At 42.6% G+C, this 207,270-nt stretch overlaps 3 protein-coding genes and 1 long non-coding RNA gene across 6 annotated transcripts; 2 read left to right on the plus strand and 2 right to left on the minus strand.

Moving 5' to 3' along the window:
- Positions 1-680: 680 nt before the first annotated feature.
- ythdc2 (YTH domain containing 2) lies at positions 681-35,888 on the minus strand. The gene is made up of 32 exons (XM_014128657.2): positions 35,746-35,888; positions 34,946-35,117; positions 34,752-34,842; positions 34,348-34,544; positions 33,969-34,171; positions 30,125-30,291; positions 29,928-30,030; positions 24,392-24,548; positions 24,016-24,123; positions 23,760-23,914; positions 16,669-16,804; positions 15,276-15,402; positions 15,109-15,174; positions 14,829-15,007; positions 14,507-14,603; positions 14,139-14,226; positions 13,588-13,668; positions 8,890-8,972; positions 8,661-8,766; positions 8,398-8,517; positions 7,946-8,218; positions 7,655-7,781; positions 7,024-7,232; positions 6,587-6,782; positions 4,700-4,806; positions 4,404-4,523; positions 3,724-3,935; positions 2,989-3,184; positions 2,663-2,869; positions 2,408-2,590; positions 1,890-1,976; positions 681-1,621 (listed from the first exon to the last, which is right to left on the minus strand). The coding sequence occupies exons 2-32, from the start codon at positions 35,109-35,111 to the stop codon at positions 1,616-1,618; spliced, it is 4,353 nt and encodes a 1,450-aa protein (XP_013984132.1). The 5' UTR covers positions 35,112-35,117; positions 35,746-35,888; the 3' UTR covers positions 681-1,615.
- A 27,647-nt stretch (positions 35,889-63,535) lies between these two features.
- On the plus strand, positions 63,536-185,489 carry LOC106563245 (colorectal mutant cancer protein). 3 transcript variants are annotated; one of them, XM_014128653.2, is made up of 19 exons: positions 63,536-63,879; positions 65,437-65,681; positions 66,325-66,560; positions 105,407-105,520; positions 109,339-109,481; positions 111,700-111,842; positions 118,683-118,846; positions 127,916-128,122; positions 134,958-135,104; positions 136,581-136,670; positions 140,789-140,937; positions 145,289-145,429; positions 147,627-147,727; positions 152,861-153,044; positions 162,826-163,060; positions 163,785-163,997; positions 181,981-182,072; positions 182,176-182,298; positions 182,807-185,489. In XM_014128653.2, the coding sequence occupies exons 1-19, from the start codon at positions 63,764-63,766 to the stop codon at positions 182,985-182,987; spliced, it is 3,024 nt and encodes a 1,007-aa protein (XP_013984128.2). In that variant the 5' UTR covers positions 63,536-63,763; the 3' UTR covers positions 182,988-185,489. The 3 variants fall into 3 exon arrangements, with proteins under 3 accessions (XP_013984128.2, XP_013984129.2, XP_013984131.2); XM_014128654.2 differs by having other exon boundaries at positions 66,337-66,560; XM_014128656.2 differs by lacking the exons at positions 63,536-63,879; positions 65,437-65,681; positions 66,325-66,560 and adding an exon at positions 81,671-82,477.
- On the minus strand, positions 169,187-175,529 carry LOC106563246 (uncharacterized). Its single transcript, XR_001319217.2, has 4 exons — positions 175,461-175,529; positions 175,245-175,332; positions 171,306-171,353; positions 169,187-171,134 (listed from the first exon to the last, which is right to left on the minus strand). It is a non-coding gene; the product is annotated as an uncharacterized lncRNA (long non-coding RNA).
- An 11,237-nt stretch (positions 185,490-196,726) lies between the features above and the next one.
- LOC106563244 (actinia tenebrosa protease inhibitors) lies at positions 196,727-200,121 on the plus strand. The gene is made up of 6 exons (XM_014128652.2): positions 196,727-196,995; positions 197,577-197,786; positions 198,043-198,207; positions 198,581-198,649; positions 199,153-199,231; positions 199,413-200,121. The coding sequence occupies exons 1-6, from the start codon at positions 196,932-196,934 to the stop codon at positions 199,465-199,467; spliced, it is 642 nt and encodes a 213-aa protein (XP_013984127.1). The 5' UTR covers positions 196,727-196,931; the 3' UTR covers positions 199,468-200,121.
- The last annotated feature ends 7,149 nt before the right edge of the window (positions 200,122-207,270 follow it).

Here is a 207,270-nt window from a genome sequence, read left to right on the forward strand (position 1 = left end):
GTCATCTCCTTCGGTGTCGGAGTTGAATAGCCTCAGAATTGCTTCATCCGATATTGGATCGTTTTCATTGTCACTTTCATCCAGAGGCAAATCCCCCGCTGAGCCCTCAACACGCAGCAGTCCAGCCTTTCGAAACCCGTTGATAGTGGATTTTTTGACAATGCTCCACGCTGTCAGGACCCACTGGCAAATCCATATATTAGCCGCGTCATTGTTTAAGCCGCGAGGTTCAAAGCGTGGGAAAAAAGTTGCGGCTTATAGTCCGGAAATTACGGTAGGTAGAAAATATTTTATGGGCGGCAGGTAGCCTAGCAGTTAGAGCGGTGGGCCAGTAACCAAAAGATCGCTAGTTCGAATCCCCGAGCCAAAAAGGTGAAAAATCTGTTGATATGCCCTTGAGCAAGGCACTTAACAATAATTGCTTGAGGGTCCCCGTTGATAATAGCAGACCCTGGCCGTGACCCCACTCTGAGGGTGTCTCAGGGAGAGTGGGCTAAGCAGAAAATACATGTACAATTCACAAATGCGTATTAATATACACTTGTACATGTGTGAAAGGACAAATATAAGCACCCACCAAATTATTATTATTAAGATTTGGCACCATATCTTTGATTTTAGGGTGAACTTTCCCTTTCAGGTGATACTGCAATGTGGGTGTATAAAAAAAGCTAAGAGTCTATTGATAAAAATTCTTTATATCTATTTCTTACTTCAATAATACAACCATAAAAAAAATCTAAACGAACACAGACTTGTCAGTCAATCGTAATATGTAACCCCCTGCTTTACCAGGGCTAAAATGAACAGAGATAAAAAAAAATTGAAACGCTCAGAACATTTTGTATCCAAAAACTGGATAAAAGCAATTCTTTTATCCATAAATCCATTGAAATGAATAAAAACAAACATTTTGGTCATTGACAGAGAAAGACATGACCTCTAGTAAGGTCTCACCAGGCACAGCTTAGCTACAGTACAAGGTTACATTATGGTTGCTATGGTTTCGGTTGCTCCAGTCTGAGCGACCTTGTGCAGTGACACACATTCAAACATGTTAACAAATAACATTCAACACATTGTGTGCCATGGAGTGCTATGGTACATGCAACTCATATGTGCTGTGAGAAGCATTGGGGGAAAAAAAAAAACACGATTCCTCACTGAATGTCCCAATCATCATTACATTTCACTGTAGTCCCTTATATGTCACTGGGAATTAGAGTAGATGTCAGTCTTGTCATCATAGTTATAATTTGCTTCAAAAAACACCAGGAAAATTAAAATTAAAAACAAATAACTTTTCTCGTGAGGTCACTTCATGTTAACACAGCTTTCTGCACTTAGATATTCTTGAACAAAACATTATAGCATCTGAAAAGGTTAACAACTTCAGAACATGAATCCCAGTTACAAATCAATCAATTTTTTTTGCCAAATACAAACACATTGGGTAACTGATTGTGGACCACTGACAAAGAAGTGTGTGTGGAGGTGGTTCAAAACACATTTAGGAATAAAACTAGCCCTCGATCTGTTATAATGCTGTCTTCGATCTGTTATAATGACACATAGCCAAGTCAAGTGGTGAGGTCCTGAAGGTCAGTGCAATCTCTCATGGCTAAAGAGGGAGGAAATACATGTAATGACCACATTGCCAACTAGTAATGGTATTTTTTTTAAATAATCAAATGGACATAGCAAAACAACAGGTCAAGGCTCAGTAAAATTAAACCATAGTTTGGTGCATTATAAAATGAGAAATGGGACTATCCAAGAGTGAGCAGTTATTTTGTCATATTTTCTTAAACACTGTGCAAATTCTATTTCTGGAGTCACGTTGTGTGTAACCTGTGGTTATCTGATGATAAAGATGGGGCCTGTTGTACCTCGTGTTGCTGTTGTGGTTGCTGTGGTTTCCCTGAGAGTCTCTCCCACAGCTGCAGCAGCTGGCCTCCAGCCTGGGGCTCCAACTCCTACACCAGGAAGCAGAGGGAGGAGAAGTGAGGAAGGAGGGTGAGATGAGATGAAAACAAAATTAGTTACATTTCAGTCATAGAAATATACAGACCATAGATGGAAATTAGCTATTTAGCAATATATTGGTTGTGCATCCTCCCCGACAAATAAACCACTCATCTCACTTGATGTCTTGCAGGGCATTTTAGTGGGTGTGTTTTGGCAAGATGGTTTAATGAGTCTTCAACTATTGAATCTTGTTTGTTGACAATATTGTTCTCTGATAGTGGGATCATCTTGAACCCACATCTTAACAGTAGTCTGTGAGGTCATTCTAACCATATTAGCTGTGTAACATATCTGTTTGTTCATTTGATTATATTGGTTCTATATTAGTCCTAGTCTTTGGAAATGTTGTGACTGTATTGATGTTAGTCAGGTAACCCACCTGTCCGTCTCTGCTGATCTGCACCTTCTTGTTGTCGTTCCAGGGGTTGAGCAGCTGGTGGGTACACTGGAAGGGCAGGCTCTCCTTCCTGGTCCACTCCACACTGAAGACCCCCCCCAGCCCTGTGGAGCCCCAGTCCTGACAGCGCTCCTGTCCAATGACCGACGTCATCCGTGCATAGCCCTGAGGTACGAAAATGTCATGTTACAGCCTGCCATTCTCCATTTCCTCTCACTTACACACACACACACACACCTGGAAGTGTCCAGAGCCCTGCACAGAGAAGACCAGGAAGACCAGGCTGCTCTCCAGGAAGGCTCTGTTGAGTTTGAGCTCGTTGCTGGGCGTGGTGGACCAGATGCCTTTCTGCTGGGAGATGTCAAGGTTCCTCAGGTTGCTGCTCTTCATGATGAAGTAACGCACCGGTGCAACACCTGGCCTCGGGGACGGAGACTTGGAGCACTGAGGGGGACATTGAGTTGAGAAACTATGATATATTTAGATTTACACACTGGGATAAAGGACTTTAACCGTTGCTGGAGACAAACCTGTAGTAATAAAAATATTGATTATTTGTGTACCTTTCCTGATGAGGTGGGGGAGGGGCTGGGACAGGGGCTGGGGAAGCCTAGTGAAGCCGATTCAGGAGACTTGGGGGTGGAGGAGTGGTCGTCTGTGGGGCGCCTGGAGCCCTTGTCCCTGCTGCCATGGGGGGCTTTGGGGTGCAGGAGGGCCGAGGCAGGGGACAGTCTGGAGGCAGGGGAGAGTCTGGAGGACCTGGAGGAAGAGGGAGGGGTGGACGGTCTGGGGGGTTAGAGGACTGGCCTGGAACTGGACATAGATCAGGTTTACAAAAATGTAATTAGCAGGTTGATATAGCCTGAGCTAACCTATAAGGCTAACCTATGTAGGCAACTAGACTCAGCCACGGGCAGATTCTTGTTGGAGCAGATGGTCGGGAAGCCAGAACATAATTATAATAATTTGTACACTGCAACTAAGCCCAAAGAGATTGTTATTTTCATTGATTGTACAATCATTTCATACCTTGATTACATTGAGACACGATCGTGTCTTTTTTTATTTATTCGTGGGAATACTTGGGAACAGATTTCCAAAATTAAACAACTTTTTTGCTGAATTCCTTGTGATTTCTTTTTTTCCCCCCCCAAATATATATCTTGCAGGCCAGTTTTGGTCTGCGGGCTGCCTGTTGCCGACCCCTGCTATAAGGCATTGTACTGTAAATACTGAGATAAAACATTTGATCATAGTTGGTCCATTTCCCATACTGACATCTAAACCCCTCTCCTCACCTGTCTGTGGCTGTGTGTGAGGGGGTGGGGATGAGGGGTTCGTCAGGGAGCTCCGGGATGTCAGGGCTGGCTGTGGGGCCGGAGGTTCTCCTGCTGTTGGCGTTCCTCCAGGAGGAGGTCTGGGGGGGCTCCTCAGAGGACATGGGCCGGGGCCTCTGGCCAATCCCTGTGGGCTGCTGCAGCCCTGCAGTCTGATCCTCAGCCCCCAGCACCTGGAGACAGGATGAGGATGGATGGGTCAGTGACAGCTAACGGGGGGACAGCTAACGGGGGGGACAGCTAACAGGCGTGACAGCTAACAGGCGGGGACAGCTAACAGGGACACAACGGGGACAGCTAACAGGGGGAAAACGGGGACAGCTAACAGGGGGGACAGCTAACAGGGGGTGACAGCTAACAGGGGGTGACAGCTAACAGGGGGTAGGACAGCTAACAGGGGGTGACAGCTAACAGGGGGTGACAGCTAACAGGGGGTGACAGCTAACAGGGGGTGACAGCTAACAGGGGGTGACAGCTAACAGGGGTGACAGCTAACAGGGGGTGACAGCTAACAGGGGTGACAGCTAACAGGCGTGACAGCTAACAGGGGTGACAGCTAACAGGCGTGGCAGCTAACAGGCCCATTTACTGTGGTATTTCCAACATTTCTTTCATAATTTAAGCCAGAGTGCAGAACTGACCGACACCAGGGCCCGTATGGTGGCCTCATCCAGCTGGGACCAGGGCTTGGAGGGGGAGCGGATCCTCCTCAGGAACAAACCGTGCCACTTCTGCCTCAGCTGGAACACCAGACCCACCATCTGACAGACAGAAGGATTGGAGGGAGGAAAGTAGTGAGGGAGGAGAGTGGGTTACACAGCTAAGAATATAATGAGCACTAAATGCAAACTGCTGTTTAAATGAAATGCCCAGTTGTATTGCTTGAAGGGCACGTTGAGTATATCAGCACTGCAAAATAACAAACCTTGATCCTCACCTCTTTGTCCAGTTTGAAGTTGAGCCACTCGTCGATCTTCATCTGAGCCAGGTTGGCTGTAGAGCGATCCTCCATCTCACTGTCACTGCTCTCATTCACCACGTCATCTACAGCAGAAACATGGGAGGTTAGGTTTCGTTGTTTACAGAATACACATCATCTAGTGACCATACAGGCAGAGAGTGAAATCTACAAGTAGGGCTGGGCGATACAGTCTACATTTTACATTTTAGTCATTTAGCAGACACTCTTATCCAGAGCGACTTACAGTAGTGAATGCATACATTTCATACAACTTTTTACATACAATTTTTTTCTTCTCTGTGCTGGCCCCCCGTGGGAATCGAACCCACACCCCTGGCATTGCAAACACCATGCTCTCAGCTACAGGGAAGGCTGGGACAGTCAAAATATAATCACAACATTTCTCTCATGTTTGACAGTATTCAACAGTATTTTATGCTTCTGAATAAAAGTTGTAAATATATTAAAGAGTAGTGCTTGACCCTAGGATGGCAACAAATGGATTCTTAGTGGTTTTAAAGGCATTCTCCAATGATTATTTTATACACAGCCAAACTAGGACAAAACTGACAGAAAAGTAGTCCAATTTAGAGAACTTTCATTTATTTAGCACTGGATCAACCTATCATTATAGACAATATTGTAAAAATCCACTGGTATTCACGATATACCACCCAGCCCTACCTACAAACATGGGTTTCCTTACCTTGCAAGCAGTCTATGGACAGGGTATGACAGCAATCCATGCTTTGGTTTAGTTTCTCTAGCACTGTTACATTTGTGGCACAAATCCCATTCATGTCATGGGACCGCTATTAGCATTTCTCGCACATCATGTCCAAATCATCCGAAAGTATCTAAAATTGATTGTGAAGCTCAACAAAGTCACTATAGAGGTTTTCAACATGATGCGTGAAAAATGCTAAAAATCGGTCCCATTACTTAAAACCTCCACGGGATCGGTGTCCCCCCTGCAGGTCGGTTGAGTTAAGTAGGCCATTGTGAATAGCATGAGGTTGTAAGAAACACATTTTTTCCCCAGGACATAGACATATCTGATATGGGCAGAAAGCTTAAATTCTTGTTAATCTAACTACACTGTCCAATTTACAGTAGCTATTACAGTGAAAGAATGCCATGCTATTGAATGAGGAGAGTGCACAGTTATGAACTTGAAAATGTATTAATAAACCAAATAGGCACATTTGGGCAGTCTTGGTTCAACATTTTGAACAGAAATGCAATGGTTCATTGGATTAGTGTAAAACTTTGCACACACACTGCTGCCATCTAGTGGCCCAAATCTAAATTGCGCATGGGCTGGAATAATACATTATGGCCTTGCTCTTTTATTTCAAAGATTGTACCAAATGCATGTTTTTTTTCTCTTTGTATTATCTTTTACCAGATCTAATGTGTTATATTATCCTACATTAATTTCACATTTCCACAAACTTCAAAGTGTTTCCTTTCAAATGGTATCAATAATATGCATATCCTTGCTTCAGGTTCTGAGCTACAGGCAGTTAGATTTGGGTATGTCATTTTTGGCATTTAAAAATAAAATAAAAAAATCAGATCCTTAAGAGGTTTTTGGGATTTGTGCCACAAATGCTAAAATGTTAGCATGTGAAAACTGTGCCAGGGAAACTAAACCACAGCATGGATTACTGTCATACCTTGTCCATAGACCGCTTACAGGGTAAGGAAAGCAATATATCATTGTAATTTGGGTGAACTATCCGTTTAAGTGTAGTACAAATACAGGCAAAACTTGAGTAACTCAATTCTTCAATTTAGTTAAATTAAAATATTATACACAACATGTAGCAAAGGATGTTTCCTTCAGTTAGATAACCCTACCTTTCTGAACAGCAGGTTCTTGTAGGGCTGTGCTGGGCAGTTTGGCACAGCCCCCGAAGATGGCTACGGTTATGGGGGAGACCACAGAGCAGCAGCGGATGCTGGCTATCCTATGGGCTCGCGTCATCTCGTCATAGATCAACCAATCGGTGGGCAGGGACTGGACGGCTGCCACCTGACCATTGGCTGGGGGGATCTACGAGATGAAGGAACAAGTACAAACATGTTTTTAGTTTGTTGCTTTGAGTCAGGGTTGGTTTGAGTATATATGGTTTGGACTAAATGTAAGCATACAGTAAAAAAAAAGATGACAGGAAGCACCTACTGTATTTAAGAAAACTGCACTAAACAGGGTTCACTGAAGAAGACCCTTTGCTCCACTAGGAGTTAAATAAGAAGTCAGTCAAGTAGGTGAAGAGAGGATGTGTGCTAGCTACCTTCTTGTGGGGCTGTGGCTGGCTGAGGATGGAGGTGGGGTGGAAGCGGACCCTCTTCTCCTTGGCCCCAGAGAGAGAACAGCTCTCACGGTCCACATGGATCAGGTTGGGGTACATTCCGGCCACCAGGGCTGCCTTCACCACTGACCAGTTCTCAGAGTTCAGGTTCACGTCACGGATGTCCCCGCCGCCCCGTGCCCGCACAAAGCCTGGTGGCGGAATACACAATGGAAAAGATTTTTCTTTCTGAAAAATGTTCTGTGAGGGATCTGTCCTTCGAGGGAGCCGTAGTGGTGCAGTGTGTGAGAGAGTGTAGGGGGAGGTGGGAGGGACAAAGAACAATTCCACAGGATATGAGTCGCAGTGGTGCTGTGTGTGTGGGGGGGGGGGGGGGCACAGGACATGGTGGGCACCAAGACGTGTGGATGACTCACAAGGCTATTCATTTCACAGAGGGTTAGTTGGAGGTTGTGTGGGCTTCAGTAGAACATTAGTCTTTATCCAACACCACTTACAGTTAAATGAATACATTCAGTATACAACCAACCTTGGTCCACCATGCTCCACCTGAGCCCTCAGAACCACTGTATTACCGAGAAGGAGAGCATACAACAAGATAGATAAGGCTGACCTATGGCTCGGAGCTGTCCTAGCAGCTGGGTCCTCATCCCTATGATGATCTCCATGGTAGCCTGGGACAGGAAGTTCTTCTCACAGAAGGACCTTTCCCAGCCATCGGTGCGGGCCTTCTGCCAAGCCTACAACACAGCAAGAGAGATGTAGTTTGGAACATGTCGCTTGGACAGTGTTTTTTTCAATACGATTTGTGCAGGTTAATAACAAATGAAAAACATTTAGCTCTAAACATCTCAACAGCAATTTGACAGAGTTTTTTCATTAAACCCCAAATTCCCCCCGTTACCTGGAAGGCTCGGAGCAGGGCCATATGGTCGCTGAAGGTCCCTGCAGTAAAGCGCTTCCGGCACAGCATGGATGCCCTCTTCTGGGAGGCCTGGGAAGGCAGCACAAAAGGGTCGCGATGGGCCAGCGTGCAGGCGATGGTCAAGATGGGGTCTAGGCACTTGAGCACCACGGCACACAGCACCATCTTGCCCAGGTGGGGCTCCACAGGCAGGTCAGCCAGGTGGTAGCCCAGCTCCGTCAGGTCCTCCCACGGGTCCATGGCGTCTATGGTCTATGGATGGGGGATCAATTCAATGGTTAGTGTTGTGTTCTATCTATGGTCATTATGTAGAGTCACAGTGCCAAGAACTGATGCCCTCCACCTCAATAACAAAAATAGTCAATGATAAAGGACAGAAGATAAAATATTATTCAGGTCATGATTGGTTCAAAACCTAAAATAGCTTTTACCTTGAGCATCTGCACTGCGTTTTTGACAATGAGGATGGGAGGTGGTTCGGGTGCTTTGGACAGGAATTCAGCGATGGAACAGGTGATTGGGGCCAACAGCTTGGTGTGGAGACATAGTTCCTGAAAGAGAGAGAGAAATGGGAGGAGTTAACACAATCAACTCTGCCTTATGAGTGTGTGAGGGGTATGCTTGCATGCAAGGGTTTATAATAACTTTATCTGTATAAAGTATGTTTCACACATTCTGCTTGAAGTGTGTGTACCTGCAGGGGCATCCTCAGTAGCTGGGGGACCTGGTACTCCAGCATGTTGTTGAAGCGGAGACGACTGAAGAGGTGGAAGCAGATCCCTGGTCGGCAACGTCCAGCTCTGTCAAACAACACAGGACTCATTCATAAGAGGGCTTAAGACATTTTGAGGCTTCATAAGAGATGATACTCCCTTATCGTGATACGTCTCTGTGGTAGGGCTCAGATGTACACGGTGCCTCACCTGCCCTTCCTCTGCAGAGAGCTGGCCTTGGAGATCCACACCATCTTCAGCATGGTCACATGGTTCAGGGCATCAAAGGACTTCTGTGATGGTGAAACAAATCATGTATCAGATTTGCTATTCTCTCAGGGGGGCGTGCCGTACTCTGTCTGGCACCATCCCTACGGTGAAACATCGTGGTGGCAGCATCATGCTGTGGGGATGCTTTTCAGTGGCATGGACTGGGAGACTAGTCAGGATCGAGAGAAAGATGAATGGAGCAAAGTACAGAGACAGATCCTTGATGGAAACCTGCTCCAGAGTGCTCAGGACCTCAGACTGGTGTGAAGGTTCACCTTCCAACAGGACAATGACCCTAAGCACACAGCCAGAGCCGACTTAAACCTGATCAAAAAGAACAGGAGAAACTCCCCAAATACAGGTGTGCTATCTTGTACAGTCACACCCAAGAAGAATCGAGGCTGTAATCACTGCCAAAGGTGCTTCAACAAAGAACTGAGTAAAGGGTCTGAATACTTATGTAAATGTGATATTTCCATTTTTTATACATGTAAAATCGTTTTTGTTTGCTTTGTCATTATGGGGTATTGTGTGTAAATTGATGAGGGAAAAAATAAATAATATATTTTAGAATAAGGCTGTAACCTAACAAAATGTGGAAAAAGTCACGGGGGCTGAATACGTTCTGAAGGCATTGTATATACACCACCAGCACACAACGATGAGAGACCGGAGCCTCGAGTCACTTATTGTTGTGCAGCATGCCCCAGGTAATCTAATTACAGTATGGAATTCAACTAAATGTTTGTCAGCTAGATTTCTTATAACTATTAAGTTAAACTGTCTAAAATGTGCTAAATGCACTGCAGTTGGGCATTTGGTTTGCTAGTTTAGTAGCTAGTTAACTATCTAGCTAAGCAGTTGGCTTCTTCCGAAATCAAGCAGAGAATCCCTTCCTGGATCAAGAGCCTTGCAGTCTAATATTTGTTTTGTGCACGCATAAGTCCATTTTTTTTGGTTACTTGTATAGTTTCGGTCAGACACTGTATAAAATGCCCGCAATGCGCTCGTTAGCATTTAGTTATCATTCTCAATTGGATTTTACATATACTTGTTAAAATTGGTAACCTTGGGATTACATAGGCATTTGAAAACAGTGCCCCTTGTGTTCAGTGTCAGTATTAACAGATATCCCAGTATGGCACAAGGTCGGTATGAAGGTATGCCAATCTGGATACCGCCAAGCCTAAGCTGTCCACCTACTAAGCTCACTGCAACCCCCCTCCAAGTCTCTGATCACTACTTTGTTTCCTTCTCGGTCTCAAATTTTATTTGTGACATGCGCCGAATACAACAGTTGTAGACCTTACAGTGAAATGCTTACTTACAAGCCCTTAACCAACAATGCAGTTTTAAGAAAATACCTATAAAAAAGTAAGAGATAAGAATAACAAACAATTAAAGAGCAGCAGTAAAGAACAATAGCAGGGCTATTTACAGGGGGTACCGGTACAGAGTCAATGTGTGGGGGCACCGGTGTCGAGGTAATTGAGGTAATATGTATATGTAGGTAGAGTTATTAAAGTGACTATGCATAGATAATAACAAAGAGTAGCAGCAGCATAGAAGGGGGGGGGGGCAATGCAAATAGTCTGGGTAGCCATTTGATTAGCCGTTCAGGAGTCTTATGGCTTGGGGGCAGAAGCTGTTTAGAAGCCTCTTGGACCTAGACTTGGCGCTCCGGTACTGCTTGCCATGCGGTAGCAGAGAGAACAGTCTATGACTAGGTTGGCTGGAGTCTTTGACAATTTTTACGGCTTTCCTCTGACACCGCCTTGTAAAGAGTTCCTGGATGGCAGGAAGCTTGGCCCCGGTGATGTACTGAGCCGTTCTGTAGTGCCTTGCGGTCGGAGGTCGAGCAGTTGCCATACCAGGCAGTGATGCAACCCGTCAGGATGCTCTCGGTGGTGCAGCTGTAAAACCTTTTGAGGATCTGAGAACCCATGCCCAATCTTTTCAGTCTGATGAGGGGGAATAGGTTTTCTCGTGCCCGCTTCACGACTGTCTTGGTGTGCTTGGACCATGTTAGTCTGATGGTGATGTGGACGCCAAGGAACTTGAAGCTCTCAAACTGTTCCACTACAGCCCGTCGATGAGCACGGGGACGTGCTCGTTCCTACTTTTCCTGTAGTCCACAATCATCTCTTTTGTCTTGATCATGTTGAGGGAGCGCTTGTTGTCCTTGCACCACACGGTCAGGTCTCTGACCTCCTCCCTATAGGCTGTCTCCCCTCCAAACCTAGCCATTCAACCCCTACCCAGATAGTCATGCGCTGTCACAATCTTCACTCTCCCACTATTCTCTCCTCATCAATCCTATCATCTCTCCCTTCTGCTAAATACTTCTCCCTCTTGTCCCCTTTCCTCCCGGCTGACTTGGCCCCTCCCGCGCCGTGGCTGAGTGACTTAATGCGACCTTACAGAACTGGTCTACTGGCACTTCCGGAGGACCTATCATCCTTTCACTCCCTCCTCTCTACCTTCTGTTCCTCTGTATCCACTGTTAAAGTCACTTTCTATCACTCAAAATGTCAAGCTTCTGCCTCTAACCCCAGGAAACTCTTTTCCAACTTCTCCTCCCTCGTTATTCCTCCACCCCCCGCACCACATACTCTCACTACTGGTGTCCCCCAGGGCTCGGTTCTAGGCCCTCTCCTCTTCATACACCAAGTCAATCAGTTCTGTCCTGTCCTCACAGGGTCTCTCCCCAAGCTCTTCTCTTTCCTGGCACTCCAATGGTGGAACCAGCTTCCCCCTGAAACTAGGACAGCAGAGTCTCTGCCCATCTTCGGAAAACATCTGAAACCATACCTCTTCAAAAGAGCATCTTAAAAAATGCCACCCCCCCTTTCAAAAATGTACTTACTAGGAGTGTGATATGTGGTTGGCCCATCTAGCTATCTTAACCTGTTAGGGCTAGGGGGCAGTATTGACACGGCTGGATAAAAAACGTACCGATTTAATCTGGTTACTCCTCCTGCACAGTAACTAGAATATGCATATAATTATTGGCTTTGGATAGAAAACACCCTAAAGTTTCTAAAACTGTTTGAATGGTGTCTGTGAGTATAACAGAACTCAAATGGCAGGTCAAAACCTGAGAAGATTCTGTACAGGAAGTACCCTGTCTGACCATTTCTTGAACTTCTTTGCCATCTCTATCCATTACAAAGGATCTCTGCTATAACGTGACACTTTCTACAGCTCACATGGACTCTCAGAAGGCGGCAAAAAGCTGAATCGTGGCTTTGCAGGCTCTGGCTGAAACAAAGTAGCGCGTTTGGGTAGTGGCTGGTTACAGTACTGTGAGACTCAGGCTCGTGCCCGCGTCGACCGAAAGCTTTCTTTTCCTTTGTCTGTTTACCTAAAAGGATATTCCCGGTCAGAATATTATCGCTTTTTTACGAGAAAAATGGCATAAAAATGGATTTTAAACAGCGGTTGACATGCTTCGAAGTACGGTAATGGAATATTTAGATTTTTTTTGTCACGAATTGCGCCATGCGTGCAACCCTGATTTACCCTTTCGCATAGTTTCTGGAACGCACGAACAAAACGCCGCTATTCGGATATAACGATGGATTATTTTGGACCAAACCAACATTTGTTATTGAAGTAGCAGTCCTGGGAGTGCATTCTGACGAAGACAACAAAAGGTAATCAAACTTTTGTAATAGTAAATCTGATTTTGGTGAAGGCTAAACTTGCCGGGTGTCTAAATAGCTAGCCCGTGATGGCTGGGCTATGTACTTAGAATATTGCAAAATGTGCCTTCACCAAAAAGCTATTTTAAAATCGGACATATCGAGTGCATAGAGGAGTTCTGTATCTATAATTCTTAAAATAATTGTTATGCTTTTTGTGAACGTTTATCGTGAGTAATTTAGTAAATTGTTAGTAAATTCCCCGGAAGTTTGCTGGGCTATGTACTTAGAATATTGCAAAATGTGCCTTCACCAAAAAGCTATTTTAAAATCGGACATATCGAGTGCATAGAGGAGTTCTGTATCTATAATTCTTAAAATAATTGTTATGCTTTTTGTGAACGTTTATCGTGAGTAATTTAGTAAATTGTTAGTAAATTCCCCGGAAGTTTGCGGGGGGTATGCTAGTTCTGAACGTCACATGCCAATGTAAAAAGCTGGTTTTTGATTTAAATATGAACTTGATTGAACAAAACATGCATGTATTGTATAACATAATGTCCTAGGGTTGTCATCTGATGAAGATCAAAGGTTAGTGCTGCATTTAGCTGTCTTCTGGGTTTTTGTGACATATGCTAGCTTGAAAAATGGGTGTCTGATTATTTCTGGCTGGGTACTCTGCTGACATAATCTAATGTTTTGCTTTCGTTGTAACGCCTTTTTGAAATCGGACAGTGTGGTTAGATTAACGAGAATCTTGTCTTTAAATAGCTGTAAAATAGTCATATGTTTGAGAAATTGAAGTAATAGGATTTTTAAGGTATTTGAAAATCGCGCCACTGGATTACACTGGCTGTTACGTAGGTGGGACGATTACGTACCGCCTAGCCCAGAGAGGTTAAGATGAAAGCACTAACTAAGTCAGTCTGGATATGAGTGTCTGCTAAATTACAAATGTCAATGTAAAATGTGTGCAGTAGACTTGTTTTCAAACCTCTTTTACTTTTCCTGCATCAATGACAAATACGACATCGTTGACAGTGATACTTGTCTCCGCGATGTTAGTGGAGAGAATCTGAGGAAGAGAGGAAAAGACTTGATTTCTGAACAAGAAGCTGGGATTGAATGGTATTTTGGTTTACAGGGGAAATCAGCAGTTGCAAGTAAAAATGGTTTTACATATAAATTATTGATATTTACCATTGATTCTTTGAGAATATAACTTATATATGCCTCATGAGCTTAGTTCAAGTCTCGAACCCCATCAGAACCCAAAATATAAGCTTGTTTTACTGTGTTTGTAAACAAACACTACATAGCTTCAAAACATGATTAAAACCATAATTTTGATATCATAACTCTATGAATTTGAGAGTGGTTACATTTCTCCAGCCCCGTTCCTCAGCTTTTTACAGAAACAGGGGCGAGGAGTACGCTTTGTTATTGTTTCTACTGCTGACTGTCACTTTAAGGAACACTTTGGACCCAAGTGGTCAAACTGATCTTTGGTGTGTTAGCCAGCACAGTAGACGTAAAAATACTCACTATTTTCCGGACTCCAGCAGGAGTGTTCCTCAGCACTTTCTTCTGATCCGAGGTCTGCATGTTGGAGTGGAGTGTAAAGACCTGGTACCTATGGAGAAACAACACACAGATCTGAGGCTCTAGATGTGGTTTGGCCATTTCTGTCAATCTAGGGAGGTTTACTAATCTGACTTGTAAATGTGTTGGGTGTAAATCAACATTTGGGTTGCATAAACAGGAACACGGAGTAACAGCATGGAAAATAAAAATAAAACCAAATAGATTGACGTACAGAATAATTGACAAGAACTATGTTGAAATACTGATGACCCAATTATGAACTGTTGAGAGTGACACATTGCTCTTGCCAGTCATTTAACTGACGGTACCTTTGAGAGTGGTCTGTGAATCTTTTATCGTCGTACAGAATACGGTCCCTCAGACCCACAATCTCATCGTATCCGGGGAGGAAGATCAAAACCGCACCTGACATGGAAAATATTTAAATTAAACTTGTCATTCTATATAAGCAAGGAAAATAAAAATGTATGAAATGTATGCATTCACTACTGTTAAGTCGCTCTGGATAAGAGCGTCTGCTAAATGATTAAAATGTAAATGTAAATTTGGCACTGACACTTTGTATCAAACATTTTGAAAAGTAAAAAAATACAAGACATCCAGTAGTCACAAGACAAAATAATCTCTCACCATCTTCTGAGCTGGTGCAAATGTTGTGCAGCAGGTGCATGATGAGGTCCAGGTCCACCCTCTCATCGTCAAAGCTGTGGTGGTATTCCTTGAGCAGCTCCTGGTCCTCCGGGCTCATCTCTGTGGTGGCAGCCTGCACCAGGGACCACTCGTCCAGCTTCCCCGCCTCCAGGGATGAGCTACCAAGGGAATGAGGCTTTCTGTTATCATCCTCCACAAACAATGCCAGGGTTTCCATGTGGTCATTCATAATAATGATAGTGATAAATGGTGCTCTTACAGGTAGGATTCTAGTAGGTCCACCACTTCTGCCTGCTGGAAGTGCTTGGCCCAGTCCAGCGCAGTCCTGAAACAAACCAAATACTGATCAAGATTTCAGACTTAGTAATGGTATATAGAGTAACTAAAAATAGGATGCATTTATACAGTTATTTAATAAACCCGTACCAGCCATTGGAGGCCTTGATTCTGACACTGGCTCCCATACTCAAAAGCTGCTCAATCTGACTGAGGAAGCCTCGACCTGCTGCCACCATGAGTGGAGTGGCGCTTGTTTCACTGTGCATGTAGTCCACTGAGGAGCAGAAGGGGAGGAGGACATATCTGGCTGATAACTATTGAAAATATTACTCAAAAAATATATACATTTTTGATAACATTGGTGTCATTTTTTACACAAATAAGACACTACATAAACAAAAGCATGTGGACAACCCTTCAAATCAGTTGCTGACAGGTGTATAAAATCAGGCACAAAGCCATGCAATCGCCATAGACAAACATTTTCAGTAGAATGGCATTACTGAGGAGCTCAGTGACTTTCAACGTCGCATTGTCATAGGATGCCACTTTTCCAACAAGTCAATTCATCAAATCTCCCCAGTCAACTGTAAGGAATGTTATTGCGAAGTGGAAACATCTAGGAGCAACAACGGCTCAGCCGTGAAGTGGTAGGCCACACAAACTCACAGAACGGGAACACCAAGTGCTGAAGCACTTCAAAATCGTCTGTCCTCGTTTGCAACACTCACTACTGAGTTCTAAACTGCCTCTGGAAGCAATGTCAGCACAATAACTTTTCGTCGGGAGCTTCATGAAATGGGTTTCCATGGCCGAGCAGCCACACTCAAGCCTAAGATCACCAAGCCCAATGCCAAGCGTTGGCTGGTGTAAAGCTCGCCCGCCATTGGACTCTGGAGCTGTGGAAACGTGTTCTCTAGAGTGATGAATCACGCTTCACCAATCTGGGTTTGGCAGATGCCAGGAGAACTCTACCTGCCCCAATGCATAGTGCCAACTGTAAAGTTTGGTGGAGGAAGAATAATGGTCTGGGGCTGTTTTTCCTGGTTCGGGCTAGGTTTCTTAGTTCTAATTAAGGGAAATCTTAATGCTACCAGCATACAATGACATTCTTGACGATTCAACTTTGTGGCAACAGTTTGGGAAACAACCTTTCCCGTTTCAGCATGACAATGTCTTCGTGCACAAAGCGAGGTCCATACAGAAATGGTTTGTCGAGATTGGTGTGGAAGAACTTGACTGGCCTGCACAGAGCCCTGACGTCATCCCCATCGAACTCCTTGGGATGAATTGGAACGCCGACTGTGCCCGACCTCACTAATGCTCATTGCTGAATGGAAGCAAGACCCACAGCAATGTTCCAACATCTAGTGGAAAGCCTTCCCAGAAGAGTGGATGGAGGCTTGTATAGCAGCAAAATGCCAACAATTTTGGAATGAGATGTTCGACAAGCTGGTGTCCACATACTTTTGGTCATGTAGTGTAGATACAAGAATAAACTGTGGCACCTAATTAAAGATGCACACAAAACCCAACTTACCGCTGACGTTCTCACTCAAGATGAGATTGAAGAGCTGGACGAAGGCGTCAGCGTCCTGGTTGAGGAAGATGTCTGAGATGCAGGCATCCATCTCCTTCAGCAGCCACGGGTCCAATGATGCCACATCTTTCTCATTCTGGAACAAGACATCCTGTATCAAACTAATAGCAAACCCAGTGCCACTTTTAGTAAGAACCAGAAAATATACCCTCTGTGACGTTGGTGAACTAAAGAGTGAATAATCAGAAAATAAGTAGTGGTATCACTTTGATGCATCCAGAGTATATACTGAAAATAACTGAAGCAACTGGGAGAAAATAACATCAAAATCATTAAGGATGTAATGATTCACCAATAAACACTTGAACCGGGGACCGATGCCGAAGATATGAGCGCATCGGTCTGCGGGACCCCTAACAGATCCAAAATGTAGCCTGCATCGGTCAGGAAATCGATTTAAACGTTACGAATCGCTGGTTCACTAAATGTATTTTCTCCAAATTACTTTCTTTCTACCTTCCAAAAATACCTCTCGTCTTTTGTGACAACTGGGTTCTCTCCTTTAGTGTCAAAGCAAGCATGTAATTGTGTTCACAGTCATTGATCTACATGTAATTGAATAATTTTGAATGCTTAACAACCCGAGGCAATATCAGTTGTGTGCAGCTTTGCGCGTTGACCAAGGAGAGGTAGGCTTTGCTGACCAGACCGCTTGCGTGCCTGTGCCATTGCGCGCATGTTGATTTAGTCCACCCACACCAGACGGGATCAGGACATGCAGGTTGAAATATCAAAAGGGCGGCCATGCGGTTGGCAACCAACTTTAAAGAGCATTACCACTACCAACTGAACTGGAGTGTGGACCTCAGTTCATCTTTCAAATCACCCATGTGGGTATATGCTCCTAAAAACAAATGAGATAGGAGAGGCGGGACTTGCAGCACCTGGCGACGCAGACGCTCTTTGACGCGAGTGAGCAGTGTGGGTGCAATGATTGAATAACATGTGTACATTTATTTTGCAAAGCTCGCGCACGCGACACGAGCAGCGTGGTCAGCATGTTATTCCTCATCTGGCACATCTGCGAGTCACCTTGGTAAAATGGCTTGCGCAATATTATGCTTTATTAGTCGAGTGACAACGAATGTCATTTTCAAGGTTATTTACATTTTATCTGGCTATACATGATCAGGGCTTACATTCAAATTTATTTTTGATTGTTCAGGTTAACCATCAGCAATAGTTGGTAGGTAGTTTTATTTGAACTCTTCAATACATATAGTCATTTTTAGACATACAAGGTAAAGTTGATAATTTCATAACAAGGACAAGAAGGAAACTCACTCACTCTGTCATGGCTAGAAGGGATACAACTTTAGTCAAATGAAATCATAAAAGTACACTTTTTTTTGCATTTTAGCTAACCTTAACAATTATCCTAACCTGCTGCGTATGTTCTCCTAATCCACAAAGAAAAGTCAAATTTGACATAAGATGTATCACATCTAGCCAAAACGAGCTCACTCCTGAGTCGTCAAAACCCCTCAAACTCAACTCTGGACCTCAAAGCTTCAACTTGGATAATAGCTTTAAAGCACACAGTACAGCTGTCTAACACAATTGTCATTAAGCTTAACTTTTCCTTCACACTATATATTTATATTCATTGGCTATCTCATAGCTAATCTTTTAAGATAAAGGATAGCTGTGCTGCAAGCCCAGCTTCAGACGCGATCGTTAGGCAAGGGTAATTTCAGTGTAGGAAAGGATGAAACAGCGTCTGTGCCACCAGTAAGTACAGATAGTAACGTTAGTATAAACCCCCTCGCACGGTCCCCGCAGCCGGACATCTTTCTCATGGCTTCTGGAGGGAAACGCTGTAGGAATGCTCAACCGGTGTCGCTTATTCAGCCGACAGAAACTTTCAACCGGTTCTCCCCATTAAGCGAGTCGGAGTCGGAGGCCGAGACTTCTCTGGTCTCTACTCCTCCCGTTGTGGGGTCTGAGACGCCGACGGCTCCCACCATTAGCTCTGACAAATTGAAAACCCTAGTCATTGGCGACTCCATTACCCGCAGTATTAGACTTAAAACTAATCATCCAGCGATCATACACTGTTTACCAGGGGGCAGGGCTACCGACGTTAAGGCTAATCTAAAGACGGTGCTGGCTAAAGCTAAAACTGGCGAGTGTAGAGAGTATAGAGATATTGTTATCCACGTCGGCACCAACGATGTTAGGATGAAACAGTCAGAGGTCACCAAGCGCAACATAGCTTCAGCGTGTAAATCAGCTAGAAAGATGTGTCGGCATCGATTAATTGTCTCTGGCCCCCTCCCAGTTAGGGGGAGTGATGAGCTCTACAGCAGAGTCTCACAACTCAATCGCTGGTTGAAAACTGTTTTCTGCCCCTCCCAAAAGATAGAATTTGTAGATAATTGGCCCTCTTTCTGGGACTCACCCACAAACAGGACCAAGCCTGGCCTGTTGAGGAGTGACGGACTCCATCCTAGCTGGAGGGGTGCTCTCATCTTATCTACGAACATAGACAGGGCTCTAACTCCTCTAGCTCCACAATGAAATAGGGTGCAGGCCAGGCAGCAGGCTGTTAGCCAGCCTGCCAGCTTAGTGGAGTCTGCCACTAGCACAGTCAGTGTAGTCAGCTCAGCTTCCCCCATTGAGACCGTGTCTGTGCCTCGATCTAGGTTGGGCAAAATTAAAAATGGCGGTGTTCGCTTTAGCAATCTCACTAGTATAAAGACCTCCTCCATTCCTGCCATTATTGAAAGAGATTGTGATACCTCACATCTCAAAATTGGGTTACTTAATGTTAGATCCCTCACTTCCAAGGCAGTTATAGTCAATGAACTAATCACTGATAATAATCTTGATGTGATTGGCCTGACTGAAACATGGCTTAAGCCTGATGAATTTACTGTGTTAAATGAGGCCTCACCCCCAGGTTACATTAGTGACCATACCCCCGTGCATCCGGCAAAGGCGGAGGTGTTGCTAACATTTACGATAGCAAATTTCAATTTACAAAAAAAAAACAACAATGACGTTTTCGTCTTTTGAGCTTCTAGTCATGAAATCTATGCAGCCTACTCACTCACTTTTTATAGCTACTGTTTATAGGCCTCCTGGGCCATATGCAGTGTTCCTCACTGAGTTCCCTGAATTCCTATCGGATCTTGTAGTCATAGCAGATAATATTCAAATTTTTGGTGACTTTAACATTCACATGGAAAAGTCCACAGACCCACTCCAAAAGGCTTTCGGAGCCATCATCGACTCAGTGGGTTTTGTCCAACATGTCTCTGGACCTACTCACTGCCACAGTCATACTCTGGACCTAGTTTTGTCCCATGGAATAAATGTTGTGGATCTAAATGTTTTTCCTCATAATCCTGGACTATCGGACCACCATTTTATTACGTTTGCAATTGCAACAAATAATCTGCTCAGACCCCAACCAAGGAGCATTAAAAGTCGTGCTATAAATTCTCAGACAACCCAAAGATTCCTTGATGCCCTTCCAGACTGCCTCTGCCTACCCAAGGACGTCAGAGGACAAAAATCAGTTAACCACCTAACCGAGGAACTCAATTTAACCTTGCGCAATACCCTAGATGCAGTTGCACCCCTAAAAACTAAAAACATCTGTCATAAGAAACTAGCTCCCTGGTATACAGAAAATACACGAGCTCTGAAGCAAGCTTCCAGAAAATTGGAACGGAAATGGCGCCACACCAAACTGGAAGTCTTCCGACTAGCTTGGAAAGACAGTACCGTGCAGTATCGAAGAGCCCTTACTGCTGCTCGATCATCCTATTTTTCCAACTTAATTGAGGAAAATAAGAACAATCCGAAATTTCTTTTTGATACTGTCGCAAAGCTAACTAAAAAGCAGCCTTCGCAAATGGAGGATGGCTTTCACTTCAGCAGTAATACATTTATGAACTTCTTTGAGGAAAAGATCATGATCATTAGAAAGCAAATTACAGACTCCTCTTTAAATCTGGGTATTCCTCCAAAGCTCCATTGTCCTGAGTCTGCACAACTCTGCCAGGACCTAGGATCAAGGGAGATACTAAAGTGTTTTAGTACTATATCGCTTGACGCAATGATGAAAATAATCATGGCCTCCAAACCCTCAAGCTGCATACTGGACCCTATTCCAACTAAACTACTGAAAGAGCTGCTTCCTGTGCTTGGCCCTCCTATGTTGAACATAATAAACGGCTCTCTATCCACCGGATGTGTACCAAGCTCACTAAAAGTGGCAGTAATAAAGCCTCTCTTGAAAAAGCCGAATCTTGATCCAGAAATTATAAAAAACTATCGGCCTATATCGAATCTTCCATTCCTCTCCAAAATTTTAGAAAAAGCTGTTGCACAGCAACTGACTGCCTTCCTGAAGACAAACAATGTATACGAAACGCTTCAGTCTGGTTTTAGACCCCATCATAGCACTGAGACTGCACTTGTGAAGGTGGTAAATGACCTTTTAATGACGTCAGACCGAGGCTCTGCATCTGTCCTCGTGCTCCTAGATCTTAGTGCCGCTTTTGATACCATCGATCACCACATTCTTTTGGAGAGATTGGAAACCCAAATTGGTCTACATGGACAAGTTCTGGCCTGGTTTAGATCTTATCTGTCGGAAAGATATCAGTTTGTCTCTGTGAATGGTTTGTCCTCTGACAAATCAATTGTAAATTTCGGTGTTCCTCAAGGTTCCGTTTTAGGACCACTATTGTTTTCACTATATATTTTACCTCTTGGGGATGTCATTCGAAAACATAATGTTAAATTTCACTGCTATGCAGACGACACACAGCTGTACATTTCAATGAAACATGGTGAAGCCCCAAAATTGCCCTCGCTAGAAGCCTGTGTTTCAGACATAAAGAAGTGGATGGCTGCAAACTTTCTACTTTTAAACTCGGACAAAACAGAGATGCTTGTTCTAGGTCCCAAGAAACAAAGAGATCTTCTGTTGAATCTGACAATTAATCTGGATGGTTGTACAGTCGTCTCAAATAAAACTGTGAAGGACCTCGGCGTTACTCTGGACCCTGATCTCTCTTTTGAAGAACATATCAAGACTGTTTCAAGGACAGCTTTTTTCCATCTACGTAACATTGCAAAAATCAGAAATTTTCTGTCCAAAAATGACGCAGAAAAATTAATCCATGCTTTTGTTACTTCTAGGCTGGACTACTGCAATGCTCTACTTTCCGGCTACCCGGATAAAGCACTAAATAAACTTCAGTTAGTGCTAAATACGGCTGCTAGAATCCTGACTAGAACCAAAAAATTTGATCATATTACTCCAGTGTTAGCCTCCCTACACTGGCTTCCTGTTAAGGCAAGGGCTGATTTCAAGGTTTTACTGCTAACCTACAAAGCATTACATGGGCTTGCTCCTACCTATCTTTCCGATTTGGTCCTGCCGTACATACCTACACGTACGCTACGGTCACAAGACGCAGGCCTCCTAATTGTCCCTAGAATTTCTAAGCAAACGGCTGGAGGTAGGGCTTTCTCCTATAGAGCTCCATTTTTATGGAATGGTCTGCCTACCAATGTGAGAGACGCAGACTCAGTCTCAACCTTTAAGTCTTTACTGAAGACTTATCTCTTCAGTAGGTCCTATGATTAAGTATAGTCTGGCCCAGGAGTGTGAAGGTGAACGGAAAGGCTGGAGCAACGAACCGCCCTTGCTGTCTCTGCCTTGCCGGTTCCCCTCTTTCCACTGGGATTCTCTGCCTCTAACCCTTTTACAGGGGCTGAGTCACTGGCCTACCGGTGTTCTTCCTTGCCGTCCATGGGAGGGGTGCGTCACTTGAGTGGGTTGAGTCACTGACGTGGTCTTCCTGTCTGGGTTGGCGCCCCCCCCTTGGGTTGTGCCATGGCGGAGATCGTTGTGGGCTATACTCGGCCTTGTCTTGGGACGGTAAGTTGGTGGTTGGAGACATCCCTCTAGTGGTGTGGGGCCTGTGCTTTGGCAAAGTGGGTGGGGTTATATCCTGCCTGTTTGGCCCTGTCCGGGGTATCATCGGATGGGGCCACAGTGTCTTCTGATCCCTCCTGTCTCAGCCTCCAGTATTTATGCTGCAGTAGTTTATGTGTCGGGGGGCTAGGGTCAGTCTGTTACATCTGGAGTATTTCTCTTGTCTTATCCGGTGTCCTGTGTGTATTTAAATATGCTCTCTCTAATTCTCTCTTTCTCTCTTTCTGTCTTTCTCTCGGAGGACCTGAGCCCTAGGACCATGCCTCAGGACTACCTGGTATGATGACTCCTTGCTGTCCCCAGTCCACCTGGCCGTGCTGCTGCTCCAGTTTCAACTGTTCTGCCTGCGGCTATGGAACCCTGACCTGTTCACCGGACGTGCTTGTTGCACCCTCGACAACTACTATGATTATTATTATTTGACCATGCTGGTCATTTATGAACATTTTAACATTTTAACATTTTGACCATGTTCTGTTATAATATCCACCCTGCACAGCCAGAAGAGGACTGGCCACCCCTCATAGCCTGGTTCCTCTCTAGGTTTCTTCCTAGGTTTTTGGCCTTTCTAGGGAGTTTTTCCTAGGGAGTTTTTCCTAGCCACCGTGCTTCTTTCACATGCTTTGCTTGCTGTTTGGGGTTTTAGGCTGGGTTTCTGTACAGCACTTTGAGAATATCAGCTGATGTACGAAGGGCTATATAAAAATAAATTTGATTTGATTTGATTTGATAAATATTGATACATTAGTAGCTCTAACACTTTTAATCAGAAACTCAGAGAGGCCCAAGCTCAGAGAGGTGCAGCGCATGAGCTCCATTCAGCAGCAGATTTTAAATTTAGAATGGAAAATGAATGTGTTTACGCAACAAGTGAAAGTGCATTGAATTGTAACGCATGGATTCGTTCCTCTAATCAAACCAAATAGTTTGAAACTTAAATGTATCGTTCCTGCATCGTATAAGAGCCCACGTATCTACATACGCATTGAATTGTCTTGAAATAAAAAAACACACATCCCTAGAAAACATGGATATTGAGAAATGAGCATGGCCCATATCCACTTGTTCTCACCAGCTGGCTGAAAACACTGTCCCCTCCGTCGTCCAGCAGGTCGTTCTCCTGAAGGACACAGGAGGCCGAGGTGGTCTTCTCCCTCTGGGGCTCCTGGCGGAAGCCGCCCTCACGCACCTTACACCACTCTGTCAAAGACGTCTGTTGCTTTTCCTCTGCCAGGGACGACACACGCATACACTCGTTCATTCTGGGAGACACTGGACATCAAAGTGGAAATCAAAGAAACAATGAATGACCAATGGTTGGTAGTTACCCCTCTGGATCTCCTTTTTGTATTTCCTCATGTCTTTGTTTGAATAGCCTGTTGTCCTCAAGATGTCTTCCAGGAAAAGTTGCTTCACCTCAAATGGTCTTCCTTTGACTAGATAAAAGCAGAGAAATGTATACATTCATAATTTCTCATTTTTATTAATTTCCCTTAACAAATCAGTGCTGGCAGGACCAGTCAAGACAGGCACTAGCCCCTTCCATACAGAGGTCTTCCCCTGCAATTACCTGGCTTTTGCAGGTAATGGTTTCACTGGTGAATCCCCGTCCCAATTTCAAATGAATAGATTAAGTGATTCTGTAGTGATTTCTGCACTCTCGTATCTGTAGGTGGTCTATCCAAACACATTGAGATGACTTACTGTGGATGACAGGACAGGAGCCAAAGTAGCGGAGGAACAGCTCCACGTCCAGGGCAGCACTGGACAGGATGAGCTTCAGATTAGGCATCGTCTGGAGCATGTCCCTCATCTTGGTCAGCAGGAAGTCACTCAGACCGTCCCGCTCGTGAACCTCATCCTGATTGGATAAGAGGTTGGAAGTACAGGCAACAGGATTCAGTCATTGACATGATTTCACGCACCAGACCCAGAGATTTTTATAACTAACCCAAGATCGACCACCGCCTGTCGTTTCCAATGGGAGCAAATTAATCATGGTGGGTAGAACAAGCAAGGAGGTGGGCAGAGCCAAGCACAAACTAGCGAGATCTTATTAGCGTGTTCTAGCATGCTTCTTCATATTTCTGTTAGGGAACACCTACTCTGTGAAGTGCGTGTGTGCAATAGCTAAATTCACCCTTGGACTCCTAAACAATATAATTTTTTAAAACTTTGGCAAAGGGTAAAGTCTACAAAACTTAGTCCATTCTGTTCATAACAGACTTTAGTTTTGGGAAGAGTAAACTATATTGGAGATCAAAATGTTTCATTGATGACAAAATGTACTTAATGTCGGCCAAAATCCATCTCGCTCCATCTTCTCCCACTGGACTTCCTCATCACCATATTTGGTGGTGAGAGGAAATGCCAACCAGATGCTTCAGATTTATACATCCGGTGAAACATCTGGCTCAATGTTCTATCTGTGGCAGACCTGACAACTTTGAAGAATTTTTATGAGTACAACTTCAGCACAGCGGTGTGCGTGTTACACCCATACTGCTCAAATTGTAGGCAATTATTATTTTTGGCCTAATAATGATGTTGGCAGAAGACTGCCTTAGTAGGAATGGTAAGCTATAGACTTATGGGTACTTGGTACTACAAGACCATGGTACTTGCCTACAGTGCAGCAAGAGGTGCTGCCCCTCCCTACCTTCAGGTTATGCTCAAACCCAACAGCCCAACTTGAGTACTCTGTTCTGCCACCTCTGGTTTCTTGCCGCTCCTACCCCTTTGGGAACACAGCACCCGTTCAGCCCAGTCCAAGCTTTTCTCTACCCTGGCACTCCAATGGTGGAACCAGCTTCCCCATGAAGCTAGGAGAGCAGAGTCCCTGCCCATCCTCTAAAAACATCTGAAACCCTACCTCTTCAAAGAGTATGTTAAATAATCCCAAAACACCCAGACCAAAGAAATTGTCTTTCGTGAACTAACAATCACACTTGACTTTCTTACCTCCCCTTACTAGCTCCGAATTTACTGATAGCTACTTTGAGGGAAAATGTACTTACTACGACAGGTGGTTGTCCCACCTATCTATTTTAAGATGAATGCACTAACTGTAAGTCACTCTGGATAAGAGCATCTGCTAAATGACTAAAACGTAAATGTAACTGGCTGCTCTTCAGTAGCTAACTTTAAATATATAGGTTTAAATTTACAATCAGGGCTATCCTTAGGATTTTCTGATAAGGTGGTGCTGATGTAGGACTATGGTTGGTAGGGGGGAGGTCCGGGGGTGGTCAGTCAATTCGTCCCTCATGAAGTTGAAGCATTTTGTATTTTTGATAAACCTGTAACTGCAATTGTAGCCAACACAGAAGTCTTGTCTGATCCTAAAGGAAATTGAGGTGGTCTGTAATGATTATAGTTTCAAGTTTTAATGTCACTTGCATAAAGAAATGCCTTTTCTACAAGCTCTAAATTATATTTAATAGGTGTCTTTATGTGGATAGAAAATGTAAACTGGCTTAATTTTGCTTGGGGAGAAAATGCTTACCGTAATTTCCGGACTATTGAGCGCACCTGAATATAAGCCACACCCACTGAATTAAAAAAATATATATATTTTGAACATAAATAAGCCGCACATGTCTATAAGCCGCAGGTGCCTACCGGTACATTGAAACAAATGAACTTTACACAGGCTTTAATGAAACACGGCTTGTAACAAAAATAAATAGGCGTTAACGAAACACGGCTTGTAACAAAATTTGCAGTAAACAGTAGCCTACCAAGAAAGTCATTGGTCACTATCTTCCTCCTCCTGTGCACTGAAACCACTGAAGTCATCTCCTTCGGTGTCGGAGTTGAATAGCCTCAGAATTGCTTCATCCGATATTGGATCGTTTTCATTGTCGCTCTCGTCACTGTTTGACTTTAACCCGTTCGGCAATTTCATTGGTCTAATGAAAGCTTCATGCCGGCAAAAAACTGAGCACGTCACAGAATGTTTTTTGGGGAAAAAAAATTTGAAAGCGGGAAAAATCCATATATTAGCCGCGTCATTGTTTAATCCGCGAGGTTCAAAGCGTGGGTAAAAAGTTGCAGCTTATAGTCCGGAATTTACGGTAATTCAATTACTGGATGCAATGTAGTAGTCTAGCTTACTCTAGGCTATTTGGAATATGAAACAACTGGACTAGGCCTGAGCTTGTTTCAGATCTCCATTCCTGACCTCATCCATCTAGTTGGGTCTGACTACTCAGCTACCATTCATTTGGCATGCCTTGTTGTCATTGGTAAACTGACTATCACATCATTAGCAGCCTACTGTTGACAGCTATATGAAGAGGAGATCAAGAACAGACTTATTAACATAGGCATACTAATCTTTAACAGTGTAATATAACTTTCTGTGAAGGATGGTATTAGCGGAATAGCTCTGTCTGCCATGTCAGTTTCCATCCACATAGCGAAGTGCACTGAACTACCACAACACGACAAATGTTATCTTACTCGTCAATGTGCGTGCGCCTACTACGGTTGCGGAGATCAAAGGACGTGCGGGCAAGAAAGTGTCCTTGCTTAATTTACTAAACGCTGTAGCTAACTACTTTCAACAAAATGTGCTTTACTAACACTGAAAAGGGTAGGAAAAAACAGAGAACAAACTGTTTGCCAAATACATTTTCCAAAATTGTATTTGGCCAACAGTTCGTTCTCCATTTTTTCCTACCCTTTTACCTCACACAACAGATGCATCAACAGACAAAGAGGAGAGCTACCATCCAGCTCCAGGGAGGAAAATAAACTCAGCAAAAAAAGAAACTGCCCTTTTTAAGTCTTTCAAAGATAATTCGTAAAAATCCAATTAACTTCACAGATCTTCATTGTAAAGGGTTGAAACACTGTTTCCCATGCCTGGTCAATGAAACCTAAACAATTAATGAACATGCACCTGTGGAACGGTCGTTAAGACACTAACAGCTTACAGAAGGTAGGCAATTAAGGTCACAGTTATGAAAACTTAGGACACTAAAGAGGCCTTTCTACTGACTCTGAAAAACACAAAAAGAAAGATGCCCAGGGTCCCTGCTCATCTGCGTGAATGTGTCTTAGGCATGCTGCAAGGAGGCATGAGGACTGCAGATGTGGCCAGGGCAATAAATTGCAATGTCCGTACTGTGAGATGCCTAAGACAGGGCTACAAGGAGACAGGACGGACAGCTGATTGTCCTCGCATTGGCAGACCACGTATAACACCCGCTACAGGATCGGTACATCCGAACATCACACCTGCGAGACAGGTACAGGATGGCAACAACTGCCCGAGTTACACCAGGAACGCACAATCCCTCCATCAGTGCTCAGACTGTCCGCAATAGGCTGAGAGAAGCTGGACTGAGGGCTTGTAGGCCTGTTGTAAGGCAGGTCCTCACCAGCCATCACCGGCAACAACGTCGCCTATGGGCACTGTTACGTGTTACGTTTTTCTTGTTCCCCATTTTCCCCTGTTAGTGTGTTTGTCTTGGGCATTACAGGTGTACCGAGTTGCGGCTAACGATGGTGGGCGTGGCTGTAGCTGATTACAGAGAGGATATCTGTTTGCCGTGTGAGAAGAGAAGGAGAGAGAGATGGGGAGAGAGAGGACACTTGTTTTTTGTTTGATTATTTGTGTTAATTTCTTTGTGTTTCAGCCTGTCCGCCTGAGGCGCTCCACCCTACCTAGGTCCTGGAGAAGGGAAAAGGTAGATCTGCCCATGGGTGTACATTCTCACGTAGATAACCCATTGTTTTATACACTAGGTTAGCCGGGCGGGTGTCACCCTTGTATTTTTCTTGGAACCAGGTAGGACAGTGGGTTAGGGTTTAGAATGTGTTAGGAAGGATTAGGTGTGTAGAAGAGGGACCTTTTGTTTATTTTCATTACTTGGACCCCGATCCCAAACATTTCCCTTCTCTTACCTTCCCTTGTTGTGGTTGTTTTGTTTCTTATTAATTATTTAAGGGTGTTTTATATTGTTTATTTAACTAATTCACTAAACATCCCCTGAGGGTTAAAATTGAGTTCTGGTTGTGGTCTGATTTATTTATCGCTCATTGCACCCCACATTTCTTCCCCTTTCATCTGTATTACCTGGTGTGTTTAGGCCCAGGCATTTACGTCTCCTCCTCAGACGAGCTACACCCGAGGGGAGAACGTAATAGGCACAAACCCACCGTCGCTGGACGAGACAGGACTGGCAAAAAGTGCTCTTCACTGACAAGTTCGCGGTTTTGTCTCACCATGGGTGATGGCCGGATTCGCGTTTATCGTCGAAGGAATGAGCGTTACACCGAGGCCTGTACTCTGGAGCGGGATCGATTTGGAGGTGGAGGGTCCGGCATGGTCTGGGGCGGTGTGTCACAGCATCATCGGACTGAGCTTGTTGTCATTGCAGGCAATCTCAACGCTGTGCGTTACAGGGAAGACATCCTCCTCCCTCATGAAGGTACCCTTCCTGCAGGCTCATCCTGACATGACCCTCCAGCATGACAATGCCACCAGCCATACTGCTTGTTCTGTGCGTGATTTCCTGCAAGACAGGAATGTCAGTGTTCTACCATGGCCAACGAAGAGCCCAGATCTCAATCCCATTGAGCACGTCTGGGACCTGTTGGATCGAAGGGTGAGGGCTAGGGCCATTCCCCACAGAAATGCCCAGGAACTTGCAGGTGCCTTGGTGGAAGAGGGGAGTAACATCTCACAGTAAGAACAGGCAAATCTGGTGCAGTCCATGAGGAGGAGATGCACTGCAGTACTTAATGCAGCTGGTGGCCACACCAGATACTGACTGTTACTTTTGATTTTGACCCCCCTTTGTTCAGGGACACATTATTCAATTTCTGTTAGTCACATGTCTGTGGAACTTGTTCAGTTTATGTCTCAGTTGATGAATCTTGTTATGTTCATACAAATATTTACACATGTTAAGTTTGATGAAAATACACGAAGTTGACAGTGAGAGGACGTTTATTTTTTTGCTGAGTTTAGTACTACAACTATGGCGGCGGGCCAGAGCGGAGAGCTAGAGATTTTTTCTCCTTGCCCAAGTCATCTGATAGGCTCAGTTTCGGTTGAGTCAAAAACCACAATGGGCCAACTAGAAGCTTATTTTTGGGTAGTTTTTCATACCAGTGTACTTTGACATCAAATTGCGTGCATGGTAGGTAAAATGCATGCAGGTTGACAGGTCTGCATACAGTCAAGGCAGTGAACGATAACAAAAGGGCAACAATAACTTGTACTCACCACAATGACGTGAGTAACAGTGGACATTGTGGTGTCTCCGGCCATCAGTGTTCTCAGCAGGACTCCGCTGGTGCAGAAGGTCAGCAGCGTCTTAGGAGAAACTCTAAAGGGTCAACCAGAGTCATTAATTTCCTCACAGTAACTCAGACAAAGTAGACCGAGTCAGTGCCTCCCTCACTCCATCACTTTGCTCCTACCTGCTCTCCAGGCGGATCTGGTAGCCAATGGTCTGACCGATGCTCTCCCCTCTCTCCGCAGCAACCCGCTCTGCCACAGCGATGGCTGCCAGACGCCGGGGCTGTGTGCAGAAAATCCGACAGGGGATCCCATTTCGGCTGCAGTCGTCCAAGAGGAACTGTGGGATCTGGAATAGCAAAACACTTCCCATTTAGTTTCTAGATGATCAGGAACTCTATTTACAAATGTAATACCTTATCATACCAATGCAATGCCTTTGTAGGCCATACAGTGCCTTCAGAAAGTATTCACACTTCACTTTTCCCAAATGCTGTTGTGTTACAGGCTGAATTCAAATTTGATTCAATTTCGATTTTGTGTCACTGGCCTACACACAATACCCCATAATGTCAGCGGAATTACGTTTTTAGAAAATGTTAAAAATGAATTACAAACGAAAGGCTGAAATGTCTTGAGTCAATAAGTATCCAATCCCATTGTTATGGCAAGGTAAATTGAGCAGTAAAAATGTGCTTAACAACTCAGAGTGAGTCCATGCAACTTATGTGCAATAGTGTTAAACATTATTTTTGAAAGACTACCTCAACTTTGCACCCCATACATACAGATAACGATAAGGTCCCTCAGTCGAACAGTGAATTTCAAACCCATTCAACCACAAAGACCAGAGAGATTTTCCAATGTCTCGCAAAGAAGGGCACCTATTGGTAGATGGTTAAAAATAAATACAAAGCAGACATTGAATATCCCTTTGAGCATGTTGAAATATGAATTGCCTCCCGAGTGGCGCAGTGGTCTAAGACACTGCATCGCAGTGTTAGCTGTGCCACTAGAGATTGTGGGTTTGAGTCCAGGCTCCGTCGCAGCTGGCCGCGACCGGGAGACCCATGGGGAGCCACACAATTGATCCAGCGTCGTTAGGGGAGGGTTTGGCCAGCAGGGATGTCCTTGTCCCGTCGCACACTAGTGATTCCTGTGGCAGGTCCGGGCGCAGTGCACGCTGACGCGGTCACCAGGTGTACAACGTTTCCTCCAACACATTGGTGCGGTTGGCTTCCGGGTTAAGTGGGCATTGTTTCAAGAAGCAGTGTGGCTTGGATGGGTTGTGTTTCGGGGGACGCACGGTTCTCGACCTTCGCCTCTCCCGAGTCCGTATGGGAGTCGCAGAGATGGGACAAGACCATAACTACTAATTGGATACCACGAAATTGGGGAGAATAATATTTTTCTATTTTATATTACACTTTGTATGGTGTATCAATACACCCAATCACCACATAGATGCAGGCGTCCTTCCTAACTCAGTTGCCGGAGTGGAAGAAAACCGCTCAGGTACTTCACTATGGAGGCCAATGGTGACATTAAAACCGTTACAGAGTTTAATAGCAGTGATAGGAGAAAACTGAGAACAGATCAACAACATTGTAGGTACTCCACAATGCTAACCTAAATGACGGAGTGAAAAGAAGGAAGCCTGTACAGAATACAAATAAATATATATAAATATAAAATATACACTGGAGTTGCTTACCAAGACGACACTGAATGCTTGAAAATCTCTGACAAGACTTGAAAATGTCTGTCTAGCAATGATCAGCAACCAACTTCATAAAACATACAAGTGTTATACATCGGTTTAAAGATGAACTTCTTGTTAATCCAACCACGGTGTCAGATTTCAAAAAGGCTTTACGGCGAAAGCATACCATGCGATTATCTGAGAACAGCACCCAGCAGACAAATCATTACAAACAGTTACCTGCCAAGTAGAGGAGTTACATCAGAAATACTGCTAAAATGAATCACTTAACTTTGATGATCTTCATATGGTTGCATTCACAAGACTCCCATTTACTCAATAAATGTTTGTTTTGTTCGATAAAGTCCCTCTTTATATACAAAAACCTCTGTTTTGTTCACGCATTTTGTTCAGTAATCCACAGGCTCAAAGGCAGTCACAACAGACAGACGAAAAATCCGAAAAGTATCAGTAAAGTTCGTAGAAACATGTCAAACGATGTTTATAATCAATCCTCATGTTGTTTTTAGTCATAATAATCAATAACATTTCAACCGGACAAAAGCTTTGTCAATATAAAAGGGAAACAAGAAAGGCGTGCTCTCGGTCGCCCGCATGAAAAACCTCAGGGACACTGAATGGTCCACTCATTCAAAGTGGTCTTACTCCCTCATTTTTCAGAATACAAGCCTGAAACAATTTCTAAAGACTGTTGACATCTAGTGGAAGCCATAGGAAGTGCAATTTGAGTCCTAGGTCAATGGATACTGTAATGGCATTCAATAGAAAACTACAAAAATAAAACAAATCCCACTTCCTGGATGAATTTTTCTCAGGTTTTCACCAATTATGTGCATATCCTAGCTTCTGGGCCTGAGTAGCAGGCAGTTTACTCATCCGGAGGTGAAAATAGTGCCCCCTACCCTAATGAAGTTTTAAATAATAAAATGTGCAAATACTGTACAAACCAGACTTACCCATTAAGACTCACAGCTGTAATCGCTGTGAAAGGTGATTCTAACATGTATTGACTCAGGGGTGTGCCCATTATTCTTTTGAAAATTCTTCAAGCTCTGTCAAATTAGTTGTTGATCATTGCTAGACAACCATTTTTATGTCTTGCCATAGATTTAAGTCAAAACTCAGCCACTCAGGAACATTCACAAACTTCTTGGTAAGCAACTCCAGTGTAGATTAGGCCTTGTGTTTTAGGTTATTGTTCTTTTGTAAGGTGAATTTATCTTGCAGTGTCTGGTGGAAAGTAGACTGAACCAGGTTTTCCTCTAAGATTTTGCCTGTGCATAACTCCATTCTGTTGATTTTTTATCCTGAAAAACTCCCCAGTCCTTAACGATTACAAGCATACCCATAACATGATACAGGAATCACTATCCTTGAAAATATAGAGAGTGGTACTCAGCAATGTGTTGTATTGGATTTGCCCCAAACATAACACTTTGTATTCAGGACAAAAAGTGAACTGCTTTGTCAAATCTTTTTGCTGTATTACTTTAGTGCCTTGTTGCAAACAGAATGCATGTTTTGGATTTTTTTATTCTGTTCAGGCTTCCTTCTGTCTCAATTAGGTTAGTATTGGGAAGTAACTATAATTTCCTCAGTTTTTTCCTATCACAGCATTTAAACTCAGTAAATGTTTTAAAGACATTATTGGCCTCATGGTGAAATCCCTGAGCGGTTTCCTTCCTCTCCGGCAATTGAGTTAAGAAGGACGCCTGTATCTTTGTAGTGACTGGGTGTATTGATTCACCATCCAAAGTGTAATTAATAACTTCACCATGATCAAAAGGACATTTAATGTCAGTTATAATTTTTTTACCCATCTACCAATAGGTGCCCTTCTTCGCGAGGCACTGAAAAACCTCCTTGGTCTTTGAGGTTGAATCGGTTTGAAATTCACTGCTCCACTGAGGGACCTTACAGATAATTATATGTGTGGGGTACAAAGACGAGGTAGTCATTCAAAAATCCTGTTAAACACTATTATTGCACACAGAATGAGTCCATGCAACTGATGGTGACTTATTAAGCACATTTTTACTCCTGAACAAATTTTTGCTTACCATAACAAAGAGGTTGAATACTTATTGACTAAAGACATTTCAGCTTTTCATTTGTTATTAATATGTAAAAAGAAATTCTAAACATAATTCCACTAACATTATGGGGTATTGTTTGGAGGCCAGTGACACAAAATCTAAATAAATTTTCAATTCAGACACAATAAAATGTTGAAAAAGTCAAGTGGCGTGAATTCTTTATGGCACTTTATGTGGACAGTGATGTAAAATGTTTCTCCCCCTCACCTGTGTAGTTTTTCCCGAGCCGGTCTCCCCCACCACTAGGACAACACGGTTGTCTTTGATGACCTGGACGATCTCCTCCTGGCGCTCGTACACAGGAAGCGAGCGGCGGAAGAAGTCCAGTTCAGATGGGCCCCTCTTCTGGGGCACCTGGGGAATGCCGTTGTTGAGCCGCCCGCTGGTCCTGTTCTTGTCACGGCTGCTCTCTGACGGAGAAAAAAAAAAGAGGGGCAGAGGAATGTTAAAACTTTGAATTGTCAACACATTTTAACAGATAGATAATTTATTCATTCATCAGTACATTGTTATTAAAAACAAAGGTTGACAAGGTCTCCCATTGACATCAATGCATTATTAACCCTGAAATATAACTGCCACTCACCAGCCTCAATGGCCACAGACAGACCCCTCTCAGTGCGAGGCAGTAGGTCTGTGCGCTCCTTGTTGGTGATGGGGAACCTCTGCAGCAGGCTCCGCACCGCGTGCTTGGAATTGTGGGAAAGGTTGAAAGTCATGATGGACTGGGCCGTCTCCGAGCCATCCTTCTTTCTGATAGTGAGGGTCCGGCTTGATCCTTTTCTGAAAATGAATGAAATAAGGAGGTTAGACTTGAAGCACAGCACACTTTAGTAAACCTGATGGATGCTTTTAGGGAGTTACATTTCCAGTACAATATTGAGGAAGGATACAAACTTTTCTAGTCAAGTACCGCTTTTAAAACAGGAGTATCCAAGGTTGACCTAAGACTACGGGCTCTGACACCTGATGTCAAGTTGTATCACTTACCCTCTGCTTTTAGAGATATATCCAAGGGACTGTGCAAAGCGATGGATGAAGGCTCTCTCAGTACTAGACAGGGAGGAAGGAAACTCCATTTCTGTAAAATCAAAAGAACTAATGTAGTATTCTACATCACATAATCCAAATGTCTCCATGAAGCACCACTTCATCACATGAGTAGAATAAACATTTTATGTTACCTTTTTGCTCACTGTACTGAAACCTCTCAAGGGAGATGTTCACAGCAATCTTAACTTCTTCGTCAATGCGTATGTCTTTCAGCCCTTTCCCCCTGGGCCCCCCACCACCAGAGTGTTTTGATTTGCCCATGGCAGGCTTGGGTGAGGCATTACTAGGACGTGACATGATGCACTGTTGGACACAAGTGTTAATAAGATGTTGCTAGCTAATAAGCAACCAACCTGCAGTCTCCCTAGATGACGGTCACATTTTAGTTACTTGGACTAGCTAAGTAGAGACAAAAGGGTTGAGCTACTATGCAAGTGGCCAGATTCTGACAAAGATTCACTGTTAGCTACTTCTGACTGACTCTCCTCTACCTAACGTTAGTTATTCATAAACTCGGACATAACTTAGTTAGCTAGCCATAGCTTTCACCAGAGGCTGCGCTTCTGTGACTGACAGTGTGAGCCATACATTACTTTTAGCAAATCTTTGAGTAAAAATCGAACTAATGACATGTGTTGATTTTGGTAGCCACCTTAGCGAACTCGTTAGTAACTCAGAAACATAGCTAGCTAGCTATTATCTGCAAGCAAAAACGAATGTTAGCTAACCCAGTAATGTTACAGGTAGCTAGCTATCGTTAGCCAAGTTGCTAGCTAGTGGAGTTAAGCTAGCTGACCTTAACGAGTTAGCATAGCTACAGAGACATAGCAAACGTGTCATTGAACTTTATCCATCCTTGAGTTAATTATACAAGCATGTCATAGATACAATGTTTCACATATAGCTTGGTAACGTTTTAACTAGCTAATACCGATGTCAGATCCCGCTCGTGCGCCTCTGTTCGTCTAATCCAGCAGTTTGTAAACGCTGACCGACTTCATGAGATTCAGATAAATCACCACTAGAGGTGCATGATCAGAGATACTTTAGAAGAGATGGAAAACACCATTGGAATCGTATGCGTTGCACATGCTACGTTAATGGGCCGCGCGGAGCATTCTGGGTGAATCAGGGACAAGGAGAGCTCTCATTCAAGGAGTGAATGGGAGTTAATTGGAGGTTAGTTCAACAACAGCATAAACATTAGCATGAATTGCATCAACAAGAATTACAATACTACAAATATTTTCCGAGATGTGATATAATTAACTTGCTATATGTAATATTGTACAGCTTTGGAATCGTGACATTATGTACTTTCGATGAAAATAGGCACGTTTCTCAACTCATACCCTGACTTGGAGAAGTCACACATCTGCCCAGGCTGTGAGCAGGCAAACAGGCCCAACCCCCACTCTTACACTAGCCCAAGCCAATGGCATGTACCAGATGCTCAGCAGGCTCTGCTCACACTTACTGTCCTGAGACCAAACCACACAACCAACAACATTGGACACTTTATGGAACACAAAGCCTTCACTATCTCATCCTAGAATATCCAAGGCCTGAGGTCATCTGCCTTTGGCCTAAAGAGCAGGAACCTGGACTTCATCAAAGAAATCGGAAATACAGACATTGTCATCCTACAAGAAACATAGTATAGAGGAGACGGACCAATTGGTTGCCCTCTAGGTTACAGAGAGCTGGTCGTCCCATCCACCAAACTACCAGGTGTGTAACAGGGAAGGGACTAAGGGGGTATGCTAATTTGGTATAGAGCAGACCTAACTCACTCCATTAAATTAATCAAAACAGGAACATTTTACATTTGGCTAGAAATTCAAAGGGAAATCATCTTAACAGAGAACAATGACCTCCTGTGTGCTACCTATATCCCCCCACTAGAATCCCCATACTTTAATGAAGACAGCTTCTCAATCATTTCCAGGCCCAGGGACATGTACTAGTCTGTGGTGACATAAATGCCAGAACTGGACAAGAACATGACACGCTCAGCACACAGGGGGACAAACACCTGCCTGGAGGTGACAGCATTCTCTCCCTCATATGCTCCCCTAGGCACAACTATGACAACATAACCAACAAAAACAGGTCACAACTCCTGCAGCTCTGTCGCACGCTGGATATGTACATAGTCAATGGTAGGCTTCGAGGGGACTCCTACGGTAGGTGGTACACCTATAGCTCATCTCTTGGCAGTAGTACTGTAGACTACTTTATCACTGACCTCAAACCAGAGTCTCTCAGAGCGTTCACAGTCAGCCCACTGACACCCCTATCAGATCACAGCAAAATCACAGTCTACTTGAACAGAGCAATACTCAGTCATGAGGCATCAAAGCCAAAGGAACTGAGTAATATTAAGAAATGCTATAGATGGAAGGAATGTGGTGTGGAAACCTACCAAAAAACAGTTAGGCACCCTTAAATGCAATCCCTTCTAAACAACTTCCTGGACAAAATGTTTCACTGTAATAGTGAAGGTGTACATTTGGCAGTAGAAAATGTTAACAGTATATTTGACCTCTCAGCTTCCCTATCTAATCTAAAAATGTCAAACTGAAAACCGAAGAAAATGAACAACAATGACAAATGGTTTGATGAAGAATGCAAAAACCTAAGAAAGAAATTGAGAAACCTGTCCAACCAAAAACAGAGACCCTGAAAACCTGAGTCTACGACTTCACTATGGTGAATCACTAAAACAATACATCAGCACATCAGAAATCAGCTCAATGTAATTGAATAATTCATAGACTCTAACCACTTCTGGGAAAATTGGAAAACACTAAACAAACAACAACACGAAGAATTATCTATGTATGGGGAAACCAATTCTCCAATCTTTTTGGCTCTATAACAAAGAACAAACAGCAAAAACATATACATGATCAAATAAAAATCTTAGAATCAACTATTACAGACTACCAGAACCCACTGGATTATCCAATTACCTTGAATGAACTACAGGACGAAATAAAGACCCTCCAACCCAAAACGGCCTGAGGTGTTGATGGTATCCTCAATGAAATGATCAAATATACAAACAACAAATTCCAATTGGCTATACTAAAACTCTTTAACATCACCCTTAGCTCTGTCATCTTCCCCAATATTTGGAACCAAGGACTGATCACCCCAATCCACAAAAGTGGAGACAAAATTGACCCCAATAACTACCGTGGGGTATGCGTCAACAGCAATCTTGGGAAAATCCTCTGCATTACCATTAACAGCAGACTCGTACATTTCCTCAGAGAAAACAATGTACTGAGCAAATGTCAAATTGGCTTTTTACCAAATTATCGTACAACAGACCACATATTCACCCTGCACACCCTAATTGACAAAACAAACAAATCAAAACAAAGGCAAAGTCTTCTCATGCTTTGTTGATTTCAAAAAAGCTTTCGACTCAATTTGGCATGAGGGTCTGCTATACAAATTGAAGGAAAGTGGTGTTGGGGGAAAAACATACGACATTATAAAATCCATGTACACAAACAACAAGTGTGCAGTTAAAATAGGCAAAAAACACACATTTCTTCCCACAGGGCCGTGGGGTGAGACAGGAATGCAGCTTAAGCCCCACCCTCTTCAAAATATACAGTTGAAGTCGGAAGTTTACATACACTTAGGTTGGAGTCATTAAAACTCATTTTTCAACCACTCCACAAATTTCTTGTTAACAAACTATAGTTTTGGCAAGTCGGTTAGGACATCTACTTTGTGCATGACACAAGTAATTTTTCCAACAATTGTTTACAGACAGATTATTTCACTTATAATTCAATATATCACAATTCCAGTGGGTCAGAAGTTTACATACACCAAGTTGACTGTGCCTTTAAACAGCTTGGAAAATTCCAGAAAATGATGTCATGGCTTTAGAAGCTTCTTACAGGCTAATTGACATCATTTAAGTCAATTGGAGGTGTACCTGTGGATGTATTTCAAGGCCTACCTTCAAACTCAGTGCCTCTTTGCTTGACATTATGGGAAAATCAAAAGAAATCAGCCAAGACATCAACAACAAAAAATTGGAGACCTCCACAAGTCTGGTTCATCCTTGGGAGCAATTTCCAAATGCCTGAAGGTACCATGTTCATCTGTACAAACAATAGTGCGCAAGTATAAACACCATGGGACCACGCAGCTGTCATACCGCTCAGGAAGGAGACGCGTTCTGTCTCCTAGAGCTGAACGTACTTTGGTGCGAAAACTGAAAATCAATCCCAGAACAATAGCAAAGGACCTTGTGAAGTTGCTGGAGGAAACAGGTACAAAAGTATCTATAGCCACAGTAAAACGAGTCCTATATCAACATAACCTGAAAGGCCGCTCAGCAAGGAAGAAGCCACTGCTCCAAAACCACCATAAAAAGCCAGACTACGGTTTGCAACTGCACATGGGGACAAATATCGTACTTTTTGGAGAAATGTCCTCTGGTCTGATGAAACAAAATAGAACTAATTGGCCATAATGACCATGGTTATGTTTGAAGGAAAAAGGGGGAGGCTTGCAAGCCGAAGAACACCATTCCAACCGTGAAGCACAGGGGTGGCAACATCATGTTGTTGGGGTGATTTGCTGCAGGAGGGACTGGTGCACTTCACAAAATAGATGGCATCATGAGGGAGGAAAATTATGTGGATATATTGAAGCAACATCTCAAGACATCAGTCAGGAAGTTCAAGCTTGGTCGCAAATGGGTCTTCCAAATGGACAATGACCCCAAGCATACTTCCAAAGTTGTGGCAAAATGGCTTAAGGACAACAAAGCCAAGGTATTGGAGTGGCCATCACAAAGCCCTGACCTCAATCTTATAGAAAATTTGTGGACAGAACTGAAAAAGTGTATGCGAGCAAGGAGGCCTACAAACCTGACTCAGTTACACCAGCTCTGTCAGGAGGAATGGGCCAAAATTCACCCAACTTATTGTGGGATGCTTGTGGAAGGCTACCTGAAATGTTTGACCCAAGTTAAACAATTTAAAGGCAATGCTGCCAAATATGAATTGAGTGTATGTAAACTTCTGACCCACTGGGAATGTGATGAAAGAAATAAAAGTGGAAATAAATCATTCTCTCTACTATTATTCTGACATTTCACATTCTTAAAATAAAGTGGTGATCCTAACTGACCTAAGACATGGAATCTTTACTAGGATTAAATGTCAGGAATTGTGGAAAAACTGAGTTTAAATGTATTTGGCTAAGGTGTATGTAAACTTCTGACTTCAACTGTATATCAACGAATTGGCGAGGGCACTAGAAAAGTCTGCAGCACCCGGCCTCACCCTACTAGATTCTGAAGTCAAATGTCCACTGTTTGCTGATCTGGTGCTTCTGTCACCAACCAAGAGGGCCTACAGCAGCACCTAGATTTTCTGCACATATTCTGCCAGACCTGGGCCCTGACAGTAAATGTCAGTAATACCAAAATAAGGGTGTTGCAAAAAAGGTCCAGTCGCCAGGACCACAAATACAAATTCCATCTAGACACCGTTGCCCTAGAGCACACAAAAAACTATACATACCATGGCCTAAACATCAGAGCCACAGGTAACTTCCACAAAGCTGTGAACGATCTGAGAGACAAGGCAAGAAGGGCATTCTATGCCATCAAAAGGAACATAAAATTCGACATGCCAATTAGGATCTGGCTAAAAATACTTGAATCAGTTATAGAACCCATTGCCCTTTATGGTTGTGAGGTCTGGGGTCCGCTCACCAACCAAGAATTCACAAAATGGGACAAACACCAAATTGAGACTCTGAATGCAGAGCAGAATTAGGCCGATACCCGCTAATTATCAAACTCTAGAAAAGAGCTGTTAAATTCTGCAACCACCTAAAAGGAAGCGATTCCCAAACCTTCCATAACAAAACCATCACCTACAGAGAGATGAACCTGGAGAAGAGACCCGTAAGCGAAGCTGGTCCTGGGGCTCTGTTCACAAACAGACCCCCCAGAGCCCCAGGACAGCAACACAATTAGACCCAACCAAATCATGAGAAAACAAAAAGATAATTACTTGACACATTGGAAAGAATTAACGAAAAAACAGAGCAAACTAGAATGCTATTTGGCCCTAAACAGAGAGTAGTACACAGTGGCAGAATACCTGAACACTGGGACTGAACCAAACTTAAGGAAAGCTTTGACTATGTGTAACCGATGTGAAATGGCTAGTTAGTTAGCGGTGGTGTGCGCTAATAGCGTTTCAATCAGTGACGTCACTCGCTCTGAGACTTGAAGTAGGGTTTCCCCTTGCGTTGCAAGGGCCGTGGCTTTTGTGGCGCGATGGGTAACGATGCTTCGTGGGGTGTCAGTTGTTGATGTGTGCAAGGGTCCCTGGTTCGAGCCCGGGTTGGGGCAAAGAGAGGGACGGAACCTACACTGTTACATATGCACAGACTCAGTGAGCGTAGCCTTGTTATTGAGAAAGGCCGCTGTAGGTAGACCTGGCTCTCAGGAAAAGACAGGCTATGTGCACACTGCCCGCAAAATGAGGTGGAAACCGAGCTGCACTTCCTAACCTCCTGCCAAATGTATGACCATATTAGAGACACATATTTCCCTCAGATTACACAGATCCACAAAGATTTTGAAAACAAACCCGATTTTGATAAACTCCCATATTTACTGGGTGAAATACCACAGTGTGCCATCACAGCAGCAAGATTTGTGACCTGTTGCCTCAAGAAAATGGCAACCAGTGAAGAACAAACACCATTGTAAATGCAACCCATATTAAAGTTTATTTATTTTCCCTTTTATACTTTAACCATTTGCACATTGTTACAACACTGTATATATACATAATATGACATTTGTAATGTCTTTATTATTTTTGAACTTCTGTGAGTGTAATGTTTACTGTTCATTTTAGTTTATTTCACTTTTGTATATTATCTACTTCACTTGCTTTGGCAATGTTAACATATGTTTCCCATGCTAATAAAGCCCCTTGAATCGAATTGAATTGAAGGGACAACGTGACGCAGAATGACAACGTGAACGCGATTGGTCGATAGTCTGCTGGGTGGTGCGTTATAAGTTCCTCCATTTATTGCCAAATGGGTTTCCTCTCCCCTCATTTCTCTAATAATTCTAGCATATTCCACCACATTATGAGTCATAATACCCCTAAAAACTAGCGGTCAAACACCGAAATGTTTCCAATCGTTTTTCCACCATTAATTTTTTCCATAGGGGATTTTAGAACCACTTTAAATAAGGTCTGTGTTTCGTGTAGGCTTACCATGGTGTGACGTTTTGATAACTGTGTAAATTGTGGCTCAGTTGGTAGAGCATGGCCCTTGCAACACCAGGGTCGTGGGTTCGATTCCCATGGGGGAACAGTATGAACAAATAAGAAAATGTGTATGCATTTGAGTGTCTGCCAAGTGACTACATTTTAAAATTCTAAACTGGGTGGTTTGAGTCCTGAATTCTGATTGGCTTTAAGCTAACTGTACATATGTTTAAGCAAGGACACTAAATCTGGTTGATTTTTGAGTATTTGTTCAACATTTTATCTCACCAGATGTACTACAATTTTTGGGTTCCTGTTCCTGGTGTTCATCATTTTCCTCACCACCTGCTCCAAGGCCACCATCATGCTGTGCTACTTCCACTTGGATCTGGTTATCACAATAATTGCATACTGTGCTCTATCTCTTTGGATGTAAATGCAGTGTGTAATATTTGTAAAACAGATTTCTAACATTTACAGTTTGTCAGATTATCTGTGCCATTATGTTTAGCTACCAAGGGTGAAGTCTTCGTGTCAACAGTAAATCTATTTTAGTTCTAAGAAAACATTCTAAATGATGCAAATGTTTCTGTCTCATTTCACAAAATTTCTCTGCTCATCGATCCAAGCATTTAGACCTCACTACAGTGTCCCCAAAAAATATTGAGCCAAACCTAGAGTGTTGTGTTTTGTATACGATTCACAGGTGTCATTCCTTCCTGACCAGTCCTTTAATGACAGTCTACCTGTCTACCTGTCTACGACCTGCACTACTTCTCCAAGCTGCAGATCATCAGTGCGGCCACTTCCATCCTCTACTTCACCATGATCATGGTGCTCATATTCTTCCTCTTTACAAGGGAGCCAACAACAGTGCCACACTACGCAAGGCTAGACTCTGTAACAGGTTTTTTCAGAGGAGCTTAAACAAATAGGGTGTCTATTGATCTTTACTTTAACAAACACAGTGCTGGAGCTTTTGACAAACTTTGGCAGATTCATTGGCTATTTCCAGCCACCCCTCTCAATAGGAATTTTATCAGATTTGAATAAATGCACGTTTGTAGTGTTGTAATAGCGAGCCGAGTCAGTTGAAAATATTGATGGCATGCATATTTTAGTTTTTTTTGTGTGCTCCTGAAGTGCGGAGGCCTTGCTGAAGGGGTGGTAGAGAGAAGCTGTCTGTTTTCCTTCCCCTCCTTCATCCGTGGTGCTCGTTCAACATAGCATTAGGAGAGTCCTGTGAACATCAACAGTCATGAACTTGTCATTCTGAACAGCACCATCTTCCTAATTGATAACTTTTCCATATTGGCATAATATGAAATCTGATGGGCATAAAGTCCAAAGATAAAGTCTAAAGACATGTTTAAATATTTTTGCAGTCAAGCATATTGCCATGATGTGTAGAAGCTGTTATTGACAAAAGGGAATATTAATCATGAATACATAGAACACGTTGTTGTTCTATGTACAATAGATTGAGAAGGTATGTTCATTACAAAAGTGGTGGTGGATTGCATGTGGATGGTAGTCATGGATAATGATGGATGTTAGTCATCCTAGAGAATCATTTTAATTCAAATGTAGTCCACTCCAGATTGGTGGTATTTGTTTACGGTACAGCATGGTAGATCTGAAGTGACAAATATACACTGAACAAAAATATAAACACAACATGTAAAGTGTTGGTCCCATGTTTTATGAGCTGATATAAAAAAAAAATCGCAGACATTTTTCATACGCACAAAAAGCTTATTTCTCTCAAATTTTGTCTACAAATTTGTTTATATCCCTGTTAGTGAGCATTTGTCCTTTGCCAAGATAATCCATCCATCTGACACGTGCGAAAGTCAACAAGCTGATTAAACAGCATGATCATAACACAGTCACACCTTGTAAAAGGCCACTTTAAAATGTGCAGTTTTGTCGCACAACACAATGCCACAGATGTCACAAGTTGAGGGAGCGTGAAATTGGCATGCTGACTGCAGGAATGTCCACCAGAGCTGTTGCCAGAGAATTAAATGTTCATTTCTCTACCATAACTTTCCTCCAATGTCATTTTAGAGAATTATGCAGTAGGTCCAACCGGCCTCACAACCGCAGACTACGTGTAACAACGCCAGTCCAGGACCCCCACATCCGGCTTCTTTACCTGTGGGATTGTCTGGTGGTGGGGTTGGAGGTGGTGCTGAGGAGTAATTCTGTCTGTAATTTATTTTTAAATGCTTTTATTTCACCTTTATTTAACCAGGTAGGCAAGTTGAGAACAAGTTCTCATTTACAATTGCGACCTGGCCAAGATAAAGCAAAGCAGTTCAACACATTCAACAACACAGAGTTACACATGGAGTAAAACAAACATACAGTCAATAATACAGTAGAAAAATAAGTCTATATACAATGTGTGCAAATGAGGTGAGATAAGGGAGGTAAAGGTAAAAAAGGCCATGGTGGCAAAGTAAATACAATATAGCAAGTAAAACACTGGAATGGTAGATTTGCAGTGGAAGAAAGTGCAAAGTAGAAGTAGAAATAATGGGGTGCAAAGGAGCAAAATAAATAAATACAGTAGGGGAAGAGGTAGTTGTTTGGGCTAAATTATAGATGGGCTATGTACAGGTGCAGTAATCTGTGAGCTGCTCTGACAGCTTGTGCTTAAAGCTAGTGAGGGAGGTAAGTGTTTCCAGTTTCAGAGATTTTTGTAGTTCGTTCCAGTCATTGGCAGCAGAGAACTGGAAGGAGAGACGGCCAAAGGAGGAATTGGCTTTGGGGGTGACCAGAGAGATATACCTGCTGGAGCGCGTGCTACAGATGGGTGCTGCTATGGTGACCAGTGAGCTGAGATAAGGGGGGACTTTACCTAGCAGGGTCTTGTAGATGACCTGGAGCCAGTGGGTTTGGCAACGAGTATGAAGCGAGGGCCAGCCAACGAGAGCGTACAGGTCGCAGTGGTGGATAGTATATGGGGCTTTGGTGACAAAACGGATGGCACTGTGATAGACTGCATCCAGTTTATTGAGTAGGGTATTGGAGGCTATTTTGTAAATGACATCGCCGAAGTCGAGGATCGGTAGGATGGTCAGTTTTACGAGGGTATGTTTGGCAGCATGAGTGAAGGATGCTTTGTGTCACATCCTGACCAGTAAAAGGGGTAATTTGTCATTGTAGTTTGGTCAGGGCGTGGCAGGGGGTGTTTGTTTTGTGTGTTTCTGGTTTTTTGGTTTATGTTCTATATTTTCTATTTCTATGTGTATATCTAGTTTTCTATTTCTATGTTGGGTTTTTGGCAATGACCTCCAATTAGAGACAGCTGGTTGTTGTTGTCTCTAATTGGAGGCCATATTTAGTTGGGTTTGTTTTCACTTGTGTTTTGTGGGTGGTTATTTTCTGTATAGCCTGTGTGCCTTATAGGACTGTTTAGTCATTTGTTGTTATTTTTGTTTAAGTGTTCACGTTACTTTAATAAATGAAGAAGATGAGCACTATACCCGCTGCGCCTTGGTCCAATCCTTACGACGCTCATGACACTTTGTTGCGAAATAGGAAGCCAATTCTAGATTTAACTTTGGATTGGAGATGTTTGATGTGAGTCTGGAAGGAGAGCTTACAGTCTAACCAGACACCTAGGTATTTGTAGTTGTCCACACAGTCAAGTCAGAACCGTCCAGAGTAGTGATGCTGGACGGGCGGGCAGGTGCGGGCAGCGATCGGTTGAAGAGCATGCATTTAGTTTTACTTGTATTTAAGAGCAGTTGGAGGCTACGGAAGGAGAGTTGTATGGCATTGAAGCTCGTCTGGAGGGTTGTTAACACAGTGTCCAAAGAAGGGCCAGAAGTATACAGAATGGTGTCGTCTGCGTAGAGGTGGATCAGAGACTCACCAGCAGCAAGAGCGACATCATTGATGTATATAGAGAAAAGAGTTGGCCCAAGAATTGAACCCTGTGGCACCCCCATAGAGACTACCAGAGGTCCGGACAACAGGCCATCTGATTTGACACGTTGAACTCTATCAGAGAAGTAGTTGGTGAACCAGGCGAGGCAATCATTTGAGAAACCAAGGCTATTGAGTCTGCCGATGAGGATGTGGTGATTGACAGAGTCGAAAGCCTTGGCCAGGTCAATGAATATGGCAGCACAGTATTGTTTCTTATCGATGGCGGTTAAGATATCGTTTAGGACCTTGAGCGTGGCTGAGGTGCACCCATGACCAGCTCTGAAACCAGATTGCATAGCAGAGAAGGTGCGGTGGGATTCGAAATGGTCGGTAATCTGTTTGTTGACTTGGCTTTCGAAGACCTTAGAAAGGCAGGGTAGGATAGATATAAAGAGTGTGCTTGGGGGGGTGTGTGCTTGGTGTACAGAGAGCTCACAGAGGGAAGGTCCCAGCCAGTGATCTTTAACGCTTTTGAAACAACCCTGTCCTTGTTCCCATACCAAACTGTAATAGATGATGTGAGAATGCTCTGTATGATGGCTGTGTAAAACTGAACCATCAGCTGTTGTTTAACCCTGTACTTTTTCAGTTGCCTTATAAAGTACAGTCTCTGCTGGGCCTTCTTGATGATGTGGTTGGAGTTGATGTCCCAATTCAGTGAGTCGCTGATGTAAGTGCAGCGGAATTTGAAATAATCTGTCAGGGTTATTGGTTGGTCAGAGATTATGACAGGGGCCTTGGGGTTCTTTCTTTTCTTGTAGTCTATGGCTATCTCTGTGGTTTTTGAGGCATTGAGAGTGTCCTGTATACCACCGGATTGACACAAATCACTTGTTTAGTGTTCTAATTACGTTGGTAACCAGTTTAGATTAGCAATAAGGCACCTTCAGGATTTGTGGTATATGGCCAATATAGCACAGTTAAGGGGTGTATTCAGGCACTGCCTAAGATCACACATTACACCACGGCCCATATTCACAAAGCATCGAATATTGCTTTTTGACTGAAACATCAGTGTTACACTTAAGCAATAAGGCCCGAGGGGGTGTGGTATATGGCCAATACACCATGGCTAAGGGCTGTTATGCACAATGCAACGTGGAGTAAACTGGTTATCAACGTAATTAGAACAGTAAACTAATTTGTATCATACCCGTGGTATACGGTCTGATATACCATGGCTTTCAGCCAATCAGCATTCATGGCTCGAACGACCCGGTTTATAATAGTGTATTCACCCTTATGTTATACTAGGGAAATTGTTTCCATAGCTAGGGCTGGTAGTGAGGACTTGTGCAGAATCAACAACCTCTGCATAATCAAAACAGTTGCTTTGTAATATGTTCATGTTCACAGTTAGCCATTGTCATGTAAATGCAGGCTGAAAAGTACCAGTGGCCTGGCTTTGGCCCCAAGTGACAGCAGGTCCGCCAGAACCATGGCCCAGTGAGACACGGGTGCCGGCACGCGTAGATGGAAACAGAAAAGTCTGAGCCTTTTGAGGTAAAACACTGGGGTAAACACTGTATGGAAATGCCCCACAAGACTAGGAGTGCTGATCTAGGGTCAGGTCCCACCAGTCAATATCATTTGTTTAATTATGATCTAAAATTAAAAAAGGATCCTAGATCAGCACTCCTGCTCTAAGACGCTTTGTGAATACGGGTCCAGACGAGTTAAGCTTAGCCCCCTGGCACATGTACTATTGCAGAATAATTACTGAGACAGGAGGGGTGGGATACACTGTGGCACTGTCCAATGTCCAATGTAAAACCCAAAAGAGCAAGCAATGAGGAGGCAAATCACAGTGACTACCTGGCTAAACTTGATCAGCTGAGGACCGGGACAACGTAGAATGCCCAGTGAAAACAGGCCAATGTCACCCCTGGATCGGGCCAGCCAGGAAGGAGCTCTGAGGCAGTGTTTGTGTGGCTAGCAGAGGCAGAGGTGTGCTTAGCAGATCTGAAAGAGAGGCACAACATTATTTTAATGTTAATTCCGTCCACTTGACAATTCAAATAGAATTCAGCATTCTTCATGCTGATGAGTTGTACAACTTGAGACAGATAGCAATACAGTATAAATATATTAAAACATAACATGGAATGTAACATAGATACAGATGAGGTGCATGAGGTGGTTTAAAATAACAAAATTACTACAGGTAGCAATCTCTATTCCTGAAAATGTTTATCTCATATTAGCTAGTGGATATTGTTCTAGCTAGCTCACCCAAAGCATGCTTTTCTCCTCCTAACTGGTCTGCAGATGCATGACTACATGATCATGTTGTTGTGGCTGTAACATTTAACGGACACTAGAACAACAACTAGCTAGCTATATCAGATATACATTTTCAGGGAAAGCAGCTCATATAGCAATCCAATAAAATGAATATCATTGCATTTGTTCGACATTGACATCTAGCTAGCTAATATAAACAGAATCTAAGAGATCTCACCTTTTTAATCTCTGTAGCAGTTATCTCTCATCTCGTCTGGTCACTGTATCAGCCAGATCAAGAAACTGAACATCTAATCTTCTTCTCCATCCCCTCTTGTCTTGATTCTACAGGGGGCTAGCCTGTTCTCCTCAAAACATTATTAGAAAGCTTGCTAACTAGCAAAGCCAACCAACTACACACCAAATATACACAGAGCAAACAATTATTTTCTAAACTAATGTTAGTCTCAACCAAATAACAAGTAGACCTATTCCTCTGATACACAACGTAAGAACCACTAGATACAGGCTAGCCATAAGGCTCTAATGCTAGCTAGCTAGCTAGGTAACCAACCACGTAATGCCAATAGAAAAGAGGCTAGCTAGCAGATTCAACATGGTAAATGCCGTTTTTATTCACAGAAGATTCACCAATTGCAAGTTTAGTAAATTAGTTGCATTCATTCTCAAATGTAGTTGCATGCTTGCAAACCTTATTGAATTTATTCACATATCAACTTACATGTTTGCAAGTGTTCACACATCACATTATGCGCTTGCAAGTGTTGTTGCATTTATTCTCAAAATAAGTTAAGTTTGCAAATATTTTTTGCAACTACAAAACTGATTATTAACTCATATTTTACATGTGAAAATCATACTTTACATCCTTGTACACTTAAGGCACTATTTTAACTTCATAGAAATCATGCATCAACATAATTTTCATGGTCATATCCAAGTAAATGCCAATAGAAAAAAAGCTCAACAAACCAAAATCCTTTCTTGAGTTGGACTCTGGGATGTAACAATCGTTGAGCATCTGAGCTTATGGTTTATTGTGGGGGAAAGGGGTTGAGTGTGTAAGACTATGTAAGGACTGACGCTGGAGTCGAGAAGCATGTACGGGGAGTCAAACATTTAATGAGGAACAGACAAGGACAAGACAGGAACAGCGTCAGCACATGGGTAACAAAATGACATATGAACATTAATGGTGAAGCGGGTAACAAAGCTGTAGGACAGACAGATATAGGGAAGGAAATGACATCGGTGATTGAGTCCAGGTGAGTCCAAATGATCACTGATGCGCGTGATGAAGGAAGCAGGTGTGCGTAATGATGGTGGAAGGAGTGCATAATGCTGGGGAGCCCGACACCCCCGAGGGCTCTGTTGCAAGGGGGTAAGGATGTTAGGGACAATATAAGATTAATCACAATAATTGTTTGCTAATATAATAATTGCTTGAGAAAAATGTACGGATCCGGGGGGACGAGGGTGCCTGCCAGTCACTGTGATGACAACCTAACTTGGGGTGGGGAGGGGCTTTAGCGGGTAGGGTAGTGGAGAACAATTGGAGGGTTACTTAGTAGCAATGCAAATATCATTGCAGAGCAATATGGGCACTCAATCACTATGGTACTTTTTAATGGTACATTTAGAAACATATATTATGATAAATACATTTTAAACTTGTAAACTCAGCAAAAAAAGAAATGTCCTCTCACTGTCAACTGCATTTATTTTCATCAAACTTAACATGTGTAAATATTTGTATGAACATAACAAGATTCAACAACTGAGACATAAACTGAACAAGTTCCACAGACATGTGACTAACAGAAATGGAATAATGTGTCCCTGAACAAACAAAGGGGGGGGTCAAAATCAAAAGTAACAGTCAGTATCTGGTGTGGCCACCAGCTGCATTAAGTACTGCAGTGCATCTCCTCCTCATGGACTGCACCAGATTTGCCAGTTCTTACTGTGAGATGTTACTCCCCTCTTCCACCAAGGCACCTGCAAGTTCCCGGGCATTTCTGTTGGGAATGGCCCTAGCCCTCACCCTTCGATCCAACAGGTCCCAGACGTGCTCAATGGGATTGAGATCTGGGCTCTTCACTGGCCATGGTAGAACACTGACATTCCTGTCTTGCAGGAAATCACGCACAGAACAAGCAGTATGGCTGGTGGCAATGTCATGCTGGAGGGTCATGTCAGGATGAGCCTGTAGGAAGGGTACCACATGAGGGAGGAGGATGTCTTCCCTGTAACGCACAGCGTTGAGATTGCCTGCAATGACAACAAGCTCAGTCCGATGATGCTGTGACACACCGCCCCAGACCATGCCGGACCCTCCACCTCCAAATCGATCCCGCTCCAGAGTACAGGCCTCGGTGTAACGCTCATTGCTTCGACGATAAACGTGAATCCGGCCATCACCCCTGGTGAGACAAAACCGCGACTCGTCAGTGAAGAGCACTTTTTGCCAGTCGTGTCTGGTCCAGTGACGGTGGGTTTGTGCCCATAGGCGACGTTGTTGCCGGTGATGTCTGGTGAGGACCTGTCTTACAACAGGCCTACAAGACCTCAGTCCAGCCTCTCTCAGCCTATTGAGGACAGTCTGAGCACTGATGGAGGGATTGTGCGTTCCTGGTGTAACTCGGGCAGTTGTTGTTGCCATCCTGTACCTGTCCCGCAGGTGTGATGTTCAGATGTACCGATCCTGTCTCCCTGTAGCAATGTCTTAGGCATCTCACAGTACGGACACTGCAATTTATTGCCCTGGCCACATCTGGAGTCCTCATGCCTCCTTGCAGCATGCCTAAGACACGTTCACGCAGATGAACAGGGACCCTGGGCATCTTTCTTTTGGTGTTTTTTAGTCAGTAGAAAGGCCTCTTTAGTGTCCTAAGTTTTTATAACTGCGACCTTAATTGCCTACCGTCTATAAGCTGTTAGTGTCTTAACGACCATTCCACAAGTGCATGTTCATTAATTGTTTATGGTTCATTGAACAAGCATGGGAAACAGTGTTTTAACCTTTTACAATGAAGATCTGTGAAGTTATTTGGATTTTTACGAATTATCTTTGAAAGACAGGGTCCTGAAAAAGGGACGTTTATTTTTTTGTTGAGTGTATCTCATTATGGTAATTGGTGAAATAAGTATAGACAGTTATAACTGTAATGGCTAAGCAGATAATAAGAAAAGACAAAAAAGAATGACCTGGTTTAAAGAGAAGGATTATAATTTATATTGTTTACAGGAAACTCATTCAACAATTTTAGATTAAGTTATGTGGAAAAACGACTGGGGGGGGGGGTGAAATATACTTCTCCCATGGGCAAAGAAACTCAAAAGGGGTGATGATGTTAGTTAACAGTAATTTTGATCCGAATGTGTAAATTGTCCAAACAGATCCGTAAGGTAGATGGATGATTTTAAATATGTTATTGGACCATAAACCTTAACGGACCAAATAATGATGATCCACATTTCTTTGAAAATATATTCAATAAATGATCAACCCTACAAGCAATACAAGACGCTATTATTATGGTGGGAGATTATAATACTGTTTTAAATGCCTCAATGGACCGTAAAGGAAATCACACTACAAACGATCACCTTCATGCTCTTAAGGAAATCACAAATGTCATGGATATATTGGAACTAGTGGATATATGGAGGCTTAAATATCCTGACCTAGTGAGATGTTCATGATGGAGGCTCAATCAAGCTAGTCGTCTTGACTACTTTCTTATGTCATTCTCGTTGGCACCAAAAGTTTAAAAAAAGGTCCATCAGATAATTAGCATATAAATTACTCTTACTGAATTCCACATGGGCGAGGATATTGGAAATTTAATCAAAGCCTATTGGATGATAACTTGTTTTTAATAAGGACAGAGGAATTTATAACTGAATTTTTCTGACATAACATAGGTACAGCAGATCCCCTTACTGTATGGGACACTTTTAAATGTGCATTTAGAGGCCAATTCAGTAGTCTGTAATAACAAAGGAAATAGAAAGTCTAACAGAACAGATAGATAGCAATAGAAACTGTACCATAGAGGCTCAGAATAAGTAAGAGGAAAAACAAAAAGAAATGGAACTTAATAAAGAAAAATCAGGTGCAATATATTTTAAAAATTAAAGCAAAATGAGAGAATATGACGAAAAATGCACCAAATATTTTTTTAATCTTCAATATAGAAATGCTACCAAAAAGAATTGACTGAAACTTCTTGAAACAAAATACTTGAGGATAGCTGGTGGGGGGTTTGGATATATGACCCTGTTCGAGAATTGAATTTCTTAAAGACCTGAAACATATAATAATTTATGCTTAATTCTAATATAATATATTCTAATATAATATATCTCTCTACCTGCCTTCACTTTCATCTGATCAATATGTCTGATCAACTGGAGTTATTGGAAAGTATTCATATATTATATTGAAAACCTAAACATAAAATGTGCTATATACACAAACATCTGTCACAATAATCATATTATTTGGATTTTTTTAAACAAGCTTCCTATAAACTGCACACGCACCAAGTTTCACCCAATCAGAATGACCAATCCATTGTATTACTAGCTAGTCTACTGAATTAAAGACCCACTACCTTTTATTCTGGGAAAGTAACAACCTGTAACAACTTTTGATAATGTACGACTGGAATATTTCAATTTTGGAGAATCTCTTATAAAATGTGTTTAACGTCATGTATAGTAACCCTAGGTGTAAAATAGTAAATATTGGGTACTTCTCAGAAAGCTGTAAACTGTCAAGAGGAGAAAAACAAGGTAGTCCACTATCGGTATATCTATTTATTATGGCCTACAAAATGTCAGCTATTAAAATCAGATCTAACAATATTATCAAGGGGTTAGAAATCCATGGCTTAAAAACAAAGGCGTCATTATACGCTGATGATTCATGTTTTCTTTTAAATCCACAATTTGGATCCCTCCACAGCCTCATAGAGGATCTAGATACTTTTTCTAACCTCTCTGGATTATGATGTGTTCTATATTACGTATTGGATCACAAAAAAATATAACTTTTACATTACGGTGTAGTTTACCAATAAAATGGTCTGATGGTGATGTGGACATACTCAGTATACATGTCCCAAAATAAATACATAATCTCACTCTAATACATTTTAATAGAACATTTGCAAAAATATATAAGATCTTGCTAACATGGAAATTAAAATACCTGTCTATTTGTGAAAAAATCACCCTGATTAACTCTTTAGTCATATCCCAGTTTACCTATTTGCTTATGATATTGCCTACACCTAGCTAACAGTTATTTAAATTATATTATTTTTTTGGGGGGGGAACGGCAAGCCAGGCAAAATTAAACGGGCCTATTTATTTAATGAATATGAATTTGGAGGGCAGAAATTATTAAATAATAAAGCATTAGACCTCTCACTAAAGGCTTCTGTCATACAAAAGTTCTGAATAAAAGAAATAATCTCATTAACTACTTTTTCTTTACATAGTTGAATGTGCTGACAACAAAATCACCCGAAAATAATCAATGGAAATCAAATTTATCAACCCATGGAGGTCTGGATTTGGAGTCACACTCAAAATTAAAGTGGAAAGCCACACTACAGGCTGATCCAACTTTGATGTAATGTCCTTAAAACAAGTAAAAATGAGGCTCAGTAGTGTGTGTGGCCTCCACGTGCCTGTATGACCTCCCTACAACGCCTGGGCATGCTCCTGATGAGGTGGCGGATGGTCTCCTGAGGGATCTCCTCCCAGACCTGGACTAAAGCATCCGCCAACTCCTGGACAGTCTGTGGTGCAACGTGGCGTTGGTGGATGGAGCGAGACATGATGTCCCAGATGTGCTCAATTGGATTCAGGTCTGGGGAACGGGCGGGCCAGTCCATAGCATCAATGCCTTCCTCTTGCAGGAACTGCTGACACACTCCAGCCACATGAGGTCTAGCATTGTCTTGCATTAGGAGGAACCCAGGGCCAACCGCACCAGCATATGGTCTCACAAGGGGTCTGAGGATCTCATCTCGGTACCTAATGGCAGTCAGGCTACCTCTGGCGAGCACATGGGGGGCTGTGCGGCCCCCCAAAGTAATGCCACCCCACACCATGACTGACCCACCGCCAAACCGGTCATGCTGGAGGATGTTGCAGGCAGCAGAACGTTCTCCACGGCGTCTCCAGACTCTGTCACGTCTGTCACATGTGCTCAGTGTGAACCTGCTTTCATCTGTGAAAAGCACAGGGCGCCAGTGGCGAATTTGCCAATCTTGGTGTTCTCTGGCAAATGCCAAACGTCCAGCACAGTGTTGGGCTGTAAGCACAACCCCCACCTGTGGACGTCGGGCCCTCATACCACCCTCATGGAGTCTGTTTCTGACCGTTTGAGCAGACACATGCACATTTGTGGCCTGCTGGAGGTCATTTTGCAGGGCTCTGGCAGTGCTTCTCCTGCTCCTCCTTGCACAAAGGCGGAGGTAGCGGTCCTGCTGCTGGGTTGTTGCCCTCCTACGGCCTCCTCCACGTCTCCTGATGTACTGGCCTGTCTCCTGGTAGCGCCTCCATGCTCTGGACACTACGCTGACAGACACAGCAAACCTTCTTGCCACAGCTCGCATTGATGTGCCATCCTGGATGAGCTGCACTACCTGAGCCACTTGTGTGGGTTGTAGACTCTGTCTCATGCTACCACTAGAGTGAAAGCACCGCCAGCATTCAAAAGTGACCAAAACATCAGCCAGGAAGCATAGGAACTGAGAAGTGGTCTGTGGTCCCCACCTGCAAAACCAGTCCTTTATTGGGGGTGTCTTGCTAATTGCCTATAATTTCCACCTGTTGTCTATTCCATTTGCACAACAGCATGTGAAATTTATTGTCAATCAGTGTTGCTTTCTAAGTGGACAGTTTGATTTCACAGAAGTGTGATTGACTTGGAGTTACATTGTGTTGTTTAAGTGTTCCCTTTATTTTTCTGAGCAGTGTATATATATATTTGCAAAAAGTATATGGGTGATTGGAAGTGATGCAGACAATTACATTGATGGAAGCTACAATATATCTGTAATATTAAAGCTGATCTACCCCCTAAATAAATAAATTATAATAATAATAATCCAGATCGTGTACTGTCATTCCAGGTTCAGTGTTTGACTTGACTTAGTTAGCTGAAATTGACTAACTAGCTAGGTAGCAAGTGACAATAACCTTATCCAGCCTGCATAGCAACCATTTTCTTTGTAATGGATGACCAGTCCTTTTGCATAGCAATGATACAAATATAATTAAGGACTGGGTCACGTCTGTAGCAACATGACCAAAATAACCAGATTCATGGCTGGACAATATCTTCTGGCAGAAAAATGAAATTGTATGAATGTACTTATCAAAATAAAAATGTTAATGAAAATATTTTATTAATTGTTATTTTAACAGTTTTATTAATGCAATAAGGCACACGGTGTAGTGCTGTATCATACAGTCACATGTAAATGGGTTAAACACCATTTACCTGGCTGTATTCATGATACACCACTGCCTCTTGTGCCTTATTGCTTTCATGTGGCTCTTTCGTTGTACAATGTTGACAGCTTCATTTAACACATTGTATTGATAAGATGGTCAAACTCTACTTAATAGCTACAATCACCAACACAGGATAAACTTTAGCCCTCATTCTGGCCTTGACCAAACCAGTAAGTTGCCCCTCACTAGCTGTACTTCTCAACATGGCTGGACTTATAGTGGTCATCTCCCCTTTTAATGGTCTTATGCTCATCCTTGAAAAATGCCATTAGGTCTGAAACAGACACCAAGGTCGACATACTGTGCAAACAATTCTCTAGGCTCAGTAAAACAAAAAAAGTATCTACTGCTCTGCTAACTAGCTAGCTAGCTAAAGTGTAGTCAGTGGCTAGCAAAGACAGAGAGAAAACGGGGACAGAAGAAGTTCAACACTTTATTTAATTAATTTCAACACTTTATTCAATTCATTAAAATACAGCACATGGATTCCACATGGATTAGGGCACTGAAGGTCTGTGATCTCGCTGGTGAATGTTAGCTAACAGTGTCGGCTAGAGATGACGTGCAGGAGCTTCCTGCAGGAATTCGTAGTCTTGCATGAGGTTCTCTGCTAATTCGCATTTCACAGTGAATTGAGGCGAATATATTGGTAAAACTCACCTTGTCCCGAGAAATAATTAAATGGTTATCAAAACGTCACGCCATGTTAAGCTCACACTAAACACATACTTAATTTGAAGTGGTTCTAAAATATCCTATGGAAAAAATGAATAGTGGATAAATGATTGGAACCATTTCTGTGTTTGACTGCTAGGTTTTAATGTTTGCTTCCTCGACGCTTCTTCTTCTGTGGGGTTTATTGGCGGTTGGCATCAAATGTTATGGGGCATTACGGCCACCTACTGTACTGGAGTGTACGCCAGCGACAGGGAAGGACTAAATCCCACCTGTCAGCCCCTTTTCTCTTAAAAAATATAACACAATTTTTTGACTGTATCTAACAATGTTCTACTCACTATGCTCTTTAAACTCAATTCCTGTGTCCCCTTCTCCCTCATACTGGATCTCAGTATCTCTTTCCCCATCATACTGCCCACACTGTATTAGCACATGCTCCACTGTCACTGTGAGCATGAATTTGGAGTACCTCATATACTGTAGCTAAATGCTTACAGACTCATCAACATAGCACGAGTCAGAGCATATACTCTAACTTTAAATCAAATCAAATGTATTTATAAAGCCCTTCTTACATCAGCTGATATCTCAAAGTGCTGTACAGAAACCCAGCATAAAACCCCAAACAGCAAGCAATGCAGGTGTAGAAGCACAGTGGCTAGGAAAAACTCCCTAGAAAGGCCAGAACCTAGGAAGAAACCTAGAGAGGAACCAGGCTATGAAGGGTGGCTAAACCTCTTCTGGCTGTGCTGGGTGGAGATTATAACAGAACATGGCCAAGATGTTCAAATGTTCATAGATGACCAGCAGGGTCAAATAATAATAATCACAGTGGTTGTTGAGGGTGCAACAGGTCAGCACCTCAGGAGTAAATATCAGTTGGCTTTTCATAGCCGATCATTCAGAGTATCTCTACCGCTCCTGCTGTCTCTAGAGAGTTGAAAACAGCAGGTCTGGGACAAGTTTACTTTACTCTTTTTGGAACTTCCTCCACCCACTGCAAGGCCAACAGTACAGCCATCAGCTCTGCTGTGTATACAGCCAGGTGGCCTGTAAAACATTTCCTTACTGCGACCCAACTTTCCTGTACAACAAAGGCTGACCCAGTCCGACCTGTCCTTGGATCTTTTGATCCATCTGTATATATTGGTATAAAATCCATATATACTGTATCCAGTTGTCTTTTAAATAACTTGGATGGACCAACCCCCTCCCTGTCTTTCTGTACTCTCTCCAACACTTGTAAATCAACTACTGGAGGTGGGAGTAGCCATGGTGGACTCACAGGGATAGGTACCGTGGGGCTAAAGTCCATGCCATACAATCTCATCTGCCTCGCCTGGTTATCACCCACCCATCTAAAACTTTTATTCTGTCCATGTTCATGTTCCCAACATGCCTGTAGCAACCCTTTTGTGGGGTTCAAACACCCCATGCCCCTTTAAGTTAACCCACTAGTTCATTGTCAGCTTTTGCCTTCTTATATGTAATAGCATCTCCCCCATCTCCACCTGTAGAGGTGACACTAGAGGCCCCACTACATATTCTACTACCTTGTGCCTATATGACATCAAGCCTTTCCAGTGATATCCTGGCTGCTGAACCATACACTATACATCCATAGTCTATTACAGGTTGGATCAAAGCAACATACATGGTCCTCAGTGAGGAACGCCCAGCCCCCCACTCTGTCCCTGTCAGAGAGTGCCACATTTAGAACTTTTTTACATTTTCCCACCACTCTCTACATGTGTTCTGCCCAGGTCAACTTAGTATCAAAGTACACCACAAGAAACATGAAGGACCCCACCCTCTCCAAATGTCTCCTATGCAACCTCAGGCATATTTCATCTCCCACCTCCCACCTAAAAAACACTGAGTTTCTCTACAGAAAACCTGAATCCCCACTTCAATGCCCACCGCTCTACCTCGATCGTTTCATATACCTTCCTGACTTTGTATGGTACATTTATTTGCCTCTTCCATTAGGCCCCATCATCTGCAAATAAAGACCTACCAATATCCGTCCGTACCTGAGAGTAAACATCATTGATCATGATTGAGAACAAAAGAGGACAAATCACACACCCCTGCGGTGTACCATTATCCACCAAGTAACTGCCTGACAGAGACTTCCCCACCCTCACCTGGATAGATCTTCCAAACAGGAAGTCCTTTATCCAATTGTACATTCTTCCTCCTACCTCCAAAACATTAAGCTTGTTTAGCAACCCCCTCCTTCCACATCATATCGTACTCCTTTTTGACTAATACCATATAGGTCAGGGATCATCAACTAGATTCAGCATGGGACAATTTTTCATTGAGCGGGTGGTCGGGGGTTGGAACATAACAATTTGTTGACCGCTTTAGTTCTAGTTCCCCATCAACCACTAAATTACTACAAGGGCGAGTAGAACATTCAGTAAAGTTTTTCATAATTACTGTAGGTGGGTGCTTACATTCATCATATTTCACACATGTACAAGTATGTATTATACACGTTTCAAAATTCATTTTTTGCTTATCCCACTCCCCCTGAGACACCCTCAGAGAGTGGGGTCACGGCCAGGGTTCAGCCATTATTTGAGTGTCAATCGCATAGCAATGATCGGAGAGACCATGTGATGAGTGATAATGGCGCCAGAGGGGATGGCTGTCATTTTACGGGCTCCTAACCAACTGTGCTATTTTGTTTGTTTTTTCGCATTGTTTGTAACTCATTTTGTACATAATGTCTCTTATGACCGAAAAGAGCTTCTGGACATCAGAACAGAGATTACTCACCTCGAACTAGAAAAATATTTTTTCTTTAATGAGTCCGACTGCTTTGTCGAGACAAGGCCCAAATCCCAGTCATCTGCGTGAAGAAAAGACAAGAATTTGTAAGAATTTGCCGACGAGTAGGTAAACCATCACGACCCTCTGTATTATTGGCCAATATGCAATCATTGGAAAACAAACTGGACGATCTACGATTAAGACTATCCTACCAACGGGACATTAAAAACTGTAATATCTTATGTTTCACCGAACCGTGGCTAAACGACGACACAGATAATATAAAGCTGTCTGGCTTCTCCATGCATCGGCAGGACAGTGCAGCTACGTCTGGTAAGACGAGGGGCGGGGGTGTATGTCTATTTGTCAATAACTGCTGGTGGCGATGTATAATATTAAAGAAGTCTCAAGATATTGCTCACCTGAGGTAAAATACCTCATGATAAGCTGTAGACCACACTATCTACCAAGGGAGTTCTTATCTATATGAAGGCCAGCAGTTGCCTCTTCACAGTTGACACTGAGACTGGTGTTTTGTGGGTACTATTTAATGAAGCTGCCAGTTGAGGACTTGTGAGGCATCTGTTTCTCAAACAAGACACTCTAATGTACTTGTCCTCTTGCTCAGTTGTGCATCGGGGCCTCCCACTCCTCCTTCTATTCTGGTTAGAGCCAGTTTGCGCTGTTCTGTGAAGGGAGTAGCACACAGCGTTGTACGAGATCTTCAGTTTCTTGGCAATTTCTCGCATGGAATAGCCTTCATTTCTCAGAACAAGAATAGGCTGACGAGTTTCAGAAGAAAGTCTCTGTTTCTGGCCATTTTGAGCCTGTAATCGAACCCACAAATGCTGATGCTCCAGATACTCAACTAGTCTAAAGAAGGCCGTTTTATTGCTTCTTTAATCAGCATAACAGTTTTCAGCTGTGCTAACATAATTGCAAAAGGGTTTTTACAAAAAAGAAGCAAAAATTGAAATCTAATTATACAAAAAAGTGGCTTTAGCAGCAGATACATAGGAAGAGAAGATAGAGAGGAGGGAGTGAAAGGATGATAACTTCCGGAGGACCTTTCCTCCATTTTCGTTTAGCTGCCTGCAGCCCTGTTCCGTAAGCTCACCATGAGACACTCAGCCATGGAGAAGGAGGGGGAGGTCCGAGCCGGCCGGGAGGAAAGGGGACAGTGCGAATCATAGGATGTGGAAAGGGAGGCGAGTAGGGTTGAAGAGGCAGAATCAGGAGACAGGAGGGAGAAGGACATAGCAGAAGGGAGATATGATAGGATAGAAGAGGAGAAAGCAGTGGGAGAGCGAGAGCGAAGATTGATACTGCGCATGACCATCTGGGTAGGGGCTGAGTGGGTAGGGTTGGAGGAGAGAGAGACAGAAAAGTAAACAAAGTAGTGATCAGAGACCTGGAAGGAGGTTGCACTGTGATTAGTAGGCGAACGGCCTCTAGTAAAGATGCGGTCGAGCGTATTGCCTGCCTTGTGAGTGGGAGGGGACTGGGAAATGGTGAGGTCAAAAGAGTCAAGGAGGGGAAAGAAAGAGGCAGAAAGAAATTAATTGAAGGCAGATATCGGGAGGTTGAAGTCGCCCAGTACAAAGAGCAGTGAACCATCATCAGGAAATGAGCTTATCAAGTTGTCAAGCTCGTTGAGAAACTCTAAGGGCACCCAGTGGGTGATAGATGAAAACAATGTTCATCTTGAGTGGACAAGTGACAGTATGGATTTCAAATGAGGAGATGGACAGGTGAGTGAGGGAGAAAAGAGTGGACCTGTGCCACCACTGCGACGACCAGATGCTATTGGACTATGAGATAACACGTAGTCAGATGAAGAGAGAGCAGCTGGAGTAGCAGTGTTCTCTTGGGTGATCCATGTCTCCATCAGGGCCAAAATGTCTCGGGACTGAAGGGCAGCATCGGCTGAGATGAAGTTGGTGTTCTTGACTGCAGATCGGCAGTTCCAAATGCTGCTGGAGACCAAGCCTTGCTTGAAATAGAAGGTAAAACTTTACAAATGTTGTTTATGTTTTGTTCGCTGGAGACATTTATAACTAATAGCACCGTCCTCTCTTTCCGCAGATCAACTCGGCAGAACCGTCTTAGTTTTGGCAACGAGACCACCGCTAAGAAAACAGGGGAGACTGAAGCACTAACCGTAATTGCTAATTGCCTAGCAGAGGGGAAGAGTACACTTCCCACTACTAATTGCCTAGGAGAGAAGAAGCCACTCCCCCTCCAATACAGCCGCTGATTACGAAAACAACAACAGTAACAAATTGCCCTGCCCCCTAATCCTGGTTGATGTGTCAACTGCAGGTTATGAGCTCTCAGCAGTTCACACACCAAGTAGGCTACTGGGAAGACAGACAGTACCTAAAGTAGATAGCCCTAGCAAGCAAAAAGACAGTACTAGACAACAACAAATGAAGACAAAAATTATACTAACAGTATCACTCCTGGAGATATCAGGAGTCCTCTGGCTATAGACCGAAGCACCTCCTCTTTGAAGAAACTTGAGCAATCAAACATCTCCAATCCAAAGTTAAATCTAGAATTGGCTTCCTATTTCGCAACAAAGCATCCTTCACTCATGCTGCCAAACATACCCTCGTAAAACTGACCATACTACCGATCCTCGACTTCGGCGATGTCATTTACAAAATAGCCTCCAATACCCTACTCAATAAACTGGATGCAGTCTATCACAGTGCCATCCGTTTTGTCACCAAAGCCCCATATACTATCCACCACTGCGACCTGTACGCTCTCGTTGGCTGGCCCTCGCTTCATACTCGTTGCCAAACCCACTGGCTCCAGGTCATCTACAAGACCCTGCTAGGTAAAGTCCCCCCTTATCTCAGCTCACTGGTCACCATAGCAGCACCCATCTGTAGCACGCGCTCCAGCAGGTATATCTCTGGTCACCCCCAAAGCCAATTCCTCCTTTGGCCGTCTCTCCTTCCAGTTCTCTGCTGCCAATGACTGGAACGAACTACAAAATTCTCTGAAACTGGAAACACATCTCCCTCACTAGCTTTAAGCACCAACTGTCAGAGCAGCTCACAGATCACTGCACCTGTACATAGCCCATCTATAATTTAGCCCAAACAACTACCACTTCCCCTACTGTATTTATTTATTTTGCTCCTTTGCACCCCATTATTTATATTTCTACTTTGCACTTTCTTCCACTACAAATCTACCATTCCAGTGTTTTACTTGCTATATTGTATTTACTTTGCCACCATGGCCTTTTTTGCCTTTACCTCCCTTATCTCATCTCGTTTGCTCACATTGTATATAGACTTATTTTTCTACTGTATTATTGACTGTATGTTTGTTTTACTCCATGTGTAACTCTGTGTTGTTGTATGTGTCGAACTGCTTTGCTTTATCTTGGCCAGGTCGCAATTGTAAATGAGAACTTGTTCTCAACTTGCCTTACCTGGTTAAATAAAGGTGAAATAAATAAATACAATTTTTTTTAAAATTTGATGTAGACATAATCTGAGTCACAGCACCAATGTAGGAGGTGGAAGGGGTGAAAGCAGAGGTGGTTCGGTGAACTATAGTCAGGGGACCTTGTGTGACATTTCGACCTGAAGGCACCTAGGAGTCAGCTCAGTTGGCTAATGCAAAGTCACGAGTCAAGCAGACAACCAGGTTCACTATCTGGTCAGTTACAGCAGTTAAACCAAGGAGCTGAGCAAAGGCAGAGTAGAGTACAAGAGGGGAAAAAGATCCATCCACAAACTACATTTGTTTAGAGTCCAGATTTTAGACATGATGAAGTCTCCTGTTCTTTGCGGGGAAAGATGGTTTCAAAGAGATAGCCAGGCCGACATCATAGCCTACATCTATTATATTTATGTTATCTTGAATTCTATGGACAGTTTGCTGTACCACATGGATCATTAGGCAAATGTATTCTGTAAATATCTCACAGCTATTACATACTGGTCTATGACCTAGCTAGGACTATATTACTTCAGGTATTCATGTTTCATCAATGAAATGCTTTGATACTTTGCAACAACATACATGTGGTAACTTTATTGAGAGTCCTCTTGTTTAAATTATAAACAGTTATCAATAGTTTTGATATTTGAACTATCAAATGTGTAATCCTTGTGCATAGTTCAAATGCTGCACAGGGCAATATCCTACAAAGTGCATTGCAATGCTCTGCTAGACTGCCGAAAGACCAACCCACTCCGCCTCACCAACAGTTTACCCAAAAGCATTTTAACGCCCTCGCTGACCCCCAACAGATATCGAGCTTAACTTTTACGGCACATGCTGCACCCTTCTTTTCGCAGAAGTGACCTAAACCCAAGTTTACATTTGATTCTATTCCACCCAGTGTCGGGTATTAGCCTACACTTACGGGAAGTGTGATGAAGGAGCAGTTACTTTGTTGAGATTGGATACTAGACGCGGTAGTAGCCAAGTTACAGTATTTATTGAGGGAAGCTCATGGCGGCTGTGAGTGTGAGTAGCGGTAGTAGTGACACATCTAGCACCGGCGAAGAGGAGAGGATGAGGCGGTTGTTTCTGACTTGCGACGGCGACGGTGATGGATACATCAACAGGTAGGCTATTTATTAACTACAAGGTGGATTTAGAATTCAATGTTACATATTGTCCATACATCTAACGTTAGCTACGAGCTGGAAATATTACAATTTATTTAGCTGCGATTCTTTGCTTTAGTTTTGTAATATAAACTAATTTCATTTTCCGGTGAGTTCAGTAGCGAACTATTTCTCAGATTTTGTTTTGACCGCTTCGAAACCATACCTCGGTATTCCAAATATGCTCAGGCTCGACAACTGGCAAAGGCAACCTACAAAACATCTGCATCCCATGGCGTTGGCTTGAGGTTTTGAAAGTTCGCTAGCTACTCAAATTTCCGTTTGACGATGGAAATGTTGCAACAGTGATCTAGCTAGATGAAACTAGACCCCCAGACAGTAGACCACTGACTAGCTCCAGAATATAATAAACTGTTGACCAATAACATACTGTTCTTCTTATTATGTGACCAACAATACATTAATAATTACCATCCAGTTTTTAGCTTGTTACAAGAAAATGTATCGATGGTCATGTTCTAATAGTTTATGTACTACTTTCCCGCGACCCCATGTTTATTGACGAGGCCTTAGCCTACATAGTGTAAATAAACACCAACCCTCCAACGCCGATCACAGCAACTGGTTTTGATGCAGCACCCAGAGACACATCAAGATGGCATGAGCCAGTCAAGATCACAGAGAAGACTCCTGAGCACAGGGAACTGAAATGGAACATTTGCCCATACCTCGGGATAAGAATCTAGGCCTATTCCTGTCCTAACATAGTCTTGTGAGTGTGAGTTATGTTGGCAGTAAGTTATTAAGTTACAGCTTACACAGCGATATGAGTTATAATCACAGTGGTGGTCTCTAATTATACGATGTTTATGAACTCTGAAGTGTTAATTGTTCTTGTTAGTAAATAAAGTAGGCCTGCTGAAGGCTATACATAAGCAGAGTGAGCAGTGAGGAAAATTAAAACATGCAGGAGAGGAGCGAGAGCTTAAGAGTATTGGCACTTTTGACTCAACTCAAACACATCTGTTCTTCTGTTTTTACAGAGAAACCCATAGTTTGCTTAGCCACTTGAGATACTATTTGTGGCCTAGAATGCACTGTATAAAATGGATTGGTTGCCTCTGTAAGGCATTAAAGGTGACAAATTGAACCATGCATACCAACCCTTAGACACGAAACTGATGAATAAGATATCCATTGTGCTAAATAACTACAGCTTGAAGGGCATACAGGGATCAAATCCCGTGTCTAGGGGAATATATGTTGCCTGAACCGAATTGTGTGCTTTTCAACTTCATCTAAGAAACATATTTACCCCCTCTAAACCTTTCCTAATATTACTTTTCACTTCTTTGAGAAGTGAAGCACATTTCTCAGGCTGGTGCCCTGGTTAATGTACCAGAAATTCAGGTTAGTGCTGCCACTCTTCAGACAATTGAAAACCATTCTCTTCCTCTCTCTCCCTCTCCCTCTCCTTTTCCCTCTGCCTTTCTTTCCTTCTCCATCTTATGTCCTTCTCTCCCTTTCTTTTTCCATCTCCCTCTCTCCTGTTAGGAATGACCTGCTGATGGTGTGCAGACAGCTAAACATGGAGGAGTCTGTGGCAGAGATCATGGGCCAGCTGGGAGCGGATGAGCGAGGCAAGATCTCCTTCGAGGACTTCACCCGCTGCCGCATGCAGCTGGTCAACGAGATCCGCAAGGAAGAGGGCGAGCTCTCCCAACGCTCTCAGGACTCTGAAACTAGGAAGCTCAGGGAACACATCACCTCTTGGCCAATCAGCAGCGAGAACAGCCTGGGTGAGTTTGGAGATAGCCAATCACGATTAGGCACAATTGTAAACGGTATTGTTGAACAAGAGACGGCAACTAATCACAGCTGCCTACAAGCATAAAACCAACTAAGAACAGGCAACACCAAACAACTAAACCTAACATCCAACAACTAACCACAAACTACCACTTACTCTTATACCACAGTCATTAACCATAAACAACTGACACCAAACCTCTAACAACCACAACATAACCTGCATGACTGAGGCTAGGGTTTTTAGCTTTGTTGCTAGCCTAAACCTTCAGTGACCTTTGTTTTAATTGTTCCTGGAACATCAGCGAGTCCTCATTTATTGTGTAATGAAATGAGAGCATAATGACCAGGAATGTTTACCTCAAGCCCATTCACGGACATGGGCCATTTATAGTGACTAATTCAATCAGCGTAACTCGACCCACTTTACATGTGCATGAAACCACTTCAAAAGTAATCCAGAGAACAAAAAATGTAAATCTACTTGCACAGGGAAGCAATAAGGCATGCAAAAAAATATGTAGACTGAGGTTCTCTTGAATCAGATCTGGTTGGGAGTGTAAACCCTTCACAGTGCTTATTAGTTATGAGTTACTACCTGTTTAGTTTTGATTTATAACATGTGTCCCCTAGGGGCCCTGTCAGGGGCCAGAGAGAGCTGGCAGTACGACTCTGGGGCCAGGGACCTCCAGAGTCCAGACATCCAGCCTCGGCAAACACAGACCCAGCAGCAGCCAGCCATCCTCCAGAAGGTCCTGGAACCGCCTGGGACTGTCCTAGAACAGCAGGCTGCTCTTCATATGCTCCTGTCCCAGACCAGCGCCCGCTGTGCCCCCCTGGGGGGAAATTACCTGGAGCTGGCCAACACAGTGAGTATGCCTCTGGTGATGCTGGTGGTAGTATTGCATTGTATTGATTCCTGGTATGTTCCTTTAGAATTTTCTTGTAAGCCACCCAATGAGCAAATTAGGCCTAGTTGTTTCTAGTCCCTAGCCATTCACCGGCCCAGTACAAATTGGCTGCCAGTGCCACCCACCATTTGGTAAACACTGATATAGGACATAACGGTAAGATCAGGGAGTATCAGCTGACTACTTAGCCTCTGAGTTATGAGATCTTTATTACGGCCAATGATGAAGGAATGAGTGTGTAATGAATGGTGGTCTGAAGAAATTGGAATTCCAGAACAGACAACAGTGTTTATGTAAGCTGTCATGGCACCTCCAACCCTCATACTCCGTGTAGTAGGTAACACACAGAACCCTGAGAAGGGTTGTCATGCTGTGTGAATGTTGAACCATTGAAAATAAATATAATCTCCTTCTGGGGAGGGACTGTAGCTGTAAAAAAGGGGGGAATGAATTGAGGGTAGGTGTAGTAAGCCTGGTAATGCTCTAGAGGGCAGTGCTGTTTATGATAACGCAATTTTCTCACATTCTCCTCTCCTGTTTATAGTAGCCACCGGCCTGTATGGCTTGACATCATGGTACCCCCTGTTTATGATTAGGGGAGGTTAATTCTAGAGCTGTGCATAAGACTGGGCAACGTAGCCATTCATCTATAATGAGGATTTCTCAATTCCAGAAGTGAATTTAATTTAAGTTTACTTCCTGAATTGATTAAGTTGAAATTATATGTATTCTAACTGTGACACCATCCCTGTGTCTTTACTCTTCAGCAAGATAACTTGTCAATCCCACAGAACTCTTATGACTATAGAAACACAGTGGTGTATCGCAATACATTTTCTGCTTGGTCCGGGTAGGGATTCCAACTCTCCCTAAGTGTTGATCGGGGCTCTCCTTGTCAGCTTTGAGGAGTATCATCATAAAGGTATCAGCATAATCTCCATCACCTTCCCTGAGCAGTGCTCACACCATCACACCCCTTCATTAATGCATCCATATTTATTATGAATCATATGGGGCAGTCTCATGAGCTGCCATGTCCCCTTCCTATATCAACTTTCAGGGCTGGGCGCCCTTATGGACCCACATAAATCATTTAGTGGTTTGTTACTGAGATTAACATCACGACACTGTCTCTGTGTAGATTAGCACAGGCACCGGAGAGAATGGGAGGTTGAACGTTATCAGTTGTCAGTGACAGAGCGTGATGTTTGTGTCTGTAGTCACTAGTCACCCCCCCACATGCAATTAGGAGCCCCACTTTACGGGCTTGTCCTGCCGCCACTGCTATATACAGCCGTTTCGATTACAGCCCTAATGGAACATCTGGTTGCTGACACAGGGAGGATGTGTAACTATCAATGCTTTGGTTGTCTGTAGGTCGACCTGGGACTTTATGGACGTGTTCGTGTCATGTTTTTGGATGTTTTCAGACTAGGGAGAACGTACAGAATGGATGCTATGTAGCCAATGATTTTTTTTTCATGCCAGGGTTAGTCCTTTTTTATATGTTTATGAAAGGCCTACATGTAAAAGGTCTAAACGTGTGATTTAGGATAAGTCTTAACTTCTTTCATGCACTCACATAGACCATGTGACTTGTTAGTATGTGGAGGCCTTGTATTACGTTCTGTTGTTAAAGGCCATTTATTAATATTAAGAGATGGTTTTATACATCAGCTGATGAGTCCACACTCCTGTGTGAATAGAAGTGCGTGTGTGAGAGTGAGTGAATGTTTATGTGCATCAGTCAGCGTCATGTATAGCAGAGAATACATTGCCTTCCCTGGTTGAATAGAATCCCATGCCCCCTCACCCAACACTCATTACCCAACTTCGTCTCCCTCTACACTTAGCAAACAACATTGTGTTTTGAGGGAAATAATGTGTCCGTCATTATCTCCCTGAGAAGAAACTTAGAGTTCATTCACACTCCTATTCATTAGCTGGTATTTTATTGGCTAGTTAGGGGGGATTAAGGGAATGCTGTTACCCTGTTGGCTGTAGCCAGCATCCAACAAGGGCTGTAAAGGCAGGTTAACACTGTCAATGGAATCATTGGACACATGCAGCGGACGTAAACAGATTAAACAATGAGGATGGTATATCACTGTCAATGGGAATTTCGGACCATATTGAACTGAAACCTAAACTTTTCAAATCCCTTTTTTATTCGGACAGCTCTGTGCACTTTGACCCCAAAAAGAGGACTCTTTCTGAAGAGTCTCAGACCCTGTTTGAGTACTTGCACCCTTCTTTCTTTCCTTGTGGTAGTCTGTTGGGGTTTGGAGAGGTGAAAACACCTGTTGCTGTCATCAATCCAACCCTTGTGACAGTTTCACTTATTTTGCTATTATTCCAACCACGTCTGTGTCTCTGTGATAACTGCAAGGGAGGAAGGAAAGGAGAATTTGTAGCCCTAAGTATTGGGACAGGGCCCTGGTTTGATTAATGATTACTCGTTGCAGTTGTCTTTAGCCTGAGAGCTGAGCTTCTTTCGGGCCTAGCTGCCTCATAGGTTAAACAAAGAAATCCCACGCTACACCATTCTTGAGTACACTGTGTGGCCTTGTAATATATTTTCTAGCCCTTCGGTAAATACTTTACTGTGGTGGGTTGTCTCAGTTGAGCACATCTTGGTATTCCTCTCCCTTTTTTGCGGAAGTACATATGTACTGGAACACTCAAGTGTTGTTGCCTTTCAGCCAAGCTCTTTCCATCACCCCTCCTGATTGTATAAAGGTTGGCTGTGAGGGTACTCTAGATTGAAAACCTGGCCAATATGCTGAGCCCAGCGCACACAGGCCCATCTCGTTAGTGTTGGGACGCATGCCTCCTCTCTCCCTCATTCTCTCTCTCTCTCATACACCATCTAATCATCCCTAACATACATGTTCCCCGGGATTGCAGGCATGATTCATGCCTGTAACACACACGACATGCTCACATGGATACACACGTGTGCGCACACACAGTTAAGTGCCATCTCATCAGCGCTGCTGGGATACACTCGCTGATCACACCCATGATTCATGCCTCACACACACAAACACACATACAGTTTAGTGCCATCTCATTATTGGGCTCATTAGCCGTTGACCCACCAATCACTCAGCCCAGCAGGCCCACTGCATTCAGCAACTTTTATGCTAGTTGATTGTCGATTTCGAAACGCTCAAGTAGTTCACTCTATCTTCATGCAACCTGAGATTGGCCTTGAAAATCAAGATTCCTTGAGTCAAATGGTTGTGACACTTGATTATTGCAAAGTGAGATAAATGTTGTCTATTTAACGGTTTCTTGAAAACAGTGGTTGCTACCTGAGACGGCATGGGGTTTCAATCTCATAGTGGGTAATGCTTTAATACGTGATTCAATATTAACTCCACAAACACTGAAACAGGGTTGTAAAGAGATGTTTTGCTCTGTAATGCTGTCCGCCCATACACACACACACACACACACACACACACACACACACACACACACACACACACACACACACACACACTCACACTCACACTTGTTCCTCCACCATTACATAAAATCCCATCCTCCTTGAATACTGTATACTGGCAGCGGCAGCACTAGTATATAACCTCCCATTCATGAGAAGGCCACTGTCATTTATTAATTCCATTCATGTGCAGCATGCTCTAGTACCTTACAACCTGATGTATGGTAAGCTAAAGCCACAGGTTGCAACCATGCAGGCTGAAATAGGATATCCATAGTCAGATCTCTCTTTACACTAGTGTTTTGGAAGACACTTCTGTCTGATCTAAATTCCATGCCACTTACAGTGGCTTGCGAAAGTATTCATCCCCCTTGGCATTTTTCCTATTTTGTTGTTTATATATATATATATCTCATGTGACACTTAGATTGCACACAGGCGGACTTTATTTAACTAATTATGTGACTTCTGAAGGTAATTGGTTGCACCAGATCTTATTTAGGTGCTTCATAGCAAAGGGGGTGAATACATATGCATGCACCACTTTTTAGTTTGTAATTCTTTTAAACAAGTTATTTTTTTCACTTCACCAATTTGGACTATTTTGTGTATGTCCATGACATGAAATCCAAATAAAAACCTATTTAAATTACCGGTTGTAATGCAACAAAATAGGAAAAATGCCAAGGGGGATGTACAGTATATAGACCTGTTTAAACAGCCTCTACAGTGAGGGAAAAAAGTATTTGATCCCCTGCTGATTTTGTACGTTTGCCCACTGACAAAGAAATGATCAGTCTATAATTTTAATGGTAGGTTTATTTGAACAGTGAGAGACAGAATAACAACAAAAGAATCCAGAAAGACGCATGTCAAAAATGTTATAAATCGATTTGCATTTTAATGAGGGAAATAAGTATTTGACCCCCTCTCAATCAGAAAGATTTCTGGCTCCCAGGTGTCTTTTATACAGGTAACGAGCTGAGATTAGGAGCACACTTAAAGGGAGTGCTCCTAATCTCAGTTTATTACCTGTATAAAAGACACCTGTCCACAGAAGCAATCAATCAATCAGATTCCAAACTCTCCACCATGGCCAAGACCAAAGAGCTCTCCAAGGATGTCAGGGACAAGATTGTAGACCTACACAAGGCTGGAATGGCCTACAAGAGCATCGCCAAGCAGCTTGGTGAGAAGGTGACAACAGTTGGTGCGATTATTCGCAAATGGAAGAAACACAAAAGAACTGTCGATCTCCCTCGGCCTGGTGCTCCATGCAAGATCTCACCTCGTGGAGTTGCAATGATCATGAGAACGGTGAGGAATCAGCCCAGAACTACACAGGAGGATCTTGTCAATGATCTCAAGGCAGCTGGGACCATAGTCACCAAGAAAACAATTGGTAACACACTACGCTGTGAAGGACTGAAATCCTGCAGCGCCCGCAAGGTCCCCCTGCTCAAGAAAGCGCAAAGACATGCCGTCTGAAGTTTGTCAATGAACATCTGAATGATTCAGAGGACAACTGTGTAAAAGTGTTGTGGTCAGATGAGACCAAAATGGAGCTCTTTGGCATCAACTCAACTCGTCGTGTTTGGAGGAGGAGGAATGCTGCCTATGACCCCAAGAACACCATCCCCACCGTCAAACATGGAGGTGGAAACATTATCCTTTGGGGGTGTTTTTCTGCTAAGGGGACAGGACAATTTCACCGCATCAAAGGGACGATGGACGGGGCCATGTACCGTCAAAAATGGGTCGTGGATGGGTATTCCAGCATGACAATGACATTTACATTTACGTCATTTAGCAGACGCTCTTATCCAGAGCGACTTAAAACATACGGCCAAGGCAACAAATGAGTGGCTCAAGAAGAAGCACATTAAGGTCCTGGAGTAGCCTAGCCAGTCTCCAGACCTTAATCCCATAGAAAATCTGTGGAGGGAGCTGAAGGTTCGAGTTGCCACACGTCAGCCTCGAAACCTTAATGACTTGGAGAAGATCTGCAAAGAGGAGTGGGACAAAATCCCTCCTGAGATGTGTGTAAACCTGGTGGCCAACTACAAGAAACGTCTGACCTCTGTGATTGCCAACAAGGGTTTTGCCACCAAGTACTAAGTCATGTTTTGCAGAGGGGTCAAATACTTATTTCCCTCATTAAAATGCTAATAATTTTATAACATTTTTGACATGCGTTTTTCTGGAATTTTTTGTTGTTATTCTGTCTCTCACTGTTCAAATAAACCTACCATTAAAATTATAGACTGATCATTTCTTTGTCAGTGGGCAAACGTACATAATCAGCAGGGGATCAAATACTTTTTTCCCTCACTGTATATGGCAGTTTCTCTTAAGGGTCATACATGTGTAATATTCCCACTGGTGTGGATGGTAAGGTTTTGTCCATTGCGGAAGTGCCGAGCTTGCTGTATCTTTCTCACTACTGGTCTCCATCTGGTGTCTCAGTATGAAATCCTCCTATGATATGACACCAGGGCCTCAGCCAAGCCTCAAAATGGAGCCAAGTAATCCTAATACATTAATATACAGTTACTAATGTATAGTTTCTAGACATCCATGACAGCATAAAGACATTAATATACAGTACCAGTCAAAAGTTTGTACACACCTACTCATTAGTTTTTATTTTTTTATTTGTTTTACTATTTTCTACATTGAAGAATAATAGTGAAGACATCAAAACTATGAAATAACATAAATGGAATCATGTAGTAACCAAAAAAGTGTTAAACAAATCAAAATATATTTGATATTCTTCAATTATTAATTTTTTATTTATTTAATTCAACCTTTATTTAACCAGGAAGGGCTCATTGAGATTTAAAATCTATTTTCAAGAGCGTCCTGGCCAAGATAGGCAGCACCAAGTCATTACAAAAATTACAGACAAACAACATGAAAAAAATAGCCACCCTTTGTCTTGATGACAGCTTTGCACACTCTTGGCATTCTCTCAACCAGCTTCATGAGGTAGTCACCTCAAATGCATTTCAATTAACAGGTATGCCTTGTTAAAAGTTAATATGTGGAATTAATTTATTTCTTAATGTGTTTGAGCCAATCGGTTGTGTTATGACAAGGTAGGGGTGGTATACAGAAGATAGCCCTATTTGGTAAAAGACCAAGTCCATATTACGGCAAGAACAGCTCAAATAAGCAAAGAGGAAACGACAGTCCATCATTACTTTAAGGCATGAAGGTCAACCAATCAAGAAAATGTCAATAACTTTGAAAGTTTGTTCAAGTGCAGTTACAAAAACCATCAAGCGCTATGATGAAACTGGCTCTCATGAAGACTACCACTGGAATGGAAGACCCAGAGTTACCTATGCTGCAGAGGATAAGTTCATAAGAGTTACCAGCCTCATAAATTGCAGCCCAATTAAATGCTTCACAGAGTTGAAGTAACAGACATCTCAACATCAACTGTTTAGAGGAGGCTGCATGAATCAGGCCATCATGGTCGAATTGCTGAAAAGAAACCACTATTAAAGGACACCAATAATAAGAAGAGACTTGCTTAGGCCAAGAAACACGAGCAATGGCTGTTAGATGGGTGGAAATCTGACCTTTGGTCTGATGAGTCCAAATTTGAGATTTCTGGTTCCAACCGCTGTGTCTTCGTGAGACGCGGAGTAGGTGAACGGATGATCTCTGCATGTGTTGTTCCCACCATGAAGCATGGAGGAGGAGGTGTGATGGTATGGGGGTGATTTGTTGGTAACACTGTCAGTGATTGATTTATTTAGAATTCAAGGCACACTTTACCAGCATGTCTACCACAGCATTCTGCAGTGATACGCCATCCCATCTGGTTTACGCTTAGTTCCACTATCATTTGTTTTTCAACAGGACAATAACCCATCACACCTCCAGGATGTGTAAGGGCTATTTGATCAGGAAGGAGAGTGATGGAGTGCTGCATCAGATGACCTGGCTTTGACAATCACCTGACCTCAACCCAATTGAGATGGTTTGGGATGAGTTGGACCGCAGAGTGAAGGAAAAGCAGCCAACAAGTGCTCAGCATATGTGGGAACACCTTCAAGACTGTTGGAAAAACGTTCCAGGTAATGCTGGTTGAGAGAATGCCAAGAGTGTGCAGAGCTGGTCATCAAGGCAAAGGGGGCTACTTTGAAGAATATCAAATACATTTTGATTTAACCCTTTTTTTGGGCTTACTACATGATTCCATATGTGTTATTGCATAGTTTTGATGTCTTCACTATTAATTTAAAATGTAGAATATAGTAAAAATAAGGAAAAACCCTTGAATGAGTAGGTGTGTCCAAACTTTTGACTGGTACTGTATGTTAGTTAACTATGCAGTGTTTGATGAGTGTAGGGAGGAGGACTTGTATTTTGACAAAATTAGCTTACGGAGGGAACAGTGTTTTTACCAGAGGAAGAGAAGTGCTTGGAGGATGAGGGGAGGAGGAGCAGTCATGCTGAGAGGATGTAGACACAGCCGAGCAGTCTTGCCACATGTTAATGGAGGAGGGGAAGGAAGACGGGGAGAGGAATAGGTAGAGGGGTAGGTAGGGGAGGAAGATACACAGTCACCAGGGGAATGATCCAGAACAGGAATGTGCATCCCGAGCCTCCTGTTTCTTCTCTTGCCTCAGGGAACACACACACACACACACACACACACACACACACACACACACACACACACACACACACACACACACACACACACACACACACACACACACACACACACAGCAGGCTATCCCTTTTCCACACCAGCCTTGGTTCATGTCTTGTTTGATGTTTGTGAGTTGTGAGTTGTAAGCTAGCCTGGCTAGTGGTCTTATTAAGCCTGTTCCCCCATTTTTACCATCCTCCCAAAGAGCACTCAAGTTTCTACATAGCCTACCCAGTATGAATCCAGACACAGGCAGGCTGATACATGGCACATGTATCAGTCTGAAGCAGCTTGGTTATTCTGGCGCCTCTGTTTAAGTCTCCATCAGCACTATGTGGTATAAAGCTGTAATGGATGAGTTATATGTGCCTTAGATTGCTCTTTAAAAAGCACAAGCCTCAGCCATTCCTAAGCAGGCACTAATCCTGATCTTAGCATCGATCACAGGAAAGCTCTCTGCCATCTATCTCTCTGTGTGCTGTATGTCACTGCATGTGAGTAATTGTATTTACCCATTACTTGATGACAATAATTACTTTTGTCCAAGCATTAAGCACAGAGGTCAGCCTCAACTTGACCTCTGGCATTCAATGAGCCAGGGAGTAGAAATGACATGGCCCACTCTTCCTGGACTGGTAAATGTATTTATCATTGTGAAATGTCAAAGGGAAAACATTCAATTACCCTAAGTACAAAAGTAATTAAGTTAGACTTTAAGTTGTGGAACGTCCACAGGATAGTAGTACAACAAAGCTATCCTTCTCAGTCACTTCTTTCAAAATGGCAGATGTTGTTTTGACCTTACAGCTGAGCTGAGGAAGAGCTGAATCAATTTGGGCCTAACTCGTGGTCAAAACGCACAATTAATAGACGTGTCCAGTTGTGGATGTCATAACCAGTTGTGACAGGTGTTATGTCAGTCTTATAGCAGCATTATGTCTTCCTGCTTTAGTGGGAGTTTTTCAATAGATCAGACACTGTTATTAAAAGCCTTTACTCAGCAGGTAGAGAAAGAATTGCACCACCAGCCTGGCCCTTAGCCAGTCCTTCCTCTATGGGGGCTAGCTGCTGCCCTGTTTGGATAAGTGTCTGTATCTCTGGATAGCCCTAAACCCATAGCCCCCCCTGTGTGCTGGGCTAGCCTTATCGCTATCTGCCCTCAAACCTTAGCCCTCCCTGTGTGCTGGGCTAGCCTTATCGCTATCTGCCCTCAAACCTTAGCCCTCCCTGTGTGCTGGGCTAGCCTTATCGCTATCTGCCCTCAAACCTTAGCCCTCCCTGTGTGCTGGGCTAGCCTTATCGCTATCTGCCCTCAAACCTTAGCCCTCCCTGTGTGCAAGGCTAGGCCTATCGCTATCTGCCGACAACTCCTAGCCCTCCTTGTGTGCTAGTTCTGCTAGCTTTATTGCTATCTGCCCTGCAGCTGATTTGATTTCACACACAAGCAAGTTGGGTTTCACTGTGTCACTGACTCTGTCCCTCTCCCAGTGCCACTCCACTTTTCTCTACCTCTTGGAAAAGTGCCCAGAAAAGCATTAGCGAATCTCCAATACCTCTGCCCAGCCAGCATCACTGCACTACACAGACACTGTCCTCCAAGCTCGGTCAGTTGTTAACAAGGTGTTAGCTGTGATGTGTTGGCCTAGTTTGAAGTTGTAATGGGTCTTTTGGAATAACCTGTGGGTGTTGGAAGGCTGTTGAGGGGACTGTGTGTTAGTGATGAGGTAAGTAAAGCTTAAGAGGTGACGGGACAGGAGGATGAAAGAGATAGATGGTATTTTTGTGGGGAAAGTCTCTAGGTCATGTCAGCCCTGTAGCATAGAGCTGGGTTGCCAGGTTGGAGTGGATGTAGCTAGAGACCAGACCAGAGACCACTGCATAGGCAGTGGGTCTTGGATATCTATGTGGGCGAGGGGAGAGGATGTTGGCTGTTTTATACTGCTGTGTAGATTGGATGAGTAACATGCAATCTATCTTCAGGGATGGCTCTCATTTTAGTCTGGTTGGAGAATCGCTTTCTGTTTGGGCATATTTTATTACATACATGTATTTTGGGGCTCCCGAGTGGCGCAGCGGTCTAAGGCACTGCATCTCAGTGCTCAAGGCGTTACTACAGACCCTGGTTCGATTCCAGGCTGTATCACAACCGGCCGTGATTGGGAGTCCCATAGGGCGGCGCACAATTGGCCCAACGTTGTCTGGGTTAGGGTTTGGCCGGGGTAGGCCGTCATTTGTAAATAAGAATTTGTTCTTAACTGACTTGCCTAGTTAAATAAAGGTTAAATAAAATAAAACATTTAAATTGTCTACCTACATGCTGTACTATATTGCTTTACATTGTTCTGGGAGATTGTATTTCCATGTTGTGTAGTGATTGGTATGTGAGCTTTCTTCCACTGCTAACCTGTTGGATCTGCACTAGTAACAGCCAAGTGCCATTATGTGAACACATTATTTCTATCTGCCTAGAAAACTTCTCAGGAAAAAGAGAACATTTTGAGGAAAGAAGGGGTCTATTCTCCATATCATTGTTCTCATTTAATTGTCACTGGGCAGCGAGAGAGGGAGACGGACTAGACTACACACTCCATACCATTTCTTTGAGTCTCTCAATTAGAAAGTAAACCAGCTCCCAATGTACCGCTTCATGAATCATACATGCAGGTCTTTTGGCAGAGCTAGAGAGAGCAGTTCTGTCTAAACCTAGCCCAGCAGTACCTCTGATATACTCTGAGTGCAGAGTTTATCGTTTTGTCTCCTGCTACAGCTCATCTTCCCAATTTGTCTCATGCTGTTTGAATTCTTTCCATTTTATTTAAATATCGTCCTCTTAGAATATCAACATGGAAGTGGTTTGAGCACAGTTCTTTTTTGACCCCCTAGTGAAATAAATGGGAGGACATTAGCCTGGGAATTTATAACATTTGCAATGAAATATGAATTTCTGTTTGATGCTGTGGTGAAGCTTTGTGCTAAATGATGACAGTTTTAAGTATTTATACTGCCTTGCTTTGAAGTATTACTATTGACTTTGAATTCAGTGATCAGGGCATTGTGAGTTTAAATTATTGTTGGTTCATTTTCTAATTTGCATGGCAAGTAAGGGAGAGTTCCAATTAGGGGAATATGCCAGTGTGTGTGTGTGTTTCCCCTCTTCATTCTGTTTTTGTGTGTTTGCATGCTGATGAGCAGTGTCCAGCTTGGGGAGCAGCGTGATTTGTAGCTGAGCTGAAAGGTCAGGATCATCCAAGTGCTTCCTAACACCCCTGCTGTGTGTGAGCACGTCTAAATTAGATTATTGTGATTCTCCTGACGCTCCTGCTGTGTCCATCCACATCTTTGTGCGTGTGTGTGTGTATGCTACTCTGCTATGTGGTCTCCTTGGCACCTTGGTTGTTCCTTTATTGTGGCTTCCTGCCACATCACATGTCATTTAAAACATCCAACCAATATCAATAGGGGGAGCTAGGGCTGGGCGGTATGACGATATATATATATCGTGTGACGATAGACGTTTTTCTGTTGTTTCATATTATGTTCTATCGTTTATTTCGTTGTGTCTCAAATCACACTGTTTACGGCAATTTTTTTCGTCAATTGGACGTCGCTTTGCGTTCTCCCACATGTGCCGTGTGGAAGGATATTTGCAACACAAACAAACATGGAGGAGAGTGAACATGACAGAGACACGGAGCTCGTACCTAAAAGAGTGGCTACTTTGGTCACATGGACTTGGTTTGGGTATGAAAAGTCTGACTCAGACCATAAAACCGTCTTCTGCAAAATATGTCGCAGGCCGGTCCCGACAACAGGCTCAAACACCACTAACCTCTTTTACCACCTACGCAAGAATCACGTGAAACAGTACGGAGAGAGTCTACGGATGAGACCCCAAAAAGTACAGTTGAGTGCTCAAAATAAACCCCCGACTCAGACGTTGCAAGAGGCTTTTGCCCGCACCACACCATATGGCAAAAAATCACCAAGATGGAAGGAGATAACAGCTGTCTTTGCAGATGTAAGTTGTAACGGCATGGCCCCAATTTCCACGGTCGAGAAATGGGGGTTTCGGGAGTTGGTGCTATACACTCGACCCAAAGTACCAAATAGGTACCAAATGCAAATTGATGTGATACGTATTAATGCAAAAATAACATGCAAAACAGGCAAGCTCCCAAAATATATATATATGTGTACAGCTGCTCGGCCATGGAAACTCATTTAATGAAGCTCCTGACAAGCAGTTATTGTGGTGACGTTGCATCTAGAGGCAGTTTGGAACTCGGTAGTCAGTGTTGCAACCGAGGATAGACGATTTTTACAAGCTACGCACTTCAGCGCTAGGTAGTCCCATTCTGTGAGCTTGTGTTGCCTACCACTTTGCGGCTGAGCCGTTATTGCTCATAGACGTCTCCACAAAAACAGCACTTACAGTTGACCCGGGCAGCTCTAGCAGAAATTTGACAATCTGACTTGTTGGAAAGGTGGCATCCTATGACCATACAACGATATATTTATTTATTTTAGGGCTATATTTATTTTGTTTGCAACTATAGTTGAAGTGTTTTCTATTTACCTTTTTTAGATTTTATACATTCATATTTTATATTTTGTTACATGCTTAATTGAAAAGTTGCACAAAGGTTCTAAATAAAAGGAGAAATAATCAAATATGAGTAAGTACCTTTTATTTGTTGAGTATAATTCAAAATGTAATAAGAAGTAGGTCTTTAACATGTAGTCATTTTATATAAACTATTTATTTATTACAGAAAATGTGCTACATCGTGATATGTATCGTTATCGTGACATGAAATTACCTATATCGGGATATGAGATTTTGGCCATATCGCCCAGCCCTAGGGGGAGCTGTTGATTCTTTTTTTCCATTCAAAGCGGTGGGCAAGAGGTGGTCGTTCTACCAATTAAAAAAATCCTTAAGTGACTGCCTTTCCCCTTGTCAATTTAGACTAATTCAGATAGGTTAGATTATCATCCATCATTGAACCAAGTAGTCAAATATGCATTACTGGTTGCTCTAAACACTGGTCATCAATATATTAATAAAGTGCTTCCAATCTGTTCATATTTAATGAGGCCTGAACGAGCCGCTAATGAACTGGTCTACTAGTGCGCCTTACACACTAAAATTAAGATACGAAAGGAGCCACAATGTTAGAAGTGCACTTTAATAGCTTGAACAGCCTCAGAGAAGAGATGAGGGGAATGTTCTGGAACAGTGTAATTTCTAGAGCTTCATGGAGGAAAAGAGGGGGGGGGAGACTGGATGCACTCTGTTGAACATACACTACATGGCCAAAAGTATATAGACACTTGCTTGTCGAACATCTCGTTCTAAAATCATGGACATTAATATGGAGGTCGGCCCCTTTTGCTGGTATAACAGCCTCCACTCGTTTGGGAAGGCTTTCCACTAGATGTTGGAACATTGCTGCGGGGACTTGCTTCCATTCAGCCACGAGCATTAGGGGGGTCGGGCCCTGATGTTGGCCAATTAGGCCAGGCTCGCAGGAAAGGGCCTCCCCAAACTGTTGCCACAAAGTTGAAGCACAGAATCGTCTAGAATGTCATTGTATGCTGTAGCGTTAAGATTTCCCTTCACTGGAACTAAGGGGCCTAGCCCGAACCATGAAAAACAGACCCAGACCATTATTCCTCCTCCACCAAACTTTACAGTTGGCACTATACATTGGGGGCAGGTAGCGTTCTCCTGGCATCTGCCAAACTCAGATTTGTCCATCGGACTGCCAGATGGTGAAGAGTAATTCATCACTCCAGTGAATGCGTTTCCACTGCTTTAGAGTCAAATGGCGGGCGAGCTTTACACCACTCCAGCTGACGCTTGGCATTGCGGTTGTGTACAGCTGCTCGGCCATGGAAACTCATTTAATGAAGCTCCTGACAAGCAGTTATTGTGGTGACGTTGCATCTAGAGGCAGTTTGGAACTCGGTAGTCAGTGTTGCAACCGATGATAGACGATTTTTACAAGCTACGCACTTCAGCGCTAGGCAGTCCCATTCTGTGAGCTTGTGTTGCCTACCACTTTGCGGCTGAGCCGTTATTGCTCCTAGACGTCTCCACAAAAACAGCACTTACAGTTCATCCGGGCAGCTCTAGCAGAAATTTGACAATCTGACTTGTTGGAAAGGTGGCATCCTATGACCATACAACATTGAAAGTCACTGAGCTCTTCAGTAAGGCAATTCTACTGCCAATGTTTGTTTATGGAGATTGCATGGCTGTGTGCTTAATTTTATACACCTGTCAGCAACAGTTGTGGCTGAAATAGCCAAATCCACTAATTTGTAGGGGTGTCCATATCCTTTTGGCCATTTAGTGCTGGGGCAGTCGGACAGTCTTTTTTGTGTGAGTACTGGTCTGAGTGTAAGCTACAAAAACCTGCCAAAAGCTGTGAGAGAAACTCCTACAACTGGAGGGAGGTGGAGCCATAGAGGGAGGTGGAGCCATAGAGGGAGGTGGAGCCATAGAGGGAGGTGGAGCCATAGAGGGAGGTGGAGCCATAGAGGGAGGTGGAGCCATAGAGGGAGATGGAGCCATAGAGGGAGGGGGAGCCATAGAGGGAGGTGGAGCCATAGAGGGAGGTGGAGCCATAGAGGGAGGGGGAGCCATAGAGGGACGGGGAGCCATAGAGGGAGATGGAGCCATAGAGGGAGGGGGAGCCATAGAGGGAGATGGAGCCATAGAGGGAGGGGGAGCCATAGAGGGAGGTGGAGCCATAGAGGGAGGGACAAGCAGAGAGAGAGAGAGAGAGAGGGAGGGAGGGAGGGACAAGTAGAGGGAGGGAGGGTCGAGCAGAGAGGGAGGGATAGGGAGGGATAGGGAGGGATAAGGAGGGAGGGACAAGCAGAGGGAGGGAGGGAGGGACAAGCAGAGAGGGAGGGATAAGCAGTGAGAGCTAGAGTGAGGAAGTGAGAGATCGGCGATTGGATGGTCTGGGAAAGGCACAGAGTAACTTAAGGAATAGGAGGAAGTGAGGGAGGGGGTCGCTGCTAAAACTTGAATTTGTATCGGAGAGGGGTAGCAGAGAGAGGAGGGGTGTCCGGAGGAACCCGACAGGCAAACTGCAATCTGACACAACATGCAGAGACGCTGACACACTGGGGAACGCCCCCTGCTAGACACACACGCTGAGCCTGGCTCCGGGGAGTTCTCTCCACACACACTCTGGCCGTGGTGGCAGCGCGTGGAGATGACCAGGGGGAGCGGCAGGGAGAAGGCGAGCCAGCTAGGAGAGACTCCTGCAGTTTTCCTCAGATACACTCAGGAATGGTTCGCCTGAGGGGCAGCAGGGGCGCTACTGATTTAACAGATAACGGATCATGGAACATGTGCCTGTGTCTGTGACTGTGCACCTCTGAATGGTGTGTGTGAGTGTGTTTGTGTGTGTATATACCTCCACCTTTGGTCGGTCTGTGTGTGGGTTCACTCTGATCACGGTGTGGAATAAGGGTATTTTTCTGAATGAAGATGGCTGGCCACGGCAGCCAGTGGAAACTGGAGACGACAAGCAGCTGAAGACAAGGAACTAAGGGACTGCTTTTTTCTTTCGTCCCTTTTCGTCCTTCCCTTCGTCCGTCTCTCCTTCTTCACCATCAGGAGGGGGCGAGCCCTGCAATCTTAATCTGTTTGGAGAGTTTGGGAAAATCATGAACTCTTCTGGAGCAGTTGGGAAATTTGGGAGTGAATCCCAGATCGAAGGGGGCAAGGTAAGATGAGTTATCTTTATTACTAAAAAGTTTGGGTTGGAAGTGGTCACTCATGTCTTTTAGGGTTTCTGTGAAATCTGGTTGTCACTCATTTCTAGGTTATTTCAAGGTTTGGCAAAGAGGTAGGTCTTCTTTCTTATATCCCAAGCGAGTTGGCTGTCATTTCTGGAAGGTTTCAGTCAGAGCTGTCAGTCTGTCTTTCGTTCCCCTATAAACACTTTTGCCTTCCATGTGGGCAGCGCACAGCTCACTGAGTCTCAAGGCATCGAGTTGACAGACATCTGAGTCATCTGGGCTAGTCCTCTACCCCCCTTCTCTCTTCCCTGCCGCCCCCCTGCCTGCAGCATATTAAATCCTGGTGGGGGGGAAATTCGGTTTAGGCTAAATACTTCTCAAAGTGGGGGAGGATAGGGGGAAGTGAATTTGGATCAAATGCTTCGGGTGTATAAAGCTCCACACAGAGAAAATAAAATATTAGCTTGCTTGCTAACTAGCACCCTATTTTCTAAAGAAATCGGTCATTCATACATGTTGTACTGCTTTGCTTTATCTTGGCCAGGTCGCAGTTGTAAATGAGAACTTGTTTTCAACTGGCCTACCTGGTTAAATAAAGGTTAAAAAAAAATCACTGACGTTTTTGCAGAGGAGTTCTAAGTACATCTAACTAAGATGTTTGGTGCAGTATTTCTCAACGAAAAAAGGGTGTAGACTTCGGCTCCTGAACTTCGGCTGGCCTCAATTTTTTTTGGTGTGCCTGAACAGCTGAAAAAAGCCTTACTAAATAAAGTCCAAAACATCACAAAATGTTGTCCTAATATGTGCACAAACTCTTCCGAACTGTTTTGGCTAGGAGCATGCGGACGCCTTTACCCCCACATCGTCTACAGATGAGAACTGTTAAAACTCCCAGAGAGTCACAATGGCTTTCTGTTTTATGAAGACACAGGAAGTGTGGCTCCTTGTAGAAGCACGTTGTCGAGTGGATCGAGTCCCCCGAGGACCCTCACTTTTACTTTACTTTATTAGCTTTATTTTTGCAGGGACAGTGCATATTTTAATGAACATTTCAGTAAAATGGCAAATTTTCGACCGCAGTCCCTCGTCAGGTTATTTAAAAACACGTTAAATGACAATATGGACAGATAAGGAACACATACAGAGCAACATATGACAACACTTAGCAGGTAGACAGAGAAATCACACAAAATGCAACTCAGTCTCCAGTTCTCCAAATGAGTTGAATTTGGGATGAGGGCGTTGTGGTCTAACGGGGTTGTAGCCAGCTGTCTCTTCCACACTGCTGCATCCTGTCATCTTAATAGAGCTGTTCAGTGTCACTTTGACTTTGATTTGTAGTTGATGGTGTCGATTAGATTCTGGTCGTTGAAGGGATTGGTTATTAATCATTTGTAGAATGGATTCTGAGTAAAGAATAAGACATTGTTTGAAAAGCTGCTGGAATTTGTTTAGAACAAAACTTTGGCATTTTTTTGGTCACAGTTTGCTCAGAGGGCTTTGCAGCAGTGTTTTATTGTCTATTCTAGCCCGACTAAAGACAGTCATGGTTAGTGTTTTAACTCCCAGGCCAGACTAGAGCTACCCAAATAAACATCTAGGGAGTATGCACTGGGCAGCATCGGCCAAATAAACGTAGAGTGGCGCTGTATAGACTAGAAACAGAGTGACCTTGGGTGAGGTTGAGGTATTCTATCTTGGCTGTCCAGGGAGGGCTGCCTGGAGAAGACAAATGTAGGGAGCAGAAGGCAGGTATCCAGACTCCTGTCTAGAGACTCTCTATATCTATGTTTCAACCCTACGGAGCAGGGGTGTCAAACTCATTCCATGGAGGGCCTAGTGTCTGCAGGTTTTTGCGTTTTCATTTCAATTAAGACCTAGACAACCAGGTGAGGGGAGTGCCTTACTAATTATTGACCTTTTTAATTCATCAATCAAGTACAAGGGTGGAGCAAAAACCTGCAGACATTCGGCCCTCCGTGGAATGAGTTTGACACGTGCTATTTCAGTGGAGACAATTTCAAGGGGGAGAAGGAGTTCAGTTTTCGTAACCAACAATGTGTGTTAGAGCTCTTTTGGGACAGAGCAGGGGTTGGAGAGAAAACGATGCATGAACGTGTCAACTTGTACTTCTTCCCCTCACTAACCCTGCAGCTCTGGTAAAGCAATGTTCAGGGGCTTAGGCTATTTCCCCCAGCCACTTCAAGCACAACGCTGACGTTCCCTCTAGAGCCAAACTAGGATCTAAAGCAAACCACATTTCTGCCTGCATGAGCGCCCACTCCCAACCTAAATCGGGGAAATCATACTCTTCCTTATTAGATGAACTATACTTAGATGATCAAAGACAGCGTGTTTTCCATGTCATTTTATTTCCTCACTCCCCTCACATCAACTCAAAATGTTTTCTTGTCTGGGCAGATGTTTTAGGGGCGTCTTTACCTTCAATTTATGGCAAGGGAAAGCAAACTGGATCTGTCTGACTTAACGGCCGCAGCATTGTAAGTGTAGGACTCAGTCATCGTTTGCGCCGCTGATGTTCTAGAGAATCATAAACAACGGTTGAGGCACTCAATCGATGCAGGGAGGAAGAGATGGCGTAGCACTGGAGGCTGCAGGAGCGTAGAGCCTTAGTCCCTGTGCAGCCAGCGGTTGGTAGGCAACCTGGATTTACTGCCCCTCTAAAGTGGTCATCTAACTTACTCAACTGGAAAACACAAGCGAAGCGGGGCCTGTAGGTCGAATTTATGAGCTCCTCCTGGTAGGTAGCATAAACCAGAACAATGACCCAGTGTAGGAATGAATAACCGTGGCCCTGTATTTCTTTATCCACATATTTATTGATGGGTCCCCTCAGTATAAGTGAGGGTCTTTAATAAAATGTGCTGTCACATATTTATGACTTTTCTACATTTCTGAATGAATTATGGGAAGGAAGGGAAAATATTGATTGAAGCAACGTTTGCTATTTTATTAGGATCCCCATTAGCTGTTGCTAACATATTAATAGACAAGAACAGCTCAAGGACAGAACTACATAAATGTAAAACGTCACACACAGCCAACATATCAGTACATACACAACAAAAATATATTGGTCAAACAACGGCGTTGTGTCGTGAGGTGTTGCTTTATCTATTTTTTTTAAACCTGGTTTGCTGTTCACTTAAGCAATCTGAGATTAGGCTTGGGCGATATACCGTATACCAGCGTATTTTTAAATACAGACTATGATTCGTGGGGGTGCGTGCTACATCACTGCTTATAACTATAAATGAAGTTTAACTAAGAAATCTAAGATGTGTCAAATAAATGATATCCAGCTCAAGGTTCCAGCTATGCATTTGGCGAGATGTCAAGATCAAGTTTCTTGTTTACGGCACAGACGTTCAAGATCCCTGTTGCCTAAATTGTTTTGCGCGTAAAAATACATCTTTTGGCACTATGAAGCATCTGGATATTACATTTACATTTTAGTCATTTAGCAGACACTCTTATCCAGAGCGACTTACAGTAGTGAATGCATATATTTCATTTCATGCATTTTTTTGTACTGGCCCCCCGTGGGAATCGAACCCACAACCCTGGTGTTGCACACACCATGCTGGCGTTGCAAACACCATGCTCTACCAACTGAGCCACAGGGGATATCTGAGATGGGAATTCCATACAATCAGGGCTCTATATAAGACTGAATTTGAATTTGTTCTGGATTTGGAGACTGTGAAAAGACCCCTGTTGGCATGTCTGGTGGGGTAAGTGTGTGTGCCAGAGCTCTGTCTAAGTTGACTATGCAAACAATTTGGAATTTTCAACACATTGTTTCTTATAAAAAATAATTGATGCAGTCAGTACTTTTAGCCAAGAGAGACTGTACTGGGCCGTTGGGGCTTACTTTCACCCCTGACTAGGCTTACCTTTTAATTTTATTCATCAGTTTGCTTAGCGCTTAATGTGCACTGACTACACTACAGAAAGTGTTATGCCATGGATATAAAAATGGAGTTATTGATAGTAGATGTGGATTTATATTCCCTCATGGAGTCTGCATAGTGAAACACTTCAGTCTCCGAAGTGTGCCCTCTCCAGGCCTATATATTGACCAAGGCATCAGTAACTGTAACAGACTGTTTTTCTAAACCCTGGCAGTCTCTAACCACAGAGGTTATTAACTCGTTGAGTGCTCTGTACGAATGTCAGAAGGCTGTATGTAGGGATACACCATTCATCACACAAATGCTCGGGGGGAGATTGTGCTATACATCATGTCTACTCGTTTACAGGGAGGGGGAGAGAGAGCATGTGGACTCAGCTACTCCTTTTACATGGAACATATACACTGGGTATAGATCACTGTTTCTTTCACCTCCCTAGGGTTCACTTGGCAAAGCCACTGACCAGCATCACTAAAGCTCCCCCTCAAATGGGAATCATTGAGCGTTCTTCTCCCCTTCTCCCATAACCATTCCACCTCCAGAGCGCTCACCCATGCGTTCCTTTAGAAAGCCAGCGCCAGCACACCAGAGGTGTGTCGTCGTGGCGATAGTGCTCGAGCAGCATGCATAATGTTCCCGTGCTGCACAGTCAGATATGGCCGTGTGCTTGTTTATAATTACTCGCTAAGTGGTTCTCTATATCTCTCGCCCTCCATTACCTCTCTCCATAGGCACAATGTTATGATGAGGAGGGCTAGAGCCTCTCTAGAAAGCGATGGCATCCTTGGAAGCACAGACACACACCACTGGCCCTGCTCTAGTTCTGTGGGGGGAGGACATAATCATGTGGTTGAAATATCACTCTCAAAACAATAGGGCATGGTCTTGAACAGCAAGAGGCCTCAATGCGTAGAGAGGGCTGTTTAGGCTTTTGCATCCTTAGCCGGTGGGATCTCCTACTTCTAAATTCCGATGACCAAGCAAATGGCTTTCGAACAAGCAACAGCATCCAACAGACTAGCAACAGTCTGATTTTTAGTGTAAGCTCTTATACAGACCCAAGTTTTAAAGGTCTTCACGACTTATTTATCATCAACTACCACAAAAAATGTCAACTAACAAACGTATACACTTCTTTCACTAGATGCACCATCATCAATATGTTCTCTTGAAGCACAGCGTGTTTATTAGCTAGTCCTGGAAAAGCATTTCCAGTGCAGCTGCTCCTAAAGTGCTGTGGTCAATCCAGCTGTCATTATACAAGTGCTTTGAAGGAGACAACATGTAATTTTAAAAGGAGAATCAAGTTTTTATATACTTAACATTTATCAGAGCAAACCGCTCACTAATCAAAGCCATAGGCTTTTTATGTTTGTCATGTAGACGTTTATAGTTGTCGTATGTTAATGTTCATAGAGAGCAATTTTAACTATGTTTGAAGAATTGAGTCATGGTCAGTTCTTGTTCTTCTGTCTGTCATCAGTTTAACTTTAGGTTAAAGACAAATCATGGACATAGCCACTGGTACATTGTGGTACATTGCCATAGAAATCTGCTAATTATCCAACTCCTTGCCACTAATAACGAGGCTAACTCTGACAAGCTACAGTAACACATTTCAGCCAATGCATTTCAATTCCATCTCTGTCATATATCCCACTTTAAACGACTCTGAAGGATTCGGGATGATACTGTATTTCTGTGATGAATTTGAAAATGCGTGGCTGAAAGAAGGGAAGTATGCCAAGGTTTCCCCTGTTTAATGACCCACGTCAGTCTGAAGCTGTAGCTGCCTAATTGAAATCATTAATTTAGCCCTCTAACTCACTTCTCTAAATCTTTTGTAGGTAATTAGAGGGAAATACCTGGGCCTCAGAGCGATGAGAGGAGCACTGAGAATCACACACACACACGTATGCCATGCACGTGCGCACACACACTTAGATTTACAAAGTCACACACTTTCGGAGACACACATTCAGAAACATAATTACACAAATACACCGTTTTTTGTATCTCTCAAATTCACTCACACTGACTTTTCCCCTCTCACTGTCTTTCTCATTCTCTCTGCCATTCTCCCCCATCAGAGATGAGAGGCTGGGTAGAGCCACTGCCAATGTATATGTAATGGACCTGGAGCATTTGACACTTTGAAATGAGGCCTGAGAGTGAGGAGAGGGAGAATTCACCTTTCATAGTCCAGTAAGCTGCAAAACCAAGGGTTGAGCCTTTCTCCTTCTTTCTCTCTCTCCTCCCAGTCAAAACAAACATGGCTATTTATAGAGCTATATTTTGAAAGGATAAACCTCTAATACTACTCATTGAGACAACAGGAAAGTGAAAAAACAAATGCCATGATGATGTATTTTTTTTGGTACATCTCTGGGCACAAGTCTCTGTAATTGAGCAGACTGTTCTTTGTGTGTGCTTGTGTTTTCAGATCGGGTTATATAACAGTACCTTTGGGGGGGGGGCGGTGGTGGTGAGAGGGAACGAGCAGGGAATGAGCAAGCATGCAGAAATTGAGTTGATTCCCCGTGCTCTCACAGATCTTGACAAGCCCTTTCAAGATCGTAAGCCTATGTTTGGGCAGATGCTGAAATGTGCCGCCATGGTTTTCTGATTGTCTCTGGTGCTGCTGCTGCTGCCTCCGCCATATTGTTCTCAATCCCATTATGCACATAGCAACATAGAGAAATGCACCAATTCTATGGCGCACTGAAGATTGTTTCACAACCGCGGACAGTGACCATATCCAACACGGGAGAAAGCGAATTTGTTATAAAATAATATTCCATTTATTTTTACATAATATAACCATATTCAATTTCAGTATCACGTCTTAGAACAGGTATTCCTAAACTGGGGTACGCAATGCCGTCGGGGGTACGCCAAATAAAAATGTGATTCACATTTTTCTTCACATTTTGAAACAGTCCATTTATATTTTCCAACGGGGCTATACATTTGGGTGATGTTTTTTTCTCACCTGAGTAGCCTCGTTTCACTGCCAAAAATAAAATTAAACCATCTAGTGTTGAGCGAAATAACAACACAATGTCAAATACATGTAGCCTAGTCAAATAATTAACATCCAATCACATTAACCGTTACACTCTCGTGGGAATTCCACTAATGGTCCGTATGAAGCCAAACATAGCTGCTGCTCATTCCATTTGCTCGAAAATGGATAAATGGTTAAAAAAAGTTAGGCCTGCGTCCATAGAGACACATACCAGCTCTTCTGGTAGTACCAGCAGTACTACACCTGCACCTATCGACGACAAGTTGTTCTGCTTCCACGGGCAAATCCAATGCTAGCATCAGTTATTCTACATTTGTTGTTAGCCCAGCTAGCATGGACACTGACAGTTGTGAATCTGATGCAGCCGAAGAGCTACTGCCCCCTTACCCGGGAAAACACCAAACAACAGTACTTTCTCACATCTCGATGAAACCTTCACTCTTGCGCAGACATTTAGAAACAAAACACGCAAATTTGAAAAATAAACCACGGGAGTTTTTTGAGCGAGAATTAAGACGACTTTTGAGTAGTAAGACATGTGTAAAAGCAACAGATACCATTAATAAGAAGGGGCTAGAAGCGTCTTATATGGTGAGCTACCGAGTGGCTAGGACAGGCAAGCCCCATACTATTGTGGAGGACTTAATTCTTCCTGCTGCCGCGGATATGGCTGGGACAATGCTGGGGGAAAAGGCCCCAAAAAATTATACAGTCAATACCCTTCATAAAACAACACTGTATCACGATGCATCAGTGACATGGCAGGAGATGTTTTGAAACAGTTACTGCTTCGCATACAAGCCAGTGAATTCTATTCGTTACAGCTGGATGAGTCAGCAGACGTGGCGGGCCTGGCACAGCACCTGGTATGTGTCCGTTACGTTTATGGGGGGTCAATTAAGGAAGACATCCTCTTCTGGAAACCAGGACAACAGGAGAGGATATTTTTTAATTACTGGACAGCTTTGTGACATCAAATGGACTTTGGTGGTCAAGATGTGTTGGTATCTGTACTGATTACGCAAAAGCCATGACAGGGAGACATAGTGGAGTGTTAATGCACGTGCAAGCAGTTGCTCCCGATGCCACTTGGGTACACTGCAGCATCTGCCGAGAGGCTCTTGCTGCCAAGGGAATGCCTGACAGCTAGAAAGACGTTTTGGACACTACAGTGAAAATGGTTAACATTGTTAAAGCAAGACCCCTGAACTGTCATGTTTTTTCTGCACTATGCAATGATATGGGCAGCTACCATGTAACGCTTTTACAACATACAGAAGTGCGCTGGTTATCTGGGGGCAAAGTATTGACACGTTTTTTTAATTGAGAGACGAGCTTAAAGTTTTCTTTACTGACCATAATTTTCACCTGTCTGACCGCTTGCATGATGATGAGTTTCTCACACGACTGGCCTATCTGGGTGATGTTTTTTCTCACCTGAATGATCTGAATCTAGGATTAAAGGGACTCTCCGCAACTATATTTAATGCGGGACAAAATTGAGGCTATGACTAAGAAGTTGGAGCTCTTCTCTGTCTGCATTAACAAGGACAACACACAGGGCTTTCCATCATTGTATGATTTTTTTGTTGTTGTGTGTGCCAATGAACTCAAGCTTACGGACAATGTCAAATGTGATATAGCGAAACACCTGAGTGAGTTGGGTGCGCAATTACGCAGGTACTTTCCAGAAACTGATGACACAAACAACTGGATTCGTTATCCCTTTCATGTCCTCCCTCCAGTCCACTTACCGATATCTGAACAAGAGAGCCTCGTCGAAATTGCAACAAGCTGTTCTGTGAAAATTGAATTGAATCAGAAGCCACTCCCAGATTTCTGTATTGGGCTGCGCTCAGAGTATCCTGCCTTGGCAAATCACACTATTAAGACACTGATGCCCTTTGCAACCACGTACCTATGTGAGAGTGGATTCTCAGCCCTCACTAGCATAAAAACTACATACAGGCACAGACTGTGTGTGGGAAATGATTTAAGACTGAGACTCTCTCCAATACAACCCAACATTGCAGCGTTATGTGCATCCTTTCAAGCACACCCTTCTCATTCACTTCTGGGGTGAGTTATTCACAATTTCCGATGAACAAATCGACAGATGGTGTGATCAGAAACTGACATACTTTCACCTTATTTCCGCTTGTATCTCTTTGGCAGTTATCCTTGGTTCTTTTTCTACCATTCGCACTATCCTTCTGTTCAATCTGGGGTCGATTTTCCTCTTGCGGCCGCGCCAAGGGAGGTTGGCTACAGTTCCATGGACCTTAAAGTTCTTAATATTTGCAACTGTTGTCACAGGAACATCAAGCTACTTGGAGATGGTCTTGTGGACTTTACATTTACCATGCTTGTCTATTATTTTCTTTCTAATCTCCTCAGACAAATCTCTGCTTTGCTTTCTCTGGCCCATGTTCAGTGTGGTGCACACAATGATACCAAACAGCACAGTGACTACTTTTCTCCATTTAAATAGGCTGACCGACTGATTACAAGATTGGAGATGTGTGATACTAATTAAAGAAAATAATTAGTTTGAAATATCACTATAATCCATTTTATTTATTATATTGTGTGTCCAGGCCATTCTAGAATATCTTTGTAGAAGAAGCAATAATGAATCTCTTTTCACAGCTTCTTTGCTTTTTTCTATGAAATACCAAAGGCATGCAAGTATACACGATAAAATACCTTTTCATTTCATCACTTTTCAGGAGGAATGAAGCATTATTTCAATGAGCTGTAAGGGTACCAACAAATTTGAGCACGTCTGTATGTAAGATGGCTAAATAAAGAGTAAATTGATTGATTATTATTTGTGCCCTGGTCCTATAAGAGCTTTTTGTCACTTCCCACAAGCCGGATTGTGACAAACTCACACTCATTCTTATGTTTAATAAATGTATAGTGTGTGTGTGGCAGGCTTACAATGTTGGCAGAAAACGACATTTGAGAGTGCGCTGACCCTGGTGCTAGAGGGGGTACGCAGCTGGAGGTTGAATGTTTGAAGGGGTACGGGACTATAAAACGTTTGGGAACCACTGTCTTAGAGTGATGGACTGCGACATCCCTGTGGCCTCCGCAATGGATTAGTCCACTGAGACAGGCGTGAATCAGATGGGTGTCTTCTGCAACATAAAAAAATAAAAGCAATCTTGGTCGACCAAGCTGAGAGCTGTTGCTTAGAGCAGGGGTTTTCAAAGTTTCCTCGCCCAGGCATACCAGTAAATTCAGGGACCCCCATCATATGTTAGCAAAAAAATGTTTGTCTTATCACATGAAATGATACTGGCAAGTAGAAGTAATGACATTTTTTTTATGAATAGACTTGGTAGACAGTTTTGTTATTTTGACCTCCACAGTGCATTGGAAGAGGAATTTTCTCCAGGGGCACCGTACTACTATGGCTGACCCTGTAAAACAACACATTTCACTGCACCTATCCGGTGTATGTGACAATAACACATCTATATCTATGTTCTCCACCGGTCTATGGTTTGAAGGCTGTCATTTTGAAACAGTCAGTCCATTGTCTTGTTTTTTTCATTAGTGTGATTGTGTCTTCAGCATGTCCAGCAAGTGTTTGCACTGTATCATGTTTAAATACAGGTATATTCAGGTATGACTATAAGCACAGAACACTTAAAGTACCTCTGTTTTTTCCTCTAGAGATCTAACCGTGTTCAGGCAACAAGGCTACCATTCATATTTGCCTTAATTGGCCTTTAGCAGAATGAGGATTTCTCATATATTATGCCATTACAAATCTACTGCTAGACTAGGCTTTATGTAAAAGTTGATGAAAGGGGATGTGTAAATGTCTCCTTGTGCTATTTGCTGTTTTCTCATGAGAGGAATGAGCACGGTAGTACTTTGTTTGTATACTTTGCACTGAGAGAGGTTTTGCTGGGGGAAACAGAGTATTATTATTATTTGGGGATCCCGAGTGGCGCAGGGGTCTAAGACACTGCATCTCAGTGCTAGAGCCGTCACTACAGACCCTGGTTCGATTCCAGGCTGTATCACAACTTGCCGTGATTGGCAGTGCCATAGGGTGACGCACAATTGGTCCAGCATCATCCGGATAAGGTTTTGGCCGGCGTAGGCCGTCATTGTAAATACAAATTTGTTTTTAACTGACTTGCCTAGGTAAATAAAGGTTAAATTAAAATAAAACTATTTAGTTTTTTTGTGGGAGGAATAAGTGATTCAGAGCTTTATGTACTTTGATGAAGTAAAGTACTTGTTTTCAAGGTGGAGGCTTCACTGCTAATGGAATCTGTGGTCTCAGGAAGAGAGGTCTCTGTCCAGACTGTGTGTCTGCTGTGTCCAGTAGGAGTTCCAGGTCATGGCCACTCACTCCTGACCTTTGACCCTGGACACAGCCTGTCCTGTCCACTTCACTAATGTCTCTCTACCCCTTTATACACACACACACACACACACACACACACACACACACACACACACACACACACACACACACACACACACACACACACACACACACACACACACCAGCTCTGATTCCGCATTCCTTTCTCCACGCTGTGTTTCAGTTTGTGTTGCCTTTTCCTCGCTCTGTGGAGGGAAAGGGAGGGGGTTAGAAGTCTAGTAGAGTGCCCAGGGACCGTTCTCAGTGCTCAGTCCAATAGAAGGCAGCTGCACTGACTAACAGGACAGGAAGGAAAGGGCGACACTAACAACAAAAGGTGAAAAAACACACAGAGGAGAGCAGAGCAGCCCTTTGTTTCAGGGGGAACTCACACAGTAAAGCCTCCACAGTGGACAGAACACCACCGGGAGAGAGCTTATATTGTAGTTTTAGGAGGGTGAACCCTGAGGCCATTGTTCCCCAGTAGTAGTGTAGTTCTGTTGGTGAAAACATGCTGGGCGACCGTGTGCTACCTCTGAGTAGGAGATGAAGACCAGCTACAGCCTGGAGGAGAAACACACACAGTGCCTTGGTCAGGGGAAGAGGGGGAGCACCTGTAAGGAGAAAAGAGGAGCAAAGACAGGAGAAGAACAAAGAGAGACTTTGACAAGAGGAGAGGATGAGGTGAGACTTACAGTAGGAAGTAAGAGACAGAGGAGCAAAGTGTGTAAAGGAGGGAAGACGGGTAAAGAGTAGTTTCAGAGAAGAGGAGTTGGAGCAGTGACGCAAATGAGAAGACTGAGGGGAGGCCCTCTTTGGGGAAGAGAAACAAACGAGAGGATTTGGGAGGAGAGGCCAGAAGAGGGTGGGAGAGAGGAGGAGAAGAGGGCCCCATGAGGCTCCTCCACAGCTGTCTGTGTGTGTTTATGAAAGGTGAGTTTGTTCATGCCTGTCAGCCAACCATGTGGGTATTCACAGCTGAGGAGCCTGCAGATGTATGCAGGGAGGGGGCACAGACACTCAGAGGGGTGACAGTGGGTGGAGGTGAAGCAGTACTAGTCTCTGACAAGCGGTGGTGCGTTAGGTTGACTGCTTCCCTTAAAGAGATGTGGTAGACAGACATACTTCGTTTTCTTGACCAGTCTACCTAGTTTTAATTTATTCAGCCCATCAGTTGTTTTATTGCCGTACTTTGTCAAACAAATGTTTTTCTTTCACGTTTTTAATGGAGGAATTTGTTTTTGTTAAGGTCTGTCGTCTAATAACTGCTGCAGTGATCTTTCTATTTTACGGCACCGTTAAGCTACACAAGCTGGATTTGTTTCGTATTATACAGGCTAAATGAGGAGGGCTTTGTGTGAATGGTAATGAAGATGATTATTTCCTATCTCTATGTCTTTGTCCCTAGGACATGGCCTGTTATTGGTTGTTCATCAGATTTATCCTGTAGGATGTCACAGAGTCCTTCCTTATCCCCCTTGTCAGTGGTTATCTTTCATAAAAGGACAATACTTCTAAAAGCGTTTATCTGTGTTTGCTCTTTCTGTAAAACAATAATGCTATAATTCATTAATTAAACTGTCAAAAAGGCTTTTGAATTATAGAGAGTATAGGTAAATCAGACAGCAAACAATTTTCGGGAAATACCAAAAATATTGGCATTATTGTGTATTTTAATATCCAAATATACACTGAGTGTACAAAACATTCGGGACACCTTCCTAATATGTAGTTGCACCCTCTTACCCTCAGAACAGCCTCAATTTGTTGGGGCGTGGACTCACACGTCGAAAGCGTTCCACAGGGATGTGGGCCCATGTTGACTCCAATGCTTCTCACAGTTGTGTCAAGTTGGCTGGATGTCTTTTGGGTGGTGGACCATTCTTGATACACACGGGAAACTGCTGAGAGTGAAAAACCCAACAGCGCTGCAGTTCTTGACACACTCAAACCAGTGCGCCTGGCACCTATTACCATACCCAGTTCAAAGGCACTTACATCTTTTGTCTTGCCCATTCACCCTCTGAATGGCATACAAAAACAATTAATGTCTCTATTGTCTCAAGGCTTAAAAATGGTCTCCTCCCCTTCATATAGACTGATTGGAAGTGGATTTAACAAGTGACCTCAATAAGGGATCTTAGCTTTCACCTGGATTCACCTGGTCAGTCTGTCATGGAAAGAGCATGTTTTGTACACTCCGTGTTCATGTAACTGCAAAAATAAAGGATACAAAGTATATTGAAAGCAGGTGCTTCCACACAGGTGTGGATCCTGAGTTATTTAAGCAATTAACATCCCATCATGCTTCAGGTCATGTATAAAAATGCCCAGTTGCCCATTATTTTGGCTACCATGGCTAGAAGAAGAGATCTCAGTGACTTTGAAAGAGGGGTCTCAACGGAGCCATAGGGGGTTTAAAGTGTGTGTGAGTGGGTGTTTCATTCAACAGATCTCCCACCTACGCGGAACAAAAATATAAATGCAACATGTAAAGTGTTGGTCCCATGTTTCCTGAGCTAAAATAAAGATCCCAGAAATGTTCGATACTCACAATATTTCTCTCAAATGTTGTGCACACATTTGTTTACATCCCTGTTAGTGAGCATTTCTCCTTTGCCTAGATAATCAATCCACCTGACAGGTGTGGCATATGAAGAAGCTGTTTAAACAGCATGATCATTACACAGGTGCACCTTGTGCTGGGGACAAAAGGCCACAATGTGCAGTTTTGTCATACAACACAATGCCACAGATGTCTCAAGTTTTGAGGGTGTGTGTAATTGGCATGCTGACTGCAGGAATGTCCACCAGAGCTGTTTCCAGATAATTTAATGTTAATTTCTCTACCATAAGCCACCTCCAACGTGGCAATTTGAATGCAAATCTGCTGTGACGAGATCCTGAGGTCCATTGTCGTGCCATTCATCAGCCCCCATCACCTTGCGTTTCAGCATGATAATGCATGGCCCCATGTCACAAGTATCTGTACACAATTCCTGGAAGCTAAAAATGTCCCAGCTCTTCCATGGCCTGCATACTCATGAGACATGTCACCCCTTGAGCATGTTTGGGATGCTCTGGATTGACGTGTATCACCACGCGTTTCAGATCCCACCAATATCCAGAAACTTTGCACTGCTATTGAAGAGGAGTGGGACAACATTCCACAGGCCACAATCAACAGCCTTATCAACTCTATCAACACTCACACCAGATACTGGTTTTCTGATCCATGCCCCTACTTTGTTTTAAAGATGTCTGTGACCAACAGCTGCATATCTGTATTCGCAGTCATGTGATATCCATAGATTAGGGCCTATTGAATTTGTTTCAATTAACTGATTTCCTTATGCGAGCTATAACTCAGTAAAATCTTTGAAATTGTTACATGTTGCGTTTTATAATTTCGTTCAGTATAATTGAACACTTCTGGGAGATTCTGTAAATGCTACACAAAATATACAAAAGTATGTGGACACCCCTTCAAATTAGTGTATTTGGCTATTTCAGTCACACCTGTTGCTGACCGGTGTATAAAATTGAGCACACAGCCATGCAATCGCCATAGACAAACATTGGCAGTAGAATGGCCTTACTGAAGAGCTCAGTGACGTTCAATGTGGCACCGTCATAGGATGCCATCTTTCCAACTAGTCAGTTCGTCAAATTTCTTCCCTTCTAAAGCTGCCCTGGTCAACTGTAAGGGCTGTTATTGTGAAGTGGAAACGTCTGGGAGAAACAACGGCTAAGCCGCGAAGTGGTAGGCCACACAAGCTCACAGAACGGGACCGCCGAGTGCTGAAGCGCGTAGTGTGTAAACTCGTCTGTACTCGTTTGCAACACTCACTAACAAGTTCCAAACTGCCTCTGGAAGCAACGTCACCACAAGAACTGTTCATTGGGACCTTCATGAAATGGGTTTCCATGGCTGAGCAGCCATGGAAACTGAGTTTGGCGGATACCAGGAGAATGTTACCTGCCCGAATGCATCGTGCCAACTGTAAAGTGTGGTGGAGGAGGAATAATGGTCTGGGGCTGATTTTCATGGTTCGGGCTAGGTCCCTTAGTTCCAGTGAAGGGAAATTGTAATGCTACAATGACATTCTAGACGTTAGTTAAATGTAGTAATGAATAAATTGGCTATATTTATTTAAATGGACAATTCTGTGAAAAGTCTTCTGAAAGTTTTAAATTGATATAATACCTGTTAGCAAATGTGTCAGCTAGAGATGATGTGCAGGAGCTTGCAGGGATTTATAATTGTGCATGATATCTACTTTGATGCTAATTAGCATATTTGAATTTGACAGTAAATAGAGACGGATATATTGATTAAAGTCACCTTGTCCGAGAGAGATTTACATGGTTATCAAAACGTCACGCCAGGGTAAGCCTACACGAAACACAGCCCTTATTTTAAGTGTTTCTAAAATCCCCTATGGGAAAAATGAATGGAGGAAAAACGATTTCAACCATTTCCCTGTTTTACCGCTGGGTTTTATGGTTATTATGACATCTCCACGGTGAGGCTCTATTTGAATAGCCATGCTAACCATTAGCATTTTCATGGGCTGGTGGGTCTGTATCAGCATGGAGTTAGCTCTCCCTGGGCTCAAGGCTACACTTTCAAATCTCATTTAGGGACTCACTCTACGACCATTCCTGGTGTTTATGCCATCCCACTCCCAACACGGCAAATGTAGCCTAGCTGTCATGGTAAGCAACAATTATTGAACATTTGTTTTGGCAGGTATGTTCGTATACAAAGTATGCCTAGGGATACAATACAACAATTTCCTTGTGAGAAACCTGTGTGCCTAGATGGGGTGGTGGCATTGGGGAGAGGTGGAGGTATTAAGGGTCGGAGGGGTGGCGTGTGTGGGTTTCTCCGGAAATTCCAATGCTTTTAAGGTAATTATAATCCCTGAGAAATGACAAGTGACATATGGGTGGAATGCCGAAAGAAGGGAAGGCCACTTCCCATGTGGCATCCGGACATTTCATCAAAGTAAATAGGATGTGTGTGACTATAGGCTGTCAGAATGTCACACAGACACATACCACTAGGAGAGCCTTTAAAACACCGCCTAGCCTAACATGCTAACCTGTTGGCACTTTCATAATGAGAAATACCTCAGTAAAGCCATTTGATCCTAGATCAGTTTTGCAGATTAGATTAGATTTTGATTTAGTCACATGCACAGGGTTGCAGATGTATGTTAATAACTTCTAATGCAGAGGGGTGTCTAGTAGGTTAAGTTAATTTGACTAAGGGCCCATGCCTGTGAAGAGAGTTGTCAGGAGGCCATATACTGGGGAAAATAACAAGAACAACAAAACAATTCTACCTTAGGTATGCCACTGTAGGGTTGCAAAATTCCCTGGTTTTCCAGAAATCCTGGTTGCAGGATACCGGATTTCCTGCTTATTCCTTCCTGTATCCGGGATATCGAGAGAACTTGGGAATTTATTAAAGTTCCTGGAATTTTGCAATCCTACAGTTTACCTAAACTGAGTATATCTAACATTACAGTGCCTTCAGAAGGTATTCAGACCCCTTGACTTTTTCAACATTTTGTTACTTTACAGCCTTATTCTAAAATGGTTTAAACACTATTTTTTATCCTCAGCAATCTACACACAATTCCCCATAATGACAAAGCAAAAACAGGTTTTTAGACATTTTTGAAAATGTATAAAAGAAATATTATACTTATTTACCTAAGTATTCAAACCCTTTGCTATGAGACTTGAAATTGAGCTCAGGTGCATCCTGTTTCCATTGATCATCCTTGAGATGTTTCTACAACTTGATTGGAGTCCACCTGTGGTGAATTCCATTGATTGGACATGATTTGGAAAGGCACACACCTGTCTATATAAAGGTCCCACAGTTGACAGTGCATGTCAGAGCACAGGATTGTGTCAAGGCACAGATCTGGGGAAGGAAGGAACCCAATGGTCACTCTAACAGAGCTCCAGAGTTCCTATGTGGAGATGGGAGAACCTTCCAGACGGACAACCTTCTCTACAGCACTCCACCAATCAGGCTTGAGTGGCCAGACGGAAGCCACTCCTCGGTAAAAGGCATGACATCCCGCTTGGAGTTTGCCAAAAAGCACCTAAAGACTCTCAGACCATGAGAAACAAAATTCTCTGGTCTGATGAAATCAAGATTGAACACTTTGGACTGAATGCCAATCGTCACGTCTGGAGGAAACCTGGGACCATCCCTAAGGTGATGCATGGTGGTGGCAGCATCATACTGTGGGGATGTTGTTCAGCGGCAGGAACTGGGAGACTAGTCAGGATTGAGGGAAAGATGGAGCAACGGAGCAAAGTACAGCGAGATCCTTGATGAAAACCTGTTCCAGAGCACTGAGTCTGGGGCGAAGGTTCACCTTTCAACAGGACAACGACCCCAAGCACACAGCCAAAACAACACAGGAGTGGCTTCGGGACAAGTCTCTGAATGTCCTTGAGTGTCCCGCAAGAGCCGGGACTTGAACCTGATCAAACATCTCTGGAGAGACCTGAAAATAGCTGTGCAGCAACATTCCCCATACAACCTGACAGAGCTCGAGAGGATCTGCAGAGAAGAATAAGAGAAACTCCCCAAATACAGGTGTGTCAAGCTTGTCGCATCATACTCAAGGCTGTAGTCGCTGCCAAAGGTGCTTCAACAAAGTACTGAGTAAAGGGTCTGAATTGTTATGTGTAGGGCTGTTGCGGTGACTGTATTACCTCCACACTGTCAGTCATGAGTCATGAAGGCAGTCAAATTTCACGTGACCGTTTAATTAGGCTTCTTCAAGCTCTGATGCTGCTGATGGTCATTAGTAGCCTACCAAACTTGCTAACTGCCTGGTACTCAGCACTCTATTGTCCCTCTAATCCCTATGACATCAATGCAAATGTAATCGAAAATCTAATCAAACACTTAATGAGAGCCCATGAGCTCATGTTGCGCAACATTTCTATAGGCTATGCAATTGCGCGAGAAAACAGAGTGATGGCCTCTACTAAAAAGAGGAGGATCATATCAGCTTTCTATGGGCTAAGCCTACTATATTTATTTCTCAACTTTCCTAATATTAAGCACATTGTATATCTTTACAACAGGAGTATAGCTTACCTGGCTGGCATGAAAATGAACCACGGGAAAAGTGTCCTCCTTTAGCCATTCAAGTGCTTAGATGACATGTTTTTTTCCCCCGCTGCCACTGCTTCGAGACAGGTGCATGATAATGTTCCATTCTCAAGAAAAACTAATTTCACACATATTATTTATTATATGCAAAGACAAGATTAAATCAAGAATAGTCTGATGGGTGAGAATATTAGCCTATCACTTGTGAATGATGCCCAGCATAAGAAACAACACCTCTTTTTTTGTGGGCGACTTTTTCTAATCATAGTTGCACACCTCATGTAGCCTATATGTTTTGATAAGGTTTATACCACAACTAAAGCCTCCAAATAACTTCTTAAAATTAAGCACATTAATCCGCTTTACGATGGGTTTAGAGGCTAACTGACATACATAAGCAGCGTGTGAGTTTCAAATTTGGGGAAGACAATTTTCACCATAAAAATATACCCTTATATTAAAAGCATTACATGCATAATCGCATTTGCGGTTACTTTTGATAATGGCGTTTCCCGCTAATGGAACATTCACGCTTATAGCCTACTGCCATGTGTGCATTGCCGCGCTTATAATGTGAAGAAATAGCCTAATAGTTAAATCAACATTTTAAGCTAAATGTTCTGATCTGTTGCATCATCCACGTTGCGTAAAAAGTTTGATGCTCGTGGTTGTATTAATTTGGGATCTATTGCATCCCACAACTGTCCCAGACTATGTTTGGAATATTTATTTCTCCCACAGAATAGGTTGAATTTTGTACTATGGGGGATAGTAGATTGACATAGGCTAGTGCTTTTGCTGTTTGTTAGGCCTACTCATCTTGCTGACAAAGTAAATGTGGACAGATCTTCCAATAACTTCAATATGGATCTCCGAATTGGATTAGGACGCACGCAGTTGCGTCCCTAATGTGTTTGTCTTTACTGTGAGAAAGACCCGATCACATGATGGAGAGCCATGTGAGTGAAAGGTACAAAGGAGCGTGCAGTGCTTAGGTAAAAGGGCACAACGCAGCACTCCAGGCCAAGGGCACAATGGCCACTGGCCGCAAAAGGCAGAGATTTTGTTAGCGTGCATTACGGCCACAAAGGGAAGGCCACCGTGAAATCCGAAGCATTATCAAGTGCTTGTCAAATTGTGAATGAGAGACTAATGAAGTGTGTACAGCCTGCTAAAAAAAAAACAAGCAGGGCTCATGCCTTTCAAACATCTTTTTTCAAATCATCATTAGAGTCGCATAGCTACCCTTCCTCAGGCCAGAGTTAAAAACTTCAACCAATGGAACAATGAATTGCCCGGTCAGGGTCCACAAAAAGAAGCTCCGAAAGAGGCTGGAAGCAATCTCTCACCTCGCCGCCTACTACCAAAAATAGTTTGGTGCTCCACATGCTGAGGGAAGTCGACGTGATTAATTTGTCTAATTTGTGTTATGGCCAGAAGACAGAGACAAATGGATCACATGGGAAGTCTTCAATGCTGAGACTAATTTAATACATTACAGCCAGTCCTTGTGTTCTACATTTTATTTTGCCAAAGCTGCAGCAATCCGCAGAGTTCTTTTCAGGGCAAGTGGAAAAACGTGGCCTTGCGGCTGCTGGTAAAATGCTAACGCTGAAGCTTTTCTGTATTGAGATTCATTGCTCTCCTGATTGAACTCAGATATAGGGTCAGTTTTACCCTAACAATCAGAGCCTTAACAGTTAGGACAGGGGTTTCAAACATGCAGTTCGAGAGTCATTTATTCCCCCCACTTGTGCTCGCAATTGAATTGGTATAGAAAATTCATGCAACAGCACCTAGCACATTAAACGAAAAGAGGCAAGAAATTGCTTCATGTAGAATTATTTTATATCATAACGTACTGTCACGACATCGACGGAAGGTGGCGCCCCTCCTCGCCCGGGCGGCGCTCGGCGGTCGTCGTCGCCGCCGAGCGCCACTAGCTGCCACCGATCCTCTGTTTCATTTTCTGTTGGTTAGGTCTAGGTTAGGTACGCACCTGTTTTGTATTAGTTCATTCGTGGGGGGGGGGGGGGTGTATTTAGTCTTGCTATGTAGGTTTGTTTTTTGTGTGTGATTATTTTACGTCAGGACGATTCGTCTGGGGAACAGGTGTTTCCCTCTGCCTGTGGGTTTTGCAGAGTATATTGTGGGCTGCGTCCCTACATTGTGTGCGGGCTGGTATTTTGAGCTTTTTGTATTGTCGCCCTGCCCTACCTAGTTTTTGGACAAGAGTGGATACCTATTAAACGTGTGTTCACGGACTTGTGTCTCCTGCGCTTGACTTCACCCCTCCTGCTTCCTTGAGCCGCCTGACATGTACACAGTGTACAAAACATTAGGAACACCTTCCCAATATTGAGTTGAACCCCCTTTTGCCTTCAGAACAGTCTAAATTCATCGTGGCATGGACTACAACGTGTCGAAAGCATTCCACAAGGATGCTAGCCCATGTTGACTTCAATGCTTCCAACAGTCATGTCAAGTTGGCTGGATGTCCTTTGGGTGATGGACCAGACTCACATTAAGCATCTCCAATCCAAAATTAAATCTAAAACTGACCATCCTTCCGATCCTCGACTTCGGCGATGTCATTTACAAAATAGCCTCCAACACTCTACTCAACAAATTGGATGCAGTCTATCACAGTGCCATCCATTTTGTCACCGAAGCCCCATATACTACCCACCATTGCGACCTGTACGCTCTCATTGGCTGGTCCTCGCTTCATACTCGTCGTCAAACCCACTGGCTCCAGGTCATCTACAAGTCTCTGCTAGGTAAAGCCCCGCCTTATCTCAGCTCACTGGTCACCATAGCAACACCCACCCGTTGCACTCTCTCCAGCAGGTATATCTCACTGGTCACCCCCAAAGCCAATTCCTCCTTTGGCCGCCTTTCCTTCCAGTTCTCTGCTGCCAATGACTGGAACGAACTGCAAAAATCATTGAAGCTGAAGACTCATATCTCCCTTACTAGCTTTAAGCACCAGCTGTCAGAGCAGCTCACAGATCACTGCACCTGTACATAGCCCATCTGTAATATAGCCCATCCAACTACCTCATCCCCATACTGTATTTATTTATTTATCTTTTTCCTTTGCACCACAGTATCTCTACTTGCACATTCATCTTCTGTACATCAATCACTCCAGTGTTTAGTTGGTATATTGTAATTACTTCGCCACCATGGCCTATTTATTGCCTTAACTCCCTTATCTTACCTCATTTGCACACACTGAATATAGATTTTTTTTCTACTGTATTATTTACTCCATGTGTAACTCTGTGTTGTTATATGTGTCGAACTGCTTGCTTTATTCTTGGCCAGGTCGCAGTTGTAAATGAGAACTTGTTCTCAACTGGCCTACCTGGTTAAATAAAGGTGATATAAAAAAAAATGGTCAAGGGTTACATTGCTTTGTCTAGAGATCCACAAGAAAATTAGAAGTGGTTTATTTTGGTCTCAGAAGGTTTTGGAACCACTATACTACAGATAGAACTCAAGTAGTGAAAATAAATCCTCAGGGGCTGGTTTGAGTTAGGTTAGCAGTGGAGGCTAACTTTAGCATCGCAGATCTGGGTTGTGTATATATGGAGGTTGGTCTGTCTTTTTTTTTTTCTTCCCTTGAAACCAAGTCTGCTCCTTTTGTCTAGTTTGGAAAGGACTCTCATTGTAGCTTAGTGGCATGCAGCCCCATTTGTATCTGCACTCAGTCTCTGCCTAGTCATGACAGCTCTAATTCCTCTCTGAAAGTTAAGCCTCCACACTGCAGGATGAAACAAAGGTTGTCGCAGAGAAGTTTGTTGTGTTTTTCTGTTGCAGTATGCTGAGGTAAGGGGTAAGAGTTTTCTAATGCCCCTAGGCATGTATTTTGTGAGACTTTCTTCTCGATATGAGAAAGCAGGACTGCGGTTTTTTAGTTTATTGTGTCAGTCTTAATCTACCATTTAAAAACCTTGTTCATATTTTTCCATGGAAAATGTTAGCCTAAGTCGATTTTTGGCATTAGAAATGCATACGGCTTAAAGATGGACTGTTAGCAGGCTAACTGAATAGAGGAGCGTTTGTGTGTGTGCGTGTGTGTGTGTGTGTGTGTGTGTGTGTGTGTGTGTGTGTGTGTGTGTGTGTGTGTGTGTGTGTGTGTGTGTGTGTGTGTGTGTGAGCCCTCAGACAGCTGAACTGGCTTGTGTGTGCGTGACACCTCGGCCCACCCAAGTGAAAAGTCCGCATGCTCCACATGCTAAAGTGTTAGCACTCTCTCTGTTCTGTATCAGGGCTTAAACCCTTTGAGGGGGAGTGTGGAGATCGGAAGTGTGTGTGCTCTGTACTCATTGTATCTGTTGTAACTTGGTGTGTGTGTGTGTGTTATGGTTCTGACCCTCTCTCCTCTCTCCTGTCTCTGTAGCTCCAGCTGACAGCCCTGGCCTCGTGGAAGGGGGATGTGGTGGAGCTGAACAAGCGGCTGGTGCAGACGGAGAGAGAAAGAGAGCTGCTAGAGAAGAGACTGGCCAAAGCACAGGTACTCTACCAGACAATATATGTACATATAGTATATTCACATGGATTCATATTCTGTATTGTAAACTCACCTTTTACCTTCACTTAAGCTTACCATTCAAAGTCCCATGCCAAGAACATTGCTGTAATGCTGTGGGTACCACCACCACCCCATCTAAAGCCTTACAAATCTGAATAATATTTGTCCATAAGCCAGCTGCAGTGTATCTCTCATCATGATCCATCATTTGTGAAACACTGTGTAAATGGTTCCTCGTTCCCCTTCCTCTTTTCTGCACCTGTGGTTTAGAACTCTCTGGTATGCAAAAGTTCCTTTGTAGGATTTGTATCTTTGAATAATAACCCAAACTGCTCTGATGGATGTTAAAGAACTACAGCATAATGGAATTGAACTGGCTTCACATAAGAGATTCTTTCGATGTATGTTTTTTGAAGAATATCCAGGAATAGCTGACACGTCACACAGGCACTGAATTGCATGGCTTACCTATTGGAATGTGTTCAGAAATCTCCCCTCCCTCCCAAAACAACCAGTCCATATGCTCCAATCAGAGTAGTTACTCTTCTTAGAATAGATGCAGAATTCTGATGACATCATCACGGAGATCATCTTTTGGTTGTTACTATCTAGCATGCGCTCGAAAGGAACTACTTTATTTTCAGCAATCGGGTATCACCTTTCCATAACATTGCTCATAGTATCGTATTATTTACTAGAAGCGTTGCTTTTTAAATAAGGAGGAAATTGATTTGGCATGAAGCAACACTCCCCATATGTCACTGGAACCAGGAAGCCTCAGTAACCATGCCAACTGCTTAGCTTCGATCTGCTTTGTAGTTTTCCCAGTCCCAGTGATTGACACTGGCTCTTTCCTAGGAGGGAGTTTTGGCCTCTATCTCTCTCTGTGTGTGTGTGTGTGTGTGTGTGTGTGTGTGTGTGTGTGTGTGTGTGTGTGTGGGTTTTTTGTGTGTGTGGGACAGAATGAATGGGTGTGCTAACGTTTGTTTAACTAATGGAATGAGTGTAAAAGCGAGACATTGTGTGAGTACCTGTTCTATAAATGCCTCGGCTTGACTGTTTATTCAGACATGGCCTTCTGAAGCATCTCCCTCAGGCTGTTAGACTCAGTCTCACTCCGTGGGCCACCACTGCATGTCTCCCTGGAACCCTACAAACAGACACAGCACTGGTTCATAGAGCTGTGGAATACCTCTGCTGGCACCCACATCGACTATGGGTATTTTCCTAGTGGTGATGTTTTTAAACAAAAGGCAATCTGGTACTGTAATTTGTGTTAAATATTAATGCTAGAAGCTATTTGGTTTGTCGGTTTCCCACCTGTTCTGCTGGAGTTAGATGAAGAGGGATAGGCCATGAGTTAAAGAAAATAAAGAAGTAGCTTGAACTGTACTTGCACTGGATGCCATTGTGTTTGGAGAGGAGTGAATAGAATGAAACCTGACATTGGTAGTTGTAGAGAGACTGATCGATTAGATAGTGATGTCATCATACCAAGATTCTACAGATAGCACTAGGCCTCTATCAGCACTGGCAGACAATTGAAACATTTGGCTCCCATTTGCACTTTCCAGTGTCTTTTTTTATTATACAAACTATCTACACATCTCATTCTGTTAGTGTCTGCATAGAGAGTAATGACTGGAATCCTTATAAGTCAGGATCTACACAAGTCAATGATGCCTGTCAGGTCCTAACTCAGACAAAGTACTGGCAGTTGCTATGGAGCCTGTATATAAAACTAAACCCGTTGTAAGATGTGCCCACTCTTGACATTTGAACCCTCTCATTGGTCTAAAATACAAAGTCGTAAATATGCAGGACATTTCAGTCAAACAAGTTTATGCAAAGGATATGTGGTGCCTAGAAGTCTAAGGAGGATGCTTGGCTCCAAAAGAGCATGTTTTCCTGAAGTGGATGATTTTTCATTTGACTGTTGTATTGGGGTGACCGTTTGTTCAGAACTCCCCACTCACAAAAATAATTTTAGAGTTTTGGTGGGCTTTTCACCTCACAATGTACTTCTGATTGAGGACAGACATACCAAGCCTTTGGCCCTTGTAGAAGTTGTTGCCTATGAAGGTCAGAGCCAAGCTGCTTTGAAAATATGTTTTGGCCCTGGCCATAAACCACATGTCACTTCCTATCAGTGACTGTTGTGCCTCTGGGCATCAGTGGACGGGTGTTATGACAGTGGGTGACACGCGTCACACTGTGTGACCTGATAATGGCTGAGTGGAAGCTGCTCTTTGTCCCTGCTGCTCTCCATGGGGTAGGGAGCTAAAGCCACTCAGCTATTTTAATTGCCACTGCTGGCCATTTGACTGGAGGACTCCTGACTCAACCCAGGATAACACACACACACACACACACACACACACACACACATTGGGGCTCTTGTCTCAATGTGGGGACTTTAATGGCTGTGTCAGCCTGAGGCACATACCTCGTCACCTGAACCCCCAACCTTTTACACACAGACGTTTTTGTTTAGGATGAAGTACACCCCTGACTCTCCAAGCTTCTGACTTCTGACCTATTGACCTTTGAATCCTACTCTCAGAAACCTGGGTCTTAGACTTTTTCAATGGGGTGCAATGTTTAGAAGGTCGCAGATAGAAAGATTCCACACTAAAGCTGGGCAATATGGACAAAAATACATATTGCAATATATTGTCTGAATTTCTGTCATAACGATAAATAGAACAATAAGGTTATAACAATGTGCACCATAAATGATCCTTTAGCCTACTAGTACTAGTTTGATGGTTGTAGCCATCAGTTGTCCCATTAACAGTCAACCATTTTAGCAAACATATTTCATTTCAAACTTCACATTTCTCTACTATAGGCTACACGTCGTAATGAACGATGTCAGTAAAATGCCTGCGATAAGTGATCCGTATGGTCAGTGTCCTTAATTTATTTTAAGTTTACCGTCCCAGCTATATTCCACACGACTCAATGTTCCGCATGACAGATGTTTATGTTTTTTCTATCAACTTCATGCAATTCTATGATATTTCTCACATTTCATTTGGCAGTGTGATAAAAAGAAAAGTAATTTATTTCTTATTTAACCTTTATTTAACTAGGCAAGTCAGTTAAGAACAAATTCTTATTTACAATGACGGCCTACCCCGGCCAAACCCTAACCTGACGACGCTGGGCCAATTGTGCGCCCAGTCACGGCCGGTTGTGATACAGCCTGGAATCGAACCAGGGTTGGTAGTGACGCCTCTAGCACTGACATGCAGTGCCTTAGACCGCTGTGCCACTCGGGAGCCCCACTTGGGAGATTTCTGTATTCATAAACACAGGAATTATTGTCAAAACGCTAAACCATTGTGAATAAGTCCATAGTAGTTGTAGGAGATAGTTTGCAGTAATGTTAGTGCTTGATTAATGTTCCATTGTGTAACGCACTAGGCAGACCCCTCTTTGTCTGGCTTTGTTTCATTTACATGTTCAACCGCTGACACTTGTAATATAGTTGAGGCGAAAGCTCATACAATTCTCTCTGTCCCAACCTCTGGGCTTCATGTAGACATTCCCCAGAAAAGCCCTTCGACCCCACACACAAGTGTGTGTGTGTGTGTGTGTGTGTGTGTGTGTGTGTGTGCGTGTGCGTGCGCGTGTGTGTGCGAGAGACAACCAACCTTGCAAACCAACAGAGAATCGCCTTTCAAAAATGTGCAAATAACAGAATAGGATGCCGTTTGGATATTAAGGCTTCAGCTCAGTGGGTTAACATGGTCTTGAGTTGAGTCATAACATATTTATAATGTGTGTTTTGTCAGTGTGAGCAGTCCTATCTGATGCGGGAGCATGAGGACGTTCAGGAGCGGACCACCCTACGATACGAGGAGAGGATCACAGAGCTACACAGTATCATCGCTGAGCTCAACAAGAAGATCGACCTGCTACAAGGCACTACCATCAGGTGGGTGGTACACACACACACACACACACACACACACACACACACACACACACACACACACACACACACACACACACACACACACATATACACACACACACACACACACACACACACACACACACACACACACACACATGCTGTTTACTTATTGTAGTTAAATCAAAATCGCAGCATTTGCGTCAGAGGCCTTGTAAGTGTTTGTTTTCCTAGCTCAAGTGCCCTCTCCAGCCCTCTCCACCGGTGCTTAACACACTGATGTGCACCGGAATAAACTCCAAAATAGGCATCGGGTTGAGTGCTAAGCAGGACCATTAACCAAACAACTCATTAGAATGAACTCAAGCATGGCAGCCCCCCAAAATTCCTCCATTTCCAAAATGCGTACTGATTTTGGTCACACTTTATTTGGATAGTCCGGATTGTCCATCTGTAGATGCTTTACAGATGGTCATACTATCTGTTGATAAGCAGCTGCTTGCTAGGGTTAGGTTTAGAATAAGGGTTAGGGTAAGTGTTAAGGTTAGTGTAAGGGTTAAGGCTAAAGTAATGGTTAATAGATAGTTAGTTGCAATATTACTGTTAGGCCATCTGTAGATGCTCTACAGACTATCCAAATAAAGTGCTACCTCGTTTTTTTTATTAGGTAATAAATTCTTATGAATTTTGGAGAAGGGGAATTTTTCGAATCTGTTTTCTTTCATTCTCTGTTTGTGTGTGTTTATGTTTGTATAAACGGTGCCATGCCAATTCAGTGTATCTTGCTTCATGTTGTCAGAACAGCACATAACAGCGTGAGTCAGTACTTTCTATTTGCCAACCTTGTGATAACTATGTGATGTGAATTTATTGCCCGGCTATTTAATTCACAGACGTGCAATCAAGATTGTGTCAAACCAAAGAAATGCCACCAAACGACCCTATAATTCAGAGCTACAGGCAAGATGTTATGTATCAATGTTTGGTAGCAGCAGTGATGTTGTTTACTGCAGTACTACTTTCACCAATATTGTTTATTTCTGTATTACGTACATAGACCTATTGGATAGAGTTTGGATAGAATCCATTATCCCAATGCAACTCCAGGCATGTGTGGCAGACAAAATACAGTATCCGAGACACAGGCACAAGAATCAACATTCATTCAAAATGTGGAAATGTATGCTGCTTTCATTCGGATCTAGGAAATAAATGTGTCTAGCCTTCATCGCAAAAGAGGACAAGTGGTATCAACATAGGTGTGGGGTGTCCGTGCTTCATCTAATAGCTAATCCGATGTGCTCAGTCTCACAGACGTGTAAACACTGCACTTCTTAGATCTGACATTTCTCTTGCAGGTTGGTCACACCGGGAGCTTTCCTCTCATTAAAACTACACATGATCTTCATGCTTGTGCATATATTTAAATACTTATGCCTGAGAAGTTCAGACTGGGACGTCACTATTGCTTAATTGCGGAGGGTTCTCATCTGAAGCACGAACACACACACACGTGTGCGTATACCTGCTGTATAGGGTTAATCAGCTTGCATATTCACGTGGAAAGTGTGCATATTTGAAAAGGACAAATTCTCGCCACCGCCTTATATTAACGGCATAGATTTCCATGTTTAATAAGTCATAGCTAATCACATGAAATAACCTGTAAAATGGCAAAATACAGCCAACTGATGCTAAACTTACAGTATATAGGCTGGATCTCAGAGGGCTTAAATCAAAGGACCTATTATACTATAGGTTTTCTCAGGTTGTTTTTCCAGATATTAACCATGTTAACTATACTCAAGGCTTAAGATTGGCATGATGGTGCATCTACACGCTTACTGTTTCTATTTTTAGATGAATAGCTGATGCCCTACAAAACAAAATGATCTCTCATTCCCACTGATCGATTCTATACAGCATCATCTGGTAATGGCAGTGTGTGTGTGTGTGTGTGTGTGTGTGTGTGTGTGTGTGTGTGTGTGTGTGTGTGTGTGTGTGTGTGTGTGTGTGTGTGTGGTCATGACAACAACATTGAAGTAAAAAACAAACCTCGCAGGGAATTGTCACACCTGCCTGGTTGCCAAATCAGTTTTATGCTTTTGCTGACTCGTCTGTTTGCCATCATGCCAAGAAATTACAGCGTTATCGAACCACAAACACATCTGTCAACAAGGCTAGTGTCATATGACTTTGCCCTAACTCCGACATAACTCAGTGACCCTCTGCCCCTCAGGGAGGAGGATGAGTTTTCGGAGCTGCGTTCAGAGCTCAGCCACAGCCAGCACGAGGTCAACGAGGACGGACGCAGCCTCGACCAGGACGTGGCCTCCGTCTCACTGGCTGAAAACCACTCCACCCTGGCGAGCGCCAACATGGGTAAGAAAGGACACTGTAGTGTTTGACTGTAAACCCACATACAACTCCTATAAATGAGTTTGACTTGCTCTGAATACCCTCATTCTATGGTTTAGTGGACACATTCACAACCAAGCCGGAGTTTTCTCCACTCCATCAGTAGAATGAATGTGTTTATGCTCTCAGGCTAATCTTCGCTTTTCTGTTTCACTAATAACTGCTTCGATCAGTGGTTCATATGAATCATCTCTCCCATGGAGAGACTGTTACCTATCTGTGCCCATAGATGGACTCTGTGACCTACAGTATCTGTGCATGTCCTCCCTTGATGGATGGCCTGTTGCCAACCAACTGCTATAGGGTTGATGGCACCCAATACACAATTATCGGCTTCTAGCGGTGATCGAATGAGGAGCAGTTATGTGCGTGTGTGTATGTGACTGTGTGTGTGCGCGTTTGTGCTCGCATGCACACTCCCACAATGGAAAATTGATTCGGCAGAGTCCGTGCAGCAGTTCCTTCGAGACGCTATTTATACTCCCCTCTATCAATGGTGCTGAGTGCACCCAGCAATCACTTGTCAATGGTAAAGAGATTCATTGGTTTCTCTTCTTCCTTATCCTCAACGTTGAGCAGAGAGTGAGAAGAAAAACACATTTTTCATTCATTACAGGTCTTTGTCTAGCTGTAGCCGGGGCAATCTTATCCCCTCACACACACACAAAAGGATTTCACCAGTCAGGAAATCATTTAGGAAACAGGAATATAAGTTTTGTTAATCATCACGTTCGTTCGCACAGCACTAATTACTTTCGAATTGTTGGCAAAACCTGCACTTACTTTGCCCCTCCAGCGGTAGGGAAAGGGGGGACATATGGAAATACGTCTCAGTCGCTCGCCACATTTTCATATTTCACACAATGTACCCAGGCTATGTTTGTCTAGGTCTGGGTATAGATACTAATAATCATCATTATCATTGTGGATGCAGTATGGCAGCAGGTGCTCACCATCGGCTTGGGGGTATTGGATGCTTTGCAGGGCTTTTATTTATATGCACATTTAAATTAGTTTCTGATGAGCCAATTTGATTCCCTCTGGAGATATGAAGTTGACACAGTGAATAGGGAACTGAAGCTTTAAAAGTGGTACATGCCTTTTAGGGCTGACCCCATTTAGTCGACTGGTTGATTGTTTACCGATAGGCTGTTGGTCGACCAAGATTTCTTTAGTTGGGTAGTAGCAAAATAAATTGTTTCAATCATGGGGTACCTGTCTGATTGGCGCCTGCCTGAGTGGACTGATCCATTGTGGAGGCAGTGGGGATGGCACAGTCCATCACTCTAAGGCTAGTTTTCAGACCCCTTGACTTTTTACACATTTGTTTCATTACAGCCTTATTAAAAAAAAAAAACATACTTTTAAATGTTTTATCATCGGATGTAGTGATCACAATATAGTAACCATATCTAGGAAAACCAATGTTCCGAAGGCTTGGCCTAATATAGTGTATAAGAGGTCGTACAATAAGTTTTGTAGTGATTCCTATGTTGTTGGTGTAAAGAATGTTTGTTGGTCTGTGGTGTGTAATAAGGAGCAAACAACAGATGTTGCACTTGATACATTTATGAAATTGCTTATTCCAGTTACTAATAAGCATGCACCCATTTAAGGAAATGACTGTAAAACATGTTAAATCCCTGTGGATTGATGAGGAATTGAAAAATTGTATGGTTGAGGGATGAGGCAAAAGGAATGGCAAATAAGTCTGGCCTCACAACCGATTGGCAAACGTACTGCAAATTGAGTAATCATGTGACTAAACTGAATAAAAAGAAGAAGAAACTACACTATGAAACAAAGATAAATGAAAAAAACTTTGGAGCTCCTTAAATGACATTTTGGGGAAAAAGGCAACCTGAGCTCCATCATTCGTTGAATCAGATGGCTCGTTCATCACAAAACCAACTGATATTGCCAACTACGTTTGAATGATTTTTCTTTTGGCAAGATTAACAAACTTAGGCATGACATGCCAGCAACAAACACTGACACTACACATCCAAGTATATCTGACCAAATTATGAAAGTAAATAATTTGTTGTTGTCTATCAACAATGACAAGCCAACGGGGTCTGACAACTTGGATGGAAAATTACTGAGGATAATAGCGGACGATATTGCCACTCTTATTTGCCATATCTTCAATCTAAGCCTACTAGAAAGTGTGTGCCCCCAACCCCTCTTTTACGCTGCTGCTGCTCTGTTTATCATCTATGCATAGTCACTTTAACTATACATTCATGTAGGTATTAGCTCAATTAGCCCGACTAACCGGTACCCCGCACATTGGCTACCCCGGTCTATTTGCATTGTGTGCCCCCAACCCCTCTTTTACACTGCTGCTGCTCTGTTTATCATCTATGCATAGTCACTTTAATTATACCTACATGTACATATTACCTCAATTAGCCCGACTAACCGGTGCCACCGCACATTGACTCTGTACCGGTACCACCTGTATATAACCTCGCTACTGTTATTTTCACTGTCATTTTACTGTAATTTTTTTCTTTCTTATCTATTGTTTACCTAATACCTATTTTTTACTTAAAATTGCACTGTTTGTTAGGGCTTGTAAGTAAGCATTTCACTGTAAGGTCTACACCTGTTGTATTCGGCGCACGTGACAAATAAACTTTGATTTGACTTGGAGGGAACCAAAAGTCATTACTGGCTCAAATAGCCGATCAACCAGCCTGTTACCAACCCTTAGTAAACTTTTTGAAAAAAATGGTGTTTGACCAGATACAATGCCATTTTACAGTAAACAAATTGACAACAAACTTTCAGCATGCTTATAAGGAAGGACATTCAACAAGTACAGCACTTACACAAATGACTGATTGGCTGAGAGGAATTGATGATAAAAATATTGGGGAGGCTGTTCTGTTAGACTTCAGTGCGGCTTTTGACATTATCGATCATAATCTGCTGCTCGAAAAACATATTTGTTATGGCTTTACACCCCCTGCTATATTGTGGATAAAGAGTTACCTGTCTAACAGAACACAGAGGGTGTTCTTTAATGGAAGCCGCTCCAACATAATCCAGGTGGAATCAGGAATTCCCCAGGAGAGGCCCCTTACTTTTTTCGATCTTTACTAATGACATGCCACTGGCCTTAAGTAAAGCCAGTGTATCTATGTAAGCGGATGACTCAACACTATACATGTCAGCTACTACAGCAACTGAAATTACTGCAACACTTAACAAAGAGCTGCAGTTAGTTTCAGAATGGGTGGCAAGGAATAAGTTAGTTCTAAATATTTTTTTAACTACAATCATTTTATTTGGGACAAATCATTCACTAAACCTTAAACTTCAACTAAATCTTGTGATAAATAATGTGGAAATTGAGCAAGTTGAGGTGATATAACTGCTTGGAGTAACCTTGGATTGTAAACTGTCATTGTCAAAACATATTGATACAACAGTAGCTAAGATAGGAAGAAGTCTGTCCATAATAAAGCACCGCTCTAACTAAACAGCACTATCAACAAGGCAGGTCCTACAGGGCCTAGTTTTGTCTCACCTGGACTACTGTTCCGTCGTGTGGTCAGGTGCCACGAAAAGGGACTTAGGAAAATTGCAATTGGCTCAGAACAGGGCAGCACGGCTGACCCTTGGATGCACATAAAGAGCTAATATGCATGTCAATCTCTCCTGGCTCAAAGTGGAGGAGAGATTGATTTTATCACTACTTGTATTTATGAGAGGTATTGAGATATTGAATGCACCGTGCTGTCTGTTTGAACTACTGGCGCACAGCTCGGACACCCATGCATGCCCCCCAAAACAAGCCATGAGTTCTCTTCACAGTCTCCAAGTCCAGAACAGACTATGGGAGGCGCACAGTACTACATACAGCCATAACTACATGGAACTCTATTCCACATCAAGTAACTGATGCAAGGAGTAAAATTAGATTTAAAAATGCACCTTATGGAACAGCAGAGACTGTGAAGCAACAAACATAGGCACAGACACATGCATACACACACACACGATAACATACGCACTACACGCACGCACACATGGATTTTGTACTGTAGATATGTGGTAGTGGTGGAGTAGGGGCCTGAGGGCACACAGTGTGTTGTGAAATCTGTAGATGTATTGTAATGTTTTTAAAATCGTATAAACTGCCTTAATTTTGCTGGACCCCAGGATCCATAATAAATAAATACAAATACAAATCAACACACTACCCCATAATGACAAAGAAAAAACTGGGTTTTAGAAATGTTTGCAAATATACACTACTGGTCAAAAGTTTTAGGACACCTACTCATTCAAGGGTTTTTCTTTATTTTTACTATTTTCTACATTGTAGAATAATAGTGAAGACCTCAAAACTATGAAATAACACATAAGGAATCATGTAGTAATCATGAAGTAATTTGAGATTCTTCAAGGTTGTAACGGCCGTCGTCGGAAGAAGACCAAGGTGCAGCGGAGTTAGTATTCGTCATGAGAATTTAATACAAACAATGTGAACACTATACAAAAAAACAAGAAAACTGACAGCCAAACAGTCCTGTCAGGTGCAAAACACTAACAAAAACAATTACCCACAAAACCCAAAGGAAAAACATGCTCCTTATGTGTGACTCCCAATCAGCAACAACGAGCTTCAGCTGTGCCTGATTGGGAGCCCAACACGGCCCAAAACAAATAAATACAAAAACATAGAAAAAGGAACATAGAACGCCCACCCAATGTAACACCCTGGCCTAACCAAAATAAAGAACAAAAAACCCCTCTCTATGGCCAGGGCGTTACAAAGGTAGCCACCTTGATGATAGCTTTCACACTTGGCATTCTCTCAACCAGCTTCATGAGGTAGTCACCTGGAATGCATTTCAATTAACTGGTGTGCCTTCTTAAAAGTTAATTTGTGGAATTTCTTTCCTTCTTAATGCGTTTGAGCCAGTCAGTTGTGTTATGGGAAAGTAGGGGGGTATACAGATGATAGCCCTATTTGGTAAAAGTCCAAGTCCATATTATGGCAAGAACAGCTCAAATAAGCAAAGTGAAACGACAATTCATCATTACTTTAAGACATGAAGGTCAGTCAATATGGAAAATGTCAAGAACTTTGAAAGTTTCTTCAAGTGCAGTCGCAAAAACCATCAAGCTGGCTGAAACTGGCTCTCATGAGGACCACCACAGGAAAGGAAGACCCAGAGTTACCTCTGCTGCAGAGGATAAGTTCATTAGAGTTACCAGCCTCAGAAATTGCAGCCCAAATAAATGCTTCACAGAGTTCAAGTTACAGACACATTTCAACATCAACTGTTCAGAGGCCTGAATCAGGCCTGAATCAGACCTTCATGGTCAAATTTCTGCAAAGAAACCACTACTAAAGGACACCAATAATAAGAAGATACTTGCTTGGGCCAAGAAACATGAGCAATGAACATTAGACCGGTGGAAATTTACAGACTCTCTGGTACGCTTATAATTTATTGAAATTATATTGTAATCTAACAGCACCTGTTTGGCACACATAATATGCACGCAGGGGTGGCTCCTTACTTTATTTTTCTTGAACTCCAGTACTTTCCACAACTAGTAAAATGTATTCCACACCTGACTTCCCCTTTTTCCTCCTGAGCAACCAAACATTCCCCAGTTTAGAGTTTATTTGTCACGTCTGCATCCATCTTGCTGTCACGTGTTATGGTGTTCAGAGTTTGTTATAACCAGTTTATTGATGTGATTATGATCTGCTCTAGGTCAGGCCCTATTGGTCACGTGTATGCGATGCATACGTGTCATGTAAAAAGAGCCAGGGTTGAGGCAATAGGAAATGTTTTTCCTAAATAAATGAGGGATTTCGATAACAGAACTTTTCAGGCAGAAATGGCTGTAATTATGTTGCAGCTTCAGCAACACGGACAACGCAATAAACACTATTGATGTTCTGTGGTGGTCGCTGCAGCAGGGAGGAGCCCGGCCAGCACAATCAAATCAATTGTGGTCCAGCTCCCTCTTGTCATGTGTGTGTTTTATGGTTGATTTGATGAAAACACATACTGTAGGGTGTCTATATATGGAAAAATACACGTTTAAAAATGGTGACCAATCGATTGGTCAAAAGAACAGACGACCCTCGGTCGACCAAGATCATTTTTTTAGTCGGGGACAGCCCTACATGCCTCAGTTGGTTGGAGCTTGCTGCTTGCCTTGCAACCCAGGGTTGTGGGTTTTATTCCCACAGGTGTTATCTGTAGTTCGCTGTGTATAAAAGTACTGAATTTCAATATTGTCATACTATATGAAAAAGAATTGTCCTGCTTGTATCATTGTCTTTCTCTCAAATAGTTGTGGTGCGTGTTGTGTTCTCTCTAAACAGCAGATGTGTGTGTGTGTGATGCGGTTTAATGAGTGTGTTACTAGCCTGCAGCATTCCTCCAGTCACCCTCAGGCGCTCAGTTAAACCATGAGCATTTAGTACATGGCTGGTTATCAGTATGGCCCTAGCACACAAAACATCAACACTATGCTCCAAGGTCACCTTGCTCATGCAGACTACAGTAGCTGTGTTGTTCTAGCCACATTGAGGTTTGATTATTTGTTCCTAGATCAGTGTATCTGGCTCTAGTCCTATTATTTTGACCAGCATCTTGCACACTAGAATTCATTCATCTGATTCCAGATCCGTTTGACTCTGGACATCATCCCTGTACTGCAGTGGCCTGAACTCAGTTTGCCTGACGTTACATTACATTAGGCTTTAAAACATGAATATGTTCCTAGACCAGTCTGAGCCGGACCTGTGCTTTCTCCCTGTAGACAACTGCAGTGACCTGAACTCAGAGCTGCAGCGGGTTCTGACGGGGTTGGAGAGCGTGCTGTGTGGGAGGAAGAAGAGCACATGCAGCCTGTCTGTGGCCGAGGTCGACCGCCACATAGAGCAGCTGACCACCGCCAGCCAACACTGTGACCTTGCCATCAAGGTAAGACACCAGAAAATGACTAGCGGCTAATACTGAGACTTGTTTTAGGAAATCCTTTTCCTTCCATATAAACACAATTAATTGGTAGGAAAGCGTGAAGGAGGATAAAGAGTGGATGGAGCAAAAGAAAAATATGCAGGATAGATGAAAATAGGTTAACCTAATACTGGTACAAGCATCTCCTATTAAATGCATTCACAGATGCTTAAAGAAAGGTAAATAGAAAATCCAGTGAGATTAGTTATAATATAACTGTTGTATGACGTTGAACTGTCGTGCTGGAAGACCTGAGCCACTTCCAGTAATCTGTCAGCAGGGGTCTTGGGGTGACCCTGGGTTGTACCCACCAGTAACAGCCCGTCTCAGCTTGGGACGCCTGTGTGATTCAGACTGATGTCATAGACTGATGAGGGGCCAGATGGTGGTCCCCACGGTGACGCCTCAGCTCTGGTAATGGAAACCTGTCTGCCTGGCTGTCGTCTCCGTAGCGATGGGAGTGTCAGCAGACCTAAGGGGAATTCAGTCTGCTAGCTATTTCTTTCCTCGCAAACAGATAATACAACACACACACACACACATACACAGGGAAAGATGGGAGAATGAGAGAGGGAGAGCGAAAGGGAAGTAGACCTATAGACACAGAATGTGACAGAGATGCAGAGAAATTAACCGTGAGCGAGAGAGACAGTTATGCTAAAGAAAGAGGTAGAGAAAGGAGAGAGGCAAAGTGAAGGACAGAGAAATATAGCAATTATTTTGCTGGTGTTGCTTCCAGAGGCAGTTTGGAAGTCAATAGTGAGTGTTGCAAACAAGGACAGGCGATTTTTATGAACTTCAGAACTCGGCGGTTCTGTGAGCTTGTGTGGCTTATCACTTTGCGGCTGAGCCGTTGTTGCTCCTAGACGTTTCCACTTCACAATAACCGCACTTACAGTTGACCGGGGCAGCTCTAGCAGGGAAGAAATTTGACGAACTCACTTGTTGGAAAGGTGGCATCCTATAATGATTTACAAATGCGACCTGGCCAAGATAAAGCAAAGCAGTGCGACACAAACACACAGTTACACATGGGATAAACAAACGTACAGTCATTAACACAATATAAAAATCTATAGACAGTGTGTGCAAATGTAGTAAGATTAGGGAGGTAGGGCAATAAATAGGTGCCAGGGGATGGTGCTTGGCATTCAGGCCAAAGAGTTCTATGGGCGAAGTAATTACAATTTAGCAATTAAATGATAGATGTGCAGAAGATGAATGTGAAATTTGATGAACTCACTTGTTGGAAATGTGGCATCCTATAATAATACCTCATTGAAAGTCACTGAGCTCTTCGCAAGGCCATTCTACTGCCAATATTTGTCTATGGAGATTGTGTGCTCGATTTTATACAGCTGTCAGCAACAGGTATGGCTGAAATGGCAGAATCCACTAATTTGAAGGGGTGTCCACATAATTTTGAATATATAGTGTAGGTCCTTCGTGTTAAGACTGTTAAAGGCATAACAGACAATCACTGTAACTGGCAATCAGTTCGTGACTGTCATAGCCCACTCACTGTAAGGTGGGAGAATGGATTTACTTGGCTTTATGTTATCAGCCTGAATGGACCTCCATCACAAACCGTTGTGTCAGAGCTGCAATAGAGGACAGATGGAGACATATTACTGTAAAGAAAGAGAAATCAAGGTCTCTATGTTTAACATTTATTTAGTGATCTACATTTTCTAATAAACTAATTGAACTTGGCTATCAATTTCACCCCCTTTTGTTGGCTGATCACAGTGGACACAACCAGTGCTAGTCTGACCACTTAATGCTAACCCAGTTACATTTTGTGTGAAGAGAAATAGACACCTTCACAGTTCCAGCTGTGAGGCTTAATCCCAAACAGATCCCTCTCTTCTAGACTGAGTGCCCTAATGGTGTCTCTTTCACACATCTATAATAACAGAATTGTTGTAATTTGATAGAAACACTTATCCAGTGAGTATGAGAGGTGGAGCTGATTTCTATACCGACATATCCAGTCCATTCAGATTTGCGAGGAGTCAGCCAAGGGTCTAGTGATGGGTTTGGGATTGGGCCACAGTATCCCATTGTGTGTGGACCCAATCCATTACCATTGACTAAGCCTATAAAAAGAATACCACCCAGGCAAATATGTATCTTCTCCAAGGCCATTTGTTGATATTGGGTGTTCATGCGGCACAGACAACTTTAAGTTACTCCACATGTTCCATAGCAGTAGCTGGGCTTATAAAACCGTACTTTATACACTGCTCAAAAAAATAAAGGGAACACTTAAACAACACAATGTAACTCCAAGTCAATCACACTTCTGTGAAATCAAACTGTCCACTTAGGAAGCAACACTGATTGACAATAAATTTCACATGCTGTTGTGCAAATGGAATAGACAACAGGTGGAAATCATAGGCAATTAGCAAGACACCCCCAATAAAGGAGTGGTTCTGCAGGTGGTGACCACAGACCACTTCTCAGTTCCTATGCTTCCTGGCTGATGTTTTGGTCACTTTTGAATGCTGGCGGTGCTTTCACTCTAGTGGTAGCATGAGACGGAGTCTACAACCCACACAAGTGGCTCAGGTAGTGCAGCTCATCCAGGATGGCACATCAATGCGAGCTGTGGCAAGAAGGTTTGCTGTGTCTGTCAGCGTAGTGTCCAGAGCATGGAGACAGGCCAGTACATCAGGAGACGTGGAGGAGGCCGTAGGAGGGCAACAACCCAGCAGCAGGACCGCTACCTCCGCCTTTGTGCAAGGAGGAGCAGGAGGAGCACTGCCAGAGCCCTGCAAAATGACCTCCAGCAGGCCACAAATGTGTATGTGTCTGCTCAAACGGTCAGAAACAGACTCCATGAGGGTGGTATGAGGGCCTGACGTCCACAGGTGGGGGTTGTGCTTACAGCCCAACACCGTGCAGGACGTTTGGCATTTGCCAGAGAACACCAAGATTGGCAAATTCGCCACTGGCACCCTGTGCTCTTCACAGATGAAAGCAGGTTCACACTGAGCACATGTGACAGACGTGACAGAGTCTGGAGACGCCGTGGAGAACGTTCTGCTGCCTGCAACATCCTCCAGCATGACCGGTTTGGCGGTGGGTCAGTCATGGTGTGGGGTGGCATTTCTTTGGGGGGCCGCACAGCCCTCCATGTGCTCGCCAGAGGTAGCCTGACTGCCATTAGGTACCGAGATGAGATCCTCAGACCCCTTGTGAGACCATATGCTGGTGTGGTTGGCCCTGGGTTCCTCCTAATGCAAGACAATGCTAGACCTCATGTGGCTGGAGTGTGTCAGCAGTTCCTGCAAGAGGAAGGCATTGATGCTATGGACTGGCCCGCCCGTTCCCCAGACCTGAATCCAATTTAGCACATCTGGGACATCATGTCTCGCTCCATCCACCAACGCCACGTTGCACCACAGACTGTCCAGGAGTTGGCAGATGCTTTAGTCCAGGTCTGGGAGGAGATCCCTCAGGAGACCATCCGCCACCTCATCAGGAGCATGCCCAGGCATTGTAGGGCGGTCATTCAGGCACGTGGAGGCCACACACACTACTGAGCCTCATTTTGACTTGTTTTAAGGACATTACATCAAAGTTGGATCAGCCTGTAGTGTGGTTTTCCACTTTAATTTTGAGTGTGACTCCAAATCCAGACCTCCATGGGTTGATAAATTGGATTTCCATTGATTATTTTTGTGTGATTTTGTTGTCAGCACATTCAACTATGTAAAGAAAAAAGTATTTAACAAGATTATTTCATTCATTCAGATCTAGGATGTGTTATTTTAGTGTTCCCTTTATTTTTTTGAGCAGTGTATAATGTACAGCCCAAGCTGTTACCTCTGGTTTTGAATCTGAATTTAGAGAACTGAATTTGAATGCATCCAAGAAATTGAATATATGAAACTTTGAAAATTTCAAATAATAGTTTGTATCAACAATGAATGCAATATCTGCCATATTAAAACTGAATGTTCAGTGCATTTGGAAAGTTTTCAGACCCCTTGACTTTTCCCACATTTTGTTATGTTACAGCCTTATTTTAAAATCGATTAAATAAAAACATTTCCTCATCAATCGCCACACATTACCCCATAAGGACAAAGAAAGAAAAGTGTATAATTTTTTTGCAAATATATTAAAAATAAAAAACAGATACCTTATTTACCCAAGTATTCAGACCCTTTGCTACGAGACTCAAAATTGAGCTCAGGTGCATCCTGTTTCCATTGATCATCCAGATGTTTCTATAACTTGATTGGAGTCCACCTATGGTAAATTCAGTTGATTGGAAATTATTTGGAAAGGTACCTCTATATAAGCCCCCTCAGTTTACAGTGCATGTCAGAGCAAAAACCAAGCCATGAGGTCGAAGGAATTGTCCGTAGAGCTCCAAGACAGGATTGTGTCGAGGCACAGGGTACCAAAGCATTTCTGCAACATTGAAGGTCCCAAAGAACACAGTGGCCTCCATCTTTCTGAAATGGAAGAAGTTTGGAACCATCAAGACTCTTCCTCGAGCTAGCCGCCTGGCCAAACTGAGCAATCAGGGGAGAAGGGCCTTGGTCAGGGTGGTGACCAAGAACCCAATGGTCACTCTGACAGAGCTCCAGAGTTCCTCTGTGGAGATGGGAGAACCTTCCAGAAGGACAACCATCTCTGCAGCAATCCACCAATCAGGCCTTTATGGTAGAGTGGCCAGATGGAAGCCACTCCTCAGTAAAAGGCACATGACAGCCCACTTGGAGTTTGCCAAAATGAGAAACAAGATTATTATTTTTTATTTTTTTCACCTTTATTTAACGAGGTAGGCCAGTTGAGAACAAGTTCTCATTTACAACTGTGACCTGACCAAGATAAAGCAAAGCAGTGTGACACAAACACACAGTTACATATGGGATAAACAAACGTACAGTCATTAACACAATATAAAAATCTATAGACAGTGTGTGCAAATGTAGTAAGATTAGGGAGGTAGGGCAATAAATAGGCCATAGTGGCGAAGTAATTACAATTTAGCAATTAAACACTGGAGTGATAGATGTGCAGAAGATGAATGTGCTCTTAGAGATACTGGGGTGCAAAGGATCAAATAAATAAATAACAATATGGGGATGAGGTAGTTGGGTGGGCTATTTACAGATGGGTTGTGTACAGGTGCAATGGTCGGTAAGCTGCTCTGACAGCTGATGCTAGATAGGTAGATCTAAGACTCCAGCTTCAGTGATTTTGTAATTCGTTCCAGTCATTGGCAGCAGAGAACTGGAAGGAAAGGCGGCCAAAGGAGGAGTTGGCTTTGGGGATGACCAGTGAAATATACCTGCTGGAGAGCGTGCTACGGGTGGGTGCTTCTATGGTGACCAGTGAGCTGAGATAAGGTGGGGCTTTACCTAGCAAAGACTTATAGATGACCTGGAGCCAGTGGGTTTGGCGACGAATATGTAGCGAGGGCCAGCCAACGAGAGCATACAGGTCGGTGGGTAGTATATGGGGCTTTGGTGACAAAACGGATGGCACCGTGATAGACTACATCCAGTTTGCTGAGTAGAGTGTTGGAGGCTATTTTATAAATGACATCACCAAAGTCATGGATCGGTAGGATAGTCAGTTTTACGAGGGTATGTTTGGCAGCATGAGTGAAGGATGCTTTGTTGTGAAATAGGAAGCCGATTCTAGATTTCATTTTGGATTGGAGATGCTTAATGTGAGTCTGGAAGGAGAGTTTACAGTCTAGCCAGACACCTAGGTATTTGTAGTTGTCCACATATTCTGAGTCAGAACCGTCCAGAGTAGTGATGCTAGATAGGCGGGCGGGTGCGGGCAGCGATCGGTTGAAGAGCATGCATTTAGTTTTACTTGCATTTAAGAGCAGTTGGAGGCCAGGGAAGGAGTGTCGAATGGCATTGAAGCTCGTTTGGAGGTTTGTTAGCACAGTGTCCAAAGAAGGGCCAGAAGTATACAGAATGGTGTCGTCTGCTTAGAGGTGGATCAGAGAATCACCAGTAGCAAGAGCGACATCATTGATGTATACAGAGAAAAGAGTCAGCCCGATAATTGAACCCTGTGGCACCCCCATAGAGACTGTCAGAGGTCGTCTTTTATCGATGGCGGTTATGATATCATTTAGGACCTTGAGTGTGGCTGAGGTGCACTCATGACCAGCTCGGTAACCAGATTGCATAGCGGAGAAGGTGCGGTGGGATTCGAAATGGTTGGTGATCTGTTTGTTAACTTGGCTTTCGAAGACTTTAGAAAGGCAGGGTAGGATAGATATAGGTCTGTAACAGTTTGGGTCTAGAGTGTCTCCCCGTTTGAAGAGGGAGATTACTGCGGCAGCTTTCCAATCTTTAGGGATCTCAGACGATATGAAAGAGAGGTTGAACAGGCTAGTGATAGGGGTTGCAACAATTGCGGCGGATAATTTTAGAAAGAGAGGGTCCAGATTGTCTAACCCGGCTGATTTGTAGGGGTCCAGATTTTGCAGCTCTTTCAGAACATCAGCTATCTGGATTTGGGTGAAGGAGAAATGGGGGAGGCTTGGGCAAGTTGCTGTGGGGGGTGCAGAGCTGTTGACTGGAGTAGGGGTAGCCAGGTGGAAAGCATGACCAGCCGTAGAAAAAGGCTTATTGAAATTCTCGATTATCGTAGATTTATCGGTGGTGACAGTGTTTCCTAGCCTCAGTGCAGTGGGCAGCTTGGAGGAGGTGCTCTTATTCTCCATGGCCTTTAGTGTCACAGAACTTTTTGGAGTTAGTGCTACAGGATGCAAATTTCTCTTTCCAGTCCTAACTGCCTGTGTTTATTGGTTCCTAACTTCCCAAAAAAGATGCTAATGCAGTACGACACAGGATGTTTTTGTGCTGGTCAAGGGCCTAACCATCTGCCATATCTCACACACGCACGCACTCACATACACAGTTATACACTCTGAATTATGGGTACTTTGAGAGATCAGGGGTTTCTTACGTTAGATAAAAAAATGAAAAAGTCACATGTACATAAATCATAGTCTTGGATACTTGTTCTACTCATGTAAATTGAGACGCGCGATGGACTACACTACCCACAAATCATTTTACATACAAATTGTGAACTGCTATGTAGTGTAAAATCCTGTGCAAAAACAAATGTGCCTGACATGTTAGATTTTCTTGTTTTGTCTGTCTCACTTTTGTTTTGGCTCCTTGTTAGTTTTTCTCAAATAATTTTCTTGTGTCTTTCTTGGGGCTACTACAAGGTACCAAATGGTTCTTCTTTGTGATGCCAATTCAATGAGTCCCAGAGAATCCACAGTCATTCACATTTGGTTACTAGAATTGTTACCATTAATCTCAATCTCAACACCCTATATACAGGTGAAGTTTACATACACCTTAGCCAAATACATTTAAACTCAGTTTTTCACAATTCTTGACGTTTAATCCTAGTAAAAATTCCCTGTCTTAGGTCAGTTTGGATCACCACTTTATTTTAAGAATGTGAAATGCCAGAACAATAGTAGAGAGAATGATTTATTTCCGCTTTTATTTCTTTCATCACATTCCCAGTGTGTCAGAAGTTTACATTACACTCAATTAGTATTTGGTAGCATTGCCTTTAAATTCTTTAACTTGGGTCAAACGTTTTGGGAAGCCTTCCACAAGCTTCCCACAATAAGTTGGGTGAATTTTGGACCATTCCTCCTGACAGAGCTGGTGTAACTGAGTCAGGTTTGTAGGCCTCCTTGCTCGCACACGCTTTTTCAGTTCTGCCCACAAATTTTCTATAGGATTGAGGTCAGGGCTTTGTGATGGCCACTCCAATACCTTGGCTTTGTTGTCCTTAAGCCATTTTGCCACAACTTTGGAAGTATGCTTGGGGTCATTGTCCATTTGGAAGACCCAATTGCGACCAAGCTTTAACTTCCTGACTGATGTCTTGAGATGTTGCTTCAATATATCCACATAATTTTCCTCCCTCATGATGCCATCTATTTTGTGAAGTGCACCAGTCCCTCCTGCAGCAAATCACCCCCACAACATGATGCTGCCACCCCCGTTCTTCACGGTTGGAATGGTGTTCTTCGGCTTGCAAGCTTCCCCCTTTTTCCTCCAAAGATAACGATGGTCATTATGGCCAAACAGTTCTATTTTTGTTTCATCAGGCCAGAGGACATTTCTCCAAAAAGTACGATATTTGTCCCCATGTGCAGTTTCAAACCGTAGTCTGGCTTTTTATGGTGGTTTTGGAGCAGTGGCTTCTTCCTTGCTGAGCGGCCTTTCAGATTATGACGATATAGGACTCGTTTTACTGTAGCTATAGATACTTTTGTACCTGTTTCCTCCAGCATCTTCACAAGGTCCTTTGCTGTTGTTCTGGGATTGATTTTTACTTTTCGCACCAAATTACGTTCATCTCTAGGAGACAGAATGGGTCTCCTTTCTGAGCGGTATGACGGCTGCGTGGTCCCATGGTGTTTATACTTGCGTACTATTGTTTGTACAGATGAACGTGGTACCTTTAGGCATTTGGAAATTGCTCCCAAGGATGAACCAGACTTGTGGAGGTCTCCAATGTTATTTTGATGTCTTGGCTAATTTCTTTTGATTTTCACATGATGTCAAGCAAAGAGGCACTGACTTTGAAGGTAGGCCTTGAAATACATCCACAGGTACACCTCCAATTGACTCAAATAATGTCAATTGGCCTATCAGAAGCTTCTAAAGCCATGCCATCATTTTCTGGAATTTTTAAAGATTTTTAAAGGCACAGTCAACTTAGTGCATGTAAACTTCTGACCCACTTGAGTTGTGATACAGTGAGTTATAAGTGAAATAATCTGTTTGTAAACAATTGTTGGAAAAATGACTTGTGTCATTCACAAAGTAGATGTCCCAACCGACTTGCCTAAACTATAGTTTGTTAACAAGAAATTTGTGGAGTGGTTGAAAAACGAGTTTTAATGACTCCAACCTAAGTGTATGTAAACTTCCGACTTCAACTGTACATACGGCACTTTAAAATAAAATAATGTTCCCCCTCTTTCCTCCTTTCCCCCAGACGGTGGAGGAGATCGAGGGGGCCTTGGGCCGGGACTTCTACCCCAGCCTGTCGGAGGAGCGTATGCACTGGCAGAAGGAGCTGTCCGGCCTGAGGGAAGAGAACGAGAGCCTGACGGCCATGCTGTGCTCCAAGGAGGAGGACCTAAACCGCACTAAGGCCACCATGAACGCCATCCGGGAGGAACGTGACCGCTTGAGACGACGGGTCAGTCAGCTGGGTCCTGTTATTATGATTCTTTTACATTTTCTGTCATTTGGTTTATGGATTTTGTGCGTTTCCCGTGTACCTTTTGAGCCTTTCCACATGACTGTGTTGGTGGCTGACAGATTGGGGTGCATCGTTGCTTATTATTGCTAAGGCAGGTTTACATACATTTTTATTGAATCTGACCCATAACAGTCAATACGATACAAAAAGGTATCTAGTGAGGTGGAAGGAAAAAAGAAGATACTCAACATAGCTGTATGTTTCTTAGTTTTCATTCGTTTTCATGTTTTTTATTAGATCCCGAAAAGGTTGTGAGAACTTGAGCCTATTGCCAAATCTCTAGTAAATGTGTCCTAGTGTGAACCTGTTCTAGGCAGAGAACTAAGACCAAATCCGAAAGAATAAAAAAATTCTCTGCACAGAGGCTCTAAGCTGTAATTATGGTCCACCATGTCCGTTGGATTGAAAGATCTGCGGCGATCAGTTCAAATATAGACTTGTTCTCTGATGCTTTGTCGCTAGGCCACTGCATTGACAGACACTCGCACGTAGCATTTCTAATTCCAGGAAGTTTATTCAGGGAAGTCTGAAGGAGAAGAAGACATTACTGGGAACCAGTGGCCAGACACGTGTATTTATCCTTGCTCCTGCAAGAATGAACCCTTTGAATTTTCCAGCTGCGAACTGAGTTCTGCTTTCTGAACCAAACTATGGATGGTGTTCCGGTTAGGGCAGCCATCTGAATCAATACGTTGTGTGCTTTTAGACACATAATCAAATCTGGTGTCCTCCCAAGGCTTGCTGAAGCTAGTTAGGACCGTAATGCGATTAGACCACGAGATGCATCGAGCGAAAAAAGGGTCAGGCCGACCTAACCAGCCTCACTAATTCTGGCGGGTCCTCAAAGGAGACCTAGACGCAGCAGAAAAAGCATCCCAGCTCAGCTCAGAGCACTCGTTCCTCCCACCCCCTTAATTTCTCCTCTCCTCTTTCCTCTAATGAAATCTGTCCGTTTTACAGAGAAATTGGACAAATGCATTGCATTGCTGTTTCAATGCGGGGCTCCTTAAAGGATTTGCTATGCACACACCGGCGCGTCCTTGGGGGCCTGCTTCCTCCCGCTCAGCCTTTTCAAATATGGATTCCCCCTCATTTGAGACTCAAGGTCCAGATACGATCTTAACTTTCCTTCCCTAGGCTTTTACCCTCCATTGAAGTACAGGTATTTACTGTGGTAGTAAGCATCTTTTACACCTTTTACAGTACCGGTACTGTATGTGTCTTGTCCACATAATTCAGCTGTGTCAGCATTTTGTTTACGATACAAAAGAGCGTTTGACTTTAAAGGCCAGATACAGAACACTATATATTGGCATGTCATTGTAAGCCTTCTAAGCTTTTACTATGCACTCCACTCATAATAAGAATCACGTATGTTGGAATCAACCACTTCCAGTGAAACACCACAGCATAAGGCAGTGTATATTGAACCAAAATGTAAACTCAACATGGTAAGTGTTGGTCCCATGTTTCATGAGCTGAAATAAAAGATCACAGAAATGTTCCATATGTACAAAAAGGTTACCATTTCTCCTTTGCCAAGATAATCCATCCAGTTGACATTTGTTGCATATGAAGAAGCTGATTAAACAGCATGATCATTACACAGGTGCACCTTGTGCTGAGGACAATAACAAGCCACTCTAAAATGTGCTGTTTTGTCACACAACACAATGCCACAGATGTCTCAAGTTTTGAGGGACCGTGCAATTGGCATGCTGACTGCAGGAATGTCCACCAGAGTTGTTGCCAGCCTCACAACCGCAGACCACGTGTAACCACGCCAGCCCAGGACCTTCACTTCTGGCTTCTTCACCTGCAGGATTGTCTGAGACCTGCCACTTGGACAGCTGATGAAACTGAGGAATATTTCTGTCTGTAATAAAGCTCTTTGTGGGGAAAAACTCATTCTGATTGGCTGGCCTGGCGCTGCAATGGCTGGACCTGGCTCCCAAGTGGGTATGCCTATGCCCTCCCAGGCCCACCCATGGCTGCGCCCCTTCCCAGTCATGTAAAATCCATGGATTAGAGCCTAATGAATGTATTTCAATTGACTGATTTCCTTATATGAACTTTAACTCAGTAAAATTGTTCAAATGTTGCATAGTGCCTTTTATATTGTTGTTCAGTATACTTTTTAAAATCAGCTGGATACAAGAACTGTCCTGGACAGATGTGCATGTGAGTCAAACAAAGTCCTCGGTTTATAAACTGGCCAGAACCAAACAGAACCAGAATCATTTTCTTTGCAGTTTCTTTTCTCAGGGATCATGAGGGAGAAAGCTGGCTAGAGGACTAGTTCATGATGTCGCAGTCATCTCTGTGTCCTTTGGCAGCACATGGCAGCCATGTTGGCTTTTTTCAGACCCTTGGCTCCCAGGGAGTTTCGCAGGAGAGGAGAACAGGAAAAACAGCAGTGTTCAAAGTCATGGCCAAGCTCTCTCGCATTCTTTTACTCTCTCTCTCTCTCTCTCTCTCTCTCTCTCTCTCTCTCACACACATTTATTGGCTTGGGAAACATGTTTACATTGCCAAAGCAAGTGAAATTAACAATACAAAGTGAACAGTCATTATGTCTACATACAGTTGTCCAAAAAGCTCAATTTTAGTCTCATCTGACCAGAGTACCTTCTTCCATATGTTTGGGGAGTCTCCCACATGCCTTTTGGCGAACACCAAACATGTTTGCTTATTTTTTTCTTTGAGCAATGGCTTTTTTCTGGCCACTCTTCCGTAAAGCCCAACTCTGTGGAGTGTATGGCTTAAAGTGGTCCTATAGAGCTTTGCAGCTCCTTCAGGTTTATCTTTGGTATCTGTGTTGCCTCTCTGGTGAATGCCCTACATGCCTGGTCTGTGAGTTTTGGTGGGCGGCTCTCTCTTGGCAGGTTTGTTGTGGTGCCATATTCTTTCCATTTTTTAATAATGGATTTAATGGTGCTCTGTGGGATGTTCAAAGTTTCATTTTTTAAATTTTTTATAACCCAACCCTGATCTGTACTTCTCCACAACTTTGTCCCTGACCTGTTTGGAGAGCTCCTTGGTCTTCATGGTGCCGCTTGCTTGGTGGTGCCCCTTGCTTAGTGGTGTTACAGACTCTGAGGCCTTTCAGAACAGGTGTGTATATATACTGACATCATGTGACAGATCATGTGACACTTAGATTTCACACAAGTGGACTTTATTTAACTAATTATGTGACTTCTAAAGGTAATTGGTTGCACCAGATCTTATTTAGGGGCTTCATAGCAAAGGGGTTGAATCCATATGCACGCACCACTTTTCAGTTTTTTATTATTTAGAATTGTTTGAAACAAGTTCTTTTTTTAATTTCATTTCACCAATTTGGACTATTTTGTGTATGTCCATTACATGAAATCCAAATAAAAATCCATTTAAATTACTGGTTGTAATGCAACAAAATAGGAAAAATGCAAAGGGGATGAGTACTTTTGCAAGGCACTGTACTTCTTATCAAATACTCATTGTGTACTATCGTAACGTTCTTGGATCTGCAAAACCACCAGGCTTGCTCCATTATTCAGTACTACACATGGGTTTAATTATTTATTTGCTAGCTAACTAAATAACAACGCAGAATTAACATACACACTTTACATGAGACAAAGGTCCCTAGTGGACTAACAAAATATGACGGCTTTTACACAGAGATGGAGAGGGGGAAAAAAACGGAAACATTCTATAACTATTCTCCCATTAAACATATACTTTACACACGAACCGCCGCCAATTTGGAATAAGAAATCATGAATGTATTTAAGTGTGAAATGCCTATGATTGTCGTTTATCTCGGTCGGAACCAAGCCTTCTCGGAAAGTTGTTAGGCTTCCAGCTGTATGGCTCTGATTGTCCGAAAGGGCTTTCCCGTCTTCTACTGTTGTTCACTCTGGAAGATAACAGCCATGTCGATGGTTCCAATTGGTGATGAGCGTAGTAGGATAGTCTCACTTACATTAGCTTTTCTCAATATCTGACTTAAGACAGCTGTACCAGTGATTGTCTGAGATGAGCTTCTCGCCTCTTCCTCCTCGTGTTGGTATTCAGAATTCGGACCACAATAGACATGAGCTGCAGCTCTTCGTCTCTCTGGTCTAAAGAAAGGTGAGTATTTCTTCACCTCGTGTTGAGATTCAGCGTTTCAACCATTTAAAACATGTAGCTCTCGCCTCACGCTTCCTGGTCTAATGTTAATTTCGTAACAAAGGCTTTTTATGCACTCTGGCCAAAAGGGGCGTTCCGTCATGCTGACAAGCTCTCTGACCTCACTCGGAGCGTGGCTACTTAATGTGCAAAGGATATGATTAGAAGTTCTCTCTTACCCATCCTAAAAGCACTTTCATATCTTAACAAACATACTTGAATCATTTTTCATATTGTATTCACAACATATTTGTCACACCCTGGCCATAGAGAGGTTTTTTATTCTCTATTTTGGGTAGGCCAGGGTGTGACTAGGGTGGGCATTCTATGTTCCTTTTTCTATGTTCTTTATTTTCTATGTTTTGGCCGGGTATGGTTCTCAATCAGGGACAGCTGTCTATTGTTGTCTCTGATTGGGAACCATACTTAGGTAGCCCTTTTCCCTCCTTGTGTTGTGGGATGTTGACTTTGTTTATGGCCCATAGCCTTTAGCTTCACGGTTTGTTGGGTAGTGTTTATTTTTTTGTTCGGCGTCTTTTCTAATAAAAATAATCTGTACGCTCGCCACGCTGCACCTTGGTCCTCTCCTTTCAACCGACGTGACAATATTGGATGAAAACTTGACAGATAAAGTGGGTATCCTTTCCAAGTTACAGTATTTGGTCCATACCGTTTTTAATAACATCACAAAATGAAAAACAATATGACATTAGTTTCCTATGTCTCCCCACTGACCATTTCGTTACGTTAGAAATATTGTTCCATGATTCACTTTTTAACGTTAGAGTTTTGGGGCGGCAAAAATCTCTCTAGACAACGGCATTTCTTTGGTTGATACTAAAGGGTAGAGAGAGAGTTCTCTCCTGCTTAAATTTACGACCAGGTGTGGAGGTTTCAAAACCCCCACAGTTCCCTCCTCCCCTCATTTGTCGGTGGGAGAGGGTCTGGTTATTGTCAGCCATTACCAAGCTGATCTGACCCATTGTGATCCTCACAGGACAGTCATGACACAGTGTTGTAACAATGTGCAAATAGTTAAAGTAGAAAAGGGAAAATAAATAAACATGAACACGTGTTGCTTTTTCTTCAAACACCATTGTTAACAGGTCACAAATCTTGCTGCTGTGATTGCACGCTGTGGGTCTGGAATTGTATTTGTTTTCAAATTCTATGTGGGTCTGTGTAATCTGAGGGTATTATGTATCTCTAATATGCTCATACATTTGGCAGGAGGTTAGGAAGTGCAGCTCCGTTTTCAATGGATTTTGTGGGCAGTGTGCACAGCCAGGTCTGCCTACGACGACCTTTCTCAATAGCAAGCCTATTCTCATTGAGTCTGTACATAGTCAAAGCATAGTCTCACATTCCCAGTGTCTCTGCTTCACTGTCAACCTTTTCCCACTCTCCTCTCGCCCCCCTCTTTCTGTCACTCACTTTCTCTTCTATTTCCGCTCATCCCTTTCTCTCTCTATCTGTCTCTGAAAGTCGCCTCTCCCCTGGTGTCCGTAGGGAAATAGAGGTGGGGAAAATCTGTTCTCGCAGTCTGGCTGCGGAGGCAGAGACAGAGTTAGTGGCAGATGAAGGCTTATCGCCTCATCTGTTTTCCAGGCCAGTATGTCTGCCCTAGAGGAAGCCTGATTTACATTTCAGACCATACATTTGATGTAGATAGATTTACCTGTGCCTATAATGCCACGTGTGTGTGTGCAATTTAAAGGTTTGCCTATATTATTGACAACATGCAGGTAGCTAACATGATTTTGACTTCTTGTCATGTGTATTCAGCTATCCAGTGCTGCCAACAGCTCATGCCAGTTGCTGACTGTTTGCGGGTATATATTGTGTTGTCTCTGTGTGTGCAATGTGTGCTGTGTAAAGAACAAAAGGCCATTGTTTTCAAAACCAAGTTTGCCGAGTTTTCACTGTTTATACGGTATTTTCATGAGCCAGGGGTCAAACTAATGTTCTTTCTTTTCCACGCTTTTCCTGGCAGAGGAAGCTCTCTCCCTCTGACACATACACACACCCCAACATTCATGCACACAACCACACACACACACCTGGAGCCTAAACTGCTTTGGGTTGTGAAGAGGTAAGAACATATTAACAACAGCGTTTGGATTTTGTATACAAGCTGCAAGCATAATACAGACAAATCCAAGCTTGCATACAAATTCATTGCGAGACCTGGCAAGCCTTTCCAAATAGCTTTTTGATGCTTAATATAGAGTGAGGAGAAGCCTGTCAGCAGTGGAGTGATTCAAGTACCCTGTTGCCTCTGCATTCATAACATCATCACTGTCCCAAAATTCCTGCCTTTGCCCACTGCTTTAAAGAGATGGGATGGATCCTCACATTGTCGAAAACTGGAGCAAAAAGTGGTTAAAGTTGCAACTAACTGAGTCCTTTTGTCAATCCTCTGTATGATGAGGTCATAAGCAGTTGTGTGTTTTCAGCAGGTCTGGTTGTTATTGATATTTTATTCATGTTATTTTAACGTTTTGCCATGCCCATGACCACCAGCTTATGTGTGTCTTTGTGTGCCACAGAATGAAATAGAACACATTCACATGAAATAGTAATATAATATATCTCTATGGTGTCTTTTCCCCAGGTGCGAGAGCTGCAGACGCGTCTCCAGAGCTCCCAGCCTGCAGGCCTGTCCAGCCCCGGGCGTCTCACCCCCACCTCCCGTCCAATCAACCCCAGCACTGGGGAACTCAGCACCAGCAGCAGCAGTAACGATATACCTGTGGCCAAGGTAGAACACACACACTATGACATGCATAGTAAGGGGGGAAAAAAAGTTATGCATGTGGAAGTACATTATAGGGTTAAGACCTCACACGGTCTTGAGTAATAGAATTGAATAAATGGAAATTGTACATTCATATGAGGTAATGCAATGTCTCTCTGGGGACATTATGAACTCTCCTCTGGAATGACCAAGGACAAACATTTTCTTTTCTTTTCCAATTTTCACCATCTCTTATAGTACTGTCTCGATCTCACACACACACACACACACACACACACACACACACACACACACACACACACACACACACACACACACACACACACACACACACACACACTAATCAGCATACTAGCCTTTGGCTTGTCCACCCAGAGAGGGACAGTGGTAATCAGGCAACCATTCGCTCTTCCACAGTCCCGTGTGTGTCCTTGACATTGAGCCTCAGAGGGAATACAATACATTAGAGCAGTGGACCTTTTCTGAGCCGAGATCACTTTCTGAGTCAAAATGAAGGCTGAGATATGCCCCAGATAAAAAAAAAATGTAAACCTATGCAACATTAACCTATTAAAAACAGTTCTGTAGAAATGAAGTTTGCATTAGGCTATATGCCCAATTCATTATGCAATGCTTGAATTGCCCTGCCAATGATGTTCTTCTCAGACATTACATTTCACACTGGTAATAGATCATCATTTGTTGTATTACTTGTGAGGCACAGCTGAGTGAGCATACATTGAAATAATGTGCTTTCTTTATGTTACTGGACTGCTTGTGCCTGCCTCTGAGTCTCAGCGGAGGGAGCCCATCAGCGGGTCCGCCTCTCACCATCAGACCATCCCTCAGCCCTCCCCGCTCCGTTAAGACCAAAAAGGGGATGGCGAAACTTGCGCTGATGGCAAAACTCGAGGCACACCGCATTAGTTCTGCCTCATGTACAAATTCATGTTGTTGCTCTTATGACCAGAGTAAGTGAAATATTCCTTGATATAAAAGAAGACAGTCGCTAATAATAACAATGCAAGCCTATCGATACATTTTGCTACTCATTCATTGAAACTGCAGTGTGAGTGGTTAAGCGCATTTCATGGCTTATAAAAGTGCTGAATAAAAATTCAACATGAACTCACTCATAAAAACAGTAGCTCTTTGCAGTAATTGTTGACAGTCTCTCTTCAGCCGTCGTTTTAGATGTTTTTAAATCACAGTATCAACTTCCTTTGCTGTGCGCTCGAGAAAGCTGCAGACAGACACAGTGATCTGAGCAATGCCTGTAGGTGCACTTGATTTTCTCTCCGGGCACGCAGAGTTGGTACCTTCAGACACATGGCAGCTGAAAAAAGTGCACCTACTGCCAACAGTGCGAGACAGAAAAAAGTAGGAATGTAAGGCTATATCATTGGGTGTTTTATAGAAATGTTTTGCGATCGACTAGGAATGCCTTGGAGATCAAGCAGTTTGTTGTCTTGTTGCTAGGTGGCGGAGCGGGTGAAACTGTCTAAAACCAGGTCGGAGTCTTCCTCCACCGAGAGACCTGTTCTGGGATCAGAGATCAGCAGCATCGGGGTAAGGGGCTACTGGATGCCTATTCAATACTGAAGGCTTTGAGGGGGAAGATGTTAAAACAAAGTAAGTAGTATAGAGAGAGGGGTAGTTAGAGTAAGAGAGAGAGCGACAGTAGGTAGGACATTTCCTTGTAGCAGCTGGCCGATGATAACCGCAGCATCTGCAGAAGTGTCAGAAATGGGTATCTATCACCAGTATGGTGTGACAGACCTGGTGTAACTCATACCCCACTGCTCCCTCCCTCTGCACCCACAAAGCCCCGTTGACACTAAAGATTGACCTGACAACGTCACCTCGAACGGGGGGACTATCAACAGACCCAGCTACAGTGCCATCGGAAAGTGTTCAGACCCCTTTACTCTTTCACATTTTGTTACGTTACAGCCTTATTCTAAAATGGATTAAATAAAAAAAGGTCCTCGGTAATCTACACACAAAGCCCATAATGACAAAGCGAAAACAGGTTTGTATACATTTTTGCAAATGTATTAAAAACAGAAATACCTTATTTACATAAGTATTCAGACACTTTACTATGAGACTCAAATTTGAGCTCAGGTGCATCCTGTTTCCATTGATCATCCTTGATGTTTTTACAACTTGATTGGAGTCCACCTGTGGTAAATTCAATTGATTATACACGATTTGGAAAGGCACACATCTGTTTATATAAGATCCCACAGTTGACAGTGCATGTCGGATCAAAAACCAATTGAGATTGAAGGAATTGTCAGTAGAGCACCGAGACCGGATTGCTTTGAGGCATGGATCTGGGGAAGGGTACCAAAAAATGTCTGCAGCATTGAAGGTCCCCAGGAACACAGTGATCTCCATCATTCTTAAATGGAAGAAGTTTGGAACCACCAAGACTCTTCCTAGAGCTGGCATCCCAGTCAAACTGAGCAATCCTGGGAAAAGGGCCACCAAGAACCCAGCTCTAGAGTTTGTCTGTTGAGATGGGAGAACCTTCCAGAAGGACAACCATCTCTGCAGCACTCCACCAATCAGGCCTTTATGGTAGAGTGGCCAGATGGAAGCCACTCCTCGGTAAAAGGAACATGACAGCCTGCTTGGAGTTTGCCAAAAGGCACATAAAGACTCTCAAATCATGAGGAACAAGTCTGATGAAACCAAGATTGAACTCTTTGGCCTGAATGCCAAACGTCACATCTGGAGGAAACCTGCACCATCCCTATGATGAAGCATGGTGGTGGCAGCATCATGCTGTGAGTATGTTTTTCAGCAGCAGGGACTGGGAGACTATTCAGGATCGAGGCAAAGATGAACAGAGCAAAGTACAGAGAGATCCTTGATGAAAACCTGCTACAGAGTGCTCGGGACCTCAGACTGGGGTGAAGGTTCACCATCCAACAGAACAATGACCCTAAGCACACAGCCAAAACAACACAGGAGTGGCTTCGGGACAAGTCTCTGAATGTCCTTGAGTGGCCCAGCCGGAGCCCGGAATTGAACCCGATCGAACATCTCTGGGGAGACCTGAAAATAGCTGTGCAGCAACGCTTCCCATCCAACCGGACAGAGCTTGAGATGATCTGCAGAGAAGAATGGGAGAAACTTCCCAAATACAGGTGTGCCAAGCTTGTAGCATCATACCCAAGAAGACTCAATGCTGTAATTTCTGCCAAAGGTGCTGAAACAAAGTACTGAGTAAAGGGTCTGAATACTTATGTAAATGTGATATTTCAGTTTATTTTTTATAATTTAGCTAAAAAATCTAAACCTGTTTTTGCTTTGTCATTATGGGGTATTGTGTATAGATTGGTTAGTAAAAAAGCAATTGAGTCAATTTTAGAATAAGGCTGTAACATAACAAAATGTGGAACAAGTCAAGGGGTCTTAATACTTTCCAAAGGCACTGTACAGTACAGTCGCGGCCAAAAGTTTTGAGAATGACACAAATATAAATTTTCACAAAGTCTGCTGCCTCAGTTTGTGTGATGGCAATTTGCATATACTCCAGAATGTTATGAAGAGTGATCAGATGAATTGCAATTCATTGCAAAGTCCCTCTTTGCCATGCAAATTAACTGAATCCCCCAAAAAAACATTTCGACTGCATTGGCGGCAGGGTAGCCTAGTGGTTAGAGTGTTGGAGTAGTAATCGAAAGGTTGCAATATCGAATTCCTGAGCTGACAAAGTACAAATCTGTTGTTCTGCCCCTGAACAAGGCAGTTAACCCACTTTTCCTAGCCCATCATTGAAAATAAGAATTTTTTGTTAACTGACCTGCCTAGTTAAATGTCAGTGATTTTCTCGTTAACACAGGTGTGAGTGTTGACGAGGACAAGGCTGGAGATTACTCTGTCATGCTGATTGAGTTTGAATAACAGACTGGAAGCTTCAAAAGGAGGGTGGTGCTTGGAATCATTGTTCTTCCTCTGTCAACAATGGTTACCTGCAAGGGAACAAGTGCTGTCATCATTGCTTTGCACAAAAAGGGCTTCACAGGCAAGGATATTGCTGCCAGTAATATTGCACCTAAATCAACCATTTATCGGATCATCAAGAACTTCAAGGAGAGCGGTTCAATTGTTGTGAAGAAGGCTTCAGGGCGCCCAAGAAAGTCCAGCAAGCGCCAGGACCGTCTCCTAAAGTTGATTCAGCTGCGGGATCGGGGCACCACCAGTACAGAGCTTGCTCAGGAAAAACATCAGGGACAGACTGATAATCTGCAAAAGGTACAAGAATTGGACTGCTGAGGACTGGGGTAAAGTCATTTTCTCTGATGAATCCCCTTTCCGATTGTTTGGGGCATCCGGAAAAAAGCTTGTCCGGAGAAGACAAGGTGAGTGATACCATCAGTCCTGTCTCATGCCAACAGTAAAGCATCCCGAGACCATTCATGTGTGGGGTTGCTTCTCAGCCAAGGGAGTGGGCTCACTCACAATTTTGCCTAAGAACACTGCCATGAATAAAGAATGGTACCAACACATCCTCCGAGAGCAGCTTCTCCCAACCATCCAGGAACAGTTTGGTGATGAACAATGCCTTTTCCAGCATGATGGAGCACCTTGCCATAAGGCAAAAGTGGCTCGGGGAACAAAACATCGATATTTTGGGTCCATGGCCAGGAAACTTCCCAGACCTTAATCCCATTGAGAACTTGTAGTCAATCCACAAGAGGCGTGTGGACAAACAAAAACCCACAAATTCTGACAAACTCCATGGATTGATTATGCAAGAATGGGCTGCCATCAGTCAGGATGTGGCCCAGAAGTTAATTGACAGCATGCCAGGGCGGATAGCAGAGGTCTTGAAAAAGAAGGGTCAACACTGCAAATATTGACTCTGCATCAACTTTATGTAATTGTCAGTAAAATACTTTGACACTTATGAAATGCTTGTAATTATACTCCAGTATTCCATAGTAACATCTGACAAAAATATCTAAAGACACTGAAGCAGCAAACTTTGTGGAAATTAATATTTGTGTCATTCTCAAAACTTTTGGCCACGACTGTACATCGTTTTATCGCTCTCCTCTTTCAATCCTCTTCTGATGGATGCCCTCTTTTCTCTAGTGCCTCCCTCCCTCTCTGCCTTTCCTTCCCTCTCTTTTTATTTCTCCCTCTCTCCCCTTGGTGTGTGTTCAGGTGTGAGTGACGGGAACCAATCCTAATGATTCCAGGGCTTCTCTTTTCCTTGAAGCTCTGGCCACCAAAATTCTCTTTAGCTGGAACCCATCTGACCCAAAATAGACTTGAAAGAGAGTGAGAGGGAAGAGCGAGAAAGAGATGCAGACTGTTAGTATTCCTCTGGGACTAGGCTGAGGCAGATTATGTAAAGGAGGGAGAGCAAAGTTCAATAGAAAACCTGTATACAATCTCTTGAAAAAGATTTTAATCTCAATAAAAACCAATCTGTGTAATTAAAGGTTATAAACACACTCTGTATAAACTCAATGTGGATTAAGAGAGTGGAGGATCACAAAGAAATCCCCTCAGTCTGCCTGACCCATTAAATTCCCATTGTGCTGTTTTTACGTTGTGATTTTTGGCTGCACCTTGACTCACATTGGTTGAAGCGCTGTCTACTCCCCTCCATTGATGTAAATGTCAGTCTTTCCCCCATGTACCCCTGTTCCTCCTCCTCCCAGGTGTCCAGTAATGTGGCGGAGCACTTGGCACACTCCCTCCAGGACTGCTCCAACATTCAGGAGATCTTCCAGACCCTCTACTCCCACGGATCAGCCATCTCTGAGAACAAGATCAGGGAGTTTGAGGTGGAGACGGAGAGACTTAACAGGTGACACTCAAACCACGTTGCCTGTCACTTACAGCCCTGATCTTCATCTTATAAGTAATGTCATATTAAAGTAATACTGTATCCCACCATTAATGCCAAAATGTACACACACCTGTCTATATAAGGTCCCACAGTTGACAGTGCAACCAAGCCACAAGGTTGAAAGAATTGTCCGTAGTGCTCCGAGACCCGGATTGTGTCGAGGCACAAATCTGGGGAAGGGTACAAAAACATTTCTGCAAGATTGAAGGTCCCCAAGAACGCAGTGGCCTCCATCATTCTTAAATTAAATAAGTTTGGAACAATCAAGTATCTTCCTATATCTGGCCTCCTGGCCAAACTGAGCAATCTGGGGATAAGGGCCTTGGTCAGGGAGGTGACCAAGAAACCGATGGTCACTCTGACAGGGCTCCAAAGTTACTCTGTAGAGATGGGAGAGCCTTCCAGAATCAAATCATATCGAATTGTACTTGTCACGTGCGCCGAATACAACAGGTTTAGACCTTACAGTGTAATGCTTACTTACAAGCCCTTAACTTCTCTGGGCTAGGCGGGACAGCCAGTGAAATAGCATGGCGCGAAATACAAAACAGCTAAAATCTCATTTCATTTTCTCAAACAATCAACTATTTTACACCATTTTAAAGATAAACTTCTCGTTAATCTAACCACATTGTCCGATTTCAAAAAGGCTTTACGGCGAAAGCATAATATTAGATTATGTTAGGAGAATAAACTTCACAAGAAAAACCACACAGCCATTTTCCAAGCAAGGACATGCATCACAAAAACCAAAAATACAGCTAAAATATTCAGTAACCTTTGATGATCTTCATCAGATGGCACTCATAGGACTTCATGTTACACAATACATGTATGTTTTGCTCGATAAAGTTGATATTTATATCCAAAAACCCCATTTTACATTGGCGATAGGATGTTCAGAAAATGTATTCCCACGAAAACTTCTGGTGAATGAGCACATCAATTTACAAAAATACTCATCATAAACGTTGATAAAATTTACAACAGTTATTGAAAGAATGATAGATATACTTCTCCTTAATGCAACCGCTGTGTCAGATTTTAAAATAGCTTTATGGAGAAAGCACATTTTTCAATATTCTGAGTACATAGCTCAGCCATCAAAGCAAGCTATACAGATACCCGCCAAGTTCTGGGGTCAACTAAACTCAGAATTTGTATTTATAAATATTCTCTTACCTTTGCTGATCTTCGTCAGAATGCACTCCCAGGACTCCTACTTCCACAATAAATGTTATTTTTGTTCGAAAATACTCCATATTTATGTCCAAATACCTACGTTTTGTTTGTGTGTTCAGATCACTATCCAAAGGCATAACGCGCAAGCGTAAATCCAGACACGAAAAGTCCAATAGTTCCATTACCGTTCGTAGAAACATGTCAAACGTTTACATTCAATCCTTAGGGTCTTTTTAACATAAAACGTCGATAATATTCCAACCGGACAATAGCGTATTCATTACAGAGTAAAAAGAAGGAGCGGCGCACCAAACGTGCCCGCGCAGTAAACAACTCACTGGTCCCAGGCAGTCCACTCATTGACTGAGCTCCTATTTTCTGCCATCTGCTGTTGACAGCCAATGGAAGCTTTAGGAAGTGCAACGTGACCCCACAGACACTATAGTTTCGATAGGGATTCAAAAGAAGAACTACAATTCTCAGATTTCCCACTTCCTGGTTGGATTTTTCTCAGGTTTTTGCCTGCCATATGAGTTCTGTTATACTCACAGACATCATTCAAACAGTTTTAGAAACTTCAGAGTGTTTTCTATCCAAATCTACTAATAATATGCAAATATTCGACTCTGGGCCCGAGTATTAGGCAGTTTACTCTGGGTACGCTTTTCATCCGAAAATGAAAATACTGCCCCATGCAGTTTTAAGAAAGAAAAAAAAAAAAGTAACAAATAAAAGTAACAAATAATTAAAGAGCAGCAGTAAAATAACAATAGCAAGGCTATATACAGAGGGTACCGGTACAGAGTCAATGTGCGGGGGCACCAGTTAGTCGAGGTAATTGCGGTAATATGCGCATGCCGGTAGAGTTATTAAAGTAACAATGCATAGATAATAAACAGAGTAGCAGCAGCTTAGAAGGGGGGGGGCAGGCAATGCAAATAGTCTAGGTAGCCATTTGAGTAGATGTTCAGGAGTCTTATGGCTTGGGGGTAGAAGCTGTTTAGAACCTCTTGGACTTAGACTTGGCGCTCTGGTACCGCTTGCCGTCTGGTAGCAAAGAGAACAGTCTATGACTAGGGTGACTGGTGTCTTTGACAATGTGAGTCAAGGTGACAATTGTTTGTGCCTTCCTCTGACACCATCTGGTATAGAGGTCCTGAATGCCAAGCGTCACGTCTGGAGGAAACCTGGCACCATCCCTACAGTGAAGCATGGTGGTGGCAGCATCATGCTGTGGGGATGTTTTTCAGCGGCAGAGACTGGGAGACTAGTCAGGATTGAGGGAAAGATGAACGGAGCAAAGTACAGAGATCCTTGATGAAAACCTGCTCCAGAGCGCTGAGACTGGGGCGAAGGTGCATCTTTCAACAGGACAATGACCCTAAGCACACAGCCAACACAACGCAGGAGTGTCTTTGGGACAAGTCTCTGAATGTTTTTGAGTGGCCCAGCCAGAGCCCGGACTTGAACCCGATTAAACATCTCTGGAGAGACCTGAAAATAGTTGTGCAGCGATGCTTCCCGTCCAGCCTGACAGAGCTTGAGAGGATCTGCAGAGAGGAATGGGAGAAACTTTCCAAATACAGGTGTGCCAAGCTTTTGGCATCATACCCAAGCAGAGTCAAGGCTGTAATCGCTGCCAAAGGTGCTTCAACAAAATACTGAGTAAAGGGTCTGAATACTTATGTAAATGTTACATTTATTCTTTTATTTTTTTTTATACATTTCCCACAAAATCTAAACCTGTTTTCTCTTGTCATTATGGGTATTGTGTGTAGATGATGAGGGGGGGGGGGGGGACATTTTAATCAGTTTTAGAATAAGGCTGTAACGTAACAAAATGTGGAGAAAGTTGACTGTCTGAATACTTTCCGAATGCATTGTATGTAAGTTTACATCGGTAAAATACACAAATTTGCTTTGTATTGATGTAGGATAAAAAAGGCCATGTTTAAAATGTAAACTATAGTATTGACATCCCCCCTAACCTACACTGTAGTTTAGAGATTCACACTAGAGGTACTTTTCTATCAGCGAGTCTTCATTATGGGTCCTTTAAGAAAGCCCAAGCCTATGAATGAACCCGATTCAGGCACATGTTCAATAGTTGTGTTCCAACATGCAGGTGAATTTATATAAAACCAGTTTTATTTGCAGCTCTTCTTTTCCTCAAAAAACTCCCTTCAGAAGTCTGTTCCAAGCGAATGAAGTAGTAACTCTTCAAACAGTGTACTTTAGGATCTTTGGGGGGATTTCAAATTTAGCGAATTATGTTATGACGTTTCCTCATAATCCTGACTATTTGGAAGTGAGATGTGGAGATCTGAGTGTTCTCAGTAGGAGGGCTTAAGTCGTAATCCTTTGTAATTCCTTTGCGTTTTATCACTTCATTCCAGTCAGAGCTTCAGACTTAGTAGACATTTAAAGCAGATGGGTTTGAAATGTTGTGAAACACTGCTTATACAGTTCTGTAGGTCTGTCTCTCAGGCCAAATCGAATGTCACGATCGCGGTGATTGTTCAGTTTTCGATTTTTTTCGAACAAAGAACACATTACGATCACTCTTTTTTTGAGGTTTATCCAAATGGATAAGTACGCTTAAAGGGATAGTTTACCTTAAAATCGAACCATTTTCATACCTCATAAGTGGTATAATACATCATAAGTGTGCCAATCCAAAATGAAGGGGATAGCTTGGCACCTGGTAACCTGTGACTTAGATTTTGGGGTGTGTCTACTTAAAGGTTGTTATTTGGCCCATGTTTTTATGGGATGTCTAACCACCAGGCTGCGGACACGCCCTCTTTTCTCTTCATTAAGCCCTGAGTGCTTTATTGACAGCCTTAATTATATGGATAGTTACGTGTCACTAGCTACTCTCATATAATCTACCCATAAAACCAAGGCCATTTGAGTAAGAGAGAGGAGGGTGGCTATAGTTGCACCGTCCGTTTGTCCCCTAACACTCCCTTTACTGCAATAGCTGATGTGTGATGAGCGATCTGGCACAAAATAACAGCCGTGAATCACCCAGGTGGGTGCTTTAAATCACTGGTGGAGGGGTGAGTTGCACGGTGAAGTGCTTTGAGATGTAATCCAATAATGATGACTAATGTGTGTGTTCCAGCCGCATCGAGCACCTGAAGTCTCAGAATGACCTCTTGACCATCACGTTGGAGGAGTGTAAGGGCAACGCCGAGAGGATGAGCATGCTGGTGGGCAAATACGAGTCCAACGCCACCGCCCTACGACTGGCACTGCAGTACAGGTACACACACACACACGGATGGACACACTCTCACGTGCGCACATACAAAGCAAGGCCTAACTTAATGAAGCATGCAAAATACATATTACTCACATTCCCACACTCATGCTTGTGCTCAAGTGCCAGACAGAAAGAAAGAAACACGCCAACAAGGTGAAAATCTGAATCCAAATGTCTTCATCCACATCTATGGACAAGCTTAATTTGCTAAGCTAACAAAAACCTTTATCAAGCTGTAACCGTCAGAGCCATGCTAATGCTACCTCATTAGAAGCCTCTTCCGGTAATTATAATTAGGAGGTCAGGGCCTCTTTTGTACGTTGCCTTAGGTAGCAGCCATCCGCATCTCATTAGCATTCTCATCCCCTTGGCCAATCAAGGGGTCTGTGTGTTTGTGTGCGAGCTCTTCTCTGATAAATTGCCCTGAAGGTGCCCATTCAGCAAAGCTAACGCAAACGAGAAACGAAAGGAAGACGGATCTAATCTGAGTGGTATTTATGATTAGCATAATGCTAATCATCCAACTATGCTTATTCTGTGGTGATGTTATGAGATGCAGAAAAGTTCCGTTTTGAACCCTTTTCTTGCGTGGCAAGATTTAGGGAGACTTTCTGCCAATGGCCAACCTCAAATGGAAAAAGTAGCATTTTTAGCTGTTGATGTTGGGTGAATGTTATGTTGTGGTGGCATGATATGGTAATGTTACGTGTGTTTCTCATGGCATTCTGCCATAGCATGTCTCAGGAAGATGGTACTCACGTTGCCTCATCGGCAAAGCTTAGCTATGATCAGATGTGTAAACTGACAGACACCGAAATAGACTGACAGACACCGAAATAGAAACATTATAGCAATAAAAGATCATTAATTGTCTTACCCATTACACCGGAGTACACAACACACTGTTAATATCACACCAGTTACATTACACACACACACACTCTCAATGTATATATTTCCCCCTGTAGCCCTGATGCCAGCGCTTTGATTGAATTCAGCCCCACCGAGTATGATGTCAGCGAGGCCACCCCGTTGGGCCATTTGGGAAGAGATAGACTTTCATTGGAGCGAGGGTGGATGGGGGACTGCAGTGTGTGTGTGTCTGATATGTGGTGGAAGATTCTTCAAGACTCGCTATCTCTATGTGTGTAAGATAAAACATCAGAGTGTATTCTGGTGGTGATGCTGACAATTTTCTGGTGTTTTTCAGGCAGAAACTTTTTTTTTCATTCTTGAGAGAGTGACTAACTCATAGTGTTGGTGTGAGCTATTAAAGGGTGTAAAGGTATCCACAGGATTTGTTTTGGTACGGCTGAACTAGCAGTCGTGTGCGTGAGTGCGTAAATGGGAAACGTGTGTCTTTAAATCAGGTCTGGCCCTCTAGTGTCAACAGTCTCTCTCACACACACACACACACACACACACATCTGACCTACCTCAAATCCACTCAAAATAAAGAGACTAGCTATGAGGACAAAATAAATTAAATAGATGTTCAATGTCTAAATTGAGTGCAGGCTTCAGACTTCCTCTGTGGACAAATGGGGAGTTTTCTTTGTAGGTGTAATACTTGGTTAATTACCCAGGCTCTCTCTGTATTTGTTTGGAGTAGAGGTGTTTTTTTTTTCCTGATGTGTAATCATTGACTGATTAAATGATATTGCCTCGCTAAAAGATTTCCACAGGATTGTTTTTCTTCCATCTCTGAGCCCCAGGCAAACACACACACACACACGCAACACATGCTATAATGACTGTAGTTAAATAGAAATCAGCACCTCTCAGCCATGGTCCTTTTGAACGCTTGATGAAAGTGCAGCACAAATAAGTGGACGCAAGAGGCCTCTGCATTCCTCCACTAAGAGTGTGTGTGCGTGTGAGAGAGAGAGAGTTGATGGGTGTTATCATTCAGTTGTTGAGTAGTGCAAATAGGTTTAGCTGACATGTTTGTCTATGGGTTCTTTGTTAATCAGTGATCAGGGGCCTATGAGATACTTTAAAAGTGTGTGAATGTTAACCAAAATAATAATAAGATGTTTTATTGTCACATACACATAGGTGCAGTGAAATGTGTTGTTTTACAGGGTCAGCCATAGAAGTTCGGTGCCACTGGAGTAATTATGGTTAAGTGCCTTGCTCAAGGGCACATCGACAGACTTTTCACCTTGTCAGCCCGTATGTGTGTTCTTTCGCCCAGTGAACAGTGTATAGAGGCCTATGAGCTGCTGTTGACGCTGGCGGAGAGTGAACAGAGTCTGGTACTGGGCCAGTTCAGAGCTGCCGGAGTGGGCGACGTAGGTGAGTAACACACACACACTCACTTTTCATGCCTACACAGGCTCGTTTGTTCTTTGATCAGTGCTGATTTGTTTCTTCCTACATTCAGAGACCCACAGTTGAACTCCAACCAATCAAAGCAGAGGCCACCTCTCAAAAATACTCTTTTAATCTATTACTCATTATATACTCTCTTTTATAAATTGCTCCACTCTCACTCATTTCATTCTTTTACAAACCTCACCTCCATCACTCCTTCTGTTTTCTCTTCACTTCACTTCATCCTCCCATCACAAACTTTAATCAGACTAAATAAATATAAAGATCCAGTCCATTTAAAAAATTGGAGGCCCCTTACACTTCAGTGTTGTGATGCAAAAATTCTACCAAAGTAAATAGTGCTTAGAATTAAAAAGGTATTGTCAGATATTATTCATTCTAATCAGACAGGTTTTTCACATCTGGGAAACCAGGCCTGGTATTCATAGCGGACTTTGAAAAGGTTTTTGATAAAGTACGACAGGAATTTATCTATAAATGCCTCTCACTTTCGGTTATTTGAAAATGAAATAATCTCCAAAATATCTAAATTGTTTAAACAAGCCATAGAAAGTTGGTTGCTATTTCAGTTTAATCCAACAGAAAATAAACAACAAATATTACGGTTAAACTGAAATATATAAATAATTGATATGAAATAATATTTTGGGATAAAAAAAAGGTATCTTTAAGTGATATCATAAATATGACTGGTGGAATTATGTCACATGCAGCTAACATAAATATATGGAAATATATTGGAAATATCAAAATTACAACCAACTAATTGCAGCAAAAGTAAGGAACTTGTCTGTCAACCCTGCATTGAAGACCAAAATTGGCAAAAGAAAATTGTGATGAATAAAAAAAGTATACCAGTTTCATTTAAGGACCAAAAAATGTACAGCTGTGCCATATAGATTGGGAAATAGTTGGGAAGAGATTTTCAATGTACTACTGTTCTGTGAAGGGAGTAGTACGCAGCGTTGTACGAGATCTTAGTTTCTTGGCAATTTCTCGCATGGAATAGCCTTCATTTCTCAGAACAAGAATAGACTGACGAGTTTCAGAAGAAAGTTCTTTGTTTCTGGCCATTTTGAGCCTGTAATCGAACCCACAAATACTGATGCTCCAGATACTCAACTAGTCTAAAGAAGGCCAGTTTTATTGCTTCTTTAATCAGAACAACAGTTTTCAGCTGTGCTAACATAATTGCAATGATCAATTAGCCTTTTAAAATAATAAACGTGGATTAGCTAACACAACGTGCCATTGGAACACAGGAGTGATGGTTGCTGATAATGGGCCTCTGTACGTCTATGTAGATATTCCATTTAAAAAATCAGCCGTTTCCAGCTACAATAGTCATTTACAACATTAACAATGTCTACACTGTATTTCTGATCAACTTGATGTTATTTTAAATTGACAAAAAAATTGCTTTTCTTTCAAAAACAAGGACATTTCAAAGTGACCCCAAACTTTTGAACAGTTGTGTGTGTGTATATAGAACCTTTGTATATATACACACACACACACACACACACACACACACACACACACACACACACACACACACACACACACACACACACACACACAGAGAGAGAGACACAGACACACACAGCCGTAGGAAAGTATTCAGACCGCTTGGCTTTTTCCACATTTTGTTACGTTATAGCCTTATTCTAAAATGTATGAAATAGTTTTTTTCCCTCATCAATCTACACACAATACCCCATAATGTCAAAGCAAAAATAGGTCTTTAGAAATGTTTGCTAATACAAAACAGAAATATCACATTTGCATAAGTATTCAGACCCTTTACTCAGTACTTTGTTGAAGCACCTTTGGCAGCGATTACAGAGTCTTCTTGGGCATGACGCTAGAAGCTTAACACACTTGTATTTGAGGGAGTTTCTCCCATTCTTCTCTGCAGATCCTCTCAAGCTCTGTCAGGTTGGATGAGGAGCATTGCTGCACAGCTATTTTTAGGTCTCTCCAGAGATGTTCGATCTGGTTCAAGTCCGGGCTCTGGCTGGTTCCCTCAAGGACATTCAGAGACTTTTCCCAAAGGCAGTCCTGCGTTGTCTTGGCTGTGTGCTTGGGGTCGTTGTCCTGTAGGAAGGTGAACCTTCGCCCCAGTCTGAGATCCTGAGCACTCTGGAGCAGGTTTTAATGAAGGATCTCTCTGTACTTTGCTCCATTCATCTTTCCCACGATCCTGAATAGTCTCCCAGTCCCTGCCGTTAAAAAACATCCCCACAGCATGATGCTGCCACCACCATGCTTCACCGTATGGATGGTGCCAGGTTTCCTCCAGATGTGATGCTTGGCATTCAGGCCAAAGAGTTCAATCTTGGTGTTTATCATGGTCTGAGAATCTTTAGGTGCCTTTTGTAAAACTCCAAGCGGGCTGTCATGTGCCTTTTAGTGAGGAGTGGCTTCCGCCTGGCCTGATTGGTAGAGTGCTGCAGAGATGGTTGTCCTTCTAGAATGTTCTCGCATCTCCACAGAGGCACTCTAGAGCTCTGTCAGAGTGACCTTTGGGTTCTTTGTCACCTCCCTGACCAAGTCCCTTCTCCCTCGATTGCTCAGTTTGGCCGGGCGGCCAGCTCTAGGAGGAGTCTTGGTGGTTCCAAACTTCTTCCATTCAATAATGGAGGCCACTGTGTTCTTGGGGACTTTCAATGTTGCAGACTTTGTTTTGGTACACTTCCCCAGATCTGTGCCTCGACACAATCCTGTCTCGGAGCTCTATAGACAATTCCTTCGACATACTGGCTTGGTTTTTGCTCTGACATGCACTGTCAACTGTGGGACCTTATATAGACAGGTGTGTGCCTTTTCAAATCAAGTCCAATCAATTGAATGCACCACAGGTGGACTCAAATCAAGTTGTAGAAACATCTCAAGGATGATCAATGGAAACACGATTCACCTGAGCTCAATTTCGAGTCTGATAGCAAATGGTCTGAATTCTTATGTAAATAAGGTATTTCTGTTTTTGTTTTTTTATAGTTTTGCAAACATTTCTTAACTTGTTTTCACTGTCATTATGGGGTATTGTGTGTAGATTTGTATTTATTTAATCCATTTTAGAATATGGAACTGTACAGATTAAGTCGGAAGTTTACATACACCTTTGCCAAATACATTTAAACTCAGTTTTTCACAATTCCTGGCATTTAATCATAGTAAGAATTCCCTGTCTTGGGTCAGTTAGGATCACCACTTTATTTTAAGAATGTGAAACGTCAGAATAGTAGCAGAGAGAATTATTTATTTCAGCTTTTATTTTTTTCATCACATCACAGTCAGGTTTGTAGGCCTCCTTGCTCGCACACGCTTTTTCAGTTCTGCCCACAAATTGTCTATAGGATTGAGGTCAGGGCTTTGTGATGGCCACTCCAATACCTTGACTTTGTTGTCCTTAAGCCATTTTGCCACAACTTTGGAAGTATGCTTGGGGTCAATGTCCATTTGGAAGACCCATTTGCGACCTTGCTTTAACTTCCTGACTGATGTCTTGAGATGTTGCTTCAATGTATCCACATAATTTTTCTTCCTCATGATGCCATCTATTTTGTGAATTGCACCAGTCCCTCCTGCAGCAAAGCACCCCCACAGCATGACGCTGACACCCCCGTGCTTCACGGTTGGGATGGTGTTCTTCGGCTTGCAAGCTTCCCCCTTTTTCCTCCAAACATAACGATGGTCATTATGGCCAAACAGTTCTATTTTTTTTTCATCAGACCAGAGGACATTTCTCCAAAAAGTACGATCTTTGTCCCCATGTGCAGTTGCAAACCATAATCTGGCTTTTTTATGGCGGTTTTGGAGTAGTGGCGTCTTCGTTGCTTAGCGGCCTTTCATGTTATGTCGATATACGACTCATTTTACTTTGGATATAGATACTTTTGTACCTGTTTCCTCCAGCGTCTTCACAAGGTCCTTTGTTGTTGTTCTGGGATTGATTTGCACTTTTCGTACCAAAGTACATTCGTCTTTAGGAGACAGAACGCGTCTCCTTCCTGAGTGGTATGACAGCTGTGTGGTCCCATAGTGTTTATACCTGCGTACTATTGTTTGTACAGATGAACATGGTACCTTCAGGTGTTTGGAAATTGCTCCCAAGGATTAACCAGACTTGTGGAGGTCTACAATTTTTTTCTGACGTCTTGGCTGATTTATTTTTATTTCCCCATAATGTTAAGCAGAGAGGCACTGAGTTTGAAGGTAGGCCTTGAAATACATCCACAGGTACACCTCCAATTGACTCAAATGATGTCAATGAGCCTATCAGAAGATTCTAAAGCCATGACATCATTTTCTGGAATTTTCCAAGCTGTTTAAAGGCACAGTCAACTGAGTGTATGTAAACTTCTGACCCACTTGAATTGTGATACAGTGAAATAATCTGTCTGTAAACAATTGTTGTCAAAAGGACTTGTGTCATGCACAAAGTAGATGTCCTAACCGACTTGCCAAAACTATAGTTTGTTAACAAGAAATTTGTGGAGTGGTTGAAAAACTAGTTTTAATGACTCCAACCTAAGTGTATGTAAACTTCCGACTTCAACTGTATATTATTCTATATATCTATATGTGGGATTGGAAATGATGTGGACAATTACATTGATGGAAGCCACAATCTATCTGCAATATTAAATATTCTTCCCTCTAAAAAAATCAAGCGTTAATCTCCAACTCCTTTGATTCCCTCCTTCCCCAACTCTTCTCCCTCACTCCTTCAGCTGTCATGTCTTCAGTGAGGCATTTCATGCATCACAACAGTATCTCAGATGAACATCCCCTTATTCATCTAATGCTGACTAACATTACATATAGTATTTGCAGCCTTGTATAGCCATATGTGTATAGTACATTTTCAGTTTGAATACTTCATTCAATCATGGTTAATTAATTTAGTGTATTTTTTTTAGATATAGTATGTATAGTAATGTTGGCCTCGTGACAGCCCTGGCAATTACAATGACTCCAGCAAATAAAAGCTATTTGACATCTCTCTTCCTACTGTGTGTGTGTGTGTGTGTGTGTGTGTGTGTGTGTGTGTGTGTGTGTGTGTGTGTGTGTGTGTGTGTGTGTGTGTAGGCGAGAAGTTGGGAGAGGAGAGCATCACTCAAATCCTGAAGAGGGCCCATGACTGCAGGAAGACAGCAGAGAATGCAGCCAAGGATCTTCTGGGCAGGCTGGACGGTAGCTGTGGAGCCGCATTCGCTGTGACTGGCTGCAGTGTTCAACCATGGGAGAGCCTGTCCTCCAATAGTCACACTAGGTATGTGTGTATATCAGTGGCAGTCGATGCCGTTTAAGATGGAGGATTTTTTTTTTTTTATGAGCATGGCCTTATTTCTATTACAGCATATTGGATGACTGTCATTCATATTCCATTCACCCAGCTCAATGTAACATTAATAGGTTTAGTCTAGTACATAATAGTCATAATACCCACGCACGCCCCCTGCCATCCCTTGCGCCCCCCACAGTTTGGGAACCGCTGTAGTTTATGCTTTCAATCCATATTGAAACATAATTAAAGCCAACCCTCTGCTCAAGTGCCCATGACAGTTCAGCCAAGGAAGCCGCTCCATAAACAAAGCTTTCACCTACAGTCACTGCTCTGGGAGAGAAAATACATGACAGTCAAATGCGGCTCACATGTAAGTCAGGGGCACAGCAGAAAATTGACAATAGTGTAGGAGATGAGGGTCTACAGTGCTCTGCAGTACACTCTAGAGCAGTGGTCTCCAACCTTTTCTAGCAAAAATTAAACATGTTGTGAGCTACTCTTACTTTTTTTTTATAGCTTTCAAATAGGCACATTCTTCTCCTCTACCCTGCCACTCTTCCCTGGGTCCTTGGTGTAAAAGAGATGTGTTTTCTGTCAATATACCTGGTAAAATAATGGTTAATAAACAACTCTAAGGGGCCCCATACAATTATTTTTTATATTTCCCGTAATTCTGTTTTATATATATATATTTTTTTAATTAGTCTCAATATTACTGTATTCTGAGTCAAGGTCAATGCTTAAATCACGTCGAATACCAATTTTGAGGTCTGTGGGAAAAAAACCGAATACATTTAGATTAGAGTGTAATCACCTTTAATTGCGCGTTCAGAAAGCGAGGAATGTGTGGGGCCCACTACTGCTGTTAGGCCCACTGCTGCAGCACATGTCATGGCAGAGTTTAGCAATGAAATGGCCACCCAATTGATACAAATAATTATTATATATATCTGTCAGGTAAGCCTAATTTGCAGTTAACATTAATTGACAAGGTTTTGGGGATCTTACTGTCTACCCAGACGATGTATCTTTACTAGCGTCGTTAACTGGCTACATACGGCGTGATAGAAAAATGTGCACACCAAACAGACACAGGCAATATTGCTGGAAATTAATTAAGCCAATAGCGGCTTACCTGGGGTGGGATAATGTCAATGTAGATTTGATTGGATAGTAGCCGGGAGCAAATAGTCTGGGTAGCCATTTCATTAGCTGTTCAGGAGTCTTATGGCTTGGTGGTAGAAGCTGTTTAGAAGCCTCTTGGACCTAGACTTGGTGCTCCTGTACCATTTGCCGTGCGCTAGCAGAGAGAACAGTCTATGACTAGGGTGGCTGGAGTCTTTAACAATTTTTTAGGGCCTTCCTCTGACACCGCCTAGTATAGAGGTCCTGGATGGCAGGAAGCTTGGCTCCGGTGTTGTACTGGGTTTTACGCACTACCCTCTGTAGTAGAGGTCAACCGATTATGATTTTCCCATGCCGGACCCACAAAAAAACCTGGTGCCGATTAATCGGCCGATTTTTTTTGTGTGTGTATATATATATATATATATATACACACATACACACACAAAAAAAAATATATTTTTTTTTTGTAATAATGACAATTACAACAATAATGAATGAACACTTTTATTTTATTTTAACTTAATATAATACATCAATAAAATCAATTTAGTCTCAAATAAATAATGAAACATGTTCAATTTGGTTAAAATAATGAAAAAAACTAAGTTTTGGAGAAGAAAGTAAAAGTGCAATATTTGCCATGTAAAAAAGCTAACGTTTAAGTTCCTTGCTCAGAACATATGAAAGCTGGTGGTTCATTTTAACATGAGTCTTCAATATTCCCAGTTAAGAAGTTCTAGGTTGTAGTTATAGGACTATTTCTCTCTATACCATTTGTATTTCATATACCTTTGACTATTGGATGTTCTTATAGGCACTATAGTATTGCCAGCCTAATCTCGGGAGTTGATAGGCTTGAAGTCATAAACAGCGCAATGCTTGAAGCACAGCGAAAAGCTGCTGGCAAATGCAGGAAAGTGCTGTTTGAATGAATGCTTACGAGCCTGCTGCTGCCTACCACCGCTCAGTCAGACTGCTCTATCAAATATCAAATCATAGACTTAATTATAATATAATCACACACAGAAATACGAGCCTTAGGTCATTAATATGGTCAAATCCGGAAACTATCATTTCAAAAATAAAAACATTTATTCTTTCAGTGAAATACGGAACCGTTCCGTATTTTATCTACCGGGTGACATCCCTAAGTCTAAATACTACTGTTACATTGCACAACCTTCAATGTTATGTCATAATTATGTACAATTCTGGCAAATTAATTACGGTCTTTGTTAGGAAGAAATGGTCTTCACACAGTTTGCAACGAGCCAGGCGGCCCAAACTGCTGCATATACCCTGACTCTGCTTGCACAGAACGCAAGAGAAGTGACACAATTTCCCTAGTTAAAAGAAATTAATGTTAGCAGGCAATATTAACTAAATATGCAGGTTTAAAAAATACATACTTGTGTATTGATTTTAAGAAAGGCATTGATGTTTATGATTAGGTACACATTGGTGCAACGACAGTGCTTTTTTCGTGAATGCGCTTGTTAAATCATCAGCCGTTTGGTGAAGTAGGCTGTGATTTGATGATAAATTAACAGGCACCGCATCGATTATATGCAACGCAGGACAAGCTAGATAATCTATTAATATCATCAACCATGTGTAGTTAACTAGTGATTATGTTATGATTGATTGTTTTTTTATAAGATAAGTTTAATGCTAGTTAGCAACTTACCTTGGCTCCTTGCTGCACTCGCATAACAGGTGGTCAGCCTGCCACGCAGTCTGCTCGTGGAGTGCAATGTAATCGGTGCCCAAAAATGCCGATTACCGATTCTTTTGAAAACTTGAAATCGGCCATAATTAATCGGCCATTCCGATTAATCGGTCGACCTCTACTCTGCAGTACCTTGTGTTCTGAGACCTAGCAGTTAACACACAAGGCAGTGATGCAACCCATCAGGATGCTCTCGATGGTGCAGCTGTAAAACATTTTGATGATCTGAGGACCCATGCCAAATCTTTTCAGTCTCCTAAGGGGGAATAGGCTTTGTCGTGCCCTCTTCACGACTGTCTTGGTGTGCTTGGACAATGTTAGTTTGTTGGTGACGTGGACGCCAAGGAACTTGAAGCTCTCAACCTGCTCCACTACAGCCCCATCGATAAGAATAGGAGCATGCTCTTCCTTTTCCTGTAGTCCACAATCATCTCCTTTGTCTTGATCATGTTGAGGGAGAGGTTATTGTCCTTGCACCACACGGTCAGGTCTCTGACCTCCCTATAGGCTGTCTCATTGTTGTCTGTGATAAGGTCTACCACTGTTGTGTCATCAGCAAACTTAATGATGGCGTTGGAGTCGTGCCTGGCCGTGCAGTCATGAGTGAACAGCGAGTACAGGAGGGGACTGAGCACCCACCCCTGAGGGGCCCCCGTGTTGAGGATCAGCGTGGCGGATGTGTTGTTACCTACCCTTACCACCTGGTCAGCTGGTCAGTGCATGCTCTGAGTACTTGTCCTGGTAATCCGTCTGGCCGCGCGGCCTTGTGAATGTTAACCTGTTTAAAGGTCATACTCACATAGGCTACGGAGAGCGAGATCACAAATTCATCCAGAACAGCTTGGGTTCTCATGCATGGTTCAGCTTTACTTGTCAAGATGCGGGCATAGAAGGCATTTAGCTTGTCTGGTAGTGTCACGTCACTGGGCAGTTTGCGGCTGGGTTTCCCTTTGTAATTCCCTTTGGGTTTCCCTTTGTAAGTTTGCAAGCCCTGCCACATCCGACGAGCGTCAGAGCCGGCGTAGTTGTCCTGTATTGACGCTTTGCCTGTATAATGGCTCGTCGGAGTTCATAGTTGGATTTCTTATAAGCTTCCGGATTAGTGTCCCACACTTTGAAAGTGGCAGCTGTAGCCTTTAGCTCAGTGTGGATGTTGCCTGGATATTATTTACTTACGGTCAATGTGGCGACGACGTCGTCGATGCACTTATTAATGAAGAGACTGATGTGGTAACTCTTCAATGTTATCAGATGAATCCTGGAACATATTCCAGTTTGTGCTACCGAAACAGTCCTGTAGCTTAGCATCTGCTTCATCGGGCCACTTCGGTATTGAGCTGGTACTTCCTGTTTTGAGTTATGGTCAGATTTGCCGAAGGGAGGGTAGGGAGAGCCTTGTATGCGTTTCTGTCTTTGGAGTAAAGGGGATGTAGAATTTTGTCGCTTCCAGTTGCACAGGTGACATGCTGATATAAAATTGAGGTAAAACAGATTTCAGTTCTCCTGCATTAAAATCATTGGCCACGAGAAGTGCCGCCTCTGGGTGTGCGTTTTCTTGTTTGCCGTATACAGCTTGTTGAGTGCGCTCTTAGTGCAATTATCGGTTTGTAGTGGTAAATAGTCAGCTACGAAAAATATAGATTAAAACTTGGTAAATAGTATGTTCTGCAGCCAATGTTCCCTCCCCAGCACTGAGCAAATGTCAGGTCTGCTGAGCGCTAACTTGAACATTGTGAAAATTCTGTGCAACTTTTAGCCTCACTAAGGCTGTACCCGCTTTAAATGACAGTTTCAGACAGTAGTCAAGTAGGCTACTGTGGCTATTTGATCATAATGTAGGCCTACAAGAGTGGTCTACCATAAAAACAATGGAGAAAATGCATCCCATAACAATTTAACATGGAAATAATTGTTCTATCATTCAGCCTACATTAGCAGCCAATGGTGTCATGTTCAATGTAGGCCTACATTCCATTACTTTTTGGAGAGAAAAAACACGCAGTGCTTGACATTAACTTTTTATCCACTTGTCCTCCAGACAAGGTGACTGAAAATGTTGTTGTCGTGTTTGATGCAAGAAACCACTTTACAAAATATTATTCCCATACCATTATTACAGAGAATCAGACAAATTATGCTACCCTCTGCCTATTGGCTACTTAGCTTATTCAAGCCTGTCTCAAAATACAACACTACCCTTTTAAGACAAAAAAAAAGCTCTTTACCAGACTCGCTTTTCAAAGATGTCTAGAAATGTTTATGTTTTGTGCTCTTGTAGGAAGCAATCACTCCCCCATTGCGGACTACAAATTATCTATAACTGGGCGAATTACTCACTAACTAGCAAAGGATGAACAAATGTGCACACGTGGCTACATGCAGCTCTTGCTTTGATCTTAAAACAAGCGTATCTTGGTTATGCTGCACGGTGTGTGTGTAGAGTACGGCTGAGTTGTGCATGTCAGTGCAATATATTCCTACTCCGATGCGTTCTACCTACAACAAAATCTCTTGCATAGTTAGTTTTGCATACCACACTACCGTTCAAAAGTTTGGGGTCACTTAGAAATGTCCTTCTGTTTGGAAGAAAAGCTAAAAATTTTGTCCATTAAAATAACATCAAATTGATCAGAAATACAGTGTAGACATTGTTAATGTTGTAAATGATTATTGTAGCTGGAAACGGCAGATTTTTTTTAATGGAATATCCACATAGGCCCTTTATCAGCCACCATCACTCCGGTGTTCCAATGGGATGTTGTGTTAGCTAATCCAAGTTTATTATTTTAAAAGGCTAATTGATCATTAGAAAACCCTTTTGCAATCATGTTAGCACAGCTGAAAACTGTTGTTCTGATTAAAGAAGCAATAAAACTGTCCTTCTTTAGACTAGTTGAGTATCTGGAGCATCAGCATTTGTGGGTTTGATTGCAGGCTCAAAATGGCCAGAAACAAAGAACTTTCTTCTGAAACTCGTCAGTCTATTCTTGTTCTGAGAAATGAAGGCTATTCCATGCGAGAAATTGCCAAGAAACTGAAGATCTCGGACAACACTGCGTACTACTCCCTTCACAGAACAGCGCAAACTGTCTCTAACCAGAATAGAAGGAGGAGTGGGAGGCCCTGGAGCACAACTGAGCAAAAGGACAAGTACATTCAAGTGTCTAGCTTGAAAAAAAGACACCTCACAAGTCCTCAACAGGCAGCTTCATTAAATAGTACCCTCAAAACACCAGTCTCAACGTCAACAGTGAAGAGGCGACTCCAGGATGCTGGCCTTCTAGGCAGAGATGCAAAGAGAAAGCCATATCTCAGACTGGCCAATAAAAAGAAAGCTGCCGACCGGTCTTGACGATGCATGGAAAAGCCAACGAGATGTATTCTACTCTGTGAAACATAGAATATTACAGTTCTTCAGGTCCTGTTGATAGGATAGTCTCGATTGGAGCTCGTCCAGTTTGTTCTTTAGTGACTGTACATTCGCCAACAGAACGGAGGGTAGAGGTGGTGTATCCACTGCAGCGCAATTTTCATCATCGTCTCTCAAGGACTGTGTACAGCAAAGAGTAAAAACAATCAAAGTGTCTATGTTGAGTGTCTATGTTACACACATAGATACTCAACCATGCAAATTGGCAGAGTAATTATTTATTTGGACAAAGACATTATAGTCTTTCTCTTATACAGACATCATACACACTCTCATTAAATCACATCCAATATCATACACATCAACCTACTCAGATTTACTACACACATAATATCTTGTCTCAATTTTATAACATCTGTGGCATTGGCTCACCGGCAAATAGGCAAGGGACTAAAACAAATATTGCTAGAACCTATTTCTTGAATTCTAAATATCAGACATTTGAAAGCTCTAATTTTGACAGTCATAATACCTCTGATGGCAGTAACTTTACAAGCACTAATTATGGTCAATTTAGACTGGGAATAGTATCTAGTTATGGGAAGGGGTGAAATAAGTATAGCTAGTTATAATTGTAACGGTTTAGCAGATTATAAAAAAAGATCAGTCTTTACATGGCTAAAAGAAAAGGAATAAAACATAACAATATAACTGTTTACACGAAACACACTATACATCCTAAGATGAAGTTGTGTGGAAAAATGAATGGGGTGGTGAAATAATTTTCTATCATGGACAAAGGAACTCAAAAGGTGTGATGATATTAATTAGCAAAAATTTCAGTCTGAATGTGCAAATAGTTGGGAATGATTCGCAAGGAAGGTGGATCCAAAATTCTTCCTGAATCTCCAATACAGGAATGCTAACAAAAAGAATTTGCAGAAACTCGTTACTGAAGATGGAGTCATCTATGATTCTCTGAATGATATTTTAAAAGAGGAAGCTAATTATTTTAGGCAGATGTTCTCTTTTCTGTCTCCTCCTCTCCCACTGAATGAAGATTACGGTAAGGAATTCTTTCCAAATAATATAAATATAAATAAGAAAATTAACAAATATACAGAAAGATCAGTGCGAAGGCCTAATTACAGAGGAATAACTTTTTGAGGCTATTAAATCCTTTCAGTCTGGAAAAACCCCAGGGCTTGATGGCATACCGGTAGAGGTATATCAAGCCATTTTTGATATACTAAAAGCTCCATTGTTAGATTGTTTTAACTACTCCTATAGAAATGGTAGTCTGTCAGGTACTCAACAGGAAGGTCTGAGTTCTCTATTATTAAAACAAGACCCAGATGGCAAATATAAAGACCCAGTCTACCTAAAAAACTGGAGGCCCCTTACACTTCAATGTTGTGATGCAAAAATATTAGTGAAATGCATAGCACTCAGAATTAAAAGGGTTTTATCAGGTATTGTTCATCCTGATCAGACAGGTTTGTTACATGGACGATACATTGTAGATAATATACGACAACTACTAGAAATAATAGAACATCATGAAACATCTAAGAAGCCAGGCCTGGTATTTATAGTGGATTTTGAAAAGGCATTTGATAAAGTAAGACTGGAGTTTATTTATAAATGCCTGGATTTTTTTCAATTTCAGTAATTCTCTTATATAATGGGTAAAAATAATGTATAGCAACCCCAGGTGTAAAATAGTAAATAACAGCTACTTCTCAGAGTTTTGAATTGTCAAGAGGAGTTAAACAAGGGTGGCCGCTGTCACCATATCTATTCGTTATGGTCATCGAAATGCTAGCTATTAAAATCAGATCCAATAACAACATTAGAGGTGTAGAAATCCAAGGCTTAAAAACAAAGGTCTCCATGTATGCCGATGACTCAAGTTTTGTATTAAGTCCGCAAGCTAGATCCCTGCAATGTCTCATTGAAGATCTAGATAACTTTTCTGTACTCTGGACTAAAACCTAATTATGATAAGTGTACAATATTACGTATTGGATCTTTTAAAAAACACAACTTTTACATTACCCTGCAGTTTACCTATAAAATGGGCTGATGGTGAAATAGACATACTTGGTATTCATATCACAAAATATATAAATAAGCTCTCCACAATGAATTTCAATAGAAAACGTGTAAAAATAGACAAGATCCTGCAACCATGAAGAGGAAAAAGGATGATTCGTTTTTCAAATCATATGAGCAAAAAATATTTTGCTTTATCTGTGATGCTAAACCAGACAAAATAAAATGTGCCTATCTATATAATTAATATGAATTGGGTGGGTTGAGATGATTAAATATAAAAACACTAAACCTCTCTCTAAAAGCTTCACTTATTCAAAAGTTTTATTTGAACCCTAAATGGTTCTCAAATAGATTACTAAGAAAAGCTCATCCATTGTTTAAAAATTGCCTTTTTGCCTTTGTGCAGATTGCCATGTCTCATTTTTGATAAATTGATTTCAAAGTATATCTCTTTTTCAAACAAGCATTGCAGAGCTGGCAACGATTTCAATTTCATCCCCCTGAAAAGATAGAACAAATATTATGGCTAAACTCAAATGTGCTGGTTGATAAAATACCTGTATTTATGGGAAAGCTGTTTGAAAAGGGTATTTTGTTCTTAAATGATATTGTAAATTGGAATGGGAGAGTTATGTCCTTCATGGAGTTATCAGAATTGTACTGGAAGGTCTGCTCAATCCAAGAGTACAACCAATTGATTACAGCATTACCCCAAAAATGGAGGAGGCCTGTGGCAGCGGGAGGAGGTAAGGAACTGGTCTGTCTGCCCAATATAAAGGATAAAAACTGGCGGAGGACTAAAAATAAGAAAGTATACCAGTTTCATTGGAGGACCAGGATGTTGAAAACTGTGTCATACAGATTGCAAAATAGTTGGGAAGAGATTTTTGATGTACCGATTCCATGGTACAGGGTGTATGAGTTGATATATAAAACAACACAAGATTCAAGACCGTGCTTTTCAGTTTAAATTATTATATAGAATTCTTGCCACCAACAAAATGTTGAATATTTGTGGCATAAAATCATCAAAGCGCTGCAGATTTTGTTGTGAGGATACAGAATAGCCTGTTTCTGGTCTCAGGTTCAGGAATGGCAGGGCATTGACCCTGGATGCTTCTGTGTGTCGCTCTGAATGGGAGTCTGTTGGATGACTGGTATGATGTAGTTGTTGAGCAGCATCACTGCAAGTATGTTTCGGATATTCAATAAAAACAACGGGGGGAAGTCTCTGGGACAATTTCTACACAGTATTTGGTGACTTAATTTCTTCCCGTGTCAGACTCGCAAGGCACAGATCTAGGAACAGTTTAGCTTCTCTAATTGTGATCTTAACTGTTCAAGGGGAAATGAAGACTACTTTCTAGATGCTAGCTATCATCCAACAGAGCAAAATTTTATGGTACCTCTCATCTCTATCTTTGTGTGTGTGTGTGTGTGCGTGCGTGCGTGCGTGCGTGCGTGCGTGCGTGCGTGCACAGCACCACCAGTTCCACGACCAGCTCGTGCGACACAGACTTCTCCAAGGAGGACGAACAGCGACTGAAAGACTACGTGCAGCAGCTAAAGAATGACCGTGCGGCAGTCAAGCTGACCATGCTGGAGCTAGAGAGCGTTCACGTCGACCCCCTCAGCCTTGAGGTCAAGCCCCGGGGAGACACGCACCGTCTGGACCTGGAGAACGCTGTGCTGATGCAGGAGCTCATGGCCATGAAGGTGAGAGGGAGAAAGAGGGAGCGCGGGGAGAGGAGAGTGGGAGGGAGAGCATACACACGGGCCTTTTCATGCAATTCTACTCATTTTGCCATGTGGTGGAGAGACATTTTTGCAGTTTTTAATATGATATCTGAGTGAGAGCGGGGGCCCCCCCGGTTGTTAATTCAACCACGATTACTACAAGTTCAGATAGTTGGCCGCTAGACTAACTTACCGATCTAAAAAAAAGAAGAAGAATTGGACTTGGGCTAATTGAGTCACTGTCTGTAACCAGGTTTCCATCAAACCTTTTTATGCGATAAATAATGTCACAACAGACCTGTTGGAAACCGTGTCTGTATACTTTCCAAATGTCGACAAAACAAAATACACTAGACAAGGTGGGATCTTTCTGTGTCAATAAAATTAATTATGTGAGAAATATCGATATAATAACCATCATATCGAAGTAAACTTGGAGTCACGTGACGGTATGTTGTGTGGTCCTCCCACCACGACTTGGGAAAGCATGCAGTTTATTAGACTACAGATGAAATGAGTTATGATGAACTTCATAGGGTGGTGAAAGGGCACGGTAATGAGCTTTGATGTTTCGTATACTCAGTGTCTATCCTTCTTTCCTCCCTCCCTTTTTCCCTTCCTTCCATATGGTTACAACACCCCTTGATAAAAATAACTTGTAGCTTGTTAACCCTTCATTTTTGTATTTCTCCTCCCCCCTCAGGAGGAGATGGCGGAGTTGAAGGCCCAGCTCTACCTGCTGGAGAAGGAGAAGAAGGCGGTGGAGCTGCGGCTGAGCACGCGGGAGGCCCAGGAGCAGGCCTACCTGGTGCACATCGAGCACCTCAAGGCCGAGGTGGAGGAGCAGCAGGAGCAGCGCAGGAGATCCCTCAGCTCCACTGGGAGTAGTAGTAAAGACAAGAGCCAAGCCGCTAAGGTGTGTGGACAACACACACGCATGCACACACACTTGGCCCAGACAACACCCCCCCCCAAAACAGTGGCCTCTAAGATGTATACTGGCCGCATGGCAGGGGCAAGTGCCAGGGTGCACCCACATTTACGCCCTCTAAATTCTCCAACCCGAAAAGAGACCTCGTCCACCTATGGAAACACAAGCCCCAGACCCAACAGGTCTACCACAGAGCGGGGTTCAGGCTTGGATTGAGATTGAGGCTTGTAGACGGTGTGTCTCTCTCCTGTACGCAGCAGCATTCACTCTGAACCAATCAGTCACATGAATCATTGAAGAGGCTGGAGGCTGAGTCACAGCTCTGTCCACTCCCTTCTCTCTCTCCTCTCTTTGGAGTCTCTCTCTCTCCCTGTCTATCTCTCTCGATCTCCTCTCGTTGGAGTGTATCTCTTCCCCTCTCTCCCTCCTCTGTCTTGTTGCCCCCATTCTTCTGAGCCCCCATACACAACAGTCCTAAAGCTGAGAGGGCCTGTCACTCTGAAAGGTTGGCAGTTGCACACTAGTGTTCCCCTTAGTGAAAGTCTCCTGTGTGAGAAAGAAGTCTCTACTTCAGACTTTCTCAGTCTGTTGGGATTTTCCTCTGGGGAGCTGTCTGTCTGTACTCAGATGTGGCCCTAGAGAAGGGGCCATTGTGTGTCTGTGAGAGTCCTACTGTATACTCACAGTGACAGAGATAAAAAATAAACCTGGAGATGGGGAGAGTACAAGAATAGACAAGAGTATTGAGAGGGAGGAAAAGTGGAAGAAGGGGGGAGAGAAAAGAGAATGGTGAGTACAAGAAAGGAAAGGAGGAAAGAAGGCAAATGGAGGGGAAGTCTGAGAGTGAGATACTGTACTGCGTAAGAGGAGAAGAAACTGAGAGGATGGGAAGAGAAAGCAGACAAATTAGGACTTCCAGAGTCCCAAGTGCAATTCTAAACTATCAAAGACTTTGTGTGTGTGTGTGTGTGTGTGACTCCAAGAGGTCTGGGAGGTCAATTAGATATCAGAGCACTAAGCCCCTCACACCATCCATAGTCTTTTCTGCCCATTTCTTTAATACATATAGACAGAGATCAGTTGTGTTTGTGAGTGTGTGTGCCAGGATTAAGAAAGGGAATGGAATAGAGGTGTGCTTCTCTCTGATCACAGCCTTGAGCTTCCAATGCTGGTGGCACTACATTAGTCTTGTAATCCACTGGATACGATAACAGTGCCCTTCCATGTCCCCCGGCTGGGACAGGGATTACGTGAACACACACATGCACTTTACAACTCTTGGCATGCACACAACATTCCAACACACACCCTTACAGCTTTACGTGCAGACACACATACACACACTACCTTAAAGCTCGACCCCCCTTCTCTCCCTGCTATCTCCGTAGCTCCGTTTGTTCAATAAGGCTTACTCCTCGGTTGCTAGGAGCAGCCAGCGTTGAACGTGCCAATCAAAGGGCCATCTGTAAATGCAGGTGCTTTTCAGAGTGAAAGACAGAGCAGCCACTATTATTGCCTTTCTCCCCCCACCCCCTCTGCTTTCAAACCAGCTACCTTTTATATCTACAGACCAATTCTTATTGTTAGGGTCTAGAAATGGCCTGTTTGATTGTATTTCACACACTGGGGAAGACTCTAATAGCCACACATACCTCCCGCTGTGGGGGAGTTCTCTCACTCACACACACTATGTTAGATCATTCCGCTCTGTCAGAGCCCATGATCAGAGCCATTCATCACCTGGAGCAGTGGATGTTTGTGACACACACACACACTGCAAGCCTAATCAAGCAAAATGCACACAGCACAAAGGCTATTACCCAACACGCGCTCCCGCTCACACACACAACACTAACCAGCATCTCCCAGTATCTTCCCCTCCTCCCTTGTCTCTTCCTATATCCATTTCCCCACTACCTTAATGGAAGCCATGTTCCAATCTCCATCAACAGCCCTGTAATCAAATCAGGCTAGCAGGATAGCAGGCCCTGAATGTATGACAGCATACCTGTAACTCGATAAGTCATGTAGCATGCTCAATGAATACTCTGACATGCTTGTCCAGTGTGAGTCAAGCTGTATTGTTTTGTAGTCCAAGTGTAAGGCAATACACAGGGATAAGTGGTTGAAGCATTGACTATATGAATGGACAAAGCCATTGAAGACGTCACACCATGTTAGAAGTCTCAAGGGGAGTTTTATGTAGACATAACATGCACAGTTTGAGCTAGTCCAGGAAGTGATATTGCAGGCTAGCTCAGTGCTGCCCCCTCTTATTGAGTATCTCAAGTTGAAAGCTGACCGGTGTACTGCAGGCTGCCATTAGGTGATAAATTATCCTTATTACTTTTGTGTGCTATTTTAAAGTAATTGTTTCAAGGACATACATCTGGTGTAATAGAAGCAATTATTGGTATCATGATTGTCTTCTAAAAATGTTTTTATTTACACTAATATTGACCACGAAGATTGTCATTTTCCTATTCATTATAATGGGGGACCCTGCTTTCTGGAAACAACAGCCTGCAGTACACTGGAAGGCCTTGAACTTCATGGTTTCAATGAGAGGGGGCAGTCGTTCTCCCCTGGGTTGGTGGTAGTGCTGCCACCTATAAGACCAGGCTTTTTACTGCATGTGACAGCTTGAGGTAAAAGTTGCCCCTAACCACAGATCTAGGATCAGATTACCTTCTCCAAATCACATAGCCTCAGGAAGTAGAGGCGTTGAAGGTGTTGCAGCACCCCCTGATAAAGTTAAATAATATTTCCAAAATTATATAATTACTCCTGTCTGAACACTACCTTAATTTGGGCAGTACACTTGCCAAATATTGAATGGCTTGTTGTGTTGTAGCAACAGAATTATTATCCATAGAACCCAGGTAGCACATAACGTTCTGACAGTGGTGTTAAGTATTTAAGTAAAAATACTTTAAAGTACTACTTTAGTAGTATCTGTACTTTACTTTACTAATCATATTTTTGACAGCTTTTACTTTTACTTCACTACATTCCTGAAGAAAATGTTGTACTTTTTACTCCGTACATTTTCCCTGACAACCAAAAGCACTCGTTACATTTTGAATGCGTAGCAGGACAGAATAATTGTCAAATTCACTCACTTATCAAGCTAACACTTGGTCATCTCTACTGCCTCTGGGCTGGCAGACTCACTAAACACAAATGCATCTTTTGTAAATAATGTCATAGTGTTGGAGTGTGCCCCTGGCTATCCGTAAATTTTAAAAACAAATTTTTTTTTAAATATTTTGCTTAATATAAGGAATTTTTTATACTTACGTATATTTTAGCAATTACATTTAATATTGATACTTAAGTATATTTAAGACTTTTACTCAAGTAGTATTTTACGAGCTGACTTTTACTTGAGTAACTTTCTATTAAGGTATCTATACTTTTACTCAAGTATCACAATTGGGTACTTTTTCCATCACTGTGTTCTGCGAACCATATGTTTCTTAGAGCTTGCTAAAAGTGTGGTTGTCCTATGGCCATTTTGCATAAAACTTTCCCATAACATTTTATACAGGTTTCTCATGGTTATTTTTAAAGTTCTCAGAACGTTCAAAGAATGTTGAGAAACAATGTTCTTCTGTAGGAATTTCAGTACTTCAGCATTGTTTCCTCATGGTTCAATTTAAAGTTCTCAAAACATTAAGAAAACTTTCCATAAAAACCACAGGAAAACATTGGTAATGTTCAAAGAACGTTCTAAGAATGTTATTTAAAAATGTATATATATTCCGTTCTCAGCGTCAACAAAACTCATGGGTATGCTCAAAATGGCTGTCAGTTCTGACTTGAATGGGCACTTTCGTTCTATGGATTCTATTTCTATAGATTTTATTTCTCTTTGCTCTGTCAGTGAATGCTAAAGGCCTTTTGCAAATATCAAAATACAATCGCTGGAAATATGTTTGGAAAGCAAATTCATACTGCTGAAAAGAGAAACTAATTTGTCAGTAAAAACAACCGTTTTTTCTCACAACAACTTTGAAGAACAGCACTGTTTTTAAGTAACTCAGCACTATCTTGAGACCATCACTGGTATGGTGAGAAGCCTAGGCTACGCATATTCATGCAGTCTTCATAATTGGGTGAGTCAGTGCCACTGGAAAGTTGATTTTGTAGCCTACTGTGGCCTATAATATTTATATATTTCCTCCTAATGTTGTACAATCTGTGTCTCCTTTATTTGTAATGGACCTGGGCCAGGTCAAGACCAAGGCCCGGTTTCCCAAAAGCATCTTAAGGCTAAGGTAATGACAATGAATGCTTTTTGGAAACCGGGCCGGGGTTGTTTTTTTAAATCTGTTTGACAGTGTCAAGAGTAACCACTCATTTTGGTCCTTTGCGTAGTGTAAAAAATATTCTGATAATGTCTCCTCTCATGTAGGCCTAAATTACGTAGAATTGCATGAAATGCGTTTATAAAAGGACACATTTTTCCAGACCCTGCTAAGACCCTCCCCCGTGTGTAAATCGTAAAAACGCTTCTGCTGAACTGTATGCCATTAGGCAAATGCGATGATGGAATGTGTTATTATAAAGGGATTTTTGTTAACTTAATCACTGTGAAGCGCTGATCAGAGTCCAAAACGTGTACGCACAACAGTGTTTTAGGATATTGGCCCGTTGGTTTTCATAATTTTGCAATTCTCAGCGCGGATCAAGCAATTTCTCCAACCGTTATTACATTCAAATTAATAGAGGACGTGTACACAGAATGCGTTGGTTGGGATTGTGCGTATGGGGGGTGATAAAGGCCATAATTAATACCTGTGAAGCTACTGATACCTCTCACGAATTCACCAAACATCTTCCTAGCGCCATAAAAATACTGCCATGAATTAACATGGACTGTCAATGCAGACTTTTTTCTAAGGCGTCAAACTGCTGAAGCGTTAACGTCACGTGACACGTAAACGTTATGTAGATGTAGTATTCACGTGGTGTTCCCGTTGTGTCAGTTTGCTTGTAAGTTTATTATGAATTATTTTACCATGAACGCCTTAAAAATGTCTACGTGTTACACGTCACGTGTTAGTTTAAGTGTCTGTTTAGTTTATTATTAAAGATCTCACCATGATGTCACTTTACAAACGTCTACATGTACATGATTTTGTAAAAAATATTTTTCATTGCCAGAGTAATGTAATCAATTTCATTTGTCGATTTATCTAAAATAGACCTATCACTTTAGTAAAAAAAATATGAGGCTAGTTGATATCGCAGCCAGCCACCATTACTGTGTAGATATGCCTATTTCTCACATCAATACAGACACAAGGGCTTCTTTGTTGGGAAATAAGAGGTAGCCTAGGTCTCTAGAGGCGCATTCAAAACAACTCGGAAGTCGGTAATCTCCGACTTCAGTGCGTTCAAGACAACTGGGAACTCTGGGGGGAAAAACGAGCTCAGCCTGGGATTCTTTTTGTTTGTTTTGAAAGGTCATCCAACTCGGAATTCCAATTCAGAAACTCTGACATCTTTCTCTAACCTGAAAATCACTGATGTCATGATTTCATCTCGTTTTTTCCCCCACTTCCCAGTTTACCAGATTAACAGACACAATCACTGTCACCATGCAATCCTTAGGCTATACATTTCTGTGGAGATGTTTTATGGTTTAAAGCAGGGTTTCGAATTGAGGGGTTTGTGAGGATTTACTGTTGGCCTAACCCTTGTTATAGAGATGGGCAAAAAGCATATGCTACTACTCGTTTGCTTAGCCATAGGAAAAGCAAAGGTCCAGATTATATAAAGCGATCAAGGCAGTAACAATGATTAACCACAATTATTTCCATATAGTCTACTAGCCTATCGAAGGTCTTGCTCAGCCTAAACATCACAGGAAAATGTGGTTGGTTTATTAAATACTCTGCAATTTAGAGCTATGCCTACCGCAAAATACCAAATCGTTGGTATGGGTCTATGCATAGACCAAACAGCTTAACAGATAAAAACATGTATTATTCAGGAGAATCCCATTGAATCAGGCTATTAATTTTAGTGCAGTTGTGTTCTTACACATATCCTTAGACTAAATGGAACCGAAACACCCCAGCCTGTTTTGATCACAGATCATTACGAAGGCTGAACATTTCAGCTGTTTGTCATTGATTTAGCCCACAATCGCCTACACACGATGACCTATATTTAATCTGGATTTGACAAACAAAAGCCTGACTAGGATCCTGACTTTGCCACACGTCATTTGTTACCAATTAGGCTAAATGTATTCCTATTAATTTGCATAGGCTAACCATTGCGATTCATGTTATTTACCATCTTCTGCTTTTTATGGATGAACAGGCATCAGGCAAAAAAATTACATCATTTAAATGCCTCACCCACCCCGTACATTGTGTACAAAGTCAGCTAATGTCCACTCCATTCATATGCAAATACAATTGATTCATACACTGGCTTGTCTGGCTGACATGTTTTCATTTTAAACAGGCCTTCCATTATCAACACTGAAATCATTTTTTCAGTAGTCCTCTATTATGACTTAAAAAGTACATTCTTGTGGTTGAATATATATCTATCGTATGTCTTATGATACAACAATTAATAATGTTGACCGAACAAATACCATCAAGGGATACGTTACAATTTACAATAATAAACACCTTATTAAACAGCTGTGAAAACCAATCTGACAATATTTTAGATTTAAATACATAAACGTAGATTTTTTTCTGGTACGTGTGTCAATTTACTTTCAGATTTTTTATACTCCCATGGCAATCAGACTGAAATACTGAATTCTGGTGTGTGGAATAGAGAGGAGGTGGGTGTGGATGGGAGGTTCTGCCTGTCACTTGTTTTCAACAGGTAGTCAGTCTTGGAAGGTGGACTCGAAGAGGGAAACTGCAATGTCCAGGCGCTGCTGCCCTTTTTGTTCTGAGTGTTTGCAGTGCTAGTGTTTTTAGCTAATCTGTGCATCTCACATGATGTGCCCAGTATGATAGTTGTCTTGCTCTTTCTTAGCAGATAATGACAATAATAGTAGCTGATGTAATGAAAAGTTGGAGGGTGGTTGGTAATGGACATCAGGTGGATCCATGTCTGGGTGTTAGGCAGAACCCCTAGGTCCTGGAGAACAGGAGCAGAGTAAAGGGAACAGGGTAGGAGACAGATGTAAACAAGCAAACACATAGGTTAAAGGATTATCAGGTATGTAAAAATACAGTTATTGAATTATTTAATTTAAATGTTTGATTAGACATGCAATAATGTTAATGTCAGACAGAAAATAAAGGATACCTGTCTAATTGTTTATGTCAGTGGGGTTGATGAGGTCAGGGATGGTCCCTGGAAAAGATAGAGCGATGAGTTGTGAGACCACTGGAATTATACACCTTAACAGTACCTACCTGGAAGTGGCGGTTACTTAACGTGACCAGGGGCGGAAATCCCGGGGGGGGGGGACACGACCCCCCCATCCTTGGAAAAATATGATTTGTCCCCCCCAATATATCACTGAAACATAACTATGTAATTTAAATAATATTAATAATACGCAATGAAAGCATTTGTGCTGATTATAGACACTTAATAGCGTGTTTTTAAGTTTCAAAAGATTGCGACCCCCCCACCCTTTGCCTCACAATGTTTTGATCCACTGCCAGTTCCTTAGTTGGCAAGGTAACAGAGGGGTCGTATCTACTGTCTGAAAGGCACTCAATGAACGTAACTGAAGTGAGGTTAATCCAGTCAATCGCGCACACACACACTAGCTGAATATGCAGAGCTAGCGCGCAAATATTAACTATTAAGCTAGCTAGTACCTATTCCATTTATGTGGCCACGTCAAAGATGGAATCTTTGCTATCGTCAATTTATTCCAAGATCAGCATGCAGATGATGTAAGTTAGTGCTTCAAAGTCCCTGCGATAAGGTTAGCGATAAACTGAAGTCCAAACTGAACAGAACTACACTCTTCTACCATTGTCTTAAATATATTTAATGGTCTCGTTGCAAAAGCTAAATTGTCGCAAGGGAACTTTTATTTATTTATTTTATTTCACCTTTATTTTACCCAGGTAGCAAAGATTATAGCAAACACCACTGAAACGGAATTGGTGCTCGCTAGCTTTGCAAATTCAGCTATTGTTGGAAGCCAGCCAATATGAAACAAACTATTAAAATTACAAAAGGTTGCAGCATATGTTGTGTAAATGGTGAACTCATACAGCTGTCAACTCGTCATTTTAATCCGTTTCACATTTGCTAGCTACCTTTTAGATCGAAGCCCAAATAGAATGATAAAAGATAAGATGATAGAAGCCCATCTCCTACTGTAAATAACCTACACACTGTGTGTGTGTGTAGCCAGCCAGGTAGAAAAATGGCAGAAAAATAAAAGACGGACATCAGAGTATTTTTCAGTACACCAAAACGCAAAGTAAGAACCCTAGTAGCCTAATATCTCAAAGACTAGTTGATAAAATGTTCATAAGAAAGAAATGAAATTCTAATGGAAATGTTTCACAATGATGTCATTAGGCAGAGCAGGCAACAGATGGCACACAGACAGCAGAGCTGGGGACAGATAGGCAGGGACAGACTGGCAGAGACAGGGAGTCTCAGGTAAGTTTGTTGAGTCTTTGTTTGGCAACATTATGAAAGGTTCTCCATTTTTTTTACTTGTAAAATAGGAACATAATTGGAAAATGCCATGGATACCCCCACTCTCAACTTAAACTGGTGACTGAACTAAGATTTGTTAAAGGCAATGGTATTGCTGTTGTGATTAGTTGTGTAGTTTTGGGTACCAGTAGTTAGGAGTACGGCAAACACCTTATTTCTTTGGTTCCTCAATATACAGTTACCATATTACAATGTAGGCTGTGTGTTACAGCACTACTTTTGGTGTCCCCCTCAGGAATTGCTCTTGAGAAAATTTAATGTAATTGTCCCCTCCAAAGTTGATATCAGATTTTCGCCCCTGAACGTGACCCAGTGGTTAGCGTTGAGATTGACTATTTGGAGATAACCCCTGGGCCAGTGTTGGTACTGCTGACACCATGGCGATGCCGCCCACCACGAGGTGGCAAATTCAAATAGTTATCTGAGATTTAAATTCACCTTCATTTTAATAAATCCTCTTAGGGATAGGGGGCAGTATTTAAAAACATACCCAAATTAAACTGCCTGCTACTCGGGCCCAGGAGGTAGAATATGCATATTATTAGTAGATTTGGACAGAGAACACTCTGAAGTTTCTAAAACTGTTTGAATGATGTCTGTGAGTATAACAGAACTCATATGGCAGGCAAAAACCTGGGGAAAATCCAACCAGGAAGTGGGAAATCTGAGGATTGTAGTTTTTCAAACCATTGTCTATTCAATTTGTAGTGTTAAAGGGGTCATGTTGCACTTCCTAAGGCTTCCACTAGATGTCAACAGTCTTTATAACCTTGTTTGAGGATTCTATGGTGAATTTGAAGGGAATAACAGCCCAAGGAAGTAGGTGTCCCATTACAAGGCATGGGTTCAGTCACGCGCAGAGACTTGGGAGCGAGCTGAGTTCATATTCATTCCTAAAGAGAACAGATATGTCCGGTTGGAATTTTATTGAAGATATGTTTAAAACAACCTAAAGATTGATTCTATACATCGTTTGACATGTTTCTACAAACTGTAGTATAACTTTTTTGACTTTGTCTGGACTAAGTAAGCACGCATGTTGTGGATTTGGATAGTGAACCTAACGCGCGAACAAAACGGATGTATTTGGACATAAAGATAAACTTTATCGAACATTTATTGTGGAGCTGGGATTTCTGGGAGTGCATTCTGATGAAGATAATCAAGGGTAAGTGAATATTTATAATGTCATTTCTTAGTTTTATTGACTCCAAGATGGCGGGTTTCTGTTTGCTTGTTGTTGGTGTCTTCTGGGCTGTACTCAGATTATTGCAAATTGTGCTTTCGCCGTGAACCTTTTTTGAAATCTGACAAAGCGGTTGCATTTAGGAGAAGTGTATCTATAATTCTGTGCATAACACTTGTATATTGATCAAAGTATTTCTGAGTATTTCTGTAATATGTGTGCTCATGGTGCTCATTCACCGATAGGTTTGGAGGGAAAACATTTCTGAACATTATGCGCCAATGTAAAATGGGGTTTTTGGATATAAATATGAACTTTATCAAGCAAAACATACATGTATTGTGTAACATGAAGTCCTATGAGTGCCATCTGATGAAGATCATCAAAGGTTAGTGCTTAATTTTAGCTGTATTTCTGTTTTTTTGTGACGTCTCTCCTTGCTAGGAAAATGGCTGTGTTGCTCTTCTTGTTTAGGTGGTGTCCTAACATAATCTAATGTTTTGCTTTCACCGTAAAGCCTTTTTGAAATCGGTCAATGTGGTTAGATTAAGGAGAATCTTATCTTTAAAATGGTGTATAATACTTGTATGTGTGAGACATTTTAATTATGAGATTTTTGCTGTTTTGAATTTGGCACTCTGCTAGTTCACTGGCTGTTGTCAAATCGATCCTGCTAACGGGACCCGCCTGTTAACCTGTCTGAGAACCTGGGACGCTTGCGTCACACCCTAGTCAACAGCCAGTGGAATCGCGTCGCGCGAAATACAAATACCTCATAAATGCTATAACTTCAATTTCTCAAACAAATGACTATTTTACACCATTTTATAGATACACCTCTCCTGAATCGAACCACGTTGTCCGATTTCAAAAAGGCTTTACAGCAAAAGCAAAACATTAGATTGTTAAGGGGTCACTAAGAGGTTTTAACGGATGGTGACCCCAGCTAGGAGCGAAAGAGCACCAAGCTTTCCCAGGTCTCGCCTTCCTTCTTCCAAGCCATGTCATATGCCCAGATGTCAAAGCACTTGGTCCCCTTTTTCTCATGCGCCTTGTCCATGTTCAGTCTCACCTTGATTGATTATAGAAATACATACATCTCTTATATCTCTTGGAAGGCCAGAAAATAAATGAACAGCGGACAAAACATTTTACCTGGTCAAGAACCTCCACATCCTTCTCAGGACTGAAGGTGGTCCTCAAAGGCCTTCTGATCTGGTTCGACAACTTACACCACATCAGGTGGAGTATCAGTGATCTCAAAGTACGTTATGCAAAAATTGCAATAGAAAAACACTAAGTCAATCATGTTTTTTTCTATACTTCAGTATATGCAATATTTTTTATATACAATTACAATTGTTTACCTCAGTAAGCAGCTCCCGTCCGTACAACAGGCGATAGGGTGAGTACTCTGGAGGCCTGGACGCTGCTGTTGTGTGCAAAGCTAATTACCTTAAAAATACCAAGCAGTTTTTCACTCGGTTAAAACTCTATTCAGATGTCTTCAAACTCATGGACTATGTAATTAACCATGTTACCTCAATATTTTAAGTCAGATTGCACTTTTGCACATTACATACCTGAATTAATAGGGTAAAATGATGAGACAAAGAAACGTTCGTTTTCAGAACTAATCATTCTCCAAGAATGAAGAAATCTCCAAGATCTCACTAACGCACTGCATTGACGTCACAGCTCCCCCTAGCGGCAGTAATCATATACATACATTAAATGCAAATACCTGTGAGGCCTAGAAAATGGCTCCATAAAGGGATGGCTCCATAAAATAACAAACAAAATAAAACATAAAAAATATGACCGTACATATTTGTGTGTGGCGCATATACACATGGCATATGCTTGGGTACCACCTTGACATCTCTGATCTGCTTGCCACAATAAATTAATGCTAGAACATTGGTATCCAGGATTAGCTATTTGTATCTAGTCTCCTAATAATTGTCTTTTTGTTGGTCCTGTCAATGTTGAGTGATCACATGCCTCAGCACACAGGTTTCTTTGCCTACTTGCAAACAATGTGTACTAAAAGTGGGGATGTTTCCTAGTATTTCTGATTATCTTAACTCACCACCACCAATTAATTCCATTTTTTCCAGAAAACCACAGAACCACCACTGCAATATAGGCCTACACTCAGATAAAAAGATGCTATCTACAAACTAACAGGATTCCTCTGCTGTCCCCAGGTACAACCTCTTCTGTGTCTAGATTTTTGTCAACCTCTGCTCAGACTTAAATCGGAGTGTTCCAAGAACCTCCACCAGGGGTGACTATAGTATACTCAAACAGACAAAAAGGAGACACAAGAGGTCTTAAATAAAGGTTAAATAAATAAAATAACAAATAACACATTTCATACTGTATGCTCACACTCTCATCACTGTCTCCTTTGCCATCTTCTAATGTATTTTCTTCGAATTCCATCCATCCATACACACACACACACACACACACACACACACACACACTACTGTAGCATCTTGTTTACATTCCTCACATTTTAGGCATCCAGCTGAGGCCTTGGATGGATCATGTTGCACTGAGATGGGCAAAGGGGTATATGTACAGTCATTTTTAGTGTAGTGGCAAAGTAGTTGAATATGAGAAGAGGATGTGGTTACTTGTGGGGGTGGTGGGTTGAACAGCTGCAGTGAAGCTGATTGGTTGCTCTGGCTCATCACATCTTGACTAAAAGAGATTTAGAAATTAGTTCGACATTGCCATAGTTCAACAGCTGAAAATCTGTCATTAACATACTCCCAGAGATAGCAATACATTCAGTATTCACTGAATGAAGTAGTCTACCCATTCCCATTTACAATTTCATTCATCAATGAAATATATTATACTATAGCATATTCCATTCCATTATTATTATAGACTATAGAATACTCCTGTATCTACCTTGTACAATACCGTAATCATTGAATGAAGTAGCGTACCCATACACATTTACTAGCACATTGTTGTAGAATAGGCTACTACTGTATCCACACTATATTAGGATACCGTTGTGATTTTGTCAGGCATGCTTTTAGGTCTTCAATTGAAGTTGTATGTTGTACCTCATTTCCCTTCAGTGAAAGTAGTTAAGCATCCCTCATTCAATTCAGTTTGAGTGTGAATGTGTAGGCCTACTGACAGTGGAAAAATAAACCCATAGCTCCAGCACACAATGGCATGTAGGGGTAGTGTATTACAATGTAAAATATGTATATATCCTATAGCACCACGTGTATATTTTCATTTACAATTTAATTCAACCATGACGTTATTGTACACTAGCCTACTCCCCTATCGACACAGTAAATAATATTGCCAACATGCTTTCTACAATACGTTATCAACTCGTTATCAATAAAAATGTATTATTTAAAAAAAAGTCTAATTTATCAACAAAGTAGGCCTAAATATTTCCTAACGATATCACAACTTAAATATGCCTACTTGCTCCTCAATTGGATCAAGGACATATTGGTAATTATTTTCATGATCTCTAAGGAAACTATCTGGATGAACGGCCACTGCTCTCCAGATTCCTTGGGACGTCCTTACCCTGAACCCTAAACTAACACTAAACTTAACCGTTTTACATTTACACTTGATAGAAGTAGGGACATGCCAAGAATCCCGAATAGCACGGACCCTCTGGAAAGCCTAGGAACTCTATTCGACTGAAAGCTGGGGACACAACTCTTATTGGTTGTCTGATTTAGGCTCCTGGGAACTGGTAACAACACAGTTGTGATTGGCTAACAACATTTAGATATGTATACAGCGAGATAAGATAACATGCCATGAGGTGTTGAAGGAAAAGACAGATTACCTATAGATTGGACATCATCTTTTCTAGGCCATTAGCAATAACAGGAAATACACAAGCCGTAGGCTACACTTGGAGGCTACTTCGGAATGCCGGCTTACACGGGAAAAGCTGTAAGTTTCTAACATTTATGGTTGAGATTTAATTAGTATAAATATAAACTATGCACCTTATGGCTTTCATTAACACGCAGGCATCGCGCAGATCTTAGTAAGGCAGCCACACTGTGGTACGGTTGCCTAGGCTTAACGCAGACGTTAGAAAGGCAGCCACACGGTGGCACGGTTGGTTAGGCTTAACGCAGACGTTAGTAAGGCAGCCACACTGTGGCACGGTTGCCTAGGCTTAACGCAGACGTTAGTAAGGCAGCCACACTGTGGCACGGTTGCCTAGGCTTAACGCAGATGTTAGTAAGGCAGCCACACTGTGGTACGGTTGCCTAGGCTTAACGCAGACATTAGAAAGGCAGCCACACTGTGGTACGGTTGCCTAGGCTTAACGCAGACGTTAGAAAGGCAGCCACACTGTGGTACGGTTGCCTAGGCTTAACGCAGACGTTAGTAAGGCAGCCACACGGTGGCACGGTTGCCTTGGCTTTATTAAGCCTCTTATCTCCCCCGATACAGTAGATGGTGGTCTCAGAGCCATGTAGCTACGTCACAATGGGATGCCGGACTATCACGTCTCTGCATTTGTGGATTTTTATTTAAATGTATTTTATCAGGGTCGTTCTGAGACCAAGGTCTATTTTACAGATGAGCCCTGAATTACCTAAATTACAGAAAATACACACATGAAAATATAAATGCAAAATGCAAGCAGAAAGAAAAAACATCTGTCATAAAAAACAAACACAATCACCAGTAATAATGTTCTCAAATCAACTTTCTGAATTACACTAGAGACACCAGAACATCACATTTTAGAACATTTTGAAGATTGTTCCACAAATAAGGTGCAAAAAAGGTAAATCAGCTTTTAGCTATCTCAGTAGAGACCAAAGGAATTTCTAGAGTTAACCATCTCTGAGACCAGGGGTGGTAAACTCGTATGTCTAGTAATGATGTTTGGTACAGTGGGACTTTTGGTAAAAGGGCTTTATAAATTAAAACATAGCAATGTGCCAGCCAACTTTCTGGTAGAGAATCCAGTAATGATTACTAAAATTGTTGCCCGTCATAAAGCGCAGTGCACTATGATAAACTGCATCTGATGGCTTTAATGTAGTGGCAGCTGCGAACATATAGATGTCGCTATAGTCTAGGACTGATAGGAATTTAAACTGAATAATCTGATTTCTACTATTTAGCGAGAGGCAGGACATATTTCTATAGAAGAGACTCATCAATATGCTTTTTAAAAGACAGCTTTTCATCTATCCAGATGCCCAGATATTTGTTAGCAGGTACACGATCAATATGGACACCGTCCAAAGTACACATGCTTATGTCACACTTATTTTGATGCGCTCTAGAGAACATCGTTTTATCTGCATTCAGTACTAATTTCAGGTCAAGGAAGTTTTTCTGTAATACAATGAAGGCAGATTGTAGGTTAGATAGAGCATGGTCAACCATGGGGACAATAGCATACACAACAGTATCATCGGCATACTAGTGCAGGTTACAATTTTTTACAGACAAGTCGATTTTGTTAGTGTAAACAGTAAAAAGTACAGGACCCAAAATCGACCGCTGTGGGACACCTTTTGTAATATCCAGGAAACCTGATTTAACACCATCAGTAGATATATAGTACTGTACATTGAGTTATATCTGTCAAGTAATTTGTTTAACCTTTTACATACAGCCTGGTCTAGGCCAATTGAGGGAAGCCTCTGAATTAGCAGTGAGTGATAAGTATCGAAAGCCTTTGGCAGGTCAATTTATTTTCATTTATTTAACCTTTATTTAACCAGGTAGGCAAGTTGAGAACAAGTTCTCATTTACAATTGCGACCTGGCCAAGATAAGGCAAAGCAGTTCGACACATACTCCATGTGTAACTCTGTGTTGTTGTAAAACAAACATACAGTCAATAATACAGTAGGAAAATAAGTCTATATACAATGTGAGCAAACGAGGTGAGATAAGGGAGGTAAAGGCAAAAAAGCCCATGGTGGCAAAGTAAATACAATATAGCAAATAAAACACTGGAATGGTAGATTTGTAGTGGAAGAAAGTGCAAAGTAGAAATATAAATAATGGGGTGCAAAGGAGCAAAATAAATAAATAAATACAGTAGGGGAAGAGGTAGTTGTTTGGGCTAAATTATAGATGGGCTATGTACAGGTGCAGTGATCTGTGAGCTGCTCTGACAGTTGGTGCTTAAAGCTAGTGAGGGAGATAAGTGTTTCCAGTTTCAGAGATTTTTGTAGTTAGTTCCAGTCATTAAAGAGGGGAGCACAATGTTGTCTTTTATCCATACAATTAACCACATAATTTATAACTAGGGATGCAGCAGAGATAGTGCTATGACCTGGTCTAAAACCCGACTGATGTATATTTCAAAGATAATAAAGCTCTTAGCTGAGAATTAATCAAGGAATCTAATATTTTAGCTAGGCAAGAAAGTTTACAAAATAGGCTGATCTTTGTATTATTTAGATCAGGGCCTCCTGAGTGGTGCAGCTGTCTAAGGCACTGCATCACAGTGCTAGCTGTGTCACTACAGATCCTGGTTCGATTCCAGGCTGTGTTGCAGCCGGCCGCGACCGGGAGACCCATGAGGCGGCGCACAATTGGCCTAGCGTTGTCCGGGTTAGGGGAGGGTTTGGCCAGCCGGGATGTCCTTGTCCCATCGCGCTCTAGCAACTCCTGTGGCGGGCCGGGTGCATGCACGCTGACACGGTCGCCAGGTGTACGGTGTTTCCTCCGACATATTTGTGTGGCTGGCTTCCAGGTTAAGCGAGCATTGTGTCAAGAAGCAGTGCGGTTTGGCAGAGTCGTGTTTCGGAGGATGCAGGGCTCTCAACATTCGCCTATACCCAAGTCCATATGGGAGTTGCAGCGATGGGACAAGACTGTAACTACCAATTGGATATCATGAAATTGGGGCGAAAAGGGTGGGTAAACATTATATATATATGTGTGTGTGTGTGTGTATATATATATACACACACACACACAGTTGAAGTCGGACGTTTACATACACTTAGGTTGTAGTCATAAAAAAAAACGTGTTTTTCAACCACTCCACAAAAGTCTTGTTAACGAACTATAGTTTTGGCAAGTCGGTTAGGACATCTACTTTGTGCATGACACAAGTAATTTTTCCAACAATTGTTTACAGACAGATTATTTCACTTATAATTCAGTGGGTCAGAAGTTTACATACACTTAGTTGACTGTGCCTTTAAACAGCTTGGAAAATTACGGAAAATGTCATGGCTTTAGAAGCTTCTGATAGGCTAATTGACATCATTTGAGTCAATTGGAGGTGTACCTGTGGATGTATTTCAAGGCCTACCTTCAAACTCAGTGCCTCTTTGCTTGACATCATGGGAAAATCAAAATAAATCAGACAAGACATCAGAAAAAAAGTGGGGTGCACGGGGGTGGCAGCATCATGTTGTGGGTGTGCTTTGCTGCAGGACGGACTGGTGCACTGGGAATGTGATGAAAGAAATAAAAGCTGAAATAAATCATTCTCTCTACTATTATTCTGACATTTCACATTCATAAAATAAAGTGGTGATCCTAACTGACTTAAAACAGGGAATTTTTACTCGGATTAAGTGTCAGGAATTGTGAAAAACTGAGTTCAAATGTATTTGGCTAAGGTGTATGTAAACCTCCGACTTCAACTATGTGTGTGTGTGTGTGTGAGATATATATATATATATATATTTAGGTCACAAGGGTCACCACCTTTGTAAAGGGGGAGCACATGGGCCGCCTTCCAAACCTTGGGAATAGTCCCAGATATAATCGTCAGGTAGAAAATATGGGTTAATGATTCAGAAAACGGGAGCCGAGAGCTGCAGCAAAAATGGATCAAGCATGTCAGCTCCAGTGGATTTTTGAAAATGAAAACAAAGATTCACTAGAAGTTGACTGGTTAAACGTTGAGTCAGCTAGAGGCTGGCAGAGGGAAGAGCAGTCGATTGACTACACCACCGTTAATTACGCTTAAGTGTTTGATCTGTAGGCAGCCTAATCATCTCAGCCCATCACTTCACCAGGCGGAGTATGAGAATGGTCAATATTAGCACTGTATGGTTGTAGACCAGCTCTTCATGGTATTGTTATGTTCCAGGATTGTGGAGACTCTCCGGCCATCAGCGTATCAGACCTGAGGACACTGAATGATAGCGACCTGGCAGCAGAGCTCACCAACGCACTGAGACGGTAAAAAACCCAACGCACTGTGTGTGCGTGTGTATCTCTGTGTGGATGTCTGTCTATCTGCTATGTTTGTTTGTTCCTGACTCATCCCGTGTGTGTGTCTCAGGGAGAAGAAGCTAAAGGGGCGTGTCCAGGAGCTAGTGGCAGCCCTGGAAAGACTAACCAAGAGTAGCGAGGTCCGCCACCAGCAGAGTGCCGAGTTCGTCAACGATCTGAAACGGGCAAACAGGTAACCATAGTTAACACTCATAGAAGGTGGAGGAAATATTTTTTGTGATTAAAAGTGAAAATGTTTGTTGTGAATACATTTGGCTTTATTGTGTGTGTGTGTTTGGGTGGGGGGGGTTGTATATGGCTACCCATATATAAAGAAGATAAAGTCATTGGACTGTTGAATGAATACATTGGAGATATTGTTGGGATTCTGTTCTTTTATAACAGTAGTTGGCTTGCATTGTAATACAGGGGTTGCCATCTAGTGGGAAATGGGTGAATTAATGCACTATTCTTTATAGGTAGCACAAACACAATTCTCCTCTTAAACACATTGACGCTTAGTTGCTACATCTAACCATTTATATTTTACTTCAACCCCTTAGTGCCTCTGACTTGACTCACCACATCAAAACCAACTGAAGTCAATTCATCTGTCTGCATTTTCCTGTCCAGCTATTTGACTCCGTCTCTCCTCTCTAACCTGTCCCTCTCTATCTCGCCTCTCATTCCTCTCTGTCCAGTAACCTGGTGGCTGCGTATGAGAAGGCCAAGAAGAAGCACCAGGGCAAGCTGAAAAAGCTGGAGGCTCAGATGATGGCCATGGTGGAGCGCCACGAGACCCACGTCCGCATGCTCAAACAACGCATCGCCCTGCTGGAGGAGGAAAACTCACGGCCACACACCAACGAGACCTCCCTATGAGAACTGATGAGACGTCCCTATCAGAACTCACGAGGCATCACTATGAGAACTCACCAGACGTCGCTTCAGAAACTCACCAGACGTCGCTATGAGAACTCACCAGACGTCGCTATGAGAACTCACCAGACGTCGCTATGAGAACTCACCAGACGTCGCTATGAGAACTCACCAGACATCGCTTCAGAAACTCACCAGACGTCGCTATGAGAACTCACCAGACGTCGCTATGAGAAACTCACCAGACGTCGCTATGAGAACTCACCAGACGTCGCTTCAGAAACTCACCAGACGTCGCTATGAGAACTCACCAGACATCGCTTCAGAAACTCACCAGACGTCGCTATGAGAACTCACCAGACATCGCTTCAGAAACTCACCAGACTTCGCTATGAGAACTCACCAGAACTCACAATGAGAGACATCACTGTGAGAACTTGCAGCCAAAACTCACAGCGCCACACCAACAGGACCTCCGGGTGAGCAACGCTAGGAGACTTCATGTCTGGGGAGGACACTCTGCGGTGATAGCTGCAAGTTCATTGGCCAGCAGATGGACAGGTAAAACTGCCAGGACCAATTGGAGTTGACACTACAAATGACAGCTATCAATCATCTCTGCAGAACGACACATTATTTTTTACCACAGAAACCGGTACAGGAAAAGTGTCATTTTATATTTTTTGAGAGGAGCACTATAAGTAAGCAATAAGGCACCTCGGGGGTTTGTGGAATTTGGCCAAGCATCGTGGAGTGCCTGGACACAGCCCATAGACATGGCATATTGGCTATATACCACAAACCCCTGAGGTGCCTTATTGCTATTATAAACTGGTTGCCAACGTAATTAGAGCTGTAAAAATAAATGTTTTGATATACCACGGCTGTCAGCCAATCAGCATTCAGGGCTCTAACCACCCAGTATATAATATAAACTAACTATCTTTACTGGCAAATTATTAACTATTATCTCCCAGTTTATTTCAAATGTTAGCTTTGATTTGGGTTTGACTGCAAATTATTTTGAAAGTATTTTTTATCAATGTTGCCATTTAGAGTTATTCCATTTTGTTGCCATCTAGAACTATTTCTGGTGATTCCCTTTTAAGGAATACCTTTCTTTCAGCTCTACTTAACAACTTCCCAGTTTTCAGTCTACAAAGTACACTCTGCCATAGTGAAGACTTACTGAACACAAGGGCTCTATTCACTCACACGTGGGTTTGATGTCTGGATATCTTAAAAACAGTATTATTCTTGCACTGTTAGAATGCATTTTTTTTTAAATTCAGTCAGTGTAAAATCAAAATAAACGCAACCGCATTTTACTTAACCCCGCACAGGTAAAATGTGTGTATTTCACGTAACCGGCAAACCTGCTTCCAAGGTTTGATTGGATAGGGCCCTAGGTCAATACTTCAAAGTGCGCAAAATGTCCTTCCAATATGAATGGCAGTGTTTCAGGTTCAGCCTTCAACTATACAGCAGTGAATCGCAAGAGACTAGTAGGTGTGTGCACATGGAGGGGAGATGACAATAGGGGTGTGTGTATGTGAGGAGAGAGAAAAGGGTAGAGTGTATAAGAATGTTTAAAGCAGAGATCCAAGATTATTCATTTTGTCATCCCCTTCATGAACACAGATTTGTTGCACACACACAAACATCCTCTCCGGCCAAAGCACTTTTCACTTCCCGCTGGACAATAACACCACATTGCCTTGTTGAGGACAACCCGGACCTCCAATGTTAACCAATGGCTCTCGGTCGCTCTTTCGACCTCGACGAGGGAACCACATACTTACTATTCTATAGCAATCTGAGATGCTGCATTCTCACTACCTGACTGCTGTTGCGTTCAACATCACTACCGTTGCTAGTTACTATAAATCGGCTTAAACCGGGAGCCTGGCACCCAGGTGACACCCATGTTTCTAGATAACCATCAGTAGCCTGGTATACAGATGTTTTGATTAGGCAGGGGTGGATCAATTCCATCTAATTCATTTCATTTGGAAAATTGTCATTGGCAATATTTTGCTTCAATTCACGAACCAATTTTCCATTTAATTCCTGAGTTTGATTGTATTAACCCCAGTCCTGCTGTTTGGTAAGAGTCACTGCTAAAGCAAGCACTGGTGTGTAGACAAGTATAGGAGTGATGTCATTTCCTCTCAATAAACTGTCATAGTTATGACTTATCTCACAAATCCAGTCAGTACCTGTATTCTGTTTCTGTCGTGCTTCTCGGACATACAACGCAAGTGAATTTGGAGCGTACTCCAGTGGAGTGGTTGGTCTCATCTTCTGTTCTGTGAATGAGACAAGGGTTAGCGGGGTGGGCAAAGTTAGGGGGTTGGGGGTAAGGAAGGTGGGTTGGCAAACTAATGACCTTATTTGCACAGATCTGTTTTGGAATCAAATCTTGGCAATCGTTGTTTTGTTGATTTTTAAGAGGTTGTATTTGTTTATATAATAAAGTAATAAACCAATTTAAATAAATGCTAACTGAGTGCTTGTCTGTTTTTCTTATGCTACAGTGCTCCTGTCATAAAAACAAGCATTTATTCATTCAGAAGACTAAGTATAAAGTGTAATTTAGAAAAGCATGAGATGTCGCTGTCTGTCTTCCGAGATTTTATTATACTTGTTGTAGTGTTAAGCGTAAATCATAGTCCACAGACGCTAGGACGCAATACTCCAGGGTCCCACTGTGACATTGCTACACAGGTTTGAGACCAGGAATTAATTTTTACAACATTATAATTTCAATAGCTCCTTGGTCATGTGACCTACTGGACTCAAACAAGGTTCAGAATGTCCAGTGACAACCCTTCTATATTGCACACCCTTTAGTTTGTCCCTTTTCATCTCAAACTATTTTACATTAATAAAAAATAAAAAAATGTCAATTGCTCATTGGTCATGTGACCTACTGACTTCAAACAAGGTTCAGAATGTCCACTCAGTGGGCCTACACATTGCACACCCTTTTGTTTGTCCAATTTCATCTCACACAATTTTACATTAATTTGCCTGCTCTGCCCCCCTGAAGGACAGTGTCACTCACACACCTATTCCCTGGGGCCTTCCTGACCTCCAGGCAGGCCCCCATTGACCTGGTGACCTCTGACTCCTGGCCTCTAGGCCTACACTTCCTGCCCGCCTGCCTGCTCTCTCTCTGGGCCTGAGAGTGTATAGCTTACTCCCTGGAACTACAGACCTCCATCACCTACTCTCCCTACCCGGTCAACACCCCTCTCCCTTGGCCTTAGTCCAGGGAGTAAGCTATACTCTAAGACTTCTATAATGAAATCACATTATAGTCCTGCTGTCAGGAACCACGTGCACCTGGTAACCCGAAACAGGCTCTGTGCTACTGGTGACACACCCGCTTTTTTCTGCTCACAGACTAAGTCCCCACTCCAACCTCCATGGCCTGAGTGCTGCCCCCAGCCCCAGAGTCTGGCCGCCCCTGCTTGGACTCGGAGTGCCCCCCGCCTTGATGGAGGCCTCCCTGTGCACCTGGTAACCTGAAACAAGCTCTGTGCACGTAGTGACCCGCCTGCTTTTATCCGCTCAGAGACTAAGACCCCAACCCAAACTCCACAACCTGAGTGCTGCCCCCAGCCCCTGAGTCCGTCCGCCCCTGCTTGGACTCTGAGTGCACCCCGCCTTGGGGGATTCCTCCTTGTGCACCTGGTGACCTTTTGACTTCCACAACGAGTACCAACCTGACTCACAGTCCCACCAGAGGATGGGCTCGGGCGGATGGGTGACCGCCACCTAGCCCCCTACCTATCCAGAGACCAATGTCTTAGCCCAGGCAGGTGGGTAGAAGGCATATCTCAAACTCTGTGTCTGGCCTCTGGCCCCTGGCCCTTCTCTGTGCACCTGGTAACCCGTAAGTAAAGAAGGAGGAAGGTGGTGGAAGACACCTTCCGTCCTCGACAAAAGCTTGGATCGAGGGCTGACTTTCAATAGATCACAGCGAATCAGGTCATCTACGAGTGACTTAGCACCAGGTTCCCCACAAACATGCGGTGCGCATCAGTTGAGGGGCGGCAACACCCCAACCCGGTCACAAACGGCTCTACTCACCTGCCAAAAGAGGCAGGCTATCCCGGGCCAACCGAAGAGCCGCTGCGCTACTTATAGGCATTCATTCGTAATCCCACAGATGGTAGCTTCGCACCATTGGCTCCTCAGCCAAGCAAATACACCAAATGTCTGAACCTGCAGTTCCTCTCGTACTGAGCAGGATTACTATTGCAACAACACATCATCAGTAGGGTAAAACGAACCTGTCTCACGATGGTCTAAACCCAGCTCACGTTCCCTATTAGTTTGTGAACAATCCAACGCTTGGTGAATTCTGCTTCGCAATGATAGGAAGAGCCAACATCGAAGGATCAAAAAGCGACGTCGCTATTAACGCTTGGCCGCCACAAGCCAGTTATCATTGTGGTAACTTTTCTGAAACTTCCTGCTTTCAAGCCAAAAATTCAGCAGGATCATGAGGCCTCGCTTTCACGGTCTTTATTCATACTGAAAATCAAGATCAAGAGAGCTTTTGCCCTTCTGCTCCATGGGAAGTTTCTGTCCTCCCTAAGCTCGCTTTAGGACACTTGTGTTACCGTTTGACAGGTGTACCGCCCCAGTCAAAATCCCCACCTGCCACTGTCCCCGGAGCGGGTCGCACCCAGCGCGAAAAATGATAAGAGCAATGGTATTTCACCGGCGGCCGGGGCCTCCCACTTATTCTACACCTCTCATGTCTCTTCACAGTGCCAGACTAGAGTCCAGCTCAACAGGGTCTTCTTTCCCCACTGATTCCGTCAAGCCCGTTCCCTTGGCTGTGGTTTTGCTAGATAGTAGGTAGGGACAGTGGGAATCTCATTCATCCATTCATGCGGGTCACTAATTAGATGACGAGGCGTTTGGCTACCTCAAGAGACTCTTAATTATGTGCCGCCTTTTACCCCCGCTTCATCGAATTTCCTTACTTTGACATGATGGGGTCACAGTTACCCCACGGGTGATTTGAGTGTGACCCCGACAGGTAGGTACGCTCCTTTTGAATTTCATCAAGTTAACATTCAGTGATCCGTGCCCAGTGGGAACCTAGGCTTCTTCCATCCATTTTTATGGTTCTGCAGAAAAATCAATGGGCGTGGATGGTACTACCCACATCAGATGTAGGCCTCCCTCCCCAGACAAGATGGAGATACCTCTCCCCAGTTCGTAGGGCATGAGCCTGATCCATGCAATGCCCCATCACTGCGGGGCCAATGGGTTTAGTCTCCGCCTTGAGTCTAGTGAGCGTAGAGGAGACCTCCCCACCTACAATGTATGGGGCTGGCGAGTGCCATAGCTGGGGAGATCCGCGAGAAGGGCCCGGCGTACGTCCAGAGTTGCCGCCGCCAACCGCCGGACCCAACCCCCCCACCGGTATAACTTCCAATGGTGGTGAGAGGAGGGCAATGGAGCGACTGCTCCACCAGCCACGGCTTGAGACCAGCCTCGCTTCGCACCCCAGCCTGACCGACCCAGCCCTTAGAGCCAATCCTTATCCCGATGTTACGGATCTTTTTAGCTAACTTCCCTTACCTACGTTGTTTTCACATGCCAGAGGCTGTTCACCTTGGAGACCTGCTGTGGATGTTGGCACGGCCCGGAGTGAGATTTACACCCTCTCCCCTGGATTTTCAAGGGACACCGCCAAAACCGCAACACTTTCCAGGGCTTGGGGCAAACCCATTCCTGGGCGCCCTGTCCTTCACAAAGAAAAGAGAACTCTCCCCGTGGCTCCCACCAGCTTCTACGGGACCGGTCACGTTACTGCACGGGATGCCTCTCAGCGCCCGTCTCCGCCAGCCCGTGGACATTCTGAAAATAGTTTGAGGTCAGTAGGTCACATTACCAAGGAGCTATTGAATTAGAAAGTTTGAAAAACGTATGTAAAATTGTGTGAGATGAAAATTGGCAAACTAAAGGGTGTGCAATATAGAAGGGTAGTCAGTGGACATTCGGAACCTTGTTTGAGTCTAGTAGGTCACATGACCAAGGACCTATTGAAATTAGAAACATTGAAAATTAATGTAAAATTGAGTGAGATGAAAATGGACAAACTAAAGGGTGTGCAATGTGTAGGCCCACTGAGTGTACATGTTGAACCTTGTTTGAAGTCAGGTCACATGACCAAGGCACTATTGTAATAAATAATTTAAAACAGTGCGAGATGTAAATCGACAAAAAACAAGTGTGTGCAATGTGTGTCTATGCCATCGGGTTAGCTAGAACCAGTTAGAATTTTTTTAGGAGTAATGGTTAAAGAGCTATTGAAATTTGAAAAATGTGATTTGTCTCTACATGTATGTTGACGGTCCCTAACTTCTGTTGGTTGACGTAAGGAAAACTACAGGCGAATATACGTTGAATACCGTCTTTACCTCGGTTCATTGCATTGACAGCCGCTATTCCGTTAGTTCATTCCAGCTTTACTATTAACTGGCCAGCTTTATCAGGCAGCTTAAGATGTGAAGGGAAAACAAACGATTTTTAAGCAAGTTAGTTAACCATCTGATTGACTTAGTTGATTATAATTGTCATTAGCAAAGATAACTAAATTGATACTGCTGGGGGAAAGCCAACTTAGCCAGCGAACTTCCACCGTCACTGCAGTGTAGCTCATGTTAGCTAGGTTTGTATAAAATAAAATAAAAATATTTGAAGCTATATTTTAAAGACTTGTTACTGACTTTTGAACACTTGTCAAACTACTTAATTCCACTGCCCGAAACTGAAGATCTGGTACAATACTGTGTACTACGCCCTTCACAGAACAGTGCAAACTGGTTCTAACCAGAATAGAAAGAGGAGTGCGAGGCCCTGGTGCACAACTGAGAAAGAGGACAAGTACATTAGAGTGTCTAGTTTGAGAAACAGATGCCTCACAAGTCCTCAACTGGCAGCTTCATTAAATAGTACCAGCAAAACACCAGTCTCAACGTCAAAAGTGAAGAGGCGACTCCAGGATGCTTGCCTTCTAGGCAGAGTTCCTCTGTCCAGTGTCTGTGTTCTTTTGCCCATCTTAATCTTTTATTTTTATTGGCCAGTCTGAGATATAGCTTTTTCTTTGCAACTCTGCCTAGAAGGCCAGCATCCCGGAGTCGCCTCTTCACTGTTGATGTTGAGACTGGTGTTTTGCGGGTTCTATTTAATGAAGCTGCCAGTTGAGGACTTGTGAGGCGTCTGTATTATCTTTTACCAGATCTAAAAGAAAAAAACAAGGTGTTATATTCTCCTACATTAATTTCACATTTATTTCCTTTCAAATGGTATTAAGAACATGCATATCCTTGCTTCAGGGCCTGAGCTACAGGCAGTTAGATTTGGGTATGTCATTTTAGGGAAAATTGAAAAAAAAGGGTCAGATCCTTAAGAGCTTTTAAGTAAAAAAAAAAAAATAGATAAGTAAAAAATTTAAAATAAAAGTAACAAATAATTCAACAGCAGCAGTAAAATAACAATAGTGAAGCTATATACAGGGGGTACCGGTACAGAGTCAATGTGCGGGGGCACCGGTTAGTCGAGGTAATTGAGGTAATACGTACATGTAAGTAGAGTTAAGGTGACTATGCATAGATAATAAACAGAGAGTAGCAGCAGTGTAAAAGTGGGGTCTGGATAGCCCTTTTATTAGCTGTTCAGGAGCCTTATGGCTTGGGGGTAGAAGCTGTTAAGAAGCCTTTTGGACCTCGACTTGGCTCTCCGGTACCACTTGCCATGTGGTAGTAGAGAGAGAGGGTGGCTGGAGTCTGACAATTTTTAGGGCCTTCCTCTGACACCGCCTGCTATAGAGGTCCTGGATGGCAGGAAGCTTGGCCCCAGTGATGTACTGGGCCGTCCGCACTACCCTCTGTAGTGCCTTGCGGTCAGAGGCCGAGCAGTTGCCATACCAGGCAGTGATGCAACCAGTCAGGATGCTCTTGATGATGCAGCTGTAAAACCTTTTGAGGATCTGAGGACCCATGCCATATCTTTTCAGTCTGCTGAGGGGGAATAGGCTTTGTCAAGTTTGTTTTGATATTTCATCCTGCGTGTCGTGATCGTGTTTGGTGTGGGGGGACAAAATCAATTTGCGGACGCACACGCACGTCCAGTTTGGGCATTGTGTTAGTTTCAGCATCGGTTTGTGGTGTTATGTAGACAGCTACGAAAAATACAGATGAAAACTCTTTTGGTAAAAAGTGTGGTCTACAGCTTATGCGATACTCCACCTCAGGCGAGCAAAACTTTGAGACATCCTTAGATTTTGTGTACCAGCTGTAGTTTACAAATATACATAGACTGCCACCCCTTGTCTTACCAAAGGCCACTGTTCTATCCTACTGAAAAAGCTTAAAACCCGCCAGCTGTATATTTATCATGTCGTCGTTCAACCCCGACTCGGTGAAACATAAGATATTACAGTTTTGAATGTCCCGTTGGTAGGATATACGTGATCATAGTTTGTTTATTTTATTATCGATTGATTGTACGTTGGCTAATAGGACCGATGGTAAAGGTAGATTACCCTCTCAGCGACGGATCCTTACAAGGCACCCAGATCTTCGTCCACAATACCTCTGTCTCTTTCTCCTGCGAATAACGGGGATGAGGGCCTTGTCAGGCGTCTGAAGTAAATCCTTCCCGTCCGACAGTATGGGGTGAGTAATCGTTGTCCTGATATCTAGAAGCTCTTTTTGGTCATAAGACACAGTGGCAGAAACAGTATGTACAAATTAACTTGGAAATAACATGAAAAACATTAGTTATGGGATTGGTTACGGGATTACAGGATCGTAAAATGGCAGCCATCTCCTTCGGCGCCGTCCTCTCTCTCTCTCTTTTTTTGTTGTTGTTGCCAATCAGTTGTGTTCTGACAAGGTAGGAGTGGTATACAGAAGATAGCCCTATTTGGTAAAAGTCCAAGTCCATATTATGGCAAGAACAGCTCAAATAAGCAAAGAGAAACGACAGTCCATCATTACTTTAAGACTAGAAGGTCAGTCATTCGGAACATTTCAAGAACTTTGAAAGTTTCTTCAAGTGCAATCGCAAAAACCATCAAGCGCTATGATGAAACGGGTTCTCATGAGGACCGCCACAGGAAAGGAAGACAGAGTTACCTCTGCTGCAGAGGATAAGTTCATTAAAGTTAACTGCACCTCAGATTGCAGCCCAAATAAATGGTAGCCAAAATAATCGGCAACTGGGCATTATTATATATGAACCTAAGCATGATGGGATGTTAATTGCTTAACTCAGAAACCACACCTCTGTGGAAGCACCTGCTTTCAATATACTTTGTATCCCTCATTTAACCAAGTGTTTGCTTTATTTTGGCAGTTACCTGTATCTCTCTCATCAAAATCAACATTTCCCAAATGGTGGGCCAGGAACCAGTAGTATGGTTTGATAGGGCTTCACGTTGTTTCATGACACCCTCACATGGAACAGTGTCAGTGTGTAATGGTGTCTTATGATCCCCAGGATGTCACTGTGTGATCTTCCAGTTTCCTGTGTGCATCTTGTGAGCAGCACAAGATGTTATTGGACCCTGAGCTGGTCAATGGGTAGCAATAGATACAGTATTCTTCCAGTTGTTTTTTTGCAGTCAAAATGTTTAAAGCAACAAACTGACATTTAAATAGAGGTCCCCACCCTAAGAAATAATATTTTAACAGGCAGACTGAAGGACACCTATGCCCTGTCAGACAGTACAGGCAGAGCAAAGGACCCCTCAGCACTCACTGCCAGCACAAGAAAGGCTGTTTCATCATCATCATTCTGAGAAGGGTAATCTTTGACTGGAATCAACTTTAAACTCATAAGATCCACACAACTGCTTAGTTTTTTTTCTACATTTGTCTGAGGTCTTTTCAAATAACTTTTGAAAAGACACACTGTACGCTTGTATTGTATACTTTATGTCCATAATATATACCATACAATCTTGAACACATACATTGGGCCAAAGATAAAAGGAAATAACATCATACATGAAATATCACTGTACCATCATTCTCATTGCTGGTCATAAAGACTACTCTGTTGACTCCGTCATAATATTTAGGCCAACTTCTCTGACGTAGCTCTGTTATATTATCTTCACTGACTGTAAACTGATACCTGTTTCGGTTTATAGGCGACAGTGAGACTGCTTTAACTCGATACTTGAATCCTAGTGGACTTCATCCAAATGCTTTTGTCCAATAAACTGTAGGCTACTACCAGTATGGAGGCTTCATCACGGTAGTCTAAATTGGTTTCCTTTCATAGTCTTCTGCACTTCATCTGAACTAATCTGAAAACAAAGGGTAAGACATAGCAATATGGGGGATTTCAGAAATGTGATATTACCTCTCAGGTTCTTTCATATCAGTGCAGACGAGGGGAAGCAGACAGAGAGAGGAATCTCCTTTAGACTATTGCGATGCACCCCAGGTGTCGGAGTCTAAATACAACATTGTTCAGCAATCTTATGCACTTCTTAAAATTATACGATAAGTAAACATACAATTGAAGTCGGGAGTTTACATATACTTAGGTTGGAGTCATTAAAACTCGTTTCTCAACCACTCCACAAATTTCTTGTTAACAAACTATAGTATTGGCAAGTTGATTAGGACATCTACTTTCTGCATGACACAAGTAATTTTTCCAACAATTGTTTACAGACTATTTATTTCACTTATAATTCATGGTATCACAATTCCAGTGGGTCAGAAGTTTACATACACTAAGTTGACTGTGCCTTTAAACAGCTTGGAAAATTCCAGAAAATGATGTCATGGCTTTAGAAGCTTCTGATAGGCTAATTGACATCATTTGAGTCAATTGGAGGTGTACCTGTGGATGTATTTCAAGACCTACCTTCAAACTCAGTGCCTCTTTGCTTGACATCATGGGAAAATCAAAATAAATAAAATTGTAGACCACAAGTCTGGTTCATCCTTGGGAGCAATTTCCAAACGCCTGAAGGTATCATGTTCATCTGTACAAACAATACTACGCACGTATAAACACCATGGGACTACGCAGCCATCATACGCTCTCAGGAAGGATACCCGTTCTGTCTCCTAGAGATGAACGTACTTCGGTACGAAAAGTGCAAATCAATCCCAGAACAACAGCAAAGGACCTTGTGAAGATGCTGGAGGAAACCGGTACAAAAGTATCTATATCCACAATAAAACTAGTCCTATATCGACATAACCTGAAAAGTCGCTCAGCAAGGAAGAAGCCACTGCTCCAAAACCACCATTAAAAGCCAGGTTATGGTTTGCAACTGCACATGAGGACAAAGATCGTATTTTTGGGAGAAATGTCCTCTGGTCTGATGAAACAAAAATAGAACTGTTTGCCATAATGACCATCGTTATGTTTGGAGGAAAAAGGGGGAGGCTTGCAAGCCAAAGAACACCATCCCAACCGTGAAGCATGGGGTGGCAGCATCATGTTGTGGGGGTGCTTTGCTGCAGGAGGGACTGGTGCACTTCACAAAATAGATGGCATCATGGGGGAAAGAAAATTATGTGGATATATTGAAGCAGCATCTCAAGACATCAGTCAGGAAGTTAAAGCTTGGTCACAAGTTGGTCTTCCAAATGGACAATGACCCCAAGCATACTTACAAAGTTGTGGCTAAATGGCTTAAGGACCACAAAGTCAAGGTATTGGAGTGGCCATCACAAAGCCTTGACCTCAACCCCATAGAAAATCTGTGGGCAGAACTGAAAAAGTGTGTGCGAGCAAGGAGGCATACAAACCTGACTCAGTTACACCAGCTCTGTCAGGAGGAATGTGCCAAAATTCACCCAACCTATTGTGGGAAACTTGTGGAAGGCTACCTGAAACATTTCACCCAAGTAAAACAATTTAAAGGCAATGCTACCAAATACTAATTGAGTGCATGTAAACTTCTGACCCACTGGGGATGTGATGAAAGAAATAAAAGCTGAAATAAATCATTCTCTCTTCTATTATTCTGACATTTCACATTCTTAAAATAAAGTGCTGATCCAAACTGACCTAAGACAGGGAATTTTTTACTAGGATTAAATGTCAGGAATTGTGAAAAACTGAGTTTAAATGTATTTGGCTAAGGTGTATGTAAACTTCCGAATTCAACTGTATGATAGCCCTAATAAACCATTTGGATGGAGGAAATGTAGAGAGAGAATGAAAAATTGGAAAGTATATTTACTCACAGATGTCTTTTTGTTTGGTTGGTGCCATTTTTGTCTCAAGTTCAACCACATCTCAAATGTATGATTAATAATTTGAGTGTGGTCGTGGCTATAAATAAATTACTTCAAATCCATTCTTATGAAATAGCATAAGGTGTCCTTATCCAATGAGTCAGGGCCATGGGTTAAATTGAGAATTTGGCCCTATTTAGAATAGTTAGGGTAAGGGTTGACCCAGGAATTGAACATAAGGCTTAGGTTATGCCAAGATTGGATTGGGGTTGTGAATGAGGCTAGGATTAGTGTTGAACCGGGATGTGTCCATGAAAGGGAACGGGGGATACCTAGTAAGTTGTCCAACAGAATGTATTCAACTGAAATGTGTCTTCCTCATTTAACCCAACCCCTCTGAATCAGAGGTGGGGGCTGCCTTAATCGACATTCACGTCTTCGATGTCCAGGGAACAGTGGGTTAACTGCTAGCTAGGGTTAGAGTTGTGGTTGAGGCAAGAGTTGAACCAGGATGTGGACATTTTTATTTTTACTTATTGAAAATACTAATATTAATGGACCAAAATGCCCCAACATTTAAAAGTAGATGCAAAAAATGTCATTTCAGCCTGTGGTGCCTGGCCTTAAACATTATTTTTATTAAAAACATACACCAATGCAACACTGTATAATTTGCATAGTCATATGGACTTCCTGTTTGTTAGATGTGGAATCAACAAAATGGCTGCCATACAGCAGCCACTCTCCCTCCCCACCCTCTGTAGCAGCCTACCTGGGTAGAGCTCGTCAAACTTGTCAGAGCAGGCCTCCATACACTGCCTGTCTGTGTTGAGCGGTTCTCATTCCCTTCCAGTCCTTTGTAGAAAAAAGAGAAAGAGGCGCCTGGTCGCTCATCATAGTAATACTGCAGCTTGTTGTTGTCTTCCTTTCCCTCCACTGCCATCCCCTCATTCATCTTACTACTGCAAAACGGCTCTGACAGAAGGCCACTTGTCAGTGACAAAAGTAGTTACAGTACATGTTCTCTTGCCAGTTTCCACAGTTCTTCAATAGCAAAAAGCTAGGGTTAGGGTTATGGTTGAGGTTAGGGTTATGGTTATGGTTGAGGCTAGGGTTATGGTTATGGTTGAGGCTAGGGATCTGGACATGAAAATAGGGTTGGGGTAAGGGTTACGGCTATGGTTAGGGTTACTGCTGTAAGTACAATGTATTCCCATTGTATGGTTAGGTTAGACTTTTATCCTACTTTCTATCCTGCTTTTTGAGCCAAGGTTCAGGAGCTCAGCTCTGGGTTGCTCCAGCTCAATGTAACCACTGCACAGGACATTACATTTTAAAAGTGGCCAATATTTATTTGATAATACAAGAAAGGATACCATAAGGTCTTGTAGTTGGGGATAGGCTTGCTTTGTTTCTCAATTTCTGATTGTGAAATGCTTGACTACTCAACTACAATAAAAACATGAACACTGAAAAAGTGTTGCCAAGATACTGCCAGTCATTTCCATGTTTTATGATTGAAACCATGGGGTCTGTGACCAACAGCGAGACACTCCTAGGTAATAAAAACCTACTTGTTGATAAGGGGTCCAAAGGACGTTCCCTGCCTGTGGACAGAAGCTCATAGAACAGGATTTGAAAAGAAACTTGACATCTTTCTGCTGGGGGAAATCTACAGTCTTGGCCTGCCAGCGTCAAAACGATGGCAAATCCACTCTTACATGTCTTTTTACTTGGAGTTATGCTTCCTATAGCTTCGTCCATGAGTGAGTATATTCTATTTCTTAACATTCTGCATTTTCTCCACGAACCCTTGTTAATCGCTTTGCTTTAACTGCTTTAACTATAGTATGTGTGCTACTGTAACCAGGTCACTGAGCTTCTACTTTGTCATAATTCCTTTATGTCCAGTTATATCAAAGCAAAATCAAAGTAAGGCAAACACGGTTACTAAGACTAGTATTGTAAATAATGTTGTATTTTTTTCTCTGAAATGAATGAAATATGAATGAATTATGTAACCCATCCAATGTAAGGCTGAAGTTACATTTGTGAGTGGGATCATTTCTCAATAAGATTGTGATGAATATTGAGAAAATGTTGAGAGAAGTGTGAAGATGATGCTAAGATGCTAGGAATGGAAAAACCTTGCTTTTCAAGCACAGGTGTGTCAGACTCAGAAATAAAAAAGAAATCAGACAGCTGAGATGGTTCAAATTAGATTTAGAATGTACTTGCAAATCATTAATAAAAACTGTATTTTTGCTATTGAACAACTCTGTCCAAACTGGCAAGAGAACATGTACTGTAACTACTCTGTGACTGACAAGTGGCCATCTTCTGTCAGAGCCGTTTTGCAGTAGTAAGATGGACGAGGGGAAGGCAGTGGGGGGAAAGGAAGACGACAAACAACTGCAGTATTACTACAATGAGGGAAAAGGCGCCTGTTTTCCTTTCTTCTACAAAGGACTGGAAGGGAATGATAACCGCTTCAACACAGACAGGCAGTGTATGGAGGCCTGCTCTGACAAGTTTGACGAGCTCTACCCAGCTGCAGGTAGGCTGCTACAGAGGGTGGGGAGGGAGAGCGGCTGCTGTATGGCAGCCATTTTGTTAGGCGTAGATTCAAAGAGGATTCATGAACATAAAAGATAAGATATTGACAAAACCACATAATAAGCAAACAAACAGCATACACAGCAATCCTATAATCTGATTATTATGCTACACTAACCTCTCTCAAAATGATGCATCCATCATAGAAGTTTGTCAAACCAATTCATATTCCTCATCTATTCTCTCTGCTCTCTCAGATGGAGTGTGTGGCCTCCCAGTGGACCATGGTAGTTGTTTTGCTATGTTGCTGATGCACTACTACAATGCAGAAGAGGGGAACTGTCGTGTCTTCCACTACAGCGGCTGTCAGGGCAATGGCAACCGCTTCGAGACCCGAGAGCAGTGTCTGCAGACATGCATGGGTCAGTTTACTATTTATTGTTAGGATCCCACTATTTCTCATGTCTTCCTCTGTTTGAGGTAATGACAATATACCTCAATATGCACTCAAAAATTAACAACCCATCATATTCAATATAATGAACCTACACATTTCTATATTTCACTCTACTGCCATGTGTAAAGGCTTGTTTCTGTATGAAAATAGTTTGTAGACATTGAAGTGCATTTTAATCATTGAGGTGCAATTCTCCTTTACAACAGACACTCACCTGACTTTAACTGTTCGGACTGTTCTTCTTAGTCCATTAGAGGTCCTTTCTCCACCACGTCATTGCAACTCTGTCTGTATTATGCTTATTCGTCCCGTTCATGTGAGATATTATTCTTCTGCAGCCAAAGCAGGAAGGTTTGCTGGTGCAATGGAACCAGGACCCAACCCAGATGAGAGTTCCACTAATGCAGGTACATCAATACCTTTCTGTACAGATAAGAAATGAGCTAATTGTCATAAAATAAGTTGTACTCATCCTTGAAAATGTCGTACTGGAGAGAAGAGGACCAAGGCGCAGCGAGACTGTGAATACTCATACTTTAATAGACTCCAGTAAGGCATCCACAGGAAACCAATAACACGACAATAACAGTCTGACTAGGCACACGGCTAAGCACAGAACAATTCCCCACAACCCCAAAGACAAACACACACCTATATAGGACTTCCAATCAAAGGCAACTATACACACACCTGCCTTCAATTGGAAGTCCCAATCATCCACCCAACATTTAACCAACAAACATGCCACGTCCTGACCCCAAAACTAAAACACTAGCTCCATCTGCTGGTCAGGACGTGACACTAATATCTTGATGATAATATTTGTAATTGAGCTATATTGTCGTTATGAAAGAGTTGCTTTTGTATTTTTGGTTCTTAATCCTAACTGTCTTTGTTGTGTTTGTCTCAGGACTGATTGTGGGTATTTTAGGAGGAATTGTGTTCGCAGTGGCGGTGATCTCTGCTATTGTTCTTTTTGTTGTCCAAAGGTAAGCAAAGGTGCAGCAATGTACTCTTACAAAGTCAATACAGTAAAAAAATGAAGGAATGGGTGGGAACCCATCTTTGGATTTCATGGTAATATCAATAAGTATGTTACCTCTGGAAATTATAGATTCAGATTTAAGATTTGATTACACTGAGATTTTAACATATTTTTTTACTTCACAGGAAAGAGAAATCAAGAAAAGGGAGTGAGCAGGTACCAACTCTTGAGATGAAGTAGAGATGCATCACCCTCAACCCTTGTTTTGAATTTTGTTTAAATGTGTTATGTTTTAAATGTTGTACTCTATTTTGGTTGAATAAAAAAGGAAAATGTATCCCATGCCTTATCTATATATTTTTTGGGTTTACAAACTGTGGGATGTTGACAAAGATAGGAGGTGATGAGCATTAACCAAACTGTAAATAATGCCTGCACTATTGTATGTTGAATTTTGTAACAAGGACTGATCTGATCAACCCTCAAACTGGTCTCAGACTTATAAACTGATCAACTCTCTTTTTCAAGAAACCTAAACACTTATTCATGTTCAAATTACAATTCCATGTTTTAAGCAGTGGGGGCTGGTGGGATGAGCTATAGGAGGATGGGCTCATTGTAAGGATTGGAATTAAATAAATGGAACGGAGTCAAGCGTGATTGCCATATGTTTGATACCGTTCCATTTATGTCATTCCAGCCATTACAATGAGCCCGTCCTCCTATAGCTCCTCCCATTATCCGCCACGGGTTTTAAGTTAATTATTTTTCAAATCAGTCTATCTTACAAACAATTAAATAGATTGTTGAAAGGATTTATGTTTTTAAATTTGGATATGAATGTTTACATTTGTTCTTTATTGTACAAACGTGAAAATAAATGCATTTTCAGAATTTGGTATGGTCTTTTTCTTCCAAGTTGTCCAAGCACATGGAAAAGTAAACTGATATGAAAAAGTCAACTGTTTGTTCAGTGATTGTTTTGCTCTGTGAAATATATATAAAAAAATACCACTTTGATCTCCCAAAAATCCCTGGCATATTATAGATGGATTACATTTCAAATGTACTTTAGGTCTCTAAATACACAAACACTGACAATATTCCCCAGCTTAAAGGCTTTAAGATTCCATCCATGCCTCAGACAATTTCACTGCTTCGTCCTTAGTGACATCTGCTCACAATGGCAATTAGTATGTACATATGTACAAAATGGAGGTGATATTCAGTTATACTATAGGGTAGAGATTTTATATGTTGTTATATAATGCTATAAGTGGCTTTGGTCATACATGATTATCATTTAGTTATGAGAAATAATCTGACAAGATATCCAGATATTCTAACATGTTAACTCTATGGCCAATACAGTACCCTGACTGCATTTGAGTAATTCTCAAATAAATTGAAAAGTAAAAAATAAAGAAGTCACTTGAAACCTCCCTTTCACGTCCCCCTATTTTCATATAATGATTAAATTATTTTATGCTTAGGATTTTCATGGATATGACTTATGCATGAAGATCATGGGTCATTTTGCTTTGTCATGATGGGGTAGTGTGTGTAGACTGATGAGGTAAGAAAACATGAGCTGGCGCACACCCAGAATAATAGTTTGTGTGGAGGTGCTGACTAACTTCGAATAAACTATCAAAATAAAGAAAGTCGCACACTCCATGTATAATCAAAGATTATACAGTGTGCGACTTTCTTTATGTCGATTGATGAGGAAAATAAATAATATAATACCTTTTTTAATAAGGCTGTAACGTAACAAAATGTGGAAAAAGGCAAGGCGTCTGAATACTTTCCGAATGCACCGAGAGCCACCAACTTAACCGCAAAGTAGTTGTCTGCTAATATGCTTTTTTTTTTTTTTAAATACACTCCAAATATAGCACATAAAACAAATAGCCATGTCAAATCAAATCCTATTTTATTTGTCACATGCACCGAATACAACTGGTGTAGATTTTACCCTGAAATAAGTGGAATTGTATCAAATACATAAAACACATGGTTTCCATGTGTTTGATGCCATCCCATTTGCAGCAGCCTCCACTGATACATGAAGGCAGGGCAAAGTGACTAGGTATAGCACATGGGGATGTGTGAAACGTGCTCCTCAGCCTGAGGTGTCCCGCATGCGTCGTCTCATTAGCTAGCTTTTGAGGTGGCGCGATCGGCTAAACCGCGGAGGGCGATCACTTGTGTTTGTAGGGCAGAGTTCGCGTCAGGTAGGGGCCGAAGTGGAACTTGCTAAGTAAGCAGCGTGATATCCTTTTTATAGGCATCGAGATAGATAATAATAATAATAGTAAAACAAAGAACAGAGTAGCAGCTGCAAATTATGATTGTAAAAGTGCAAGTGTTTGTGTTGTATCGGTCTGCGTGTGTGTGTGCGTATGTAATGTACTGTACAATGTAATGTAATGTAATGTACAATTGAAGTCGGAAGTTTACATACACTTTAGCCAAATACATTTAAACTCAGTATTTTCACAATTCCTGACATTTAATCCAAGTAAACATTCCCTGTCTTAGGTCAGTTAGGATCACCACTTTATTTTAAGAATAGGGAAATGTCAGAATAATAGTAGAGAGAATGATTTATTTCAGATGTATTTCTTTCATTACATTCCCAGTGGGTCAGAAGTTTACATACTCATTTAGTATTTGATAGCATTGCCTTTAAATTGTTTAACTTGGGTCAAACATTTCGAGTAGCCTTCCACAAGCTTCCCACAATAAGTTGGGGGAATTTTGGCTCATTCCTCAGACAGAGCTGGTGTAACTGAGTCAGGTTTGTAGGCCTCCTTGCTCGCACACACTTTTTCAGTTCTGCCCACAAATTTTCCATAGGATTGAGGTCAGGGCTTTGTGATGGCCACTCCAATACCTTGACTTTGTGGTCCTTAAGCCATTTTGCCACAACTTTGGAAGTATGCTTGGGGTCATTGTCCATTTGGAAGACCCATTTGCAACCAAGCTTTAACTTCCTGACTGATGTCTTGAGATGTTGCTTCAATATATCCACATAATTTTCTTTCCTCATGATACCATCTATTTGTGAAGTGCACCAGCCCCTCCTGCAGCAAAGCACCCCCACAACATGATGCTGCCACCCCCGTGCTTCACTGTTGGGATGGTGTTCTTCGGCTTGCAAGCCTCCCCCTTTTTCCTCCAAACATAATGATGGTCATTATGGCCAAACAGTTGTATTTTTTTTTCATCAGACCAGAGGACATTTCTCCAAAAAGTACGATCTTTGTCCCCATGTGCAGTTGCAAACCGTAGTCTGCCTTTTTTTAATGGTGGTTTTGGAGCAGTGGCTTCTTCCTTGCTGAGCGGCCTTTCAGGTTATGTAGATATAGAACTCGTTTTACTGTGGATATAGATACTTTTGTACCTGTTTCCTCCAGCATCTACAGAAGGTCCTTTGCTGTTGTTCTGGGATTGATTTGCACTTTTCGCACCAAAGTACATTCATCTCTAGGAGACAGAACGCATCTCCTTCCTGAGCGGTATGACGGCTGCGTGGTCTCATGGTGTTTATACTTGCGTACTATTATTTGTACAGATGAACGTGGTACCTTCAGGCATTTGGAAATTGCTCCCAAGGATGAACCAGACTTGTGGAGGTCTAAAATTGTATTTCTGAGGTCTTGGATGATTTCTTTTGATTTTCCCATGATGTCAAGCAAAGAGGCACTGAGTTTGAAGGTAGGCCTTGAAATACATCCACAGGTACACCTCCAATTGACTCAAATGATGTCAATTAGCCTATCAGAAGCTTCTAAAGCCATGACATCATTTTCTGGAATTTTCCAATCTGTTTAAAGGCACAGTCAACTTAGTGTATGTAAACTTGTGGCCCACTGGAATTGTGATACAGTGAATTATAAGTGAAATAAATTGTCTGTAAACAATTGTTAAAATTACTTGTGTCATGCAGAAAGTAGATTTAATAACCGACTTGCCAAAACTATAGTTTATTAACAAGAAATTTGTGGAGTGGTTGAAAAACGAGTTTTAATGACTCCAACCTAAGTGTATGTAAACTTCCGACTTCAACTGTATGTGAATGTGTGTAGGAGTGTAAATGTAGTGTGTGGTTGTGTTTATGGTTTGTCTAGTGAGTGTGCGTAGGGTCAGTGCAAGATATAATCAGTGCAGATAGTTTGGGTACCATTAATTTACTATTTAGCAGTGTTATGGCTTGGGGGTAGAAGCTGTCTCGGAGCCTGTTGTTCCGAGAGCTGATGCTCTGGTACCCTTTGCTGGACGGAAGCAGAGTGAACAGTCTATGGCTTTCCATGCCAAATCTTTTCAGCCTACTGAGTGGGAAGAGGCGCTGCTGTGCCCTCTTCACGACTGTGCAGGTGCGTGTGGACCATGTTAAGTCATTAGTGACATGGACACCAAGGAACTTGAAGCTCTTGACCCGCTCCACAACAGCCCGTCGATGTGGATGGGGCGTACTCTCCTCTCTTTCTCCTATAGTCCAGGATCAGCTCCTTGGTCTTTCTGAGGTTGAGGAAGAGGTTGTTGTCTACCACTGCTAAACCTTTGACCTCCTCCCTGTAGGCTGACTCATCGCCGTAGGTGATCAGGCCTACCACCGTCGTGTCGTCAGCAAACTTGATGATGGTGTTGGAGTCGTGTGTGGCCACAGTCGTGAGTGAACATGGACTACAGGAGGAGACAAAGCACACACCCCTGAGGGGCCCTGTGTTGAGGGTCAGCGTGGCAGAGGTGTTGTTGCCTACCCTCACCACTTGGGGCCGACTCGTCAGGAAGTTCAGGATCCAGTTGCAGAGGGAGGGGTTCAGTCCCAGGGTCCCCAGCTTGGTGATGAGCTTGGAGGGGATTATAGTGTTGAATGCTGAGCTGTAGTCTATGAACAGCATTCTCACATAGTTATTTCTCCTCTTGTTCACATGGGAGAGGGCAGTGTGAAGTCCAGTTGAGATTGCGTCATCTGTGGATCTGTTGGGGCGGTATGCGAATTGGAGTGGGTCTATGGTATCTGGGATTGTGTTGATGTGTGTCATGACCGGTCTTTCAAAGCAGTTCATAATTACAGATGTGAGTGCTACAAGGCGATAGTCATTTAGGCAGGTTACCTTGAAACTCTTCGGAATAGGGACAATGGTGGTCAGTTTGAAACATGTTGGGATTACAGAGTGGGATAAGGATAGATTGAAAATGTCTGTGAAGACACTTACTAGCTGGTCTGTGCATGTTTTGAGAACGCACCCTGGTATTCTGTCTGTGATTGTTAACTTTTTAAAACATTTTATTCACATTGGCCACGGAGAGCGAGATCACACAGTCATCCGGAAAAACAGGGGCTTTCACGCAATATTCCTTGAAGCGAGCATATAAGACATTTAGTTTGGGAGTTCTGCATTGCTGGGCAACTCATGGCTGGGTTTCTCTTTGTAATCCGTTTTCTTCTGCAAGCCCTGCCACATACGACGAGCGTTGGAGCCGATGTAATAGGATTCCACCTTCCTCTTATATTGTCCTTTTGCATGTTTGATGTCTCGCCGGAGGTCGTAGCGTTCTTGTATGCATCCATGTCCATGTCCCATTCCTTGTAAGCGGTAGCTCTAGCTTTTAGCAAAGAGCGGATAATGCCTGTAATCCATGTTTTTTGGTTTGGATACGTTGTGGGGATGACATCTTCTATGCACGTATTGATGAAGCGTGTGACTGCTGTGGTAAACTCCTCAATGCTATCGGATGAATCCCGGAACATATCCCAGTCTGTACTAGCAAAACAGTCTTGTACCCTCTGGTCTGCTTCATCCGACCACTTCCGTATAGAGCACATTACTGGTACTTCCTGTTTGAGCTTTTTTTTGTAAACTGGAAGCAGGAGAATGGAGTCATGGTCAGATTTGCCAAAGGGAGGACCTTGAATGGATTTCTATGGGTAGAATAAAAGTGATCTAGTTTTAGCGCCCTTAGTGGCGCAGGAGATGTGTTGGTAGACGTGAGGTAGGACGGTTAGTCTCCGCCAACCAGAAATGCTGCCTCGTATAAACACCCCTATTGAAGAGCAGACCTGCTAAATAGCCTGATGAGTGGAAGTGTACCTGCTGCTCCTTGATTCTTCCCATAAACATATAGGCCTAATCATGTGTTATAAACATCACTATGTAAGAACAACATACTTAATACTTTGATGAGCGGAAGTGTACCTGCTGCTCCTTGATTCTTCCCATAAACATATAGGCCTAATCATGCGTAATAAACATCACTATGTAAGAACAATATACTTAATAGTTTGATGAGCGGAAGTGTACCTGCTGCTCCTTGACTCTCATGCAATTCTTGTACTTTTTCATGGCAATCCTTGTAATGCAGTCCAGATGTGCATTGGTCAGTCTGTTCCTGTGTTTTCTCTTCACAGAGTTCATGGTTGAAAATGTTGATTCACAAGTGTATGTGCTCACCTTTTGCACACACTGCTTCAAAGCTGGGCACTCTGTGTCAGGGACCATGTTCCAGAAGTGTAAAATCTTATATTTCACATTATATTCTAAAACATATTTTAATTTTTTTTTATAATTTCGCTCGCTCTCCCAATTCCACCCCTAGTTACCTGACTTTTTTCTTTCCCTTGGTGCTGGAGATTCAGTGTATTCAGATGGCAAGTGATGTCAGTCAGCGAGGCCAGCTTTATTATCCACTCAGGATTCTCCAAGTCTGGCTCTTCTCTCCTCTTGGTTGAGAGGGATTTGTGAGTTTGGGGGAGGAGACTCAAAAACCACTCAAGTACTCTGCCACAAGAACCATCTCACCTCGTTGTGCATCACCAAGTCACTGTATTTTGTCTCATACTCCTGCAGCAGTTCACAAAACTGCCGATGATTCAGTGCTCTTGAAACAATACAGTTGACCACTTGTACAACCAGTTGCATCACATTCTTCAACTCACTGTTCTTGAGTTTTGCCACGAGTCCCTCCTGATGTATGATGCAATGAAACACAGCGAAGTTGGGGATCCCTTCTCTCTTTCTCATCAGCCCGACAAGCCCCTTCTCTTTCCCAGGCATGTTTGGGGCTCCATCAGTGCACACACATGCGAGATTTGACCTGTTCAGATTGTTCTCATCCATAAATGTCTAAAGTGCATTCAACATATCCTCTCCTCTCGTTTGACTCTTGCAGTGGTAGTAAGCACAACAGTTCTTACCAATTAGATTCATCTTTCGGGAACCGGACCCATATGCATAACTGAGCGATGTCACAAACATCTGTGCTTTCATCCAATGCTATTCTGAAACACGGAGCCGCTGATATATCCTCGTTTAGATCCTTACCGATGTACTTTCCTATTTCTTCAACCCTTCTTATTATGGTTGTGTCCGACAGTTGCAGTCCTTTAATTTGTTTTAGAATTGCATCTTTGTTACTGAAATAAGCATAAATTATTTCTGATGAACACAAAAAATACTTTTTCACTGTCTGCATCCGTAATCCACCCATCTCATATGTTGCCTCTGTCGATTTCTCTGCAGCAGAAGTTGTTCTGTTCAACTGCTGCTGTGCTTTCAGCAAAGCAGTAAGTTGCTGAATGTAATTTTTTCGTAGGTTACTGCCATGTGTTTATTGATCATTGCATGTGTGGTGTTGAAATGGCGTTGCCCCTTTTAAAACCAGCACACATCTTCTTGCAAATGAAATAAAGTGGATTTGTGCCATTAAGTACAAAGAAAAATTATGTTGTCAATTTTTCTTGAAACATTTGATTTTCATCTTTCGATTTTCAACAGCCGTACCTTTCTCTTTTTGCTAAATTGTCCCTCTGTGTGTGCGGGTACACTAGCTTACTCATCCTCACCCTCCTCATTGTCATGTTCAGTTGCAGTAACTGGTTGCTCATTATTTCATTTTTGCTTGTGCTTGACTACTACAAATAGTTTGGTAGTTCGATTTGACCAAAGATGGGGATAAATACTGACTTCGATGCAGCCAAAAACCTTCATTCTGCTCTCCACCTCCCACCCCTGTATCTAGCCTTGTTGAGAG

Source organism: Salmo salar, chromosome ssa11, assembly GCF_905237065.1.
Source record: "Salmo salar chromosome ssa11, Ssal_v3.1, whole genome shotgun sequence".
In the NCBI taxonomy this organism is placed as follows: domain Eukaryota; kingdom Metazoa; phylum Chordata; class Actinopteri; order Salmoniformes; family Salmonidae; genus Salmo; species Salmo salar.

Excerpts from the sequence above, each read along its gene's own strand:
- LOC106563245 (XM_014128653.2), top strand. The coding sequence starts at position 63,764 with ATGGCGGCTGTGAGTGTGAGTAGCGGTAGTAGTGACACATCTAGCACC. Across the intron at positions 105,521-109,338 it reads AGAGACTGGCCAAAGCACAG|TGTGAGCAGTCCTATCTGAT; the intron begins GTACTCTACCAG and ends GTGTTTTGTCAG. Across the intron at positions 109,482-111,699 it reads CTACAAGGCACTACCATCAG|GGAGGAGGATGAGTTTTCGG; the intron begins GTGGGTGGTACA and ends TCTGCCCCTCAG.
- LOC106563244 (XM_014128652.2), top strand. The coding sequence starts at position 196,932 with ATGGCAAATCCACTCTTACATGTCTTTTTACTTGGAGTTATGCTTCCT. Across the intron at positions 196,996-197,576 it reads TCCTATAGCTTCGTCCATGA|AGCCGTTTTGCAGTAGTAAG; the intron begins GTGAGTATATTC and ends ATCTTCTGTCAG. Across the intron at positions 197,787-198,042 it reads CGAGCTCTACCCAGCTGCAG|ATGGAGTGTGTGGCCTCCCA; the intron begins GTAGGCTGCTAC and ends CTGCTCTCTCAG.
- ythdc2 (XM_014128657.2), bottom strand. The coding sequence starts at position 35,111 with ATGTCACGTCCTAGTAATGCCTCACCCAAGCCTGCCATGGGCAAATCA. Across the intron at positions 16,805-23,759 it reads ACAGTGTTTTCAGCCAGCTG|AATGAGAAAGATGTGGCATC; the intron begins GTGAGAACAAGT and ends GTCTTGTTCCAG. Across the intron at positions 15,403-16,668 it reads CTTGAGTGAGAACGTCAGCG|TGGACTACATGCACAGTGAA; the intron begins GTAAGTTGGGTT and ends TCTGCTCCTCAG.